Source organism: Megalobrama amblycephala, linkage group LG4, assembly GCF_018812025.1.
Source record: "Megalobrama amblycephala isolate DHTTF-2021 linkage group LG4, ASM1881202v1, whole genome shotgun sequence".
Taxonomy (NCBI): Eukaryota; Metazoa; Chordata; class Actinopteri; order Cypriniformes; family Xenocyprididae; genus Megalobrama; species Megalobrama amblycephala.
In genome coordinates this window covers 36,253,904-36,525,407 of record NC_063047.1, presented here as the reverse complement: position 1 = coordinate 36,525,407, position 271,504 = coordinate 36,253,904, and the positions used below count along the sequence as shown (strand labels likewise).

General features: G+C 37.9%; 8 protein-coding genes across 19 annotated transcripts; 3 read left to right on the top strand and 5 right to left on the bottom strand.

The window, feature by feature from the left end:
- Positions 1–75,563: 75,563 nt before the first annotated feature.
- LOC125267463 (arrestin domain-containing protein 3-like) lies at positions 75,564–80,706 on the bottom strand. The gene is made up of 7 exons (XM_048189131.1): positions 80,116–80,706; positions 79,980–80,021; positions 79,559–79,619; positions 77,989–78,136; positions 77,781–77,877; positions 76,936–77,192; positions 75,564–76,720 (listed from the first exon to the last, which is right to left on the bottom strand). Exons 1-7 carry the CDS (start codon positions 80,375–80,377, stop codon positions 76,337–76,339), a joined length of 1,251 nt encoding a protein of 416 aa, XP_048045088.1. The 5' UTR covers positions 80,378–80,706; the 3' UTR covers positions 75,564–76,336.
- Positions 80,707–84,646: 3,940 nt separating this feature from the next.
- On the top strand, positions 84,647–87,063 carry LOC125266180. The gene is made up of 7 exons (XM_048186633.1): positions 84,647–84,994; positions 85,109–85,270; positions 85,470–85,727; positions 85,929–86,036; positions 86,130–86,312; positions 86,518–86,775; positions 86,881–87,063. The coding sequence occupies exons 1-7, from the start codon at positions 84,647–84,649 to the stop codon at positions 87,028–87,030; spliced, it is 1,467 nt and encodes a 488-aa protein (XP_048042590.1). The 3' UTR covers positions 87,031–87,063.
- Positions 87,064–95,687: 8,624 nt separating this feature from the next.
- LOC125267462 (arrestin domain-containing protein 3-like) lies at positions 95,688–114,469 on the bottom strand. Its single transcript, XM_048189130.1, has 7 exons — positions 114,059–114,469; positions 113,922–113,963; positions 113,772–113,832; positions 106,399–106,546; positions 106,191–106,287; positions 105,356–105,612; positions 95,688–97,312 (listed from the first exon to the last, which is right to left on the bottom strand). Exons 1-7 carry the CDS (start codon positions 114,306–114,308, stop codon positions 96,836–96,838), a joined length of 1,332 nt encoding a protein of 443 aa, XP_048045087.1. The 5' UTR covers positions 114,309–114,469; the 3' UTR covers positions 95,688–96,835.
- A 3,754-nt stretch (positions 114,470–118,223) lies between these two features.
- Positions 118,224–162,760, top strand: ssbp2a (single stranded DNA binding protein 2a). 6 transcript variants are annotated; one of them, XM_048189125.1, is made up of 17 exons: positions 118,224–118,425; positions 130,897–130,969; positions 138,733–138,794; positions 139,430–139,514; positions 150,566–150,643; positions 157,145–157,201; positions 157,293–157,353; positions 157,633–157,700; positions 157,804–157,871; positions 158,002–158,050; positions 158,138–158,173; positions 158,287–158,341; positions 161,236–161,306; positions 161,384–161,462; positions 161,584–161,612; positions 161,721–161,819; positions 161,909–162,760. In XM_048189125.1, the coding sequence occupies exons 1-17, from the start codon at positions 118,373–118,375 to the stop codon at positions 161,936–161,938; spliced, it is 1,053 nt and encodes a 350-aa protein (XP_048045082.1). In that variant the 5' UTR covers positions 118,224–118,372; the 3' UTR covers positions 161,939–162,760. The 6 variants fall into 6 exon arrangements, with proteins under 6 accessions (XP_048045082.1, XP_048045081.1, XP_048045084.1 ...); XM_048189124.1 differs by having other exon boundaries at positions 157,142–157,201; XM_048189129.1 differs by lacking the exons at positions 118,224–118,425; positions 130,897–130,969 and adding an exon at positions 139,650–139,718 and having other exon boundaries at positions 138,740–138,794.
- Positions 162,761–164,887: 2,127 nt separating this feature from the next.
- f2r (coagulation factor II (thrombin) receptor) lies at positions 164,888–168,868 on the bottom strand. The gene is made up of 2 exons (XM_048189122.1): positions 168,500–168,868; positions 164,888–166,467 (listed from the first exon to the last, which is right to left on the bottom strand). Exons 1-2 carry the CDS (start codon positions 168,567–168,569, stop codon positions 165,293–165,295), a joined length of 1,245 nt encoding a protein of 414 aa, XP_048045079.1. The 5' UTR covers positions 168,570–168,868; the 3' UTR covers positions 164,888–165,292.
- Positions 168,869–169,082: 214 nt separating this feature from the next.
- On the bottom strand, positions 169,083–231,449 carry iqgap2 (IQ motif containing GTPase activating protein 2). Its single transcript, XM_048189121.1, has 38 exons — positions 231,169–231,449; positions 223,266–223,365; positions 210,838–210,994; positions 208,782–208,859; positions 206,607–206,683; positions 202,680–202,747; positions 199,793–199,906; positions 199,486–199,664; positions 198,171–198,258; positions 197,239–197,402; positions 197,060–197,147; positions 196,225–196,385; positions 195,954–196,120; positions 195,717–195,841; positions 193,504–193,667; positions 189,088–189,178; positions 187,547–187,714; positions 185,371–185,513; positions 185,117–185,287; positions 184,018–184,101; positions 183,822–183,893; positions 183,667–183,736; positions 183,339–183,547; positions 182,409–182,561; positions 181,972–182,135; positions 181,572–181,796; positions 180,792–180,932; positions 180,361–180,445; positions 179,904–180,136; positions 177,992–178,124; positions 175,899–176,001; positions 175,533–175,674; positions 172,593–172,680; positions 172,270–172,482; positions 171,758–171,918; positions 170,930–171,073; positions 170,022–170,130; positions 169,083–169,875 (listed from the first exon to the last, which is right to left on the bottom strand). Exons 1-38 carry the CDS (start codon positions 231,248–231,250, stop codon positions 169,762–169,764), a joined length of 5,028 nt encoding a protein of 1,675 aa, XP_048045078.1. The 5' UTR covers positions 231,251–231,449; the 3' UTR covers positions 169,083–169,761.
- Positions 190,230–193,504, top strand: f2rl2 (coagulation factor II (thrombin) receptor-like 2). Its single transcript, XM_048189123.1, has 2 exons — positions 190,230–190,432; positions 192,186–193,504. Exons 1-2 carry the CDS (start codon positions 190,369–190,371, stop codon positions 193,223–193,225), a joined length of 1,104 nt encoding a protein of 367 aa, XP_048045080.1. The 5' UTR covers positions 190,230–190,368; the 3' UTR covers positions 193,226–193,504.
- A 10,306-nt stretch (positions 231,450–241,755) lies between the features above and the next one.
- On the bottom strand, positions 241,756–254,581 carry LOC125267456. Of its 7 annotated transcripts, XM_048189114.1 has the most exons (27): positions 254,123–254,581; positions 251,949–252,370; positions 251,748–251,855; positions 251,472–251,654; positions 251,015–251,272; positions 250,706–250,813; positions 250,430–250,612; positions 249,971–250,228; positions 249,512–249,769; positions 249,203–249,310; positions 248,927–249,109; positions 248,468–248,725; positions 248,009–248,266; positions 247,550–247,807; positions 247,091–247,348; positions 246,632–246,889; positions 246,173–246,430; positions 245,713–245,970; positions 245,332–245,607; positions 244,873–245,130; positions 244,414–244,671; positions 243,955–244,212; positions 243,495–243,752; positions 243,036–243,293; positions 242,574–242,834; positions 242,115–242,372; positions 241,756–242,009 (listed from the first exon to the last, which is right to left on the bottom strand). In XM_048189114.1, the coding sequence occupies exons 2-27, from the start codon at positions 252,303–252,305 to the stop codon at positions 241,860–241,862; spliced, it is 6,045 nt and encodes a 2,014-aa protein (XP_048045071.1). In that variant the 5' UTR covers positions 252,306–252,370; positions 254,123–254,581; the 3' UTR covers positions 241,756–241,859. The 7 variants fall into 7 exon arrangements, with proteins under 7 accessions (XP_048045071.1, XP_048045070.1, XP_048045073.1 ...); XM_048189113.1 differs by lacking the exon at positions 254,123–254,581 and having other exon boundaries at positions 251,949–252,721; XM_048189116.1 differs by lacking the exons at positions 247,550–247,807; positions 254,123–254,581 and having other exon boundaries at positions 251,949–252,722.
- Positions 254,582–271,504: the final 16,923 nt, after the last annotated feature.

The window sequence follows — 271,504 nt, the reverse complement described above, 5'->3', positions numbered from 1 at the left end:
TGTCACCTCATGCACCGGAACCTGTGCGCGCGCTCAAGGCAGTTGGACATAGTGGTGTATTAGAGGTAAAAAATTATATAAATTCTGTTCGGTTTCTCGCACAAACCGATCGTTTCGTGTCTTAGGACATCAATGTGTTGTCACGAGCCGCAGGGTTTAATTTGGATTTGTCTTTGCATGTTTTTTTTTTACTCTCATAGATTTTGTTACCATTGACATGCATTATACGACTGACAGACTGCAACGGTTGGAGTTAAAAATCATCATTTGTGCTCTACTGAAGAAAAAAAAGTCACCTACATCTTGGATACCCTGGTGGTAAGCAGATAAACATCAAATTTTCATTTTTGGGTGAACTATCCCTTTAAAATACACTATAATATTCTTACACTAAATGTCAGAGTAGTTAGCAGAGATACAGCTGAGCTGGAGTTTCATTGAGCCTGCTTTAAATTAAAAATGTCTGAATGCCACTCCGTATGACGTGCTACACATTTATTGTTTTATGCATTTATGTATTGTTAAATGCCAAAATTACAACAACACTTTAATTGCATTTACAGTAATGTTATTTGAGATCAACACCAAAGGAAGATTATCTTGCACTCACACCAAAGAAAGCTCACAAGATGTATTCAAGATTCTGCATTTTGCTTAAAAGAAAGAAAGAAAGAAAGAAAGAAAGAAAGAAAGAAAGAAAGAAAGAAAGAAAGAAAGAAAGAAAGAAAGAAAGAAAGAAAGAAAGAAAGAAAGAAAGAAAGCTGTCAAAGTGTTACATTATTAAAAAGGAAGAGGAAGCCATACATTAAAATAAAAACAGACATGCAAATGCAAGTTACACCGACCAAACCTTTACCTCTTGGAGCTATTTTTACATGTCTAATGTAGTTTATTATTTTGCGCATGAATTTAATCAATAAAGGTTTATTATAAATTGCACTGAGAATAATCAGAGCTATTTTAATATTATAAACCATATTAACTAATAGCCTCAGAAAGTGGATTGATTTTCATTACAGACGCAGGACTCAGTATTTATTAACTTGTACCACTCAATTGCTGTTACGCGCAATCCATTGCATTTGTTTCTGTATCTGTTTTCGTAGTCCACACATACTGATCATCACTAATCAACACTACACAGTGTTTCTTTGCAGTAACTTGGTCCTTACATTGACAAGTACTTGTGAACCTGTGTTCAATGTCTCTGTCTGGTCACGTCTGTCTTACATCTCACACTTGTAGGAATGTCCTGTTGGATTCTGTCAATGTGGCTGTAAAGCAATTAAGGGGTAATTAAGAGGTTTTCTTTGTTGTGTTTGGACTCAGGAGAATAAGTTCTTGAGCTATAGCAATGATAAAACCCATTGGCAAGACAAAAATCTGTATTACAGTCAAAAATAACATTAAATTTACTGTTTATAATAACTAAGTTAAATAAATAATGTAAGACTGTTCATCATTTTGTTACTGTAGTGTCTTCTTTTCAAATTATTTCTAAAACCTCTAGCCACAATTTTGTGAAATTAATTTAAAAAATCACAAAAAATATTTCCATACACTGTCAAACCAACATTTATTCAGACACCTTGAACATTTCATTCATTAATACCGTTTATTCACTATAGTTTAAAAACAAATAGTAATAAAATATGACAAGATTAACTGTCAGAAAAAAAATGAATCTTAATTATGTCAGATAACACAAGCAAAACATGGTCAGGTCAAAGTGTCTGAGTAATTTTGGGTTCCAAATCTTTAACAGTTTTACTGGTAGACCACTGTATGAAGAATTTTTGGGTATAATATTTCACAGTTTACTTTATTTTGCTATCCTCACTTACATAAATGAACTATAGTGTCCTGCACCCACTAGTAAAAATATACCAAAAATATCAAAAATCTCGGAATAATTTTTGGTTTGACTGTATTTCAAAGTCTTTGAAGTATCCCTAATAACAACGAAGGGGTGAAGCAAAGTTTAGCCAAAGTGTCCGCCGCTAATTTACAGCAGCTTGTACTATGAGTAATATCATTTTGAGATTTAAGAGAGGATGACCTGAGATAACCCTAGTGACTCCACTGACACCATTTTACCTCTTATTCAAGCTTTGACACCCATCCAGAGAAGCAGTTGATCTAACATTCCGCAAATGCAGGGGTGACAACCAATTACATTAACTTAAATTTGGCTAAGAAAAATGATTACTCACTGGTTTTGGAGCCATCGTGTGCGAGTGTGTCTATGGGAAGCGCACCATTCAGACAATTCTGACTATTATAATTAAAACACAGTGTAACTGATGAGTGGACTTTAGGAGAACCTGTTCAAAACTCATCTGTTCCTAAGCGACCAGTAATTTGGGGAAAATCTGAGACAACTCCATGCAGTCAGACTAAAATCCATGTGCATGAATAAGTTTGAAAATGTGAGAACATGGTAAACACATTTTCTTCATAACCTGCACAAAGATCCAATTGCTGTATTTTGTCAGGGCTATGTGTATGTACTTTGAGCATTACATCAAGTATTTCACATGAAGATGTTTCACTGAGCTCATGGAGCTAATTTCCAGAACACTGAAAATGTTTCCAGGATATTAAGTTCCACCTTGATTCCTAAAATGACTCAGAAATAGCTTCACATTCCCTCAAAACTGTGACAAATATCAAATATGATGTCTTATTTAGCTTCTACTTCTTTTTTTTTCTTTCGTTTGGACTTGAATTTTCAGGTGTCAGAACACCTCATAAATATTACAGTAATATAAAAGATCTTAAAGTAATAATAAAGAGATTTGAATAGTATATGAATAATCACATTTTTACAGTCTTTTACTGTTAAAATCACAGTAAAAGACTGTAAAAATGCTACAGTGAAAAACAGTTAATTGGTTTACAGAAAGTTTCTGTACTATACTGTAATACTATACTGTAAGTTTCTGTATATATGGTGAATAACTGTAATAGATCTAACAGTACATTTAATCTAATTTTACAGTAAAATACCATTAAATTTACAGTTTTTGAAAGTGAAAAATAACAAGTCATTGTATAATTTACAGTGAAAAAACGTAAATTGACATTCCCACAATTCCCTGTGTGACACTTCACATTTGATGTATTTTTGTTGAAATAACTTTCTTCTTAGTTTTTTTTAATTTTATGTGTGTTACCATGATGGTGTTTAGTGTTTGTGAGAATGACACTGTGTGCACCTTCTATATATTAGTATTGTTCTTCTCAGCTTGTGGAAAAGCTGCTTGTGATGAACTTTGATTCATCATGTGACTCTCATCACTGCTGTGTTTGGTGGTTGTCAGTGTATTACAAAGGTACAAAACAGATATTAGTACTTCAATAGGTTGGTAAATTAACATTATATCAGTTAATGAAATACGTTTTTTTACTGTAAATTTAACAGATTTTTTTTTGTGTGTAAAATGAATAGTTATGAACCCTAATTATCACAATATAAACCTTTAAATTATATGGTTTTGAACTGTAAAATAGACAGTAAACTAAGTGCTGTCCCACAAAACCTAAAACATTGCTACCGTATTTTTTATGGTAAAGTTCTGGCAACCACAGCTGCCGTTTTTTTTACAGTATTTTTTTTTTTTTATATCATTTATTTATAAAGTTTTTCAAAGCGTTAACAGAAAGCTTCATACAATTTAAGTTCTAACTTTCTCCCCATAATAATCCCTTCTGCCGAAATAATTAATACATAGAATATTAAGACAACAATGACAATAGTAATAATAACAACAATAAATAAAATAATTGAAAAAAAATACAAAATGGTAAATAAACTTTAAATAATATACTCATTTACAAATGAACAATATAATTGTACGACAAAATAAATAAAATAATAACAATTAATTAAAAATACATAAAAAATAATACAGTTCAAGTCTCTGACATATTTGTGGTCTGTACATATTTATAAAACCAAACAACAATGGTGATCATGTTCAAACCAATCAGTTTATCAAACTTAGTTACTATGATCAATTAAGTGGGAGAGTCATCATCTTTTCAAAGTATGTGATCATGGGTTGTCAAGTCTTATAAAAGTTTTGGACAGATCCTTTCATTAAATACTTAATTTTCTCTCATTTTAAATATGATACAGGTCACATATCCTCATTGGAGCTTTGGGTGGGTTTGTTAACTTCCACTCCAATAACATTCTTCTTCTTGCTAATAAGGTGGCAAAAGCAATAACATTTTTTACCTTAATTGTCAATGATACTCCATGTTTTGGTACTCCAAAAATAGCAACTTCAACACTGGGTTTTATCTCCAAGTTAAAGGCCTCATTTAATGTTTTAAAAATGAATGTCCAATAACCACCCAGCTTTTGACAAGACCAAAACATATGAAAAAAGTCTACCTTGTCACCTTTGCATCGATCACATAAATCATCAACATTAGGGTACATTTTTGAAAGTCTACATTTTGTGTAATAGGCATGGCGGATAACTGTAAATTGTATAAGACTGAGGCATGCACAAGAGGTTGATTTACTCTATTCAAAGCCTTATCCCAAGTTTTCTCAGTTATTTCAATTCCTATGTCCTTTACCCATTCACCTCTAATTCTTTCAATTGAAATATTATTTGAGAACATAACCATCTTATATATTGCCGCAATTTGACCTTTAAGAACAATAGGAGACTGTAGAATTTTATCCAATAGTGAAGTAGGTGGCAAGTCAGGAAAAGTTGAGGTCTGAGTTTGAATAAAATGTCAGACTTGAAAGTAAAGAAATAGGTTGGACTGTGACAATTGAAATTTGTCTGAAAGGTCATTAAAACTGGCAAAAGTGTTGTCTATATAAAAATCACTTTTTACCGTAAATTTTAGGGGAATTACTTTTACAGTTACCGGCCACTTTATTAATAAACCAGTCAGGCCTCTTCACTCAATATGCGTCAGAGACATCAGTGTATTTTTGATATTTTCGGGGAAGCCCATGCGGTAGTAAAGCAACCACCAGTGTGTATAGGAAAAACAATTAAAATTAGACAATGATCATTCAACAGCACCCCTCCCAAATTAAGCCATGTTTGTATGTTGCCTTGTGGATGTAATTAAAGACATTCACCCTCATTGCTGATTTATTGAATACTCAATGGCCCATTTAATGTGTTATTTCCGAGAAGTCATCAGCAACAGCACTAGGAGGGGTCCAACTTCAACCCTGCTATGAAAAGTTTGTTTTCTGCTCTGGTCTGATTAACATTTAAAAATCATCACAAACTCTTATTTGTGAGTCTAACTCATACTAGAGACAGTGACTACTTAACAGACTCACCTGGTTTTACTCAGACTTTACCCAGTGTGGAGTAAATACTGTACATCTGATTAAAAGTTACCAGAGAAAGTTTTCAAATCAGAAGATCAAAATTATGGTAACACTTAAGACATTCTACTAACTATAAGTACCTTTGCAACTACATGTCAACTAACTCTCATTAGAGTAGTAGCCCAGCTAACAATTTTTGGTTCTCAGAACGTTCTTATTTGGTTCCCCAAAAAACGGGAACCATATGGGAACGTTAGGGGAACGTTCTGTGTTTACTGGGAGACTGTCTGCTTAATTCTGCCAACAATTTATTTTGATGGCCCCCTAACAGGCATTCTACTGATTATTACGAGTAACTTTACAACTACAGGTCAAATTATTCTACTAACCCAACCCAAACCCTAACACCAACTAGAGTATACTAATACTCTAATGAGAGTATGTAGTTGCAAATCTAGTAAAATGTCTAAAGTGGACCATCAAAATAAAGTGTAACCAAAAGCAATTTCATGAAACATTAAAATATGCAACAATTTAATCAGATATTGAGAAACTGTAACTCTGAACATTTTATTTTTAAGAAACATGACTTCAGAGATTTTGTGAGTCTAAAGGCAGGAACACACCAAGCTGACGGTTGGCCGTCAGGCAGTTTTTGTTCATCGGCCGACCAAGTTTTCTCAGTGTGTTCCACACCGTAGGCTGAAGTTAGTCCTCGTCGGCTTTTTTTCCGGACGATTCAACATGTTGAATCGGCGTCGGAGCTTGTCAGTCCGTCGGGTCATCTGATCATTCTGATTGGCGGTTCAGCTACTGCCACCTGCTGGTACGGAAAGGCATTTCATCATGCGCAGGCTCAGAACGGACGTGCAACTTGGCCGTCGGCTGTCAAGCATCGTTTTGGTGTGTCAGGGCAACTTTGGACCCAGATGCTGCCGACGTGAGTCAACCCCGCAGTCTGCTTTCGTCGCCACTAGTTCGTCTGTGTCAGCTTGGTATGTTACTGTCTTAAAGTCTCAACTACCAGCTACCAGCAACTACCACAAACAAAATCTGAAGTGTTTAGAAACTCAAACATGCTGCCATAAAATGCATCATGATTCAAAAAGCAAAAAGTTGTGGGAAAATGAGCTAATATCATGTCTTATTCCTCCCTTACACACCCACAAGAGACAAATGAACCTTGTTCTCAGATGATTGACTCCATTAAATCAAGCTTAGTTTTCTCTGTTTGTTTGTCTCTCTCACTGATCCATGTAATCCTGTCCTTTAAAATTTGACAGCTTAGAAACATATTTCCATTCCCTCGCCATGTAAATAGAAGACCCCATGCAGCCTCAGACACATGCACAAACACCATACTCAAGCCAGATTTTGTAGAGGTTCAGTATGGTTGATCAAAAACGTAGAACTAGAAATTTTTGAGTAACAGGAGAATTGGTGGTCATACTGACCACCCAGTGTTTCTGTCATGTCATGATAGGTACTGGGCAAGTGGCATTAGTCGGGAAAACCAGGGCCTCTCAAAAATACCTCATGGTCTAAGGCCGCTAATAGGGAAATGAAGTCAGCTTGTAAGTACAGGGTGGGAGATGTTTCTTAGTCACTTAACTGTCTCATTTATACAGAAGAGTTTCATTGCAGTAAGGAGAACTGAAGTTAACTGAAGATATACTGAGACTCTGAAAATGTACAATGAAAATATAACTTCTCCTGCTTTAACCAATAAATCTAGCTTTTACAATGGAATGCAACTCAGCCAATTAAATTCCAGGACCAAAACTATTCCTTTAGAGCACTTTTGAAACCATGGTGAAATCCTAAATCTTCTGAAAGCATGTAGGTCCATTATAATTATAAACACTTCAATGCTTCACATCATCATTAAATACTTCTCATTTTTTGGCCCACAGTCAAAATGGCCGAACAGACTTGACAGCTGATTTCTCCTTCTGCTTGGCTCTTCCCTGTTCCCTTCTGCCCTCCTCTCATCCACAGCTGTAAGATGCTCATTTGCTATGACATAAGCCTGATATACTGACTACAGTACATTAGCGAGTTGAGATCAGGTGTGCAACATTCGGATTAAAGAGAAAGAGCTCTGTGATGTTTGAAAAAGGCTGTTTTAAAGTGATTTATAATGGTACAACATATACACCACTGTTCAAATGTTTAGGGTCAGTGAGATTTCTTTTCTTTTTTTAAAGAAATACTACTTTTTATTCAGCAAGGATGCATAATATTGTCTGTAAAGACATTTAGAATGTTACAAAATATTTCTATTTCAAATAAATGCTGTTCTTTTGAACTTTATATTAATCATATAATTATAAAAAAAGGATCAGTTTCCACAAAATTATTAAGCAGCACAACTGTTTTCAACATTGATAATAATAGGAAATGTTTCTTGAGCACCAAATCAGTATATTAGAATGTTTTCTGAAGGATCACCTGACACTGAAGACTGCTGAAAACGGCCATTTCCAATTGTAGTAATAAGATGGTTTTCACTTTAATTTTGCTCAAATAAATGCAGCCTTTGTGATCATAAGATAATTTTTAAAATCTCACTGACCCCAAACTTTTGAAAGGTAGTGTAACCAATTAAACATTTGAAATTGTGCTAAAATACTCCCAATAAACAGAATCAGAGAAATAAACAGGGCCTCCATCCCAGATACATTAGACAATGGAGTTTGCGAGTGACGCCCACTACTTGTGAGCAAGAGAAGAAAAACACAAGCATTACAGTGTGCTCATTACAAATACATCAAGACACGATAAACCACTATTTTAACAATCTTCTCCTGGAAGGGGAGACCACCCAGCTATACAAATAAGTGTCTTTAAGTCACTTTAGTCCAGGACCCTGTTCTCAGTTGTTCCCTCAATAACACGTGGACTCTCATAAAAAAAGATGTATTAAGATGTCATCAAATGATCCACTACAGAACATCAGAGGAACTAATGCTCTTTTGCAGGGTACATTTCCTGCAGGACAAGATTTAGGATAACTCACACACCCTCTAGCCTGTGATGGGCATTGTTATCAATTCTGCTTAAATTTTCCAAATTATAGTTTCAAAGCTTCTCTCACTTTATTCGTGAATCATTCTTTGTTCTGAAACAGTAACAACAGGCAAAAGAGAGAGAGAGAGAGAGAGAGAGAGAGAGCACTCATCCGAGTAATAGGAGACTCTAAGTCATCTTGTTTAAACAGAGTAAGATGTGTTTATGACTCCCTGCCTACTCTCCTCAAACAAGGCTGGCCTGGGAGGATGCACTGACCTAACATTGCTTCTCAAGAGAATAACTAGCGCCAACACATACGCATGTTGACACTTACACAAATTCACTTAGCCTACATATACAGTATGTAAACGCAAAATATATCATAGTAGTGAATAAGTGTTGTCATGATGTAACTGTCCACGCCTTTGTCCAAAATTAAGTGCATCCACAGTAAACATTTTTACAGATTTTAACAGTAAGCATTTTATGCTCAGACCCATTACTTGAGTATTGCTGGGTGCCATGCTCTACTAATGCAGCTACAAGAACGCCTAACACCATAACATGAATAAACATGTCAACACTTGAAGATGAAATGTTAAGATTATGCTAACAACAAAAGAATAAAACCACTGTCAAGCAGTTTGCAAGAATTCAAACCACAATCAAGCTCAATGTGTTTAGAAGCGGGGTTGGCAGTCTTAGAGTTCCCTGCTGGACATGAATGCCAAACCCTTCCCTTGTATCCCATGGGTCTCCATCAAGTCATTTTGAAAAGCTGCGAGCCAATAAAAACGTTTCATAATACAAAACTGTTCCTTCTGCAAATCCATATGCATTCTCATATCTAATACAGCCTCATATTAACTTTGTTTTCAATGTTGAATTAGACCATAAGCCATCTCAAGCTCTCCCATACTGAGCCACACCAAACTCTTGAACTGACTTATTCAAAACAGATGCACCACCTTGAATTTTGCCTTGATTACCATGGTAATAAATTAGACTCTTGTGTGACCATTGCTCAACATGTTGACAGGAACTATAGCGCTCTCTTAGATAAATGACACTATTGCATTTTGATGAAGTTTGTGCAGTCTTAAAGCAACCTCTGAAAACAAAATAAAAATTGCACAGTTAATGTTGATTCATGCCAAAATTGACATGTTTATGTGTTGCCTTAAATGTAATTAAGTCATTGCTGATTTATTAAAGCAGTTAGCAGCCATATTGCCTATAGAACATAAGGCCGGTGGTGTAAAAGGAGGAATCTAGGACCGGGATGGGACCAGCGGAGCCGACACCAAGAAAGTGAGCGGCTTACTTGGAGGAGGGGGAGTGGGAGGCTGGGCGGGACCAGCAGCGATGAAGGAGACTTGGCACTGGGTGACGAAGAAGACTTGGTGCTGTGCAAAACCAGAAATGACAAAGAAGACTGATGAGACCAGTAGAGACATAGGAAAAGAGGAAGAAGACTTGTGGCTGGGCGGAACCAGCGGCCACGAAGAAGATTTGAAGATGGATGGAACCAGTGGAAGAGGAAGGACTTGGACACAGGAAGTCATCAGGAAATCAATCACTCCAGACTGAGGTAAACTAAGTTCTGATGCTGGACGATGGGGGTGACCACCCACTTTGTCATCAAGCTCCACTAAAACTCCCACTGGCATGAATGTAGGAACCGACTCAAACACCTGGATAGGACTGAGCCGGATCTACATGCAGCAGTAACTTTATTTAACACTAAACCAAAAACTAAACAAATGAGAAACAGAAAACACAGAAGCAAATGCAAACCACTCTAAAGGCCCATTCACACCAAGGATGATAACTATAAAGATAACTATAACGATAACTATTATTTGCACCAACGAACGATAACAGTCTGTTTATTCTAAGCTCACACACTGGGGTTTTAAAATGTGTACAACATGTTTTTGCTGAAATTGTTGCACGTTTTTAACCAGCAGATGTCTTCAGTATGCTATGTTTCAAGTGAATAGTTAGTGTAATCAATCTAATCTAACAGTGAATGTAGCCGACAAAGTCAATATAGTGGAATAAAAAAACAACAAAACCTAGTCTTTTTCACTGCAACTTCAAAAGAAGCAAGACAATGTTGTCGAAACTAGCACTGGGTACCTGATGTAATTTTATGTTACTCTGTTTGCTAGCCTGGCATAAGACCTTATTGTTGATATGGCCGATTGTTTTCCATATATCCATTTTCTTTAAAGGGGCTTTGACTTGTCAAACAGAGTTGGCTTTTTCTGGACCTCAGTGATTAACTTCTCCACAATGCTGTCTCACTCGTCTGTCATTTTAAATGTGCAAGCCCTTAAATTAGAATGGATTCTGATTGGCTGTCAGTGTTTTATCATTCAACAGCTGGAAAAAAATCATTCTGAAAGTGATCCCAACGATATTGTTTCTCTATATTGTTATAGTTGTGGTTTGAACAGTGCTATTATTTTATATTTAGAATGATTTTTAGAACTATATCTTTATCAATATCTTTATAGTTATTGTTCTTGGTGTGAAGGGGCTTTAATACCAATGAGTATGGATAAAGAACAATTGAAACTGAAGACTATATATACACAGGTTAAATTAAGGTGGAAACAAAAGACAAGTGGGATAATCAATCAAACAATGAGTAACTATGACAACAAATGCAAGCATATTTAGAAACCATGATACTGAACATGACACTGAATGGCTACCCGAATGCAACAACCCCTTGGCTCTGCTCAAATCACATAGACTAAATAATATGGCTTCAAAATGGCAAAAAGGTGACAACTTTGAAGCACTAATATTTTTGTGCCTACAATAATCATGGAACATAATAAATGTAAAAAGAATATTTATATTTTGTCTTTTGGAAGTTGCATTCAAAATCCATTTGGCACAAAAATTTAAGATGGTAAGTGTCCAGTTTAAATAGGCACTTACCTCTTCAAGAGGCCTTAAAGGGATAGTTCACCCAAAAATGAAAATTTGATGTTTATCTGCTTACCCCCAGGGCATCCAAGATGTAGGTGACTTTGTTTCTTCAGTTGAACACAAATGATGATTTTTAACTCCAACCGTTGCCGTCTGTCAGCCGTATAATGCGAGTCAATGGTCACACAGTTTATAAGAATCAATAAACATGCACAGACAAATCCAAATTAAACCCTGCGGCTCGTGACGACATATTGATGTCCTAAGACACGAAACGATCGGTTTGTGCGAGAAACCGAACAGTATTTATATAATTTTTTACCTCTAAAACACCACTATGTCCAACAGTGTTCAGCAATCGCTTGGTGATGTCTGATCGCGCTCTGACAGCGGCAGTGATGTCTAGCGCATATACTTCAATGAGTGCTTGACATCACTGCTGCTGTCAGAGCGCGATCAGACCTCACCAAGCGATTCATTTGGACTTGTTTGTGCATGTTTATTGACTCTTATAGATTGTGTGACTATTGACTTGCATTATACGGCTGACAGACGGCAACGGTTGCAGTTAAAAATCATCATTTGTGTTCTACTGAAGAAACAAAGTCACCTATATCTTGGATGCCCTGGGGGTAAGCAGATAAACATCAAATTTTAATTTTTGGGTGAACAATCCCTTTAAATATTACATTTTGTCAATGAACCATTACCAGATAAATGTCTCATCTGTAAAGGGTCAAACTTTTCTCATCCAAAAGGAACACCTTTTTAGAACCCAGCCTGTACAGTTGTCTTGTATACAAACATAATGCTAACTTGACTACACAGACTGATAAAAGGCTGAAGTAAATCACTGGTTACTGAGCAAGTCTGACCATCTTCATTGCTTTCCATGATGGATGATGGATACCTTACTCTGTTATTATGGAAAGTGACTACTCCTCTCTCTATGTAAATACTCCTCAAAAAAGTCCCTCTTTACATTTTCCCATAATGCAGAGTCACTAATAATTTCCCAAAGGGAAACATCTTCCCTTTTCTGACCTCTGTGATTGGGCTGGACTTAGGCTTGATGGGAGACTGTAGTGATTAAAGGTCTGCAGTTCTGTTTGCACCATTTCTGCAGCCTGTCAAAGGGGAAGCGTACGATAACAAAATGTATAAATCTTTCATTGTTATCCAACAGCTTATATCAGTCACAAGGGCGTGATCACTTTGTGTTTGTATGACTTTTTATCTGTCTTAGTATGCATGTACAGTATATCGTTTGGTTTAGTTAAAAGACCAAACCTCAGATGGTAATACAAATACACATGTATTTCTGGGCTGTAACACCCATCAGCTAAAAGGTCACAAACTACATTTTTGCCAGGCCAGCTGGCTGTGGGTAGATATCTGGCTAGGCCAAAGACAATTCATTCTGTGAGCTGTTAGAGGGTGAGGGAACTCCCAAACCGATGTGCTCATGATTTTTTGACTATGTAGTTTGTAGATTTTGTAAATGAACTGCGAAATTAATTACTAACTGCAAAGACATGCATGACAAAGAGCTACTGTATATATACTTGCTCTGCACACAATATCGGAAATATGCTGGATTTACCAACAAGGTACAATGAATCTTGATGGGGTTGTTTTAAAGAGCAATGTAAAAGAAGAATAAAGGAGGAGATGGCTCCTTCATCGCATAAAATATTGAACACTAACTGACATTGTTACAAACATAAAGACTGAGGGAAAAATGTTGCCACTAGAGGTAAATTTATGTATTTTACAATGCATATTTGTGCAAAACATGGATCTCGCTCTACATATACAAAGGTATAGTGTATGTATGATCTTGATTTCCAAAAGTCTGAGACCATATTAAAAATCTGAGATTTATTATCTTGTGCTCAGCAAGGCTGCTTTCCTATTATTATCAATTGCTTTATGTCCGAACTGAGCTAATTTAATAATTGATTATCTTTAAACAGAACTAAATCAACTCTAAACTGACTTCAGCTGAGCAATGACTTTTTTTTAGAGCTGCTTTAAAGCCGAATTCAACTCTGTTTGCCTTATTATTTTCCTGTTGATCACTGTAAAGCTACTTTGAAACAATCTGTACTCTATAACTGCTATAAAAATAAAGATGACTAACTGACTAACTGATCAATGTAGAAAACAGTTGTACTGGTTAATACGTATGTTCGTGGAAAATGTGATTTTTTTCAGGATTCTTTGATGAATAGAAAGTTCGAAAGAACAGCATTTATTTGAAATAGAAATCTTTTGTAACATTATAATTGTCAGTCACACTTTAAATTGGGGTACACATATTCACTATTACCAAGGCGTTTTTCGCTCAATAAACTCCTAATTAGCTGCTTATTGTAAGTAAGTAAGTGTTGTAGTGGTTAAGTTTAGGTAGGGTAAATCTAAAGTGTTATCTAAATGTCTTTACTGGCATTTTTGATCAATTTAATGTATCCTTGCTGAATAAAAGTATAAGGATAATTTATTTCAAAAGAAAAATCCTAATGACTGTAACTACTTGATGGTAGTAAACATTTGTCACTCTGATCGTGTGACTTTGTACAGACGTACAGATGTTCTTGCTTCGATTGAAGCACAAGATGCTCTTAGAGAGAAAGAGAAGAGTTATAGATTGTAGCACAGGATGTTTGCCCACGCTGCTCCCCTTCAAGATGTGGCATAAATCAGCCTTTATCAGAGTGCAGTCTGGGGAGGCCCGTGGCCTTTAGACCGGCTGAGAAAGGACTGTTAAACTGTAGGTGTGAAAGAAAAGAAATTCAGAACAGGAAAAATGTTACCATAACACACAGTGGGCGCAAGAGAAAAATGGCATGCCTCATCAACAGTTTGCGATTGTCACTGCGTCCCAGAGTCTCCTTTGCAAGCAGAGAGGAACAATGTGTCATTATCACTTTCATTGATTCATGTTAGATTTTGAAATACCCACTCCCCAGCACAGATGGGAGATTGTAGCAGGTCACTGATGTTAGTGTGTTGGCAGAGCTATATATATTACGCAATCTCTAAATAGCCAATATAAAGTAAATCTCACAATGGGAAATGTCAAATGTTTACACAGAGAAAGAAAAACATTGTCAAAGAGTATGACGCAGCTACACAAAGCAAGCACGAAATTGGCGTCCCAAATCTAGAAAGCTTGTTTCCCATTCTGAAAATAGAGCAATATCTGCTCGAGATAAACAAACAGATTTTAATGTATGTGTGGAGTGGGTGGATGGGAGGGTGGGGGTGTTTTTTACCAGAAGAAGCGTATCAAAAGGAAAGTGTGCCCCCTTAGTCTGGGAACCCACCTTGCAGAGGCGTCAAGCAGATAAAGAGTGGAAAATGTCCCGATCAGCCAGGAGAACACTATCTCTCACTAGCGTCTCATGGCTTCCGGGACCAAAAAAGTCTGTGAAGAAGGAGATACGTGTGCGTGTGTGTGTGGGTGGAGGGGTGTCCTGGTGTCCTAGGGTGTCCACCTTGCCCTTGTGGGGACAATTTTTGGTCCCCATGAGGAAAACAGCTAATAAATCATACCAAGTGATGTTTTTGAAAATCTAAAAATGCAGAAGGTTTTCTGTGATGGGTAGGTTTAAGGTTAGGGGATAGAATATACCATTTGTACAGTGTGAGTGTTTAATTGTGTATGTTTGTGGGTGTGTTCAACTATGTTTATTTACATCATGTATGTATTCTGTATTAAATTATAAACCATTGCTTCTGGCCAGCTTTTATATGTGGATTTATGAGAGCTTTGTGAAAGCTTTATTATTTCAAGCATGAACACGTGAATATATGACAGTTGGCTAGAAGTGATGGTTTATAGCTTAAGAAGTTTAAAATATTAGTATTTTTCTCATACACCTATCGTTTCACTTCAGAATACATTGATTTAATGTTCAACTTTGAGGGTTCTATCAACTTACATTATATGGACTCACAGAGAGTAATTATTTTTTCTAAAAAATCTTTCTTTGTGTTCCACAGAAGAAAGTAAGTCATATACATCTGGGACGGCATGAGGATGGATAAATGATGAGAGCATTTTCAATTTTGGTTGGAATATCCCTTTACAGTTTTTTTTTTTTTTTTTTTTTTTTTTTTTTTTGCTTTGGTACTATTTTCACAAGTAAAGTGTACATTTTCAAAACTCTTAGTAAAAAAATCTAAACTGATCACACTTGTAACACAGCTACTCATTCTTTCAAAACCTGATCTCATGCTTTCATTCTAGTTGTACATATTGTCATTCTACATAATCATTGTTTCAAAACACAAGATCATTGTGATATGTAAAGAGAACATTTGGTTTAATCACCGAAACAACAGTATGATCTTCTTTTAATTACATTTATCAGTTCATTCAAAAGCAAACAATGCAAGACATATTTCAAATCACCCTTGTTGCTGAAAAAAATTACAGTTAAACAGACTACAGATGCCACTTTAGAAAATACACTTACATTACCTAAATTAGATAATAGACATAAAATCCATAATGTTTGTAATAGTATCTATTCAGTGTGTTATCAAAAGGTGTGACAAAGCTTTGAAACGGCCATGAGGTTTTGTGCTAGAACAGAGTTTGATGCCAATACAGTAAATGTTTTCACTGTACCATATGACTGTTGACCTTTATTAAAGATGCAGTATGTAAGATTTTCTGTCCGCTAGAGGTTGCTAGAGGCCTATTCAAAAGCACTTGATGGCGTAGCTTGATGACGCTAAGTTTGAACGCGGAATCTTGGGACATGTGGTCTTCACCTCACAGCCGGTGGAAAACAATTAGATAGGACTCGGGAAGAAATCATGTTCATGGATGCGATTATTAACATTACTGTAGTATGAAGCAGAGCAGGACCGAGGGTTGTGGGAGCTGAACGAGGCCGCTGGAGCGATTGCGCAACACACGAGCTTCGGAACTTTTATTATGCCACAATCGCCGGTGCTGCTTCTGCTTTTCCGGTTATGAGTATGAGGTAACACAGCGCTGTTTATCAAATTAGATACATTTGAGTGTGTTGAAAATGTTATAACGTTACTCTATGCATTCGCTCGGCGGCTGCTGTGAGACACTTGTTGCACACTGCAGTAAGCTAAATCGATTTAAGAATAGAAGAGTTCAGATGCAAAAGCCGCTAAACGCCATCTCTGTCAAAAATGAGATAATGACATTGAACGAATGCTTACGGCACATAGTACACGTTCAACAAATCACGTGCTTCAAATCCTCTAAATCGCAGTGTCAGCCCATTCAGAAATATCGGTTTGTTGGCAAAAGCCTCTAGACGGCACTTCCCTTTGCCAGCAAAAGCCGCTATATTCCGAGAACCAATCAGAAGGCGCGAATCGAATCATATGATTCCGAGCGGTTTCAATATAGCGGTGCGCTGAGGAGATTTTTTTAGAGTCAGATTCAGATTGAGATTTTTAAAATAAAAGATGGAGTACGATGAAATGGATCAGCCTGTCCTACTAATATTGAATGGCAGAAGAAAACGTTATTTACCTCAAAACTCCGCCTGTCATAAGGCAAAATAGCCTACAGTGGAAATGGCTTGGTCGCAGTTGTATCATGCACATAACAGTTCTTCGTGCAGTGCCGTTACTTTGAAGGAATCGGATTTATTATACATCAAACAACAGCTCTATTTCACCAAAGACAAAGTCAAACAAGATGCTGTTCTTCTGCCTCATATGGAAGCTGTGCCACAAAAACGGAGCGGAGGAGGCAAAAAGTGGAGGCTGAATAGAAGAGACGTGTTAGATCCCTGTGTAAAGAGGTTTGTCTACTGTTTAGTTTTGAAATGATTGTGCTCTCATCTTTTTCAGGGTTTCTAGTTGCATCTTTAGTGATTTTTCAACTATTTACCATGTCTTGTCCCAAATAGGTGGATTTAGAGGTTTTTGCAAAAAAAGCACAAGTGGATTTAGCTGGTTTTGACGCAAAAGAAAATCTAACTTGTTAAAAACCAATAAATTGTCTAGAGTGACATTTTTGAAATAAACAAATATTTTATTCACTAGCTAATAACCTTATCATTACCTTTAAAATGAAACTCCTGAACTTGATCGTAAAAGCCTGGTAAAAAATGCTCATTTTAAAGAAAAGAAGTCTGATGGATTTAGAGGGTTTTGCATCTGAACTCTATCATATTAAATGCTGGATGGCTTGTGTTGATAAATGGCATGCAATTAATTTTAAAACATATTGTATGATGGAGAAAATGCTGTATTACTATTACTAAAAATAAAGCTGCATCTGACATAGCAGCTGCATCTATGTTAGCTACTTCACAAAATAGTGTTTTTCTCTGAGGCATGGTAAAGCATGGTACTCGCAAAAAATCAAGAAAATTGATTTAAACAATAAGACTAAACGTGTTGAGCTATATAACAATAATTTGTTTTCTGTCTATAAATATATCAAAACAGTTGTTCCTTTGTCTATTAAAACATGGAATATATTAAAGTGTCTTGCAAAGCATGCTTCAATGCTTCAATATTAAAGCATGGTGTTTCCATGGTTTCTACAATATATAAAACCGGAAATTGACGCAATTGACAGGCGACTCCTCACACGTTCCGGAGCCTTGGTTAAAATTGCAATTTTCTAATGATTTACAAATAGTTGCAAACATTTGGGATATTGTAAGTACTCAAGTTAAACAAAATATATAACACTGGCCTAGTGGTTTTTGGATATTTTACTGCAAAATTCTTACATATTGCACCTTTAAGGGTGAGTTAAAGTAATGTGTCAGTCTCTACCATGGTAATCTGTTTACAGTATCACATGGTATACTGTAATGTAAAATGCTGTACTTGGTGCCATCTGATAGTAAGAGCTTTATGAAAGACATACTGTGAATGAAACATTTATATAGATAAAACACTTAAAAAGTAAAAAGGATACTTTGGGATTTTGTGTATTGTACTAACACACAAAAAAAGTGCACTTTTGATGATCTGTTTTGATATTAGAACTATGAGTTATGAAAATTCACCAACTGCTTGTGAAAATTGCACCAAAGCAATAAAAAAACTAATAGCAAACAAGCAGAAAATTTTAAACATGGGGTTTAGGGTGTTTTGCAGTACACATTTGCACACTTAGTACACTTAACACTTTTTGACGAGCACACAAATGAACCTTACTACAGCACTGACCACTAACAATCCTAGTCAGTGCTGCTTCTTAGACAGGTGAGGAGGAAGGCAGTTCAGAGCTTCTGAAGTGATACAACCGTCATTCAGTGTTTGTGTTGGCCTCCATCAGCTGCTATTCACAGTGACGTTGTTGACACAGTAGAGGCTTCTGTCACTGGCCACATGATCGGCTGTTTACTCACCCCTCAGAACATCAGTAGGGGAGACAGCCTTTAAACAAACATTTCCTGAATTCCTCACATACAAGAACACTGTGTTTTCTTTGTAAATTAAGGACAAATTGTAGATTAAATCTAATGAAAACATCTTTTTCTAGTATTTTCTTATGCTTGACTCTGACTATTGCTGTAATTAGTGGTGTGAAATTTTAGCACGTCTACAGGCTACACTGGATTGTGAGTGGTTAGTGGATAAAATGCAGGATTTTCCACTAAAATATCAGATAAAAGTGCTCACAACTGTTTTGTTCAGCAGCATACAGTATATTCATCAACTGTTCATCATTTACATCTTAAGAGTATAATACAACATCTCCTGTACACAAATATGGACAGCCGTACAAACGGATCAAAAGAGTGCTAACAACCTGTAATTTTCTCTCAGGCTTCATTGTTTTCTCTTTCCGTCTCTCCACCTTTCTCTCACACCCACACAAATTGGTGGTGTCACATTGAGGGTGGTCTTTCTGACTGTCATCACTTGATCTGTAGCTTAGCTATTAGGTTTGGGAATCAAGAAGCAGTTCTTATTTGGAATTTATTTCGGTAACACTTTATTTTAATGTGTCCTTGTTACACGTTACATGTATTTACTATAGTAATAACCATAAATTAGGCATAATTACATGCAACAAACCCTAAACCAAACCCTAATCCTTCTGTAACTAAAGTAAGTACATGTACTTAATTAATATTACTCAGTACTTCTAATAACACAGTAATAGGGACACATTAAAATAAAGCGTAACCTTTATTTCTTATTCAGAAGCGGTTACATTTTCAAAATACCAGAACCAAATGACGATCGTTCACAGTTCTCACATGTGTATTCTACTGCCAATGCGAATGGAACATGACAATCAAATACTGTTTCCTGTATTGTTTACTGTTATTTATTCAACAGCATCACAAAACTACTCCAGAATCTGCATCACAAAACAGACAACGTGAATAGATTAGACCGATTCCTGAACAAATGACTCTATTGAGTCAGTTCTTGTAAGTGAATCAAACTCATACAGTATAGTTTACAACTATAAGACTCGCAACTAAAACACAAATTAAAAAATTAACATTAATTTTAGAAAAATAAATGAAATATGTTACCACATTTTTTGGTAATTTAGTATTGTTGATTAATATTTAAGGTCAATTCAAGGACTAAAAAAATCCTTAATATGCTGTGAAGAAAAAAATTAATTCTGCATTGCTTTTTTACACATATTCTTAAAAGTATTCTTTACAATTCTCTACTTATAGTAAACATATAGGTAACACTTTATTTTAATGGTCCACTTTAGACATTCTCTTGATTATAAGTAATGTTGCACCTACATGTCAACTACCGGTCATTAACGTATTAGTAGACTGTCTGCTTAATATATGCTAACATTTTATTTTGATGGTCCGAATCACATTCTTCTGATTATAAGTTACTTTGCAAGTACGTCAACTTATTCTACTAATCCTAACCCTACCAGTCTACTAATACTCCAATGAGAATTAGTTGTAATGAGAGTTAGGTGCAACGTTATTCATATTCAACAGAATATTAAAGGGGACCAACAAAACAAAGTGTAACCAGTAAATAAAATGTGTCCCAGAAATGGCATCAGCTATTTCATATTATTGCTAAACCGAAGGAAATTATATGAGCATTTGCATGTGTACAAAAGGCATACAGTACATATGGATAATATAATGTTTATTTTACTTGAGTGGAACATAATTGCCATTTTCTGCAGCACTTGATAGCTGATACAAGAACTCTGTTCTTATACAGTCTGGGAACTGGGTCAGTGTAACAGTAATAATTAGACTGTGTAGTGTAATTTCATGATTGGGGTTGGGTAAGGACGGATCGCAAAAGGCAAAGGGGCACATGGAGGTTGTATTTTTTTGCCCCTCCTCTGGTGGGCCACTTGCTGAGACTAAATGGGTGGCCCTGTCAGTGCAGTCACCATTCACTCACACAGTCACACTCACACATTTTCTCTCTATGCCACACACACTCTCAGACAAACTTAACCCTATCAGCGACATCAGTAAAAACAGGCTATTTTTATGTCAGCCTTTGTCGAGCTGTAGTACAGCACCAGGTTGTCTAAGGCCTACACTTAGCAGAGATAACAAACCTTGTCTAAAGGAAAGACCCTTTTCTATATCAGTGCCACAGCCACTGTTCACCAGGTGCAAATACATGTTTAAGAATGGACAGGACACACAGGGGCTGGATTGTCTCATGAATTTAAAAGTTATTGGAGTGTGTTATAGTGCAGCAATTATCAGCTGTATAAATTAAGCCATTAGACTCTCAGTGAAAGATCCAACACAGGTGTTTGAGACCTATCAGCCAGGTGGCCAGATTAGTCTTCTTCATCCTCTTCCTCTTCAACAGTAGCACCTGGTGAATCCACACACAGATCTCTTACTGTTGATGTTGCTAGAGAATATTAGAGGTCATCTTAACCAGTACTGTGCGTGTGTGTGATTAGACCAGGTGAAGAGGTTCAACCGGTCTGAAATGCACACATTACAAACTCTTATAAACACACAGGCCCACACGAACAAACCTACAGACGCACACATACCAGCACGAGTGCTGAATTAGATGCCATGCAACACAAAGAGGATAGTAAATCAAACATTTAAAACTGATGCCTCTAACAGTGTTTAACTGACTATATCACCTTATTTGGACTTTAAGTTCACCCATTTGAATGTTTCTCATGCATGGGGAAGCAACAAAGGGTTCTTTTGGAGGTTTCTTTCATGTGTAGAGGAGTCATTCTAAACACCTGTGAGAAAGAGGCAAACTGCACATTACACATATCAACTTCAAAGGTCATATGCATAAAATATTAATGTGAGGTTAAGTTCACCACCTGTTTTTTTTTTTGGTTTTTTTTGTCTTCTTTTCTCTTTTCTTTCAAAGGGAACTTACTTATGTCTGGATTGTACCCTAATATTAGTTTACTAGACTGGTAAACCTTTCTATGTCAGAAAAAGAGCAAACGGTGATAAGAATAAAATCATGCATTGATGACAATAAGGTTCATCCAGAAATAAAAAATAAAAAAAATCTGTCATCATTTACTCACTTTCATGACATTCAAAACCCTAGTCTGCAGAACGCAAAAGAATTTTTGATGAACGTTGGAGTGAAACAACATTGACTATCACTGTATGGCTATTGTACTTCCACTGTACTAAAAACACATAGGCCCTCATTTATCAAACAATAGTACACCAGAAAACTGTGCGTACGCTCGTTTCCATGCGAAATTTGGCATTTATCAATATGAGTGTGAGTGGTGGCTGTGATCAAATCTCACGTCAGGTCTCAGCTCGTGTACGAAAGTTTTTGAGTCAGTGGGAACTTGAGTGTGCAACATAGTAAATCTGGTGGAGAACAGTTTTGAGAACATTTAGATTATTTTCCTGACCGACTATCACTCACTAACTGATCATTAACCATTAAACTGCACGTTTAAAATGTCAAATTAAAATTTAATTGGAATAGATGCGTGTCTTAAAATATCACAAATGTCAGGGATTTCACTTTGGATGCGCAAATGGCAATATCAACAGAACATTAGGATTCACCTGCAAAGCAAAGAAAAACAGAATAATATAGCCTACAAGGAATAAAAAAAAAAAATAGGACTAGCCTACAGGAAATATTAGCAGATTAACAGATTAGCAAAACAAAAGAGAAAAACTGTGCATCAAGTAGGTCTAGTACAGTCTATGCTAGCTTTGTATTCATTTTCTTTATTTTATTAAAATATTTATATTTATTTTATTAAACCTAATTGATCGCACGGGCGCCTCACTCACACACGCAGACCCTACATATCAGTTCTAGCGTTGCTAACTTTACATTTTAGCCATTTATCAGCAAACTAAAATGCAGACAAAGTTGAAAGTTAACACGTGTTAGCAAAATACACTCAGATAGCAAAATACACTCTGCCCAGTTCCGGTTAGATTCTCACCTGCCGGAGACTTACCACTTGGCCCGCTTCTGTCTGCAGCGATCGGGCCGGATGCGTGTGTGCTCACTGCCCGATTCCGGACCGAATCAATTGACCCTTCGCCGGGAATTTGATTGACAAGCGATCTAACTAATCAGAACGCCGAATCCGTCATTTTGTCTGACAAAGCATTCAGGTCCACCTCGGTGGACTTAAACTTGAAAAATGGTGTGTACTGACGTCTTTCCATGTTTGAAACAACATTCCTTCTCATGTTCATTCATGTTTATTTGATGCTATAAATGAACTAGTAAGAAGAGATGATCGGTTCACGAGCTGCTTGAGCTGAGTCGCTACAGCAATCAGTCACGACACATTAAACCAATAACGATTTTTATCGTTTGAATTTCTTAAAGGATTAGTTCACTTTTAAATAAACTTTTCCTGATAATTTACTCACCCCCATGTCATCAAAGATGTTCATGTCTTTCTTTCTTCAGTCGAAAGAAATTAAAGTTTTTGATGAAAACATTCCAGGATTATTCTCCTTATAGTAGACTTCAATGGGCACCAAACAGTTGAAGGTCAAAATTAGTTTCACTGCAGCTTCAAATTGTTCAACACGATCCCAGATGAGAAATAAGGGTCTTATCTAGAGAAACAATCACTCATTCTCTAAAAAAAAAAAAAAAAATTGTACATTTTAACCAGAAATGCTCATCTTGAGCTAGTTCGGCAGTGTAGACACTGCTAAGTGTATTACTGCCCTCCACAGGTCAAAGTTTGAACTAATTATTATATACTATTGAACTAGCATATTGCATATAAAAATTAGTTCAAACTTTGACCTGTGGAGGGCAGTAATACACTTAGCAGTGTCTTAGAATTCTAATAGAGAAGAAGAGAGCTAGTTCAAGATGAGCATTTCTGGTTAAAATGTATAAAAAATTATTTTTTATTTATTTATTTTTTTTTTTTAGAAAATGAGCGATGGTTTCTCTAGATAAGACCATTATTCCTCGTCTGGGATCGTGTAGAACAATTTGAAGCTGCAGTGAAATTCATTTTGACCTTCAACTGTTTGGTGCCCATTGAAGTCCACTATATGGAGAATAATGCTTTCATCAAAAACTTTAATTTCTTTTCGACTGAAGAAAGATAGACATGGACATCTTGGATGACATGGGGGTGAGTAAATTATAATATAATAAGTTTATTTAAAAGTGGACTAATCCTTTAAGGGGGACCTATTATGCCCTTTTATACAAGATGTAATATAAGTCTCAAGTGTCCCCAGAATGTGTCTGAGAAGTTTCAGCTCAAAATACCCCGCAGATAATTTATTATACCATGTTTTATATGCCTATTTTTGAGTGGAAGAAAAAACATGCTATTTTCTTGCAGGTATCTTTAAATATAAATGAGCTGCTGCTCCCTACCCTGCTTTCTAGAAGAGGGCAGAGCCTCTACAATTCATGCCTCTGATACTCTGCCAAAAACTAACAAAAAATGTGTTTGGTTTTGATTATCATCTCTATAGTGGTCATGCTCACGTTACATTGAAGTTCCCTTTCAGTCAGTCACGTTCGACCAATCAGCAATCAGCTTTGAGTATAAACTAAATGAGCCAATGTACATTGGAGTGAGAGATTTACATCTTGCACTCCACCCCGCTGCGCAGGTATAAATGCGGAAGCAGATGCATGCACATTCAATTTTTCACTTCGTAGCCAAGCAGTTCAACTGTTCTGCTCTTCCATTCACCAGAGAGTGTGTCTACGAGTATCTGCGAGTGCTCTTCACCAAGAGGTCTCTGCTATCCAGCATTTGTGTGATGGTACTGCAGCGGTGGTCGTGATCCTTCAGAGCACTTCCTGCTGTTTCATAACAGCCCTAAAAAAACTTTTTGCACACTGCAGGCTGCACTCTTCCCTGCCAGCTGTGCCGTGGCCATTTCCCCTGTGCACTTCAGCACTATAAGGGAGTTTAATTTCCCTAAAAGTGCAAACCCGGATGTGACACTGCATCTTTTTAAAGCTAATATTCCACCCGTGCGTTTCTGGATGTGGTCGTTACTTGATGCTGGATGACAATCACGATCGTTGCCTCAAGTGTCTGGGCATCAAGCACACTGAGGTAGCTTTTCTGGATGAGTCATGTACCCACTGCAGGAAGATGACCATAATGTTGGTGTGTCGAGACTCCAGTACCTCAAACAAGGTGGAGTCCCCTTACCTATGCCCCAGTCTAGTTCCTCTTCTGGGCATCAGAAGAGGGCAACTTCAGTGAACAGCAAGGGTGACCTGAGGATCACAGTGGGGGTTAACCCACCGAGTCAGTCTCCTTCCCGGAGGTGCATGAAACTTCCCTCCTTACTACCCACAATGGTTGGGTGGCCAAGGGATACATGGGGATCCCCCTGGTGGAGAGCACGGTTGCGATGCAGCTGTGTCCAAAGAGCGCTGCCGCCTGGAGGAGTAACCCGAATCTCCCATCCAAGGCCTGTAAGTTATCTTCCATTCTCATGGCCAAGACATACAGAGCTGCTGGACGGGCTGCCTCTACCCTGCACACCATGGCTCTCTAGCAAGTTTACTAAGCCAAGGCACTTAACACTCTAAGGTCTGAAAACGCGCCGGCACGTTTTGCAGGTTGTTTTTCACATTGCAGCAAAACAGACTTAAAATACTCCGTCATTTTTTGTCATAGAGACATAAGTAATATATCAATTGAAACTATAGAATATCTTCTTTTATTTGTATACACTCAGAGTAAAAACAAAATGTTGTGCTTTTTGTAAAATAAAGAAAACTAACATGATGCGTGATTTCTCCTCTCCCTCTGAACGAAGTCCAATCTGATAGTTCTCAGAAAATGAACTGTAACTTAGTGAATACTAATCACAGAAAAATTAAACTTATATCTAAAAAAACGTTAAGATGTCAGGTTTTAAATCATGTAAGTCAAATCGAAAACAAACCTTCTGTGTTTATGTAATCTGTGTGAAAAGAGAGCCATGACAGAAGTCCGTGATTCAGCTCATTATCTGCTAATGCGGCCACGCCCACGGAGCCAGCGCTATTCAGTCGCAAATTCAGAGGCAATACATGCATTCATCGTCTCAATCGTGTATTTATTGTCTTGAAAAGTGTTTATCTGGATGTAAAAGTCATGGTTAGCGAGCTCTAGAAGACATGCAGTTAGTTCCTGTTTTCTTTTCTTCTATAGATGAATTTTAGATGAGTTTTTGTTTCTTTAGCGCCCTCTGGCTGCAGTATGAATTGGAAACTCCATTCATGGAATAGCCTCTTCTTCTTTTAGATGAATTTGTGGACTAAAAATGCACAGAGAGCGCCCTCCGACTTCAAGTATGAATTGAAAACACCAGCGCTCATAGTAATGACAATGAATATTAAATAAATATAACTCCTCTGTATAGAAAATTGACATAAGCATATGAGAATCCAATATTTCTCCAAATGTGCATGCTTTTAAACTAAAAGCCTATATTCAGACTCTTTGCATCACAGAAATACATTATATTTTAAAGTATAATATAAAACCATTACTTTATATTGTAATAATATTTTTCTGTATGTTTCATATATCATGATGAGCTTGAGACATCACAGAAGGTTTTTTTCACAGCCTACCTGACTGAAATGCCTCATTAATATGCAAGTCATTTCAGCTCATTACTATGCAATTCTTTTGTCTTCTCAGGTGAGAATGGCCCATTATTCAGTGGTGATTCACACCTCCACGCATACTGTGTTTCTTGGCAAAAAGTGTCTTACAAAAACTAAATCAATATATTGTTTTATATGAAGGAGTAGGCAGCATAATTTTTACATAATTTTGAAGCAAAAACTCTAGTTTACAACCTCCAATACCCTAAAGTATTGTAAACACAGATTTACTATACTTTTTTTGGCCTTATTTCAGTGACTTAAGTTTTTTGTTTTTTCAATAACCACGCATAAATGTTATTCCTTCAAAAACACAAACATGTACATACATGTTCCTCACATATTATTGTAGCCTAGTTTGTGCTGAATAGAGTGTAATGACACTTTTTCCATTAATATGTTTATGAACAACTGAAAAAAGCACAAATGTCAGGGCATGTCAAAACTTCTCCAGGCCCCAAATCAGCCTCAGACTCCAGAGGGTTAAAGAGCTGCACAAGGGTAGTTCTGACCCAGAGCTGATGCAGGAGCTGTGCACAGCGATGGACCTCACCTTGATTGTGATGAAAGTCACTGCACACTCCCTCGGTCAGACGATGTCAACCTTGGTGATCCAGGAGCGCCATCTATGGCTGAACCTGGCATATATGAGGGAGACCAACAAGTATTGTTTCCTTGAATCACCTATCTCCTAGGTCAGCCTCATCGGCGACATGGTTGAGAACTTCACCTGGTGGCAAAGAAACAAAAGAAGATGGAGGCGATCAGACACATCCTGCCCCGGCGGCCTGCTGCTGCTTCCACCCTGCCACTGGCTGCAGCCCCTCCACCTGCTCATCGCAGAGGCCCCTGTGGCTTCCTCCACCCTCCACCCCCAAACAGCCTCAGCAGCAGCTTCCACCCAAACAGCAGGGAGCTGGTCACAGGAAGGCGGCACATCCAGTCCAGGCCCCCGCCAAACTAGGCAGAAAGCGTAAGAGCAAGTGGCCCTGAGACAGGCAACCCAAAGATTGAGGGAACAGCTCTTTGGGAGATGATGATCCTTTTGGGCAGGATGTGGCCTCCGTAGTGTTACTTTCTGCTTGAAAGGCCATGCTTTCCCAGCATTATCCAATAGTCTTACTGTATGGGTCAAGCGGAACAACAGTAATCAAACTTCTCTGCATAAACCCTGTCCTATCTTCCGCCCCAGCAGGTGCATAGGGATCAGGTGGCTTACATGGGGCCCGGAAGGGGCAGCAATAGTGGCACTTTGGTAGGGATCCCAATTCGTCAGTTTAGTTGTGATGTAACGTCGAACATGGCTGACTGAAAGGGAACATCTCAGTTATGTATGTAACCCTCATTCCCTGAAGGAGGGAATGTAGACGTTACGTCCAGTCGCTACAATTGCTGTACCACCACTAAGCGGCCAGGTCACCGGCTTGACTCCTCAGCAAAAACCTGAATGTGCGTTGCATCTGCCTCCACATTTACACCGGCTCTGCGGGGTGGACCGTGAAATGCAAAGTTTACGTCACCTTATGCTCAAGGTTACGTCAAAAAAACACAAAGTTCACAAACACAGGGTTATGTCTGTGAACATAGGGAAAGAAATTGCATGTGTATATTATATCTATGTATTAAAGTGACAGCAGGATAAAATACAGTACCTACTGCTGTATATGCTTTTAATATGAATTAAACAACAAAAGAAAAACAAAAAAACTCACTGCTCTTGATTAAATAACTTTAGTAGCTTTAATAAGAATACAATTCTTACCTGAATGCTGCTGTTAGGAGGAGATAATGGAGATAAACATGGCGGACTGTGTACAACTCACTCAGGGGAGGAGCTAAACTAATAGGGCCGATTCTGTGCCAGTCGTGGGTGGGGCTTCTGGAACCGCTTGTTTGGAGAGACTGTTTATGATTTATGGGGATTATAAAGAAAGGAGTGGGTGGATTTTTACCATTATATGCTGGTTATTTACACACACTGTGGACACACAACTGTGTTTAAACACCTTATAAAAGTGAATAATAGGTCCCCTTTAAGATCTCATCCCCTCTTTAATACTCATTATATCCTGATACTTCTCTAATACTTTACCCATGCTTAGATCAATAAGATTGTTAAACTAAAGCTTAAAACAGACATAAACTATAGGAACTCATGAGTTCAATACCACTTCCAGCATTTCTATTGGTCACATCATGTGGTTTGATTTATTTACTTAATTCCCAGTATTTTTCCTCTTTGAAGAATCAAAATTTAGCCTGTCATTAATCTGAAGTTATCTTCAGTCATAATGTAAATAAGCAATAAATGTTATCAGTTTGTTTATCTATGGGTCCTTGAAAAGATTTACAACCATTTATCTTGTAGATTTAAAATGTGCTTAGTGTGGTCCAAATTTTAAGGAAGTACTCCTTGGACTAATCCAACTTAAAATAATAATTCATACCCAGTTACAAGGATGCATATGACCTCCACTAAATTTCTGTATCATCAACAGTTGTCACAGAACCCTTGTTTCCCTGGACTTCATTTCCCAAGATCCTCCTGTTCTCCACACCTGCACTCACTTCCCTCGTCAGTTCCTCATCAGCACTCATCACCTGCACCTGGACTCTATTGTCTGCACTCCCATATATTGCACTCACTCCCTTCACTCCTCGTCCGTTCTCTGTTGTGTTAAGGTTATGTTTGGTGTTTCCTTGCCTTTGTTTGATTAAAGCTCTTTGTTATTGTGGAAATCCGTATCTGCCTCATCTCTACACCACCATACCGTAACAGAAGAACGGACCAATACAGTTTGGATTTTCCACAAAAAAAAAAAAAAAAAAAAATGGAGACTTCCACCAGCTCCCTGGCTCCTGCTCCTCCAAGGCCTCTCTCCCATCTGGCAACTGGCGATCGGCTCATCGGGCTTCTTCAGGTGGGTCGTTCGCTGGAAAGGTATGTGGAGGAGTTCGTTGAGCTTGCTTTCTTGTCTGACTGGCCTGAAGCATGTTTAATCTCCCTGTTTCTGGATGGACTGGACGACAACACTATCCGTTTTGATGAACCTGATTATCGTTTCTCCTTAAGCGAAACAATCAATTTTATTTTGTGGTTAAATGGCTCCAAATTCTTCGTGGATGAGGTTCAGGATAAGTGTATGTCTCCAGTCCATCCAGAAACACGGCTGGCCGGGCCAGTCAGTCAACCTCCGTCTTCCTCCGCATACCCCTCCAGCGAACTCCCTACCTGCCCCACACGGAACCCACACTCCTCCACTGGGTCCCGAAAGCGGAGGAGGAGGAAACAGCCCGCTCCAGTCTCTCCAGAGCCCGCTCCAGTCTCTCCAGAGCCCGCTCCAGTCTCTCCAGAGCCCGCTCCAGTCTCTCCAGAGCCCGCTCCAGTCTCTCCAGAGCCCGCTCCAGTCTCTCCAGAGCCCGCTCCAGTCTCTCCAGAGCCCGCTCCAGTCTCTCCAGAGCCCGCTCCAGTCTCTCCAGAGCCCGCTCCAGTCCCCACAGAGCCAGCTCCAGTGCCTGTGGGGATTTTAATTGTATTTGAGGGGATGAACGAGCCCGCTCCAGCCCTTTCCGAGCCTGCAGCTCCAACCCTGTGCGAGCCACCAAGTGAGGTGGCCTGGCTTATAGACTTTTGGACAGAGCCAAGTTCTCCAGTCTCCGCCGAGCCAAGTTCTCCAGTCTCCGCCGAGCCAAGTTCTCCAGTCTCCGCCGAGCCAAGTTCTCCAGTCTCCGCCGAGCCAAGTTCTCCAGTCTCCGCCGAGCCAAGCTCTCCAGTCTCCGCCGAGCAAGCCGCTCCAGTCTCCGCCGAGCAAGCCGCTCCAGTCTCCGCCGAGCAAGCCGCTCCAGTCTCCGCCGAGCAAGCCGCTCCAGTCTCCGCCGAGCAAGCCGCTCCAGTCTCCGCCGAGCAAGCCGCTCCAGTCTCCGCCGAGCAAGCCGCTCCAGTCTCCGCCGAGCAAGCCGCTCCAGTCTCCGCCGAGCAAGCCGCTCCAGTCTCCGCCGAGCAAGCCGCTCCAGTCTCCGCCGAGCAAGCCGCTCCAGTCTCCGCCGAGCAAGCCGCTCCAGTCTCCGCCGAGCAAGCCGCTCCAGTCTCCGCCGAGCAAGCCGCTCCAGTCTCCGCCGCCGAGCAAGCCGCGCCAGTCTCCGCCGCCGGGCAAGCAGCGCCAGTCTCCGCCGCCGAGCAAGCAGCGCCAGTCTCCGCCGCCGAGCAAGCAGCGCCAGTCTCCGCCGCCGAGCAAGCAGCGCCAGTCTCCGCCACCGAGCCCTTCATTATGAACTTTGTAAAGACTGTTTTCCCTCCCTGCCTCCCTCTCCCGCCTCCTCCCATTTATGTATACACTGAACCTTCACCTCTAGCCCCCTCGCCCAGATCTCCACCTCGGACCTCTGGGCGATTACCGTCACCCCGGCTCCAACCTCCCTCTGCTCCACCGTTGTCCATCAGGCCACTAGTCTCACCAGTCTCCATCCTGCCTCCGCTCACACCTTGGTCCCTCGTCTGCCTGCCTTCCCCTCTGGACTGCACTCCTCCGTCTCCGCTCCGTCCCTCCGTCCCTCAGTTCCAGTTGGCCTCCTCACTCCCCCCGGTGTTCACTTTGTTGTCTGTCATCCTTGTTCTACTGCGGCCTTCTGGAGTCCCGGCTGCGCTTCGGTCGGCGGAGCCTTCGGTTCCGCCATCACCCGCCAGTCCTTCAGCGACGCCTGGGCTCAACGCCTCGAAGGCTTCGGCTCCTGACCCGCCATGGCTGCCCGCTGCACCTGACCCGCCATGGCTGCCCGCTGCACCTGACCCGCCATGTATGCCCGCTGCATGGCTGCCCGCTGCACCTGACCCGCCATGGCTGCCTTCAGCCCCTGACCCGCCATGGCTGCCTTCAGCCCCTGACCCGCCATGGCTGCCTTCAGCCCCTGACCCGCCATGGCTGCCTTCAACCCCTGACCTGCCATGGCTTTTGAACCTGCCCTGGAGACCTCCACTCCAGTTTGCTCCTCCCCCTGCACCAGCTTGAGGTCTCCAGGGCGCCCGCCCCCCTCCCGGTTGTTTCATCTACGGCGCGAGGACGCGCCTACCGGGAGGGGGGGTAATGTCACAGAACCCTTGTTTCCCTGGACTTCATTTCCCAAGATCCTCCTGTTCTCCACACCTGCACTCACTTCCCTCGTCAGTTCCTCATCAGCACTCATCACCTGCACCTGGACTCTATTGTCTGCACTCCCATATATTGCACTCACTCCCTTCACTCCTCGTCCGTTCTCTGTTGTGTTAAGGTTATGTTTGGTGTTTCCTTGCCTTTGTTTGATTAAAGCTCTTTGTTATTGTGGAAATCCGTATCTGCCTCATCTCTACACCACCATACCGTAACAACAGTAACCTTGCCTTAAATCATAACTACTGGGCAATTTAAGGCCACGTTCACACTGTCAATTTTTTGAGTCTCGAAATGTCCTGTGCGGTTTTGTGTCCTGAAAATTTACGGGTGTGAGTTTGGTTATAGAATGCGGTTGTCACTCCCATAAATAACCGTACTGTCACTGTGTGTGAACGTTGTATTAAGGTTGTATTAAGGGCTCAAATACAAGACTGACAACCGTATTCTGATGCTGTATGAACGTGGCCTAAGACTAATCAATTTGTGTGTAAATAATGATATTTTCATGTTGTCATTTTAAAAGCACAAATGCAGCCTTGAGGTCTACTTGCATCATTCAACTCCTTAATCGTGAAGACTTGTCTCCGGGAGCATGCTGAATGTAAGCTGCTGAAAGTTGCTGAGGTGGGCATCAGTTGGCTCCCAGCTGTTCACAAAGAGTTGCAGTAGAAGACTTATAATTACCCCTGCATACAGCAGTACACAAGATCTACAACATCTGCACGTGGGCAGATCTGTCACCAAACCTGCGCTATCTTTCATCTGGCCAATCAGAGCAGGGCTACAGAGAGCCCAGGTGTCCATTCCAAGGCCAGCTGTGTAGTTCTCCTTCCTTTCTTACTCTTTCTCTCTTCCTCTCTCTCTTTAGACATGAAATTGTGTGATTGTTTGTATGTTGTAGTAATACTTGGATAATTTCAGGCATTGTAAATGAACATAAGCAAATGTAAAATGTCAAAATGTTTGTCTTTGTGTTCGCATCTGTGTGTGAGGTTGTTGGGGTTTATAATCAAGAATAGTGTGCAAAAGCCAATTAGGAGGCTCACCATTTTTGGAAATAATCAGTGACCACCAGTAAATGAAATTAAACAGCTCACAACAAGAACAAAGGCTTTGGAAAGCAGCCAATCCCTCTCTACATGGGGTCCTATGTCATGATATTTACACTATCTGTAACAACAGATGTTTTAACTTATCCTTAGTTGAGCTATAATTTCTGACAATCCAAATGTTGGGTTGCAAAAAGACACAAACTTATAACCTATACAAAACAATAAGTAGTTAGATGGAATGATTTAGTAATTCTGCCGCTGGCCTGATAAATGGTCTGTTGCATATTCTGAGAAGTGAAGGTTAGCAAACAATTTCTGGTTAATAAGGAAGAAAAACTTGCTCAGTTATTGAGAAATTCTCAATTGCAAAACCATGATCATCAAATTCTATCCACAATTTGACAACACTGCAGTTGTGAAACCACTAATTGACAAACAGATGTTGTCTGGTCTAAGGAGAGCTCTGCTGAGAGTGATCAAGTATGCCATATTCAGATGCAAAAGCCTTCAAGTGCCGTCTGAAATTTTCTTCTAAAATGAGCATTTTTATCAAGCTTGTATGTTTAGGTTCAGTAATTTCACTTTAATGGCAATTAATAGGTCCTTTTCATTGCCATTAAAGTGAAATAACTGAACATAAACATACAAGCTTGATAAAAATGCTCATTTTAGAAGAAAATTCCAGATGGCACTTGAAGGCTTTTGCATCTGAAGTCTTCATATCAAGTATTACTAACATGCTCCTCTCCAATATAAACTATAAGGAATTCATGTATCCTCAATCTCCTCCTAAAGTTTTACTCATAATGATGAGGCTCATTATGCATGTTACATCTAAGTGACTGACAGACCAGAAGCAACACGAGTAGAAATTGTATAAAGACGAATTGGCTATATTTAGTATTTAATTACCTTTCCTGCAGTGTTTATATTGTCATTATTAACTAATATTAGAAAAATTAGAAAAGTCTGAAAAAGAAATGTAAAAATTATTTAATAATACAAACAGACCTGTGGCAAGTAGTGTATTTTGTAATCTCCAACAACTTGAGTTGTTGAGTGCGCCCTGGCCTACCATTTCATCCAGATGCTCAAAACTTTGTATCTAGATGTAGGACCTTGACAACATACAAACACCATAAAAAATTCCATGTACAATTAAGAAATTATGTGTGCAGACCCCAAGCAATGCATAATAATAAATCAAAAGACCAAGACATGGTCATCAATCTAAGAAAACTATGGCTTTGGATGCCCCACAGAAGGTCTGTTATTATAGAGCACACATGAAGTAAATGCTGAGTTGCAGGTAAAGCGTATGTGTGTCTAAAGAGTTAGTGTGACAGGAACATTGACAGCTGGCACTTTTGGTCATGAATGGCAGGTAATGTTTCTTTTAACGTGAGAGCACCTTTCTCCTGTGCTACAAGACAAGGTGACATTGAAGCAGCAGAACAGATGATTCTCCCCGTCTCTAGATTAAGCCTGACCCCGCATTCTCAACTTTAACCTCATAAAGTGAGCCTGGCTACTCATTAGTAAAAGTAACATCTGCACCAGGTAAGATGACCCCGTAATAATGACAGACACACAGCCAAATGAAAGAAATAATGTGCTGCCACCGTGGAATGGGGGACCAAGGTAGTTCTTCAAAGCAAATAGTCCAGAATCTCAGACAAAATTGTAGCTCAAATGAAGAGGCTATTAATCATCCAAACTTACTCCACCATCCTTACACCACAATCATAACAGGGGATCTCAGTGACTTTCAGCAAATAGAGAAAGTAATATTAATGGTCACTTCCAAGTCTTAGTGTAAACAATGAACAAAAAATAAAAGTTTATATTCTATAAATGTAAGGGTTAAATCCCACACCCACAAATTTATTTAAGTTCAAATGATTTTATTTAATTTCAGTGTATTTAAGCAATTCATTTACATTACACAGTTATTTAATGATTCTGCATTCTTTTAGGTCTTGTGATTTATATTTAACATTACTGTGCTTTTCATGCTCCATCTGCACAAAAGTATGTATGCATAATGTCTGTCTGTGACTTTTAAGCTGAAGTTTGGGAGATGATATTTGTAGAAGACAGATCTGTACACTTGCGAGACTGAAAAGGCAGAGGAAAAAAATCATCCACCGTGAGACTGGTGGATGAGCATGCATTATTTATGTGGTTTCCCGGATTGTAACTCGGTGTTGCAAGTGTTCTTTAAATAAAAAGGACCTTATATCTTCATAAATACACACATGTGGACCTCGTGTGTAACAAATAGCACAGCTTCCAAGAGTCCGGGTTAATATCAGTATAAGGGTCATGCTATGTTGTCATGCTAGCTCTCAGTGATTAAAGGTGCCCAAGAATGCTTTTTCACAAGATGTAATATAAGTCTAAGGTGTCTCTTGAATGTGTCTTTGAAGTTTCAGCTCAAAATACCCCATAGATTTTTTTTAATTAATTTTTTTAACTGCCTATTTTGGGGCATCATTAACTATACACTGATTTTGGCAGCGCGCCACCCCTTTAATTCACCTGCTCCCTGCCACACGAGCTCTCGACTATAATACAGTGCATTTACAAAGTTCACACAGCTAATATAACCCTCAAATGGATCTTTACAAGATGTTCGTCATGCATGCTGTATTCATGCTTCAAATTATTGAGTAAAGTATTTATTTTGATGTTTACGTTTGATTCTGTATGAGTTTGAGGCTATGCGCTCTGTGGCTAATGGCTAATGCTACACTGTTGGAGAGATTTATAAAGAATGAAGTTGTGTTTGTGCATTATACAGACTACAAGTGTTTAAAAATGAAAATAGCGACGGTTCTTGTCTCCGTGAATACAGTAAGAAATGATGGTAACTTTAACCACATTTAAAAGTACATTAGCAACATGCTAACGAAACATTTAGAAAGACTATTTACAAATATCACTAAAAATATCATGCTATCAAGGATCATGTCAGTTATTATTGCTCCATCTGCCATTTTTTGCTGTTGTTCTTGCTGGCTTACCTTGTCTGTGCACAGATCCAGACGTTAATATTGTCTTTCCTTGTCTAATGCCTTGAACATGGGCTGGCATATATGCAAATATTGGGGTCATACATATTAATGATCCCGACTGTTACGTAACAGTCAGTGTTATGTTGAGATCCACGTGTTTTCCAGAAGTCTTTTAAACAAATGAGATTTACATAAGAAGGAGGAAACAATGGGGTTTGAAACTCAATATATGTCTTTTCCATGTACTGAACTCTTGCTATTTAACTATGCCGAGGTAAATTCAAATTTTACTTCTAGGGCACCTTTAAGTCTCTTTTCAGACTTTGGTCAAATCACCAATTATGAAAATTGATAAATTTGAACAAAACCACTGTCATAGCCAGGACTGAATGTAATACACAATACTGGAAAATTTGAGGTTCCCCATAGATCCTTTCAGTGAACAGTTCTGAAAAGAAGAATATTTTCATAAAGATTGAAGCATTTATGAAGAATATTTTCGTAATCTAAAGAACCTCTTTTCCACTAAAAAGAACATTTGTGTAATGCAAAGTTTCCATTGATGTTAAAGGTTCTTCATGTAACTATATGCCAAAAAAGAACATTTATCATTAGTTCATTGTCAGTATTATTTAACCTCATTTCAAACAACTAAAACATCTCTACAAGCTACAATGATTCAGCACTGCCCCTTTGGTGTAATACTCTCAAGCCTCTGTATGTGAACAGTTTTCACTAATGGTATGTTTCCTCCCACTTTTGCTTACAGCCAGTTTTAAAACAAAGTGTATGATTTTGGTCAAATGACCACTTATGTTAAAGGCACTAAAAGAGTAATAGACTTTGTTCCCAGGCCAGTCTCATAAGAGAAATGTCACTATATTGTTGCTACTTTTATCCTGCACCACCCAACATCTCGTCATGAAGTTCAGAGGGTTCTATTACATGCTTAGGAATCTTCTGATATTATTATAAGCATAGTTACATTATATATCCATCCATCCATTATCCAAACCGCTTTATCTGTCAGACCTGTTTTTTCTACTAAGCAAAAATAAAAAACCTTGATATTTGCTCATCCCAATGTAGAAATTTGTGCCAACTCATTCTGAATCTGTCAATTCTGTCATTTCATGTCCGCTACAATGAACACCAGGACTGAAGCAACATAAAATTCATCATATTTTGACCATACTTATGAACTAGAGCTTAAACATAAACAGTACGTGAGGTAGTTTTTTGAAAAGAACACACATACTGTAAAAAAAAAAAGTTGTTGTGTGTGTGAATGTGTACAGGTTTCTATTACAAATGGTCCCCACAAGGATAGTAAAACTTGCTAGATTGTGTTGTTAAACATACTAAATGATTGGGGGAGGTTTTTGGGTTTTTTTGGGGTTTTTTTTTTTGAAAATGTAAAAATGCCAAACATTTTATATGATGGGTATAGGTCTAGGGGTAGGAGTAGGGTTAGTAATTAACCCTAGTAATTAATGACAGAATTTTAATTTTAACTAACCCTTTAAGTTCAACCAGAAATGAAATTTCTGTCCTCATTTACTCACCATCATGTCATTCCAAACCTGTGTGACTATATATAGAAAATATTTTGTTTGTTTTTTTGTTTGTTTGTTTGTGCAATGAAAGTCAATGAGGTCTAATGTTGTTTGGACCCCATTAATTTTCAAAAATCTCTTCTTTTGTTCCACAAGTTTGAGACAATATGAGAAGTAAATATTTGGAATTTGCATTTTGGGTGAACTATGCCTTGAAGCTGATTTTGACAGATGAGAGCAGAATAAATGTTATAGTTTGCTCAGAAAGATATACTGGAATGAGAGTTTACAGTTTCAATAAGAAAAGTTGCAATACTCCACTGAACTTAGGCAAATATAAGAATAGCTTAGAACAGTATTAAAATGAGTAAACAATGGCTTGCATTCTCTCCATACAGTATTCAATGAAGCAGCCGTAATTTTGATTCCTACTGCTGCTTTTGCTCATTTAAAAAATATTCACATCAGCTCATGGAAAATATTCAATAAACCAGAGACTACCATACATGGACGATAAAACAGTCAATAAACTCTGATGTTTCCGAGTTAAAGCTCAGCCAGATGCTGACTCTAGAGCGCGCGGTCCGCCGAGGGCTTCTCCTGTGAGAGTGATTTATGAAGGTGAGAACATTGGTGAGGTTAAACATCATGTCAGTCACTAATTCAAGGTGTTTCTCTGATGAGTAGCTTCTTAATGATACAGAACACGGTCACCACACATGAGCAGCCAGCCAACGGTGTAATTAACTCACATTCTCAACATGTTCTACTCAAGTAAAGCAGTAATCTGACAAAGGGGGGAGCTTAAGAGAAAGCCATTCGGAAGCTTCGCTAATGATTTCAGTATTATAAGTCTAAACCATATTAAGTTCTAACAGAAGAAATTGGCATTTTGAAGCTAATTTATTGCTTTTCTTACAGTGAATTTTGTAAGTGTAAGTGTAATAGAAGAAATTGTGTTTAGCTCCAGTTTATTTATCTAAATACATTAAAATACATACACAAAAATACTGAAATGATGGTCCTTGCAAATACTATGACAAGTAAGGTCATAGACTTGAGATAAAAACTCTGAAATCCACTCATTTTGTTTATCTAAATAAGTGATAATAATTTCTTTGAAGAAAAACCAATTAAATATCAGATGTAATCTGATGTTTCTGTCTTAAGTTAAAAGTTGTCAAGATATCCAAATATCAATAACAATAATATAAAAATGATAATATTTTGCTGTAATGGCAATAATTATAAAACTGATCTTTTGGGCTCCACAAGCATAACAAACTAGAACCCAAGTTATTTAGAATTATGCTTCAATGGCATAACAACATCTTGAATGATTGTCAGTGGCCTCAACATGTTTCACACAGAGTACAACAGGACTTTACTGAAAATGAGGGGAGAAACGATTCTGATCTGGCAGCAACTCAAGTTAGTGTCACCATTCCAAAAGATAATGACATACATTCTCGTCAATCTAGTCTGTCAGTGTGCATGAAAAAATAAATGTATCTAAATGATTTATAAGCCAAAGTGGCTTACCATTGGGAAAACTGAAAGGAATTATCCAGTGACAGAAAGCTGAGAGAAATTAACCCAATGACGGAACTGTGGGTGAATAAATGCTTGCATAAATGCTTCAATCTGAACATGATGCTCTTCTCTCTTCTTTCTTTTTCTGTAGGTTATCAATCTAAAGATATGTGTATTATGTGATTATATTTAACCACTTTTGAATATTGCAAATGGAAGTTGGCCAGTAGTTCCCAGTGTCAACTGAAAATCCAAGTCCATTTTTTCATGACTTAGTTTTGACGCAAAGCTCAAAGACTGGGTAAACCTCTCTTTCACTAATAAAAACATAATTTTGGATGATCATCAGGCCTTCAACTATAAACTGGAAAAAGCTGTTGAATTCAATAGAATTTTAGATAGATAGATAGATAGATAGATAGATAGATAGATAGATAGATAGATAGATAGATAGATAGATAGATAGATAGATAGATAGATAGATAGATAGATAGATAGATAGATAGATAGATAGATAGATAGATAGATAGATAGATAGATAGATAGATAGATAGAAAGAAAAAATACCCCGTTAAATTTACGGTAAAAAAAAAAAAATCTGGCAGCTGTGGTTGACAGAAATTCATCGTAAAAAGTTTTACGTTTCCAGTTTTACAGGATGCCTTTATATTTTACAATTAATTTTCATTAAGTGATATAATGTTGTTAATACACATAATGTAATACCAAAATCTGCATTTTTACCTTAAAATGTACCAATAACCACCACAATAATACAGGTGGCACAATACAAAGCCACATGATGAATCAGAGTTCATCATAAGCAGCCTGTTCAAAACATGGTCAATAGGTGGTGCACAGGGTCATACACACAAAGACAAAACTGACAAAACGTTTTTACTGTAAATGCTATAGTAATTCATAGTTTTTACTTTCGGAACCATATATTTGACAGTATTTTACAGTAAGATTACATACAGTATAATGTATTGTAAAACCATTGACAGTTTTTCATTTCAGATAGATAGATAGACAGATCGATCGATCGATCTGCCACTTCAGTTACTTTTACAAAGTTTGTTTTTGAGCTTTTCAAGAAAACACAATTGGAACAATGACAGCTTCCTGCATGTGTGTGGGCATTCATGTTTGTGCACACACATTCCAGTAAATCAATGAGAAAGCTATTTCTGTGGTTACTTCAATTGGATGGGAAGTGCTGACTCACTGTCTGACAAAGTAGTCTCATGTAGGCATCAAATTAAACTTCCTCCATAAAACTGAGTTCCTTTCTACCAAAAAAAAAAAAAAAAAAAAGACAACAGAACAGAACATGCACACACACGTTTGATATTTATATTGAATAAACTATTCTGTGATGGCTTCTGATGAACTTCTAAAAAATTAGCCAGTCAAAGACAGTAAAAATAAAATGAGTGCTGCTGAAGAGCAGCTGAAGACAGAGGTCTGACATTTCTCCAGAATATCAAATAGAGCACTATCACATCCTGACTTGTGTACTTTAGAAGAGTCCAGGAAGGATAGATGCTAGAGAGACCCCTGAAACCAGGTCAATCACTAGGGCAGTTAGGTTAGGTAGTAGACAGCATCACTAATTTAGGAATTTAAGAAAACAACTCACTTATATTTCATACAGAAATTCAACTAATTCAGCATCACTAATTAGACTTCTAATTTTCAGCAAGTGGACAAAAAAGAGGGGGAAATACTATAGACTTATAGCATTTCTTTTTAGCAAGGAATGACTTGAGACTTCACCGATCAACCATCCAATACATCAGAGAAACCATCTTGCCATTCCCTAGAAACCACTCATAAACTAGCAAAAGCATAAAGCAATATGTTAAAAACCACATAGCATTTTTTTCTAATTAATGATTTTTTAAAAGGAAAGCGCCTCTCACATTGTCTTCAGAAAATGTTCAAACTACTTATTGTGCAATTCCCCACATGGGATTAACTAGCTACCTAAAACATTAGCCAAACATTAACCCCTCTGGAGTCTGAGGCTGATTTGGGGCCTGGAGAAGTTTTGACATGCCCTGACATTTGTGCTTTTTTCATTAATGACAAAAGTGTCATTACACTGTATTCAGCACAAACTAGGCCACAATAATATGTGAGGAACATGTATGTACATGTTTGTGTTTTTGAAGGAATAACATTTATGTGTGGTTATTGAAAAAACAAAAAACTTAAGTCACTGAAATAAGGCCAAAAAAAGTATAGTAAATCTGTGTTTACAATACTTTAGGGTATTGGAGGTTGTAAACTAGAGTTTTTGCTTCAAAATTATGCAAAAATTATGCTGCCTACTCCTTCATATAAAACAATATATTGATTTAGTTTTTGTAAGACACTTTTTGCCAAGAAACACAGTATGCGTGGAGGCGTGAATCAGCACTGAATAATGGGCCATTCTCACCTGAGAAGACAAAAGAATTGGATAGTAATGACCTGAAATGACTGAGGCATTTCAGTCAGGTAGGCTGTGAAAAAAACCTTCTGTGATGTCTCAAGCTCATCATGATATATGAAACATACAGAAAAATATTATTACAATATAAAGTAATGGTTTTATATTATACTTTAAAATATAATGTATTTATGTGATGCAAAGAGTCTGAATATAGGCTTTTAGTTTAAAAGCATGCACATTTGGAGAAATATTGGATTCTCATATGCTTATGTCAATTTTCTATACAGAGGAGTTATATTTATTTAATATTCATTGTCATTACTATGAGCACTGGTGTTTTCAATTCATCCTTGAAGTCGGAGGGCGCTCTCTGTGCATTTTTAGTCCACAAATTCATCTAAAAGAAGAAGAGGCTATTCCATGAATGGAGTTTCCAATTCATACTGCAGCCGGAGGGCGCTAAAGAAACAAAAACTAAAATTCATCTATAGAAGAAAAGAAAACAGGAACTAACTGCATGTCTTCTAGAGCTCGCTAACCATGACTTTTACATCCAGATAAACACTTTTCAAGACAATAAATACACGATTGAGACGATGAATGCATGTATTGCCTCTGAATTTGCGTCTGAATAGCGCTGGCTCTGTGGGCGTGGCCGCATTAGCAGATAATGAGCTGAATCACGGACTTCTGACATGGCTCTCTTTTCATACAGATTACATAAACACAGAAGGTTTGTTTTCGATTTGACTTACATGATTTAAAACCTGACATCTTAATGTTTTTTTAGACATAAGTTTAATTTTTCTGTGATTAGTATTCACTAAGTTACAGTTCATTTTCTGAGAACTATCAGATTGGACTTCGTTCAGAGGGAGAGGAGAAATCACGCATCATGTTAGTTTTCTTTATTTTACAAAAAGTACAACATTTTTACTCTGAGTGTATACAAATAAAAGAAGATATTCTATAGTTTCAATTGATATATTACTTATGTCTCTATGACAAAAAATGACGGAGTATTTTAAGTCTGTTTTGCTGCAATGTGAAAAAAAACCTGCAAAACGCGCCGGCACGTTTTCAGACCTCAGAGTGGCTGACTATTTGACCAATTGCAAAAGTGACACTAGAAAGCCAAATATCTCATTTTTGTATGCAATGTATTGCCATGAAGTATTACTCAGTAACTTTTTAATGTAAAAAGTACAGTATATTTACACTATATTACACACATATAACTATTTTACTGTATTTTGCAGCTTTTCTGAGCATAAGATACTTTTTTTCCCAAAACATTTAAAGGTGCCATCGAACGTTTTTTTACAAGATGTAATATAAGTCTAAGGTGTCCCCTGAATGTGTCTGTGAAGTTTCAGCTCAAAATACCCCATAGATTTTTTTTTATTAATTTTTTTTGAGGCATAATTAGAAATGCATCGATTCAGGCTGCGACCCCTTTAATTGCTCGCGCTCTCCACCCCCTCCTGAGCTCTCGTTTCTATCATTGCATAAACAAAGTTCACACAGCTAATATAAAAATGGATCTTTGGAAAACAAAAAATGGAAAACAAAATGGATCTTTACAAAGTGTTCATCATTCATGCTGCATGCATGCTTCGGATTATGTGAGTATTGTATTTATTTGGATGTTTACATTTGATTCTGAATGAGTTTGAGGCTATGCTCCGTGGCTAACGGCTAATGCTCTCACTGTTGGAGAGATTAATAAAGAATGAAGTTGTGTTTATGAATTATACAGACTGCAAGTGTTTAATAATGAAAAAAACGACGGCTCTTGTCTCCGTGAATACAGTAAGAAACGATGGTAACTTTAACCACATTTAACAGTACATTAGCAACATGCTAACGAAACATTTAGAAAGACAGTTTACAAATTTTTCGCCATTTTTCGCTTTTGTTCTTGCTTGCTTAGTCTGATGATTCAGCTGTGCACAGATCCAGACGTTAATACTGCCTTGTCTAATGCTTGAACATGAGCTGGCATATGCAAATATTGGAGTCATACATATTAATGATCCCGACTGTTACGTAACAGTCTGTGTTATGTTGAGATTCGCCTGTTCTTCAGAGGTCATTTAAACAAATGAGATTTATATAAGAAGGAGGAAACAATGGAGTTTGAGACTCACTGTATGTCATTTCCATGTACTGAAATCTTGTTATTCAACTATGCCAAGATAAATTCAATTTTTAATTCTAGAGCACCTTTAAAAAAAATCATACTGACTGCAAACATTTGAATGGTAATGTTTTTTTGAAAAATATGTTTTTGTCTAGGATTATAGCAGAAAGGTTTGTCAGTAGTAAAATCCATTGACTGCAGTTCATGTTCTCACTGCTCAGACTCACCAGTGAAGCTGAAGGTGGCAAAAACATATCCATGATGTTCCGAATCTTATCGTGAGAATGCAGAGCATGTGTCTGATAACCTCTGCTTCCTCATATACAGTGGAGACCCCGCTGTGTTGACAGGCAATACACATCACAGGACAGATGAGGAGCCACTGTCCTGTCTGCAGCTGCACCTGTCAGACAAGCCATATTTGAGCCCTTCCGTTCTGGCACATTCCAGCAAGAAGGCCCAACTACTGACCTTATTGGTAATACATAGTTTTTCAAGTCTTATGTAGACACGTTCCTCGTGGAGTAGAGATGTCACTTCAGCTATCATGCATACGAATGACATGAGCCAGGGACACGGTAAAGATGAACTGTCAAGATGGGTATTTGTCAATTTTTCTTGTAGTTCATCCACAGATTTACAGGAACATCCTGCTGCAGTTTTATCTGTTACACCACCACTAAATCCCACCTTACCTCTTCAAAGAGCAAAGCTGTATAAAATTGCATGTGATTCCCTAAGGAAAATGAAAACCAAACAACTTACAAAAATGACTCTTATAGAAACAAACATACGAGTAATAATCTAAACATTCATCACATGGCACAGGGTCCTCATCAAGGCACCTAATGTTCAGACAGGGTCCATGGAGATGTTTCTCCAGAAGACTTGCGTCTCAAAGTGTTCTAAAGTTCTGGTGACTTTAGCAGCAATATTGTTATGGTTTCATATCTGCTACTAACTATTACCTAAACATATTTTTAGAAGTTAATGTTCAACCCATCACTGACCCAGCAAACATATACTAATCAGATTTTTCACTTTAATCAAAATAACTTTCCTTGCCAGCTGACTTCACTTAGGCTGCACAAGCTACTGGATAATGTTAACCAAGAACCAGATAGATATTATTGGATGTTTATGTCTCAGTTTGCTATGTAACGTCTACTTTTCACGATCCAGTCACATCCTGATGGATAAAATCAAAACCATCTAGCCGCATTCCTTCTGGGCAGCAGATAAACGACAACTAATGAGTAAAGTGAATTAAGTCAAGCAGACATTAGTTGCATTCCTGCATAGCATTAATTCCTCACCAAATTAACCAATTCACTGTTAATTTAACTCAGCAAAAGACCAAGTAGTGAGGTCATGAACTCTGCCCAGCAGAGGCCTGAGGGCCTAAAAAAAAATGCTGTAGCAAGTATAGTCTATTTGGTTTTGTGCCCAGTATGAAGTCGGTATGAACTGAAGTATGAAGACCCATATTTTCTCATATATACTGTATAAAAATCACAACACTGCTTACATTCAAATTTTAAGTCAATGTCCTGCTTGTTTAGAATGTAAAATTATAAACTATTTTAAAACATTCAAATAAATACCTTCCAACTATTTTTTTCAATTGTTTCAATAGTTATAAAAAGTTCACTGTAAAAAAATAAGGAGCTATTTATACCTGAAATGACTATTAAAATTAATATAATTGCTGTAACCCAATGTATGCTTGTGTATTATATAATATACAGATAAATACATCAATTTATCTATAACACTTTATTTCGATAGTCCACTTCATTCTACTAACTATAACTTTGCAAATACATGTCAACTAGTCTTTAGAGTGTTAGTAGACTGCTTAACATCTGCTAACAATTTATTTCGATGGTCTCCCCACAGACATTCTGACTATGAGTAAATGCAACTACAGGTCAACTTATTCTACTAATCCTAACCTAACAGTCTACTAATATTCTGATTAGAGTTAGTTGACATGTAGTTACAAATTAAAGAGAGTTAGTTGACGTGTAGTTGCAAGTGGACTGTCGAAAGTGTAACAAATTTAGCCCATATGAAATACATTGTTATGTCTTGTACAATAAACGAGAGCAAAAATATAGGCCGTGGCTCATCTATTTTTTGGCTTCCATGGCCAAAAATGGGTGGGGGGGGGGGATGGGGTATCTGCTTGGTTACAAACATTCGTCCAAATAACTTCCTTTGTGTATAGAAGAAAAAATAAATTTATACAGGTTTGAAACTTGAGGGGGAGTAAATGATGACAGAATTTTCATTTTTGGGTTAACCAAACACATTTAGTAAAATGCAAACAATCCTCTAATTTGAGAATAAGCTCTTCGCTAGTTCAGTCAGAATTAATTGGTAACTTAATTCAGACTACATCTAAGGATGTTCGTAACTCACTGACCCATCAAGTTAACAGATGTAGCTACTGACATAAAATTAACGAGAGCATCTTCTGGGTCACTGGCCCATAGCCTGAAGAGGAAGGCTCTGCATGTTCTCTTTGAAGCCTTAACATTTACTCCAAGACTGCTCTACTGCGGCAAGGGCTCCAGGGTAGAGGTTCTGCTAACAAGCTTTTCCCACACAGACTGAAAGCCCACTCACACTGATAAAGCCCTGAGTCAGCCATGGCTAGCTCTGTTCGAAGAGGAGGAATAAAGCACAGAGACCTTCAAAGCAATCTGCTTAGAAATGGTCAACACAGACAAGTTAATTCCCAAGTTAATTCAATGATACAGCAAATTTTCTATATTCTCTCCAAGTATTTGTTCCTGTTAAATATACTGTACCAGTGCAGTGCCTTTAAACAGAGAAAGTGAATGATAATGAGTAGAACATCTTGGACAATTTTCTCTTGTGAACACATGGAGGCGTGATGCAAGGTTATGACTGTATCCTCTTCCACCAATCTTTATCTCTGAAAAATAGGCATTCATTTTTGAGATTTACACATGAATGATGATGAATCAAAAAAGTGACTCATCATCATATGCTTAACGCAAAATTTAAAAAAAGTCTTGCAGTAAATGAGAGCCAGAGCCATGTTTCCATTCTATCACTTGAGAGGCTCCAGCCAGCTGGATCAAGTACTGCTGGCAGCAGGTGGATCAAAGGGATTTCTGTCATTGTGGCCTTTCCCTCTTCATCCCAACTTCCACAGGAACCAATGCAATAATACAGCTGCTTTCCTTCACAAAATCTCTGACTTACCGAATCAGTCAGGAAAATGTCCATAGCATGCTTGTCTCCAAGATGTTAATTTTATTTATGCGAAATGGAAATGGAAGTTGTATCCACTAGGAAAGTCATTGTCTTTTATTAAATGTAATAAATTACTTGCATTTTAGAATGCACAGACAAACCATTCAGGAAGATCTGAGCAAATAATTTTCATAGGAAAACCTAGCTAATTCTGGAACAAATAAAGACTCTTTAGGATGACATGAGAGTCACTGATAGATTAGGATTCATAAAATTATGGATGGGCACATTATTCAGCATGCATAGTCTGGTGCAAAAGTGGCTCCCATTGCTGTGCCATTCTTCTGTAAATAAAAGTCCTTATTATACATGAAGTAGTTCTTGGTTAATACAAGTTCTGCCATGTCAACAAGAAGTTGTATGGGAGGTGTGAGGTCACTTCGTAAATCAAAAAAGTGTCTCATCGCTGTAAGGCCCACAGAAAGTGGAATATTGGTGTATAAACTGACCACATCCAGGGTCACAAATGTAATCTTTTTATCCACCTTCACTGATTTAAGTTGATTAATTACGGAGCCCCGGACATGACATGCAGGAAAAAAATAGTAGGATAAATCGTGCGCACGATTTATTATGCCGCGTTCCAGGCAATCCGTAACCTGCGTTTTTCCAACCTTCTACCCGTGAAAGTGCACTGGAACGGCAGTCAAACCCGTGATTTCCCACCCGTGAACTCATACTAGATCGATGTACTCCCAGTTCTGCGCTCTGACGTCACATAGCCCGTGAAACAAGAATGGCAGCCCCTACGGATGCGGTGTTTGTGCAAGTGGTACACGGTGAGAAATAGACTTTAGGACAATATAACACTGCAATCAAATTAATAATAATATAATACTGATAAATAATACACACGATTATGTATTACAATGTTATGTGTCTGAAATGATAAGTATGTCGTAGAAATGATTGTAAATGAGCATAAGCCCCGTACGGTCCGCCATGCTGGTTTGTTTACATCTAGCTACCACAATTCCCTGCGCTCAGGCAGTTTGGCGTGACTTGCCTGGAACGCTAGTCGTGGTTTGAAGTCGTGACTTACGGGCTCAAAAACCTGCCTGGAACGCAGCATTAATTTGTTCCCTCGATTTACTAAAACGTGCGCACGATTTAGTAAATCGAGGGAACGAATTAGTAAGTTGTGAGCACGATTTAATTTTTTTTCTTGCATGTCATGTGTGGGGCCCCCGTAAATCAATAAAGTCACTTGTGTCCCTCAAATATAAAGGTTGTTTGGCAAAATAAATGTATGCACATTTAGGAAATGTTATTTATATCCTGGTGTTTCCATCTATCCAGCATTTTTTTACGCAATATCCCAAAATGGATGATACACTAATAGTGCTGAAGTACCTTGTTCTCCTCCAAGTTTGCTCTCCTCTTAACATATCTTATCAGTAGTTTCAGCAAATTTCTCTTTTATGCAGATGTGATAAGAAAAATGTGATACTTTAAAGGTGACCTGGAACTTTATTTTAAAAGATGTAATATAAGTCTAAGGTGTCCCCTGAATGTGTCTATGAAGTTTCATACCCCATAGATTTTTTTTTATTCATTTTTTTAACTGCCTATTTTGGGGCATAATTAGAAATGAGCCGATTCAGGGTGTGTGGCCCTTTAAATCTGGTGCTCCATGCCCCAAGAGCTCGCGCTTGCCTTAAACAACATAAAAAAAAAGTTCAAACAGCTAATATAACCCTCAAAATGGATCTTTACAAAGTATTCGTCATGCAGCATGTCTAATCGCATAAGTATAGTGTTTATTTTGATGTTTACATTGATTCTGAATGAGTTTTAGGCTATGCTCCGTGGCTAACGGCTAATGCTACACTGTTGGAGAGATTTATAAAGAATGAAGTTGTGTTTATGCATTATACAGACTGCAAGTGTTTAAAAATGAAAATAGTGATGGCTCTTGTCTCCGTGAATACAGTAAGAAACGATGGTAACTTTAACCACATTTAACAGTACATTAGCAACATGCTAACGAAACATTTAGAAAGACAATTTACAAATATCACTAAAAATATCATGTTATCATGAATCATGTCAGTTATTATTGCTCCATCTGCCATTTTTTGCTATTGTCCTTACTTGCTTACCTAGTCTGTTGATTCAGCTGTGCACATCCAGACATTCTGCCCTTGTCTAATGCCTTTCATAATGTTGGGAACATGGGCTGGCATATGCAAATATTGGGGGCGTACATATTAATGATCTCGACTGTTACGTAACAGTCTGTGTTATGTTGAGATTTGCCTGTTCTTCTGAGGTCTTTTAAACATATGAGATTTATATAAGAAGGAGGAAGCAATGGAGTTTGAGACTCACTGTATGTCATTTCCATGTACTGAACTCTTGTTATTTAACTATGCCGAGGTAAATTCAATTTTTGAATCTAGGACACCTTTAATGTGCCACAACAGAAACTGGAAACTTGGAGAAGGGAAAAGATTAAATTACCATATGCTGTCTAAATATCTTCCAAGAAAATATTGTCTGAAAATATAATCAAACGTCATATCTATTATTAAGATAAATTATACTATTGCCAGTGAACTGAGGTTAATACATAAATTATAATCATGCAAAATTCCCTCAACAAAGAAAGCTCTAATACTTGCAGCAGAAAGTTGCAGCGTAGTTGGTGTTTATATTTAAATAGACCGCAATAGTCACATAAACACAAGACTCATTGAAGCTCAAGCGCAAGGACAGGATCCTGCTTGCACAGCAGCAGTTAAACAGCCTTAAGCAACCAGGTTCTCATTGTATGACGTGGTGGGAAGGAAAGCCATAAACCTGGAAACAGGGTGATTAATTTATGCAATAAAAACAAGTTCATTACTTCCATTTAGTACCTATTCATTAAAAAAAATCTATGAGTACTCCATATTCAGTTTAAAGGAACAGTCATGACAGTTAAAAACTGGTTAACAGATAAACGATTTCAAATGTGCCACGACATGAAACACACGCACGGCACGTTTTGCCTTGGCACCACTGGTCAGCAAGATCACAGCTCATGTTAATCATAATAAACCCAGGAAGAGCTCACCATGACATCCCTGACCCAGCCCTCAATGTGTCCATCTCCTCTTTTGTGGTCTTGTGGTTTTGTGGACACATAAACATCCTGTTCTTATATCCTATCTGAATACAGAGCAGGGTTGAAAGGTTAGGCCAGTAGGTCATGCCACACACATGAATGTTGTTGACAAACAAATTTAAACATACACCATAATGTTGCTCCAAGCGGTGACTCTGAATAATGTGCCCATACATAGGTTAATGAATCCTAATCTATCAGTAACTCTCATGTCATCTAAAAGAGTCTTTTTTCTATAATTTAGAGTATTAGAGTATTTGTTCTAGAATTAGCTTTTTCTATGAAAACTGTTTAGAAAACTGCCCGACATAAAGCACATATGTGTGACCAGAGTTTAATGTCACATTTGAGAGTGGGAATATCCAAGTTGAAATGTCCCACTTCAACCTCAGCGTTCCAGTCAATCACACTCCAGATCACATGTTGACCACATGACGTCGCCACATTGGAAGTGACATCAAATGACGTGTCTCACTGATATCGGGATTGATTATTCTCATTCAAATGCATATATGTTATTTTAAAGCTGCAGTCTGTAAGTTTTACCTCTTTGTCGCCATCTCTGTTTGAAACCTGCAATTGCAGTGATTTGCAGAATTGTCATCTTTACATTGTGCTTCGGGACAGCTCCTCAGACGGATGAATCTAAAGATTTGAGGTGCAGCTGCAGCTATCTGTGGGGGCTCTCAGTCAACGCACAAGTGTGGATCTTCACTGTACATCGTAATTACAGATGCTATGTCTTGTATTTATGTTCAAAATAAGAAGTTTAACCAGAAAACGTCATCTGAAGAAGTAAGTAACGTCATCCACTTTTGTTCTGACCAACTGATAAACAAAATCATTGTTCTGATAAACAAAATTATAATTTTTATACTGTTCTAGAAATGAAACATCAACATTGCGTGACTGTGTGTATGTAGTGTGTATTATCGTTATCCATAATTGTATGGATTAAGCGAAAATGTGTGATACTGTAACCTTATTACCCAATGAACCATTGAAATGTCTTACCTGTCCAGCAGAAAAATAGCCATCTCTGCATCCCTTTTTAGGTCACGCCACCTTTCAAAAGCCCTGACATTTTTACTTGTTTTTGCACAAGCCTGGTCGCTTACCCTTTTTTACTGTTGGCTCTCCGAAGTCCGAAGTCTTTTACTTTTTACCACAGTTGTCAATGATAATTGTCGTTTTGAACTTTCTGGATTACAAGCCACCATCTCAAGTTTAAATACATTCCAGCTGCTGTAAGAAGAGGCTACAAATGATGCGCCACACACGCGAAAAAGCCTGCCAGGACTCCTCCTTTCTGCTTACAGACGTGACGTAATGACAAACGTCAGCAAACTTGAATTTTTCAGTGAATTCCCACCAGTACCACTCTTATTATAAAACATTATTACAAGCTTACCGTTGTGAATCAAGCTAAGGTAAGGAGATAGTTTTGAATGCTGACTGGTTATATATTTGCTCAATAATTGATTTTGGATCATTTTTAACCCAAAAAAGGTACGGACTGCAGTTTTAAGCACATAATTTTCTTCATTCATGCAATAAATGCATGTCCCTGAATGAGCACGGTTTTATAGCGTTTTTAATTAAACTACTCAGGTAATGTAAATGGTATGACCATTTCAGGGGTGGCAAAAATTACAATTTATAACCAGTCAGAGCAAGAACTGTATCTTCATATTTACAGGTAAATATTGTTTTGATGTCCTTCCAGGGGGATCAAGCATTCTTTAGGGGGTTCTCACCCCCATCAAACTCCCCCGTAATTTACAATGTGATTGTGCTACATAAAAAAAAAATGATTTTAAAACAATAATAAAATGAATATAAAACTTATTGTTCTGGGCTGTTTAAAAAAATTAATAAGGGTATATCTTGAAATTTTTTAATATTTTTCAATAATTTGGTCATCAGATGTATGCCAAGACAGCTACTCAAAATCATTAGTTTAGTTGTTTGATTGGGCCAGTTATTATGGCATTAATACTCTTGAGACACACAGTTAGAGGCAATTTTGAAGTATTTTTTTAGTTCCTTGCACTTTTAAAACAGAAATAATCCATAAACACACAGGGAAACTTGCTTTCTGCAAACTCTCTACCAATATTGATTCTTCTAGTGTTTAGTTACAATTTGCTGCCTAAAAAATGACTTAGTGATGTATGTTTTTTCCAAATTCAGCAGGTCAAAATCTTAAGTATGCAAGCTTTTTTTTATATTCTGATTAAGAGGTCAGTTAGAGGCTGAATAGCTACATGAAAAATAAAGTTGACTTATGTGCCATGATTTAAGTGCCTTTTATATGCTAACTTTAATCAATGTTTAAAAACTTTAAAAGGTGACGACTAGGATCCGATACTATCCAGCAGTACAAACAATTTACGAAGAAGTGTGTTCTGCTCGCATTTCATAAATAAGAGTCCCAATGTTAGAATTCATAAATCTACCATAAGAAAAAAAAAACAGGTTATGTCCTTCCCTAGGAGCAGTATGATTGAAGCAACATTTTATTACTAAATCACATAAAAGATTTAGATGAAGATAAATGAGCTAAATCATAATGAAGACTCTTTTAGATGATTTGTTGTTGATCATGCAGACCAAATTGCTCCTTTATGATGAGGGCCAAAGTTTACAAACATTTTACAACCCAAAGTTGTGAATTAGTGTTCAAAGACCATATTTATTGTGTTTGTAGTTTCTACCGCTGGCTCCCAGCAAAATAAACACGTCCTTTTTGTTTGTTGACTTTGATTCAAACTGCCAGTCGGGGTTGTTTTCAGGGTCAGAGAGTCGAGTCCCACAGAAATTCCCATGATTCCAAACCTTTTGCTTGAATCTGATTATGCTGCCTATTCTCTGTGCTGTGTTTTAACTGTTTTAATGGTAAAATTGTCTTAGGTAAGTCAAAGTATGAAACCGCATTGAACAGTGTATCCTTTGGACGACATAGGCAGAGGAAGAGCTGGTTTCACTTTAATTTGATTGTCCCTTTAACACATTCTGTTGACTATAATTAATGTTGCACCTACATGTCTACTAACTCTCATTAGTGTGTTAGTAGAGTTTTAGTAGACTGGTAGGGTTAAGGTTAGAATAAGTTGACATGTACTTGCAAAGTTACTTATAATCAGTAGAACATAAAGAGTTAGCAGATGTTAAGCAGGCAGTCTACTGATACTCTAATGAGAGTTAAGTGACATGTAGTTGCAAAGTTACTAATTGTCAACAAAATGTTCAAAAGGGACCATCAAACAAAAGTGTTACCGAAGAGCTTTCTGAAGTGTAGAAATGCGCTTTAGGCCTTAGACATTAGGTAAAGCTATTGTCAGTGACTATTGTAAATACCTTTTAAAAATACACTACCATTTAAAAGTTTGTGGTCAGTAAGATTTTTTTTAAGAGTTAATACTTTTATTAAGTAAGGATGCATTAAATTGATCAAAAGTGACAGCAATGACCTTTATAATGTTACAAAAGATTTCTATTTCAAACAAATGCTGTTCGTTTAAACTTTATTCATCAAAAATCCTGAAGAAAAAAAAGTTAAATATTAAATGGCTGTTGAAAATTAAGCAGCCATCACAGGAGTAAATTACTTTTTAAAATGAACTAAACTAGAAAATAGTTATTTTAAATTGTAAAGCATTTGTCGCATCAAATTGAACGTTTAACGTCATAAATTAGGGGCTGTTTACATGACACCATTTTCAACTAAAAACGTAAAACTTTTTATGCATTTTAGCCATTCATTACGGAGCCCCGGACATGACATGCGGGAAAAAAAACAGTAGGCTAAATCGTGCGCATGATTTACTAATTTGTTCCTTCGATTTACTAAAACATGCGCACGATTTACTATTTCGTTCCCTTGATTTATAAATCACGTGCATGATTTATAAATTGAGGGAACGAAATAGTAAATCGTGCGCACATTTTAGTAAATCGAAGGAACAAATTAGTAAATCGTGCGCACGATTTAGCCTACTGTTTTTTTTCCCGCATGTCATGTCCGGGGCTCCGTAATGAATGGCTAAAATGCATAAAAAGTTTTACGTTTTTAGTTGAAAATGTTATGTTTTTAGATGACAATTTAATTTATTGTCTTGCATGTCATGTGTGGGGCTCCGTAGTTCATTTTCATGACAATGGCATTTTGGGTGCCTGAAAACGCAAACTTTTAAAAACGGGTTTCAAAGTGCAAGGTTTTGAAAAGGGTCTCAGTTTAAACAAAAAAACGCAAATCTGTGAAAACGATGACATCATGCACATGCGTATTACATGTTCAATAGTTTCATCGCCATCTAATGGCCTGCTAGCAGAATACAGTGTTTTTAGTCGTTTTCACGGATCATATGAATGGGGATCATTTTGACAATGGTGTCGTATGTACGTGGAAAAATCAAAAGAAAAAACGTTTTAAGCATATCTTTGTGGTGTAAACGTACCCTAAATGAAACAAATTGTGAAGCATTTGTCGCATCAAACTGAATGTTTAACATCATAAATAAATGAAACAAATAAAGTATATGATAATTATAGGATAATAAAACATTTTACATTAAAATAATAATTAAAATATTTTAATGCAACTCACTAGGTAATAATTTAACAATATTATAGTTTTTGACTATAAATAGAAATTATAGCCTGTGAATCTATGGACTTGACGAATGGATTTTGGGATAATAGAGGTCAAGCCTATATACTTTTCAGTCTGAAATTCGTATTTCAACAAACTCAAACTCTAACCAATGACACATGTTTGCATTTCCTCCTGCTTCCTTCAGAACCTGAGGGGGGTTATTACTCAACAGATGGACAGACTTCTTATGCACTTACCTATGGGAAATAACTAAACAGAAAATGAGAAAAGTAAAAATGATAAAAGGCAGGTTAGAGGTCAAATGAGCCAACTGAACATATGCAATATGTAGTGGGATAAAACAAAAAACTCAAGATAATGTTAATGCACTTATGATTGTACCTACTGACCCACACCCTCTCAGTCTTTTTAGTGGTTAGCTGTGCAAGGCATAAACAAACAAAGCTGTTTGCGGTTTTCAGTCCCAAATATTTGTATCAACTCTGGAGACATAAGTGTGTACACTAAAACATATTCATGTGTAATGATTGACTCGTGTGCAGATCATCAAACACAGCAAGTCTTTGATATTGAAATATTTTAACTTTGATATGGATACATTATTGGAAAAGTTCATTATGCAACGTTTTGCTATAATGTTGCAAAATCAGTAACATATTACATCTAAAAGAAAGCCGAGACAAAGACAAACAAGCACCATAATTACACATGAAAACTGCCTAATGGTAATGCTTTTGTCTGAGAGACTTTAACTCTCATTTCAGTGTTGCTAACAGAGCTTTGCTTTCAATTCACTAACATTCATTCACTCATAAGGTTTCATGAACTAACAATGAATTTCAATTGTTTTCAGCATGTACAAAGTTACATGCAATGGAAGTGTTGGTGCTCAGGCCCCTGACCTTAAAGCCATTGAAAACCTTGAAATTATAAATGTGAATTGTGATAAGTCATGCAGGTTTTTCAATGAAGCTCAACTTTGGGAAAAACCTAAGGAGGATTGGAAAGGAGTTAAGCATGACACATGCGCAAAGTTTAGTGAATCAATATCCATGAGAATTGCTACTGTAATAAAAAAAAAAAAAACAATGAAGAACCAACAAAATATTAATAACTGAATACATTGTAGTCAATGTATGCTTTATTTCCTGTGAGCTTTTTGTTTTTATATATGCCTTTTTTTGCTAAATACAATTAAACTCATATTTAATTATATACCAGAGATTGCCTTTCTCACCAAATAATTTAGTCATTTTAATACCTTAATACCCAAGTTTACTGTATACTTCTTCCCAATATAATATACTTCTCATATTTTGATTGTTTAATAGAACTGGAAGTGTCAATACAAATGCAAATATTGTGCAATTCCTTGTTGCATTAGCTGTATATGCCAATGGTGAATTAAAAAATGGGGAGATGTACCTTTCATGTTTTGTCTTTTTTTTTTTTTTTCTTCAAAGTTGGCATGCCTGTAACTCCAAAAAGCAATAAAGATATCTCAATGTTTTAGATTTTGGTATCTTCATTTTTACTGCACTATATGGTTAAATCCCAGAGATGTGGGGATCTCAATGTGGCTCCATGAGTAAATTATTAAAATGTACACATTTTCAATGGTCGAAAACAAAATGTGGGTCACTTTTCATACAGCTGATAATTATTGTATTTAAAAAGGTATGTCTGAAGAACAAATAATGTTAAAACTTGGACCAAAAACATTCTTTTTCCAATGCTTGTTTGACTGACTCAAGAAGTATTGAAGATATATTAACATCCTTTTGGATTCTGGTTCTTAACAAACTTTTCTTTTGGTATGTTCATTTTTAAAGCCCTATATGGTTTATTCCCATAGCTATGTGCTAAGTGGTGATCTCTGTGTCAAAATTGTTGAACTTTATCCATTTTCAATGGTCAAAAATCAAATGTGGGTGACTTTGCATATTACAGCTGATACTTACTGTATTGACAGAGGAATGTATATATATATATATATATATATATATATATATATATATATATATATATATATATATATATATATATATATGGGGAGTCCCAATATACCGATATTGATGATAATTGTGATATTCAAAGCATGAAATATCTACATCGTGTTAATTTAGGGTGTGACATTCAGTGTTGGGAGTAACGCGTTACAAAAGTAATGCATTACAGTAACGCATTCCATTTGGCTGTAACGCAGTAGTGTAAGGCATTACGAATCAATTTTCAGTAATATTTTACTCGGTACATGTTCAGGATCGCTTGCGTTACAACACACTTTTGTGACAACAAAAGTGACAACTTTGTTGCAGATAAGACACACCGGCTTTGCATTCACAAAACCAGGTAGGATGAACACATAGTTGTCTTTCCATTTTTATTTTTATGCCCATTGTTAGTTAAGAGCATGACTCAAACATGCCATTAAAGGGATAGTTCATCCAAAAATTAAAATTTGATGTTTATCTGCTTACCCCCAAGGTATCCAAGATGTAGGTGACTTTGTTTCTTCAGTAGAACACAAATTATGATTTTTATCTACAACCGTTGCAGTCTGTCAGTCGTATAATATGTGTCAATGGTAACACAATTTATAAGAGTCAAAAAATATCCAAAGACAAATCCAAATTAAACCCTGCGGCTCATGACGACACATTGATGTCCTAAGACACGAAATGACTGGTTTGTAAACAAAGGTCTTACGGGTGTGGAACGACATGAGGGTAAGTAATTAATGACAGAATGTTCTTTTTTGGGTGAACTAACCCTTTAATGCTAATAGCACAATAAATCATAAATGTAATGATCTAGAGCAGTATTTCTCAACCCTGGTCCTGGAGGACCCCCAACACTGCACATTTTGAAAGTCTCCTCTGTCTGACACACTCATTTCAGGTAGTGGAGTTTCTTCTAATGAGCTGATGAGTTGAATCAGCTGTGTTTAATTAGGGAGAAAGACAAAACCTGGCGTGCGTCTCAATCAGCTCCCTAGTTCACTAGTCAGGGCACTGATCAGGGAGTCGGCCACATTCATTTAAATGGGGATACACGACCTAGGAAGCTAGGGAGCTGTTTGAGACGCAGGGCTGCAGTGTTGGGGGTCCTTCAGAACCAGGGTTGAGAAACACTGATCTAGAGCAAGGGTGTCCAATCCTATTCCTGGAGATCTACCTACCTTCAGAGTTCAGATCTAACCCTGCTCCAGCACACCTGTCTGTAATTATCAAGAGCTTCTAAATATCTTAATGAACTGGTTCACGTGTGTTTGATCAGGGTTGGAGCTGAACTTTGCAGGGAGGTAGATCTCCGAGAGCAGTATTGGGCACCCCTTATCTAGAGGAATGTTGACTAAACATTTGTTATTTTCTTTGAAATAATGATGATATGTTATATAATATGATGATATGTTATTTAAAGGCGCTCTAAGCGATTCTGAGCGGAGTAACTTCCTGTTGACGTTCGAAGTGTTGTCAAACAAAACAGAGGCTAGCTAGACCCTCCCTCCTACTCCTCCTGGTCCTCCCCTCCGTGCTTCCTGAAACAGTCATGAACGTGTATTTAAAATGTAAGTAGCTTGCGTATTGACGCTGCTTGTCGGTTATTGGCTGGAGCATGTTTATTATGTTAAGTGGTCCGGGCTGCACCAGTTTGTTTTTATTGCAGTTTTCGGAGCTTGTGGCGACTACAGAGACCGCGTTTTTTTACAGTGTGTTCAGGGGACAGGCAGCTAGCGCATAGTGAGGAGATGTTTGCGGTATGTGACAAAAAAAATTGGGCCTAAAAACACGTCAAATCGCTTAGAGCGCCTTTAATATCAAGTAGTCCCTGATAGGCAATAGCTGCAGGGTCCTACTGTGTAGCATTCAAACATTTAGTGTTAGACATGAGCAAATTCATCCATTTTGTTAAACTGATCTGGCTAGATGCCAGTCTCTCAGCAGTTGTAAAAATAATCTGCTTTCATTTCACCAAAAAGTTGGCCAAAAAAAAAAAATAATTTAACCATTTAACCATTTCTCCCACCATCATAGTATTTCTAGTCAATCCAACAATGTGCCTATTCTGTCAGAGAAATATCTGTGACATTTCATCTTTCATAACAGACAGCATAAATTAAAAGGCAACATGGCTTTAAATTTAATTTCAGGATGGTCATAAACAAGCAAGAATGTTTAATTAAAATAAAGTACTACATGCGCAATATGTGGTAATACAAGCAAATAAGTGTCAGATAAAGAAAATAAACCCAGGACATAATGTGGTGTAGTTGTTTCAAAACACAGTGGTATAAAGCCTTTCTCCGACACTGACATGACAACATTTCTCAAGCTCTTTAACATGACAAATGGTTGACATGCATAAGACACGCACAGGATTGATTATGTTTACTGCTGCCTTGTTTCAGCATATCCGTTAAATTGAGGATGAAAAACTCTTGTTCTACAGAAGTCTGGTATCCAAAACACAAAACATTCACATGTCACTTTGCATTTCTTTGATTCTCTGGAAATTATTGTGCCAAAACAACTATTTTCCCATAAAATTTGGCCAGTCACTTCTTACTCACTGCCTGCAGTCTGAGATAAAAGATAATCTGAATTAGTCATGATGAAATGACGAAAACTGGATTCACTCGAAAGGCTGCTACATCTGATATTGAGTAGATAAGACTAAAGTTTACTTACTCACACACATCTGCTGGGTTTTCCATGATGAGCCACAGTGAATCAAAAGTGGTGTGAACAGAGATAACAGTATGGGGAACACTGGAGATTTATTTTTTTATTTTTTTTATCTGAAACTACTGTAAGATATCATTTTCCCACATTTATCTGCTACAAAGTGGAATTATTTTAAAATCTACAAATTACTGTATCCCTGAACTGTAAATAAGTGTCAAATAGAGTGCTGTTGTTGACAATATTAGAAAACATGGACATGCAAATTTACATTTTGTTACACTTTACAATAGGCCTAAGATTCCATTAGTTAATGGCTACATTTGTTACAATTGCTATTTATTCATCTTTGTTAACGTTAGTCTATAAAAATACAACTATTGTTACACACTCATATACACTCAAGTGGGATCTGTTTAGCCTATAGTAAATCAGAATTCAGACTCTTTGAAAAAGCAGATTTCAAAATTGTACAAAGGGCTTTTCTCCAGAAATGCGTTATTTATGAGGTAAAGCTACACTTCAGAAAGTTCTCTAGTCCTGTTCAATCTCTAGATAAAAGTGGAGATGATAATCATCTTCTGTAACAACCAGAGTAAGACGACAGCGCTATTGTATGAATAAGCTGCGCTGTAGCGCTATCTAGTGGCCATCGTCGATAACTCTACAGGATTTAAGACTGCGAAATGTTTTATTGTTCATATATATATATATTATGACACATAAATGGACTGAATCAATCTAGTTCAAGAAACACTGAAGCACTATTGTTTCAAATTATAAACAAGATCTCAGAGCATCTCAATCATTCTTATGGTTATCAAAGGTAAACTAAACATTTAATGCTGACACAAAAAGTGCTGCTCAGCACTGCATGCAGCTCTGAAGGGAAGACTGGGTTTGTATATCTCTTGTCTTGCTTGCTCGAGTCCTCAGTTGAGAAGAGACCTCAGCTGGAACATGAAACAGATAATGAAGGAACACTGATGTAATTAAGTGTAAGGGATTCTCTGGCATAGTCTGTATGATCTCATGGGTATTTATCCCTATTTTAGAGCCAGCAGCCATGCTTATATCTCAAGAGAATAAGAATGGGCTAAAAAAAAGAGTCCCAAAACTCAGTGGGTCATTTATATCACTATATAACTTCACAAGAGGATTAGAAGATAAAACATTCATCTTACTTTATCCATATTTGTCCTTATTTTCATTCCATATGGCTGAACTGCAGGCTCCGCATTTCTCTTCAGGGAAGACATACTAGTCAGGGACACGCGGACTAGGCCGGACACAGAGTGCGCTATCCTAAGCGGGTTGGCATTTTTGTGTCTGCACAAGAGGGGGCATTTGTCTGGTGCAGAGAAATGGCCTCAGCATGTTTTACGCCCATGCGGAGCGTGAGGCGTCCACGGCTCACAGGGACCAGGATGCATCTGCTGCTATTGTAAAAGTGCCATGAGAAGGTCACTGCCAGGAAGGTTCTTGTATTGGCACAGTCGGAATATATGAGGGTCACAAGAAAAAGAAAATTATAAACCTTTTTTTTTTTTTTTTGCCCTTGGAAAATTCTTTTGGATATGGCAACATGGAAAAGGGCAGCTGTCTGAAAATAATAATAATAAATATAATAAAAGCAAGTAAATCTGAAAATGATGGCAACAACATTGATGACGAAATGATTAGGTTTGTAAGAGGTTACAGTTCCATGCAATTTAAAGTCAACATGAAATGAAGTTGTGAATACATTTTCTTCCCTGTTGTGACGTATATCTGAGAGAAATGGCTTCTTGAACATGAAAAAATGAAGGGCGGGACTTGATTTTGTCCATCGTTGTGGTTTGCTATTGCTCATGTGAATGACAGATTGTCCCGCCCTCCTGCCAGTAAACATGTCATCAGACAACAGATGCTGTAATAATAATGTGCACAGATAAATCATTTGTAATAAATACTATAATATTCCATTAAAATCAAGAATGTTTTTAAATTAGGCCCATCTTTAACTCTGTCCTAAAAAGCATTAACACCCTCCCCTTCCTCTCTCCACCCATTCATGTGCTCTGAGCCCCTATTGGTCATTGTCTCTTCACCCCGCCAATAAGGTCTCTGTGGGGACTGCAGCAGCCTAGTGCTCCAGGGACTTGGATATACTGGAGAGACAAGTTTTTACAGTGTGTTTCTATTTCTGTTCAAGTTGTGTTTGTCACTTTACTTTCAAAAGAGCAATTCGCATAAAGAAAATTATATATTAAGCCTAAAGTGGAGGACAGTTCAGTATAATTAACACATCAAGGGGTTTAGTGTTCACTGAGCACACTGAAATGAAACGCTCATATTAGAATATATATCTATAATTTTGGATTGTTATTATTCTGCTAGCATATTCCAGTCATTTAGCTGTGTTATTTCTAAAGAACCTTATGTCATTTTGAGTTCATTGTTCTTAACCCTTTAAGAGTCTAGAACTAGAAATACTTAAAGAAAAAAGTAACAAAAACTATTCTACTAAGTGAAATAACAGTTTATTGATCTTTTTCATTCTGAGCTTTAATGAAAAAATGACTGACTTTAAGCATAGGTTGAGATCAATGAAGAAAAAAATGGCATTACAGGCTGCTTTGCTGCTTAGTCAGTCGGCGACTAGTGGTTTGTGTATGAAGGTATAAGGATATTGGTTTCAGACAGAATTACAGCTGTCATCATTACATCATATCTAATAATCCAGAACAAAGATATCTTAAGTCAAAGCAAAATGACTACAAAGCTTTTTTTTCTCAAAGGAAATATCGTCATTCGTTTAAAAAAAAAAAAAAAAAAAAAAAAAAAAAAATCAATATTTAAAAATGAATTTGCATCTTTCAAACTTTCCTTCAGATCTTTTCCATCAGCCATCGAACCACACTGGATTGTGGGAAATCATAAGCAGTGAAGGACGGGCTACCTTATACTGACCAGATAAAACAATCTCACCAGACATAATATGCAAAATATTGATTTGGATATTTGTCTTTGTAAATAGCTTGCAAAGACAACACTTAATTTCCGACAAAGCCACAATGACATAAATATTAAAGAGACGGAATTAAATTGTTTATATTAGCAGTGGTGGTATGCAACAAAACTTCATTTTGTTTGGGTGTTTAAGATGACTGAATTACCCCAGTCCTGGTGTCCTAAAGTCCCTCAACACTGCATATATCAACACCTGAACTTGAACTCATAGCTGTTGTGAGGATGCACAATTCAATGTGAAAAAGTTTAAAAGACGCACCCAAATGACAAAACTATGGTCTACAAAGAGATTGACAAAACAATTAAAGGGTTAAAGAGAAACACTTTTTTTACTGTAAAATCAAACCTGCCTTTGCAAGTTTAAAACAATAAAACTTTTAGTGCTGATGTAGCTCAAGGTGTGTATCAGGTGATGCACCATTCATAAAATATTTCCTGGGAAAAAAAAAAAACATTAACAGAGTCAATGCAGGTGTATCATAGTAACTGCTTATCTCTAAAGCAATATCATGACACTGTTAGCTGTGATATTTGTCACTATCATAATTAACTTAAATCTTGAATTGCCAACAACAACACAGCAGATGACACTAGCAACTATTAAAGATCATAACTATTTGAGAATGAAAATTACTTGAGAGTGGTTCATTATATTTATAATACCCTTAGAAAAACCTACTATGGCAGTGATACAGTGATGGTGTCAGATGGTAATACCATAGTACTCTGATATGTAAATAACCAATTTTAAGAATACCATGGTATTACCATGGTCCCATATTAAAGAACAATGTATTACCACGATATAAGTAACCCTGATATAAACCCAAAAAGACATGATACCACCATGGCACATGTCCAAAAAACACACATCGCAGTACCATGGTACTTTTGCCACTTTTTGTAGGTACATTTATTGTCCTGAACTTTTGATCTGCCGTCTCTACGGTGCTCTTGGGCAGTGATCGTGGCAAGTGCCAACGGGCATTACAACAGCAAGCGGCCATCTGGCAGCCCAGCGAACTAGCAGCAACCCCACCAGCTGCAGTCGCAAAACGCCCTTACAAAGCAGGACATGCGAGCAGCTTCTGACGTCTGCGGCCACACTGCGCTACAAAGCGTACCAAAGCAAGAGCGGAAACCATGAGAAACTATCCTTCAAAACAGCCCGATTTAGACACCCATGAGTTTCCCGGGCGCACATGCGAGACCGTTTCTGTTGCTTTTGAATTTGCGATTAGTTTTGACGAATATTTACCCCGCTAAAATAAATAAAGGACTCATGCAGGGGCAGTTCAATACCCCGACATGGCGGCAAGAAAAAGAGGAGAGCTTTTTACTATTTTGGAAACTAGCACTGACACAGAAACGAACGCGCTCTCCGACAGCGAGGACTGCCCATTAAATCTGCCCGTCGATGTGAAGTGGTTCGAGATTCCTTTCAGAAAGTCCGAGTCGGACGAGGAAGACGAGGAACTGCGGGAGAACAAGGGGGAGTCTGAGCTGGAGAGCACAGCAGCGGCGGCGGCGGCGGCAGAGGCAGAAGAGACTGCGGACTCCGCCAGCTACATCGCGGGAGGCGGCTGCAATATCATTTTAGTCACTGGAAATGGGATCAAGCACGAGGACTACGAGGAGGACTCCTATTTTGCGACTTCCAATAACTGCTCTGAAACCTCTTCCACTGACTCAGACATCGATTTTTCCGATCTAGAAGAGGAGGAACACCCAGCTTTATTCAGCACATATGATGTTTTGGACGACGAGTGCACTTCTCAGGATTTCTGGGGAGAGCCTGACCAGGTAATATCAATTGAGCCTTTCACCGCTGACAGTGGCCCTCAGCACTCGCTAGGGGATGATGCTGACACTTTAGACTATTTCCGGTTGCTCTTCCCAGATTCATTGTTTGAACACATGGTAGAACAAACAAACAACTACGCCCTCTACCGGCAACGGAGAAGCGGTAGATCAGACACCCACTGGCACCCCACTGACATTAGAGAAATGAGGGCATATGTTGGCCTTAACATCCTCATGGGCATCAATCAGCTGCCAGATTATGGCATGTACTGGGCCAGTGACATTTTCATAGGGAATGCTGGCTTTAAGAAAACAATGACTGCCCGGCGCTTCGAAAAACTCAACCAAAACCTGCACTTGTGCAACCGTGAGTCAGAGCCTTCCAAAGGGGAGCTGGGCTACGATGGACTTTACAAAATACGCCCCCTGTTGGATATGGTCGGAAATACCATGTGGGATGCCTACCTGCCTAACCGCTGTTTGACTATCGATGAGTGCGCCATTGCCGCAAAGGGACGCTTTTCGCCAATGCAGTATATGCCGTCGAAGCCTTTGCGCAAGGGGCTGAAGGTGTTGATGCTTTGTGACTCTCGCTCAGGCTACTGCCACCGCACTCGTATTTATGTCGGCAAGCCGAGCGACGATCTGGCAGCCGCTGCGGTGGGCCACAAAGTGGTGATGTCACTGGTGAGGGGGCTCGAGGGCAGATACCACCACATTTTCATGGACAGCTTCTTCACGTCGGTGCCCCTGCTGCAGCATCTGCTGCATCAAGGGCTCTACGCCTGCGGCCCCACCAACCCGTGCCGCCACGGTTACCCTGATGCCCTGAAACCTCGCAATGTTGGAAAGTTAGCACAGGGCGAGTTCTATCAGTGTCAGCACGGCAACCTGGTGGCCACTGTCACAAGAGATGCTAAAATTGTTAGCTGTGTGTCTTCGAACTCTGCGCCTGGCATCGTGGGCATCGGGCCGGGCAAGCGGGACGGAGACGCGAGCGATGGAGATTGCGGACTGGCAGCGCTTGGGATACCTCGTCCGCTTCCTCTGCTTTTATACCAGGAGAACATGAGGGGTGTTGACCTGTGCGACCAGCTTAGGGAGTGCTACCAGGTCGGGAGGCCGTGCAAAAAATGGTGGCGCTACTTCTTGTGGTTCTACGTAAACCTTTGCATCGTCAACGCCTATGTGGTTTTGCGTGAGAGCCGAGGAGGGTCGCCGCCGGCAGGTTTCAATGGAAAACAGTTTACACAGCGTCATTTCCGTATTCGCCTGGCGCAGCAGCTGATTGGTGACTACCAGGGGGCAAGGGGCATGGAGCGGGCGGCCCGTAAACGGCACGCAGACTCGCCCTTGGAGTACGGGCACCGCCTCGAGCGCATGTCAGAACGCTCACGGCGCTGTCGGAACTGCACAAACAAAGGCCTGAGACACGAGAGCGTGTTCGGCTGTAAGATCTGCAACGTGCATTTGTGTAGAGGAGGATGCTTCAGTGAATTCCATAAATGAGCAATTTTATAAACAAGAATTTCCACATTTTGTTTGTTTGGAAGATGTTTAAAACAGTGGATTTCTTATCCAAAGGCAACCACTGCAAGTGCTGTACCAATCATAGTCTGATTTGATTAGTAATCGTACTCTAGTAATAGTTGTTGTAGTAATGCACGATTTGCAAGTAAAGGAAACAGAAATTATACATTTGCATTAGCATAGATTGTTTTATCCAATTGACTTTCATATTGCCAACAAAAGGCCTTGTCACTTTTTATATGATGATGAACAAAAAATGCATTTTATGGATTAATAAAACTTTTCAACACATACATTGGCACCTAAAACAGCATATGTTTTCTGTGAGAAGTTCTTATGCTTTTTTTCTAAATAAATACTTAAAAAAGAGCCTGTTATTTCAAATTTTGTGTATTTTCCTAGAAAACCAGATCTTATCCAAGCAGGCAGATATTGGTCAAATGTACTGTGCACTTGGTATTTTCTTTTTTTAAAGGACTTTTTGTTGTTTTATGTGGTAAATAAGTATTTAGATGTCTGAAAAGGCTTCAAAATCCACACAAATAGAGAAATTGTTGCCATTTTAAAAGGCACTGTTAACCACAGTCTTAATCTAAGTGCAATTAATGCGACACATCTTTAGGGAAGGTGTAAAGATTGGTTAATAAAGCTCAGTTAAAACACCCAGCGCATTCTATACTTGAACTGTTGGAAGCCAGAGAGATGTGATCTCATTGTTAGCTACAGATATGAGTACAGTCAATCTGTCACTATATGATTTGGATTTGTTTTGCACTGTTATGACAGCTTGATTATGATGATTCTTACTCATTTAGATGTAAAACCATATGACTAAATCTAAAGGGTATCTTTTAATGTATATTGTTTTGTAATACTTTTTCTGTTGTGTGATTCTTTTTTCGATTTCCCCCGAATTTAGGAACAAAATTATGAGCATTTTAAAATTACGTAATATTTTTTCATATAACACACAGTACAATCATCAACAAGCTCATTCACCAGCTCATAACATTGGAGTGCTATTGTTTGGTTGTTCCCTCGGCTTGTTTTGGTGAGTCGGTGTTAGGCCTGCAAGCGTAGTCCTCTTGAGGTTTTGGTTTCTCAGATCCACAACACTGCTTTTCCCTCCAGCTCTCTGATGAAGAACGGGTTAGTCAACTGGACGCCCCTCCTGTCGATCTAGGGGGAGTCCCGCGGGGAGTTGCTATGGCAACCCCAACATGTGAAGACAGTGAGTTGCCAGCAGGCTCAAATAGTTGTCATGGGTACTTGCCGGCTGTGAGTTGGGAGATAGCTCAAACCACACCCCTTGAGCTCTGTTCCAAAAACAGTCCACGTTCAAATGTGGAGAGGGATGGCGGCAGAAGCAACCAAGGTTGTTTAATTCTGCAAACAGCTGAAAGTGGGATATTTACATGTATTTAAATGGTTTTCAATGGAAAAGGCAACTATTAATGTGCAGCTTATAGCTGTATTAAATATGCATGGTGAAAAGGATTGAGACTTTTAAAATACTGTAGTCAGGTATTTAGCTAGACTTCAGGAAAAAGTTGGAAGGAGAAAATACAAAAGTATTGACAGCGCATATATTTTGGCTAAACAGAGAGCTGTCAGGCAAAAGGTGAACCTTAAAGGAATAGTTCACACAAAAAATAAAATTCTGTCATCATTTACTCACCCTTAATTTGTTCCAAACCTGTATGAGTTTCTTTCTTCTGTTGAACACAAAAGAAGATATTTTTTAGAATGTCGGTAACCAAACAGTTGATTATCCCCATTGTCTTCAATAGTATTTTATTTCCATACTATGGATGTCAGTGGGGCTTAACTGTTTGGTTATCCATATTCTTCAAAATATCTTCTTTTGTGTTCAGCAGAAGAAGGAAATTCACACGGGTTTGGAACAACTTGAGGGTGAGTAAATGATGACAGAACTTTCACTTTGGGGTAAACTATCCTTTTAGGGACAAGCTGTACTGCACATGGTTTTTACTACTAATTTGTTTTCTAAGGTTCCTAGTCAAGTAAGTGGTGAAGCAACACAGAGACATTAAATTGCTTATTAGTTTCTAATGTAAGCAACTGCTAAAAAAAATCTTCACCCAGTGTCAGCCAGTAGATGGCAGAGTTTACATGAAAATAGATGAGCTTACAAACTATACTAACTTCAGATAGTATGGGGGTACCTGGATAAATTTGATAATTTGCTTTAGGGCTATTTCTCTGTTGGGTCAAATCTCTAATCTGTACAGTACATGTGCAGTGTGGTCCACAATGCCAATGAAAATGCTTTGTTTTTCTAGGTTGGCAAAACCTAATGATCATGACATAAGAACACCAAGAAAACCATTATTTATAATATTTTTTTTTTTTTTTTTTGGTATTTTATTTCTTCAAAAACGTCTTAGTTCAAGGGTTTTCAATTTTCAATGTCCAAGATTTTCAATGTCTGAGATTTTGGGTCCACTGTGTATAGATGCGGTTAGTTTGCAGTCCTGTAAATATTTGCAAGCGATGTGTAGTATAAACAGAACTTTTGCCAATATTTATGTATAATATAATAGAAACAAACTTGGCAGCCAAATTATGTTTGGCAAAGCATGCATGAAATTCCACGCTATGTTGTTGAGAGGATGCAAATCTGTTAATCAGCATGAACAATATAAATGTTGAATATGTATGAATATACTACTGAGAGTACATGCCAAGCAATCTAGAGTAATACAAGAATAACACTGGTATTCACTGATTCACTGGTAGATATTAAAAGCAAACTACTATAATTCTAAAATCAACAAATAAGGTCAATATAGTCATTGCTTTATAGCATTCTAATTTTAGTATTTACATTAAATAAAAAATAAAAACAATGCTGCTAGTATCAAGTTAAACAAGGAAAAAATGGCCCCGAATGGTTCCTGCATGCTCAAAAAAGTGTGGTTCTATATAGATTCCTATGAATCTTGACTCAATTTTAAAGAACTCTTTAGACCAAAAAGGTTTAACATAAAGAGACATGTCTTAAACAATTGCATATATTTTCATGTTTAATGAGGTATTTCCATTTTTTCTACTATGTCTAGCTTTAATTCATAAAATTTATTAGAAATTAACATTATTAAAACAAAATTAACTAATTAAAACTGAATCCATAATAATCCCATGATGTGCCTTGAAGCGCCTGACAGAACCCTTTATGGTTCTATAGAACCTTTTCTTCTGAGTGTACCTTCACCACCAAACCTGACACTGCCTGCAGTTTAAACTCATTCTAAATACCCCCCATTTTGACCATTTATAATTTGTAATCTCTACGTTTTCTTCATTAGCTCAATCATTATTGTCTGATAAAATGGAAGTGGACTATGTAACACAGGTGTAGATGAATATTTATTACATCAATTATGTATATCATAGAAGCAGTGATATGAGCTTGATCAAACGATGACACCAATGGCAGCAAACACAACTCGGCTTCATGGTAAAACAAACAATGGAGAAGAAAGAAAAAAGGGTGTCAGCTGTATGGCAGACATGACATGTGAGCCTATGAAAACAATAACAGAGTGAGGAATAGGACTGTACATGCTGATCACTTCATTTAAAGACACCTATCATTAATTCATGCTCACAACAAAAACCTGAGATGGGGAATCACCAAGAATATTTCAAAAACTCTTATAGAACAGTTATTGCAGCTATTGAAATTCCAGTCTAAAATCTACTCTACTCTAACCCAAAGTGTCCATGGCCTATAGGAACAAGATAGAATGAGTTAGGAAATATTCAAGAATTGGTCTCTCATATGTGAAATTAACTAAATAAACTAGGGCTGTCAAACGATTAATCGCGATTAATCGCATACAAAATAAAAGTTTGAGTTTGCCTAATATATGTGAGTGTACTGTGTGCAATTATTATGTATATATATAAATAAAAACACATTCATGTATATATTTGAGAAATATTTACATGTATTTATTTATATTTTTATATAAATTATAGTATATATAAATAAAAATATTTTGTACATAACATATTTCTCTTAAATATATACATTAATTTGTGTGTATTTATATATACATAATAATTACGCACAATACACCCACATATATTACGCAAACTCAAACTTTTATTTTGTATACGATTAATCGTGATTAATTGTTTGACAGCCCTAAAATAAACTATATAAAGCTAAAAGTTAAAAATGGCTCACTGTGATGGGCATTAGATGGTCTAGTAAGGATTTAGGGAAGGAGGTGCCATGGCCAGTAATTTACAAATTAGCTTTAAATTTTAGAAACACTTACTCACCAGATGTTCTATATAAGGTGTTCAAGTATTTGGTCTTTAAATAGTGCATCTGGCTGACATTGTATGGTAACAATACTTTGATTCCAATGTACATTTGTAGAATCAATTAAAAAGTTGATAAACTACTGTAAAACATATCTCTTCTTAATATAGTTCCAACATTCTCAAAGCACACAAAAACTATAAGGCAGAGATCCCACAAACTGAGATTCATTGTCACAAAGTATAAATGTAGCATTGAAGAAAAAATTTATGTAAAAAGAGTATGTAAATAACACAATCTTAGCAGTCTGTGTGCTACTCAAAAAGCTCAGTCTCACAAAATGAATGTCCGTGTGCAGTACCTTGATCGAAGTGCCTATGAGAGCCAAGACAGATGCCTTGATTGAAGATTCTTGTAAAAAACAAAACAGGCCTTAGGTCAAATATTCCAGTATAGGTGCTGAAAAGCACTGATATAAAGTCCAAGTTGTTGAATCCAAGTAAAATCCATCTAAGCAATATGTGAAAAGTTCTGTATCCAGTGTAACATTGCAGCTCTTAAAATTGACTACACTTAAAACGGAGTATTGAACACATGTTGCCATCTTGAAGGGGCTGCCATATTGGTTATATCCATTTTTGGTGATTTATTTGGTCTAAACACATCATTATTCTGGACTGAATTTGTACAGCCAACCACCACTGCAATACACAGAAATAGTAAAACGTGAAGTTAATGATGCATTTTGGAGTTGACACCATCTTGTTGTGTTTATCTTTATGCCCTGCAGGGGGAGTCATGTCTCTGTGAAGACTACTGTATTCGTTCATTTCACTCTGGTTAAAAAAATAACGCATTTCCCTATAGTCATAATGATGTAAAACAAGGAATATGCTTTTCTTTTATTTAACCCAGAATATTTCATTCTTATACATAATATACATACTGCGTCCCTGATTAACAAATAAAACTTATAATTGTCTTTATTTATATTTATCTCAGAGAAATGTTGGAGGGTGCATATTCTTTTTGTTTTTTAATAATTCATTTGACTGTAGTGTTAAACATTGCTGTGCGAGTATTTATGACTCACTTGTTGACATGGCAAATGTTAATAATACAATTAAATTTGTTAAAATACAATCTCAATGACTATTAAGCAATAAAAACATAAATGTTCATGATGTTTAATATTTTCAGTACTGAAATAAGTTTGGAAAAGCTCCTTTTCACCTTCATAGGGTATAAAAAATCAATCATACATAAGAGCAAGAAATGTTTTCATTTTGGGTCTTTATAGTTGCCTTGGATCATAAAAATATGTGGGTCAAATTGATCCACAAACAAAAATTGTAAAAAAAAAAAAAATATATATATATATATATATATATATATATATATATATATATATATATATATATATATATATATATATATGTACACTTCAAAACACATTAGTGTATCCTCACTTTGGATGCAAGTTTGTGACTCTATGAGAAAAATCACAAAATGTCAAGGAAAAATTCATAGGTTAACCAGTATTTCTGACAACTCAAAAATCAAAACAGGCCAAAATTGACCGGCATTTTTTAAAGGTTAAAGAGTGTGAGAACGCCTGAATTCTTAACTCATTAAAGGGGGCATAGTCTAAAAAAAAACTGAACAAAATTTTGAGGAAGCTGAAAAGTGAAAAAAAAAAAAAGTTTTCTGAACAGTATTGATTAAAAAAATGGATACAATAAGCTATTAGCATAATTTAGCATCATCTTACAATATTCCTAGCAGAAAGAGGGGTGTGGGATGGACTTGATGTATGACACTTCATTTTGGCATGCACTTGATTTTTCCATTCTATGGTCACTTACACTAAATCTTTTCTTGACCTGCATGTATTAATAGATGTAAACATGTCTCTAAGGGGGTTTACTGATGTAATCGTGATTAATTGTTTGACAGCCCTAAAATAAACTATATAAAGCTAAAAGTTAAAAATGGCTCACTGTGATGGGCATTAGATGGTCTAGTAAGGATTTAGGGAAGGAGGTGCCATGGCCAGTAATTTACAAATTAGCTTTAAATTTTAGAAACACTTACTCACCAGATGTTCTATATAAGGTGTTCAAGTATTTGGTCTTTAAATAGTGCATCTGGCTGACATTGTATGGTAACAATACTTTGATTCCAATGTACATTTGTAGAATCAATTAAAAAGTTGATAAACTACTGTAAAACATATCTCTTCTTAATATAGTTCCAACATTCTCAAAGCACACAAAAACTATAAGGCAGAGATCCCACAAACTGAGATTCATTGTCACAAAGTATAAATGTAGCATTGAAGAAAAAATTTATGTAAAAAGAGTATGTAAATAACACAATCTTAGCAGTCTGTGTGCTACTCAAAAAGCTCAGTCTCACAAAATGAATGTCCGTGTGCAGTACCTTGATCGAAGTGCCTATGAGAGCCAAGACAGATGCCTTGATTGAAGATTCTTGTAAAAAACAAAACAGGCCTTAGGTCAAATATTCCAGTATAGGTGCTGAAAAGCACTGATATAAAGTCCAAGTTGTTGAATCCAAGTAAAATCCATCTAAGCAATATGTGAAAAGTTCTGTATCCAGTGTAACATTGCAGCTCTTAAAATTGACTACACTTAAAACGGAGTATTGAACACATGTTGCCATCTTGAAGGGGCTGCCATATTGGTTATATCCATTTTTGGTGATTTATTTGGTCTAAACACATCATTATTCTGGACTGAATTTGTACAGCCAACCACCACTGCAATACACAGAAATAGTAAAACGTGAAGTTAATGATGCATTTTGGAGTTGACACCATCTTGTTGTGTTTATCTTTATGCCCTGCAGGGGGAGTCATGTCTCTGTGAAGACTACTGTATTCGTTCATTTCACTCTGGTTAAAAAAATAACGCATTTCCCTATAGTCATAATGATGTAAAACAAGGAATATGCTTTTCTTTTATTTAACCCAGAATATTTCATTCTTATACATAATATACATACTGCGTCCCTGATTAACAAATAAAACTTATAATTGTCTTTATTTATATTTATCTCAGAGAAATGTTGGAGGGTGCATATTCTTTTTGTTTTTTAATAATTCATTTGACTGTAGTGTTAAACATTGCTGTGCGAGTATTTATGACTCACTTGTTGACATGGCAAATGTTAATAATACAATTAAATTTGTTAAAATACAATCTCAATGACTATTAAGCAATAAAAACATAAATGTTCATGATGTTTAATATTTTCAGTACTGAAATAAGTTTGGAAAAGCTCCTTTTCACCTTCATAGGGTATAAAAAATCAATCATACATAAGAGCAAGAAATGTTTTCATTTTGGGTCTTTATAGTTGCCTTGGATCATAAAAATATGTGGGTCAAATTGATCCACAAACAAAAATTGTAAAAAAAAAAAAAATATATATATATATATATATATATATATATATATATATATATATATATATATATATATATATATATATATGTGTACACTTCAAAACACATTAGTGTATCCTCACTTTGGATGCAAGTTTGTGACTCTATGAGAAAAATCACAAAATGTCAAGGAAAAATTCATAGGTTAACCAGTATTTCTGACAACTCAAAAATCAAAACAGGCCAAAATTGACCGGCATTTTTTAAAGGTTAAAGAGTGTGAGAACGCCTGAATTCTTAACTCATTAAAGGGGGCATAGTCTAAAAAAAAACTGAACAAAATTTTGAGGAAGCTGAAAAGTGAAAAAAAAAAAAGTTTTCTGAACAGTATTGATTAAAAAAATGGATACAATAAGCTATTAGCATAATTTAGCATCATCTTACAATATTCCTAGCAGAAAGAGGGGTGTGGGATGGACTTGATGTATGACACTTCATTTTGGCATGCACTTGATTTTTCCATTCTATGGTCACTTACACTAAATCTTTTCTTGACCTGCATGTATTAATAGATGTAAACATGTCTCTAAGGGGGTTTACTGATGTAATCTTTTCAACCCTGATGCTGAGGCCCCATAATATAATTATCCTTAATTTTTCATAGATTCCACCTGAATATTGAATGTGGTCACCAGTAGGCCTACTGACATTTCTGCTCTCATCTAAGAGCCAGTGTTGCAGAAAGGATTCATATAGTTGTAAATCAACTATTAAAAAAACTTCCATATAATAACAGCACATGTATTTATGATTTATTTTCAAATTTAATAATATATAGCAAAAATATTGCTGCCCAAACTGGCTACTCTACAGCAGCTGCATTTATTTTTGAATGTGTGGGAGTGTTATTGAGGTGTATACAGAAAACAGGGAAGAAGTCAATGGGTAATATGTCACTATTTCCGTCATTCTTGGAATTTACTTTCAGTTGTTACATCACAGTTCTGTTGCACATGTAAGCATGTGTAATCTACTATTAGCCCACCATTGTTAAACTACCAGCTGTACACTTAAAGTAAGAATAAAATACAATATGTGTTTTTGTCATGGAACCTTTCTTTTGAAATGGTGTATACTGATTTTTTTTTTTTTTTTTTTTTTTTTTTTTTTTTTAATAAAGAGAAATGCTGTTTTCATGGATATGTAGACTAGTCATTTGAGCTCTCCTGAAATTCACCATACATTGTATAATGATTTGCAAGAGTAAAGATAATAATTCCTGATTTTAATAAATCGATGACAGCATTTATATTTAAGCATTAAGCAGACATTTTTATCCAAAGTGACTTACAATAGAGGAGCATTAGCTGTGGGGTGGTTAAGTGCTGGCGGAAAAGGTGTGTTATGAGCTGCTTGAAAGTTGTGATGCTTTCTGCAGTTCAGGTGGAGGTTGACAGAGAGGACAGGAGAGGGTAAAGGTTTTGGAAAGTGACTTTGTGCCATTATTTAGATAATGTTTATTCCTAAACTAATACCTTCAGGGATCCAGCAAATGTTTTGTCGTTTACAGTACATTAACTTTCAAAACTCCTCTCAAAACATGTGAAAAGCCCATCCCCTATAACACACATCAGCACATATCAGTGGCATGTACGGTTTTAAAAGATAAAGTAATAAAAAAGGACAAAAGTCATGGTCAGAGTCAATTTTAAAGAAGTTTCATGATATTTGGTCCATGTTTTTTTAGAAAAAGAAAATAATGCTGTCTATATCTACTCTACGCTTTGCCTGTGAATGAATGCAAATGTTTAAAAAAATCTAAAATACGTTTTCATGAGGATAAATGTTCAGTTTATGTCTTGCATTTGTAAGAATTAAAGCCAGAAATATGAGATCGCACAATTGCAAAAAAAAGTCAGAATTTCAAGATTCTGAACTGTTTCTGACAATCGATTCGTAAAGCTTTTTGATATTTGAAATCGCCCATCACTAGATATTGTTGAATAAAGTCGCTTTTTAGTGCACAAAAAGTATTCTAGTCACTTTATAATATTAAAGTTGAACCACTTTTAAATATGTCTTTAGTATCTTTCTGGGCATTGAAAATGGGAGTGTTATTGCTGGCAATGGAGGCCTCACTGAGCCATCGGATTTTATCAAAAATATCTTAATTTGTGTTCCGAAGATGACCAAAGGTCTTACGGGTGTGGAACGACATGAGGGTGAGTATTTAAGAATTTTCATTTTTGGGTGAACTAACCCTTTCATCTAAACCGGTTTCATGGTATAGAATGTAGCCCCACCCCTTTTTAAAGCTGTGCTCATTGTTCTGTCTTCCAGCTTGTATTTCCACAGCATTAAGGTAAGATCTTACAGATTTATGAATGAACCGCTCATTTTAAAATCTTCCCAGTCTACTGACATTTGTTATGACATCCGCTTCAAACATTACACTGCTCATGATAACTTCTACCGCAAAAACAAAAGTTCAAAGACAAAATTCTAAAGATTCTCTGGCGCATCAGGTCTATAGGCCCCTGGAGGTTCACGGTTGTAAAAACAAACAAAAAAAACTTTTGTTAAATGACTGATACATAATTTATTTAAAAATATCAATGTTTCCAATAAAGTCAAAACAACAACATAAAACATGGCACCTGCTCAGATTTATATCTTTTAGATTTCCATGTGTTCACCGGTGTTACAAAGCACATTCAAACAATGTTCTTCCGCAAGGCACAAGCAGTTTTATCTACATGGCCCAAAGTTACACATCGTAGCTTTAAATATATAATTATTAGATTAAATAATTGTCCCTTTTCCCATATTTAAAAAAAAGGCTACTCTTTTTCTGCAAACAGCATCAATACATCATTTTTAACTAATCTGTTTACAAGATTGCTTCATACATGCATAAAAATATATAAAACACTTATTCATTCTAGCTGCAGTATTAAAAGCTTCTAGCTCACAGTGTTAAAAAACATGAAAACATATGTTTGTGTTTTAAGTAGACTCTGCTGTAAATTAACACTTATGTAGAAAGTCACAGTAAATTCAAGGTTTCACATACTTTTTTCCTGCAATGGTATAAGGCATACAACATTTCTGGGAACAGTAATCTACTTCAAAATAAATAAATCAGGATTTATATTTTTTTAAGGGATGTAAAATGTAGCATTATAATGAAGGTTTATAAAGACAAAAATAAACAATATAGGGTCTATGTTTTTAGCTTAACAATCAACATCCCTAACTAGAAATATAAAAGGATACATATTAATATGAATAATTCTAGCAATCTAGATAAAATAATAATAATAATAAAAGAAACCTAGAAGGTAATTCTAAGCTTTTTCAGGGTGGTCTGGCAACTGTGGATGTAATTGATATTCCTGATATGAAGGTGGAGCTGATGAATCAGACTGATGAGAAAATGAGGGACCAAATTGACCAGGAGGTCCAGGGTAACCAGGAGCAGGAAACTGATTCAAAGGAGGTCCGTAGTAGCCAGGGGCACCAAACTGACCAGGTTGTCCAACAGCATTAAGTGGTGGGGCAGATGGAGGCATAGGAGGTGGGTTGGGGTACACATTGCCTCCTGCTGGTTGATTCCAGATTCCAAAGTCACTGTTTGGAGCACTATTTGCACCTGATAAAGACTGAAGAGGAAGAATCACTACTGGGAATTTGATCTCCGGGTCAAAGGCATACGGCACGTCCAGGTAGACCTAGGCACAAAGCACACATGTTAAAAAAAGAAAAAAAAAAAAAAAAGTTTAATTTGAACTGTGTCTATGTACAAGATGAGCAATCAGCACAGCCCTTGATTTAAAAGATGAAATCCAGCTTTAAAATACAGAACAATATAACATACTGATATGCCTAATGTATTTCTTCACTTCATTGCAATGAGTTACTCTTTGCTTTAGATGCTGAAACTTACCACGAGTCTGTACTCAACCTTGAGGATCCTACAGTTTAGGATAGAGATGGTAAAGTTGGGTGGAATGGGCAGCACTTTGGTGACAGTTTTCTTTGAGTTTGGCTCAATGGGTTCCCCTTCCTCTTTCAAAACGTCACGTGTGTTAAGTTTTCTCTTTCCATTTGCGAAAAAACTGTGTTTTTCATACAGGCGGTATTTTGGCTTGATTGCACGGGATGAATTGTTCTGAACTTCAGTCAAAACTTTCAAGCCCTCTCCTGTAGTGAGGCACAATAAGACACAATTAGGTAAATTATCACTAGAAACTATAACTGTCTATTCTGACAAAATAGACCTCCTCATTCAGAATCATGTTATATGAGATATAAAAATACACAATTAAAAATGTATAAAGAAAAAGAACTTTAAAAAAGTAACATTATGATTGTATGTATACATTTTGTGCAAGCTATAAATTATGCTTTTCCACAACAAGTCTATGTTGCATTGGGGGGAAAAACAAGTAAAACCAGATCTACAAGTGGTGCGTGTGTTCAGATGGACTTGTGGTTGATTTCAAGCATGAAATGTGTAACTTCTTTGTCAATTATTAAAATAGCTGAATCACATGATCTGAAAAGACCACATTCATCATCATCATCTGCTTGCTTACACAAGAGTGCTTACAGAGAGTAAACAAGAAACTCATGGAAAATGTCCATCCACCTCTCACCTTTGGTGTTTGCAATTTTTTTACATTTCATCTTCTTACAAAGATTCAGAAATGATTGCCTACAACGATCCAACTTTGAGTTTGACAAACAAAAAAACATGCTGAGGTGTTCTAATAATATATATAACTTTACCAAGGTAGTATCCCATTTTCTCAGTCTTTATGTTCATGGAGACACTCCCAGAGGTGAAGAGTTTCATTTGTTTATCCTTGGTTCCGTGTTGAGGTACCTAATCAAGACAAAACATGTAAAACAGAGGTGACTGAACCTCAAAACTTTGTAGAGGAATGTATGGTATAGATTAGAAAGATAGTGCATGGGATTTTACTTGTAATCTCACCATTAGTTCAGGATTGGACACAACAGGACTGGGGACATAGTGAAACTCTGCTTTGGCTTTGCTAGAAATACGCATTGATCGGGATAGTTTAGTCTCCAAAGAGTAGACAACTTTTCCAACTGAACCTTTGAAGGTTGGTGGGAAGTGCCTATAAGAAAACAATGCCACGTGTAAACAGAGTAATTATAGGGGAGAGTGGGGTAAGATGAGCCAGTGGGTAAGTTGACACACCTCCTGTATCTTGGCAACCATACCATTTTATTGTCATGTGACCATATATTTTAGAACCACCCATCATTTCTGCCAGACTGTGAAATGGAGAAGCACATGGGAGGAGTGGAAGTCGCTTATTTACTTTAAAAACTGATTTGGCTTGTCAAAGTAAAATTTTAACATGACAGATGTAATGGCTGTTTCATCAAAGCAAATTTGTCCAGGTCTAAAAATATGTGTATGACGCATATTGGTGATTTAGCAACATATAAAACCATGCAAGTCATTTAGCTAAATATTATTCTGAATTGGTCGGCTAGCTAGCTTTTCCTAAAATGCCAGCTATGGGGCAAAGTGAGCCAAATGCTGTGGGGTAAATTGAGTCAGCGTTTTAACTTACCCCACCATAAGGCACTGAATTTAAGTTAAATCTGAAGCATAAACTGGTGTCATTTCAATGTAATATTACGCAACTGCTTTAGTTTATCTTTATTTTTGAGTTTATTTGATAGGAACGGTGTACAAGTACACCAAATCATTCATGATATGAACCAAAGGATGTTTAATCATATATATCTTTCCACCTGTAATCTCTAATGGCCTAACATGGTCGACATTGCAGAAAAACTACCATGTCAAAAACCTTTTGACTAAAATGTTCATTAGTTTCATTGACATTTATTCCTTCTTATTTAGGTTTTATTTAATTGTACTCAACAAACTCTCTGTTTAGTCTGTTTATGGGAAGGTTACAACTTTGGTGTTCAACAAAGTGTTTCAGAAATGCAAACAATTAAACATACTGAAATTTCAACTTCATTTGGTTTTATGTTGTTTAATTTAGCTTTAAAAAAAAGTAGTATTTGTAAAATATTTTTACAAAGAATATTTGTGAAAGGAAATTTGATTATTAAATTAGTTTTTAAAACAGGTATCTTTAAAATTTCACACGGGTTTGATTCAGATTCAATTAGATGGTCAGTTTACACCCACCTACTGACCTAGATCAATTTACCCCTAACCTGGGGTAAATTGAGCCAGAGAAACACTTTTTTTATAAGAAGCCATATTTTTAGAACCATTTGTCATAGATGTATTCTGATCATTTAAAATGATACAAAAAAATCCTGGAATTACTTAAAATACTTTCATTGTACTTTTGCCTCATTTTCTCTTATGTTGAGGACCACATAAGTAAAAAATGGCTCATTTTACCCCACTCTCCCCTACAGCAGAATGTAGTATCAAGGTTGAAATTCAGAAAAAGAAATACTGAAAAAAAGTAAATGTTCTATTTTATTTTATTTTTTTGCCGATTCAATTACACTTTACGAGATGCAACGAACCCGTAACTTACTGTTGAGGCAACTGAAAGGCGAATGGGTAAACATGACGACCTGGTGCCACAACCGCTGAATCTAACAAGTAAAAATCAAAGAAAGTTAACTTTAGAAAATGACTTTTCCTCTCAGAATTCTGAGTTTCTTGCAATTGCGTGTTATAAAGTCAGAATTGCGTGTTTATATCTAGCAATTCTGACTTTATAACACGCAATTTGCCAGTTATAGTCAGTTGTGTTATAAACTCGCAATTCTGAGAAAAAGTCCCCCCCCCCTCAGAAATTGTCTTTATAAATTGCAATTGCGTGTTTATATCTCACAATTGTGAGGGGGGGAAAGTCAGAATTGTGAGATTAAGTCCCAATTATCTTTTAAATGGTTTTAGTCCGTGGCGAAAACAAGCATTGCAATATTAATCTAATTCATGCACAGACTTACACGGCTGTCCTGATGGATCCTTCAGCATCTCATGGTCATTACCTACAAGATCAAGTTACAACACAAAATACAGCTGGTTAAATCGACCTGATTTTAACTAACTGTAATACAAAACTACATCTGTAGTTCCTCCTACCATGTGTTTTGTCCTCCCGAACGAAAAACCTCTCCACGGAATAATACTTCTCCTTATCCGAGTAAACAACAGTGGTTTTACCGTGACGCTCGCTCCAGCAAACCTCTGCTTTCCCTTTAATTTTCACACTCAAAGACTGCATTTGCGTGTCCTTCGCTACATCTAGAATGACTTGTCCCGATATAGAATCCCCACTGGTGAAGGTATTGTTCTGATTGATAGGGTTGTAAACGACAGAAATGTTTTTTACAGTGAGGGACATCGTGTCTCCAGTCCAGGCAGTAAATCCGCTTCTGATGCTTGATTGCCTTATGGAATCGCTTTACAGTCTTGCACGCGATATGCAGGAAACAATCAGCAAAGTATGTAACTTCCAGCTGTGGGTGGGGCATAGGTTGGCTGTGTGCAGTGCGGCACATAACAAGACGGCATATTTCTTCCCTAAAGTCTTTGTATCGCCGGCGAAGTTGGCCGCTTGTAGTCGGGGATGAATTCAAAGTCGTTCGTTTGAGATGCCTAACTTCTCAAACGCCCCATATTCAAAGGAGACGAGTATGTGACTGTGTTTAAGGGGGAGAAGTGAAATCAGGATCTGCCAGTTTGCACACCGCAGGACTACATACCACGCCCCTACAAGTTACGCTTCCCGCAAAAAAACAAAACAAAAAACAAACACATTGATGTCCTGACTGTGAGACAATCTTTGTTTTATGTAGGCCTATTAAATGTTTGTAAGGCTAACTTATATTGCTTCCAAATCTTAAGTATGAAATATGCTGTTAATAAAACAAAAGAAATTATACAAGCAAACAGACATGGTAATAGCTAAAAACCTACTCTCAACCCTAAATCTACTAATTCAATGAAATTTAAAATTTACTGTAGAGTTTCATAATTAAAATATTTTAAAAACTGTGGTAAAACAAACTTCTCCTGATCCATGTAATAGGCTATCTGTATATGGCTTATCACTGTGTTAGATTATGGCTCCTAAGGCCGGGTTCACACCGCAAGCGTCAGCGGCGCGTGAGCGTGAACAGCAGCTGCAGAGACGCGCGAGTATTCACACTGGAAGCGTTTGTACAGCGTCACAGCAGCGGCTCCAAGCTGCATTATAAGATCATTATGTTTGTAGTGTGATCCATTACAACATATAATATATATATTCAATTCAGACCTAGTGGAGTGATACTATTATTACTATTACTCCACTAGGTCTGAAATATATGGTCGCTGCAAACATGATCTTAAATTTATTAATTATTAATTTACTATTAATAAATGTGTAAAGTTGCATAAAACGGAATTACTCAATAAAGATGGTTGAATGGTTGGATTCCACAGCTGGTAAAATAAAACATATATAGGCCTAAGACAATACTACAACATTTACTGTAGGAGCCATACAATTTACTGGTGACTTAATTTAAAACACTGTTCTATTGCACTTCTGATTTGTCAGTGAAATTCGCCAATTTTGGGTGCGTAAGATGTGAAGGATTCAATGGTCCAGTTAGTATTTTCACACCATAATGGCAGCCGCTCTACCGGAGAGCCATCTAGTGGCTGTTACCCAAAAATTATCAGAGTGTCGCCTCTTGGGTTCTATACTCTTTTGGTGCGTCTCAATCAGCTCCCTAGTTCAGTAGTCAGGGCACTGATCAGGGAATCAGCCACATACATTTGATTCACGACCTAGGGAGCTAGGCGAGTTGATTGAGACGCAGGGCATGTATCCCTGTAATAATACGATCTCTGATATGAATCTGCAGCGGTCAGGTGGTACAGTAGTCGCGTGGCTCCAAAAGTCAGTTGAAATTACGTCACAGTTATTAACATCGTACATCTAGCGATTTACTGATTAATTCATTTTATTTGATGTGCATTTAAACGCTGACATTAAATGACAAAAAAAAAGTAATTTAATTAATATATTCAAATACACATCTGTGAGGGTGTTTCTAGGCTGGGGATCAAGTGCCATATGATATGCTCACTCTGTATTTTTTTGGGAAGATCATATGGACAAAAGTGGTTAATGTGAAAAATATGGGGAAATTCATGTTTTTTTTTTGTTTTTTTTTCTGTAAGTGTTTAAAATACTTCTAACATTTAATGGAAGATAGTTTTGATTGCAAAGCTTTCTTCCACCCACATTTGCATTGGCTGAAATGTATTTTCTTGTGCCCTAAAATATATTTCTAAATGTATTTTCTTGCCCCTGAAATACATTTTTAAATATATTTTAAGTATATGAAGGTTGAAAGAAAATATATTTTCAGTTTCAAAAATATATTTCATCAAACTTCACTGTTTACCACATATATTTACCTTATATTTCAAATATATTTTGGCCAGATAAACACATTTTTTTCCGCCTGGTTGCTGTTGTGCAGAAACATTGTATCTCTGAATTTCGTAATTTCTTATTTATTTTCTTTTCATAAATCATAATGGTCATCCTTTACGTCTCTCTGCGGGTTTTGAAATATTTATTTAACCAGTGAAAAGTTTTAAAAAGAGCTTGTGACTAAACCTCGTAACTCCATTGGCTCTTCAAACTGTCAGTCAAACCTCACAACTCCACACGCCTCTATCGTAAAAGAAGTGCTACACGCCGTTTGAAGAGAGATCTCTGCTTGTTTACAATATTAGGGTAAGTAAACAACTGTTTGTTTGAATAAGTACAGCACTTTCTTTACTCAAGAAACATATGTAAAAACTCATGTTGTATGTGTTTGAGGAGCAAAGAAGAGTGTCTTACATTTGTCACCGAGTCATAGCCAGTCTTAAATAGTCTGTGTTGCACTAATTAAAAATGCTTAGTCACTCTTTGTATTTGTATTGCATGTTCAATTTTAATCTAACGAAACAGTGTATGTCTTCATTCACTCAAACTCTTCTTGTGTTCCACTGTGATGTCACCGCGTTCGATGAGTTCGATCAGAACGTTCGATGAGTATAAGCACGAGTGCAGAGGCTAAACTCCTTTTGTAGCGAGTCGGCGAGTGTTGTGAGTATACTCTTTACACAGGGATTGGGGATCTGAATTTTAATCTTTCTGCTGAAATAGTAGAATGTTATTTGAATTTACTGTACATTTAGATAAATAAATAGGCATGCAGTGGTGGTTTGTGTGGAAATGGGAGGCTGATATCTAAATAAATAGCTAATGATCAAAAGAAAAATTGATAACTTTATCATTTATGTTTCATTGACCAACCGATTGCAGATCTGATGACACACTGAGGTGATAGTGAAAGTTGACTGACCTTAAGCTGATTTGTGTCTCAGCCTCCCTTCACTTTTCTGATAGACCACCACTGGGCATACACCATAGGCCTTTACTTTTTATACATGGGTATACTTAGTTTTCCACGTTCTGCTCATTCTTAATCACGTGCATAGTCGTGTCTGCACAGCTGTTAACGAATGGATGAGTTTGACATACACTCAAAAAAATAACTCTTTGAACGAACATAAAAAAAAATCATGGAAACGATTTCCACATGATTAAGTTGCTTTATTTCAGCATTATGCAATTCTGTTATTCCAATTAAATTTACTTACATTGGGTCAACTTAATTTATTAAGGTTGATTCAACTTATTTACTATGGTTGGGCACAGATTGACAAAACAACTGACTAAGGAAGAATCTATGTAAAATAGTTATGTCCAACTTACTCAATTCAATCATGGACAGTGGTTCCACATGATTGAGACAAGTAAAATCCAATAGAATCAACCATGTTAAATTAACTAGAATCAAGGTTTCGCGCTCACACCAAAATCGCGCCCACCACTGATCTACATAAGTGGAGCGGACAAGCCACGAGACAGAAATAAGTGGCTTACTGTGCTTAAACTGTCAAATACATACAAAAGTATTTCAAAACTAGCGGCACAAGCAAACTTGGCGAGTATTCAGATAAACACAGTCAGTTTTGAATCGTTAAACTGAATGTGTTATTTTACATTTGATTACTTTATTTTCTGTAGTATTTCTTACCTGAATAAAAACCCAGTTAACCTGAAAAACTTAGTTTCATAGCTCTCTTTATTCTATTGCATTTATTTGAGCTGTTTATATTTTATTACTGACTTTTTACTTGTGTTTTTTTAATGAAAATAAAACTTTGCGTTGAAGAAAAGTAGATTTTTGTTTGTTTATGTTGTCAATTATAGTTCTTAGAAAGAAAATCGGAATCAGCAAAAATCGGTATCGGCAGATCACACTAACAAAAAATTGGAAATCAGTATCGGCCAAGAAAATTGCAATCAGTGCATCTCTAGTATGCGCAGTTGTACACACACCGTCAGTGCAAACACCTTCTGATCATGAAAATTGCAGAACGCAGATGACATAAATATACTTTGGGCTTAAAACAACAAGCTTTCAGGTTCTTATACTGTATGTTTACTCATCTTATATCTTCCTTTTCTCTTTATTTCATAGTTTCACAGTTACAGATTGCATATAGTCATTTCACCATCACATCAAACATTGGAATCTATTGGATTATGTCAACCATGCCCAGTATTTATTCTGATGAGCTCACCATGGCCCTTGCTGCTGGAAAGTGGTGGGCGATGGTGGAAATTGCATTCCCTATATCCGAGGAGCCCGAGTATGGGGGCATGTGGGGGGATTTAGTGGAGGCTCAAGACACTTCATGCCCCACATCCCTGGTCTTCAGTGATGCATCTGAGAAGGCCCAGAGAAGGTCCAAGCACTCTGGCTTCTCAGATGCAACACGGAAGACCAGAAAGCGGTCAAGGCAGAAGATTGCTCAGGGAGGACCTGTCCCTGCCAGGTCCAAACAGGGAGCATCTGTGCCTGATGGGTCCCCACATGGGACACCTGTGGCTGCTCCAAAGGTGCTTACAGACAACCCACATAGAGCATTCTAAGAAGTGAAGCACTCATTTAACATGTGCAGCATTACAATACTATATCTGTTCCCTCAACAAGACAATGTAGGTCTGTGTCAGGCACCTCCACAAAAACTATATGTGGAAACTGACAACCTAAATGAAAAGACGAAGCAGCAGAACTTTAATCTTGAGAGCCACAACCATCAAGTTTCTCGGAGGAGACCGGAAATTCGGAGCAGCCTTCGGCGTGGGTCCCAGCTGAGCCGCAAAAAATCATCGGTTAGACCCTCCTATCTCTGTTTTACTTAGATTTAAAAAATGAAACACTGTCATAATTTAATCTTGGATGACAATCATATCCTTTTCAGTTCAGTACCTTCATATTAAAAGGGTAGAAGCCATTTGTCTTTAAATTTACTTTAAGGATCACTCATTAAATTTGGTCAGCATTACATAATTTTGTCTGTTTCTTCAACAGGACAATGCAGGTGTGGATCCTAAATGTGTGCTGGTGCATTCGGGGACCCCACAGGTAGCACCCGTGCCTGATGGGTCCCCACATGGGACACCCGTGGCTGCTCCAAAGGTGCTATATGTGGAAACTAACAACCTAAATGAAAAGACACAGCAGCAGAACTTTAATCTGGAGAGCCACAACCATCAAGCTTCTCGGAGGAGACCAGAAATTCGGAGCAGCCTTCGGCGTGGGTCCCAGCTGAGCCGCAAAAAAACATCGGTTAGACCCTCCTATCTCTCAGTTTTACTTAGATTTAAAAAAAGAAACACTGTCATAATTTAATCTGGGATGACAATCATATCCTTTTCAGTTCAGCCCCTTCATATTAAATTGGTAGAAGCAATTTGTCTTTAAATTTACTTTAAGGATCACTCATTAAATTTGGTCAGCATTACATGATTATGTCTGTTCCTTCAACAGGACAATGCAGGTGTGGACCCTAAAGGTGTGCCGGTGCATTCTGGGACCCCACAGGGAGCACCCGTGCCTGATGGGTCCCCACATGGGACACCTGTGGCTGCTCCAAAGGTGCTTACAGACAACCCACATAGAGCTTTCTAAGAAGTGAAGCACTCATTTAACATGTGCAGCATTACAATACTATATCTGTTCCCTCAACAGGACAATGTAGGTCTGTGTCAGGCACCTCCACAAAAACTATATGTGGAAACTGACAACCTAAATGAAAAGACGCAGCAGCAGAACTTTAATCTGGAGAGCCACAACCATCAAGCTTCTCGGAGGAGACCGGAAATTCGGAGCAGCCTTCGGCGTGGGTCCCAGCTGAGCCGCAAAAAAACATTGGTTAGACCCTCCTATCTCTCAGTTTTACTTAGATTTAAAAAAAAAAAAAAACACTGTCATTATTTAATCTGGGATGACAATCATATCCTTTTCAGTTCAGCCCCTTCATATTGAAATGGTAGAAGCAATTTGTCTTTAAATTTACTTTAAGGATCACTCATTAAATTTGGTCAGCATTACATGATTATGTCTGTTCCTTCAACAGGACAATGCAGTTGTGGACCCAAAAGGTGTGCCGGTGCATTCAGGGACCCCACAGGTAGCACCCGTGCCTGATGGGTCCCCACATGGGACACCTGTGGCTGCTCCAAAGGTGCTCTATGTTGAAAATGACAACCTAAATGAAAAAACGCAGCAACAGAACTTTAATCTGGAGAGCCACAACCATCAAGCTTCTCGGTGGACACCGGAAATTCGGAGCAGCCTTTGGTGTGGGTCCCAGCTGAGCCGGAAAAGAGCATTGGTTAGACCCTCCTATCTCTCAGTTTTACTTAGATTTAAAAATGGATTTAAGGATCACTCATTAGATTTGTTCAGCATTGCATGATTATGCCTGTTCCTTCAACAGGACAATGCAGGTGTGGACCAGTCACCCCCACAAAAAAAGCAGCGCATGGCAATCGAAGTCAAGGCCCAACAGTCAGAGCAAGGCAGCTTAGCGCAAATGGACCATTTATGTAGCATGTTCACAAAGTTTTGTATAATTTCAAATATTTAATATTTATAATATTGGTGGTGGTGAAGTGGTGTGAAAAAGTGCTTGCCCCATTCCTGATTTTTTATTTTTTTGCATGTTTGTCACACTTTAATGTTTCAGATCATCAAATAAATTTAAATATGAATCAAAGATAACACAAGTAAACACAAAATTCAGTTTTTAAATGAAGGTTTTTATTATGAAGGGAAAACAAAATCCAAACCCACATGGCCCTGTGTGAAAAAGTGCTTGCCCCCCGCTGTTAAAACATAACTGTGGTTTATCACACCTGAGTTCATTTTCTCTAGCCACAATCAAGAAATCACTAAAATAGGACCTGCCTGACAAAGTGAAGTAGACCAAAAGATCCTCAAAAGCTACACATCATGTTGAGATCCAAAGAAATTCAGGAACAAATGAGAAAGAAAGTATTTGAGATCTATCAGTCTGGAAATGGTTATAAAGCCATTTCTAAAGCTTTGGGACTCCAGCGAACCACAGTGAGAGCCATTATCCACAAATGGTGAAAACATGGACCAGTGGTGAACCTTCCCAGGAGTGGCCAGCTGACCAAAATTACCCCAAGAGCGCAGCGACGACTCATCCAAGAGGTCACAAAAGACCCCACAATAACATCCAAAGAACTGCAAGCCTCAATTGCCTTAGTTAAGGTCAGTGTTCATGACTCCTCCATAAGAAAGAGACTGGGCAAAAATGTCCTACATGGAGAGATCCACCTATGGGAAGGGCATCCATACCTGACCTCTGCAGAAGCATCCAATTGCACCAAATCTGGCTAGACAGAAGCACGCAGCCAATGCCAAGTAAGGCCCCATCCCCTTACCTGAGAGCATATATGGGCTGCTCACACCTCTATTCTCCAGTAAAGTATGTTTGCTTCTTGTGTGGCAAGCGCGGCAAAGCTGGTGGATCTGTCCACTCTGTTTCAGAGAACCAGGGTTACAACAGTAACCTATTGTTCTCTTTCACCATCTCGTGTTTGAGATCCACCTATGGGAGATGGACAGGTCCCCGATTGCCCAATACACTCACAGTTAGGTTCTGTAAGCCAGAGAAGGATGGTCACCCCAAGGGGGTGGTGCCTGATATGTCCCATTATCATGCACCTGGCAACCCTGATGCACACACATGACTGCTGTGCACAGGCAGGACATGAAACATGTATGAGGCCCACACATGTAAATAAATCCAGAAACACATACATATACACCCTGTAAATGCACACTAGGTGACATGAATGTACACGGTCTGCCGGCCCATTCACCACTTGTTCCTTTATTACAATGTGTAAAAGGAAGAAAAAAGAGTCAGCCCACCCCACCCCTAAAACGCAATGTCCTACCGAGGTTCTGGTGACACCCAGTAGTAATGCACAAACATATAAGGAGAAGCCTAGCTGGCAGCAGAGCAGATGTCCTGCAGTGACACCCCTGAACAAGGCCCAAGATGCGGCTAAGCCCCTTGTGGAATGAGCTCTGATGTTTCCTGGGGGCTGCGCTCCCATCAATTCATATGCCACAGCTATAGCTTTCACAAGCCAATGTGAGATGCATTGCTTAGATATGGGACTCCCCTTGTGAGGGGCAACCATGAAATAAAGAGCAGATCGCTCGTCCGGAAAGTGGTCATTAAATGCACGGACAGGACACAGAGCATTCAGCTTTTGATCCTCAATGGAGGAAAAAGGTGGAGGGTGAAAAGTTGCACTTTCGCTCCCTCTCTGAACTGACAGTTCATTAGAGAGAGAACATGCTCTTGAGAGAGACGTGCTCGCATGGAGACTGAGTTCAGCTCCAAACCCCAGAAAATCACACTTTGACTGGGTGTAAAATTGCTGCTGTTTACATTTATCCTGAACTCAAATGATGTGATGTGTATGAGCACACGTACGGCAGGTGTCTTGCAACACTCTTTCGACTCAGCTATAGAATAGAATAGCATAGAATGTTGGTCCCTCACATGACGATAATCATAGAAGGTCCATAACATCTAAAAGATTGAAAACCCCCGCTATAGGCAAAGGCAAATAATAATTGTATCGCCAGTGAAGTAGCCTACTGTAAACTTAACCTTAATCAAAATTTTTCATATGACAGAAATCGAGTATTTAATACAAAATAATTATTTTATGTTATACTACAGCATTAAAATTTAAATATTAGACTAATATTTACGTTTTAATTTCTTCATTTACAGATGTTGAAGAGAATATGAAATATGTCCATAAAAACTTGAAACACTCTCGTTCCGGATATGAACTGTGATCTGCATTGCGAGTGTTGTTAAACTCATTGCGTTGTTCAGCGCAGAAGTCTGTACATGTGAAATGTTTCAGTACATGTTGGTAGCCAAATTCACGTTAAGGAACGCAAACAACACATCAACAGCGCTGAGTTGAACAAATGACAGAGATTAATTAAAAGATCTGAAACATTTGAATTCTCCGGTGTAATCCAGAATACAGTTCTGTGATTGGAGTGAACAAGTTTCTTCTCATTAGTAATCAGGATTGCCAAGAAACCCATCCAATTGCTCCTCAAAACTATCCCAATCGCATTTCAGGGGGGCCACGGTAAAATTCGCGCTACAGGGACTATATCGCGTTATTTGGGGTTGATTTAACCTGAAGACATGAAAAACAACCTGCGGCAACAGTGTAAAAGAAGCCGAATTCCACAGGAAAACCGTGGACATGGCAACACTGCATGGCTCTCCAAGTTCACAAGTTGGAGTTCTACGAGGACGCTTTTTACAGGTTGGAATCTCATAATTACGGTAATTACAATGTGATGTGAACGCACCTAGCGTTGACTGCTAAATACTGCGACCAATCAAGCCTATAGAGCTGTGTCAAAAAAAATTTTCAACTAAATGCTTGTCTGTGCCCACGACAAAAAAAACAGAAACTCAAGTAATAAACACACAATATAAACACACGATAACTCATCTGTTAACATGGACACCGAAAAAAATACGCGCTGCTTACGTGCTGCTTATGCTCTGCTGATGCTTGCGGTGTGAACCTGGCCTAAGGCATGCCTTATCCCAGTCCTTTTAATTGGCAATTGAATGAACAATCTCAGCGCTGAGGGAGAATATAAAGTCTCATTTTTATTTAGCAGGAGAAGAGATTATATAGAAAGAGTACAAGGGGTACAAAGACCTTATACTTGCAATACAAAAGCAGGGACCATTCAGAGCCTTTTTCCTATATGGAAATGGTTCCGGTACATAAAGAAAACAGTAGGCCTATGTTATAATATAGAATACAGCTTCAACAGAGGACAAAAGACAGAGGGTCCACTTTCCTTCCATGCTGAGACCAACATAAAATCTATCACACTGGCAATAGTGAAGCCTATAACCAGAATGCATGACCCAAAATTCTACATGAATGCAAACGGGGTCAAAATAACTTGTATTGGAATTAATGGTTTTCTTCAAAAACAGGTTAAATAATTAAAATAATTGATGATACACACGTGTTTTAATATATCAAACATGTTTATTTGTACACTTTGTGTGTATATGCATTACAAAAGATTAAATGTATTCTTTGTAAAATGCAGTTGTACTATTTCTAAACAAACTGAACTAAATTTGATCTACTGTAAAGTGTATTGAAGTCTGAACCTTTAATTTTCAAATTTTTTACAGACTGTAAAAATGATCTTTTCAGACAGAGACAGACCATAACATTTGCACCATTCTAAGCTTAACTTTTGAATCCTCTTTTGCGTTTACTTGCGCTTGAACAGACACATAGCCTACACACAAAATTGTCAAAATGCTTTTTTTTATTATTATTAAATGCTTGCAACTATTGTCATCATTGTCATATAACAATAAAACAATATGCCAGAGTCCAACAGTCTTTCAGTCTAGATGAAGTGCCAAGTCCTTAAAGGGGGGTGTAATGCTATTTCATGCATTCTGACTTATTTACACTGTTAAAGAGTTGGATTATCATGCTAAACATGGCCAAAGTTTCAAAACACGAGGTGGACGTATGACAGAGTATTTCTGTGCCAAAAATACTCTTCCAAATTCTCACGAACTTCGGGGTTTTTTTTCGAGTATGGTCCTTGTTTGGGCACTTCTCCCGGAAGGGCGCACACGTCGACCATAGAGAGAGAGCAAGAGTATGCCCATCAACGTGCGTTCGGGTTTATGGAAGTCGTCGGCAGCGCTGCACAGGTCACATGACTTCACGAAATCAACAATGTCACCAAAGTGTGTTTTTGGTTGTGAGGGAAAGATAACCTTGCTTCCCAAAGAACCCAGCTGAGAGTGAAGCTGAGAGTTTTGTTCTAATGCATTACATTGATGCGCTCTCAATATTTGTTATTAAAATAACCATAGAAACTGATAGTTGCAATCACATTTTTATTGGTTAAAATGAATGGAGAATATCTGTTTTCCGTGAGCCCTCAGGATCGGCATTTATGGTTTCGTAAACAAGGCCCAGTTCTACGCTGGATTTACAGATCATTTGAAACTGAAAGATGGAGCAATAATTTGATTATGACAAAGGCTTTATAAAAATCCAGGAAAAGAATAAAACTATTATGTTCTACCAAATTGCTATAATCAAATAAATCTAAAACTAATCTAATGTTGTTCATTATGGTCCATCATAAATCCAGACTGAGTCACATCTATAATGCTATCCAAACATTCTTTTAGTCTTTTAGCAAATACTATGGCAAAAATTTTATAATCATTGTTAAGGAGTGTGATGGGTCGCCAATTGTCCAAATTAGTACGATCTTTCTTTGGTTTAGGAATTAGCGTGATGATACCCTGCGTTAACGTAGGAGGTAAAGCTTCTTAATCAATACTCTCTTTAAGAACATTAATTAAAAAAGGAGAAAGTTCATCAGCAAATAATTTGTACAGCTCGGCTGTATAAGCACATCACATCCTGGGGATTTATTGTTTTGCAAGCTCTTAATTGCACTTTGTACTTCCTCATGAGTAACAATTTCATCACAACACATTCCATCACTTTCAGAGATAATTTTAACATAACTAACCTAAATCCAGAAACAAAGTTGTTTTCTGCTCTGAACATTACATTTTGAACTATAAAGATTTTTATAAAAATTGGCATTAAAAATAGCTATAACCTTTGGATCTTTTACAATCTTGCCATCAACACATAACTGCTCAATTGTTGAGAGAGTAAATTCTGTTTTTCAAGCTTAAAGAAATATGCAGAATTAAGTTCTCCTTCAAGCCATCTTTCCCTGGATCTTATATAAGCACCCCTAGCCTTCGATAAGTATAAATCATCTAATTTAGTTTGTAAAGCTGCAATTTCAGATTTTTCCTCCAAAGACATACAACTGAAGTTACGGGTTTGAGATAATTTCATGATCAGGCTGTCCTCAAGAACCCTTCTCTTTTTGGCTAAGACTGCTCCAACTTTCCTTAATTAAACTCCAATCTCAAATTTTAGAAGCTCCCAATTGGTACAACAAGAATTTTAAATTGTGGCTACTTTCCAATAATTAATTTCCACAAAGAGGCTATGCTATGGCCTGGTGCATAATCTGCCATTAAAGGCGTATTAATAAAGATAGTTTTGTGGTCAAACTTTGGGGGGAAAACACAAGAAGTGCTTTTTGCCATTTTTGCACTGTTGGCATATAATGCAACAAAGATTGCTAAAATCATTTTACCTCCCTACAATAATTGACTCCAAATCTCAGGTGAAAATTGTAATTCTGACCCCCCTCTACAAAATATTGGATTACTCAGTAAATATACATCCATTACATTTAATATAGTAGTCAACATTTGAAGTGGATCAAAACCTTTCATCAAAGTTGTCCTAAAACCTTCTTCTTAAGAACTTAGTTCTTAGGACAACTTTGATTAACTTTTTTGATCCAATTCAAATGTTGACTACTGTATTTTGGCTTTCTTCTTCATTTATGTTTGTCTTTCTTCAGAGAAAAAGAAAGAAAAGAAAATCAAAAATTTGAGCAGGGAAAGTTTCTGAAATTTGGTTGATTTTGACATGAAAATTACCCAAATGTGTTTATGTCTGAGAACCTTTTATACATCTTTTATACACATACTTAACTGCAGATACTGAAATGACACATTTATTAAGTGGTACAGAACAAATATTTTAAGTGCACTCAATTGTTCAGCTGATGAAATGTCTGAAAAAAGAAAAGAAAAAAGCAGCAGACAAAAACTTAAATCTACAGAGCCCCTAAAGCGACATGGTAAAAGAAAAAACTATGAGATGGAGGAAAAATTCTCAGAGAAACTTTGCGTCTGCTTTCAAGGAGCTCAAAAGGTTTTGCCAGCGAACGCAACGTTTCTTGGGGTAATACAAAACATTTGCGAGGGATCGCAAAATCATTGACTTACTGTTTTTCCTTCCATCTCATATATTTTTCCACAACCATGTCCCTTTAGGGGCTCTGTACAAAACTGTTTTGAAAAGCCTTGTCCAAATACCCACACTTGCAGTCTTTGCACTTGACCACTTGTCTACTTACATGACGTATTTCCTGTATTTGGCCCAAGTGTTCAAGTGAACATGAAGATCGCAAGTGTGTGTAGAACTTTTGATTACCCGATGGGACACACTTATAGTCTTGCCAAAAATGCAAGCGTTTACAGCCTTTTTTTTTTATTATTTTTTTATTATTTTCAATACTTTGCATTTTAAAATACACTTCTAAATGTCTGTTCAGTGGTCGCTGTGTAACTAACAGAAGACACTATTTTAAAATTGTGGTGCTTCTTTAAGTGATAAAAAGCAGTTGCAAATGTTGTACAAAATACACATAGCCCACTCATCTTTGCATCAATAAAATGAGCAACACTTTATATTTTACTACCAAATTATATGTAATATATAATGAATTTAACTTATAGTTATATGTTTTCTTTGACATCTCACGATTTCGGGGCATTTGAGTTCCCGAACATAATGCATGATGGGATACACTTAGCCTCGAATACTGCTCAGAAGCGGTATTCAAGATAGGGTGGGTTTAGTGTGCATGAAGGACACTGCACTTGGGCATTTTTAAGACATTTTGTAAGACGTCTTGTGCACTTACTTCCTGTCGCGTATACGAGCTCTTAAGTGGCCAAGGCCACAAGTGTGGGTATTTGGATAAGGCAACTGTTTACAGTTGTGAACTTGTGACATGACATTACAGCAATAGCACACCACAATGACCCAACGATCTAATCAGTTCCCATTTGACACTACATTTTTTTCTTGCTCAGGAAACAGTTTCATTCAGACATACATCACAATAGGAAGGAACAAAAGACTATTGCTACTTCCATTCCATGCTGACTTTAAAGAGTTACCTATAAAAAAAAAATAAAAAAAAAATACTGTTTTTGCATCCATTTACAAGATCGGTTCTATAATATGCAGTGGTGGCTTCTGGAAAATTTTCTAGGTAGCGCTGTGCCACATCTAACAATTTCAGCAAACATCCTAGAAAGATTTAAAGGGGTCATGAACTGCGTTGTTTTATAATGTTTCCTGGGGCGCACTTATAATGTTAGTATGCTTTTTACATCCAAAATTGTCATAATTTAGAAATAAAAGCCATTTTTCCTACCCTGATTTTAGCCCTCTGGTTTAAACGCTCTGTTTTAAGGGGCGTGACTGCTGTGAGACTTCAGTGTAAACGCCCACTGCTGTGATTGGCTAACATCTTTCCATTTGAAATGGCCAAGTACTCTCTCTTTTAGCTTGATTTTACTATTACAGCTCTCAAGGTTAAAGCATTAGTTCACTTTCAAATTAAAATTTCCTGATAATTTACTCACCCCCATGTCATCCAAGATGTTCATGTCTTTCTTTCTTCAGTCGAAAAGAAATCAAGGTTTTTGATGAAAACATTCCACAGTTTCAGTGCAGCTTCAAAGCGTTCTATGTGATCCCAGACGAGAAATAAGGGTCTTATCTAAAGAAAAATGACAATTTTATACATTTTAACCATAAATGCTCATCTTGAACTAGCTCTCTTCTTCTTCTTCTCTATTTGAATTCCAGCAGTGTAGACACTGCTAAGTGTATTACTGCCCTCCACAGGTCAAAGTTTGAATCAAATTGTCATATACAATATGCTAGTGCAAGTATATAACAATTAGTTCAAACTTTGACCTGTGGAGGGCAGTAATACACTTAGTAGCGTATATAATTTTACTTTTTTTTTTAGAAAATATAAATTTTATATATAATTTAATATTTCAATTTGAAAGTGAACCAATCCTTTAACTAATTGTGAAAAGTGTTGCATTACATTTAGATATATGGCATTATATTTAGATTGCAGTGATCTGCCGTATATTTAGGTTGCAGTGATGAACATTGTGTAGCCGATCACATGCTTGCTGCCCTTTGACGTCATAGATCCCCACTTTGAAAAATCCTGTAATTTGCTGGGTCTGGCATCAATTAAAGCTTTTATTGGACTAACAAGGAAGTTTTCAGCTCTGAAACTTCCAGGATATTCATATAGTATGATGACCTCTTATATGTCAAAAGCTCAAGGAAAATTTGATTTCTCAGTTCAGCACCCCTTTAATGCAATAGTTCTTTTTGTTGCTGTTGTTTTAAGAAAAAGAGTTAACAGAAAGAAATATCCAAAATAATAAACAATAAATAAAATGAGTCCATATACATGAGAACTTTATTGAGCACACCAAAGTGCACATGAAAAACATTCAAGAACAATTTTATTTTTTGTATGTATAGCCAACAGTGCAACAGCAAAAACTGTGAGGAATAAATATATAAATAAATTAAATATAAAAAATATATATAAAATAAATGTTACATTTGTTTAGAACTTTCTTTTATACAATTAAATACTGGTCAAGCTGGATACCAAACAGCACCACATGCCAAATGAGCACTAAATCAGCCGCCTTGACCTGACTGCATATAGCTAGGCATATGGATTGTTCAGAATTACTAAACACAACAAAACGCATGCATGGTTTGTTTGCTCATTATTAATAACAACAGACTCACATAATGTAAGACTCACTGTAATCATCTTTACCTAGAATGCAATCTTCATCCAACAAAACTTTTCATTAGGGCTGATAAAATACTCTTTTTGGATTAGATTTGAGGACGCTGATTATTATCATACCCTGAATATGTTCATATCTTGAATCAGCCTTGAATTTCCTAAACTGCTACACAGACCCGCTTCTTGTAGGTGATCCTCTCTATCCCACAGCTTAACTTGAGGCATGCGGACAGGCAGAGGGGACATGCAGGGAAAGCATATATTTTGCACAGATAATTACCAATGATAATATGTGCGAGTACATTCAGTGTTATGTTTTATATGTAATTCATAAATGAAAATATATAAAATACAAATTTAACTCCAGTATAGAGTCAGTGTTCAGTAAAAAAAATGAAAATATATGGTTGTGTGTTAAGCAGACTTGCAGTTGTGAAAATCTGATTATTTTGTAACAATTTACGCAGAAAGTCATAGTAAATCCAAGGGTTTGCACTTTTTAATGCAATTGTTTAAGGCATAAAACATTTCTGAAGAACAGTTTCTACTTCATAATAAAGGAGGATTTATCTTTTTTTTTCGAGGGATGTAAAATGGAGCACAATACCGAAGGTTTAGAAATACAAGAAAAAAAGTACAGGATTTGCTTTTAGCTTAATTACTGTCAACATCCCTAATTAAAAATAGGCACATCAAAATACAAATCATTCTAGCAATTGAGGTAAAACAGTAATCATAAAATAAACGTATAAGGTGATTCTAAAAACATTTTGTCAAGATTTTTCAGGATGGTCTGGCAACTGTGGATATTCCTGATATGGAGGTGGAGCTGACAAGTCAGACTGATGAGAAAGTGACGGACCAAATTGACCAGAATATTCAGCATAACTAGGGGGAGCAAACTGACCCGGAGGTCCAGGGTAACCAGGAAGAGCAAACTGACCCGGAGGTCCAGGGTAACCAGGAGGAGCAAACTGACCCGGAGTTCCAGGGTAACCAGGAGCAGGAAATTGACACACAGGAGGTCCAGGGTAACCCAGAGCACCAAACTGACCAGGTACCATATTAAATGGTGGGGCAGATAGAGGCATAGGAGGTGGGTTGGGGTACACATTGCCACCTGGTGGTTGATTCTGGATTCCAAAGTCACTGTTTCTAGCACTACTTGCACCAGATAAAGACTGAAGAGGAAGAATCACTACTGGGAATTTGATCTCTGGGTCTAAGGCAAATGGCACATCCAGGCAGACCTAGACACAAAAAAACCCAACAACAAATGATTCAATTAGGAGTGGGTATCAGAAACATGTCTCTGTATGAGATGAGCAATCAGCACAGCCCTTGGTTTAAAAGACAGTTCTAAATTAAAACTACAACACAGATATGCCACTGCAACATAATCTCATGGAGTATTTGTGTGTATTTTTATGCATAATGTGATTCTACCACATGTACATTTACTTTTTCATACAAACTGAAATGTACAATACTGATGTATTGACAGCACTAAAACGTAAATTTACATGTGAACAAATGTGTATGAATCCTTAATTATGAATATTAAAATCATGGCATTAATAGAGAATATGAAGCTGACGTCATGCCGCGTTGAGTTCTGGGTAACTGAATTGTTACACGCCATATTAGGAGGATTGCGCTGCCTTGTGGCTAGTGAGTTTAAAGCAGTGTTTTGAATTTCTTGCTTGTGAAAAATTTGTAGATCATTCATGCTGCATCGAGAATTGCCATAGTAACTCATATCTCATCATCAGGGAGAAAACTGGACAATAATATACGTTTTTTTTTTCTTTTTTTTTTCTCGCCTTTTCTGTGTGTAAAAACACTATGGGAAGCAGGTTGAGGGGGTGACGAGAAGACGCCGGATAGAAAATCTATTAAAAATGTCACTGATTAAACCCACTGCCTATCACTCAATAAAGTAAATCACATTGCCGAGTGTTTTTGAAAGTTTTGTATTTTGTTTTGTTTAACATTACCTCTGCAAGTATGACTCTCAGTTGGTCAGCTTGTGAATTGGCAAAACTTGCACACAGCCACTGCAAAACTCTTCACAAGCTTCTAGAGATTTGATTTTGGTTGTTGTGTATTGAAATAAATATAAAAGTATAGCGTTGGTGTCTGTCCACTGAATGCGACCCACAATCTCGGATCCCCCTCCGTGGCCATGAAAGTGAATACTTACAATGACAACAATCAAACTTTAGTGACATTTAAACGTTTCCAACAGAGAAATGTATTGACTTACCTAGCTTGTTGAACACATTTTTATTTCTACCATGTGACTGCTGAAGCAGCAGTGAGCGCCCAGCGTGTGACAGTTTTCATGGTAACTATTACATTGTGAATGGAATTCTGCAACTACAGTGAAATCATCAAATTATCATGCAATGCAATAAAAAGGCATCTCTTTCCTGTAAACAATGGCATGAAAAATGTGAATCTTTTATTTAAAGACAAAAACAAAACAAAATGTGCAGGTGTCGATATTAATTTCAGTATCAGAAGCAGAGGGCCATCCTCTTAAAGGTGCTAAAGAGGATGTTTTGTTTTATACATTTTTGCAATATTACTTGAAACTGTCTTTACTAACTGATAAAAGACTATTAGGTGCACTGAAAGGAATAATATTAATATACATCATCTGTGCACGAGGTAGGGCCTTAAAAACATCAGCCAATTGTTTACGCAATCATCGTCAATTACTGTCAGTTACTTGTGAGAGACATGCGCGGGTTGGCCCTCTGGCTTGTCAATCACTGCCATGACGTTCCTTGTGCGAGACGTGCGCGGCTGCGCGCTCCAGTAACTTTCCACACTCTACAGGTGCCGCATGCAATGTTTTTGTCAGGATACAGGAGTAACAACTGCAGATTATGAGTTACCTGCGGTGAGTCCGACATAATGAATCCACTAACACGACACAGCGAATGCCTGTGGTAAACACTCGTGTTCCAATACTACTTCCAATACAATAGTGCATGAGATTTGGGAGGCGTTCCCTCAAAATGAGCTGTGAAGGAAGGGGGTTGTTCTTACGCATGCACTCATTTCAAAAACTCACTAACAGTCTTTGATTTCTCAGTCGACGAAAAGATCCTCTTTAGCACGTTTAAGATGGAGGCACTGGCCCAGCATGCAATACGGCATGATGCAGCTTCACATTCTCTATTGCATCACCTCCTATACCCTTAAAGGGTTAGTTCACCCAAAAATGAAAATTCTGTCATTTATTACTCACCCTCATGCCATTCCACACCCGTAAGACCTTTGTTAATCTTCAGAACACAAATTAAGATATTTTAGTTGAAATCCAATGGCTCCGTGGGGCCTCCATAGGGAGCAATGACATTTCCTCTCTCAAGTTCCACAAAGGTACTAAAAACACATCTAAATCAGTTCATGTGAGTACAGTGGTTCAAAATTAATATTATAAAGCGACGAGAATATTTTTGGAGCGCCAAAAAAAACCCCAAAAAAAACAATGCTTTAGGAAGCATCAGAGCATAATGAATCAGTGTATCGAATCTGCTGTTTGGTGCGCCAAAGTCACGTGATTTCAGCCGTTGGCAGTTTGACACGCGATCTGAATCATTTGAGGGGACAGCCATTTGTAGTAGTGTATGAATCCATAGTGGATGTTATCGAGTGCACTCATTCAATTCCACAAAGCACAGCAATAATGAGTGTACAACTGAACGGCTAGAGAATATCCATAATGCACTGTGAGGGTTGCGCCAAATTAATTCCACCATCTCGCCAGAAGATGGAGCCCGCAGCTGAATCCTCCATTCATTTTACAAACCGCTGGTCCAATGTGTCTACAGAGTAATATATCATACAGGTATAAATTCCTTCTTAATTAAACAGTAATAGAGTACCTCAGGGATGACGCGTTTTTGTATGCAAAACCCGGAAGCGAGTTAGCATTTTAGGACTTCCGGTTCCGTCGCCCTAAAGTCTATTGGTTTTTTGAATGGGTTTTTGCTAATTCACCTGAAATAAGGTCTGTTGGTTAACAAAGCCTCTAAATATTTTCACGTTTTGATCTATGATATAAAACACACCAGTTATAACCCAATTGTGATTTTTTTTTTACCTTTATTGTGTCTTAAAAATGGCGGTTGCTAACAAGTTGCTAAAAGGGACTACTTCCTTTGGCGGGGACTTTAGACGTCATTATGACAAACAGGACATTTGGACTGCATTTCTCATGAAAAAGCGGATACGTATTCATACACAGCGCAGATCATAATCAGTAAGCATGTTTTTAAAATAAAGTTGTTTTTTAAATAAAGTTTGAAGAAGCTTGGTGGTGGTGAGGCTGATCCATGACCATGGTGTGCTGTAGTCCGTTTATAGCCTACTGTTAGCTTTTTATATCTGACGACTTTAGGCTTCAAAATGTATAAATGTTGTGTTAACTTATGAAGATTATCTTGATAGACAAAATGTGTGTGTCATAACCCTTTGTTAAACACAGAGCTTATTTTTTTTGCGATTTTCAAAAAGTCTATGGGGAAAATGCATAGGCTTTCATTTGAGGGAACCCGTGCGCTGCCAACTTCCAGGTTGGCCTACAAAAACACGTCATCTCTGAGGTACTCTATTAATTAAAGTTTATCCACAAGTTCCCTACGCCCAATGAGGCCTTGCATCAAAAGTGGGAGCATCTTCCGGTTTGAAGTAAACAAGCTAGACGTGACACTCATTCATTCAACAGTTGGCCTTTACTTAAAGACTTAAAGGGTTAGTTCACCCAAAAATGAAAATTATGTCATTAATGACTCACCCTCATGTCGTTCCAAACCTGTAAGACCTTCGTTCATCTTCGGAACACATAGATTTAGATTTAGTCTTTTACTAAAGACATATTTAACACAGTTCATGTGACTACAGTGGTTCAACCTTTATGTTATGAAGCGATGAGAATACTTTTTGTGGAACTATTGACAGAAATGCAATTTATGTTTATTTTTTGTCCTGCGTTGGCCACCGTAGCTTCTCTAAATTTGCAATTCGCAACCTCACCGCTAGATGCCACTAAAATTTACACACTGCTGTTACGGTATGGTGGTGTAGAGATGAGGCAGATACGGATTTCCACAATAACATAGAGCTTTAATCAAACAAAGGCAAGGAAACACCAAACATAACCTTAACACAACAGAGAACGGACGAGGAGTGAAGGGAGTGAGTGCAATATATGGGGAGTGCTGACAATAGAGTCCAGGTGCAGGTGATGAGTGCTGAAGAGGAGCTGACGAGGGAAGTGAGTGCAGGTGTGGAAACAGGAGGATCTTGGGAAATGAAGTCCAGGGAAACAAGGGTTCTGTGACATTACCCCCCCCTCCCGGTAGGCGCGTCCTCGCGCCGTAGATGAAACAACCGGGAGGGGGGCGGGCGCCCTGGAGACCTCAAGCTGGTGCAGGGGGAGGAGCAAACTGGAGTGGAGGTCTCCAGGGCAGGTTCAAAAGCCATGGCGGGTCAGGGGCTGAAGGCAGCCATGGCGGGTCAGGGGCTGAAGGCAGCCATGGCGGGTCAGGGGCTGAAGGCAGCCATGGCGGGTCAGGGGCTGAAGGCAGCCATGGCGGGTCAGGGGCTGAAGGCAGCCATGGCGGGTCAGGGGCTGAAGGCAGCCATGGCGGGTCAGGGGCTGAAGGCAGCCATGGCGGGTCAGGGGCTGAAGGCAGCCATGGCGGGTCAGGGGCTGAAGGAAGCCATGGCGGGTCAGGTGCAGCGGGCAGCCATGGCGGGTCAGGTGCAGCGGGCAGACATGCAGCGGGCATACATGGCGGGTCAGGTGCAGCGGGCAGCCATGGCGGGTCAGGAGCCGAAGCCTTCGAGGCGTTGAGCCCAGGCGTCGCTGAAGGACTGGCGGGTGATGGCGGAACCGAAGGCTCCGCCGACCGAAGCGCAGCTGGGGCTCCAGAAGGCCGCAGTAGAACAAGGATGACAGACAACAAAGTGAACACCGGGGGGAGTGAGGAGGCCAACTGGAACTGAGGGACGGAGGGACGGAGCGGAGACGGAGGAGTGCAGTCCAGAGGGGAAGGCAGGCAGACGAGGGACCAAGGTGTGAGCGGAGGCAGGATGGAGACTGGTGAGACTAGTGGCCTGATGGACAACGGTGGAGCAGAGGGAGGTTGGAGCCGGGGTGACGGTAATCGCCCAGAGGTCCGAGGTGGAGATCTGGGCGAGGGGGCTAGAGGTGAAGGTTCAGTGTATACATAAATGGGAGGAGGCGGGAGAGGGAGGCAGGGAGGGAAAACAGTCTTTACAAAGTTCATAATGAAGGGCTCGGTGGCGGAGACTGGCGCTGCTTGCTCGGCGGCGGAGACTGGCGCTGCTTGCCCGGCGGCGGAGACTGGCGCGGCTTGCCCGGCGGCGGAGACTGGCGCGGCTTGCTCGGCGGCGGCTGGAGCGGCTTGCTCGGCGGAGACTGGAGCGGCTTGCTCGGCGGAGACTGGAGCGGCTTGCTCGGCGGAGACTGGAGCGGCTTGCTCGGCGGAGACTGGAGCGGCTTGCTCGGCGGAGACTGGAGCGGCTTGCTCGGCGGAGACTGGAGCGGCTTGCTCGGCGGAGACTGGAGCGGCTTGCTCGGCGGAGACTGGAGCGGCTTGCTCGGCGGAGACTGGAGCGGCTTGCTCGGCGGAGACTGGAGCGGCTTGCTCGGCGGAGACTGGAGCGGCTTGCTCGGCGGAGACTGGAGCGGCTTGCTCGGCGGAGACTGGAGCGGCTTGCTCGGCGGAGACTGGAGCGGCTTGCTCGGCGGAGACTGGAGCGGCTTGCTCGGCGGAGACTGGAGCGGCTTGCTCGGCGGAGACTGGAGCGGCTTGCTCGGCGGAGACTGGAGCGCTTGGCTCGGCGGAGACTGGAGAGCTTGGCTCGGCGGAGACTGGAGAGCTTGGCTCGGCGGAGACTGGAGAGCTTGGCTCGGCGGAGACTGGAGAGCTTGGCTCGGCGGAGACTGGAGAACTTGGCTCTGTCCAAAAGTCTATAAGCCAGGCCACCTCACTTGGTGGCTCACACAGGGTTGGAGCTGCAGGCTCGGAAAGGGCTGGAGCGGGCTCGTTCATCCCCTCAAATACAATTAAAATCCCCACAGGCACTGGAGCTGGCTCTGTGGGGACTGGAGCGGGCTCTGGAGAGACTGGAGCGGGCTCTGGAGAGACTGGAGCGGGCTCTGGAGAGACTGGAGCGGGCTCTGGAGAGACTGGAGCGGGCTCTGGAGAGACTGGAGCGGGCTCTGGAGAGACTGGAGCGGGCTCTGGAGAGACTGGAGCGGGCTCTGGAGAGACTGGAGCGGGCTCTGGAGAGACTGGAGCGGGCTCTGGAGAGACTGGAGCGGGCTCTGGAGAGACTGGAGCGGGCTCTGGAGAGACTGGAGCGGGCTCTGGAGAGACTGGAGCGGGCTCTGGAGAGACTGGAGCGGGCTCTGGAGAGACTGGAGCGGGCTCTGGAGAGACTGGAGCGGGCTCTGGAGAGACTGGAGCGGGCTCTGGAGAGACTGGAGCGGGCTCTGGAGAGACTGGAGCGGGCTCTGGAGAGACTGGAGCGGGCTCTGGAGAGACTGGAGCGGGCTCTGGAGAGACTGGAGCGGGCTCTGGAGAGGCTGGAGCGGGCTCTGGAGAGGCTGGAGCGGGCTCTGGAGAGGCTGGAGCGGGCTCTGGAGAGGCTGGAGCGGGCTCTGGAGAGGCTGGAGCGGGCTCTGGAGAGGCTGGAGCGGGCTCTGGAGAGGCTGGAGCGGGCTCTGGAGAGGCTGGAGCGGGCTCTGGAGAGGCTGGAGCGGGCTCTGGAGAGGCTGGAGCGGGCTCTGGAGAGGCTGGAGCGGGCTCTGGAGAGGCTGGAGCGGGCTCTGGAGAGGCTGGAGCGGGCTCTGGAGAGGCTGGAGCGGGCTCTGGAGAGGCTGGAGCGGGCTCTGGAGAGACTGGAGCGGGCTCTGGAGAGACTGGAGCGGGCTCTGGAGAGACTGGAGCGGGCTCTGGAGAGACTGGAGCGGGCTCTGGAGACACTGGAGCGGGCTGTTTCCTCCTCCTCCGCTTTCGGGACCCAGTGGAGGAGTGTGGGTTCCGTGTGGGGCAGGTAGGGAGTTCGCTGGAGGGGTATGCGGAGGAAGACGGAGGTTGACTGACTGGCCCGGCCAGCCGTGTTTCTGGATGGACTGGAGACATACACCTATCCTGAACCTCATCCACGAAGAATTTGGAGCCATTTAACCACAAAATAAAATTGATTGTTTCGCTTAAGGAGAAACGATAATCAGGTTCATCAAAACGGATAGTGTTGTCGTCCAGTCCATCCAGAAACAGGGAGATTAAACATGCTTCAGGCCAGTCAGACAAGAAAGCAAGCTCAACGAACTCCTCCACATACCTTTCCAGCGAACGACCCACCTGAAGAAGCCCGATGAGCCGATCGCCAGTTGCCAGATGGGAGAGAGGCCTTGGAGGAGCAGGAGCCAGGGAGCTGGTGGAAGTCTCCATTTTTTTTTTTTTGTGGAAAATCCAAACTGTATTGGTCCGTTCTTCTGTTACGGTATGGTGGTGTAGAGATGAGGCAGATACGGATTTCCACAATAACATAGAGCTTTAATCAAACAAAGGCAAGGAAACACCAAACATAACCTTAACACAACAGAGAACGGACGAGGAGTGAAGGGAGTGAGTGCAATATATGGGGAGTGCTGACAATAGAGTCCAGGTGCAGGTGATGAGTGCTGAAGAGGAGCTGACGAGGGAAGTGAGTGCAGGTGTGGAAACAGGAGGATCTTGGGAAATGAAGTCCAGGGAAACAAGGGTTCTGTGACAACTGCACCTTTAAGAAATTATTGTTTAGAGGTAGGAGTGGGATTAGCAGCTCAAAATATATTTTTAATGCGATATTGTTACTAAAGTTGTCATTTTCCAATAATTTCTGTCTTACGTTTTATAGTCTCTATTATATGGTTATGTTTTAGTTTGGGGTAGGGTTAAGGGACCTAAAATGTATCTATAAAATGGTAAAAGGGCAATTACACAAATATTTTTAGGATATAAAAGCTTTGTAAATATTTCACGTTTCTTTGTCTGTAAGTACATAACATTTATGTTTGAATGCTGTCAATACATCCATATTGTACGTTTCAGTAAGTTTACACATACAAAAATGAATGTTTTGTAAATGTTACGAATACCTACTCATTAACAATGAGACAAGGCTGGCCAATCTAATGTATTTGTAGAGTTCACTGCAATGAGCTACTGTTTGTCTTTGCTTTAGATGCTGAAACTCACCCTGAGTCTGTACTCAACCTTGAGGATCCTACAGTTTAGGATAGAGATGGTAAGGCTGGGAGGAATGGGCAGCACTTTGGTGACAGTTTTTCTTGAGTTTGGCTCAATGGGTTCCCCTTCTTCTTTCAAAAGGTCTCGTGTGTGAAGTTTTCTCTTTCCTCTTGCGAAAAAACTGTGCTTTTCATACAGGCAGTATTTTGGCTTGATTGCGCGGGATGAATTGTTCTGAACTTTAGCCAAAACTTTCAAGCCCTCTCCTGTAGTGAGGCACAATAAGACACAATTAGGTAAATTACTTTATAAATTATCACTAGACACAATGACACTGCAAAATAGGCCTCCTAATTAATGTTACATATGACATATAAAAATACACAATCAAAACTTCATGAACAGTAGTGATAACATTATTATTGTAGGAATATGTTTTGTGCACAAATACTGCAATTTGTTTTTCTAGAAGTCTATGCTACATTGAAGAAAAAAAAATTGTGTGTAGCGTGCAGCGCGTGTTCAGGGACTTATGGTTGTTTTCATGCCTAAAATGTGTAACTTCTTTGTCAGTGATTACAATAGCTGAATCACATGCTCTGAAAAGACCACATTCATCATCATCATCTGCTTGCTTACACAAGAGTGCTTACAGAGAGTAAACAAGAAACTCATGGAAAATGTCTCACCTACTCCAGAGATGTTTGCAATTTTATATACATTATAACTATTCAGGAATAGTTTGAATAAAGCTCCCTTAAAATGGTTGTCTACAATGATCCAACTCTGAGTTTATTAACAAACAAAAAACATGCTGAAGTGTTATAATAATATATAACTTTACCAAGGTAGTATCCCATTTTCTCAGTCTTTATGTTTATGGAGACACTCCCAGAGGTGAAGAGTTTCATTTGTTTATCCTTGGTTCCGTGTTGAGGCGCCTAATCAAGACAAAACATGTCAAACAGAGGTGACTGAACCTCAAAACATTGTAGAGGAATGTATGGTATAGATTAGAAAGATAGTGCATGGGATATTAGTAGTAATCTCACCATTAGTTCAGGATTGGACACATCAAGACTGGGGACATAGTGAAACTCTGCTTTGGCTTTGCTAGAAATACGCATTGATCTGGAGAGTTTTGTCTCCAAAGTGTAGACTATTTTTCCAACTGAACCTTTGAAGGTTGGTGGGAAGTGCCTATAAAAAAATAATACCATGTGTAAACAGTAATTGTACAGCAGAAAGTATCATTAAAAGGTTGACATTTTTGAAAATAATATTGGCAAAGTAATATTTATATTAAATATGTGCTGTACGAGCCATTAATTTGCATTAATTTGAGCAATTTAATTTGCTGGTTGGGCAGTGCTCTGCATGGACAATAAATGTTGCAACTCTATAAAGTGACCATCAGTTAATGATGAACAAATTGAATTTAGGCTTTTATTCACATATAAACATTCATCAACTCACACATCATTTGTGGTACACGGAGGCTCAAGCATGTTTGCTTGACGCGTGCAAGAACCAATGAGGTTCATTGTCGTGTGTTACACAGCATGTTTGAACTTCCGAAAGAGGTTTGTTCTCAAATGTCAAGCAGTTTCGGTTGAGCTTCTGTTTATGTTTGCTGATCAATATTTATGTGAACAAAACAAAACAAAAAAAAAACTAAAATTTGGACTAAACCACTCAATTCATAGTTTTACAATATCTTTATGAACTTTTTGAAGTGTCAAAGTTCCAGCTGCGTAGGCTGTTTATGGAGGGACAGAAAGCTCTCAGATTTCATTAAAAAGATCTTCATTTGTGTTCCGAAGATGAATGAAAGTCTTATGGGTTTGGAATGACATGAAGGTAAGTAATTAATGACAACATTTTTGGTGTAAGCGTCTGGAGCGATCAAACACAATTGTAGAAGGCAATCACCCATGCAGGCCCCATAAGGTCTGGCTACCCCACTGAGCGCTATCACCCCATCTGCACCATGTGCTGTTTACACACATTTCAAAGACACTTACAGTAGGAAACAGGCCACTAGAACCATACATTGTCTATAAAACTGGAATCTTTGCCATTAATTCATTGACAACCTCATCTAAATGAATGAACATGCATTTCCCCAGTACATCTTGTGTATTAATACTGTTTGTATATTGTTCTTTCGTATGTTGTATAGTGTTATGCATGCCTGAAAGTTGGAACTATGAGATAATGAATTTCAGCTAGGTGATGTTTAATATCAAATTACTCCTTGTTTAATGACTCACAATTTGGTGGACATCACCATACCATAGAATGCATTGTATGTTTGTTATATTTATCAGAGTATAAAATACAGAGCCCTGCACATGACATGCAGGAAACAAAAAAAGGGAAAACAAAAAAAGGCTAAACCGTGCACACGATTTACTATTTCGTTCTCGATTTATAAATAATGCGCATGATTTACTAATTTGTTCCCTTGATTTGCTAAATCATGCACATGATTTACTAATTCATTCCTTTGATTTGCTAAATCATGATTTATAAACCGAGGGAACGAATTAGTAAATTGTGCACACAATTTACTTTTTTTCCTGCATGTCATGTGCAGGGCACCGTAATTAAAGGTAAGGTAGGAAATTCATTTTATAAACACTTTTTGTTATACTGGTTGAAACTCTCTTTACATACTGATAGCAATCAATAACAGAAGTGGTCTAAATATTAAAATGTACATCTATCTTCTGTGGAAGTCTCAGGACCAAAATATGTTTGTCGGTGCGAATGAAATGATACAATGTCATACCTGACTGTAAACATATGCATTTCCATACCTCCATACCAGACATCACACATCATCAGTGCGTTGCAGACACAGCACCGGGCGCCGTAAACAAAAAGGAGTTATCTTTACAGTTCCTCCTGAACCAAAATGTCCCTGTCCCAAATGGCAACCTAAACACTTGCGGTCTTCTTATGAGTCTTTCATGACGTAATGCCACTTTGACTGTCGGGAAGAAGTCTGCTGCGGAGTTAGTTTCAGTACAGGCTTGGCAAAAGTGTGCATCGAGTGGCGCATATCGACCGCAAAGGGGGTGCTTGCGCACACCCTTCTGAAACCTAAAAAGATAAATAGGCAACCCAGCTTATGACGTGTTCATGCCATGCCATGTCATAACTCGGATTTATGTGTTTCTATGTCAACACCATCAACACCGAAATTAGTCTGCAGCAGTCAGGTGGTACAAGTAAAAGTTCTGTAAGATGTTTACATTCATTATTATTGTAATGTTATGCGCTTTGAGAAATGAGATAATTTAATGCCATCTCTCGTCTCGTGACACTTTGCAAACTCTGCTGTGTGTGTTCATGTGTTTTGGAGGAGGCGTGGCTTTGGAGAGCACTCTGAAGGGAGGGTGGGATCTCATGCTTTCAAAGCTAGCTTGCTATTGCTAGCTGCTCTGAAATAGCCTACCCCAGGAGGCACAACTGATATTCATCAGGTGGTGCAACCATGTAAATTCTTGATTTAAAACAACAAATAATAGGTCAAAAACAGTGAACAAATGATGTTTTATTAACAAAGTTCGGGAGATGCAGGTTCAGATAATTAACCTAATTAGCACAAATGGAGAGCATTCAGTTAATCAACTCAACCAACAACAAGAGGTGTGTTTATATATATTCCCAACATGTCCGAAATCGAGCTCTCGCTGTCCGATGAAAAATCTTTCATCCTCGAGGAATCTTTACCGCAATCCTCTGGCCTAAAGCACCTAGCACCATGGCCAATCCCTCTGCGTTATCCCGCGCATGTCAGCCCAAACAAACCGGTCCCAGCACACCAAGGCCTACCCCCGCCATCACAGGTAAAACATCCTGTCTTTTCCCTATCTTTCTCAACTCCGGTCCTTTCAATCATTCTGGCCATAAGGAACTGGACAATAAGGCCCATCGAGCACCAAGCTCGCGTCTCGGGCAATGCCTTCCTCTTCCCATGAAGGAATGGGCCATCCTCCAGCATCAGGCTGCTGCAGCAGGGCCTCAGCAAGCCACGCCGCTGATTCAGTTTCGGCCAGCTCCTACTCTCCACCCCCGCTGGCTCAAAACTGTCACCAGCAACATCAAGCACAGATTTTATCTGAATTCAGGCTGCTGGCTCCAAAGGTGGACCCAACCCCAACCTTTTAATTTCTCCAGTTATTTTTTCTGCATAGGAGCAGCAACCACATCAAGTAGTCACCTTTATTTATATAGCGGATTTTACAATGCAGATTGTGTCAAAGCAGCTTTACAGTGAAAACAGTGATGTCACTGTCCAGTTCAGTTCAGTTTGCATACAATGTTGTCAATGCAGGCAGATCAAAAACATATCAACAATGTCCCCAACTAAGCAATCCAGAGGACAGCAGCAAGAAACCACAGCTGCCCCAAAAGGCCTCTCCCAGCATCAGATTCAAACACTCGGTTGCTGGTCATCAGAGGCTTTTAGGAACTATATCCAATCCAATCATTTACATATTAAGGAAGCTCAATGAACCCTTACCAGCCAAATTCTTCAGCTTCAGCTTGTTCTCTCATTCAATCCTACAAGCTGACCATATCCGCCTCAATTAACACCATCAATCCACTAAAATAGTGAAAATATTCTACCTCACTGCTGCAATAGTGTCTTCCCACACGCTCCCGCAAGAGCCCACTCCGTTCTTACACTGCAGTAGCAGTGTTATCTCCTCCGCTCCCGCAGGAGCTCCATCTCTGGCTAACCTTGCCTTCATGGCCGCAGCAGTGTTATTTCCCTGCTCCCACAGGAGCTCAGTTCGTCTGGTGGACCCTCTCCACTGCTGCAGCAATGATGTCCCCTCTGCTCCCACTGAAGTTCAGTTCTCTGAATGAATGAAAAAAAAAAAAGACTTTCTCTTGACCGCCGACGAGGCATACCCGTCCGATGCTGCCAGTCTTGATCTTCCATCGGATGCTGCGAAAGCCCTCCCGGTCAGTGTTTACTTTTCTTCTCTGTCTGGCGATGCTTACCTGTCCGATGCCATGAGCCTTGGTATCCCATCAGACGCTGCGAGAGTCTCCCGGTCAGTATCCTCTTTTTCCTTTTCCTCTGTCTGACGAGGCTTACCCGTCTGATGCCGTGAGCCTTGGTCTCCCATTGGATGCTGCGTGAGTCTCCTTGTCAGTACTTATCTTTCCCCGTCCAGCGAGGCTTACCCGTCCAATACTGTGAGCCTTGGTCTCCTGTTGGATGCTGTGAGAGCTCTCCTGGTCGGGCATTCTAAATTTCTTTCACCCCACCTTCGGCCAATAGGACCCACTCACCCGACTCTGGGAGCTGCTCCTGTCGGAGGCTGAGTGGGCCCCTTCAGTCAGTCGTTTCTGAATCATGCCTCCCCTCGTCCTTTGGTCGGTTGGGCTCACCTGTTCGACACTGTGAGCCTTGGTCTCCCATCAGATGTAGCCAGAGCCCTCCTGATCAGGCGCTCCAAATCATGCGCTCCCCATCCATCAGCCGGTAGGGCCCATCCGCCCGGCGATGTACAATCCTGTTAGAGGCAGTTCGGACCCCTCCAGTCGGATGGTTTAATTTATCGGCCTGTAGGACTTTACGTACCCGATGCTGTGAGCCTTGGTCTCCCATTGGATATCGCAAGAGCCCTCCCAATTGGTCGTTTAAAATTTCGGCTACTCCTCAATTGTCGGCCAGTAGGGCCTGTCCACCCGGCGCCATGAGCTGCTCCAACATAGGCTCTCCTGATCAAGCGACCAGGCTTTCTTGAAAGGCCAGCCTGCCAATTCTCGCTGTCTTTTGGGGGGTCTTTAGTCTGGCAGCTGTCCTTCGCTCTTTTTGCTTTTTGGGGGAGTACTCTGGGTTCGGGCCAAAATTCTGAGCTCGGAGCCCTCCCCCCAGACAACACGTCAAATAAGCATAACTTTATTTATTTAATTATATGTAACAAAGTTTGAGAGGAGCAGGTTCAGATAATTAACCTAATTAGCACAAGTGGAGAGCATTCAGTTAATCAACTCAACCAACGACAAGAGGTATATATTTACAGCAGACTTACCTCTGTTCGTTTGACAGTTTATCAGCATCCCCCCTCCACCCCATCTCCTCACTTCTAGTTCTATTCTTACCACAACTGGGGGGAGTACTCTGGGTTCGGCCTAAAATTCTGAGCTCGAAGCCCTCTCCCGGACAGCCCACCAAATACGCATAACTTTACTCTATTTAATTATATGTAAATGTGAACTTGTGAAATGGCTAGCCATGTATATATGAAGAGGAATTGTCAGTTGTCTAGTCTGTATATGATCCACTTGGATTCATCTCTCCATTTGTTCTCATTGCAATCTAATTGCAGGGTTTTAATAAATTAACTAAATAAACAAATATCGAGGAACAGTGGGAACAAAAGTACAGAAAGAGGAGCAAAAGCGGCAACCATAACAATGAACAAAAAGACAAACAGGTGCTACCAAGCTTAAAATTGTTACGAGTTAACAAGTCACACCTGGGGAAGGCAATCAAAGGGAAAAAACTACAAATTGACTCCAAAAATGGCACACGGGATGGAAAACAGGAAGTATAACAGAAGACCATGGACAAACACAGAGAACATATGACACAAGCATAATTACAGTGGGCATAAAGATCTGCCAGAACTGTGGGAAGAATTGATGATGGGATTTGGATTGCATTAAATCTCTCATCACTGACCGATGCATCAAACCAAAGAACTTTGGTCCCATCAGATCTATTCAACTACATTTCAGTGATGCTTGTGAAAGTGGTTATGGCTGCATTGCATACTTGTGACTCACAATTTCAGTCAATCAATTTTATACTACTTTCATAATGGGAACATCTGAAGTTCACCATTAAAACAAACCACTATGCCTAGAATGGAACTGACTGCAGCAGTACAAGCTCCCATTTGTCAAACTCATTTTCTTGACCAACAGCGCATCTGCATTGAAAAATCACTTTAGTTTTCTCATAATATACATTAAATTTCACCTGAGTTTTCAGTCTTTTGTAAATGATTTGAAGCAGTTCAGCTAATCAGTCTCTCTAAACCCCTCCTTTCCGTGAGCCTACACTGCTCTGATTGGTCAGATGGCCCAATCCTTTGTGATTGGTCTACTACTTTGTGATTGGTCCCATTGCTATAACTGAATGACAGGGATCAATTCGCAAGACATAGTATACAGTGTATGGACAGAAAAGATAGCATCGAGCCAGAGTCCGACGATGAAACGTATGAAGTAGTTGATCAACCAGAAACTGATTCGCAATCACGACAGGAGTACAAAGTTTCTATATGCTAAGTGTCACCTTAGTTATTTATAAGACGTGATAACAGCGTCACTGTTATACTTTGTGTAGGTTCACCTGTAGGAACTGTATCAGAATGCCGAGTAAAGCTGAGAACCCCTAACATAAGATAAAATTTAGGTCAGATGTGTACAGACTTTTTCGTCATAACTATTAACAAAGAAAATAGTTATATCATTGTTTGACATTACAATGAGCGTTTACGGTTTACAGAGAGAATACTTCAACTAGTTAGCGTGGACTAGCATCTTAACATCCTACTACAATGCAGATAGAGCTCCACTACTGTAATAATAAAAACGCAGAGGAAAAAAACAGTTTGTTTTGTATGTTGTAAACTTCCACGTTAGCCGAGCACAAACATGAATAGCTGATAATGCATTAGACTCTGTAAATAAAAATCGTGCTCCATTCTTGATCATTATTCCAAGTAATAAGACAGACAAGCTGCATTAATTGACATGTTTAGACGATATTGGACCCACATCTGAATAGCAGAACTACAGAAACGCGAGATACAAAACTACGAATTTTGAACGATCGCTATAAAATATAAACATCCATATTTTAAGACCAAGCCTTTTGTGAATCCCATGTTAAACTCCCCGAGGTTTGAGCAGCAGTTGTCAGAAAAATTACAGGAACACAACAAATAATTGTACTGCTGTAATATTGTTTAAAAAAAGAATTTTCCCTGGCGTCTGCGCGCGCAATTATTGGGCGGGCAATATGCTAATGTTTCGTTGTGACGTCACAACGAAAAGGCTTGAGATTCGTTTAACAAACGACTTGTTTAATTGACTCTGAGTCGACTCTCACTTTTGAGAGACAATAACTTTATATAGCCTACGATACACTTTCAGATTTAAAACTTTTCAGGATGAATTTCATTCACTTAGAGATGTTACACACTATGAATGGTAATTTTCAAAAATCCATAATATGACTTTAAAACTTTTAAATAAAGTTGTGTTCATTTGCATGTATTCAATTTACTTTTACTTGAATTTTTACACTACTTGACATTTTCCTCGATATAGTCATTTTGTTTGTGTATAAAAGATTACACTTGTCGAGATGCAACGAACTTACTGTAGAGGTAACTGAAAGGTGAATGGGTAAACATGACGGCCTGGTGCCACAACCGAAGAATCTAAAAAAGTTAAATATCAAAGCAAAGATCAGCATGTGTTTCAAAACTCAAAGCTCTTTTTGCAATATTAATCTAAATCGCGCACTTACACGGCTGTCCTGATGGATCTCTGAGCATCCCATGGCCATTATCTATAAGATCAAATTACAAGACAAAATACAGCTAGTAAAATCGACCTAAATTCTACTAACTGTAACACAGAAACTACATCTGTACTTCCTCCTACCATATGTTTCGTCCTCCAGAACGAAAAACCTCTCCACGGAATAATACTTCTCCTTATCCGAGTAAACAATAGTGCTTTTGTGACGCTCGCTCCAGCAAACCTCTGCTTTCCCTTTAATTTTCACACTCAACGAGTACATTTGCGTTTCCTTCGCTACATCCAGAATGACTTGTCCCGATATAAAATCCCCGCTGGTGAAGGTATTGTTCTGATTGATAGGACTGTATCTAACAGAAATAGTGAGGGGCATCGCGTCTCCTGGTGCCTGTGTCCGCTTCTGACGTTTGATCTAATGATAGAGTCAAATGATAGAATATCCCTTTATCGCGCGTTCTGCAGGAAACAATCAGCAAATTATATTGACTCCCAGCTGCTTGTTGTGGTTGAGGCGTGGTTTATATATATATATTTAGATGTATATTTGGATCTGTCTATAGTCTAACAGCTGCTTGTTGTGGGTGGGGCGTGGTTTATATATATATATATATATATATATATATATATATATATATATATATATATATGTATATTTGGATCTGTCTATATAAAGTCAAATTGACAGCCTGCAGAGCTCAGAAACTGACTCAGAGATTGTGTTGAGGCACGATTCTGGGGAGCTATAAAAATTCTGCTGCATTGAAGGTTCCCAAGAGCACAATTGGTCTCCATAATTTGCAAAAAAACAACTAAATGTCTCACAGACTGTGATAAAACAAGATTCTTTGGTCTGATGAACCTCAGTTGCAAGCTTGAAGAAATCAGGCACCGCTCATCACCTGCAAAATACCATGGTGGACCATGGCTGTCCACCAACAATCGCCATCCAACTTGACAGGGCTTGAGAGGATCTGCAGAGAAGAATGGCAATGACCATATCAAAAGCTTGTCACATTAAAAAAGCTGTAATCGCTGTCAAATGTGCTTAAGGGTCTGAATACTTATGTCAATGTGATATTTCAGCTTTTTCTTATAAATAATAAATGTGCAAAGTTGTCACAATCTTGTTTTTGCTTTGTAAAAATTCTAAAATGATAAATTCTGTACTGATCATGAGGCTACAACACGAATCAAACTCGTTCAGGCCTCAGATACAACTACAGTGTTTGAGAGTGGGTCAAAGTAGACATTGTTTGCAGGCAGCTAAGACCATATGCGGGTTTTATGCACTGAAACTGTTTTTAAAAATGTATTTCTGCATAACAAAGATTGTCTGTTTTTTTATTGTCCACTAGGTGGCAGCACGCTACAAGTGAACAAACTTAAATGTCGAATGATACCATTATTTACAAATAAATGTGGCATAAAAATAAATGTTTTAGTGAAATACACAAAATGTTTGTATGAAATAAATAGATTTTATTTAGAACAGTAACTGTAATGGGATCTAAATAAAGAGTCCCTTGCGTTTACAGAAAGAAATGGCTGTAGCCTAATACTATGCTCAGAGGAGTGAATGTGTGAGTTCCTGCACAAGTCCTTTGACCCGTTAACATTTAGATTTAGTTTTTTGCCTTTTCTATAAGTTAGTGATTTTAAACAGTCTCTCTAATTTACTGTTGACAAACAAGCTATATGCAGTTCATATTATAACATTTAGAATAAACCTTTTTCCACACAATGTAGCGCATACAAAAATACATTTAAAGTGTCCATATTATACTATTTTAAAGGTTACTAATTTTGTTAGAGGTCTCCTACAATAGGTTTACATGCATCCAAGGTCCAAAAACACTTTCATTTTCTCATTGCATGATCAATCTCTTCTTTACTCACAGGCTGTGTCTGAAAACTGGAAAATGCTGCCTTCAGAGGACACATTTCAAGGTAGGAAGGCATCAAGGCATGTCCAAATCCAATGTTAGCTTCACTTCTTGTTTCCTGAGATACCTTCCTCTGATCAATATTTGAAGGCAGCATAGATGTGTTCTTTGCTGCCTTTGATATCCCACAATCCTGTGCATTCCATTCTGTGACAGTTGAGCTAGAAAAATAAACATGGCGTCCAAACGTTGTGTTTGCTGGTCAGTTTGTGCAATGTACTTTTTTGACCAACATTTTCCACTTTTGATGTAATTTCTAGCGAGAAATTAATGTAGTAATTAAATATTTGTTTAATTCTCACCAAAGCTCGCACTATTTTGTGGTAGATCATTAAACTGATACACTGCCTCGGAAGTCTGTCTGGAATCAGTTTCGTGAGGTGCCTTCATGCACGAACGCTGCCTTACAAGTCATTGCCCGATAGGGCAGCGAGGCAACAAATCAGCTGCCTAGATTTTCGGATGCAGCCACAGTGTCTGAAACGGTTTGATTAAGGATCCGCTGGTTTCTCTAAACCCCTCCTTTCTTAGAGCCTACTCTGCTCTGATTGGTCAGATTGTCCAGTCTGTTGTGATTGGTCATATCTGAATTTCAGTTCCAGAGGCTAAGTTCCTTAGCACTTGTACAGTGTACAGCCTATACAGTGATACAAACAGTCGATGGTGTCATTTTTCCCATATCGGTTCCACAGCGCTGAAAACAGTGTCTTCTAGACATGTCGACAACACAAATCAAACTATTCCAGGCCTCAGATACAACTACAGTGTTTGAGGGCGGGTCAAAGTAGACGTTGTTCACAGGCGCCAAGACCATTTTGTTACAAACCTATGTTGGACACGTTGATATTTATTACACACTACATGAAAGGTGTCATGATTCCTGTCATGTGTTCCCTTAATCTTGTGTGTACTTTTATGTTATTTCCTGTTTTATGCCATGTTTTGTAGTCCTTTGTGGTTTTCTTGTTGATTAGTTTTTTGATTGTTCCCATGTGTCTTGTTTGCCTTGTGTATTTAAACCGAAGTCTTGTCCTATGATGTTTTTTGGTGTACTTATTCTGTTCTCTGGTTCATTCGTTCCCTGATTTTCTGTTTTCTGTGTTGGATTTTATATTATGATTATTCTTTTATTAAACTCTCACTTTTGTTTTTGAGTTCACCCTATGTAACAGAAATACTACAAAGGACAACAAAACATGGCGTATAACAGGAAATAAAATAAAAGTTCACACAAGATCAGGGGAACACAAGACAGGAATCATGACAAAAGGTAATCCCAGGTGAAAAAAGTACACTTCTATAATGTACTTGAAGGGCTCTATTTTTGTGCACTAATTTTGTACTTAATATACTAAAAATTCTTTTGAACATCTAAGTAACTGTGCTATTTTGAGACACCATGAAATATGAACTATGAAAGATATCACTTATAGTACATTTGAACCCATAGTGTACTACAAGTGGTAAGTAAATACATTTTTTAAATACAGATATAATATATTAAAAGCACATTTTAGTTCATATTTCATGGTGTAGGCCTATTATTTATTATTTAGAAATGTGACTGCTTGGTAAAGTCGTATCACACAATTCTCATACAATTACTGTAATTATTACAATTACTGTTTAATTAAAATTCTTAAACTTAATGACTCTGAAACCATATTTAAAAGCATTTCAGCATACCAATATTGGTATGTAGGCTATATATTACGTGTGGATTGTTTAGTTCACTAGATGGCAGCACGCTATGAGTACCATCTAGTTGAAAGTCGCTTATTTACAAGTATTTTGCAAGTTTCCATAGCCCCTAGATCAGTAAAGAATCCAGAACTGGACATAGGAAAGTCACCAAACCTTAAAACCCAGAAATGGACTTCTTCTTATATATTGACCAACAAAGCTGTCATAATCTGTGTTTAAAATGATTATAGACCTCCCAGGTGAAATGCTCTGAATATAAAAGAGCTAAAATGTTCACTGGTTAGTGGCTGACCCACAGCATAGGCTACTTAATTGTTATCGGTGTTGTTATATGTCACTTGTGCAGTTATGTTCTAGCACAGTCTTTCCAACTACTTCCACTGAGAAAGTGTTTAAAAAGAAACTACTTGTGATTTTAAAACGTGTGCCTTTAAAACTGTAAGGAATTAAGGCATTTGAAGGTAAAATGTCATTAAAATTGTTTGTAGTCACACTTTCTCGGTCAGACTTTACGTCATGCTTTTGGGTCAGAAATCGCGCGCCACCCCTCCGAATTCGCCGGATTGCAGGGGGCGTGGCTACAACCACAGCGAAAGGTGTTGAGTGGGCGTGGCCATTCAGGTTATTTGCACAGACATCTAGAGAGAGAGAGAGGGAGAGAGAGAGAGGGCGCCTGTTCACCGCGGTCCATCCAATGGTGAGGAGCTGACTGAGTCGCTATGGTGACGAGATTGTTTCGACTGAAGCTGTGATGGGTTGACAGGTGCGTGACAGTCGCGTCTGTGCAAGCATGTACGCCAAAGGCAAGAACAGCGTGCCATCGGACAGTCAAGCCCGAGAAAAGTAAGTTATAGTCTATTGATCAGGGGGTGGAGGAGGAATTCTCGCGATCACATCTGCAGTCGCACACACATTTGGACAGAGGAGACATGCAAGACAGCAGCTGGCGCATTTACGCTTTGCTCCTCAAGTTACGTGCTTTCTGCATTATGAGAAAATAATATTAGATATTCACTCAGTGAATCGTGTGGTCATGTAGTAGCCTATATGGTTATTAAGAATAATTTAGTTTCCTTCAACGTTCTTGAATCAATGGAAGAATCTTTCTTACGCAGCGTAATTAACTTACTCAGATAGCTTGCTTCCCTTTCCCATTGTAACTCAGTGTTTTATGTATTTTGAGTGACCTTTCCAGCTGTCCATCTGAATTCTCTTGGCTGTTTTGCCTTGTTTTACACATTTTGACTGATTGTAAAAAAACAGGCTTGGTTGTGTGTTATGTTGTTCTTACAAGATGCTGTGCAAGAAGGTGTTTTAGTCTTAATCATAAGGATGCTCAAATCATTTCACAGTAATAGCATGGACATGAACTTTTTTATTTTCAACATCAAGATTTTAGGCTTAAATGTATACATTTCTACAGGAAATTGTTTGTTTTAGGTGCTTTAACCATTTATTTTGGTTTCAGCATCTGTTTTAAAGTTTTCTGCTTTTTTTGCTGTTTACTTTAATAGCCCAGGGATGTGATTTTTTTTTAAAGGTACACAGTATTTTTTTTTTTCATTCACGTAAAATGAAAACATTCTGTATAAGTAATAGTATTAGAAACATACACACACATATATAAGTGGACCAACAAGCAGTCCTCGCACCACAAGACAACATTAAAGGTGCTAGATAATGTGCTGAAGGTGGTGTCATTGTGTTGTATGTTGGGTGTTGTCAATCCCTTGGTGAATGTGATTTCACCAAGTACGACATGTTCCTGGATCAACATCTTTGTTGATCCTGGAACAACATTCCAATCAACCAATCAGATTTGAGGGATAAGTTTACCGTTTATGTCAAGTTTAGGCTCGCAACCAGGGTTAGGTGCTTCTACATCAGTGTTATTCACCTATCTTTCCCCTCTGATTTTAGGGAGAAGTTATGGGTAGGATTAGGTTTAGGGGTAGGAATGGGGTTAAGCCTAAATTTTCAGACAGGAATGTTTTTCCAGGATCAACAAAATATGTTGATGCAGGAACATGCCTTACTTGGCAAAATCACAGTGACCCAATCACTTAGCAAATCAGTAGCATCTAAAAGGGTTAGTTCACCCAAAAATGAAATTTCTGTCATTAATTACTCACCCTCATGTCGTTCCAAACCCACAAGACCTTTTTGTGTTCATCTTCGGAACACAAAAAAATGAAAATCCAAGAAGTTTATCTCCAATAGAAAGCAACAAAATTACTACATTCAAGGTCCTGAAAAGTACTAAAGACATTGTTAAAACAGTCAACATGACTGTAGTGGTTTAACCTTAATGTTATGAAGTGACAAGAATACTTTTTGTGCGCAAAAACAAAACAAAAATAACGACTTTATTCAACAATTTCCTCTCTACACTGTCATTCTCCTATGCAGCTTACGTTGAAGACACATTGCAGCGCTTCCAGGTTCTATGTCAGAACACTGGCTCAGTATTGGCTGACGCTGTTCACGTGAGCAGCACTAAACATGTGTGTGGCGCTGACGCAGGAGCCGGCCAGTATGAGTCGGCGTTCTGACGTAGAACACGGAAGTGCTGCAATGTGTCTTTTTGCAAATAAAAGTATTCTCGATGCTTCATAACATTAAGGTTGAACCACTGTAGTCTCATGGACTATTTTAACTAGGGTTGTTCCGATTCCGATACTAGTATCGGAAATACCACCGATACCAGAAAAAATTCTAGAATCGGTATCGGCGAGTAATAAAACTCATGTACCGATCCGATACCATTTTTTTAAACAATATCTAGTTGTGCCCGCTATCTTTGCTCGGAAATCAATTCTTCTTTGCGGCTCAGAATGCAAACACAGGAAGTTGTGCTGTGTTGCCATAAGCAACCACTGTTTTAGAGCAGCGAAGAAGTGAAAAACAGGGTTATTTATTAGAAATAAAACTAAATAAGATGCTAAACTAATTAGTTTAAAGTGAATCTGAAGCCTACCTTTCTCATTCGGCAGTTTCCATTTTTGAGGGGAATGCTAAACTATTAGGCTGTTTATTATGTAAGCTTTGTACTTCACTCGCATTATCGACAACATCCTTCACATAACAGCACAGTCAGGCGGTGGTCACGGGACGCCAGATTGTTTTACAGAATTGAATTGAGCAGTGTAAAGTTTTATATGTTTGGTTGATTGTATTTTATTTTAATATTTAACAGCTGCGATATCAAGTAAGCAATGCAAGAATTTGTGTGCGCGCGCATGAGGTGCCGGCGCGACCACTGGAACGTTTTTTCCTAAACTGTACTCCGTAATTTATGGTTTATGGTCGGAATTTAAAAGCCAGACATAATTCATACATTTACAAAAGACATTTAAATAACGAGAACAAGCAGAATGTCTGTTTCCTTTCCTAGATCGTTGGAGTGCGACACAATGAACCACTTTCGTTTGTTAATCTGTAGACCTAATTATATGGTGAAATATTTTGCGTAGCCTATAGGCCTAAATATTCCCTTTAATTGTATATGTGTTATGTTAGCCTATAGTTTTATTCTGAACCGCTGCATGTGCGTGATGTGGCGTTGTGTGAACTCATGTTCTACATATCCTGTCATTTTCGCTGGTTTCAAAACGCACAACAAGCTGCATATTGGCCTACTTAACATTCATTTTCACTTAAATGTAGGCCTAATGCTTGACTGTTGGTGACATATATCATCGGAAAAACTAATGCCAGGGCATTGCCATTGTGACTAACCTATGATGACTTGACAGCTGGGCTGAGCGCGTCAGCGCGTGAGCTCACTGTAGAGCCTGAGCGCGGGCATTTCACTCGTTGGATGCGTCAGCGTCACATTTGCATAGGCTGTACTATTTGAATTCGTGATTGGTTGACTGCCAAATCAAAATATTAAATAGAACAAAAAAATAACGTTATTAACCGGTTAATGGCCATTTCAAATGAGCGTTTCTGTTCAAAACGATTAAATTTGATTCAGTTTCCGTTTCCATTCCGGTCAAAACTTCGTTCGTTTCGGGTTTTCGTTTTCATTCCTTGAACCGGTTCAGAGCTCTGCACCCAGGTATCGGATCAGTACTCGGCCGATACCCTGAGCTCAGGTATCGGAATCGGTATCGGGAATGGAAAAGGGGTATCGGAACATCTCTAATTTTAACAATGTTTTTACTACTTTTCTGGACCTTGAGTGTGGTAATTTCATTGCTTTCTATGGGAGATTTAAAAAAAAAAAAAAAAAAAAAACCTCTCGGATTTCATCAAAAATACCTTAATTTGTGTTCTGAAGATGAACAAAGGTCTTATGGGTTTTGAACGACATGAGTGTGAGTACTTAAGGACAGAAATTTCATTTTTGGGTGAACTAATCCTTATGGCTGGAATTAATTTTAATTGGCTTTAATTGCATTTAAATTACACATTGCTGTTTGATGTTTCTCTGCTGTGAAGTTACACGCTATGCCAGTGTAGACTGAGGGCCACACATATCTCTGTCCAAACTTTAATGTTAGTTTATCCTCTCTACATTTGAACAATGCAAGCTGGATGAAAAAAAAAAACTTAAAATGAAGGAAAACCTTGTCTAGTGTATAGCAATCATAAGCATCCTCTTAACTTAGAGGTTGCTCTGATTTCAGACAGCTGTAAAGACCAGCAAATATTGATAAGTTTGTAGGCCTGTCTCAGTATGAGGAGTTACATTTCTTCTTCACTATCAGGAAGGTGATTAAAACTACCATATAAGTAGCAATTTGACCTAGATAGTCACTGCAGTTAGACTTCCATAGTTAAGTATTCTCAATAACTCTCTAGGGCTTCACTACAAATATATAAAACGTCCCAAATAACCATTTGACAGCTGCCAAAAGTGAGCAAAAATTGGCTTTGGTAATAAAATGCCAGCTGGCTTGTAACTTTATTAGGAAATGCAACATAATATATGGTTTAAATCTGACCCTCAGTGATGTAAGTGATCTGAGCCATTCAAATCAAAGACATACAAACCGTCTACTAAAGAAAACATCTGTCACAACGTGTCTTCCAACAGCTTTTAGCTCAGTGGAAAATGTACCATAGGATGTTTATCTAGGATGCCTGAAGTTTCTTTTCTTCTTCAGAACTCCATATGTGGAATACTCCTCACATTGAGCCACCACAACAAAATAATGAAACAAACCCAGGATGGTGGTTTTTGTGATAGTTTCCATAGGGAAAAGTTCAGTAATTCAGCTGTCATCGAGATAAGTTTATTTTTTACATTTATGCATTTGGTAGATGCTTTTATCCAAAACATTCTACACTGCATCAAAGTCTATAGAATAACACAAGATGCGTCACTCGTATTGTTTTGAATGGGAGAAAGTGCAACTCGCAATATGGCGGAATAAGTCCCGCCTTCTAAATAAGAGCCAATCGCCGATTGGTAAAGTCATCGTGTCACTGCAGCGACCATTAGAAGCTCCGGTTCCTATAGAAACAGTCAGACGCGCATCTCTGAAATGAGACACAAGAGACACGCACTTAGGACTGCGCAGCGCATTAGTTTGATCCAGCCTGAAAAATACTTTTTTTTTTTTTTTTTTTTTGTCATGATTCGAGCGTTTAGAAACAAAATTTATGAGACAGTTGTTGTCAGATTTCATTGGTGATTTCAAATATGAAATTTAATCGAAAGCTTGTGGACGAATGTGGACGAATAAAACTTCCTAACTGTGTCTTTGTTCTCTCCAATTTACCCCTGAACACACTGTGCACCTAAACAAAATGGCGCCACCCATTGTCCAAATATGTAATGGATTTTTAAAAATAAGTCTTTAATGGGTTTTCTACTACATATTTCAGTAAGAGACATCATTTACGTTATATTAAGCCATGCAAGTCTTAATACCATGGGTTCCCTTTAAAGTGACTTTGACTGCATTCAAGCTTTTTTAATTCATGCATTTCCTGGAACTCAAATCCATGACCCTGATGTTGCTAGCATCATGCTATTTACTGGAAAACATTTTTACAATTTCATCATAGTAAAAATTTATGACCAATAAATTGTCTTAACCCACTGACCATTGGCAGGTGTGGCCAAAAGTTAATTCTGAATCCTGCATAGTTACATATACTTTAAAATTTAGTTTCTCTTAAAGGTCCCGTTTTTCGTGGTTTTTTGAAGCTTTGATTGTGTTTATAGTGTGCAATATAACATGTGTTCATGTTTCGCGTGTAAAAAAACACAGTATTTTTCACATAATTTACTTATCTGTATACCGCTGTTTCCACTGTCATAAAAACGGGCTGATGACTTCCTTGTTCTATGAAGTCCCTCCTTCAGAAATACGTAACGAGTTCTGATTGTGCCAGCGGTTCCTGTGTTGTGATTCGACAGCAGTTTAGCGCATCTTGCCCGGAAACGTCACGCCTCTTACCATAACGTGGAGATGCACGCGCTCAGTGTTATTGTAAACATGTCTTTAATTTTACCCTATCAATTTGAGCCGGAATCAGACCCGGTGATTGGACTGCGGGATGAAAATAACAGCGTTTCGACGACATGGCGACAAACACACTCTACAAACGCAACTCTTGTGTATTCCTGTGGGCGGAGGTTAGTCAAAAAACTGTTTTAGTGACGTCATTAAAGAAGGAAGTAGAGGGATGTAGTCCAAATTGGCCGTTCGATGTAGGCGACTTCTGTTAAATAAAATATCTCGCTTGGCATTGAACTTTGAGCTTTAAAATTTTACAGATTTTATTTATACTCTAACAACAACATTACACACTAACTAAAGTTTGAAACATGGGATCACGAAGAACGGGACCTTTAATACTTTTATATTCTTCTACTAAAAAGTTCCAGAATAGTGCTTTTCAAATATATGTTCTCTTTGTATTTTCTAATGTGGTGAAAAGTGTCATTTCTCTGTTCTGCAGTTGTATTCAGTTTGCAAGAGAATGACTGGTGTTGTCGTTCCTGCTGCTGGAACAGTTTTCCCGCAGAGTGGTTGGCCTCTGATATTTCTCTCCATCATTGATATGCAAGCGGCATCACACCGGCCCTACTGCAAGGTTAAGCAAGCGTGACGGCATGGCTTAGAAACCGGCTAGGAGTCTTTCTCTCTGTCTTTAGCCTGTGTGTTATACAGCCTTCCTTTTTTATTCACATATTACACACACACACAAAGTCTACATGGTCCTTTAGTTTTCCCTTGTGTCCTTTGACCTATTTGAAACCCAACAAAGTTAAGCGGTTTCTCCATTATTGTCACTTTGGTCTTTTTCCCGTAGTTGACTACTAGACTAAGATCTTCCGTTAAGCTTGAGTGTTTTACGTTCCTTTCCAGAGCTGCACATTTTCTCCATGCTTTCATCTGCAAGATAAGCTGGCATTTCCTGTTGTCGTGGAGAAAGGCATTGTTTCTCGAGGTGTTGTGCAGCATGCTTTGGACTAAACCCCTAAACTCCTGGTTTTCATTCAGTGTTCATATTTTTTTACCATCTACATATCAAACACCATTTCTTCTCATCTTTAAATATTTAATCATGCATTTATAAGTTGTTGTATCTTATTTTTATTCAGTTTAATTGACACATTATGATAAAGAAGAAACCATGTCCATATTAACCTAGTAGAGCTTAATTAATCCAGAATAGGCTGAGGAATGTTGCATTGTCCTGTCCACACAGGATATGAGTTTCATTCCTTAGACTTACCTAGATGGCCTTTTCCCCTCTGAAATTGTTCTGTTGTTCTTTCATAGCTCCAATTCTCCTGTTTTGTTTTAAAGACTAGGCAGAAGCACTGTTTTATATCTTGTTTTTCCAAAAAAGACAGATTTTCGTTCCAACTGACAATTTTATGGAAGAGGATTAGGGCCAAGCAATAATAAAAAAATAAAACCATCTCAAGATTAAAGTTGTTAAATTTCGAGAAAAAAGTCGAGATAAAATGTTGAGAATAAAGTCATTAAATTATGAGAAAAAAGTCGTTAAATTACGAATTTGTTTTCATAATTTAATGACTTTATTCTCATAATTTAATGACTTTATTCTCAACATTTTAGCTTGACTTTTTTCTAGAAATGTAACGACATTTTTCTCATAATTTAACGAATTTGTTCTCCTAATTTAACAACTTTTTTCTCGAAATTTAACACGTTTTTTCTCGTAATTTAACGAGTTTATTCTCAACATTTTATCTCGACTTTTTTCTAGAAATTTAACGTTTTTTTTCTCGTAATTTAACGAGTTTATTCTCAACATTTTATTTCGACTTTTTTCTCGAAATTTAATGAGTTTTTTCTCGTAATTTAACAAGTTTATTAACATTTTATTTTGATTTTATTTCGACTTTTGTCTTGAAATTTAACGAGTTTTTTCTCGTAATTTAACGAGTTTATTCTCAACATTTTATCTCGACTTTTTTCTCGAAATTTAACAAGTTTTTTCTCGTAATTTAACGAGTTTATTCTCAACATTTTATCTCGACTTTTTTCTCGAAATTTAACAAGTTTTTTCTCGTAATTTAACGAGTTTATTCTCAACATTTTATTTCGATTTTATTTCGACTTTTTTTCTCTAAATTTAACGAGTTTTTTCTCGAAATTTAACAACTTTAATCTCAAGATGGTTTTATTTTTTTATTATTGCTTGGCCCTCTTCCATACAATTTTAATCAAATGAAATATTAAACAATTTTAAACTAATGAAAATTCAGACATGAACATGATTTGCTTAGAAATAAATCTATAAAACTAAATAGATTTATTAAATTGATCAAAAGTAACAGTAAAGAGCTTTTCATTGTTACATAAAGAATTGATTTTAAATAAATGTTGTTCTTTTGAACTATATTAATCAAAGAATCCTGGGAAAAAATGTATCACTGTTTTCACAAAAACATTAAGCAGCACAACCGTTTTCAACATTGATAATATTAATTTTTTAATGTATTTTTGATCATATAAATGCAGCCTTTGTAAGCATAAGAGACAAAAACTCTTACCGACCCCAAATTTCGGAATGCTTGTGTGTATGTATATAATGTTTTATATCTTCATATCTGCATTCTGCCATTGTCTGCACATCAAAGCTCAAAACCAACATAATGTGTCATGTATAATGTATACATTTTCAAAGGTTTAGTTAAAGATATCAGGTACTGATAGAGGTTCATGCACACATGTTTTGTTGAATAAAAGCGACCTGTAGTCTCTCGGCTATTTTACAAACCATGGTTGCAATCATTTTTTCCCCTGTTATCCTCATGTCACTCTCCTTCCTCCTTTTCAGCTCTCATCATTAATCATTTATGAGTTCCTGCTTTCCTATCTCTCCTCTTCTACCCATCTCTATATTTGTCTCTTTCACTGCACCTAATGTGTCAAACACATACCCATAGACAGATTTGTCCCAGATATACAAATGCACACACAGACACTATCACCCTCAAACTCCATTGCTCCCCACTCTCTAATGTCTCTTGGTAAATGAATCTGTTTGCATCTAGTGAGTGTATGGCAGCCAATGAGGATTCTGTCATTTCATCTGGAGAATGGGAAAGAATACTGTGTTGATGGGATGAGGACGCTGCATGAGGTTAATGACACGCTCTGAGGCTGTGCTCATCTCAACACTGTTCTGTTCTGTCATTATTATCTCTCTTTATATCATTTCTCATATTGATTGTACAGCTAGTGTCTTGAGCTGTGAGGTCATTTTATTATTTCTATTTTATTTACTTACATGGTAATTTTATTGAATTAGTATAAGTGCAGATGTAGTTGGTAAAGTTATTTATTTTTTGTTTATGAGTGTGTTTATTTAATGTTTTGATCAATGGCCCTTAGTTAGCTATTGAAAATTGGCTTAAAGGGTTAGTTCACCCAAAAATAATGTCATTAATTACTCACCCTCATGTCGTTCCACACCTGTAAGACCTTCATTCATCTTCTGAGCACAAATTAAGATATTTTTGATTAAATCTGATGGCTCAGTGAGGCCTGCATTCACAGCAATGGTATTTCCTCTCTCAAGATGCATAAAGGTACTAAAAACATATTTAAATCAGTTCATGCGAGTACAGTGGTTCTACCTTAATATTATAAAGCGACAAGTATATTTTTTGTGCTCTAAAGTAAGAGCACAATGGATGGATGCGCCAGAGAAACAAGTGTACAGCCATCTTTAGAGTTTTTGCGGCAGCTCTGTATTTCTGTGCTCTATTCTATTGCTGTCGAAGAGTAATTAGCTGGTGAGGTGGATTTACTTATTGTAGAGTTAACGAAAGTTATTATGAGCATTGAAATCTATGAGATGTCAGTAGACTGGGAAGATTTTAAAATGACCAGTTCATTGATAAGTCTGTAAGATCTTATCTTTATGCTATGTGGAAATACAAACTGGAAGACAGAACACAACGAGCGCAGCGCTGAAAAGGGGTGGGGCTACATAAGGTTTATAGCAGGAAAATATAAAAATCTCATCTGTGAAGTATGTCTGTGCACAATATCTTTTATTCTTAAACTCTTGAAACTTTTCCGTTCCAGCTTGAAGTTTTTGGATTTTGCTCATTTGGAGAAAAGGATAGGACTGCTGGAAAGATCCTCTCTCTGTCTCTTTTCTATTTTTCATCATTAGAATATGAAAGTTTGCTGACAATCTCAGGAGAATTGATTCTCAGGAGCTCAGGACCCCCCGTCTTTCCTCCAACCTCCAAATCTCCTCCCTCAATCTCGCTTGTGTTTGATCTTGGTTTGCCAATGTTCCTAAACTCTGCTGTCATTATTCCACTTCAGTACTTTCTTCTCTTGTACAAACACTGTCTTATACATTTTATTGAATGCTCTACATATATTTTTTATTTTTGTTTTTTTGGGAGTGTATGCACATTCTCTGAACATTTGGAGGTCGTTCGGTGCATCAAGTGTTATGTCTGCAGAAACAAGCAGGAGAGGGAATACTTCGTCTGCATGCATGTGAAATATAATTAGATTTGACTGTGCCTGAAATGGTAAAATTTAATAGGATGCCACTGGACTCTGCTGACTCAGGTTCACTCACACATTCATAGAGGACACTAAAAAAAATTCTATATGAAAATCCTCCATACAATGAACTTTCTCCAATACAAAAAATAACCAAATGTTATCGCAGAGATATGGAACTCTTAAAACATCCATGGCAGACTGTAAAACTGAAAGTGAAATGGTGAACTGAAGAGTAATGGAAGACTGAACTCTCTGTGAACTCAGTGTTTGCCCAAAGTTTGTCTTGATTATGATCTACAAACTAGGACTTGAGTTGCCTTATTAAATTCACATATGGGTCGCTTAATCATATGAGAGGATACACAGCTAGAAGATAAGCATAATGCATCCGAAAATGAAAATGTTCCCTTTTGTGTCATGATGTTCACATTATTTTTTTTTTCTTCATATAATGGAAGTGAATAAAAAAATTGGGGCGCCAAAAATGGCAATGACAGATGACAAAAAAGCACCATAACAACTATCATTAGTCCTTATAACTACATTCTTCTGAAGTCATATGAAAGCTTTGTGTGAGTGAAATTAAAGTCATTATTCACTAAAAATCTTTCCCTCTGCTGTTACTCTCAAATCTCATTTGTGCAATATTGAAAATGCACATACAGTGTTGAACATTTTCATATTTGGTGAATTAATTTCAATCTTTCAGTCTTTTTTCTCACAGAAACCTCTCATGTGGCTTGAGGTGACTTGAAATTATATTGCACGGGTACTTTTATTTCATCTTTGGAGGTTAAATGGTCACTGTTCACTTTCACTGTATGACAAAAGCAGTAATAACACACTGTAAGCCCGAATAAGTTGGGCTAACTCAACAAATTTGAGGTAATCCGTTTTATCAATTTTTTTGAGTTATGATGTTACCAATTTTAAGTAAGCAGAACTATCAAATTTTGAGTTTGTAGTACTTGTGCATGTTATTTGCTCCTATCGTAAAGGTGCCCTCGAATAAAAAATTGAATTTATCTTGGCATAGTTGAATAACAAGAGTTCAGTACATGGAAAAGACATACATTGAGTTTCAAACCCCATTGCTTCCTCTTTCTTATGTAAATCTCATTTGTTTAAAAGACTTCCGGAAAACACGCGGATCTCAACATAACAACGACTGTTACGTAACAGTCGGGGTGTACGCCCCCAATATTTGCATATATGCCAGCCCATGTTCAAGCATTAGACAAGGAAAGGCAGTATTAACGTCTGGATCTGTGCACAGACAAGGTAAGCAAGCAAGAACAACAGCGAAAAATGGCAGATGGAGCAATAATAACTGACATGATCCATGATAACATGATATTTTTAGTGATATTTGTAAACTCTTTCTAAATGTTTCGTTAGCATGTTGCTAATGTACTGTTAAATGAGGTTAAAGTTACCATCGTTTATTACTGTATTCACGGAGACAAGAGAGCGTCGCTATTTTCTTTTTTAAACACTTGCAGTCTGTATAATTCATAAACACAACTTCATTCTTTATAAATCTCTCCAACAGTGTGTAATGTTAGCTTTAGCCACAGAGCATAGCCTCAAACTCATAGAGAATCAAATGTGAACATCAAAATAAATACTTTACTCACATGATTCGATGTATGCACACAGCATGCATGACGAACATCTTGTAAAGATCCATTTGAGGGTTATATTAGCTGTGTGAACTTTGTAAATGCGCTGTAATATAGTCGAGAGCTCGTGAGGCAGGGGGCAAGCGATTTAAAGGGGCAGCGACTGAAAAAATCAGTGTATAGTTAATGATGCCCCAAAATAGGCAGTTAAAAAAATTTATTTAAAAAAATCTATGGGGTATTTTGAGCTTAAACTTCACAGACACATTCAGGAGACACCTTAGACTTATATTACATCTTGTGAAAAAGCATTTTTGGGCACCTTTAAAGTACTAGATTAGCTAACATTTTGATAGCAATTAACATAAAAGATTTTGTTCATTAACCTTTTATTTTGAGTTCTTTCAAATCAATTCTGCTTAACATCTTTTTTGTCTCACGAAAGAGTCAGTCATACTGATTTGGAACAATATGAATATGAGTAAATGATGACTGAATTTTTATTTATGGCTGAACTATCAAGTTAAGTTTGTTATTTTAGAGAGGGCATGATAATTATTTCTCATAAACTATTTTAAGAAACTGAACAATTGATTTTTATTTAGCCCCTGGAACAGGACCTAAGATAAAGACATCGTGAAGGATCTTATACAGTACATGGCATGATGCTTTAAAGTAGGTTTCCTCAATATCTTCTTAATGTTCTGTCTCTACAGGTTAGCTCTCTATGTGTATGAATATCTGCTACATGTGGGAGCTCAGAAATCAGCACAGACCTTCCTGTCGGAGGTAAGTCAACCAATATATTTTTATTTTTTGCATTTTCACTAAGCTCTCTACTGTAAATAAGGTGATCAGTTTAAGATGATGTACTTCTTTGGAGATAATATTTACAGTTAGGCTAACAATACCAGTAAACGGCTCCTATGGAACCCTCACTGTTCTCTGATCCCAGCTTATTTTAATTACACTGGATACAAAACCACACTGGCATGAGATACTGGGCAAACTGTTTCTGTTTAATAGCACTGTCTCATAGAGATACAGCGGGGGTCTGTAAGCTTATTTACACAGATTCTCATAAGGACTGAGCGTTCACTTGCTCTTCTCTCTAAATGAACTTTGTTTATCTTCAGCATGAAGGTTTAGTTAGAAATAGCTGGTTTTGAAAGGCCCTTGGATGACCCGAAACAAAGAATGGACACTTTGAGACCTGTTTGCATTGCAGCCACAATTCATCAGACAGCAAGCAATATGTTTTAAATCTCTTCTGAAGGGTCTGTAACAGAGACACTCAATGTTAATGGCTTGTCATCCTCTCCAACTGTGTTTGGGAAAGAGATGTTTATATCTGTGTCCACGACAGCTCACTTACTGATGACATGATCACTGACAAGATACAATTGAACAGTAAAAGTAAATGCAGATGCAGATGAGTGTTGTAGCTGTAGCAAGTAAATATTTGCGAATGACAGCGGATCAGATAAATACTGGAACAGAACAAAGGGAGAGGAGGGAAGACAGAATGAGACTGGCACAATCACAGAGGTAAAAACACAAAGGCTGGCCCACCGCTCAGACGTGAACATCAACAAGCCAGACACTGCTGTCGTGACTCAGTCCAGCCTCTATGACTAAGCCACCCGCCCCGTTCATTGTGGCCGGTTTCCTTTGCGACTCCTGTCTTTTGCCACCCTGCTCATGTAACCAGTTCCCGCTGGACTTGAACCCAAAAATAGCCGTGGCTCTCACAGCAATGTATTGAGATAATGTTGGGCACACCCGTGTTGTTTATGCCAGCTGTCGTCAGCACTTTAATGTCTGTAAACCCATCTCGCATGGTCAGTGACTAAAACTGATGATCTCATTGAGATGGATGCAGTTTTCTGTTCCTGTTTAGTCTTTTGAGAAAGAGTTAAGGATGAGAACTGAGAAGAATGTGCGGTAGGTTTAAGCCTAAAGTATTCTTTAAATGATGACTTTTTTATTTATGCCACAATAAATAGTTTATTATAATACTTTTTTTATAATTATTGTAATTCTGTTGTAGGTAAAAACTGTTAAAGGTAAATGCACAAGCGTGATGCATTAACATTAATTACATTAGTTTTATAGTAAATGTCATATGTTTAACTTTGCATATATACACTGCCCGGCCAAAAAAAAAAAAAGTCACTGTTTGAACTTTAATATTGAAATACTTAGGAATCTATGAATGGATCATTATTACAGTGTTTATTATGTTTCTAGCATGTTATATGTTTGGCGACGGTTCTTTTAACCCCTAAAGATGGAGTGTGTAGCTTTTCATTTCTTAAACAACCATGTATTAAGATGTATCATGGCCATATTGCAGTATGACAATGTCAAGATTCACCAGGGTTAAAATTGTGAAAGAATTGTTCAGAGAGCATGAAGAATCATTTCACACATGAATTGGTACCTTTGAGTCCAGACCTTAAATTCATTGAAAGTCTTTGGGATGTGCTGGAGGAGACTTTACAGAGTGCTCACCTCTTGCATTGTCAATACAAGATCTTGACCAAAAATTGATGCATCTCTTGATGGAAATAACATTATAACATTTATTTCCATCATAAGGTACATTGTTTTTTGGTCAAGATCTTGTATTGACAATGCAAGAGGTGAGCACTCTGTAAAGTCTCCTCCAGCACATCCCAAAAACTTACACTGAGGTTAAGGTCAGAGCCAATTCATGTGTGAAAATGATTCTTCATGCTCCCTCCCAACAATTCTTTCACAATATGAGCCTGATGAATATTGACATTGTCATCCTGGAACAAGGCCATGATTCCTACATGGTTGTTTAAGAAATGAAAAGCTACACACTCCGTCTTTAAGGGTTAAAAGAACCGTTGCCAAACATATATCATGCTAGAAAAATAATAATCACTGTAATAATGATCCATCCATAGACTCTTAAGTATTTGCCTATTAAAAATCAAACAGTGACATTTTTTTGGTCGGGCAGTGTATTTTCTATGATTTATCACCTACAGGGCAGTGACAGAAATTAACTTTCCCATTAAGGCCCAATATTTACCCTCATATGTTGAATTCCACGGGCATTTATTCTAACCTTATTAAATGTATGCATCATCTCAGAGGTGATTATGGGATTAATCGATAAACACGGTGTTATCATAAACTGTCACGGTTGCTAGTTGCAGCACGAAGGAGAAACGTCAGGATCTTGGTGCACCTGCTTCTTTAACAAACTAAAAAACTTTACAAAAAACCACTCAAAGGAACTTGGAGACAGGAACAGAACAACCAACGTATCAATGACTGAGAAATGACAAAGAACTAAAGGAAACACAGGGCTTAAAAAGACTAATTAACTAGATAGACCTGAACAGAACTAAACCAATCAGTAGCCATAGAAACAAACAGGGAGACAACGGAGAACTGAACTGAACTAATTAAACAGGAAACCCCAATCTAGAAACAAAGACATGAACAGAACAGAACAGAATAGATCAAAACCAAACTCTAAACATGAACAAACTCAAATGTGACATTAACACTTTTATATTGTTTTCTATCATCACACAGAGGGGCATTTTTGATATTAAAGCACTAAATTTAAAGGTGCCCTAGAACGTCTTTTTAAAAGATGTAATATAAGTCTAAGGTGTCCCCTGAATGTGTCTGTGAAGTTTCAGCTCAAAATACCCCATAGATTTTTTTTTATTCATTTTTTTAACTGCCTATTTTGGGGCATCATTAACTATGCACCGATATATAGGTTGCGGACCCTTTAATTCTCGTGCTCCCCCGTCCCCGGAGCTCGCGCTTGCCTTGAACAGCATAAACACAGTTCACACAGCTAATATAACCCTCAAAATGGATCTTTACAAAGTGTTCATCATGCAGCATTTCTAATCGCGTAAGTATTTTATTTATTTGGATGTTTACATTTGATTCTCAATGAGTTTGATAGTGTTCTGTGGCTAAAGTTAACATTACACACTGTTGGAGAGATTTATAAAGAATGAAGTTGTGTTTATGAATTATACAGACTGCAAGTGTTTAATAATGAAAATAGCGACGGCTCTTCTCTGCGTGAATACAGTAAGAAATGATGGTAACTTTAACCACATTTAACAGTACATTAGCAACATGCTAACGAAACATTTAGAAAGACAATTTACAAATATCGCTAAAAATATCATGATATCATGGATTATGTCAGTTATTATTGCTCCATCTGCCATTTTTCGCTATTGTTCATGCTTGCTTACCTAGTCTGATGATTCGGCTGTGCACATCCAGACGTTAATACTGGCTGCCCTTGTCTAATGCCTTTCATAATGTTGGAAACGTGGGCTGGCATATGCAAATATTGGGGGCGTACACCCCGACTGTTACGTAACAGTCAATATTATGTTGAGATTCGCCTGTTTTCCAAAGGTCTTTTAAACAAATGAGCTTTATATAAGAAGGAGGAAACAATGGAGTTTGAAACTCAGTGTTTGTCTTTTCCATGTATTGAACTCTTGTTATTCAACTATGCCAAGGTGAATTCAATATTTAATTCTAGGGCACCTTTAAAGTTTATATAAATATAAAGCTCTGAATTTAAAGTTTGACATCACATTAACTACAAACATGAGATTAATCGTTAATAATCAATGTAATCTATTGACAGCCTTAAGGGTGCAGTAAGTATATTTTGAAAAATGCTGTTGGACATTGTTGATATTTGAAATCAAACCCACCCCTCTCTTCATTGCTCCACCTCCAAAACTCACACTCCAATCCTAATCACCCTGCTCTCGAACTCCGAGTCGGTCTCGAACCCCGGCCCAATTGCTGCTCTCATGCGAGGTGAATGCGCTACCAATGACGCTAAACACTGCATTCTCTAGCGGTTGTCAGTGTGCAGTAGTTTAACAGCAAAACTCTCACTATCTGGCTACTGTTACACACGTAATGTGAGTGGATGTCTGTTTATCACAGCTGACACACAACAAAATGCTTCACGAAAAATAAAGTGCAGTTGATGAGCAAACGACAAGGAAGCACAAAAAATGAAAGCACAGTACACAAGAGTAAATACAAAATGTTAATTGTTAGTCGCCAAAAGCACAGCAGCTCCAGACAATCAAACCCAGTGTACTCACATGAGCAGCCTCCACATCTGTTTTCAGGCCTTCCCACTTAGCTCTCTCCAGCGCTGGAAAGCTTTTCTAATATAGACATGATAAAGTGCTTGCCCAGTCATAAACCTACATTCCAGTGATATTCTTTTGAGCTCTTTTGTATTGTGTCCCATCTCTAGTTCTGCAGGTTTTTTTTTTCTTATTTTCAAATCTCTCTCTTGTGACGCTTGCTCTTTTACACATTGTTCTCTTAAGATATTAGTCAAAGTAACTATAACAAACAGGTCATCTTAGGATAATGAAGATGTGATGGTTATATCCAATGTCCTGGCAGTGGGGTTTCTATGTTCCACTGTGTTGAGTTTCTTTGCTGCTCTTTTGAATTTAGGCTACTACAAACAATGGCGATGGAAGCTAAGCGGAGTTGCTGTTGATCATGTTGGAGTTGATTGATGTTGAAAAACAGTTTTAGTGAAATTACTAAAACTAAAATGCAGAAATGAGAGAAGGTGTCGGAGGAGATAGTATGTATGACCCGTGAACTGGTTGAGGCAGAAGGAGGGTGAATTTTCTGCATTTGTCTGACAAGAACATGCCGGAAATGCTACCAACCCAACTAATCACAGATCTCGCAGTCTGCATGGTTGCAATATGTAGTTACATTTTTGGGGAGGTGTGCGCAGAATTATAAATTATAAATTGGGCTTAAGTCACAGACTTGCGACTTGAGTAAGACTTAAAGGATTAGTTCACTTTCAAATTAAAATTTCCTGATAATTTACTCACCCTCATGTCATCCAAGATGTCCATGTGTTTCTTTCTTCAATTGAAAAGAAATTAAGGTTTTTGATAAAAACATTCCAGGATTATTCTCCTTATAGTGGACTTCAATGGACTCTAAATGGTTGAAGGTCAAAATTACAGTTTCATTTTTAGTTTCAAAGGGATCTATACTTTTAACCATAAACGCTCGTCTTGAACCAGCTCTCTTCTTCTTCTCTATTAACATTCCAGCAGTGTAGACGCTGCTAAGTGTATTACTGCCCTCCACAGGTCAAAGTTTGAACTAAATTGTCATATACAATATGCTAGTGCAATTATATAACAATTAGTTAAAACTTTGACCTGTGGAGGGCAGTAATACACTTAGCAGTGTCTACACTGCCGGAATTCTAATAGTGAAGAAGAAGAAGAGAGCTAGTTCAAGACGAGCGTTTATGGTTAAAAGTATATAATTTTTTTTTTTTTTTTTTAGAAAATGACCGATTGTTTCTCTAGATAAGAACCTTATTTCTCGTCTGGGATTGTGTAGAACGCTTTGAAGCAGCACTGAAACTGTAATTTTGACCTTCAAGTCCATTGAAGTCCACTATATGGAGAAAACTACAGGAATGTTTTCATCAAAAATCTTAATTTCTTTTCGACTGAAGAAAGAAAGACATAAACATCTTGGATGACATGAGGGTGAGTAAATTATCATGAAATTTTAATTTGAAAGTGAACTAATTCTTTAAGTCAAGTCATGCAAGTCCAGTCCCCTACCTCTGGTTGTTGCCATCTCCAGTAGTTTGTTGTTGTTGCTGTATCTTATTCAGTATTTCTTTTCTGATTGTGAAAAAATGAACCTATGCAGTATTGCCAACTTGTGGATAAATTAATTAGTGCAAAAAAACCTGAAGGTGAACATTGCATGTGCGGTTAGACAAATCTGACTGTACATGTACAGTACACACATACTATGCTGATGATGAAATGTACGCATACCCTTGCGTACATGTATAAACCAGAGTATACTTTTGGCTATAGACCTTATGTAGCCCCGCCCCTTTTCAGCGCTGCGCTCGTTGTCTTTTGACTTCCGGCTTGTATTTCCACAACGATCTTATGTATTTATGAATGAACTGCTCATTTTAAAATCTTCCCGGTCTACTGACATTTGTTAAAGGGATAGTTCACCCAAAAATGAAAATTTGATGTTTATCTGCTTACCCCCAGCGCATCCAAGATGTAGGTGACTTTATTTCTTCAGTAGAACACAAATGATGATTTTTAACTCCAACCGTTGCCGTCTGTCAGTCAAATAATGCTAATGGATGGGAACTTCTGCTATAAGAGTAAATAAAGCTTGCTTAGACAAGTCCAAATTAAACCCTGCGGCTCGTGACGACACATTGATGTCCTAAGACACGAAATGATCGGTTTGTGCAAGAAACCGAACAGTATTTATATCATTTTTTTAACTCTAATACACCACTATGTCCAACCGCGTGCAGCACTCGTTAGTAAGGTCTGATCGCGCTCTGACAGCGGCAGTGATGTCTCGCTCTCATTGAAGTATATGCGCGAGACATCACTGCCGCTGTCAGAACGCGATCAGACCAAACGAATCGAGTGATGAATGCAGTTGGACATAGTGGTGTATTAGAGGTAAAAAATGATATAAATACTGTTCGGTTTCTCGCACAAACCGATCGTTTCGTGTCTTAGGACATTAATGTGTCGTCACGAGCCGCAGGGTTTAATTTGGACTTGTCTAAGCAAGCTTTATTTACTCTTATAGCAGAAGTCCCCATCCACTCCCATTATTTGACTGACAGACGGCAACGGTTGGAGTTAAAAATCATCATTTGTGTTCTACTGAAGAAACAAAGTCACCTACATCTTGGATGCGCTGGGGGTAAGCAGATAAACATCAAATTTTCATTTTTGGGTGAACTATCCTTTTAAGACATCTGCTTTAAATATATCAATCCTCATGATAACTTTCATTAACTCTACAACACGTAAATCCACTTCACCAGCTAATTATTCTTCAACAGCGATGCCATAGAAATATACAGGGCTACCGCAAAAACGGAAGTTTAAAGACAATATTCTAAAGATGGCAGCGCGCATGTTTCTCTGGAAAATAAGGTCTATAGTGGCTTAATAACTGACCTTCGCTAAGCCCAGCCTGTTAGTGACCAGTCCTACCGTAGCAAAATAGCCATCTGCCATATTATCGGACAAGCTTTTGCTCTAATTCTAAGCCTATGGAAGTTCTGTGTACTTGGAAAGTCCACTATTTTCCAGAAGTTATACAACAATATAATAAAACGTTGCCACTTCTTTGAAAATGTCCAATTCCTTCCACTGGCACGGTCTGCCAAGTTAACAAGCAAGGAGAATGGAGCTTAGCAAAGTGTCAATTGTTTAACTAAAATGAATAATGATTGAAGTCAGACTGAGTCACATTGAGACTGTTTAAAACAGATGCCAAGGTACAGTTTTATCTCTCAAATTTATTCTGGGCACCATGTTTGACTCAAAGTTCAGCTCTCCATGGCAGAATTCGCCCTTAATTATGTTTAAATCACAAAGGGAGCACAGGTCGACTTGTCACCGAATCTTTATAACTCTTCCTTTGTTCTCTGTTTAACTCGGCAGATCCGATGGGAGAAGAACATAACATTAGGAGAGCCGCCAGGGTTCTTGCACTCATGGTGGTGGTAAGAAAATCTGTTTAGCACTGTTTAAATGGGATTAGTGTCTTATTTAAAGTAAGGATGATGTCTGTTCTGTGCAGTTTGTGATCAGACTCTCTTTAATGTTTTAGTTCTCAGTATTAGATATCAGTATTTTTTTTTATTTTACTTTTAATTGTGATAGAATGGTTTGATATGGAAGAACAGAAATTTTAAAAGAACAGCATTTATTTGAAATAGAAATCTTTTGTTGCACTATAAATGTCTTTAGTGTCACTTTTGATCAATTTAATTCAGCCTTACTGACTAAATTAATTAATTTCTTTCAAATGCCAAGATGCCAAGTTTCAAATACAAATCTTACTGACTCAAAAGTTTTGAATGGTACTGTAAATCACAGACATTCTCATCCAGATGGAATTAGCTGGAAAGTTAGCTGAACAGTATATGCTTTGTAATGTATACCAATGTTGTGCAAGAAAAACAGGCATATTTGATTCTGACAGGAAAAAAAATCTCAAGGTACATCTGTGAAACAAACTTTTCCTCAGGGGAAACTAGTCCCATCCAAATAGGGCTTTAATTAACTATGGATAGTCATTCATTCTCAGACTGCAGTATTAGTCTTTTTATATTATATTGTGCATCTTTTATCGCAGTGTTTTCTGGGACCTCTACTGTGCTGCTCCTGAGAGGAGAGAAACTTGTGAGCACTCAAGTGAAGCCAAAGCTTTTCATGACTATGTGAGTAAAAATACTTGTTCATTTACAATGAGGATAAACATGATTTTGTGCTGTAACCATGTTTTATTGGCTGCTGCTAACCACTAATAAACCAATTAATACATTTCACTGTTTTGTACTATAAACAAAAACCAGTAGGAATCCATTGACCTATAGAACAGCACAGAGTTACAGCTGGTCCCTGAGAAGCCTTGCAGGATAATTGTGAGTGAGTGTACAGCTCATAGAAGGAGAGGTAAGGTGAACAGGAGGGGAATGAAAAGCGGGAAGGATGATAAATTGGTGGTCCGTGCTGGAGGCATTAGCAATGATGTCATACATTTGTGGTCATCTTGGCTAGATGGAGGAGGACACCTTGACCTCTGTTCTGAAACAGAGAAATAGAGACAGCAATAGGGAAGAATATGAAGTGTGATTAGATTAAAGGCTTGTCTACAAGAAATAATGATCCATTTGGGTTATTTTAAAATCGTCATAATAGCCTCATTGTTCCTCTAATACCTTGATTAAAACCACATTGACTCCACCTACAAGTCAGGTGCCTGTTTATCTGCCACAAATTATATAGACCTCAGGACCACAATCACCAAGATTAACTGCTGACCAGCCACAGCTCATTACAGTAAAAGCCTCCACTTTTAGTTCATGTGTCAATCATTGCAAGTGCCACACTGATTCTCATTCATGCATGAAATTTTAAAGACATGTCGTTGAATCATAAAATCTGTTAAAGTGAGTTATGGCTACATTAGTCATATTTCCAGAGGTGTTTTCATCTTAAACACACACACACACATATATATAAATAATGATTATACAGTAATGATTTTACATAACACAAATTGTAATATTCTCACCTAATATACAAATCCAAAATGCAAAGTAACTAAATCCTGATGAATGATCCAGTGACTCAACCCGCATTGATTTCCATTGTTTAACTGCCATTTTTAGTGTGGAAATATTGTCTGCTACGCTGTAAGTGCTTTTCAAATTATTCTCTCCTGCCTAAACGAGCACATTCCATTTCCCTGGCAATCATAAACACACTCTATTTTTACCCACTCTCCCTCATTGTGTGTGGCCCCCCCAACAAAAAAAGAAAAAACAGCAGACAATGACTGGTACTTTTTTGTTGCCTTTCTGTCGTTTTACACAAATAGAATGAATCCTGAAAAACTGGAGATCAGTTTGATTTTTGTCAGTGTTATTTTTACCTAGTAGGTTTACACTTTGCATGCCCCTTTCCTTCAGTTGCTCCAACACTCAGCTTTCAGAGTCACCTGTCACCTGTCATTCTATTAGTTCCAATGAAAATAGTCTTACATCTTAGGTTTTCGAATAAATGACACACAATTTTATCATTGCATTACAAATCGTAAAACATAACATGAAGCTGAATCTTCAGTCTGGTGACTCTACTGGACTATTTTCAGTCTACTTTTTATTTTATTTTATGTCTCCTGTATTTCTTTCTATCATTGATATTCATCGTTGCCAGTGCTTAAATATATTTTAAGAGTCGGCATCATTTTTTACCCTTTAAATGAACAATCTTCTCAACTGAGTAAATCAAATCATTATACAACAGTTAGTGATAACTGTTTAGGCTAAGTGAACACAGTGAAGTAAACTACTAAACCGTGTTCTAATACTTACAACACATTCTGGTTAAACATTCATGCAACAGTTGTGTCCAGTCATGCAATCTCAGCCTGAATAGCAAATCATAAGTAACAGATCTGCTACACTGCTGAATATTGCTGTTGCTGTTGCTGCAGAACAAGTATGGACTTGCTACTGCGAATAGATACACAGACACACCGCTGTGAACATATAAGATATGCTGCTGCTGCATGAATAGACGTACATGAATCCCATAGCAGATCTAGGCAGATGTAGCTGGGGGAGGTGGAGGTATTCAGAGGAACTCTGAAAGTGCTGGACTAGCTTACAGCAAACAATGCACCAGGATCTAGAGTTTCATGACTCAACTAGCTATTTTTTACTGTCAACCTGGAAACTGAAAATACAAATTGGCAAATTACTTTTCCCATTTTGATTGGGATTGAATATACTAAAACATAAATTGTGGGATGTAGGGTGTTTTTTTTGTTTACTCTTTTCCCTTTAATTAACAAAGCTGTTGTATAGAATTGCAATATATTATACATCACAGTATCACACTGTGATGTTATTCCTGACAATCTATAGAGCTTTAGTAAATATAATGAAATTTGTAGATATGTAGGTTAGCTAAAACTACTAGCGATTTGATTATTCAGCACCATTTAATAAATCAGCAAATCCTGAGCAAATCCTGTGTCGAGTTCTGATAAGCTTTTCACATATTGTCTTTACATGCACATCCTTAATATTCCCTATTGATGTTCTCCTGTATGGCTTAGGGCTAGACTCATCTGCACTTTCATTTTCTTTGTGTTCGCACAGAGTAGAACACAAACAGCAGCAAATTAAACATGAGAGGAAGAGGGGAAGCACGACAGCATGAAATAGCTTATAATATTATGCAGCCTATTCAAGCATGTTAATGAAGATTTTCACCCCTGAATGGAGAGAGATATTTCACACAGTGTACCCACATTCAAGCTTGGATTATCGCTGCTACACTGAATAGTGCAGCCTACATTTGCTTTTTTTGATCTTTGTTTTTCTTAAATGTTTATCTCTTGCCAAAAAAACTGAGGTGCTCCGGATTTTGATTTTCACTTTAAAATGTGCGGTTCAGTGACTTTCATAATACATTGTTCTAATAAGATCTGACAAGCATGGCTTAGTGGTCTTTTTTTTTCTTCTATGTTTTGAAGATATTTAACACATTTTAGTTTGACAGAAATGAGGTTAGCACTTCTTATGGATAATGATGATAATGATAACAATAATAATAATAATGTTATATTTTATATAATATTGTGACATTATTGCATGAAGTACTCAGTAAAACAATAAAAAAATAATAATATTTATTTACACAATATTATTTAACATTCCATAATATATCATCTTACATTATCAAGATAGGCCTATGTTGAATAATAATATACGTTCCTAGTCTGATTTATGTTTTTATTTATATTATGATGCTGATTAACAATTAACTGTCGCCTCCTTAATAAAATATATATTTTACAAAATAATTTGGACTCTAAAATTGCTAACCAAATCTGAAGTTGATTGCACAAAAATTGAGCCCGCTAAGGCCCAGTTTCACAGACCTGGCTTGGATTAAGCCAGGATTAGGCCTTAGTTCAATTAGGGCATTTAAGTAGCTTTTATAAACGTACCTTAGAAGGAAAAAAACATTACTGGTGTGCATCTTGAGACAAAACAATGGCACTGACATATTTTAAGATATGTCAGTGCAAGTTTCTTTCAGTTAAGTCAGCTCAAACATGCATTTTATTCAAGGACTAGGCTTAAATTTACAATTACGCCAAGATTTACTCACCCTCAAGCCATCCTATATGTATATGACCTTCTTCTTTCTGATGAACACAATCAGAGTTATGTTAAAGGTCCCGTTCTTCGTGATCCCATGTTTCAAACTTTAGTTAGTGTGTAATGTTGTTGTTAGAGTATAAATAAAATCTGTAAAATTTTAAAGCTTAAAGTTCAATGCCAAGCGAGATATTTTATTTAACAGAAGTCGCCTACATCGAACGGCCAGTTTGGACTACATCCCTCTACTTCCTTCTTTAATGACGTCACTAAAACAGTTTTTTGACTAACCTCCGCCCACAGGAATACACAAGAGTTGCGTTTGTAGAGTGTGTTTGTTGCCATGTCGTCAAAACGCTGTTATTTTCATCCCGCAGTCCAGTCACCGGGTCTGATTCCGGCTCAAATTGATAGGGTAAAATTAAAGACATGTTTACAATAACACTGAACGCGTGCATCTCCACGTTATGGTAAGAGGCGTGACCTTTCCGGGCAAGGTTCGCTAAGCTGCTGTCGAATCACAACACAGGAACCGCTGGCACAATCAGAACTCGTTACGTATTTCTGAAGGAGGGACTTCATAGAACAAGGAAGTCATCAGCCCGTTTTTATGACAGTGGAAACAGCGGTATACAGATAAGTAAATTATGTGAAAAATACTGTGTTTTTTTCACGCGAAACATGAACACGTTATATTGCACACTATAAACACAATCAAAGCTTCAAAAAAACACGAAAAACGGGACCTTTAATAAATATCCTGACGCATCCAAGCTTTATAATAGGAGTGAACGGGGGGCTCCAGGGGGTTAATAAAGGCCTTATGAAGCGAAGCGATGCGTTTGTGTAAGAAAAATATCCATATTTAACTAGTTGTAAAGTAAAATATCCATTTTCAACTTAGGGAAAAAGCGTAACTGACTCTTCGTAAGTTGCATACGTTTTTCCGTAAGTTGAATATGGAAGGTGTAGGATGGAGCATAAGTGTTTTGAACTGTGAGAGGCGTTACACTTTCTTCCTAAATTGAATAAGGAAGGCTTGAAGGTGAGTAATTTTCATTTTAAAGTGAACTAATCCTTTAAGCCTTGTCTGTGAAACCAGGGGTAAATGTTTTTACCAAAAAGCAATATGCAATTTCAAAACAGTTTTTACAGGATGAATTTTGAGCTTTCGAATTAAGCTTTCAATTGATACCTAATTTATAACAAAATATGTGATGGGAAAAAGGAAATAAAAAGAAATCCAAGTGCTCCGGAACACTGAAAATTAACAGGCTATTTCTGCAAACAAACAAACAAATAAATAAAACCTTTTACATGTTTACCATATGTCTTATTGCTATTACTTATTGTTTGGGCCAGTGTGAAAGGTAATTGGCATGATGGGGAGAATCCTTGAGTATTTAATCTCAATATGGTCTGATGCGCAAAATGAGCCACGGTACTTTTACACACAACTGAATTCGTATGCACAAACAGATGCACACACATATTCTCAGAGGTTCCTGTATTGTCTGTCTGGCTGTGTTCCAGAGGCCTAGAGGTGGACTCAGGGAGGAGTGAGTTAGCAGCTGGGCAGGGTGTTTATTGCGGGTTAACTGAAAACACTGTTGTCCTGAAGTAACCCCCTTACACACACAGAAGCAAACAAACCGGTTGGTTAAAGTCTGCCATCTGTAAAGCAGAGAATGTTTCCAGCAGAGAGAGACAGCAGGAGAGGAGATGTGGTGAGGATGACCTCATCACTGCATTAGATTAGACTGCAGACATTATGGGAAAGGTTGTCTGGTGGGTATAGGACTGCATCATTACCCAGGAGGCTTCTGGCTCCATCCTTAACACACAACGAGTGTTTTAAGTTACCGTTCTAATGTTGTGCCTTAAGGGGTCGTTTTAACAATTGCAAAACTCAGGGCAGTGGAATGTGAAAAACGCATTTTTAAAATAGGTGTAAAACGGAAGTTGGGATGATCTTTTCCTCATATCCGAGAAAAACGGCTTCTTGAACAGGAAACAGGACTTGGTTTTGTTCTTTGGGAATTGATTGAATCGTTGTGGTTTGCTATTGTTGTGATCTCATGTGAGTACCGGATTGTCTTTCCCTCACGCTAGTAAAGACCTCATCAGAGAAGAGATATAATATATATAATAAGGCAAGAGGGAGGAGAATTTTGATGAAAGATTATGAGGGCACAGTTGATTTCATGGTGACGTTAATGGCTGAACTTATTTTAACTTGAGCTCCACAATTTTAGAACAGCATATCATGTGTTAGACGTAAGACACAATATGATAGACACAAGGTTGCCAGTTACTTTGTTGTTGCTCCAACTATTAAAATTGTTCCAAACAAAGCCACAGCCGAATCAACCGTTGAGCCTCCAAGCAACAGGTGTAGCATTCCTGAATAAATCAGTGTTGTTGAACGAATTGGTAGAGTGAAAGATTCAATGGCTCACTCATAAAGACAGTTGGTGGCTGTGTCCGAAATCACACACTCTCTTGAGTATGTACTTATTTTGAATAAGTAATTACTTAACAACTGTTAAAAAAGTATGCTCAATATGTAAAAGTACATTCTATTATGAATGTGTGTTGTATGAATGTAATCTGGATGCGCTACATAAGCCATGTTGTGATTATCATGTGACCTACCAGCTTCAGTTGCATCGCTTCACTGCCATTTATAAATCCTCCCCTGTGGCCTCATGGGATAGTAAAGAGTCCATTGTATGCACACTTCAGAATCTTCAGGTACTTTTTGGCCACTCTTTTATGAGTTCTGTGAATTCAGACATACTTCTTTTGTCACATACTGTTATTCACCTACAAACCCGATTCCAAAAAAGTTGGAACACTGTACAAATTGTGAATAAAAAAGGAATGCAATAATTTACAAATCTCATAAACTTATATTATATTCACAATAGAATATAGATAACACATCAAAGAGTTGAAAGTGAGACATTTTGAAATGTCATGCCAAATATTGGCTCATTTTGGATTTCATGAGAGCTACACATTCCAAAAAAGTTGGGACAGGTAGCAATAAGAGGCCGGAAAAGTTAAATGTACATATAAGGAACAGCTGTAGGACCAATTTGCAACTTATTAGGTCAATTGGCAACATGATTGGGTATAAAAAGAGCCTCTCAGAGTGGAAGTGTCTCTCAGAAGTCAAGATGGGCAAAGGATCACCAATTCCCCCAATGCTGCGGCGAAAAATAGTGGAGCAATATCAGAAAGGAGTTTCTCAGAGAAAAATTGCAAAGAGTTTTAAGTTATCATCGTCTGCAGTGCATAATATCATCCAAAGATTCAGAGAATCTGGAACAATCTCTGTGCGTAAGGGTCAAGGCCGGAAAACCATACTGGATGCCCGTGATCTTCAGGCCCTTAGACGGCACTGCATCACATACAGGAATGCTACTGTAATGAAAATCACAACATGGGCTCAGGAATACTTCCAGAAAACGGTGAACACAATCCACCGTGCCATTCGCCATTGCCGGCTAAAACTCTATGGGCCCTATTTTAACGATCTACGATCTAACGATCAATGCGCCGGCAATGTGCCTGAACACACCTCTTTTTTAGACCAGCACACCCATGGGCGCACTAACTGGTGCAAATGCATTTACTAATTTAAGGATGTGGCGCTGAACGGGAAAACACGAACGGCACCGGACGCAAACTAGCAAATACACTTGCGCTGCGCCTTGCGTCGCATTGCACCGGGTGTATTATAGGGCCCTATAGGTCAAAAAAGAAGCCATATCTAAATATGATCCAGAAACGCAGGCGTTTTCTCTGGGCCAAGGCTCATTTAAAATGGACTGTGGCAAAGTGGAAAACTGTTCTGTGGTCAGACAAATCAAAATTTGAAGTTCTTTTTTGGAAAACTGGGACACCATGTCATCCGGACTAAAGAGGACAAGGACAACCCAAGTTGTTATCAGCACTCAGTTCAAAAGCCTGCATCTCTGATGGTATGGGGTTGCATGAGTGCGTGTGGCATGGGCAGCTTACACATCTGGAAAGGCACCATCAATGCTGAAAGGTATATCCAAGTTCTAGAACAACATATGGTCCCATCCAGATGTCGTCTCTTTAGGAAAGACCTTGCATTTTCCAACATGATAATGCCAGACCACATACTGCATCAATTATAACATCATGGCTGCGTAGAAGGAGGATCTGGGTACTGAAATGGCCAGCCTGCAGTCCAGATCTTTCACCCATAGAAAACATTTAGCGCATCATAAAGAGGAAGATGCGACAAAGAAGACCTAAGACAGTTGAGCAACTAGAAGCCTGTATTAGACAAGAATGGGACAACATTCCTATTCCTAAACTTGAGCAACTTGTCTCCTCAGTCCCCAGACGTTTGTAGACTGTTATAAAAAGAAGAGGGGATGCCACACAGTGGTAAACATGGCCTTGTCCCAACTTTTTTGAGATGTTTTGATGCCATGAAATTTAAAATCAACTTATTTTTCCCTTAAAATGATACATTTTCTCAGTTTAAACATGTGATATGTCATCTATGTTGTATTCTGAATAAAATATTGAAATTTGAAACTTCCACATCATTGCATTCTGTTTTTATTCACAATTTGTACAGTGTCCCAACTTTTTTGGAATCGGGTTTGTACTATATAGTATGGAAGTATGCGATTTTGGATGTAGCTACCTATTTAGTTACTGAATGAATCAGAGATTTTGATCAAATTGGTTGAATAAATGACCCAATGAGTAGCTTATAAAGACAGTCACTTATCACCACCTACTGGCATAACAATGTAAACTGCAGAAGGAGTCACTGAAAACCTCCACCACTATTCACTACAGAATACACTACAATACATAAAATGGCCCAACCAGCGAAAGTCCCATATTCTATTTAGGACAGGATGGAAATTAGACATGTATTTTCTACACTATAAATCCACATTCATTTGTTATTGTTTTGGAGCAAAAATTTTCTCCATTTCCATTGGCTTTCAACAGGAAGTGTCTAATGGCATGAAGGGATAAATGGATGAAGGGAGTGAGAGAAAGATTAATAGAGGACTAGAGTCTTCCTTCCTGTCTGTATCATTGATATATTTCCTGTTGTTATATTGGACTGTCTGTATTCCCAGCTGGCTTTAAAGTCTACTCTTCCCATCCTATACACATGGCTCAGGTTCAGCTGTCACTATAGTGTATCTCTGTTGTCTCTCAATGGAGCTTATGTAACAAGTCGCATGCCTAAAAGAACAGATGTGATAATGAGAGCAAAAGAGGTCATATAGTGAACTGGCATTGTTATTAGGTTAAATTTCATTTCCTTCATTCTAAATGTTACTTTATTTTGGATGAATTTTAGAGTGTGAATCTGATGTTTTTGTATTTCAATGGATTTCAATATCTCAATCTCAAGTTAACTTTGGATTGTTTGTTAGTTACATGTACGACACCCTTTGTTTTGTTTCATTGTTGAATTCCAGTTTTGCTTTACCCCTTTCATCCTTCATGAAAGAGTTCTTACAACCTGGATCAAACTTTTTTGTTTCTCTAATTTGAGCTGAATAGATTTTTTTCTCTGAGTGTGAGGACTAGGGATGTTGTCCTGATACAGCTGATGAGAAAGTCTAGACAAGGGGACTTGCCATTCTACCCACGTTTCTCTAATGAGTAGAGAAATGAGTCTCTCTACCCAGCCAGCCACTGGAGGAATCTCTCTGATACACACACACACACACACACACACTGCCTCCTTATTGCAGACAGAAGGAGCAAATCTAATAAATATGGAAATATATGAACTTAAGAGACAGAGAGCTACTGCAGGCTTAAACCTTAAGAATCTGGTCATGTATATACTATAGTAAAGCTGTTTCTTTACGAAGTAAGAAAGGAAACACTCATAGATTTAGGGTAAATCAATTTAGGATAAATAATTTCCATTGCACTTGTATAGTATACATTTTAGACAACTGCAACTTGTCATGTCTGGACTTCTGAGTAACAAGGATAAGATTTACATTTGTGTAGATTTGGTGGAATGACTGTTCCCAAAATGTGTCTGTGTGAATATCAAGAAAACATGTCTGGTGCATATTTCATCTCAAAATTAAAAACATAAGAAAAAATATTAATTGTTTCACAACAATTAAGCACTTTTTACCCCCAAATTCGTATTACTATATGGATGCTGTAATTTTGTTTTTTCCTAATTCTCAATTGTTCTCAATGATTCTCATAAGAAGGCATTTTTAATGTACAGTAATTATTTTTAACTAAAACAAGCATAAAGGCAGTTTAAAAATACTACTATCATATAAAGATACTTTTCAGTGTAAATAATATTCCCCCCCCCCAAAAAAAAATTCTTTTGGTTTTGGGGATGAAATCTAGTATGACCCAGATAAATTCTTGGTCATTTTCATCCTACTGTAATCACTGCTGGGCACACAGTAGAGTAGAGGTGTGACTGGAGGGCATCCAGACTGCCATCTTTTATCACCAGGGTTCATGGCACCTGATTTGGTATGGTGAGGTAACTGCCATCAGTGTATGTGGGGGCTAACAGGGGAAAGCAGTTGTTTCTGTTCCATTTCCAGTGAGTAGAAAGCCTAAACCACCAGTGAAACTGTAGTACACCAACACTAGTGCTGTTAATTATTCAGTGGACAAAATGTGTTTGCCAGGAGGTGCAACTTCTCAGTGTCTATGTCTTCCCACTGTTTCATATTTCCTCCCATTGTTCAACCCTCAGGTTTGTGTGCACGCACATGTCATTGCTGGAACACGTGATGTCAGATGTGAGGTTTTAAAACTACAGGTTAAAAGCATAGCTCATCCAAAAATTAAAAAAAAAAAAAAAAAAAAAAAATCTATCATAATTTACTCACCCTCATGTCATTCCAAACCTGTATGACTTTTTTGCTTGTGGAACACAAAAGATGTTTTGAAGAATGTTGGTAACTAAACAGTTTAGGTTCCCTGACTTCTGCTGTATTTTTTTGTACATAGAATGGAAGTCAAGGGGAACCGAAACTGTGTAGTTACCAACATTCTTCAAAGTATCCTTTTTTTTGTGTGTGTGTTCCACAGAAGAAAAAGTCATACAAGTTTGGAATGACATGAGGGTGAGTAAATCATGACTGAATTTTCATTTTTGTGTGGACTGTCCCTTTAAGTGGTTAAATCTACGTGCTGATGGCTGCGTGCCTCTGCTGTGAGCAAAGCTCAAATAAAAATCTTACTTAGAAATACTTTATGCTAAATGTGGTCACAGTGTGCCTGCTTATTGTGTAGTGACTTTTGTATGTAATTTTGCAGTGTACAGTAACTTGTCTGGCCATAAGAAAAGAGCAGTAATTATTATACAGCACTGATGCTAAAAAAATCATTTTTTGTTTATTTCACTGGCTCTTCAAAATGTCCATTCATTTTCAGGTTATGTATACAGTATGTTTTTATCAAAGTGATATATTACATATGAAATCCTGCTCCTCTTCCTCCATTGTGTCCTTTATGTTTGGGTATTTCAACTGTGTGTGTGTGTGTGTGTGTGCGTGTGTGTGCGTGTGTGTGTCCTGTAGAGTGCAGCAGCAACACAGAGTCCAGTGATTGGAAGTCCTCCTGGAGACGGTATGCCTTTGCCCCCGGGATTTTTCCAGGTACACACACATAAATTAGAAGTATTGCACTTTATTCACACAGCTCACAAATCTGATTTGATAAACATTAGTGTTTTTTTTCCCTTTAACTTCATTATATTGAAATATTTTATTGATAAAAGTCATTGAATGACAGTTTTTTTTTATTGTCTAAAACAAGATTATACCACAACAAACAAAAACCATAAAAAAAATAAAAATAAAATAAAAAAAAATCTGATAATGTAGGTGTGAAAAACGTCTCAGGTTACGTATTTAACCATAGTTCCCTGAGAACCAGGGAACAAGATTCTGCACTGATTATGCAATGGGAACGTCACACGTGACCCGGTGTCTGAAAGCAAAACTATCCAACAACTCCAATCCCTATTGGCCAGTCACAGCCTATGACGTAATATGGCGCAACCCGGAAGTATAAAGGAGCGCCTGGAGAAACAGTCAGCATCTATTGTCTTGAGGGACTGTTCTGCAGGCAGGCAGCCCGAAGCATGGCAAGGAAACTCAGAGTCTCGTTCCCTGGTTCTCAGGGAACTATGGTTACATATGTAACCTGAGATGTTCCCTTTCGAAAGAGAACTTGCTCTGCATTGATTATGCAGTGGGGAACAATATACCCACGCCGCCATGCTTGAGGAGAGTGCATGCCAAATAATATGGCTAACAAACGTCAAGCAGTTTCGAAGAAACGCTTAGCAACTCACCCTCGGGTCACACCAGGCTGTCAGTGACAGCATTCCCTATGGCCAACAGCCCAAGCTGAGCCTCAAGAAGGCCTTCCGCAGAAGGCCTACCAAGGCCGCTAAAGGCATCTGGAACCAACTTTTCAGAAGAGAAAGTGGTCCCTTTTAGCGAATGTGGCCAGAGAACCAGGGGAACAAAGTCACCCCCAATGCCACCAGGGAAGCCGACCTGGCCTGTCATAGGACAAACTTAGTCTTGGCCAACCCTGTCTGAGTACAGAATCTCCATAACACATTCTTCATAGAAGAGAACAGGTAAGAGAAGACTGCAGAAAGGCAGGAGCAACTCAGACCCACGCATAGAGACGCATCCTGGAGAGCAGAACTCAGCTGAGTGCTATGAACCCTCGTATTGAGGGGAGTATAATCCGCTCATCCAAGGATATACTCAGCGCTTAATTAACACACTGAGGAGGCTGTGCGCTAAACACCTGTTCCTACAGGAGAGCACAAACCAGCCTAGGGCTGAATCTTAGGAGGAGGCCTGATTAAGGCCTACCACCATGATCAGCTTAGGGAGCTAAGCACTATTAGAAACATAACCCTAAAAGGGAAGTACAAAGCTCACCTAACAGGTAGACCATGCAAAGGGCACATACTCATGGAGGCCGAAGAGGGGCCTACAGCATGATAGTAGCTATATGTGAAACAGAAGTTTATTCAGAAATTGGCCTGGAGGGGACACTCTGAACACCTGTCTTGCTGGGGCAGACAGACAACTTCAATGGCAGCATAAGAGGCTGCAAAGTGCCCGCATGACAATCCACCTAACGCAGTGCAACGAGCAGTGTACTCGGTAAAAGCACCTTTTACTCTTTAAAGCAAGAAGAGTACAACGTACGCCAACATGTATTAAGGAAGGCCTGGATGGGCCTATAACCTTAACAGACACGTGGCATCAGCTCGTGGCAGTGTTTTAGGCACCAAGACCGATAAATAACCAACCATAGGAGGTTAGATTTATCACCTGGGCCTCTGGCCAACCAGAAGTGTATACAGATAATTCTCAGAGAGAAATATATATATAAACATATCATGCTCAGATGCTTCTTATGGTCAGACTGATGGCTGGGCCCATAGTGATTATTTCTGTCAGCCCGCTATTTCTATTTGATAGTAAAAGGATCTTTTAGGCTTAAAAGAGCCTTAGATTCCATCCTTTCATGTAAAAAAGGAGCATTAGGAGTCTTCGGTCTTTGAGCTGCAGGAGGGTCTATATTTTATGTATTTAAAATAAGACCTTATTTTCCTGTATAGTTTTCTGAGCATGTAGTCAGAAAATTAGGGTTTTTTTTGGGCAAACTGAAGTTGATAGGCTGGCTAGTATATATTGTGCAGGCCACAAAATGGCTGCCTCTTAGCCACCTGTTGTTTAGAGTAGCTTGAGTTAGCACTTGTCACTTCAATTATTATGTATGTTTAGGTCAGCCTTAATCGGCTGCCTGACATTGTTTGCTTGTGAGCTTCACTTTCTTTCTCTTATCCATGAGTGGCCCTGTAAGAAGGCCCGTAGCTTAGCGGCCAGGCTAAAGCTAGGTTAGGTGTGTTATTTACATATAACCCTATGTATACTTCCCTTGTCAGGTTGTATAGTTCCTAGTTCTGGCCTCCTCCCGAGGGAGTTGTTAGGCCATATGCCCATTATCCCCTTGTTTTGTAGATGCAATTGTTGAGTTTAACAGCTAGGTTGTAGACTGTTTTTAGACTTCCTGATGCTGTTATCTCAGGTGGTAGGCCCTTATCTTTGCATAGATAAATCATGCTGTGTATGCTAGGCCCCACTTTCTAGAACTTTTATGCTATGGAAAATGTGTTTTTTCCTCTGAGCCACTTGTTTTCTTCTATCAAGTTTGAGTTGACGTTGCTAGTGTACAGTTGCTAGACTCAGTACAGTTTTGAGAATCTGTATGGAGAAAATTATTTTCCTCTTTGGAAATAGCATATACATCAAAGCATTGTGTTCGCTTTGAAGTTCTAGACTTTTGCCCTACATTATATGTAAGCTTACTTATGCTGCCACAGGTTAGCACCTGTTCTCATAATAGCAGGCTTTTTCATGTAGCTGCTATTGGAGACATTAACAGCTATATTGCGTATAACTTTGATTGTAGGCTCTTATGGTTAATTAGCCTCCTTCTAGTTAGCAATTGTATTTCTAACAAGTGCTGTTAAGCTGGTCATAGTTTGCTCACATAGTTTACATTCACGAGCTGAAGCCACGTGTCATTGGAACGGTAGGCCCTCAACAGGCCTCCTTTCTAGTTATGTTGGCACAGTTTGTGTTCTATTCTGCAAGCAGGCTGAACGCCACTTGTTGCTGAGATTGTATGCCCCACAAGGCCTCCTTTTTTAGCTGACTTGTTAGCAGGATGCCTGGTAATCCAAGAACCCATACCACCATCGGTCCAATACCACCATCGGCCTCGCCCCACCTCTGTTGAGTAGGCCTTAAGCAGGCCTCTCGTGGAGTATGGCGGCGTAATATGCATTCCTTCTCTCAGTATTATGTGTGAAAGGTTTTCCACTGAATGCATGGCCGGTTGGTTGGTATGGTCCTGGATTGGCTGATGCCATGTGTTTACTAGGGTAGGCCCTAATAAGGCCTCCGTTTAGTTTACATGTTGGCACAGTTTGTGTTCATATGGACAAATGGGCTGAACGCCGCTCGTTGCTGAGATTGTAGGCCCCATAAGGCCTCCTTTTTAGCTGACATGCTGGCAGGATGCTTGTGAATCCATTACCACCATCGGCCACGCCCCACCTCTGTTGAGTAGGCCTTAAGCAGGCCTCTCGTGGAGAATGTGGCATAATATGCATTTCTTTTTAGAAGCTAAATCCTTGAATGCATGACCTGATGGTTGGTATGGTTATGGTAGCCACTTGCTGATGCCACGTGTTTACTAAGGTAGGCCTACCTCGGTCTCCGGTGTAACATGTGGAGTTCAGTTATGTACTCCTCTCGCTATGAGAGTAACAAGGTGCTTTTACCGAGTATTTCAAGTGGCTGGCCCCTCAGGTTGATTACGGTAGTGAAACCTTACTAAGGTTTGGTTTAACCTACATCTGCCTCCCTGAGTCTGATTCTACTCTAGTTGAGCTAAGAGCCACCTAGCGCCTAGGGTGGATCTTTTGTGCTCCTAGAAACGGCCACGAGACTTACACCGTGTGTCTTAAAGGTTGCCTTTTTTGAACACACTGGTGTTTGTTTGTGTATATTTCTCTTTGAGAATTATCTGTATACACTTTTGTTGGCCAGAGGCCCAAGTGATAAATTCAACCTCCTTTTGTCTGGTTGTTTATCGTCCTTGGTGCCTAAACACTGCCATGAGCTGATGCCACGTGTCTGTTGAGGTTATAGGCCCCTCCAGGCCTTCCTTAATACGTGTTGGCGTATGCTGTACTCCTCTTGCTTTAAAGAGTAAAAAGGTGTTTTTTACTGAGTACACTGCTCATTGGATTGTGTTAGGACCTGTCTCTACGCGGCCACTAGACTTACGCCATATGTTTCAGAGGTTGCTAGGCCCTATGGGCTGCCTTTTTGAACATACTGGTGTATGTTTGTGTGTGTATATATATATATATATATATATATATATATATATATATATATACACACACAGGAGGTGAAAGAAGAAGAGGAGAGGGTAGATATAAATCACCCTATATAGCTGGGGAATCGATTATAAATGTCACCCATCTCACTCTCGCTTCTTCCTCCTCCCGTCTGTCTGGGTTCAGATACAAATCTGGATGGCTAGGGGTTTTTCCATGCCCTCCTGATCTCAAACGTGGAGATCAGAAAGGAATGGAAAGTCATGGAAGCTGCTGCATTAATGGACAGAAAGGAACCGCTCGTGGCCCCTTTCTTAACGCGCTCTCACGGCAGTTGCAGCCCTCCGAGAGGCGCGTCCCAAACACACAGCAGCTCTGCACACACACAACAGCCAGAGGAGCGCTCGCGCCGGACGCGATGATGTCAAACACGAACGTCATCGTCATCGCCCCGGGGAAGCTGAGAGAGAGACAACTTTCTCAAACTTCCCAACGAGCTCATCTGCAAGCTCTATGATTGCAGCCACCGTTTTGCCTCAGCACAAATGGTGCTAGAATCATCAGGCACAGATGCAGACACCTCTTCCCTCGGAAAGAGTGCCAAAGGAGAACGGAGTGTCCCGATAGGGAGACGCTCACAGTAAAAAACAAAAAAACACACAGCCAGCGCCCTCAAGCACTGTCTATGCGCGCTCCTCTCCAGACAGAAAACGCCCAGAAAATGTGTATATCAAGTGTCAAACACTGGGACACGGATAAACACACTCTCTTGAACGTTTGTAAGGTCATATTTAGAATCCCTTACCGGAGTCGACATAGTCGCGATCAGACAGAACAGGACCGAAAGACGATGAGATGCTGACTGTTTCTCCAGGCGCTCCTTTATACTTCCGGGTCGCGCCATATTACTTCATAGGCTGTCGCCGGCCAATAGGGATTGGAGTTGTTGGATAGTTTTGCTTTCAGACACCGGGTCACGTGTGACGTTCCCATTGCGTAATCCCCATCCCTTTCAAAAGGGAACTGTATAAAAAAAAAACTATTTCTCTGTGATTGACAGTTGAACTGGGGAGACTGTGCTGAGTCAGGAGAGATTATGAATGAATGGGCAATTAAATTTTTATTCAGGCCAAGAAAACTATATGTGGATGTCTATAACAGCAAATTATAGAAAAATTTCCATACTTTGATTTTTTTTAATTGGAAAGAGAAGATGTGTGTCTTTTCAATTATTTGTTTAATTATCTATTATAATTTGTTATTTTTGAAGGAGGATTTTGAGCGCATAAACACTGGGCTGTGTGTATGTCAGTTAAAATGCACTAGAACATAAATTGATTAACTGTCAGCTGGCAGTCTGAGAGCTGCTGTCCTGCCTGAGGTGTATTGACAATCGCTCATTGATAGTCTTAAACTCTTAAAAGAGTTTGAATCCAGCCGTCAGCTCTAACAATCCTTACTTCAGTTCTCCTCTCAAACTCACTCAGTTTGATCAGTTTTACCTTAACCAACCTTCTGAGATATCTGCTTTAAACATCACATTTATAGCATGGTTCAGTATACATCTGTTGAAACAGCACTTGCCTTCACATATTGATGTTTGCAAGCCATTTGACATCCATTGTTTGATGTATTATGAGTAAAACAGGATATTTATTTATTGGGATTTTGGATTTAGTGATAAAAAATAGGTGCTATTTTCCAGAATGGAGTCAAACCTGACTGTGAGATTGGTAAAATAATGCCTACATAGCATTGTCTAATAGCCTGGTCAAACAAATTTTTTGATGAATCATTCATAAAAAGACCAAGAATATGCATTTAAAAAGCAAATAGGCTCGTTTTTGTTTCATGTTGACTTGGAAAGAGATTCTGTACAATCCCTCAGTAGACTTCTAATTGCATTACTGTAATCATGCTTTTGCTGTTTTACATTTAGGGGTGAATTGAAGCCACATACTGTATGATGATAATAAAGTTTAACCCAGACAGATTTGACATCAGCACTGAAGTTGAACATCTGTAAGACTTAATAACAAATTCAAAATAGAAATGCAGTGTTGCCATCTGGTGGTGTGATTTATGGTACCATTTGCTCTGGTTTTCCTGCTGGGTGAACCATGAAGGATTTGTGTTCAGTTTTTGAAAATGTATGTGTGATATAGACTGAATTGATCAATTGTTCCCTGTCCTTGTGTTTCCTCAGCAGTTTATGTCTCCTCGATACCCAGGTGGGCCCAGAGGCTCTCTCAGAATACCCAATCAGGTATTTTCACTCATATATTCTGCTTTTTGGGAACTAGTTTAATTCTGCGCATTATAATGACTGATACATCAATTTGATTCATTTTGAACAGGCTTTGGGGCCTGGGAACCAGCCTCTCCTACCCAGTGGGATGGATCCTACCAGACAGCCAGGTATTTAAAATAATAACAACCGTACGATCAAGCCAACACAGATATTTCTACTTCTTCCTTTGTGTGTTTATTTATGAAATACTTTGACTATTTTGATTGTGTGTGCAGCTATCGAATTGATCTTATTTTACCTTTATATCCATTCAACAATTGCCAGATTTCCTTCTATAATTATAGAAATTGTGAAAAGAGTTTGTAGATTCTATAAACAGCCATAATAATACATTAAACTATGGCATATATGAAGCAACCTCTTTGCTTCATTTGCCCATTTGTAAGGCCATCCCAGCATGAGTGGACCTATGCAGCGGATGACCCCTCGAGGAATGGTTCCTATTGGACCACAGGTGAGTTAACCATGGAAAATTAGGTGAAAGTGTGTAAGCATGTTACTGTGTTTACAAACTTGAATGAATTGTAATGTATCATATTGGGTAATTTATGTTCCAGAATTATGGTGGTGGGATGAGACCTCCCCTAAATGCCCTAATGGGACCCGGAATGCCTGGGATTAACATGTAATTTTATTCACTTCACAGTTCATCATCATCATCATCATCAAATACTTAATAACAATCATTAAGTCAGAATTCTACTACCCTATTGTACTACTGTATAAATTGTATATTTGTTTGCTATTGTGCAAAGGGGTCCTGCAGGAGGAAGACCATGGCCCAATCCTCCAAATAACAATTCGGTTAGTTCTCAACATGGCATGATAATTGATCAGAAGTCTTGTATCCTAAATAATATAAAAACCAGTACATTCTCTTTATCCCTTCAGATCCCTTATTCATCTGCGTCTCCAGGCAGTTATTCGGTAGGTAATGTAATGCTGTCTTATTAAGGTTTCTTTGGGACGGTACCTTGTCTTAGGTAACTTTGGGTAACACACTCTGGTCATTTGAATAAGCAGAATCAGTGTGTTTGCAGGGTCCCCCACCAGGAGGAGGCCCTCCCGGCACACCCATCATGCCCAGTCCTGCAGGTAATTTTTTTTTAAAAATCTTTTTCATCATAGTTTTTCCTTTGCTTTTTTCGTGTACAAACAACAACACTAGCTATGTTTCCATCACCCTGTTTTTTTTGCTCATTTTGAAGTATCGCTTCAGAAACTAGTTATGGAAATGCCACATTTTGTAATTCGCAAAAAGTTTTTACACTCACTTGAGGTGGTTTTTGAAAAGAGTTAATGCGAATAATGGGAGATGGAAACGCATTTGCCGATTCGCGAACATTAAACCCACGTGACTAATCAGCTGTTTCCGTTGATGGTGTTTTATTTACTGTTGGTTACCAATACCACCGTCATCCACTCGAACAACTTGATGGAAATGCACTTAATTCACATTTTGTGTTTTTTTGTGAACTTTGAAAAGATTCGCTTCATGTTTGGATAGAATCCCTGCTATTGTCTAAACAATACCCACTCACACAGATCCTCAAAAACAAAGGCTGTATTATTCATACCAGGCCAGTAGTTGGGGATGTCATTTTATAAAGAAACACTCCGTGCCTATAGAGGGTATGCAACGACGTCACTTTCCCACCGAAAACACGCTCCCTCAGCTGGACTGAGTGGCAAAAGAACCTGCTGCGTGACTGGATTTAATAGAGGAAACTGCGAAAACGCGACTAAAAATAACGAATTACACTAAAGGTTGGACTCAAAAGTGTTCCTTATAACATGTCAAATAAACCTAATCCATGGATATTGACATGCAGCCAGGAATCGTGTTTCCTGACATTTATATGTGCCTGATTTCGATGGCGGGGAAATACATAAAGCAAATCTGCCTGTGAATGCTTTATATATATATATACAATATGATATATATATATACAATATGATGATATAACATTGATATAAGTGATTACGTGGATTTAGACCTATATAAATATATATATATATATATATATATATATATATATATATATATATATATATATATATTTATATAGGTCTAAATCCACGTAATCACTTATATCAATGTTATATCATCATATTGTCCAGCCTTAAAACATATATAGTTTTATAGTATAGTTTTTGTCAGTGTTGTTTATTTAAAAACACCAAATTATGCAGAATATAAGATGGCAAATATTTAATTGATGAGTTGTCAACATAATGTATAACAATACAATATATACGGTATGATTTTACCTCAAAATCCAACAATTTGACACAAAATGATAACTGCAAATCCATGTTTCTCTGCTGGAGTCCAATTGTTTCTGTGAATTATTTGCAGTTTTTAAATATATATATATATATATATATATATATATATATATATATATTTGTACAGTCAATCAAAAAGCTCTTTCCCGTTTTGGAAGTGTTTTGTGCGTTTTTCGCGACATTCACGCTGAAACCAAACATTGCCGCTCAGTCTTTTGCCACTCAGTGGACGTGACCGCAGTCGTAACGGTCGACGGTGACGTCACGTGCATACCCTCTATAGACTAAACACTTAATATGCATGTATGCGCATGATGTCACCGTTTTCACAAATTCACATTTGTGACCCTGGACCACAAAACCCAGTCATAATTTTTTTTAAATTGATAAATAAGCTTTCCATTGATGTATGGTTTGTTAGAATAGGGCAATATTTGGCCGAGATACAACTATTTGACAATCTGGAATCTGAGGGTGCAAAAAAAAATAAAAAAATACTGAGAAAATCGCCTTTAAAGTTGTTCAAATGAAGTCCTTAGCAATGCATATCCACTCACAAAAATGCATTTTTTATATATTTATGGTAGGAAATTTACAAAATATCTTCATGGAACATGATCTTTACTTAATATCCTAATGATTTTTGGCATAAAAGAAAAATCGATAATTTTGACCGATACATTGTATTGTTGGCTATTGCTACAAATATCCCTGTGCGACTTATGACTGGTTTTGTGGTCCAGGGTCACATTTTTGTAGTTTACACAGAGACGATAATAACAGTATAGTTTTCAAAAATGTACACTTTTAAACCCGTTTTTAAAAGTTTGCGTTTTCAGGCCCCCAAAATGCTGTTGCCGTGTAAATGAATGGCCAAAACGAATATAATTTTTTTCGTTTTTAGTTGAAAACGGTGTTGTGTAAAACGGCCCCTAAAATTCCATCCACTTAGAGGATATCAAACATGTTTCATATTTTGAGCTGATTTTAAGAAACATATTGTTTTCATTTGTCATTTGTCTCCTAAGCCACGTTTCTGCTGGAGTTATTTTTTGGAATGACTTGAAAATCTGGTAGTGTGTGATCCTCATTCATTTAGTGTATGGTTCTCAGTTTTTTATCTATAACCATTTACAAAGTCGGCAACGTGTTTGATACATAGTGCTTTCAAAGTTTAGATTTTAAATGTCCAGCCTTTAGCAATATTTGCTAACAGCTTTGGAATCAGCTGAGGGTTAGTCAATATTCCTGTGAGTTGCTGCTATGATATTAGGCTTGTTCGACTTGATGCAGCGCCGCACAGAGCGATCGGCGGCTGACTTGAAGCAGTGCATGCTGGTAAGAAATTTTGTCCGACTTGAGACAGCTCCAAGGCCAAGAATAAGTAGCGAGCATCTCTGCGTGAAGCAAAAAGTGTCAGACTTCACGTCTCTGTTTTCAGCTCCGCCCCGACTGCACGCGGCTACTCTCGCCGATTGGTTGCATCCATCCTCAGCTGATGTTGAACACACCTGTTATGTAGTGTTTCACATCAGTCAACAAGGTTCCCTTTCAGTTAGCATTAGCACAAAAACTAGTAGCAGCCTATGTATATGCTAGACAGCAGGAAATGCACTTCATTGTTTACACATACCAAGTCAGTTCTTGTCTTTAGCTAATAAAGGAAAAAACTAATGTGTGATGTACAATATTGATTTTAGAGTCAAACAACTCGAGTGACAACATGTACACCATGATCAGCTCAGTCCCTCCAAATGGAAACAGACCAAATGTGAGTCTTTTTTTCTTTTTTAAATAAAGAAGAACATATGAAGTTATATTGTTTTCTTATGGTATGTTTCCTTTCAGTTTCCTTTAGGTTCAGGTGCTGATGGCCCAATAGGCAGCATGGCAGGCATGGAGCCTCATCATATAAATGGTTCATTAGGTAGGACAGATTTAACTGCCTCAGCACAACGCCAATGTATATATATATTTTCCATCCATTTGCACATTCTCGCCTTTCAGTGAATACTTAAAAGTCTTTTCCTTTTCCCTCCATTCAACAGGATCTGGTGACATTGAAAGCCTCCCAAAGGTATGGGACATTTCTGTACTGTTTTGAAAGATATTTAAACAGTGACGTACATTTCTCTGAAATTCGTTTGTGGCTGCTGTCCTTAAACTTCTTTTTCACATTCATCAGAGCTCACCAGGAAACCTCAGCATGAATAATCAGCCTGGCACACCAAGAGATGATGGAGAAATGAGTGGCAACTTCCTCAACCCATTTCAGAGTGAAAGTGTATGTATGCAGAAAGCTTTTTCCATAGGATCACTTGTGTTAAATACTGCAGCAGCTGTCATTCAAAATACCTTCTTGTCTTCTTGCAGTACTCTCCAAACATGACAATGAGTGTGTGAAAGGACAGCGCAGGAGTGAAACTACACGTTTTTACCATGTTAATTGACAGAATCTTCTCTCAACCGGCTCTTTGGTTTTGTACTTATTTAGTCTTTGGTGAGCTATCGTGAATTACAGTGAAGTCATCCTGCTCCAAATCTAAACAAACTCAAGCAAGCCATGAAAGGAAGCAGAAGACATTTTTTTGTCATTCCATGGTTAATGTCTGTGTCTTGTTTGGATTCACACAAGGCTGGACATCAATCATTTTTTTTAATTCTCAAATCTTTCCACTTATGTATCTTTTTCCTTTTTTATATATGTAATTTTTTTTTTCTGTTCTATGCAGCATAGCTGATACCAAGGAAGCCCTCGGTATCCCATACAAAGTTTCCCCGATGATAAGTCCCACTTTTAGATGCAGCATAATTTACTGTTACACACTGTTATGGTTGAACAGCAGATTTTTTGTTGTTGTTGTTGGAGTAATGGGTGCACATGTGGTGGTTTTCCTCAAGATTTTTCAAGGCATTCATTCAATATGTTGTTTTCACAAGTTTAAACAAGTTTTTTAGACTCAATGTCATGGATTTGACCAGACAACCACTATTGGCAAAATCACCTTGTAACAAACATTGTTTTGGCAAACCACAGTCTGGCTTCATTTCCGCTGGGCTGTGGAGTAAGACAAATGTACAGTATATCCCTAAAAGCAAAAGACTGAACTTACATTTTTAGGACTCACTTCAAGTGTTCTTGTCATGTTGGATTTGTTCTTGTAAATACAGCTATCTGTTAAGAATTTGGATATGCTGATATAAAAATCATTTTCACCATTTGTAGTATGTGTTTGTGTGTGTGACCTTTCTGGAAAACCTGCAGAGTCTACCATGAACATTTATATTGGTCTCTGCTGGTTTATGCTGGTGTTGATCTAAAACTACATTGTTTACTGATTAACTGGTCAACAGGGGTGCTCTTGCTGGGTAAACAATGAACAGGATTGTGATTAAGAAGTTTGGTGGAGACAAACCTATACACAAGTTAAAAGCACAAAATATGTTGGTGATCAGCTATTGGTAAACCTACACTTATGAGAGTCAGTGTATGTATTATAGGTACATTATCATCTCTGACAGCATTTGAAGCTGCTCAAGCTGCCATTTCCACCCTCTTCTTGGAAAGCGATGATGCATTCAAACATCCGGTAGTGTACTCCCTAGCCCTCTGTTGAAAACAGATGGATCATAAGATAATAACTATTTATTTCTTGGCCGGCAATTAAGTATTTAGTGAAGTCATTGAGGCCCATGAATGTGTCATGTTGATGCCCAAGCCAGCCAGCCCAAGTTTTTGATGAACGTGATAACGTGCATGAGGGGATGAACGGTTGGAAAAGAGATGGGGGGTATTCCAGAAAGCAGGTTATGTGACATACCTGGGTATGTTTAAGAGTAAGTAAGCGGATAACCTCAACTTTCGGTTCCAAAAACGGAGGTAACTTTTAGGGTATGTAAGTAACCATAGCAACTTGCTCTCTGAACATAACCTGCTCCGGAGCAGGTTATGTTCAAGGGTTAGTTAGCTTAAGAGGAATTTAGATGTGTGTTATATTATCAATATGGTTATATTAATGTATCTAAATTTGTTATATAGTCACAGTTATATACACAATGTTATATTATACAATATATAAATGTTTATTCAATTCTAATATATGAATTTTATTGTCATAGCACACATGGATCTACTTCTTAATCTTTATAACAGGACATTTTCTATGCTATAATTTCTATAATAAAATACATATCATATATGTGATATTTTATTAAATAATTAGCATCAAACAAACAATATTAAGATTAAAAATTATTGCACAACCACCCAATAGGTGGTGATGTGCACCAAGTAGGTTATGTAAATCGCCATTAAACAAAAGAAGAAGAATGAAGTAGAATGGCGCGCTTTTTCTTAGCGTCTGTTTCCATGGTGAATCATCGATTCGTCGCTCTGTTGAGAATGTCTTGTGTGTTAACCGGGAACATACTCTGGGTTGGCTGAACTTATTCCCGGATGCATTTTTGGAACCAGCATACCTCGAGTAAGCAAGGTTTGGGTTAATCAACCGAGAGTTCAGGGTATGTGACAGTAAGTTAACCCTGCTTTCTGGAATACACCCCTGGAGATGTTCGAAATTCTCTAAATGTTTGCATTTTTCATTGTGCTTGTTTACAGAATTTAAGGATTAGTTCACTTTCAAATGAAAATCAGCCCAAGCTTTACTCATCCTCAAGCCATCCTAGGTGTATATGACTTTCTTCTTTCTGATAAACACAATCTGCTAGATATTTTACTAAATATGGATTTTTTTTTTTTTTTACACAAACGCATCGCTTCGCTTCAGAAGGCCTTTACTAACCCCCCGGCGCTGTGTGGAGTACATTTATGATGGATGGAGGCACTTTCTTCAGCTCATACTTGTATCGTTCACTGATAAAGCTCGGATGCGTCAGGATATTTATTAATATATCTCCGGTTGTGGTCATCAGAAAGAAGAAAGTCATATACACGTAGGGTGAGTAAAGCTTGGGGTAATTTTCATTTGAAAGTGAACTAATCCTTTAAGTTACTTAGAGACTGACATGTTTGCCTTGTCAATGTTAGATTGTCAATGTCAATGTTACATTTTAAAATCATACATTTTAAAAGTTCCCCCTCAGCAGATTTTCACTGAGTTGAAAAGAAATAGAAACCTTTTTTTTAACATTATACATCTTTACTGTCATTTTTGATCAATTTATTGCGTCTTTACTGGATAAAGTATTAATTTTCTGATGCCAAACCTTTAAACAGTAGTGTATTGTAACATCTACCTGCTCATCAAAGAAAAAAAGATAAAATGACACCAGCTTCATAAAAAACAGCCAGCGGGTCCCATATGCAAGCATGCAAATTACAGTAATCAGAAATATTTTAACACAAACTATTTTAATTTTATTCTTTACAAGCATCTAATATGTGTTTTGTTTTGTTTTTATTATCAAGAATATATATTTGACATGGTCACAAATGAATACAAAAATAAAGCAAGAATCTATACATTAGCAAAGACGTTACAAGAGCATAGAAACAGTTGAAGTGCCAATAGTCATTTGGATACAACAAATGTTATGAATAATTAAAGAGTTCCAATGAATGATAGTGCAATCAACCCCAACCATCCTAATGAGCTGGGCCTGATTGAAAGTCCTTGTCCTTGGAAACCTGCTGCAGCTGGTTTTAGAAGGTCTCTCACCCTGGCCAGCTGCAAAGTTCTCAAAACCCCTCTAAAACCAGCCATCAGAAACGCCGGTTTTCTTTTTCAGCAGTGTTTCTCATGCCATCAGCTTCATGTACTGGCTGCTCACGCTGCTTTTAAAGGTCTCCAACTTGCTTGACCTGGTGCTGCTGGTGAACTGTGCGCTCCTCTCGATGCCTGAGACCCCCTGACACTTGAGAAAGGCGAGAACCTGTTTTTGGCACTGAGACGACCCAAAGTAGTAGATGAGGGGGTCCAGACAGCAGCTGACGCTCCCGATGCACGTGGAGACCAGGTACGCGGCGTAGGACTCATCGTTTTGCTTGCGAGCGAACTGCACGTAATGCGACAACAGGATGATGTTTGTTGGTGTGAAGCATATGACGAAAACAGCAAAAACCGTTACCGCCATAAAAACGGCCCGCGTTTTTTTCGCGCGGTTTTCCACGTTGGCTGCGCACAATGCTTGGATGATACGCACGTAGCAGACTGTGCTAAAAATGAGCGGAATGAAAAAGAAAAGTGAAGAGATGACTGGGAAGAAGTACAGGTAATACTCGCGGAGGTGGTGGATGTCAAGGACGTCGTGACACGTGGTTATGCCCAGGTCAGGTAAGTGAATGGTCTGATTGGAAATCAGCAAAGGCGTCACACCGCCGATGGACAAAAGCCACATGGCGGCGCACACGACGGACGCGGTTTGAGGACTGCGCCAGGTAAGAGAGTCCATCGGGTAGACGACAGCCATAAAGCGATCCACACTAATGCACATGATCAGCAGCACAGAGCAGTACATGTTGCAGTAGAAAGCAGCCGTGACAAAACGACACATCCCAGCCCCGTATATCCAGTTATTTCCGTTTAAATTGTAGGCTATTCGAAACGGAAGCACCAGTATGAACAGAAGGTCAGCGCAGGCTAGATTCATCATATAAATTGCAGCCGGTTTCTTCGGTCTCACTTTGCGCACAAACATGACAAGCGCCAGCAGATTTAGAGGAACGCTGATAATAAACACTATAATATATATTGTAGGGATGACAGCGGTCACCACGCGGCCTTTGAGGAAGTTGGAGGCCTCCTGAGAGATGTGATAGGCCTTTTTACCCACATGGTGGTGGTGGTCTTTTGTGGGTTTGGATGCTTGGCCAGAACTGGAGCCGCTGCCTTCGTCCTGCACGTCCAGATAATCAAATATTGGTTCATCGGTGACGGAGAGGAAATAACCCGAAAATGTCCGAATCAGCGTTCCTGAAATAAATAAATAAAGTGTAAAGTGTTTGGCAAAACATTTGTCACAAATGCTAATGATTGTCGTTAACGTGTGCGTCACTGTCACTATGGAAAACATAGTTTAAAGTCCCCGTGAACCGGAAGTTGCAAACATCTTTTCTCCAGTGTTGTGACATATTTCCAAGTGAAACGGAATATTGAATAGAGGGCAGGGTTTTACTTTAGCGCTACTCCTCTTCATCTCTCGCTCATAGCAGACTTGGAGGGGAGTGGGTTACGCGTTTTCAACCCAAGCCGCCAAACTGACGTCATCAGAGAAGGAACGCCATTCCAGACTCGAAGTAACTTTTCAGATTTTAATTAAAGGATTAGTCCACTTTAAAATAAACTTTTCCTGATAATTTACTCACCCCCATGTCATCCAAGATGTCCATGTCTTTCTTTCATCAGTCGAAAAGAAATTAAGGTTTTTGATGAAAACATTCCAGGATTATTCTCCTTATAGTGGACTTCACTGGTCTCTCCAAACGGTTGAAGGTCAAAATGACAGTTTCAGTGCAGCTTCAAAGGGCTTTAAATGATACCAGACGAGGAATAAGGGTCTTATCTAGCGAAACGATCGGTCATTTTCGAAAAAAATACAACCGTTTATGCCTTATAAACACAAAATATCGCCTTGAACGTACTTCCGGTTTCCGCATTCTTCAAAACGGTTACGCTGTATGTTCTACGTACGCCTTCCCTATTCAACTTACGGAACGAACGCAGCGCCAGATTCGTTTTTTTTTTCTTCCGTAAGTTGAATAGGGAAGGTGTAGGAAATACAGCATAAGCGTTTTGAAGAATGCAGAAACCGGAAGTACGTTCAAGGCGATATTTTGTGTTTATAAAGCATAAACGGTTGTATTTTTCGAAAATGACCAATCTTTTCGCTAGATAAGACCCTTATTCCTCGTCTGGTATCATTTAAAGCCCTTTGAAGCTGCATTGAAACTGTAATTTTGACCTTCAACCGTCTGGAGGCCATTGAAGTCCACAAAAATCAGAAAAAATCCTGGAATTTTCCTCAAGAAAGACATGAACATCTTGGATGACATGGGGGTGAGTAAATTATCAGGAAAAGATTATTTTAAAGTGGACTAATCCTTTAAAGATTACCGCAACAAACAATTTTTTTGTGTGTATTAACTTGCACGGATTAATTGTTCACCACAAGACTAGTATGCGATAAAAATATCATGACGACTTTAAATTCAAATATATATATATATATATATATATATATATATATATATATATATATATATATATATATATTGTTTTTTTTTTTTTTACAGTTTGTTGTAGGCTATATTATTCATTTATTATGTCTTATTTCGATTTAATGTTTTTATTTAAATATTATCGATGGATATTTATTTATATATTTAAATAATACCCCTGCTTAGATAAAGAAATAGCCTGTGCTATTTTGTAGCTTCTCTCTGCTGGTGAGGCTAGATATCTTTTTACTTTTCAAACTTTTTATTTTATTTTATGATTACTGCATGGCATTTAAATAGAAATGTAGTCCATTACCACTCTGTCACAAGATAGTTTCAATATACATTTAAAAATAGTTTTTTTTTTTAGTTACAGTAAAAAAAATTTTTTACAGTTTGTTGTATTTCATTTATTGCCTTTATTTTAGATTAATATTTCTTAGGCTTGTTTATATTTAAATATGCTAATATATCCCTGCAAAAATGCTCATGCTTGTCACTCGTTCAAAGCTAGTTTAATCTTTTTTATTCCCTCAGAAGAGATTTCACGATTACTTAGGCATGGCATTTAAATAAAAATGTAATTCATTACCATAACGATTTCAACTTTCGATCAAATAGTCTTCCCTTAAAAACAAACGGTTGAAACAAAAAATACCGAGTTAAATTCAAACTAATAACGAGTAAGCACCTAGTGTGTGTACTTGGCTCCGCTTACCAAAGAACTGTAAGTTACTAAAGTCCAGTCCCCTGTGTTTGTCCAGTGCAAAAGGCTGTAAGTGTCTTACCGTTATTGGGCAGCGCAGCCGCAGATCCCTCCACAGCCAGCAGCCACATCAACACCACAATCCGCAACATCACGACTGAAAGAAATAGTGCAGTTCAAAATGCCGGTTTCTGGTCTGTTTTACGCTCTTTTCATCAAAGACTTTTCCCGAATGAGCCTATTTTCGCACGCTCTCAATAACAGTCCTCACACATCAGGAAAGACTAGAGGGAGGATGGATTCACTCCGTCTGGCGCGTGCATGTCAACGCCTACTCGTGCAACTCAACAGACACAGAGACCAGGGCTGCGTTTCCCAAAAGAATCGTGAAGACCAATGTTCTCTACGATCAACATGGATCACAATGATTTTGGGAACTAGCCTAGGACTAGCTGATAGAAATATCAAATTAAGTTAAAATTTGTAAGGGCTAAGTCATTTTACAGTAGCCTACATATATTGTTAATTTATTCACCAAGTACTGTTACAAGCAGAGTATGACGTTGGACAGAAATAACAAAAACTAAATTTGAATTTATGCCATTAATACTGAATTTGCTTGCTTGAGCTTTTGATTCAAAATACTGAGTCATGAATAAACACTGTTTTGATGTAGGTTGTATTTATTTAAAATCAATACATTAATCCTTCTCAGTACACTTTTTTTTAAAACTGGAAAGATTTGGGAATGCTCTTTTAAAAGATGAGCACTTTGAAATTAAAGGCACTAGTTAATGACAGGCCTGTGAAAAGACTCCAGTTTATCTTATTTAACAGCCACATGGCAGTAGTGCATTGTGAAAGTCGTTCCTCTTATTATTCCATTGTTATACATTTTGGACACATTAAAACACTGCAGCTTTCAATACATTACTTGTCATTAAATATATATTCAATTATACTTGTATTTAAAAATATAATCCATACACAATTAAAAAAAAAAATTCCAGTCATGAAATATTGTGAACATTTGTTTCTTTGATTGTGGCGATAAAATTTCCTTTCAGTGTACGTAAAATCAAAAGTATGTTATGTACAGCTTGTCATGTATCATATCATTCTTAGAGTGGTGAGATTTCATTTGATAGTTAATTAAATATAGAAGACCTGCAAAAACAGTTGCACAAATACCCTGAATGCTCAAAGAAATTTCTTTTACAAAAACATCTAAAAACCAAAAGGCACGTTCCATTCTTTTTTGCACAATTTGCAAAGTGTAAACTAACATTGGTAGCTAGTTAATATTTCCAAGCATATTTGCACTGCAGTAACTCCAAGGAATTTTCATTTTCCATAGAACTTTTTGTTCAAAAGGAAGATCAGAAGATTGACGTTGACTTTGGCCTTGTCAAACATTTTCATGACAGCTACTCCTTCATACTGAAGCTGCAACAGGTCCTGATAATAAAAAACACAAGACGTGAAAAACATTTCTGTATCCATAAATGCACTTCCAAATAATAAAAGTAATATCCTGCATTCCTAAAAGAGAAGAAAATAAAAGCGTGTGCCTTGTGCCAGGCTCTGTGCACCTGGGAACTAACCTGGAAATGCAGTTGCACCTTCTCCATTTCAACTCCCAAAAACTTGGCCTTTATCTCAAAGTCACCCACTTCCTCACAAGGGCAAATGTCAAACATAACATTTTTCAACCTGAAATGTACAAAACACTTACTGAAGTACTGGAATAGGTGGGGCTTAAGAGTGCAAAAATGACTGGTAGTGCCTGATCAAAAAAGTATTATAAACATAATACATTCCTGAAACTTGACAACAAATTAAACGACTAAATCCCTTAGCACTAAAAGATAACATTTTTAATATTTATATTTGATCTGCCTGAAGAGATAGCAAAAATAGTTGGCTGGTCGCTCAATAAACTCCCCTTCGGCCACCATGAGGAAAAACAAAACAGGATGGTTAACCTCCTCATAATGCACTACCCACCCCCTAATGCAACACACAAACTGCTGACTGTACATTAAGCATTCTCTGAAAAAAACATCTTGTGCAATATGTCCTAGTCAATGATCTGGGGTCACTTTAGATCAGGGGTGTCCAATCCTGCTCCAGGAGGGCCACTGTCCTGAGCCGCATTTCCTAAAAGCTTCGTAAGCCTAAGTAGATCGTAGAACCACTGGCACCAATGGTCTTTACACCCAACATAGCTCACAATGCTTTTGAGAAACACAGCCCTGCAGAGTTCAGCTCCAACCCCAATTAAACTCACCTGAACCATATAAACACGGTCTTACAAGGCATACTAGAAACTTCCAGACGGGTGTGTTGAGGCTAGTTGGAGCTAAACTCTGCAGGACATTGGTCCTCCAGGAGCAGGGTTGGACACCCCCGATTAAGATATTATGTGCTTGATGGCGCAAGGTAAAATTACTCATTATCAATGCAATTATTTATTAGTAATGTAAAGAAAATAAATGATGTAAGAACACACTGATTAGACTGGAGGCCTTCAATCTCCAGAATGACTCCTTTCTCATGCAGTTTGGCAGCTGTGTACTTCAGGGAAGAGGCCTTGGACTTCTTAGTGCTCTTCTCTTCTTCCTTTCTGTCCAGTTTAATGGACCTTCGTGAATTCCTGGTGGTGAAACAACCATTAGTGAAATATTATATGTCATGTAGGGAATGACAGTGGACACTTTCCAATTTCCACACCACTTAGTGCCTCTCTAAAGCTATTGTGTATCATTTCTTAATTGCATTATGTAGGGCGGAGGGGGGTCAATTGTGCCACTCAATAATCATTCAAGATATTAATAAATCAAATGAGAAAATAACTTATGAAAATGTCGAAATAAAGATCAAATAAATTAAACAAGTTAGTCATTAGGATAGATCAAAAAACAAATGGGCAGTTAAATAATCATTTAATTACATTGATAATTGAACAAATTGATATTGACAACAGATTAGTGCTGTACTGCAAAGCAGCAGGAAATCAACAAAAAGGTAAAAGATAGAGAAAAGCAATAGCTAAATTAAAAATGCAAATATTAAATGTCATGATCACATATTAAACAACTATTTTCAGTTTTAACATTTTATATTTTCTAAATTACATTGATTACATATGTACTGCTTGATTAAATGTTTGCTAATCAAACTGTAGGCTCTTAACTGTTTATTAACAAAATTAACTGCTTAATTGATGATTGATATTTTTAGTGATTATTGAGTTGTACAAATAGGCCCACGTAATTATGAGCAAGCTTGTGCAAAGTATGAAAAGTGGCCAGAGAACTTTCCATTTATCTCCACTCACTTTCTGTTGAGGTTATCCAGACATGTTTTGATGTACGTGTCATAGTAGTTGATCTGTTCTTGATAGAAAGCCGCCTTGGAATTGAGTGCAGTCAGAGTCTGCTGCAACTTCACCAATTCTGCTTTCCTCCTCTGCCTATAACGCCGCTGGTATCGAATGTCCTGCCACATAAAAAAACAAACTAATATTTTACAAATATAGTCAGACTAAAAGACATAAACGAACAGCCTAAACCTAGTTGAAGTTGTTTACAGTACCCTGCAGTCCTAAAGGGAGCAAGATAAGATCATCATGCCATGATTTAATATAAAAGCTCAATGGCTAAGCACCTAATCATATAGTTGCCCAGCAATAATTAAAGTCAAGGGCATAGAAATCATTATATGGCTTAGGAATATCTACATTCATCCCATACACGATTATAACTCATCAATGAACCATGCTTAATATGCAGAGCCCAACCTCTTTTCATGTAGTTCCTGCACCCCTGAATTAAGTCACTAAGGCCTGACCTTGGAGATGTCATTGATGATTTCCTGGTATTTGTGTTTTGAGCTGGCCAGGCCAGCCTGCTCTAGAGTTCTCAGGTTCCTGAGGATCTTCCTCTTCTTCTGCTCCAGAGGCAGCTGGCGGTCTTCCAGCATTGCCTGGCTGCTCTTCAACCCTTCTGGAGTCTGAGAGTCCTGCACCACCTGACGCTCCACAAGCTTAGCGTGCTCTGCCTCCTGCAGCACCAGAGAGAGAGGCTTAAGGTTAATCAATTGAACTTAATCTGAATCTGATGGAAGACTGACCTCCATTCAGTCTTCATCATTGGGGCAAAAGCCTACTGTACCTGTGCAGCAGAGGCGGGAGTTTCTAGGATATCTGTGAGTGTCTCCCCTGGTTGAATTTTCACAACATCCACTATCAGTTTCTTTGTTCTGCAAAGTGACAGGCAAACAAAGAGGAGGATGTGCTTGTCAGGCTTATCAGAGTGTCTCAGCATGTTCTGCGTTTTCTCATCTGGTAAGATACTGGTTGACATTGTTCAGCAGATAATGCGATACAAGATGAGACTCGATAAAGACTGCAATATTCTGGTGACACAAGGGACAAAATGATGGCAGAATTTTTATTTTTGTAAGTTTCCCTTGAACTTACAAATGTCCAGACTTGAATTAATTTAAACTGTTTTAAAAACCATTTGATATTTTTCTTCTGCTGAGCATACAAGAGTATACGTATCAATTGTCTAGGTATTTTTTGTCTATAGATTCAGTCAGTGGGGTCCAATGTTGCTTTGGACCCTATTGACATTTTTTATTGTATGGATTAGAACATTCTTTTAAATATCTTTTATGTTTCACAGAATAAAGAAAGAAAATTGTGCAGGATTGGGACAACATAAGGGTGGGTAAACCCTTGGTCTGTAAACGGAAGATCATACACGTCACAGGGTCCTCACAGATGTTTTTTTTTGTACATGGAAATGGAGCAGACATTTAAACATTTAGACAATAAGCTATGACATCACTCTTCCTGCTTCCTCCCCAAAGAAAAAGATGCACCATGTTGAAAGAGCCTAGAAGGCTAGCGGTTAGCACACAAGTTTAACGGAAGGCCAACAATACTGGCCAGCAAATGATAGTCAACAAATGTTTCCTTTGAGTTTTATTACACAAGTACTTGATAACTTCTGTTATTAAGGCTTGTTCACAACACATGACCAAAAGCGTAACTCTTATTGGTTGAGCAGTTTTCTTTGCAGTGTGATGTAAAAGAGATTAGAACACCTCTTCATAAAAAAATATGTTCCATTGATGGCATTCATGTTCATGTGGGTCTAAACCAGGGGTGTCAAACATACAGCCCGCGGGCCGAATACGGCCCACAAAGGTGTCCAATCCGGCCCGGGGGATGATTTGAACAATAATAAAAAGTTATGCATGGTCCAACAAACTGCTTTGCAATCATTTCCCAAACTGTCATTTGTGTGGAAATATTACGAAGTCTGTAAACAGGACGCTAACACAGGCACATGCTGAATACGGACACAATGAGAAGAAAAATACAAGCAAATACTGTACCAGGCCAAGCTTACTGTTTGTGAAATATAGGAAGAAAAATATAAATATTGAATTGGGTTTTATATGAATGTAACTTAGAAGGAAACTGTCTTCAGAAAAGTTTCGATCTCCATATAAGTAGCCTATTTTATAAGCGCAAAGCTGCTTTTTATACAGCGGTAACCAAGGAAACGCTATATCGCTGCTGTTGCATAAGCGCCACCTACTGACAGAGAGTGAATTTGCATTTTCATTCAGTCCATCTGCTATTTCTGTTTTGTGCAGGTGTCTTATGTAGCATAATTTCACAAAGCTATAAAGTCGGACCATGCTGTTTTTGCTGTAAATCTTGAAATTATACAATCTAATTTAAATAAAAAACAATGGTTCATACTCAAAATGCAGTGGTGCCTGTATACCAAATGGCTACACATATTTTTTGTTTTAGGCCAGTTTGGCCTGTTATAGAAATATAAACAACAAATAAATTTGCTTGAAAGAAAAAAAATTGGCAACCGTTATCAAATTTGCTCCCAAAAAAATTGGAATTGGAAAAATTAAATAAAACATTATTTTAAAAGTCTAATAAAAAGTCAAAATGCAGTTTTCAAAGAGCAGTGTTTTTTTTTTCTTGCATAATTTTAAAGAAAAAAAAAAACTGCTCTTTGAAAACTGCATTTGTAGTGTATGGTTAATATTAATGTAACTGTCAGCTCACTAAGGTTTAAAAAAAAAAAAATCGGCCCGCACATGGTTATATTTTTTTCCCATCTGGCCCTCAACCTAAAATGAGTTTGACACCCCTGGTCTAAACAGACACATTAAAGGTACAGGGCAGGCAATTTCAGAGTGGCTAGCAATAGATTTGAAAGCATTAGATCCCACCCTCCTTTCAGAGCGCTCTCCAAAGCCAAGCCTCATCCAAAACACATGAATGCACAGGTCGCGCACAGCTAGAGCAAATAATAGCTAGAGCAGTAATTTAACGCCATCATAAGAGACGGCGTTATTACCTCATATCTCAAAGCACATCACAATAATAAAAACATTACAATAATAATGAATGTAAACAACTTACAGAGCTCTTACTTGTACCTCCTGATTACTGCAGATTCATTTTGCCATTTATAGAGTTGACACGCATAATTACGCACAAGTACGCACTGAAGTGCAGAAATGTCAATCACTCATCACTGTAACCTCATTATGTCCTATAACCTTCGCTGTAATGTTATTTACCTAACCATAAGTTGATAAAAGTTTATTATTCATGTCTTCTCGGGTCCATTTGGGAAAAATTTTTTCCAGAGACCCAAGGTCAATAATACTGAATCCGACCCGTGTCCGAGGCACTCGTCGAAGTTTTGGACCCAAACCCGCTCAGGTCGGACCTGAATAACAAAAGTGTTTATGAAAAAAAATTGCATACCCTACCTTTAACATTCAAATTCAAATGTTTGCCGCACCGTATTTTCACGCTGAATCGTCTTGGTCTGAACAGGCCTTTACTTAATGCTAATTACACAAAGCCAGTCAAGAGGCCCATTTTAGAAGTGGAAAAGATAAAACTGGCCACCAAACCACTTCCTTCCATGGGTCAGCAGAGATATGAAGACAGGAAATTATGACAGTAAAGAAAAGTTGAGTGTGGGAAGAGAGATATTTATATGTGAGGACATTTCACATATTAAGGCAGTTGAAGAAGAGATGATTACTTCCTCACTTACTTTGTCATTAGTCCCTTCATGTCTTTGTCATCTCCATCCAGCAGCTCAAACTTGTTGGTGAGGGTAAGGGAGATCTCTGTTTTGGCCAACTGACTCAGTGAGTTCTCTTTGTTGGGGTCATTTGTGTCCACAGCTCCTTCACCTGTGTAAGAGTGTTTTACTTTCATTATTGTGTAAGTTCTGACAGCAGGTTTCTGTCATTTTTCTAATAATCAGCTTTCATTGAGTGAAAATTAATCTAGACTAACACACTGTTGCCAAAACATCAAATCAGTCTTCATGTCATCTAGGTGGATAATACTGGTAATGTCTGAAAGGTGTTGATGAAATTATGAAATTATGTGTTTGTATTTGTTATAATTTTACCAAGTAGAGACTCAATGTCAGGAACTTCCCCCAGATCCTTTAGGAGTTCATGCAGAAGATCACTGTGATCTGGAGCAATAGCTTCCTTATGTTCTAACACCAACTAGAAGACCAAAAAAAACATTAATTGTCTGTATAGACTACAAAACAATACAAAACTTCTTGACAACATTTCACAATTTCAAAATTGACCCTGGAAAAAGTTAAAGGTTCTACTGCAATTTGTATAACTATTACTGTGATATCTACTTAAGATGAGGGTAAAATTATATGAAAATCTTCTAATGCTCTTTATTCTGAGAACAAGAAAACATTTATGTTAAGTCTACCAGAAATAGTTTCATTTTAAATATGTCACAATTACATTCCTGTAGCTCAAACAGCAAAGCATTGTGCTAAGAATGCTAAGGTCACGGGTTTGATTCCCAAGGAATGCATGAAAAAAAGTACACCTTGAAATACAATGCAAGTCACTTTGCCAAATGCATAAATGTAAAATACAAAGTTGAAAATGTAAAGACTCTGATATCCCCCGTCTCCAAATGATGATCCATTTCATACACCATTCATGATACACACATTTTTTAATAGAATCTGCAACATAAAGAGGATGAGGTATTTATTTCCAATCCATCTCATTGCCTTACAATTTGGCAGTGAAAACAGGACAACGCCCAACTGTAGGAGTGGATTTGAAGGGACAATTTAGATAATGTCTTCTTTGTGCAACTCCTAAATATCTGTTTTGAACTCCTCAAATCACAGAATATTTCTGGTTCAATAAAATATATATTACAGCCATAACAGCTTAAAATGGACATCACATCTCTTAGTTTGTGTGTTGCACCCTTGAAAACGTACAGAAATGTCAGTCCAAACAGAAAGAATGTAGGCGTTTGGCTGAGTTGGGAAAAGTATGCAGGCTCTATTATGTCTGCACAGGTCATGATGTCACTTCCTCACACATCTGGATCAAGTTAAGCTGCTCCTCAGTAGGTTCCTCTCATGACTCAAAGGTGGCTAATGATAGTTAATCACAATGAGTTGCAGAAAAAAAAAGCATTTGACTTCACATTCCAGATAACGCACATGTGTGTAAATTAGAGTCTCTTTTATATGCTTAGCAATAAAAGATAAAAGAATAGGTAATCTTTTCCATTGAATGATGGGCTCACAGCTGTAATACAAACCTCTTTGTTAAAGGTGCCGTAGAACGTTCTTTCACAAGATGTAATATAAGTCTAAGGTGTCCCCTGAATGTGTCTGCGAAGTTTCATCTCACAATACCCTATAGATGTTTTTAAATGAATTTTTGGCATCATTAACTATGCACCGATTCAGCGCGCGGCCCCTTTAAATCTCTCGCTCCCTGCCGCTCAGCTGTGCACAGATCCAGACGTTAATACTGCCTGCCCTTGTGTAATGCCTTGAACATGGGCTGGCATATGCAAATATTGGGGGCGTACATATTAATGATCCCGACTGTTACGTAACAGTCGGTGTTATGTTGAGGTTCCCCTGTTCTTCGGAGGTCTTTTAAACAAATGAGATTTATATAAGAAGGAGGAAACAATGATGTTTGAGACTCACTCTATGTCATTTCCATGTACTGAACTCTTGTTATTCAACTATGCTGAGGTAAATTCAATTTTTGATTCTAGGGCACCTTTAAAGTTGGCTTGAAATTAAAACTCACCCTATCTCTTTTCTAAATGCAAGTTATAGATCTTATTGTGGATGGTTAATCCATGCGTGTTTCATTTTTTTTTTTTTTTTAAGTTTTGATTTTGTAATGTTTAATCTAAATGTCATAACTAGGTCTTCCAGGACTTCTCCAATCATTTAGTCTGCTTTAACCCCAGCCCTGCAAACTTTCATTCATCTGCTTCTACTTTTGGGTAACACCCACATCTCAAAATCCAATCAAAAATTGATGCATAAAAACCAAGTCACACCCTACAACAATCTGTTACACTCGAATGTGTTACAATATGGAAGAAAAAAATCTGTTGCTACATCGGTTTCATTGCAACTTTAAAAAAAAAAGGAAAAAAAAGAGGTTTCTATTGAATTCTCAGTGTTTTATGACTTACAGAGTGTGTATTGATGATCTCCTCAATTGAGATGTAGATAACAGGTTTGCTGAGTGTCACCATGTCAGAGTACTCGTCCACGTTAAACTTCTCCTCTGGAGCTGGAACGTCACAAGCTGCCTGGAAGAAGCCCCTGAAAACAAACAAACGAACAAACATAAAAACATGCCCAGATTAGTGTAACTTCGCCGATTTTCAACGGACCTCGGACTTATGTAAATGTACAATGTTTACTATTTCTCCTGTTACCTGCACTGAGAAATTAACATTGATTTGCCAGCAAAAGACTTTTGACAGCTCCAGGGCTTTTGTGAAAACTACAGATTTCTGCATTTTTGTATCCCCGCCCACAGAGGGTCGGGTCAACAAGGGGGTTATGTACAGAGCAGTTATTGTAAAGGTAGGTTTATCACTCTTTAAACAGCATTATAGTAAAAATGGAACACTATGGCAACAGCTTTCTTACCTGTTCGCGACAGCGCTTTGCTTCGTAAGGTTGGGCAGAACTCACAGAACAGCAGTTTCTTTCAGTTTTTCCCCTCAATTTGGCCTAAAAGACTGTGTTCATGGTCATCCAGTTTGAAATGTTGACTACAAACACAGAGGTTTTTCAGATTTCCATTGCGGCACTCTCTCTGTATTCTTTGCACCCTACAATGCTCTGGATCCTTCACTGGAAACCCAAGTAACCCACTATCTCTAAACATTTACACTTTGAATTCTTGCACCCGGGAACAAAACAAGTCAACACCATTACGACTTAAAGTTAGCTAAGAAGTATTTCCTACTAAAGCAAGGCAGTTTGACTCTGGTAAGCGTATCCATAGCAGACTGATGGGAGTGGCCTTGGACAGCAACATGCCAAGTGCATTATGGGTGTTGAAGTTTTCCTACCTATTTGGTAAAAGGGAAGACAACAGTCCTTTTCTCCATTTTCTCTAGTCAGGTAGCGCTGACCCCAAAAAATTCTACTGTATAGACAGCCAAAGTCCATTTTGCCAGTGGTGAATTACCCCTTTAAATCTGTGGATTACTTTGTGATTTTAGTGGAAAATCTGTGGATTTCTGTAGAACTACTACTACTGAAACCCCCATCAAATTAGCCAAAACATTTAATACACAAATATGCAGGAGACATGGGAGTGAGGAACTCTGTGAAACTCTGTTTTTAAAAATGCAAAACAAGATGTTTGAACCAAATGCATAATCAATGTACAATGCAGAGTAGGCTTGAATGAGAAGGTCACATGGTGTCATAAACTGCAATAATCCAGCTCAAGTGTAAACTATCAGGTCCATCACAGACATGCCATCAGGCAGAACTGCTGAGAATCAGAAAGGAAAAGAAATCAGCAGGGAGTTTCCAGTAAGCATGACTCACCAGCAAGGGAATGAGGGGCTATGGGTAAAAGGTCATTTAGCACTTCCAGCTGCCTCACACAAGCACACACACTAATATGTCTGAAGTGGTGACATATGTCCCACCTCACTGCTGATGCCTTACTTTCTTACAAAAACACTTCCTCACCTTTAACCTCAATTTCCATATATACTTAGCCTATCCTGACCCTCAAACTTGTCTGATTGTTTAAAATCTTTTGTTCTACTCATCAGTTTCTACATAAAATACTTATGTTTCTATGAAAAGAAAACAACTTTGGACCCTACTGACTTTCGTTGCATGGACAAAAACATGCTAAGATATTCTTCAAAATTTCTTCTTTTATGTTCCACAGAAGAAAGTCAGTCATACAAGTTTGGAACGACATGAGGTTGACTAAATGATGACAGAATTGTCATTTTTGGGTGACCTATCCCTTTAAGTATTTGATTCTTCCTGACAGTACTAGTCTTTTTTTGTGACCCTAGACAAACTAAACCCCAAACTAATAAAGTGCTCTGTTCTCCTCACCTGAACCTTTGATAGGTCTGGGAGATGTAGCTGTTCATGGGGGTGAGGTGGTCGCTCTCGTCCTCAAACAGCTTGTTGGCAGCAGCATGCTGTAGCATCTTAGCCACTGATGCCAGGTTCCTCCTTTGCTCCGAGTGCACCTGACCTCCGGCCGTCATGTCAATGATGTCAAAGCCATCTGGAGCCACGATGGCAGGATTCATGTAACGGTAATAGAGCAAAGTCCCTACAATCTGTGGGAAGAAGATGCCGCTATTCAAACTGAACTTATTTCACATAATTTTTCTGGGTTCTTGAGATTTAGTTAATCTTTAATCTATTGTGGTTCATGTGTCAAGCAATTATAGCAACATTTCAAGTATGAAAGGAGCTTTGCAGGCAGGTCCCAGTGAATACATATTTTAAAAGAAACATTTGTATGGATACACGAGTACCACTAAAATTTTCAACATCTGACCTTTAATAATTCATCCTCTGTGGCGTCAGGGAATTTCTCATGAAGCGTGTCCTTTAGAACTTTAGCAATATATCTCATGCCGTAACTGCATGCAAAAAAAAAATAAAAAATGGACATCAAATAATGCAAAACAATAATCAGAGATCAGCAGTAAAAAGAAAAAATTAAGCCATACCTTAAAATAATGAGAGGTTAGTAATGCATGAGCAAAACAGCACACAATGCTGATTACATATTGAAAATATATCTCTCTGTTTTCAACTACTGTGCTGCCCCCTGGTGCACAATGACACTGTAAAGTTATACTGTATAAAAGAATCCTTCATAATACAAGAGGTATATTTGGCAAACATAACAGGCAAAATGAAAATGAACTGCATGATGCATAACTGAACATCTGTTTGAAAGGCTGCGATGGTCTTTGTTCTTACGGGATGTTTTCCAGCGATGACATGATAGACCCGAGCACTTTGTCTGTGACGGTCCGGAGCACCTGATTGGAGGATTCCAGTTTGGCTCTCACTTCCTCGTGTGACAGAGCCTGCTCTGGCGTGACCTCATATGGCAGCTTACTGTGAAGTAAAGTTCAACAACAGTAGTAAAAAAACAATTAAATAAAAAAGTAACGTAATAGAAAGTGGGGGTCGGTATAAGATATGCTATTTTCAATGTATTTGAAAGAAGTCTCTCTGCATTTATTTGATCAACCATACAGTAAAAACAGTAATATTGCGAAATATTACAACTTAAAACAACTGTTTTCTATTTGAATATATTTTAAAATGTAATTTATTCTTGTAAATGGTAATGCAAAAGCTGAATTTTCAGCAGTCACTACTCCAGTATTCAGTCACATGATCCTTCAGAAATCATTCTAATATGCTGATTCAGTTCAAAATAATTTATTTGATATATAACAATGCAAATGCATTTACTGTTACTTTTGATCAATTAAATGCATCTTTGTTGAATATATATATATATATATATATATATATATATATATATATATATATATATATATATATATATATATATATATATATGGTCGTTTTTTTATTGTTACAATTTATAAATAATATGGGGAAAAAATGTAAAAATTCTAGCAAAGATGGAGGGGAAATGGATGTGAGAAAGTGTAAATGAGAGTGTGTGTGTAATATATGTGAGATGAAAAAATATGCATATGGATTGAGTGTGCATGTATGAACCTGGCTTCTCCTGTAGCCGTCTCTAGCTGATTGACCCAGGCTTTGTAGATGTCTACAGGGTTAGTGTTGATGCCCAGGTTTTTGTCCTCAATGATCTCTTTAACCACCGGTCCAAGCAGCTGCCTGAGGGCGTTCTGTCCACGAGCACCACGGTAAAAGCTCAGAACCATTTTAATGACTGTAGGGTTCCCAGTCACTATTTCCTGGATATGATCCACCTTAGATCTACCAGAGATGACAGCAATGTTACAATGATATTTGCCATACTGTATATTATAAAGCAAAACTATACACATTGTATCAGAGACATTTGATTCACGTTTGTGACAATAATTATGAATTGAGATACAGTCTCTCCGAAACAATGTTGTTTTTGAATGCTCAAGTCTATATATCTTACTTGATCTCCTCTCGCAGCGCTGACTCAAAAAGCTTGAGCAGCAAGTACTCTTCCCGCTGGTTAGAGGCATAGTTATACAGCGTGAAGATCACAGTGTCCATGAACTTGGTGGATTTGTTCTGGGGCATCTGGAAGATTAGCTTGGCCAGGTACGAAGGATTAGTCTATTAAATTAAGAAAAGTCATTGATTAAAAAATACAACTTAAATTATTTATAGTATGTTTAACTTATAGTACATATTTTGAAATGCATAAATGTTTTCCCTTTTTTACATTTTATAAATGCTGTTTTTATTCATTTATATATCATATTTATAAATGCATTATTTAATATTCCTTTAATGCCTTTAGTCAGCCACGCGTTGCAATTCAGCATTCCAGTTTATTTCTTAAATGATTTAAAATGACTGAATTTGGGCTAAAGGTCTTTGTCTCACTTGTAGAAGGTAAAAGAGATGCTGATAGGCCTCCAGTTTCTTCCTTTTGTCTTTGCTCAGGCCCTTGATGCCCTGCTTTTCCCCCGTGGCCAGATCTTCTTTACTCATTTTGTTCTTTTTGCTTTTCATCTTTTTGCTGTGTGATACCACATCCTGCCAGAGGAGACAACATTGCAATAGTTGGAAAAATTAAAGGTGCCCTAGATTCAAAAATTGAATTTACCTTGGCATAGTTAAATAACAAGAGTTCAGTACATGGAAATGACATACAGTGAGTCTCAAACTCCATTGTTTCCTCCTTCTTATATAAATCTCATTTGTTTAAAAGACCTCCGAAGAACAGGCGAATCTCAACATAACACCGACTGTTACGTAACAGTTGGGGTGTTTGAAAGTTATATTAGCTGTTTGAACTTTTTTAAGCTGTTTAAGGCAAGCGCGAGCTCTTGGGGCGTGGAGCACGAGAATTAAAGGGCCACACACCCTGAATCGGCTAATTTCTAATGATGCCCCAAAATAGGCAGTTAAAAAAATGAATTAAAAAAAATCTATGGGGTATTTTGAGCTGAAACTTCACAGACACATTCAGGGGACACCTTAGACTTATATTACATCTTTTAAAAAAAAGTTCTAGGGCACCTTTAAGATGGGTGAAAGGTTAAACTCGCCTAGTCTGAACATCTTGTAACTGCTTCTACTCTTATGAGACTTAAGAAAACTAAAAGGTTTCTTTTTTATCTCATTGATGTCTATTTGCTTTGGAGTAGCATTCTAAGGTTCTAATGTAATGGGAAAACACATAAACCCAAGTACATCAAAGGATAATGTAACATTTGTCTCATTAATCCATAGTATATACAACAAACAGTCCATACAGCTTAACAATCATAAAAAGTCACTGAATGATTTAAATCCACCGCAAGGAAGCACCTGTAGTGTGATCCTGTTCTTTACTAACAGGCCAATCTTAATATCCATCAAATTCAGATCCTTTTCCATTTGCTGATTAGCACGGATTTTGGTGACCACTTCCTCTCTGAGCCGTGTCACTTCCTGTTCCTCCTGTAAATCGAGGCTGCTTTGCTCCAGCAAATGTACAAATTTACGGACCACTGAGAGTGGGGGGTGCTGAGAACCGGCTGTTTGAAAAATAAATGGAAAATCAATGATATTTACCCATAAACCAATCAACTAACAATACAAGTAAATGTAAAATAAATTACATAATACATTAAATATAATAATGTAATTGACTCACTCAAGGTTCTGTAGTCAACTCTTGCTTTGTTAGCCTTAAGGTAAGCTTGAATCGTCACTATTTCTTTCTCCTGAACATGATACACATAATATTTCAGTTTCATGAGTATGAGTGATAAAGAAGCTGCTCTTACACTTGTGTGTGAGATGACTTACATGGTCTTTGAAGTACTGCAGTCTCTTATTGTAGCTTCGTTTAGCTTTCCACATCTTCACAAGTGACTGTAACTAAATTGTAGTGGAAACATGTTTTCATGCTATGAATAATTCAACTACTGCAATTCAGAACAATAAAGTGGATATGGTATGATGAAAAACTGTAATAAATGAGCATCAGTGAAAGAAACGTTACCTTAATCACAGTGCTCACACTGTCTTGGAAGGTCTTTAGTCTGTCTTTATAGACTCTTCTCTGTTTGTAGCCCTTCCAGGAGGCCTGTAATGGTAAACCAATCCCCATGTGAAAAATACCCAATGGCTGCATCCGAAATCGCATACTTCCCTACTATATAGTAGGTGAAAAACTGTGTGTGACAAAAGAAGTATGTCTGAAATTCACAGTACTAGTAGGCAAAAAGTACCCGGATGACCAACTATTTAGGGCGAGATTCTGAAGTGTGCATATGATAGACACTTTACTATACCTTGAGGCCACGGGCAGTGGCAGTGAAGCAATGCAACTGACGCTGGTAGGTCACATGATAATGACAACATGGCGAATGTAGAACATCCAGATTATATTCATACTACACATATTTAAGCTATATAAAGAACATTTTTTTAGTGGTTGCGAAGTAATTACTTATTCAAAATAAGTACCTACTTGAGAGAGTATGCGATTTCGGACGCAGCCCATCACATTTTTGTTCCTAGAACATATTTGTAGTTTATTTTCTTTGGAACTGAGTTGTAATGAAAATGATACAACTGTAGAGTTTAGGCAGCTGAAACAGTTACTAAATCTTTTTTTTTTTCCTACTATACTTTCATAGTATAATGTGTTTTTCAGTGTTTTTATAGTGTTTATTTTCAGTGTTTTGTTATTTGTGCAAGCAAAAAGCCTATGACAATTTTTCGAAGCATTAACATAAAATCATTTAGATTTACATTCTTTTGATGTGTACATTAAGCAAATTGAAGTGCAAATTAAGCAAACTATAAAATTACGTGGTATATTTTTTTCGTTATTAAATGATAAATTAAACAAATAATATAAAAATAAATAAAAATATATTAAAAATAATAATTACTTTTTTTATCTTAAAACTGTGGTCAAATATTAAAATGTCTAAAACTTTCAAATGAAACATACTTTGACATAAATAAGAATTGTATAGTAATAACATGCAGTAAAATGTAAACAACAACAACAAAAATCACAAGACTGTTGGAGGTCTGGTATACGAGTAATCAGGTTAATTATCAATAATTTACATTACACAATTAAGCACCTGCAGTTTGATGACGCTCGGCTCTTGTTTTTGCAGGTACTCCAGTCTGTCATTATGTGCCCGCCTCACCAGGTATCCACGAATCAGGGCCTGCAGTTTGATGATGAGCTGCTCATTTGCCAACCACAGCTGCTCTCTGTTATACTCTGCTGTTACACTGCTCAAAACACTCTAGTTAGGGGGAAAGAAAATATGAACTGAACTGCAGAGCTCACATTTTGTACAACACATGTATGTTTGTGCTAAAGACATACCTGGATATCTTCTTTGGTGAGCTGTGAACTGTCATGGACAAAATGATCTGGCTCAACCCATGTCCCTTCTTTGCTTTCAATGTTGTAGAAGTAATCATATTTATCCTTGATCTTGTGTTTTACCCATGATGTGCCACTGGTCCCTACAGATAACACAGTTGAAATTAAAGCACTGTGATTGCCCAGAGCTCCTGTGAAGAATAACTTATGTATGAAGAATACCATATGTATTCACCTCTGTCTGAAAACAAATGAACCAGTAAATGTTTTAGATGGTGCTTGAAAAGTCTGTGGAATATTTACAACTAATATCTAACAATTTATCAAATTAAATTGGCAAAATTTGCACAGATTTTACACAGTTAGGTTATGTTAATGCTAATGAGAAACATACAGTGGTGCTCAGAATTATTGGCACCCTTGGTAAATATGATCAAAGATGACTGTAAAAATGAATCTGCATTGTTTATGCTTTTGATCTTTAATTCATAAAATGAGTAAAAATCTAACCTTTCATTGAAGGAAAAGAATTGAAAGTGGGGGGAAAAAAATCACATTATGAAATAAATGTTTTTCTCCAAAACATGTTGGCCATAATTATTGGCACCCCTAAAAATTTTTATGAGTAAAATATCTCTGAAGTATATTCCCAGTCATATTTCCATTTTTTTAGCACACCAGGGTGATCATAAACATGAAATTGTCCAGCCATGACTTCCTGTTCCACAGGAGTATAAACATGAGGAAACACAACAGCCAAATTCCCTTAATCTTTCATCACAATGAGAAAAAACAAAGAATATAGTTCTGATGTGCAGCAAAAGATCGTTGAGCTTCACAATATAGAAAGTAGCTGTAAGAAAATAGCTAAAGCATTGAAAATCCCCATTTCCACTATCAGGGCAATAATTAAAAAGTTTCAATCAACTAAAGATGTTACAAATCTGCCTGGAAGAGGACATGTGTCTAAATCGTCCTAATGCACGGTGAGGAGGAAATTTGAGTGGCCAAAGACTCTCCAAGGATCACAGTTGGAGAATTGCAGAGATTAGTTGAGTCTTGAGTCTCAGAAAGCGATAAAAAAAATATTTAACAGCACCTACATCCCCACAAGTTGTTCAGGAGGTTTTCAAGAAAAATCCTCTGCTCTCATCCAGAAACAATCTCCAGCATATTCAGTTGTCAGACATGACTAGAACTTCAAACAGGACCGGCTTCTATGGTCAGATGAAACTAAAAAAAGAGCTTTTTGGCAGCAAACTCACCAGATGGGTTTGGTGCACACATGGATAAAAAGTGCCCCATGTCCACGGTTAAATATACTGCTGGATCTTTAATGTTGTGGGCCTATTTTTCTGCTGGAAGTCCTGGACATCTTGTTTAGATATATGGTATCATGGATTCTACCAAATATCAACAGATAAAAAATCAAAACCTGACCGCTTCTGCTAGAAATCCAATAATGGGCCGTGGTTGGATCTTCCATCAGGACAATGATCCAAAACAAACATCAAAACCAACACAAAAATGTGTCACTGAGCACAAAATGAAGCTTCTGCCATGGTCTTCCCAGTTCCCTGACCTGAACCATAAAGAAAATGAGTGGAGTGAACTGAAAAGAAGCACCAACATGGAGCTGGAATCTGAAGGATCTGGAGAGATTCTGCATGAAGGAATGGTCTCTGATCTCTTGTCAGGTGTTCTCCAAACTCATCAGGCATTATAGGTGAAGACTCAGAGCTGTTATCTTGGCAAAAGGAGGTTGCAAAAACTATTGAATAAAAGGGTGCCAATAATTGTGGCCAATGTGTTTTGGATATAAACATTTATTTCATAATGTGACTTTCCCCCCACTTTCAATTCTTTTTCTTCAATGAAAGGTTAGATTTTTGCTAAGTTTATGAATTAAAGATCAAAAGGATAAACAATGCAGATTTATTTTTACAGCCATCTTTGATCATATTTACCATGGGTGCCAATAATTCTGACCACCACTGTATACAAGAATAGGCTTAAGAATACAATATGCTGCTAATTATATAATAAATGATATTTAATATGCATGACAATAAATTCTCCGGCCTCAAAGAGTAAGGCAGATAACAATAACTAAGTTAATGATCAAATTATATCTAAACTTTCCAGACCACAGTCATCAGGCGTGGGAGAGAGTTACCTTGTTCTATTTGAGTGCTCTGTAACTGAGAGAGCTGACTCTGGTAGATGTGAGCACATTCAGACAGCGCTGCTCGAAGACCTGCATCAGGACACTGCAGAGCATTTAGTGTGGCCTTGGCATCTCCCTCAGATACTGCCCTGTTAATGTCTGCTATGGCCTCAGCCACTGAAATCATACACGCAATATACAGAACAAATCAGTTTCAATCATTGAGAATGGATACACAAAGTCACAGTTCTTCATAGAATGGATAAATATATATATATATATATATATATATATATTTTTTTTTTTTTTTTTTGTTAATGATCTAGTTCTGTGAAATTAAGCCCTTAGTTTCCTCAGTTTATTGTTCAGTGTTTGTATGATGTGGTTGCGTTCTAGTTTTTTCCTGAAATCTCCTGAGAGTTATATCGTTAAAGGGTTAGTTCACCCAAAAATGAAATTTCTGTCATTAATTACTCACCCTCTTGTCGTTCCAAACCTGTAAGTGTTTCATTCATCTTCGGAACACAAATTAAGATATTTTTGATGAAATCTAAGAGGTTTCTGTCCCTCCATAGACAGTTCGAAACTGACACTTTGACGTTTCCAAAAGTTCATAAAGAGATTGTAAAACTAATCCATATGAATTGAGCGGTTTAATCCAAATTCTGTGAAGAGAAAATTTTCTCTCACGATAATTTTATGAGATGAATAGATTCAATTTAGGCTTTTATTCACATATAAACATTAATCAACTCACATCAGTTGTGGTAAACAGAAGCTCAAGCATGTTTGCTTGACGTGCGAGAACCAATGATGTTAATTCTCGTGTGTTATGCAGCACGTTTGAGCTTCCGCAAGAGGCTTGTTCTCACGTGTCAAGCAGGTTCGGTTGGGCTTCTGTTTGTTTGCTGATCAGTGTTTATATGTGAATAAAAGCCTAAATTCAGTTCAAATTTGGACCAAACCGCTCAATACATATGGATTAGTTTTACGATATCTTTTTATGAACTTTTTGAAGCGGCAAAGTGTTAGTTGTGTAGCTGCCTGTGGAGGGATAAAAAGGTCTCAGATTTCATCAAAGAGATCATTTGTGTTCTGAAGATGAACAAAGTCTTACGGGTTTGGAAGGACATGAGGGTTAGTAACTGACAGAATTTTCATTTCATTTTCATTTCATTTTTGGGTTTTATTTCTCATTTTTGGGACAGACTTTATAATCCCTTTAATAAAGTGTTTTCGTTAGTTTCTTCATCGTTGTGCATTCATTGCTGCCAAATGTGACCATTTTCTTGTGAATTTTATATAGATTCTTTTAAATAGCTTATATAAGATATATATTATTATACTGTATGTTATAAAATAATTTATTGTGCTCTGTAAGAACAACATATTTTAAATGTCAAACCCAGATTTGAAAGGTTATAGGCTATAATGTCGATCACATGTATCACTACACATCCTTTACAGGGATGTGTATAGGAAATAAACAGAATGACCATAAAAACTAATCATTCAGCTTTCATGCAAATTATATTTGGTTACAAACTTACATTTGAGTGCATCCTCCTGGTCCCGGTTGGCAGCGTGTATGGCCTCCTGGATCTGGTCCAGCCACAGTACAGCAGATTCATCTCCAGAGCTCTATTACAGCACAACACACAATCAGCACATGCTCAATACAAACATGTGTACACAATGTCACAGAGCAAACAAATCATCTGCTACTACACACCAATGTATTCTCAATGTAAGCAACTACAGTAAATCAGGAAAAGATAGAATGCTGTATTATACATTCTGTGCAACTATCACTGGTTAAACAGGAAGTGTCTCCTTGGGAAATGTCTTGTTTATGCAGGTGTTTCACAGCAGTCATATAATATAATTGCATCCCAATGTATTATGTTAAATATTAACAGCAAAGTTAACCAAAAAAAAAAAAAAACACTGATGAAAACACTGATTATCACTTAATGTACACAATAAAACAATAAAATGCTTTCCTTCATTTTAAGAGATAAAAAAATATGGTGCAATATTTGGTCTGTTATGTTTCCCTACTTTAGAAACATTCCAACAGTAATAGGCAAGGCGTGAAGAAGTGAAAATAGACCAGAAGAGAGATGTGAATGCAGATAGAAGGGAAGGAATTAGGGAGTCAAAGTGTCATCAAATACATAATTTAAGGAATGTTTAATAAATAGCGTAATAGTGTGGCCGGATTGCAAAGCTGCACTGTCTTTTACACAGTTTTAACAGAAAAAAAAAGAGAAAAAGTTAGGAACCTGCAACCTGATGATATCGACTGCTGTGAAAAACAAAATATTTATCATTCTACCTATCATTTGTTGACACTGATATCCTGAAAAACAAAAAAGTACCGTTTCCTTTATTTGAAGGGATAAGACCTGAAAGAAAGAAAGAAAGAAAGAAAGAAAGAAAAAGAAAAAAAGAAAAAGAAATCTATTAAAGGTCTCAAGTTACTCAAGTGGTCAGAACACCAAAACATCACTTAAACATTCCTGTATGTTATTTAGGAACTATTTGTGGACAAATGTTTGTAAACAGTTTGGTCCATGAACTGGAACCATTTGGGGGAAGTTTCATGTCACAGAGCATTTCCTGACATGCCTGAAACATGAGTACTGAGCAATTCTGAATCCACACTCCCAGAGCCCTTAACAGGAAACCATCACGCCCTTCGACGCAGACATCTAACTTGACGGTTATCTTAATATATAGATGACTGATGTTCAGAACAGACACTTGTACGTCATGTGTAGTTTGATGAACAATACTTTGTAAAAATTCACTGGAAAAAACTTTCAAGCATGTGGAGACTATTTGTGCTGCTGCTATTACCATTAATGTTTGAGGATTCACTTCAAGATTCAGGTAAGACCACTTTTCTCTAACATTTTAAGATAGTTTGAGATCAACAGCTGATTGCTATTTGGTAGAGATGTGGACATGGACTGAAGTCATGATTTTGTGACAAAAAAAGTAACTTTAGGGTAGTTGACTGACTGTCCCAAAGACTCGACTCTTGACTTATTGACTCCTGGCTATGTTAGTAGATCAAGTGACTTTTCAATCATCTAAAACAAATTATTCTCAAAATACAATGTTCAACAAATATAATTTTGGGTGGTTGTACACTGCTGAAAAGAACAACAACTAAAAAAGTCAGAGATAGAAAGCAAGCAACACACAAAACTACATAACCCCAACAAATTAAATACAACAAGTATATATATATATATATATATATATATATATATATATATATATATATATATATATATATATATATATATATATATATATATAAAAAATACAAAATGCTTGTTGGCAGCTTGTACTGTCTTACTCTTACGGTTAATGTTTGCCACGTGTGATTAATCTGGACCATCTGTGCCTATTAAAAACTGAAACCAAAGCAAAATTCAGCCATATTCAGAGTAGGCGTTATATTTACTTTCAAATATAGTATGTTCAATTGATAAGACTTAATGTTTTACGATCACGTCACATTTCCACAACCAATGTTTACCAGATGAATCCAGCTAATAAAGTTGCTAAAATATGCATTTAGCATTTAATGTGCAATGTTATTACTGCTAAAATAATGACTTGAAGCCATGTCCGCATATCTAATAATTTTTGTTGAATTATATTCAATTCAGTTTAACACTACTAACCGTTATAGGGTAAAATTTAGGCTGTTTTTCAAATATATATAACAGGTTTTCAATAAAATATCCAAGTCTCCCAGTCTTTTACTAAAATTGTGTTATTTACAATCCCCTGTTGTTAAAATTTGTTTAGATAAAACCAGGTTATGCCTATAAGCACCAGCAGGTCAAATTTACCCACATTTGCGGTGTCATTTTTGCGCCGCTTATGTTTAAATGTTCTGTGTTACTAGGCAACAGATTACCCCCACTGAGATCGCGGTAATCAGTTTTAGTCACAGTGGATAAAAGAAGGCGATTTCATGGATGCCAAACAAATATTAGAGACACTAAATGCCATGAGTTATGAGTGCTATTTATTCTGTCTGACGTTTCCGTTTATTGGTGTTGTTCTCTTATTCAAATTGTACACAACTAAACAAATTAATAATTAATTAGGTGAAAATGTGTGCTTGAATTTGTCGCTGCATCATATCTACATCTTATGCAGCGTGGTGAATTATTGTCTATTTAGGGTATTTTAGTCATTTAAATAACATGGGTTATCTTAATAAGTGATTAATGACATTTTATTATAATTTTACACCACCCAATATGTATTTATTTCTTTCTAATTCTCGCTGTCATTGCAGGCTGGTTTATATTCACCATTAAGAAAAGTGATTAGCCTGCTTAAAATAGCCTTGAACATAAAACAACAGGACAAAAAGTCACAGTTGTTGATGACTAAACATTTTTTTTTATGACTCTAGACATTACTTTGTGAAGGCAGTGGCACAATACAAATACGTTTTTTACCCATATCAAAACAGCAGTCATGTGCGTGGGTACATTTTTACCAGCTGGCGGTTTTAGGTATACAACGACTCCTGACTCCCATATTTCAGTATCAAGCTGTGTGAACACACATTATTTCAGTACTTTAACATTGTGTTTTCTAACATTTCTTTCAGCATCAATATATTCCAGCATCAAAATGCCAAAACATTCAATTCAGCCAAAAACGTTTTCTGGAACAATAGCGTTCAATGGTTCCCTGTTCTCCAACACATCTTTCCAGCAGCCTGTGATAAACGCCAATGCTACCGTCATCAATTACACCACTGGAGTTGTCAGCACTAGGATCATTCCATCCGCGTACATCCTAGCCATCCTCGTGGGGATCCCCTCTAACGTCTTTGTGTTGGTTTGCCTCAGTGGAAGAAAGAATCTTTCCAGCAGTATCCTATATTTTAGCCTAGCAGTTTCAGACCTTCTCCTGCTACTTTCCCTCACACTCAGAGTCCACTATCACTTCAACAACAACAACTGGATCTTTGGAGAGCTGGCTTGCAAGGTGGTGACTGCCTGCTTTTATGGTAACATCTACTGCTCGATCCATGCCCACATGTGTATTAGTGTGATGCGCTACCTTGCAGTGGTCCACCCGTTCCTCTACAGGACAATGTCGAAACAGTACTGTGCGATCTGGGCGAGCTTAACCATTTGGGTGGTTTTAGCTATTGCGATGGCACCAGAGTTTCTGGTTCAGCAAAGCTACAGCATTTCTGGGTTAAAGTTGGTGATGTGTCATGATATCCAGCCCTATAAAGAAGCGCCCTACAAAGCTTTAATTCCATACAGATTGAGTCTGATCTGCCTGGGGTTCATCCTGCCATCGCTGGTCATTGCATTTGTTTACGGATCCATCATCTACCACCTAAATCGTTCCAGTCGTGACTGGAAGCACTACATGAAGGCCAGCACATTGGTGTTTGGGATCTTTTTAGTGTGTTTTGCTCCATGTAGTACACTTCTTTTTGCACACTATGTGAAGCTGTACACTGAGGAACAGTATGACTTGTATTATTACTACAGAATAGCCGTATGTTTGTGTTCCTTCCACAGCTTTCTGGACCCTTTCCTCTCTTGTCTCCTCGCAAAGACTTCAACTTCCCGAGTCAAGTTTAGATCATTTAGCTCTAGACCTTTGAAAGCTTTGTCCACTGCCTAAGGCCTTCTAAATAACAGGATGTTTTTGTTGCGGACCCTGTAAGGGGGGCTTCCTTATCTAAAATGGCTTAACAGTGGTTTAAGGATGATATGGTTGGACTTCCCACTTTGTACTTTAGTAGAGGCTCATTACTTTGTACGCAAGTGAAGGAAGTTGGAAACTCAAGCTGTAACCATAAAACAAAGTCAAGCTGAATACAAAGAACTGTTTAAGTAATTCAAATAAGAGATGTAACCTCTTAGACATTTCATTGTTTCAGAGCTGTTATTCTATTTCACCTTGCAGATGAGGTCTTTGGTGGTCAGCAGTACATCGTAATAGTGTTTGGCGGTGGCTGGCTTGACTCCCTGTAGTTTAGCAGTAGGGAGTAGGAGGGCGGCGAGTGTCTTCTCTGGATCTCCAGAATTTAGAGCTTCGTTGATCTCAGCGATAGCAATGACTCCTACACACAGAACATGGGAATTTCATGTGCTCAACAACTCATGATGCAACGGAATAGTCACTGATATGTGAACATTTCCATTAAGAAACTGACAAACAAATTAACAAATATGGTGTTTTAAGATAATATAACTTTTAGATATTATAATTAGGGCTGTCAAAGTCTACCTGTTTACTTGTGAGAATCATTGTTTGTTAAATAAAACTGTTATGTGTGATTTATACAGACTGGATCAATGATGTGTAATTCATAAACACACATCCACACAACCACATAGCCACACCAACTTATCAGAACATTATGGAGTAACTTTCTTTTGAAAGACCACCTAAGAGTTAAACACATCATTAATGAGAAGGCCTTTTGCTTATATTATATTATATTATATTATATTATATTATATTATATTATAATCTATATTTATTTATGAATGTCTTTCTATTTTGTTTTTCTTTTTTTCTTTTAGAAGACTAAAATGCATTTAAACCAGATACATTATACATTTAAAAGGGGGAAAAAAAACCTAATTTTCAAACTTATGTGGAGATCATTTTGAAATATACATTACTGTTTGAAGGTTTGGGGTCAGTAAGATTTTTTTAATGTAAAACAGTATTTTTTTATGTAAAACATATAATATTATGAAATATTATTACAATTTAAAATAGCTAGAGATGCACCGATATATCGGCCAATAATCGGTATCGGCCATTAATATTCGTTAATTTTCTATTGGCCGATAGTTTAAAAACAGCCGATAGTCAGCCGATACATCCTGTTAATCAAAAGAGGGCATGAAATGCACTGAATTTGTGCTTTGTGTAAAGAAAATGCTAAGAAACCAGTTTGATGTCCAATATTAATTGTAATTATATGAATTAATAACATTCAGAAAGTTAAGAAATATTAATTTAATCTTCATAATTTAGTTAATGTGTTTATATTAATTTTAGTAATGTATTTATTGATAACTGATAGTAGTTACTCTGAAACAAGTTGGTGAAATGGAGAGAATTAAGTTTTTATTTGCATTTCTTTCAAAATATAATAATTAAAAATATAATGATAGTGTCACAGAAACGGTCTCTGTGGCTCCCTCTGATCGCCACCTGAGGGCGCCGTCACCGAAATACTAACTGTACTCAGAACTACAAATCCCACACCATGTACCTGGGCTGATTACCCACCACCTGTTGTGCATTACCTGGACTATTTAAGACTCCATTACCCCATCATGCTTCGCGAAGTCTTGTTTTGCCGAGCATACATTTCTGAGCGTTTACCCTGTCTATCAATATCTTGTGTTTGACCTTGGACTGCCTACTCACTCTGATTCCTGTCTGCTGCCTGCCTTGTTTATTACTGCCTGTCTCACAGATTACCCTGTTCAGCCTGCCGCCTGCCCTGACTACCCGCCTGGTATTGTTATTGATTCCTGTCTCGCCTGCGTTACACCTGTTGCTGTTATCTGACCATTGCCTGTACGACTACGATTGTTTAATAATGCTGCATATGGATCTCCCTGAGTCTGCTGCCCCGTTTTTTATATATATATATATATATATATATATGAAAGGCAGAACCCCCAAACTATCGGTATCGGCAGATATCACTCTGAATAATCGCCTATCAGTAGAGAAATTTAGTATCGGCGCATCTCTAAAAATAACTGTTTTCTATTGTGTAATTTATTCCTGTGATGGCAAAGCTGAATTTTTAGCATCATTACTCCAGTCTTCAGTGTCACATGATCACTTCAGAAATCATTCTAATATGCCGATTTGCTGCTCAAGAAACATTTATTATTATTATCAATGTTGAAAATATTGTGTTGCTTAATAATGTTGTGGAAAATGTGATACATTTTTTTTCAGGATTCTTTGATGAACAAAACGCTCAAAAGAGCGTATTTGAAATAGAAATTTTCTGTAACATTATAATTGTCTTCACTGTCACTTTTGAGCAATTTAATGCAGCCTTGCTGAATAAAATCTTACTGACCATAAACTTTTGAGTGGTAGTTTATAATTTATTTAAAAGTTTGCTTACTCTCATGTTCCTCATGCACCTGGATATTGATAGTATCGATGCACTTCTGAACATCATTCCAGGTGAGGAACTCTTGACCCTGGGCGAGGGACTCTGCTCTGAGACGGATCAGTGTGTCTGCATATCTATCAAAGCAAAACAACCACATGATCAAGTAAATTACTAAATTGTTTCTCAGTGTGTATTATATAGTATTCTTGGCACCACTCTCTTTCTCAAACTGTAGTGTCACTGTACCTCTGTAAATTGTCAGCATCCAGACCACTGAAGCCCAGTGGAGAGTCACTGAGCTGCTCAATGACGGCCACAGAGTCTTTAGTGTCCAGCACCTCATTTAACACAGACACAGCAGACAGCATCTCCACAGCTACACACAGCTCCTCATGAGTAAGACCGGCCTTGCTCTGAGGTGAGCAAAAATTTAAACTTGTTTTGTAAGTAAGGACAAGAAAGAGCTTAACATGGGGAAGAAGAAAAAAAAAAAAAAAAAAAAAGTAAGAGAGCTGACCTGAGAGCCGAGCTGCAGGCTGAAGAGCTCGGCCTGGTACAGGCTGGCAGCAGTGTGGTAGACGATGGGCAACTGGGCCTCTGGATTCAGGAGCTCCTCTACCGTCTCTTCTGGAACGCCTCGCCGAATCGCTGCATTGATCGCAACAACCGCCTCCTGTTCTGTGTCCATCAAGAGCACAATAATCAGTAGCATCAGAAAAACAAACACATCATGTGAATAGAGAAACACAATAGCTGCTATATTATATACAATCAGCTGCTATATTATATATACACACACACACACACATATATATATATATATATATATATATATATATGTACGTCAATAAAGAATATATATCGGCAGATATTGTATATTTAATTGTGCATGCAAATTTCCCCTATTTTTACATTTAGATTATCTCAGTCAGCTATCATCTGATGCTCACTTAAGGATAATATTAAAAACACTAATAATTTCATAACACTGTTAAATGTAATATTTAGCAAGTCTTAAAATGAATCTTTCACTTTCTACATTATAATGTTGTGATAAATTGTATCACTTGTATCAACTGATTTTCGATTAATGTTGTTGGCCATGAGGTTATTGGGTATGAATTATTTGTACTAAAACACTCAAAATGACCAAAATTTACATCCTTAGACACTATATGTTGATCTATTAAAAAAGCCATTTATGTTAATGTTAATTTCACTTTTAGTTCGGCTGAACATCATCTAAACTGACAATGGGGGCATACAGAGCTTCATATCTATAGAGGATCTACACTACACTCGAGTCTATACATTATCATCCAGTCAAGGGTACATGTATGTGTGCAACATACTTCGTTTCTCGGCCTCTGCAAACTCATTACAGGAAGTGATGACCCTCTGAATCTCTTCCCTCTCCAGTTGAGCAGCCCCACCAGCATCCTACATACAGATGTCATAAACATGCTCATCAAATTAATTTGACTCAAAATCCAGAAAAATTTCAACTGATATAGAAAGTCTGCTTCGGTACCTTAACTTTATGCTTCCTGTAGGATGTGAAGTGCTCCAGGTAAAAGCAGGAGTTGTCATCAAGGACTCCCACAAGACCAAGTGCAGGCAACCGAAGGCTGGCCAGGAGGGCTTTCTGATCCTCAGCATCAAGAGCCTGATTTACTTGCTGAATAGCTGCTGATGCTAGAGAGAGAAAATCATTATTACTGTACACAACATTTACATAATATTATATTAATTTCAGAGCAAATCAAGAATATTTTCAAAGCAGCCTACTATGCCATACAGTAAAAAAATCATTGCTATATTTCCATGAATGATGTAAGGGCTTCCCTGAAAGTGTCCAAATGCTCTCTTAGGCTCTCCGTAATTTGAAATCATGAGAAGATATCAATAAAAAGCTACAAAATGAGCAATATACAGTACAATGAATATATAAAAATGAATAAATAAATAAACCAAAATAATAAATAAATAAATTTAAGTTGAAAAACTAAAATTACTAAAAACTAAAATAAAACTAAATTAACGCTAAATTGAAAATATAAATAAATAAAAATTACAAAAGCATATAACAGAATTACTGAACCTAAAATTAAACTAAAATAGAAAAATAAAAGCTAATTTAAAATAACAAATAATTGTATATAAATAATACTAAAATAACACTGCTAAATAAAAATGCAAAACATTATTGCAAATTATACTGTTATCATAACAGTTTGAGTGAAAAGCTGCAGACAAATAGTGCTAATTTTTAAATATTTCACCTAAATTTGAAGTCATAACTTTGCATATTTTTGTTTTAATTTTTTTTTCTCGAAATTTAAAAGCTAAAATAAAACTCTTTAATTCCAGAAGTAAACTTAACAACAACAAAAAAACAATAAACATTTTTTTATGTGGTCTCAGCCCACTTTCCCAATGTATAGATTAATGTGCCACACTTACTGTTCACGAGGTCTACACTGCTCTGGATCTCTTGCTGGGTCAGTAATTCTTCATACACATCTCTCTCTTCAGTTGCAACAGATGAGCGCTGAACACACATACAATATGTCACAAACATGTTTTCTTAAAGAGATTTTTTGAAAAACTAAAAAAAGAAACTAGAGGATAATTAGAGGTCTGGTGGTACAGAGAAAGGGGAATTAGAATGCTGTTGGTTTGATCTCTGTAAGAAGCAAAACGCAAGCTATCGCCATTGGGCTCTTGAACAAAGACCTTAACACCAGGTTGAGAATTAAATGAAAAAAATGCCCAATAAAACATTCACCCACTTAGATGTGTACACACAACAAAATCACTATTCAGTTAAGTCAACATCAGGGCATCAGGTGATACTGGAGTCAGCAGAGTGTGTGAGGAGTGTTAAAGGACATCAGCATTAAACAAGCGGGGCTGATTCTCTGCTATTTTTTAATCAAAATCTTGCTGATTTTGCAACTAAAGGAATGCTGGAGCTTGTCTGAAAGGAGGCTGTAAAAATAAACACAAACAAACTTGCTTTGCATGCAAAATTCAGATATTTGCATACACATGCCTAAAGTTTTCAGCAAATTATGAATAGTCCTATCTGTAAATTTCTTTAAACAAGGTTTAGATATTCACTTGTGTGCACAGAGTTTTTACAGTTTGCCTTTGTACGACTAAGGCTTTGTTTATACCACTCATAATTCTATTTAAACCAGATTTCAAATCATACAAGTGTGGTTTGCATTGGGTTTGTAAAACATTAGTCCTGACATGCAGGTATAGACATATTATCATTCTTGCAGCCAGGTTAAGGCATTGTAACTCACTACTGAAAGATCTGTCTACAACTGGCCTAAAATCACTTTACCAACAGCATGTTTATGTATAGACAAATACGCAAGAAAATGGTTTTATCTAAACATTTGTAAAAAATATTAAGCAGCACAACTTTTTTCAACATTGTTAATAATAAGAAATATTTCGTAAGCACCAAATCAGCATATTAGAATGATTTCTGAAGAATCATGTGACACAGAAGACTGGAATAATGACGCTAACAATTCAACTTTGCCATCACAGGAGTAAATTACATTTTAATATATAAAATAACAATTATTTTAAATTGCAATAATTTATCACAATATTACTGTTTTTACTGTATTTTGATCAACGTCAACTAAATGTAGTCTTGGTGAGCATAAAAGACTTCGATCAAAACTATTAAAAATATTACTGACACCAAACTTTTCAATTAAAGTGTTTTTTAAACGTTTATGAATGTCTAGTTTACCCGTCCTGAGGCCTGATCCTCTTTCTTCCTCTTGGCTTTGCTCAGCGTGTCTTGGTAGGCCTGGGCCAGTGGTCTCTGTGTGTTTCTCAGTAAGGCATTAGGGTTCTGCAGAGCCGCCATTGTGTTCTCTGCGTGACCTTTGTCTATGGCCTCATTAATGGCAAAGACAGCAGCGTGTACTGCAGATATAGATCAGAAAGAGGACACAAAAACAAGCAATCATGAGAATGAGGATAATACAGTAGGTATTTGATTTAAACAGATGTACACATATTTATGAACAGATGAAACAGATGAAGTCACTCACATGCAGCTTCATCTACTGAAAGCTCATTGGCCAGGATGCCACCAATCTTGCTAAAGGTGGGCATCTGGATGCCATATTTCTCCAGTTCTTTCCTCATGTTACTGATCTCTTCCTCTGTGGAATGAGAATATGAAATGTCAATATGAATATGAAAGTTCTGTCATCATTTACTCACCTTCAAGTTGTTCTAAATCTGTATGAATTTCTTTCTTCTGATGAACACATGAGATGATATTTTGAAGACTGTAGGTAACCAAACAGCTGATGGGCTGCACTGACTTCCATAGTATGGACAAAAAAATACTATGAAAGTCAGTAGGGCCCATCAACTTTGGTTACTGAATACTGACATTTTTCAAAATATCTTCTTTTGTGTTCAGCAGAAGAAAGACATCTTTTTGTACATGCCTATTTACAAGACCTGCACTTGTAATGCATCTGAAGAACAATGGCTGTCTTGCCAGCACACACGTCGAACAAATCAAGCTCCTTGTTACTTTAAATCGTTCCACAATAAGTGTGTCAACATCAAACCATTACAAATAATGAATTCCTGCAAAAACAACTAGCTATAATCTTAAATGTGTTTTCACCTCCATCATTAATTCATTACAGAGCACATCATTATGACTTGAACTCAATTTTCCTGATGAGGTATTCTATTAACAAAACACAATGAATGAGATGAAGAGTTACACTCTGAATTGAGCTAAAGCAATAATTACCTGTCATTACATTCCCTTCATTAATCAAATGCAATCAGCCAGGTTTCTGCAGAATGTTCACTACTAATAAAACCTGAGGCACTTTTCTGCCTTCTCCTGTAAACTGAGCTGACAGAGGAGGGTCTACACTTCAGTAATGGATATAATTGTGTGGCTGTGCTTTAAAGGATTAGTTCACTTTCAAATGAAATTTTCCTGACAATTTACTCACCCCAATGTCATCCAAGATGTTCATGTCTTTCTTTCTTCAGTCGAAAAGAAATTAAGGTTTTTGATGAAAACATTCCAGGATTATTCTCCTTATAGTGGACTTCAATGGCCTCCAGACGGTTGAATGTCAAAATTACAGTTTCAGTGCAGCTTCAAAGGGCTTTAAATGATACCAGACGAGGAATAAGGGTCTTATCTAGTGAAACGATCGGTCATTTTCAAAAAAAAATTTAAATGTATATACTTTATATAAACAAATGATCGGATGGAATAATCCTGGAATGTTTTCATCAAAAACCTTAATTTCTTTCCGACTGAAGCAAGAAGGACATGGACATCTTGGATGACATGGGGGTGAGTAAATTATCAGGAAAATTTTATTTGAAAGTGAACTAATCCTTTAAAGGTGCCCTCGAATGAAAAATTGAATTTATCTTGGCATAGTTAAATAACAAGAGTTCAGTACATGGAAATGACATACAGTGAGTCTCAAACTCCATTGTTTCCTCCTTCTTGTATAAATCTCATTTGTTTAAAAGACCTCCGAAGAACAGGCGAATCTCAACATAACACCGACTGTTACGTACGACTGTACGCCCCCAATATTTGCATATGCCAGCCCACGTTTCCAACATTATAAAAGGCATTAGGCAAGGGCAGCCAGTATTAACGTCTGGATGTGCACAACCAAATCATCAGACTAGGTAAGCAAGCAAGAACAATAGCGAAAAATAGCAGATGGAGCAATAATAACTGACATGATCCATGATAACATGATATTTTTAGTGATATTTGTAAACTGTCTTTCTAAATGTTTCGTTAGCATGTTGCTAATGTACTGTTAAATGTGGTTAAAGTTACCATCGTTTATTACTGTATTCACGGAGACAAGAGCCGTCGCTATTTTCATTTTTAAACACTTGCAGTCTGTATAATGCATAAACACAACTTCATTCTTTATAAATCTCTCCAACAGAGTAGCATTAGCCGTTAGCCACGGAGCACTATCAAACTCATTCAAAATCAGAAGTAAACAATATAACAGTATACAATACTCACATAATCCGACGCATGCATGACGAACACTTTGTAAAGATCCATTTTGAGGGTTATATTAGCTGTGTAAACTTTAAGGCACTGTTTAAGGCAAGCGCGAGCTCTGTGTGCGGAGAGCACGGGATTTAAAGGGGCCGCAGCATAAAATCGGCGCGTTTATAATGATGCCCCAAAATAGGCAGTTAAAAAAATTAATTAAAAAAAATCTATGGGGTATTTTGAGCTGAAACTTCACAGACACATTCAGGGGACACCTTAGACTTATATTACATCTTTTAAAAACATAATCTAGGGCACCTTTAAGCTCGGTGACTGTAAAGGTACACCACTATATGCTTCAAAACTCAAATGCAAGTTTGCAGATATCACATATTTATGATTGAGGTAGTTTAAGAATTCATTTGGAAATAAACATATTTGTTTATTGTTAATATAATTATTACAACTATTGTAAGTGTTATTGGGGGAATGGGGGGGTGCACAATCACCCTACTGTGGTCACAGCCCTGCACTGCAAAGATTTTCTAGATTTTAAAGAACACTTTATGGCAAAATGGTTCTATAAAAGGAGAAATGTCTTAAATGATTGCATGATGCTTTCATGTTTAACAGGTCATTTCATTTTAGTGATAAAGTGTTTATTGGCTGTTTAAATAAAATAAATTAAATTAAATTAAAAATTAATTGAAACACAATTTATTAATTAAACTACATCTATAAAATGATCCCCTGATGGGAAACCTTAAAAGATTCTATATGTGAAGCGTCTGAACCTTTTAATGTTCAATACAGAAACTATTCTTCTAAGAGTGTGGTAGCTGAGGAAAATACGAAATAAAAATTTTATTGACATTTTCTGGTAAAAATGGCAGTTTTTGAGAATGCCTGTGGCTTACCTGTGAAGTCAACTTTCCCCAACAGGTCCTGGATCTGAGGGGCAATACCCAATTTGTAGAGGTACAAGCTGCACAAAGAAGAACAAACAAATAAATGCACTATATCATAGCTAGAGAATGAGTAAAGGCAGAGATAGCACAGCAATTTGTGCATGAGAGCTGGGTTAAGGATTACACAATGATTTTTAAAGTCAAAATTCAAGTCATTTTTCTACAAAATGGTGGAAGAAAGAAAATTAAGTTTCCCCACAGAGAGCTGTTCAAACATTTATCACACATTGCATGTATATTTAATTCAAGATAATGCATGAGCATGAAACAAATTCCCATAAACACAATCAAATTTACGACATGTACACTTCAAAAATGAATGAATAAATAAATAACCAAACACAAACAAGGACATATCAAGATGTAAGGAAAAATAGGAATACTTAAAACCTTTCTACTGCTTTGAGTAAGAAACATATCTCCGCTTTTATCCAGATTGAAACCATTAAAAGATAATAAATGACAACGCAGCTAGACTTTTTTAATGTTGTCAATGGGAGTACAGCTACACATGTTCACACGCTGTGTAGAGACACAACTTTATCTCTCATGGCTTTACTGTAATATATGTCCAAGCAATATAATATGTATAACTAAACTACTGAGTCAGAAAAGACAAGCTCTTGCAACTAGATTAAAAATGCAGCATTCCATCCATTATTAAATTGGTAGTTGAAAACTGTTAAAATTGAAAATTGTTTATTAAAAAGATTTATTCCAAATGAACTGGTATCCTCAGATGTTATGCCCATACAATCATGCAAAGTAAATAGGTTGATCAACTTTTATAAATGAGGAGAAATCAATTCCTCTATGTTTCGTTGTTGATGTCAAAGGTCATGTGTTAAACAACAATTAAACTTGATATTTTAATGCAAATTATTCTGTCAATTCTGGCAAAATTAGAACAAAACTATGAAGAAAGAAAGAAAGAAAGAAAGAAAGAAAGAAAGAAAGAAAGAAAGAAAGAAAGAAAGAAAGAAAGCTTGTTTTTCAGTTTGATACTATGATGTGCCCTGAAGCCAAAACCAGTTGGGAAACACTGTTTTAAATATTTCACTAGCTTTCTTTGCAATACCAACAATTACAAATCACAAATGTAGTTACAATGTTCTTCCACTAGATGGCAGTATGAAGTTGTGTTAAGTCTATCCCTACGCCAATTCTGGAACAGGAAAATAGCCTGCAGTAAGTGTGCAACACATGCTGGAAACTGCATTAAACTTTTATCTTTTATCTGTTCACTGACTGAGGACAAACAGAGGGGTAATGAATTATTAAAAGTGGTGTGTACCTGAGCGTTTAAGCATGGGAGATAAACTTAATGTGCCTACCTTAACCTTTGACCCCTACATCAATAGCCAGAGAGATAGACACAGTCTGGTGTGAATTCATCCTCCTAACTACAGAAGGGCCAAAGGTTAAGTGACTTAACTGGTGTAAAAGATGTAGGCCACTATACCTCATGAGTCACAAGCTTGATTATATTCTTCAAAGCCAAACTGATAACAAGACTATGCAGACAAACATTTGGATAACTATGCAGACAACAATTGGATTTTTGGCATAATGCAAAAATATTTTATAATATTAGATTAGATATTTTGATATTTGACCCTAAATACTGATGATCTTGGAAAAAAATATGTCAACTATCTTAAGCGAAGTATATGCTGGTTGTGATGTTTGCAATGTTGGTTGCAATGTTTGAGGCATCTCTGGGCACAGTCTCAGTGATAGTCTTACTGAGCAAGTCAAATAACTACAGGGTCAGGAAGGAAGAGCGTGTGCAAGGCAAAGGGAGGAAGCCAGGCAGCCCACACACAAGACAAGAGAGAGAGAGAGAAAGAAAGAAAGAAAGAAAGAGAGAGCAGGAAGCACTATAAATCATTTACCATAAAAGAAGTCTTCCTGTGGTCATTCATTAGACACATTCCCCTGTGCACATTAGCTGCCAAATGATTAAAACTTCTGAGTTGCATAATTACTTGGCTTTCTATTTAAAATGACTCACCATGAATGGCTTTCTATGCTCAGTCACTCAGTGGTTTTCTGATAAATAACTTAGCATAAAATAAAACATGTGAACAACTGAATGCTAAATTAAATTTTTGGAGAAAATGAAGAAAGTGGTGTTTCCCGTGCAAACCTCACCATCACAATTATAGGGTCTTGCGGGTAGTTGTCAGGGTGTTGCTATGTGGTTACTAAGGTGTTCTGAGTTGCGGTTTGTCAGAAGAGCCAACCCTGTCTGGATGATACAGCTCAAGATCCTCCTTCTATGTACACTACCATTTAAAAGTTTGGGGTCTGTAGTTTTTATTATTATTATTATTATTATTATTATTATTATTTTATGAAAAACAATTTTTAAATAAATATTTTATGCTCAAAAATACAATAACTGTAATACAATTACAACTGTAATTACAATTAATATATATATATATAGATGAATAGAAAGTTCAAAAACAGCATTTATTTGAAACAGAAACCTTTTGTAACATTCACTTTTTATCAATTTAATGTGTCCTTGTACAAAAAAACCTTTTGAATGGTAATATATACATTTAGTACATTTTCAAGTCATATAAATGACCATAGACTAATGTATTATGATGAATAAGCAATGAACAATAGTATATTTACAAATTAGCATTAATCTAACAGATAACAATACCTAATAGCCCTAATAGAGATCAATAACCTAATATTACTTAAATCTTGTATAACATTATAAAAGCATTTACTGTCATTTTTAATAATTTGTCAATAATGCTTTAATGCATTATTACTGAATAAAAATGTTAATTTCTTCAACAAAAAAAACAACAACAAAAAAAAAAACCTTACTGACCCTAAACTTTTTAACAGTAGTGCAAGTTAATGGCGTTTATTTGACAATTTCATTGTCACCAGGTGAAAAATCTAAGTCTGATTGTTTAGAAAAGTAAAAGCACACTTCTCCTCAGCAATATCTATTCACATTCATGTGTACAGAACAAAGAGTGTGGAACAAGTTGTTTGCCAAAGTTTTTGAAAAATCCTTCTATAATGCCTGGATGCCCCACAGAGTTGATTTCTAATCAATATTCCTATGAGCTTTGATTATAAAGGCAGACATTTACAGTAGGACAGACAAAATACTGCTTTCAGACAGTATAAAGCACATTTTCAGTGGTGGCAGACAAACAGGAAACAGAAACCTCTGCTAATCTCTGAGTATACGCTTCCTGCAAGGGAGGGCGGGAATCTGATATCATAAGAGTGTAGGATCACACCTAGTTCATACTTCAGAGCATTCAATCCTCAGCAGGCCATAAAAACCGAATGTGGATTATCCATGAAGCAGATAAAAACATAAAACATTAACTTGACGGATGTGTTTACATACATAAAAAAAATTCTTCTCTCAGGAAGTCAATGATCTGAGGATGCTCTGCACAACAGAAGAGGTGTGAAAAGGAGTTTTGCATCTGGAGCATATTGACAAGAATTGTCAGGAAACAATGACAGGAAATGACTTAAGACAGACAGGAAGTTAACCAGGGGGACTGATGGGTAGATTAACCACGGGCACCCCCTAGTTACACCATTACTAAAAAAATGGCTGCTTTTCTCAGTGGTGAGATTGCCATGACAATGGCTGCCAAAAGGAAGCAGCAGTCATACACGCTGATGTTCTTCAACCCTGTTGTCATAACTGAGAGATCGAGAAACCATGACCACAAAGTAACCGCCATTTTTTTATAGTTTCAGGTTATGAAACCTGGTGAAGCAAACAAAGCTCTTCAGTCGACAGCTTGTAAACACTTTTTAGATATTGAGTGAAAGAACAGAATGAGGAGCAGAAAAACATCAGAATGTCTATAATACCTCAGCGCATGAATGCAGTAGATCACCTTGGGCATATTCTTGCGATCATATACATCGGTGGTCTCAGGATAGAATATCTGTAAGAGAAAATACAATTGTTTTATATAAATAATACCTTGGACACCTCAAGATTAGAAAGGAGTAGGCCCCTAAAGGCATAGTTCAAACAAAAAATTTAAAATTCTAGTTGTGTCCCAAATACACTATGCACTTATAAAATATTTACTATGCACTAAGTCAGGAGTATCCAAACTCGGTCCTGGAGGGCCACTCTCCTGCAGAGTTTGGCTTTGACTTGCCTCAACAAACCTGCCTGAAAGTTTCTAGTATGTCTAATAAGACCTTAATTAGCTGGTTCAGGTGTGTTTAAAGGGTTAGTTCACCCAAAAATGAAAATTCTGTCATTCATAACCCACGCTCATGTCGTTCCACGCCCGTAAGACAAGGAACACAAATTAAGATATTTTTGATAAAATCCAATAGCTCAGTGAGGCCTGCATTGCCAGCAAGACAATTAACACTTTCAGTTCCCAGAAAGATACTAAAGATGTATTTAAAACAGTTCATGTGACTACAGTGGTTCAACCTTAATGTTATGAAGCAACGTTCTTTATGTTCTTTATTCAACAAAATCTTGGGATGGGCAATTTCAAAACACTGATTCATGAAGCTTCGAAGCTTTACGAATCTTTTGTTTTGAATCAGTGGTTCAGAGCACGTATCAAACTGCCAAAGTCACGCCATTGAAATTTCAAAACACTTATAACATAACGAAGCCTCGTTTACTGAAATCATGTGACTTTGGCAGTTTGAGACACCGAACCACTGATTTGAAACAAAAGATTCGTAAAGCTTCGAAGCTTCATGAATCAGATAAATAACTTCGCCCATCATTGATATTGTTGAATAAAGTCATTTTTTTTTTTTGGCGCACAAAAAGTATTTTTTCAGTTAATTAAGTGCGTTATCCGTGTATTTAAAGTGTACTTTTTCCTTTTGGAATTTCAGTGTGAACACACTACTCACACAATTTATACTACAAAACATCATTGAATAGTGCGTAAGTACACAAATTAGGATGCACCTGTCTTTGTTTACTCATCATCATCACTCACCATTCATTATTTTGAAGAACGCTTGATTCTCAACATTCTTCAAAATATCTTGTTTTGTGTTCCACATAATTTTAAAGTCATTCAGGTTTGGAACGACATGAGGGTGAGTAAATGACAGAATGTTCATTTTTGAGTGAACTAATTTTTTTTGCATTCTAAAGAACTGTGTGTTGCCAACTACACTGCAACAGTTTGGGAAGGGCTTTTTTTTTTTGTCCCAACACGACAATGGCCATGTGCACAAAGCAAGATCCATATAGAAATGATTTAGTGAGACTGTGAACTGGCCATCACAAAATCCAGACTTGAACCCCACTGAACTCCCCAATACCCAAAAACAATGCCTGACCTCACTGATGCTCGGAGGCCAAATGGAGGCCAAACTGCACTGGCTGGGTGAAATCTGTCCAAAATTTTACAAAATATAAATGTTTTCTGTTCAAATTACTTTTTACGATCGACTGAACTTTAGGTAATGCATACGCTAGGTATTATGAAGGACGCTAGGTTTGAAGGACTTCAAAGAACAGCCTCTGATTCACAAAATGCGCTGTCAAACAGCGAGATAAGGTACAGTTTGCCTTGCAGTGTCAGTGTTTATATGCCTTAAATGTGTTTGTTTCTATAAGCTACAAAATATGTGGAAGACTGAATCGATGCAGGAGTTATAGGCCTAATATTCTTAATATTCTGAAATAGTGACAGTAATAGGGTTGGGCTGAAAGACGATGCCAACCCTCGACAGTAAATGCATTAATAATGTATGTTCTCTCTTTGATAATTCAAAAGTATAATCAGAAATTGTGGCATTGCAGTAATTATTACAAAAAGTTTTAATAATAGCTAGGCCTATTTTTATTTGGGGGTTGTTTTTTTCCCCATGAACCCCTTACCCCCTTACCAACTGGAGCCTCCACAAAAATACTAAGTACACAGTTTGATTCCAACTTGTTTCTCCTTTGAATGTAAGTCTAATAAATGTTTACTTCAAAGAGAGAGGATGGCAAAGATATGCGTCAGTGTGTGTGTGTTTCTTTAAAAGTGTGTACTCATGCCTCACCTTGGGCAAACCAACAGACTCCATGGCTCTGAGCCACTGCACAGTGTTATCTGTGTGTCTGAAATGTAGTCCTGAGTGCTGGAGAAAGTGCAAAACAAAATAAATAAATACAACAGTAACACATTATTGCACATATTGTGTGTGTATATATATATATATATATATATATATATATATATATATATATATATATATATATATATATATATATATATATATATATATATATATACACACACACACAAGTGCTGGTCATATAATTAGAATATCATCAAAAAGTTGATTTATTTCACTGATTCCATTCAAAAAGTGAAACTTGTATATTATATTCATTCATTACACACAGACTGATATATTTCAAATGTTTATTTCTTTTAATTTTGATGATTATAACTGACAACTAAGGAAAATCCCAAATTCAGAAAATTATTGTGAAAAGGTTCAATATTGAAGACACCTGGTGCCACACTCTAATCAGCTAATTAACTCAAAACACCTGCAAAGGCCTTTAAATGGTCTCTCTGTCTAGTTCTGTAGGCTACACAATCATGAGGAAGACTGCTGACTTGACAGTTGTCCAAAAGACGACCATTGACACCTTGCACAAGGAGGGCAAGACACAAAAGGTCATTGCAAAAGAGGCTGGCTGTTCACAGAGCTCTGTGTCCAAGCACATTAATAGAGAGGCGAAGGGAAGGAAAAGATGTGGTAGAAAAAAAAGTGTACAAGCAATATGGATAACTGCACCCTGGATAGGATTGTGAAACAAAACCCATTCAAAAATGTGGGGGAGATTCACAAAGAGTGGACTGCAGCTGGAGTCAGTGCTTCAAGAACCACTACGCACCACTACCCACTACGCATGGGTTTCAGCTGTCTTTTGCAATGACCTTTTGTGTCTTGCCCTCCAGTTTTCGCATTCTTTGTGTCAAGCCACTCTTGAACAACAGACAGCGTCAGAAGCATCTCACCTGGGCTAAAGACAAAAAAATAGAAAATCTATGGGGTATTGTGAAGAGGAAGATGCGATATGCCAGACCCAACAATGCAGAAGAGCTGAAGGCCATCAGAGCAACCTGGGCTCTCATAACACCTGAGCAGTGCCACAGACCGATCGACTCCATGCCACGCCAAATTGCTGCAGTAATTCAGGCAAAAGGAGCCCCAACTAAGTATTTAGTGCTGTACATGCTCATACTTTTCATGTTCATACTTGGCCAAGATTTCTAAAAATCCTTAAAAAATCCTAAAAATCTAAAAATCCAAGCAGTGGACTACCAGTAAAATTTATAAAAATTTGGAACCAAAAATTATTCAGACACTTTGACCTAACCATGTTTTGCTTAAGTGTTATCTGACATAATTAAGATTCATTTTTTTCTGACAGTTTAACTCTGAGATCTTGTCATATTTTATGACCTTTTTTAAACTATAATGAATAAACTGTATTAATGAATGAAATGTTCAAGGTGTCTGAATAAGTTTTGATGTGGCTGTTTATAAACTTACTAACACCAAACTTTTGAATGATATTTACACACAATTCGGTTTAACCAGGTGCTAAATGCTCTAAAATAGTGCTAAAAAATGTAATTAGTTCAGCACAAACACTTCACCTTTGTATGCTGTGCCATGCAAATTGAAGTCAGCCCAAACATTTTGGGTGTGTTTGCATCATTACCTGATTTGCATAATTTCTTTTGTACACTAGGCACTAAAATAATGCAAACAGCATGTGCAAATAAACAACACTATCAGTGGGCACAATTTAATCTGAATTCCCCCTTCTGTTATTTCTCCTCCCATGGGAATGAGACATTCAGGATATGAGGATGTCTGTGTTGCATTAAGGAAAAGGCACATCCTGACAAAGCACTGTGACAAACTGGCTACGTTCACACAGTCAGTGTTTGGAACTGACATCTATATTTACTAACAGGTGTGACTTACAAAATGTACTTTTTAGGAGTGTCTGTGTGAACGTAGGGTAACATACAGCATTTGTGTGCTGAGTTAAACAGTTCTAAAAGCAAGAAAAACTTCAGAAAATCAGTACCTTATAACGAGATTGGTCCCTGTCATAAATCTTCTTCTCTGACACCAACTGCGGAGCAAAAAACTTGGCCAGTTTGCCAAGGTAGACACCATTCCTCAAGCCGTTCTCCAGTTCTGTGGTAGGAGGCAGCTGCTCCTCCAGGCAGGCCTCCATCCATCTGAAATCAAAAGGTTAGAGGTTCAGCTACTCACATAAAGACCACATAGTGAAATTTAATACACTGACAGTAAACGCTAAATGTTTTTCACTACAGTATCAAATCGACACTTTCAAATGACAGCAACATGCTTTAACATGCCTTTATTTATTGAATATACTTCCAAGACGGAGATTTCTTCTGGAAAACAAGTGTGCTGCTTTAGAAATTACAGGTTAAACCTTTAAATGAATTACAGAAGAAGGGTTAAATAAAATGAAATTTAGGCACTCAATTAATAAACACTTTATAAAAGTGCTCACTTCATAAATCAAGCATCATTAAACATGAGTTAATGCTATTTTTAAAATTATTAAAGAAGCAAAAATTTAGCAATCAGGACATTCCTAAACAATGTATACCAGACTTCACTAGCTCTTCACTAGCTCTTCAGTTTAAAGCCTGGGACACACCAAGACGACATCAAACTAGCGACGACGAAAGCTGACTGTGTTGTCGCCTCTCGTCGGCTGCATCTTGGCCAAAAAGCTGTGCTTGAACACAGCAAAAGGACTACTGTCAGCTAGCACATGCATTCTGCACCTGTGTGTAAGGAAATATCTGTCTATATCTGTCAGCAGATATAAATTGTCTATTCTCGTCATTCAAAAAGGGAACCTGAAACTAGGACCGCAGATATGCAGATTCCTTACCATTTTAAATATCAATCACGCTGATCACTTTCTTCATTCTAGTCGGTTCATGTTATTATGAAAATATTTGTGAATTCAAATGTTCAGGTAAGATGATGTAAAATTATAACAGCCTTCTGGCTGTACCGTCTTGACTTCTTTGCTTGCTTTCATCACTTCCAATTTTATTCTCATGCAATGACTCATTCGCTAATGCCGAGTTTAGACAATACATTATTTTTGTCGGGTACGATAGTCACTGTGTCAGATTATACGATTTTGTCTCCTTAAATCGTGTTGTGTTGTCGACAAGAAACAAAGAGAACTGAGGTAAAATGTTTTATTTACCTTTTTTCACCCTCGAGGAAACATCATAAACGCAGGAGTATTGTTGCCATAGCTTCACAAACATTTACTGCATTGCACAATTCTACCTAGCAGGAACAATACTATTGTCTCTCTTTCATTTCATTTCTCTTTCATCTCTTTACGCATGTTTAAAAGCATGTGTTTTCAACGCTTCTGTGCTTCTATTGGCCAGTGTGACATGTCGTGGATGACCGGAAAATTTTTTTACACATGCTAGTCTTTCTGTCGTGAAGCATCGCAGACGCAGCATCGGTTGTCGTCCACTATGACACACTACACGAGCTGAAATGATCGAATCCTGCGTACCGACGCCCATTGTCGTTTACGAATCCCACAACACCCTAAGTCAAACAGATTGTGGCAAAATCGGGCTAAATTCATGTAGTCTGAACCAGGCATAAGCTAAACTGCCGTTCAGAATTCTCTCATCGATTGCCCGATGCGGATTCAACATGCTGAATCGGCCAGAAAATCCCAGACGGTGTCCCTCTAGAGCCAACGTGCAGAACACACCGAAAAAACTTGCCGGCCTTAATAGATGACTGAGATCTCACAGAGCTTCCTTTCTAACAGCAAAAACAATTAGATTGTCCTTCGGATATACTGCAAATCTTTATTATTAATTTCAGATGTAAAAGTTCCTAAAGCACACCCAAACGACAAAATCTCAGTTCCCCCAAAAAGTGAAACCACAAGGAAAACAACCTGTTTGTCTGATATTCTCTCATTTCTTTGGTAAACCCAACAAGGTACCCGGAGAAAGTTATCTGTCGGTATTCCAATTCCTCTCAATGAAAGTTATTTGCCTTGTGTAAAACTCCCCAAAAGTTTGCTCAGGTTTTTGGGGCAATAACCTGAGCTGTAAATGCCATGTGACTACCAGCAGGGGCTAACTAGACCATGCTAACCAGTCCAACTGGCAAAACTTGTGTTTTCTACATAAAAGCCTGGTGGCTTTTCTGTCATGAAGATTTAATATTAAGATTACGTTACTACAGTCACCCTTCATCCTCCGAGTTGTTAACATAGGAACTGAAAATTCAGTTTTGTCATCACATAAATAAATTACATTTTTAAATTCTATTAAAACAGAAGACTAATGTAATAATATTTCACTTTTTTTTTATTAAATAAATGAAGCCTTGGTGAGCATAAGAGGCCTTATCTATGTGTATATATTTTACATTTTTAATTAAACCTTGTTTTCTTTAAAAAAAAAAGTTAAACAACAAAATGTTATTAGATTGTTAATGTGCAATAATAACTGAAAATTATAGTTATAATATAGCTGCATTATGGACTAGTTTATTAGCCTGCAGTCTCATTAAGCATGCATCCACTTCACTGTTCAGTTTTCCAGATCACTGAATCACTGAAATTCACCTGGATCATTCAGCACAAGAAACTACATTCCAAACTGATTGCTAGTCAGTAACCAGCTGACAAAAGTGACCTTTGACATGTTCAGAGAAAGCTATATTGTCATGGCACCTACACTGGCATATCTTTTCTCTTGCCAGTGAGGGAATCTGGCATTGGGCCCTGTAGAGCTGTCCAACCAACTGACAGCTAAGTGTCCTGCCTTCAGCTCACAAATATGGAGACGTCTACATTTAAAGTGGCCCTATTATGCTATTTTAGGTCCCATTTTGTATCGGGGTGATCATCCAAGGTGATTTTCTCACAATGTACATTGCAGCATCACCTCTTTTTTTTACAGTTTGTTACAGTTCGATAAAGGATTCGACTTCTCTAAAACTCCTTTCCGAGAGCCTACTCTGCTCTGATTGGTCAGACGGCCCAGTCTGTTGTGATTGATCTACCGCTTACAGCATGTGACGGAAATGAAACAGCCTTTACTATATCTGAACTTCAGCTCCAGAGGCTTCCTTGTACACACAGTGATATGGACAGTAACAATAGCATTGATTTTACAGTATCAATTCAAACACGAGTCCTAGTACTTTGGAAATGCATGCAATGTATTTGCTTTCGCAGCTTTCTACAGCCATTGTGTGTGGGTCAAAGTAGACGTTGTTCCCGGGAAGCCAATGAAGACCATAGGCCAATATTACACAAATTCATTACAAAACTATGTAAGTGAGTGCGGGAAGTAAGACTGGAATTACTGACGACTCGTTTCAGGCAGTTCAGAATCGGTTCTTTCTTTTTACAACTCCATTTATTATCCATGTTGATCTTCGAAGCTTTGCAGACCTTTTATATTCACAAGCTATATAATGTATGTAATATCCGAAAAAGCATGAGAGGAGCATTTAAAAAGATCCAATATCTGTAAATCAGAGGTCATCTGTTTTACTGATTTATGGGTTATCTATGCTTAAGTATAAGGGTCTATAATCAGTGTTAGAACTAACAGATCTGGTTAGGTAAGAAACCTTACGCTAAAATGCCAAGACTTTGCTGTTGTTTGCAAACCTTTGGTTAATCATCTACTAAGTCACTCTTGAGTTGGGTGGCTTAACTGAGTTCATTAGCAAAGTCAAGAGTTGATCAATTCTGGGGTCATAGGTGAGGTCACAGGCACGCTTAGATACAGCACAATCAAGGAGGAGGTACTTGCTTATTATGCCCATAGTGGTATATATGTTGATATTTTAGATCAAAGAAACCCTCTCTGATATTTGATGCTTTCTTTAAATGAGCCAAAAGATGACATTCCTTGCATGTCCATCCAGCTCTTTAGGTTGAGTTAATTAAAGACAACATGGCAATGGCAAAGAAAACATTCTGCCCAGACATGTGTCAGCAATTCCCCAGCCTCCCACAAAACCTGCTCTGTTTCAACACAGCCCATCTGCTAGAGTGCCTCTAAATCACAATTGTACATGAGATTGCATCAGTGATATCTAACCAAGATTGTGACATACAGTTTCAGAACAATATATAATGAATATGTCAGGTGAATAACAGGAAAATTAACTATTTTAGGTCAAACAATCGATATGTATGTGACAGCTTGCTATAAAAGAGGCAAAACTGAGTATTTGCCAATATAAATTGTGCCTTTCAAAGCAGAAAACATGTTTACATTCTGTCACCTGATGGAGTTTGGGTTCCTTGCCACTGTCATCTCTGGCTTGCTTGGTTGGGGACACTTAATATCCAACAATTTTATTTGATCTGACTGCACTGACACTATTGAATGAGAAATGAACTGAGCTGTATGATCGCATCGCTGTTTTCTGCAAAACTGATTGATAGATGAAATGAACAAATTTAATAATTCATGATCTTTACAATGGAACTGAATCAACACTGAACTGACTTCAGCTGAACAATGACACTGTTTTCTTTTAGAGGCAAACTGAACTATGTTTGCATCATTGAATAATTTTCCTGTTATCACTGTGACACTGTTTTGAAACAATATGTATTGTATAAAGCGCAATATAAATAAAAGTGACTTGATATTTCACTGGTTAATTTGACAGAGGTCTTGAACTTTATATAAACAGCACTGATAATGGATCAGTGAAACAGCCCATTGTAGAAATTCCCTACTTGCAGATCAATGTGTCACATATGATTAATGTACTCATTATTAAGCTGTGATGTAAAAGGGAAAAATAAGTCCATTTCAAGCTTTTAAAACCTGCCAACCATTCTGGCAATGGTAAAACATCTACTACACTACAGAGTCATGGTTCTTAACTGGTTTTGCTCCAGTTCATCAAACTCAGCAAGCTACCTATGTTTATTGTACAAAAGTAAGCAACAACAATATTTCTGTCCTTAAATGCAAACATTAAATGGCAAATTATACATCATATGGTGATTTATTATTCACATTTAACTTTTTTTTCTTCTCTGCCAACAGACCCTACAAGACGAAACACTTCTAGGTCATGACCACTATTATTATTTTAAAAATGATATACCCGTTCCTTACAAAAATGTGTTCTGAATGGCCATCAATGGAGAAAGATGTTTATTAAACTACAGCACCAAAAAAGGCTAAGACTATGCTAACTAACCAAATCTTGACCCCTTGGAAGTATCAAATTGGTCAACATGGCAGCCGCCATTACGCTGCACTCATACGGGGCGTCGGTGTCAACGCTTGATGGAGGGCATGTCTAAAGCTTGGTGCTGACGCGAACATCATAGTGACAACAGCCAATCGCATTACCTTCCAGTGTTGCATGAACGCAATTGGCTAGCGACTGCTCTAGGGTATTTGCATAAGGTGATCTGATTGGCCGGCATTGCATTGGCTCTTGAAAGTTGAGAAATTTTCAACTTTTGCTGCGAGCAACGCAAGTGAAGCGACGCGACGGAACCCACAATTCAGTTCGGCAACGCGTGACGTCACCCATTCAAAGTAAACGAGAAGCGTTAATAACGACGTCCCGTGTAAATGCAGCATTAGGGTAGCTTGGCACTGATCTGACTAGAGTCTTCATTTCCTGTGAGTAAGCATTTTAAACTTGTTTGTCAAAAGAACTTATTTATTGCTTTATCAGGATATGTGGAAGGCCAGATCAGAAGAGGAGTATCCGGCTGTTGTGCACACCTCTCCCCATCCCCGCTGCTCTCTACCAAACAATGCAGCCGTCTGTTACACTGTCTATGAGAGATCTGACTGTGTACAGCATTCAGGCGATGCTTTCCTGTGATTGTTAGGCTGCAGGGGTTCAAACTGAAAGAAACATTCAAAGCTCTGCTCCAGACTGGCCATGACTCATTATAAACAGCTTTGACTAATATGTTGCTTAAACAGTTTAACATACTGTGAATTAAAAAAGCAGTTTAAAACAGCATTACTAGTCTTGAGGTGAGTGTTCTGACAGTGAAACTGTACCGAGAACACACTGTGGGATAATATTGCTTCAGCTGGGGAAGGAACAAAGCAATGGACCAAAAATATCTATTTAGACTGGCAGTTTACTGTCAGACAAACAGGACTGAGGCACAGAGGTCAATATTCTCTTGTATGACTTTTCACCTCTTTTTCTGATTGTATGCGTCTGGCATGCTAGTGAACTGAAAAACCTTACCTGTACAAAACAGAGTCTGTGTGCTGCCTACTTAATTTAAAATAAGTGTTTTTTTTTTTTGTCTTCTTTGATGAATGTAAAGTTCAAAAGAACAGCATTTATTTTAAATGAAAATCATTTGTAACAATAAAAACGTACTGTCACTTTTGATCAATTCAATTCTTTGATTGATCATTTTTGCTGAATAAAAGTATTAACTTCTTTCAAAAAAAAAAAAAAAAAAAAAAAAATCTTGCTGACCCCAAACTAGTGTATATTATTGAAACATAATCTTGATAAACCAGTTTTGGAGAGTTCTGTCTTTCTCCATTCAAGTGAATAGGAGATGTACTTGGCCAGAGACATTAAGATGGCCACCGAATTAACTGACCTGCCTTAAAATGGCATTGTATAGTAAATTAAAATGACTATTTCAGTGAATGGAATTATGATAACAACACTTACTTTATCCTATTTTTATATAAAGATTTATGATTTCCAATTTTCCAGACTTGGCAGACGAAGCAGACAAGTATCAACAGTATAACCTGGAAAGATGAGAATGGAAAAAATGCTACTTTAGCACTAAAGTAAACTCTAAAAAAGTCTCTAATCTTGAATGAGAAATATAAGCTGCTAAAAAGAAGACAATAGCATGAAGACTAATTAACAGCATTTTCAGATGTATGATAGACATGTTTCTCACTCAAAACTGTGACTAATGAGGTTTAGGGAATTACACAATGACAAAATTAGACATGGAAAAAGTTTCACAACTAGGCCCCTCTATCTAAAATAACCCATGCTCTGTTTACTTAAGTCAGCAGGTACAAAGTTTCCCAGTCACAGTACTGGAAAGGATTTGGGATTGTGTAAGAAGGTATGTTTGTCAGCTGCAACAACAGTCCAATAGATATATAATTGATATACAATTATATAAATTATGCAGATCAGTTCACAGCTGTATAAAAACTAGGGATGAAGGGTTTCCAATTTGAGGTCCCGGGACCCCAGGAGGCCACAAAGGTATGCTGGGGGCATTGCTGAAAAGATCAGAGAAAACTAGTGCAAAATAAATGCATTTGTGATTTATTTTTTGTGATTACTTCATTGTGTCTTGTGTGCACTACTATTAAAAAATGTTTGGGACTAGTAAGATTTTTAATGTTTTTAATAAAAGTAAATAAAAGTAAATAAAAACCTTTTGAATAACAGTATATAAAATGTAATAAAATAAAAATAAAATAAAAATTAGATAAATCTTTAGTAGAAATTAAGTAGAAATTATTGTGATTATTATACTTAATTAAAATAAAATAGACAAAAGCAAACACGTGGTTATAAAAATAATGAAAACATTTTACTGTATGGATTCCAAAAGCTAGAACTTGCCAGGTGTAATGAAGTCTGAGAATATATTAAGGCTAGTAACATCTTCACATTACTGGACTACAAAAAAAAAAAAAAAAAAAAAAAAAAACTTTTACCAAAACCACCACACTAAATTGCTCTTTCAATTGTTAAAATCCTGCACAGCAGGCATCAGAGATGTAGTGAAACCTGTGGGCCTCTAGCGGTGACTCCTGTCCTGACATCTCAGTGGAACTCAGGGATGACATGTTACTCCCTTACTAACAAGCAGATTAGTGACCAGCCTTATAATCCTGATCCAACATGACAGGATTCCCAGAACAGAGGCTTTGCAACAAAGTCATGGCCAAAACTGCGCTGCCAGGAAAGTCAGGATGTGTGTAACAATTGATTCATTAAAGGATTAGTTCACTTTCAAATGAAAATTACCTCAAGCTTTACTCACCTTCATGCCATCCTAGGAGTATACGCCTTTCTTATTTCTGATTAACAAAATCTGAGAAATGTTAAATATCCTGACACATGTGAGCTTTATAATGGCAGTAATATAAGCTGAAGAAAGTGCTTCCATCCACATCCATCCATCATAAATATGTGCTCCACATGGCTCCGGGGGGTTAATAAAGAGATTCCAAAGTGAAGCGATGTGTTTGTGTAAAAAAAATAAAAATAAAAAATAAAAAAAATCTATATTTAACATTTATGAAGTAAAATATCTAGCTTCCGCCAGACCACCTTCCGTATACAAGTTACAAAGAAAAATGTAATGTAAAATGTAAACTGGCATTGCATCAGTTATGCTTTTTCCGTAAGTTGAATATGGAAGGCGTAGGATGTAGTGTAAGCTTTTTGAACGGCAAGAGTTTTACACTTTCTTCATACGTTAAATACGGAAGGCTGTCTGGCAGAAGCTAGATATTTTACTTCATAACTTGTTAAATATGGATTTTTTTTTTTTTTTTTTACATAAATGCATCAATTCATTTCAGAAGGCCTTTATTAACCCCCCGGAGCTGTGTGGAGTACGTTTATGATGGATGGATGTGGATGGAGGCACTTTCTTCAGCTCATACTCATGAACCCTATTCACTGCCATTATAAAGCTCTGATGGTTCAGGATATTTATTAATATTTCACAGATTGTGTTTATCAGAAAGAGGAAAGTCATATACACCTAGGATGGCTTGAGGGTGAGTAAAGCTTGGGCTAATTTTCATTTGAAAGTGAACTAATCTTTTAATTCATTAACTTGCACACTTTGCTCTGATTTTACAATTTTATCATGCTGTCACAGACAAACTGCACAGAATTTTGAACTATTATATTGAGAAGTGAAAAAAAATGTCCTCATCTCAGAACAATGCACACTGCAATACTCCCTCACATTCTTTCATGCTTTCATCAGATGTGGGTCAAGTTCCCAGTGATTCAAACGGCCGCTGATGCATTTAACTGCTCTCTGTGTCTTAACAGCAAAACGAGTCCCAACCCATACAACTGAAAATGTGCTAGCCATGCACACAATATGCCTGGTTAACATACACTAAAAGAGTCTAGGATCAATAAGATTCTTCTTTTACAAAATATTTCTATTTCAAATAAATGCTGTTCTTTTGAAGTTTCTATTCATCAAAAATTCCTGCAAAATATATATCACAGTTTTCACAAAAATATTAAGAAGCACAACTGTTTTTAACACTGACAATAATTGTTTCTTGAGCAGCAAATCAGCATATTAGAATGACTTCTGAAGGATCATGTGACACTGAAGGCTGGAGTAATGATGCTGAAAATTCTACTTTGACGTCACAGGAATAAATTACTTTTTAAAATATATTGAAATAGAAAATAGTTATTTTAAATTGTAATAATATTTCACAATATTACTGTACTTTTTATTACATAAATGTATCCTTGGTGAGCATAATAAGAGACTTCTTTCAAAAACATTTAAAAATGTACTGACAACAAACTTTTAAATAGTAGTGTACACAATGAAGTAAAACAGGTTCCAGTTTAGAGATAGCTAGTGGTGTTTTGACCCATTTTAAAGCTAAACAGCATCAGGGCTGTGACGCATGGTGACACATAATGGCCGTAAAATACATTTTACTATGGGTCAGATTTACTATGGGCCAACAAAATATATGCTTCTAAGTTTTCCCTCCTGTGAAAGGTTTTGTAAGCCTTTTTATTTTGCCATCCTGTTTAAAATAATATTGACTGATCAGAAAAAGACTACAATATCACATCATACTGATAAGTTATCACACTGTGTGTGTGTGAGCACAGCCACATGCTACAAATGATACCCTCTGAATACAAAATATTGAAGAAAAATGTGATATGTGATATCTCGTTAAATAATGCTTTATTCGATATGCAGACACTCCCCTTAAAACAGAGAGCTCAATAAGGAGAGCTAAAATCAGGGTAGAAAATAGCCATTTATTTATAACTATGATAATCTTTTATGTAAAAATCATAGTAACATCAGGAAACATTATAATACATAAAACATTATAATATAATAAAAAATGTCATTTTCATGACAGACTGAAGCAGGTTTATTAGGCTGCTATCACTTTAAGAGCTGAACGGATTCTTTCTCGACTGTATAGTCCAAGAAATAACTGACTGTTTACATAAATGCTCACCAAGACAGGCATTTTGATGGGTTTTTTTTTTGTATTTGACCATATAAGCTGCGGAAGAGAACTGAATTCAGGATCATGCACTGACCAAGAAGCCGCTTTCTGTGCGAGCGAGCACCTTGCTTATTGCATTTAATGACATTGAGAATGTCACACATATGTAACAGTCATGTGTCCAGTATACTCTCTGCTGTCTGCATCGACCTAAAAATTGGACTTTCTGTAATCTTTTGGAGTATTATAATAATGTTATCACAAGCCGTTGCAATATGCATATTGCTATATGTACATTTGCGATATTTTGATAATTCCGATATATTGTTCAGCTTTACCTCTGAATAATAATCACTTCAGTTAATGTCCATAGTAAATCTACAAACTTTTACAGTAGAAGGACCCTAAGTATCATAAAGGTACTGTAGTCCATATGATTCATACGGGGGAACCATATTCTAATCTTACCTCTAGCTTTTTTTAGTTTACCCAAAGTCCCTTTAAGTCAAGTCACTCAGCAGCCATCTTAGAAACGCCTCACAGGCAGCTATTTTAGTCATGCAAGTACAAACCCAATTCCAAAAAAGTTGGGACACTGTACAAATTGTAAATAAAAAAAGAATGCAATGATATGGAAGTTTCATGGGAGCATATGTTGTTCTAGAACTTGGATATACCTTTCAGCATTGATGGTGCCTTTCCAGATGTGTACGCTGCCCATGCCACACGCACTCATGCAACCCCATACCATCAGAGATGCAGGCTTCTGAACTGAGAACTAATAACAACTTGGGTTGTCCTTGTCCTCTTTAGTCCGGATGACATGGCGTCTCAGTTTTCCAAAAAGAACTTCAAATTTTGATTCGTCTGACCACAGAACAGTTTTCCACTTTGCCACGGTCCATTTTAAATGAGCCTTGGCCCAGAGAAAATGCCTGCGCTTCTGGATCATGCTTAGATATGGCTTCTATTTTGACCTACAGAGTTTTATCCGGCAACGGCGAATGGCACGGTGGATTGTGTTCACCGACAATGTTTTCTGGAAGTATTCCTGAGCCCATGTTGTGATTTCCATTACAGTAGCATTCCTGTATGTGATGCAGTGCCGTCTAAGGGCCCGAAGATCACGGGCATCCAGTATGGTTTTCCGGCCTTGACCCTTACGCACAGAGATTGTTACAGATTCTCTGAATTTTTGGATGATATTATGCACTGCAGATGATGATAACTTAAACCTCTTTGCAATTTTTCTCTGAGAATCTCCTTTGATATTGCTCCACTATTTTTCGCCGCAGCATTGGGGAAATTGGTGATCCTCTGCCCATCTTGACTTCTGAGAGACACTGCCACTCTGAGGCTCTTTTTATACCCAATCATGTTGCCAATTGACCTAATAAGTTGCAAATTGGTCCTCCAGCTGTTCCTTATAATTACATTTAACTTTTCCGGCCTCTTATTGCTACCTGTCCCAACTTTTTTGGAATGTGTAGCTCTCATGAAATCCAAAATGAGCCAATATTTGGCATGACATTTCAAAATGTCTCACTTTCAACATTTGATATGTTATCTATATTCTATTGTGAATAAAACGTGAGATTTGTAAATTATTGCATTCCTTTTTTATTCACAATTTGTACAGTGTCCAAACTTTTTTGGAATCGGGTTTGTACATCAGATTCTCCAAAGCTGTTCACTGTTTAAACTGAGAAAATGTATCATTAAGGGAAAAATAAATTTCATGGCATCAACACATCTCAAAAATTTGGGACAAGGCCATGTTTACCACTGTGTGGCATCCCCTCTTCTTTTTATAACAGTCTACAAACGTCTGGGGACTGAGGAGACAAGTTGCTCAAGTTTAGGAATAGGAATGTTGTCCCATTCTTGTCTAATACAGGCTTCTAGTTGTTCACTAAACTAACGATTACATTTCATATTTGAAATCACCAATAAAATCTGACAAAAACTAAAAACTTAATTTTTCAGTATGGACCAGCCAATGCTCGTGTGCAGTCATAAGCGCATGTCTCAGAGCACTGACTGTTTCTATATCAACGGAGCTCCTAAAGGCAGCTGCAGTGATGCAATAACTTTACTAACTGGCGATTGGCTATTTTATTTAGAAGTCTTTGGTTCACCTAATATTGTATTTTTATCTGGTCCCATGACAATGGCTCAATATGTATATGTGGTATGACAAACTTCTACTCACTGTTTTGCTTCCTCTAGGTGACAAAGGTATTCATACGCAATATTCTGTCTCCTCCTCTCATCCATTTCTTCCGCCGACAGCCTCTCATCATCCACAATGGCTGTAGGATAAACAAAGGAAAAAAAAAAAAACAGTTGGAGAATGCAAGAATAGATTTTTTTTTCCATAGTGGTAGAATAACACATCAGAACGCTGAGCGTGACATTTTCCTCTCCAGTTTAATCAGCTAACTGTAGCAAAGCCAACACAACGACAACTAGACACACTATGACAAAAGGTATTGAATGAATATGATGGCGTGCAGCCAAGTTCCATTCTGCTGATTATATTTTATTCAGACTTTGTGTGTTTCAGACAGCTGTTGATTTAAGTCACACTGGAATTAGATTTTAGCAGCTTGAACTGGAAAAAGTGCTCAAGCAATTTGTTATGAAGGAAAGAAATGAATCAGAAACACACCACATTTAAACCCACACCAGAAAAAAAACACTGAATGTGTGTGCAAGCTTGAGTAACTTTGCACAATATACACGTGTAGAAATAATCAGCATCTCTTTCATCACTGTCAGCGGTATGTGAAATCATCAGGGAGTGACACTCTTACGTCTGGCGGCTGTCAGCTGTCAGTACTGTTGCATTATGAAACCATTTGTGGCTGACCTTTACGTGATTGCTACTACATTCCCTCTCCACCACCTTCATTTTCAGTTCACAACACTGCCAAGTTCAATGCAGTTGCTTTATTTCTGATTAAGCAGAGTTGACATCATTTTACACATGACTTAAACTAGTCACACAAAGAGGTTGATCAATCCTTACTGTCCTCACTCTCAACTTGTAGTGATCCAGGAAGTAATTCAGGACACTTAAGTCACAATGAATATCATTGTATTAGATACAAAATATCAAAATCAAGTGGCATCTGATAACAAATAATTCTGGGTCTTTCTGTGTCAACTCAACCAGAGGTCCCCAGCTAATTTTGACTTTAATTCAATACTTTGTAGAGGAGATTTAGTGCCAAATTAAAGAGGGGTAAAAATGACGAAAGATGGCTGCCTCATTGTTTTATTTTTAGGTACACTCAAAAAAATGAACTTTCACTGTTGTTAGTTTCACTCAAACCACCCTTGTTCACATTACTTAAAAAACTCATGTAACTACATGAACATAATTTAACTGCATTGTTTCTATTGTCAGTTTTACTTAGTAAGTGTTTGGTCAGTCAACTTAACATTGCTGAGTGAAACGCACAAATTATTTTTGACATAACTAACTGTGCAGTGGATCTGTAGTTCCCAGCATGCTTTGCAAGGGACTGCATTAGGAGAGTAAATTTAGGGATTAAAGTGTTATTTTATGTGTTTTTCAGTAAAGGGAAAGTTTATGTTAGTGTTTAATGTTCAGTTATGTTGGACATTTAGAGTAGTTTCTGTAATGTTTTTGAATTTTGTGGTTACCATTATGCAGAAGAGTGTCACCTGTGTTTAGGCGCACTCAAATATGCATGTTTATAGGATGAAATTCCTGCTCTCAATTCAATTGAGTTTGTTCAATTAGTTTTTTTTTTTTTTTTTTTTTTTTGAGTGCATTTTGTAGAGAGAGTTCATTTAATAATGTAAATTAAGTTCACCTCATACTTTTGTCACTGCACATTTCTCAGCACAGTATAAGTCTACCTGGTGGGTGGGGGGCTGCATTCTGATATGTTGTATCCTTTTTATTTAAATGATTATTCAGTAAAAACAACTGTTCACAAAAAAATATATGTGTTCACCTTACATAATCAACATAACATTATTAAGTAAACTGCACATATAAATACTATGTAACAGTGACATTGAAATGATTTGTATTTACTCAAAGAAATTTTGTCAGCTTTACTTGAATTTCTTTTGTTCATTCAACTAAATTGTTTGTTTTTTTTGTTTTTTTTTGTACAAATTACTCATTAAAGCTGCGTGGAACCACTTGACTTCTTTTTTAAGTAAATCAAATATTTCATTTTTTTGAGTGTATGTCTTTTAGGTAGGTCTATTAGCTCACTTTTGAATGAGCAATCTTTGTTTCATTATATGCCAAGGGTGACAGTTCAAAAATGAAAAGAATAAATAAATACTTCTTGAGTTACAGGCATGCACACTTCAGGGGGAAAAAACACAAGAAGTGCTTTTTCTCCAAAGTGTGCATGTCTGTAATTCAATAAGTATTAAGATATCATAATATCCTTTTAGATTTTGGTTCTCCGTTTCCGTTTTTATTTTGTAGAAACCATGAAAACACCATAGACACTTTAATATATTACATGTTTTAATAGGCAAGGGAACAACTGTTTCGAAAACTAATTGTTGTTATATAGCTCAACACATTTAGTCTTATTGCTTAAATCTAATTTTCTTGATTTTTTTTGTGAGTACCATGCTTTACCATGCCTCAGAGAAAAACACTATTTTGTCAAGTAGCTAACATAGCATCATCAGATGCAGCTTTATTTTTAGTAACAGTAATACAGAATTTTCTCCATCATACAATACGTTTTAAAATTAATAGCATGCCATTTATCAACACAAGCCATCCAGTATTTAATGATATTCTAAAATCGATCTAGCTTTGTGCAACAAGTGTCTCACAGCTGTCATTGAGCGAACACACAGAGTAACGTTATAACATCATTTTCAACACACTCAAATATATCTAATATGATAAACACCGCTGTGTTACCTCATACTCATGACCGGAAAAGCGGAAGCAGCACCGGCGACTGTGGCATAATGTTAATGAGAGATGAACACAACACAACATAATAAAAGTTCCGCTGCTCGTGAGGCATGTTGTGTTCGTCTCTCATTAACATTTGCTCCAGCGGCCTCGTTCAGCTCCCACAACACTCAGTCCTGCTCTGCTTCATACTACAGTAACATTAATAATTGCATCCATGAAGATGATTTCTTCCCGAGTCCTATCCCGATTCTTTTCAACTGATGTGAGGTGAAGACCACATGTCCAAAGATTCCATGCTCAAACTTGGCGTCATCAAGCTATGCCTTTGTTTTGAATAGGCCTCTAGCAATCTCTAGCGGATAGAAAATTCTACATATTGCACCTTTAAAGAGGAATGTCTGAAGAACAAATTATTTTAAAAGTAGAAATGTATCTTGTTTCCCTTTATCAAAACAATTGCATAGATCATTCCTGTCTGAGTACCATAAATATTATTTTCCGTAGCTTGCATGCCTGTAACTGGTTTCACAGACAATGACTAAAATGCATATTTGAACTATTTTAACTGAAAGCAACTTGCACCGGCATATCTTAAAATATGTCAGTGCCATTGTTTTGTCTCAAGATGCACACCAGTAATGTTTTTTAAAAAGGGTACGTTTATAAAAAGCTACTTAAATGTCCTAATTGAACTAAGGTCTAATCCTGGCTTAATCTAAGCCCTGTCTGTGAAACCGGGCCTAAAATATTAGAGACATCCTAAAATGATTTTAGATTCTGGTTCTTAATAAACTTCTCTTTAGGAACTTCTCTTTAGCCCTATATGGTTCAGTCCCAGAGACATGGAGATATCAATGTGACTCAGTTTAACTTGTTGAATTTTACCCATTTTCAACAGTTTTGGGTCACTTTGCATACAGCTGATACTTATTGTATTTAAAGAATAATATTTGAAAAACAAAAATAATATTGAAAGTATAAATATATATTGTTTTCCTATAACATTTACTTGTTATTTAATCATTTATTGTAAGGGCATGGAGCTGCCGCTTACAAACACTCACAAATCACATGATGTAACCAACGCAATCATGTTACGACCTGGGTAAAATCAGGATTTCAAATATGGATTCTAATAAGAACTTACACTGCTAAAAATGCAAATTAATGAAGCTGTGCAAAGCGAGATGAGGAGATGCCCTTGTTTGACATGCCATGAACCAACACATCAACTGTCAACCACATCCCACCATCAAAACGCAATCTATGAAAGTAGCACTGAATTTTATAATCTGTGTCATTTACCATAGAGCTCATGATTGATTCTGAGAATAGGCCACTAGCAGATGTAGAGGCACTCACGTCAATTGGTTTAATAAGTTATTCGATTATACAATCGCCTATCCCTTGACTGAAATATATGGTTTATCTCCACACCCTGGTGGAGCTCAGTTGAAACATCAATAAAATAGTAAAATATGATACTCATTATGACTCTTGTTGAAGTAGGTCACATCTATTCTAAAGAGAACTTGTGATGCTCTGGCATGCAATGAGAAGCTCATTTTTACCTCTGATAAGATCAGACTGAGCACAAGTGACTGTCTCCAGCTACAAAGTGTTTTCACAATCCTCACTCATCTAGTAATAATTAAGCTTGCTGACACACGATCACATGCTGGCCTTTGTTCGAGTAAATGAGATTCAATCCTGTAATAGCAAACAACACTGCAAATTTCTCACCCTGACATACAGGCTCAGGCTTGCCAGTTAACCTCTGTGGGGATTCATTAGATAGGTCAGCTTTATCACCTTAAGTCTATCCCATAGACAATAACTCAATATTTTGAAAACATGGCAACAAAAGTGGGTTATCATATAAGCATCTGTGCATTTAAAATATTATATATAAAGAAAAAGCAATCCAATGGCCACTTGAGGAAACATCAGAGATTCAATAGCCGGCTGACTAAGAGTCAGATTATAGTTTATAGTAATAGATGCTACCATTCAAATGTTCAGAAGTTGACAGGAAAGTGACAGGAAAGGCATTTAGAATTTTAGAAAACATTTATAAATAGAAATGTTGTTCTTTTTTAATTCTTTTTGAAAAATTATATCATGGTATCCACAAAAACATTAAGTAGCACAACTGGTTTCAACATAATACAACCGGATAATACAATGATAATACAACCGGAATTCTGGAAATGTTGGGACGTTTTTTTTAAATTTTAAATAAAATGAAAACTAAGAGACATTCAAATCACATGAGACAATATTTTATTCACAATAGAACATAGATAACTTAACAAATGTTTAAACTGAGAAATTTTACAATTTTATACACAAAATGAGCTCATTTCAAATTTGATGCCTGCTATTGGTCTCAAAATAGTTGGGACGGGGGCATGTTTACCATGGTGTAGCATCTCCTCTTCTTTTCAAACCAGTGTGAAGACGTTGTCCTGCTGAAATACACAAGGCCTTCCCTGAAATAGACGTCATCTGGAGGGGAGCATATGTTGCTCTAAAACCTTTATATACCTTTCAGCATTCACAGTGCCTTCCAAAACATGCAAGCTGACCATACCGTATGCACTTATGCACCCCCATACCATCATAGATGCTGGCTTTTGAACTGAACGCTGATAACATACTGGAAGGTCTCCCTCCTCTTTAGCCCGGAGGACACGGCATCCGTTATTTCCAACAAGAATGTCAGATTTGGATTTGTCTGACCATAGCACACTTTTCCACTCTGAAACAGTCCATTTTAAATGAGCCTTGGCCCACAGGACATGACGGCACTTCTGGACCATGTTCAAATATAGCTTCCTTTTTGCATGACTGAGCTTTAGTTGGCATCTGCAGATGGCACGGCGGATTGTGTTTACCGACAGTGGTTTCTGCAAGTATATCAATTAACTTAATTAGTTGCTAGATGTTCTCCCAGCTGAATCTTTTTAAAATTTCTTGCTTTTTCAGCCATTTGTTGCCCCCATGCCAACTTTTTTGAGACCTGTAGAGGGCATCACATTTGAAATGAGATCATTTAGTGGATAAAAGTGTAACATTTCTCTGTTAAAACATTTATGTTATCTATGTTCTATTGTGGATAAAATATTGGCTCATGTGATTTAAAAGTCTTTTAGTTTTCATTTTATTCAAATTTAAAAATATTTCCAGAATTTGTGTTGTAATAAGAAATGTTTCTTGAGCAGCAAAGCAGCATACTAGAATAATTTCTAAAGGGTCATTTCTGAAGGCTTATTTCAAAAACATTAAAACATCTTAACAACCCTAAACTTTTGAACAGCAGTGTACTTTGTGCCAACAACCGCGCCACACTTATAGTGGTTGTGGGGGGAGCGTCTGTTAGTAAACTGTGGCTATGCAATCTCTCATATCAATTTGTGTCACAGCTACCTCACATGATGATGAGATGCACTTTAGGGAATTTCAGTTTTCATTGCTCGATATGATGTAATTTCCTGTATACCTTCATGCACAGTCCTTAACCAGTCCTTAATCCCTTCTGATATATACTTTGACCAACCATCTTCAAACAAAGCATAAGACACAGGGAATAGTTATACTACAGCTTTTGGAGTTAAATGCAATATAAGAATGGGTTGTCATATCTAAAAATGTGCTTTTCACAAATTTAAAGGCAATAAATAACAAAAACGCTAACGTAAGAACCCTACATAAACCAGCAGAATGAAACCAGTGGCCTTGTCAGCAGTTTAGCTGGAATGTGATCTCAGTGCCAGTGTTGATAGAGTTAAGTAAACTTCATTTAAAGAGCCGACAAAAAGTGGACAAGTACATCTCCCAACCTTGATTTGATATGGTGGAGTTAATCTCAAACTAGCAGTTTCTGATAGTAACTAGTAGTTTACGTCAGAATCAAATGTGAGTTACGCAAACTGAATCTCTTGACCATTCTTCATCATAAATACACAGTATAGACATGATGTCTTGCCAGCATGGTGCAATGTGTGTGTTTAATTAAACCTACACAGATAAACTCCTCAAACAGAATTCCTCAAATATCTGAAATGTACAGACTGTCAGGTGCTTTTACAAAGGGCAGAGGTAATGTTTAACTGGGGAAAACTATCATGGAGCTTCTCTTTGCTCAGGCCACAGCATGAGATGTAATGCCAAGGATACACAAGCACCTTTCTGAGGCAACATACTATCAGGATATGTCAGGAAAAGATCTGGGATCTAACTTAGGACAGAGAAAAAAACAGTTGCATATTTGTAGGGCTCAAAAGACATTTTTTATATTACAGAGTAAATGTCTTGTAGTAGAAGTTAGCACATTTTTGTCATGCTTTTTGACAAAAAATGAGAAGTGGGTTTGACAGAAATATAACAGGCAACTGAGTTTAAATATGGATACAGACTGATAATCAATTTTAAACATTTTTCACACTTTTCTACTTTATCGGTTCAGTCTACCACTGAACGCTTAAATCTCAATGAATAAGTAACACTTATTTAAAAAAAAAAAAAAACTCTTTACATACCAACCACCAGATCTGCAAATCAGTTATTAAACACAGAAATTATCAGTACTGTTCATATATAAATCTTGCATCTCTAGATTAAATTTGCCTTTGTGTTAACTACTGAGAGGCTGATAAATCAGAAGTATTAACTTGAAATACACATTTCCTGTAATCTAAAAAAATGCTTGCTCATGTAGTCTAATAAGAGTTAACTGACTTTATTCAATTCCAAAATATTATTTAAAATCAGCAATACATTAGGGTTACACCAATGAAACTCATGTTATACGCATCAGGCAAGGTAGAAACAGATTCTAAGGCAAAAACTGCATGCTACCACATTTTACAGTGGGTCTCCAAATATTTCTAAATAATCCGAAAATATTTTGTAAAAAAAATAAAAAAAAATAATAATAATTAAATGTTTCTTTCCTAAATATTATGCATGTATACAGTATATATCCAGGTGGAATCACCCAAACTAGCCATCCACTGTACTGATCATGGTTGTCAGATTACTGTTGCAGATACTCATGCTGGCCAACTGTCAAAGGCATTGGGCACTACAGTAAATTCACATTCAATATATACTCATTTCGTTTCATAATATCAATAAAGTAGCTTCATAACTGACATATAGTTAAGTGGCTTTTACTTACATCCATATCGTGGTCTGAGAGAGTTTGCACCGTCTTCATGGTACATCCTGCTTCCTCTGAAACTCTGCTGAGCTTCTACCATAAACTGCGCGAGGACTTTCTCACACTTACTTCAGACTTCTTTCTCAAGAGAGCAAAACCAAATCTACTCCTTTTGTCATAGCACTGGTGAACAGCAAAGCGTCGTATCCATTAGCATTGAGAAGCTTTCGCTTACTGCGTCTCTTCCTTTGCTTGTCAACCTGATGAAACCCCCTGTGAGTTCACGCTGAAGCACTGACACTGAATGACGCGGCTCCACCTGCTGGCGCGTGATGCATATTTTGGCCCTTAAACACTTATTAACAGTTATTTTGCAATATTGGCCACACAAAGTGTTTGGACATTTAAATACTTAAAAGTATGAATGAAATTGGATTATAAAACAAAACGTGATCCGTTTTTTTATAAATAAAAAGCACTTTAAGCAAAACAGTTCTCTAAACAAACAAATTGTCAGGTTTTAAATTCTAAAATAATACATAAAACAATAGAAACATCTGCTGTTTCTCTCCATGGATACATGTGTGAACTAGGGAAATTACGTTATATGAAAATAACCACGGGACGTGATTAAAAGTCATTGCTAGTTCTGAGGAAAAGCTCAAGCATTATTTGTACAGATGCTTCCTGGTTTTATATTCTGTATCTAATGCTATGATAGGCAGACATTTTTAAGTGTGACTTAAGTGTCCAAAAGTGCCCAAATACTTATTACTATATGTGTAATTTCTGAAATCCATTTACTGTACATACCCATTAGATTTGATCTAATACTATTTGAATGGTATCATATTTCATAGACCTTTTATTTTAATCCTTTACACAAAGACATGTTTCTAAACAGAGATCAAATGTGACAGATGGGCTTCTCATTTTAGAATAAAAATTCTATAATAGTGTCATGAAATAGGTGCAGCCAACAAACCTCCTGCAGATGTCAGTGTTGTACAATATTTGAAGAACCAATCCAGAGCACAGCATAAAATAGGGTGAAACAAAGTAAGGGAAATTGGTCCATATTTTGACAATTAATCTATGCAAGTAAGGTTCAATTTCTGATATTTGACTTTGTGTGTGTTAAATCAGAAATGCTGTCCTCATATGTGATGAGAAGGGCCCATATTAAGGTCCTCCACTAGAGTTCAGAAGAGAGGGTGGCTGGGCAACACAATTTTTTTTTTTACTATCACAACTTCCATTTCATGTTTATCTAGCTAGCCAGGTATAAGCTGCACACGTGGAGTGTAATCCATTAACAAACTAGCAATTATTGATACAATTTTAAAATTCCTTAAAGTTCTATTTACTGCAGCATTCCTATTTGTTCATATAATTGTATGTATCCTGCTGAAAGAGCTGTGTGGGAGTAATGGACTAAATGCACGGATCGTTCTTTAGAACTTCCGCATTAATATAAGCCAGCTCGATAACTTCCGGTGAGATGTCATTTGCTGGTGTGTTGAGCATCAGTAGTGTAATACTTAGTTTATAATCAGAATATAGTCACTTAAATAGTCAGGCATAGCATTAATTTAGTTATTCAAACGTAAGACAGCTTAGAAAATAAATAAATAAAGACGTACCTCAATGTTCCTCCTCGGCTAAATTCAATTCGACCATTAGTTTTCACACTTTTATGTGAAAAAAAGCTTCAAAAATTAAATATTTATTGTGCACTTTAGTTAGATTAATTGAATAAAATGTGTGTTTTCACAAGTGTGCTGAAATCATTGATCTTGCGCTGCACTGCCTGACATCTGATTACAAAGGGAGAGCGCGGTGCTCGCTTTCTGTGTAATTAATTCACAATAAAAGTTATTGTTTTTCATAAGATTTTGTGAGTATTTCATACTTCACATTGACAAAATGTTTTTTCAAACCTAGTTATTTTAGAATGTTTAATATTTAGTCAAAAACTAAGTGAAAAACGTTTAGAGAAAATGGCTGATATGTGCGCAAATAAATGCTACTTTGCCGCCACCTGCTGGTTAAAGTGCTAATTACTGTCTTTTTTATTTTTAAATAAGTGTTTTTTATCAAATGTTAAATTTCCTACATTTTTAAACGTTCGGTTTTACAATGGGGACAATCTCAGAAGGATGAACAAATTATGTTTGTGGTCATCGCATTAAAAATAACATTTAAAGTGCTGGGGAAAAAATGTGTGTGTGTCTAATTACAGACACGGCATTTTTAAACAGTCCCAATAGCTTCGTCTTTATTGCAATCAATAAAACTGGTTTATTGGCAAATTAGGTAAATGTAATAACTGCATAAAAATATAAATACAACATTAAAAAGTCAACCATAGATGGTTTTGTGTCGATGTACAACGACTACAGAATAAACAGCTAACAGTTCACCGGAAGTGCCCGAGCTGGCTTAACGACAACCAGGAAGTAACCCGTGCATATTGACACAGCTCTATAGGCTACTTGATTGGTCGCAGTATCTAGCAGTCAACGCTAGGTGCGTTCACACCACATTGTAATGACCGTAATTACGAGATTCCAACCTGTAAAAAGCGTCCTCGTAGAACTCCAACTTGTGAACTTGGAGAGCCATGCAGTGTTGCCATGTCCACGGTTTTTCCGTGGAATAGGGCTACTTTTACACTGTTGCCGCGGGTTGTTTTTCATGTCTGCGGGTTGAATCGACCCAAAATAACGCAGTATAGTCCCTGTAGCGCAAATTTTACTGTGGGACCCCCCTGAAATGCGATTGGGCTAGTTTTGAGGAGCAATTGGATGGGTTTTGTTATAAAAACCTGGCAATCCTGATTACTAATGAGAAGAAACTTGTTCACTGCAATCACAGCACTGTATTCTGGATTACACCGGAGAATTCAAATGTTTCAGGTCTTTTAATTCATCTCTGTCATTTGTTCAACTCAGCGCTGTTGATGCGTTGTTTGCGTTCCATAACGTGCATTTGGCTACCAACATGTACTGAAACTGTCTGTAAAAACATTTCACGTACACACTTCTGCACTGAACACCGCAATGAGTTTAACAACACTTGCGATGCGGATCACAGTTCATATCCGGAACGAGAGTGTTTCAAGTTTTTATGGACATATTTCATATTCTCTTCAACATCTGTATATGAAGAAATTAAAATGTAAATATTAGTCTAATATTTAAATTTTAATGCTGTACTATAACATAAAATAATTCTTTTGTATTAAATACTTGATTTCTGTCATATGAAAATTTTTGATTACAATTAGTAATTATAGTGGGGGTTTTCAATCTTTTAGATGTTATGGACCTCCTATGATTATCCTCATGTGAGGGACCAACATTCTAAAATTTAAAAGGCAGTTATATACACTGCCCAGCCAAAACAAAAATGCTTAACCCTCTGGAGTCTGAGGCTGATTTGGGGCCTGGAGAAGTTTTGACATGCCCTGACATTTGTGCTTTTTTCAGTTGTTCATGAACATATAAATGACAAAAGTGTCATTACACTGTATGCAGCACAAACTAGGCTACCATGATATGTGAGGAACATGTATGTACATGTTTGTGTTTTTGAAGGAGTAACGTTTATGCATGGTTATTGAAAAAACAAAAAACTTAAGTCACTGAAATACGGCCAAAAAAATAATATTATATATGTGTTCACAAGACTTCTGGGTATTGGAGGTTGTAGACTAGAGTTTTTGCTTCAAAATTATGTAAAAATTATCCTGCCTACTCATTCATTTATAACAATATATTGATTTAGTTTTTGTAAGACTTTTTGTGAAGAAACACAGTATGCGTGGAGGCGTGAATCATCATGAATAATGGGTCATTTACACCTAAGAAGACAATATATTAATGAGGCCTTTCAGTCAGGTAGGCTGTGAAAAAACCCTCTGTGATCATGTCTCAAGCTCATCATATGGTGTATATCAGACATACAGAAAAAACAGCAATACTGTGAAATTTTATTACAATTTAAAATAATGATATTCTATTATATACTTTAAATTATAATGTATATCTGTGATGCATAGTGTCTGAACATTCATGTTACCTCTATAGCATTTCATATAGGCTTTTAGCTTAAAAGCATGAACATTTGGAGAAATATTGATGGATTCTCATATGTTTGTCAATTTTCTATACAGAGGAGTAATATTTATTCAATATTTATTGTCATCACTATGAGTGCTTTATACGGGATACTGTGTTTTCAATTTATACTTGCAGCCAGAGGGCGCTCTGTGCACATTTAGTCCACAAATTAATCTAAAGAAGAATAGGCCATGTGCCAATCCAGGAACTAACAGGCTTCCAGAGATCGCTAACTATGGCTATTCAAAACACTTTTGAAGACAATAATACACGATTGAGATGATGTATACATGTATTGCCTCAGAATTTGCGTCTGAATAGCGCTCCCTCCGTGGGCGTGGGCGCATTAGCGGATAATGAGCTGAATCACGGACTTCTGACATGTCTCTTTTTCATACAGATTACATGAAACAGAGAATATTTGTTTTTCGATTTGACTTACACGATTTAAAACCTGACATTTCAACGTTTTTTTAGACATAAGTCTCATTTTTGTGTCATTAGTAGGCTATTCACTAAGTTACAGTTCATTTTCTGAGAACTATAAGATTGGACTTCGTTCAGAGGGAGACGAGAGATCACGCATCATGTTAGTTTTCTTTATTTTGCAAAAAGCACAACATTTTGTTTTTAATTGATATATTACTTTTGTCACTTATGTGACAAAAAAATATTATTTTAAGAGTATTTTAAGTCTGTTTTGCTGCAATGTGAAAAAAATCCTGCAAAACGCGCTGGCGCGTTACCTGACTCCAGAGAGTTAAGAGTCTATGATTGGATCATTAGTGCAGTGATTATGTTTCTAGCATGTTATATGTTTGGCAACGGTTCTTTTAACCCTAATTGATGAAGTGTGTAGCTTTTCATTTCTTAAACAATGTAGGAAGACACATCATAGCCATATTCCAGGATGACAATGTCAAGATTCATCAGGCTCTAATTGTGAAAGAATGGTTCAGAAAGCATGAAGAATCATTTTCACCTCTGAATCCAGACCTTAAATTCATTGAAAGTCATTGGGATGTACTGGAGGAGACTTTACAGAGTGCTCACCTCTTGCATTGTCAATACAAAAATACAAAAAATGCATTGTCTAATTCCCATTATGATGGTGTTTGTCCTTTCCTGGATCTCAGTGTTGAACAAACATTTGAGGAAACATGATTTCAAAATGTTAACCCACTGTGTTCTCTCTCATTCAGTAATACACAACGATTGGTTCACATTGATCGCTCTGAAAGATGATTTTTTCCACATAAGCATTTATCCACCACACAGAACGTTTCTTCGTTTCGCCTATCCAGTCTCATGTTACGAATTTACAGTTCTTCCTCTCGGGTTCTTACCCAGCCCTTAGACTTGTTTGTGTGTGGAGGCAGGCTTAGCTTCACTGAGAATATCAGGTTTGCGGATTTTGACATACATAGACTACTGGCTCATCATAGCTGAGTCGAAAGAGTGTTGCAAGACACCTGCCGTACGTGTGCTCATACACATCACATCTTTTGAGTTCAGGGTAAATGTGAACAGCAGCAATTTTACACCCAGTCAAAGTGTGATTTTCTGGGTCTCCATGCGAGCACGTCTCTCTCAAGAGCGTGTTCTCTCTCTAATGAACTGTCAGTTCAGAGAGGGAGCGAAAGTGCAACATTTCACCCTCCACCTTTATCCTCCATGGAGGATCAAAAGCTGAATGCTCTGTGTCCTGTCCGTGCATTACAGACCACTGCTTTCTGGACGAGTGATCTGCTCTTTATTTCATGGTCGCCCCCTCACAAGGGGAGTCCCATATCTAATGCCTCGTTTCCACTGAGCGGTACAGTTCGGTTCGGTACAGTTCGGTATGGTTCGGAGCGGTACACCATGATCAGGCTTGCGTTTCCACCGCAAACATTACCCTTACTTGATAGGCGTGGTGTAGCCGGAAAATAGTGATCAACGTCATTCTCGCGCGAAGAAAAAAACGATATAGTAAACAACAATGGAGGACATACTACAGCAGATCTTGTTCTTGCGTCTCGGCTTGAGGCTGTCTTTTACTGTGTCATGAAATGTTTTAAAAGTTTTTCAGGCGAGAATGTAGTTGTTTAAATCTCAAATCTGTGGTTAATTTATAAAGATAGCACCTATTTGAAAATTTGATCTGACGTTGTTGGAGTTGTGAGATCCAGGCGATCACCGGGTGCTCGGTGCTCATGTACCCAGCCGAGAGCAGCTGTACCTCGGCTAGTCCTTCTGACATTCGCCGCTGGCTCTGATGTCTCTGTAATGGTTAAAAACAAGTTATTATTCATCTTGTGTATAACGGGCATTCTTTGGTCTCATGAATTTATAATTTGTTCCCGGGCAAATCATTTTGGCTGAGGGGAAAGTGAAGTTTTATAACTTTATATATTTATTTAACTTTACCGTTGTAGTGCGCTGTACGTTTGACTGAATTGTTTGCTTGTCTTTATATCTTACTGTATAGCTTCTCATATTTTATTTATAATGGTTATTATTGATAATTAAAACTGACGTTTAACAAAAAGAGAAGGTTGTTTTGTCTCATTTCATTTTATTATAGGCTACATACAGTGAAGACAATCAGAATACATATGCACATATTGCCTGAACCACACATTAATAGGTTTCATATTTTTTTAAATAAAAACGAAAATAGGCAGGGTTGTGTTTTATATTTTGTTTTGTTATATAGACCTTATGTAGCCCCGCCCCTTTTCAGCGTTGCGCTCGTTGTCTTTTGACTTCCGGTTTGTATTTCCACAGGATATTACATTTATGAATGAACTGCTCATTTTAAAATCTTCCCGATCTACTGACATTTAGACATCTGCTTTAAACATAACAATGCTCATGATAACTTTCATTAACTCTACAGCAAGTAAATCCACTTAACCAACTAATTATTCTTTGACAGCGATGCCATAGAAATGTACAGAGCTACCGCAAACGGAAGTTCAAAGACAATTTTATAAAGATGGCGGCACGCTTGTTTCTCTGGTAAATAAGGTCTATAGCCTACATGAAGTGAAGATAATTAATGCACGCGTTGCCTGAACAACATTTGTGTGGCGCTTCTTGTGTTGTCATTCCCCTTGTAGCACACGCAAGTGACGATTCTCTGTCAACCAATCAACGTTCTGCAGAGTGTAGCTCCACCCTTTTGGTACGGTACTGTTATGCTTGGTACCCCAACGAAAGGGTCCCAAAAAAGTGGTACGGTACGGTACGGAATTAGGGTACCATTCACAACTTTTGACAATGGAAACGGAAAAAAATGCATACCGTACCGAACCGTACCGTACCGCTCAGTGGAAACGAGGCATAAGCAATGCATCTCACATTGGCTTGTGAAAGCTATAGCTGTGGCATATGAATTGATGGGAGCGCAGCCCCCAGGAAACATCAGAGCTCATTCCACAAGGGGCTTAGCCGCATCTTGGGCCTTGTTCAGGGGTGTGTCACTGCAGGACATCTGCTCTGCTGCCAGCTGAGCTTCTCCTTATATGTTTGTGCATTACTACTGGGTGTCACCAGAACCTCGGTAGCACATTGTGTTTTAGGGGTGGGGTCTTCATAGCCCTGCCTCTTTTTTCTTCCTTTCTCCCTTCCTATTTACACATTGTAATAAAGGAACAAGTGATGAATGGACTGGCAGACCGCATACATTCATGTCACCTAGTATGCATTTACAGGGTGTATATGTATGTGTTGAAGGATTTATTTACATGTGTGGGCCTCATACATGTTTCATGTCCTGCCCGTGCACAGCAGTCATGTGTGTGCATCAGGGTTGCCAGGTGCATGATAACGGGACGTATCAGGAACCACCCCCTTGGGGTGACCATCCTTCTCTGGCTTACAGAACCTCACTGTGAGTGTATTGGGCAATCAGGGACCTGTCCATCTCCCATGGATTGGATCTCGAACACGAGGTGAACAATGTACAGTGGAGAGATCCTCCAGCTTTGCCGCGCTTGCCGCACAAGAAGCAAATATACTTACTGGAGAATAGAGGTGTGTGAAGCCCATATTTGCTCTCAGGTAAGGGGATGGGGCCTTACCTGGCATTGGCTGCACGCTTCTGTCTGTCTAGCCAGATTTGGTACAATTGGATGGTTCTGCAGAGGTCAGGTACGGATGCCCTTCCCATAGGTGGATCTCTCCACTCGATGTTTCAGAGAACCGAGGTTACGACAGTAACCTATTGTTTGCCATCGGCTGGTTGTGGAGGTGAAAACAACAACGATTCCATGGTTGTTGCACTGCATCATCAAGCTACACCTTTGTTTTGAATAAGTGACCTCCAGGGTGAAAATTACATATTGTGCCTTTAACATATATTAACTTACAAAAAGATATTTAACATGGAGATGTGAGTTAAAATATTCAGGAACTAGTACTACCAATTCACAATAATATCACAACCCTCTAAATCAAAAAAACACATTTGTGGGTTGTGCCCACAAATGTCCCTTAGCTGCAGCTGAATTTACATATATGAATTAACGTTTAAGTTAAACGACAAACACACACACAGTTTAGTCAAGGGCTGCATGATATTTCAACATTAAACAGAAGTTGCGATATTGCTTAGTGCGATTTTCGAATCGTAAAATCTGCGATATAATTACATAAATATATGCGTTGCATGTTTCAAAGTGAATTGCGACTTGTAATAACAGTGTTTTCAGCGTTCTCAGAAACACGATATTTACCGTGGGACCACCCCCCTCCCCCCGAAAGTCATGGGGTTTGTATCCAATAAAAAATAAAAGAGCACAATGGTTAGTGAGAAGATTTTCACATTACTTTAGATTTAAACCTGTGATAAAAATAAAAACAAAAATAAAACAAACCTTGATCTCATGATGTTTGGGATGTAAGAAAATGTATACTGAAATCAGTTTTGTAAAAATTTTAAATTGTGGACAATACAAATTATAAATGTTATTACAATGCTATCCTTTGGCTTAGTGTGTAAATTTATCACATTTAATCAGCCCAGTGACAGCAAATGAAAGTTATCAGTTTATATAACAGTGTTAATAAATGTGTACTGTCATTGACAAATAAATAGTTTTTTAAAAAAAATTATTGATTATACAAACATGTACAGTGGTGTGAATAAGTGCTTGCCCCCTTCCTAATTATTTTAATTTTTTTGCATGTTTGTCACACTTTAATGTTTCAGATCATCAAACAAATTTAAATATTAATCAAAGATAACACAAGTAAACACAATATACAGTTTTTAAATGAAGGTTTTTATTATGAAGGAAAAACAAAATCCAAACCCACATGGCCCTGTGTGAAAAGGTGCTTGTCCCTAAACCTAATAACCAGTTGGGCCCCCTTAGCAGCAACAACTACAATCAAGCACATGCAATAACTTGCAATGAGTCTGTTACAGTGCTGTGGAGGAATTTTGGCCCTCTCATCTTTGCAGAATTGTTGTAATTCAGCCACATTGGAGGGTTTTCGAGCATGAACCTCCTTTTTAAGGTCATGCCACAGCATCTCAATAGGATTGAGGTCAGGACTTTGACTAGGCCACTCCAAAGTCTTCATTTTGTTTTTCTTCAGCCATTTAGAGGTGGACTTGCTGGTGTGTTTTGGATCATTGTCCTGCTGCAGAACCCAAGTTCACTTCAGCTTGAGGTCACAAACAGATGGTTGGACATTGTTCTTCAGGATTTTTTGGTAGACAGTAGAATTCATGGTTCCATTTATCACAGCAGCCCCAGACCATCACACTATACCACCACCATATTTTACTGTTGGTATGATGTTCTTTTTCTGAAATGCTGTATTACTTTTATACCAGGCTTAAGGGGACACACACCTTCCAAAAAGTTCAACTCGTCAGTCCACAGAGTATTTATCCAAAAGGCTTGGGGATCATCAAGATGTTTTCTGGCAAAACTGAGACGAGCATTTATGTTCTTTTTGCTCAGCAACGGGCAAGTGAGGCCTGCAGTTCTTTGGATGTTATTGTGGGGTCTTTTGTGATCTCTTGGATGAGTTGTCGCTGCGCTCTTGGGGTAATTTTGGTCAGCCAGCCACTCCTGGGAAGGTTCACCACTGTTCCATGTTTTCGCCATTTGTGGATAATGGCTCTCGCTGGAGTCCCAAAGCTTTAGAAATGGCTTTATAACCATTTCCAGACTGATAGATCTCAAATACTTTCTTCCTCATTTGTTCCTGAATTTCTTTGGATCTCAACATGATGTGTAGATTTTGAGGATCTTTTGGTCTACTTCACTTTGTCAGGCAGGTCCTATTTTAGTGATTTCTTGATTGTGGCTAGAGAAACTGAACTCAGGTGTGATAAACCACAGTTATGTTTTAACAGCACTTTTTCACACAGGGCCATATGGGTTTGGATTTTGTTTTCCCTTCATAATAAAAACCTTCATTTAAAAACTGCATTTTGTGTTTACTTGTGTTATCTTTGATTCATATTTAAATTTATTTAATGATCTGAAACATTAAAGTGTGACAAACATGCAAAAAAATAAAAAATCAGGAATGGGGCAAGCACTTTTTCACACCACTTCACCACCACCAATATTATAAATATTAAATATTTGAAATTATACAAAAGTTTGTGAACATGCTACATAAATGGTCCATTTGCGTTAAGCTGCCTTGCTCTGACTGTTGGACCTTGACTTCGATTGCCATGCGCTGCTTTTTTCTGGGGGGTGACTGGTCCACACCTTCATTGTCCTGTTGAAGGAACAGGCATAATCATGCAATGCTGAACAAATCTAATGAGTGATCCTTAAATCCATTTTTAAATCTAAGTAAAACTGAGAGATAGGAGGGTCTAACCAATGCTCTTTTCCGGCTCAGCTGGGACCCACGCCAAAGGCTGCTCCAAATTTCCGGTCTCCACCGAGAAGATTGATGGTTGTGGCTCTCCAGATTAAAGTTCTGCTGCTGCGTCTTTTCATTTAGGTTGACAGTTTCCACATATAGCACCTTTGGAGCAGCCACAGGTGTCCCATGTGGGGACCCATCAGGCACGGGTGCTACCTTTGGGGTCCCCGAATGCACCGGCACACCTTTAAGGTCCACACCTGCATTGTCCTGTTGAAGGAACAGACAAAATTATGTAATGCTGACCAAATTTAATGAGTGATCCTTAAATTAAATTTAAAGACAAATGGCTTCTTCCATTTCAATATGAAGGGGCTAAACTGAAAGGGATATGATTGTCATCCCAGATTAAATTATGCCAGTGTTTCATTTTTAAAATCTAAGTAAAACTGAGAGATAGGAGGGTCTAACCGATGTTTTTTTGCGGCTCAGCTGGGACCCACGCCGAAGGCTGCTCCGAATTTCCGGTCTCCTCCGAGAAGCTTGATGGTTGTGGCTCTCCAGATTTAAATTCTGCTGCTGCTGCGTCTTTTCATTTAGGTTGTCAGTTTCCATATATAGCACCTTTGGAGCAGCCACAGGTGTCCCATGTGAGGACCCATCAGGCACGGGTGCTACCTGTGGGGTCCCCAAATGCACCGGCACACCTTTAGGGTCCACACCTGCATTGTCCTGTTGAAGGAACAGACATAATCACGTAATGCTGACCAAATTTAATGAGTGATCCTTAAAGTAAATTTAAAGACAAATGGCTTCTACCATTTCAATATGAAGGGGCTAAACTGAAAGGGATATGATTGTCATCCCAGATTAAATTATGCCAGTGTTTCATTTTTAAAATCTAAGTAAAACTGAGAGATAGGAGGGTCTAACCAATGTTTTTTTGCGGCTCAGCTGGGACCCACGCCGAAGGCTGCTCCGAATATCGGGTCTCCTCCGAGAAGCTTGATGGTTGTGGCTCTCCAGATTTAAGTTCTGCTGCTGCGTCTTTTCATTTAGGTTGTCAGTTTCCATATATAGCACCTTTGGAGCAGCCACAGGTGTCCCATGTGGGGACCCATCAGGCACGGGTGCTACCTGTGGGGTCCCCGAATGCACCGGCACACCTTTAAGGTCCACACCTGCATTGTCCTGTTGAAGGAACAGACAAAATTACGTAATGCTGACCAAATTTAATGAGTGATCCTAAAATTAAATTTAAAGACAAATGGCTACTTCCATTTCAATATGAAGGGGCTAAACTGAAAGGGATATGATTGTCATCCCAGATTAAATTATGCCAGTGTTTCATTTTTAAAATCTAAGTAAAACTGAGAGATAGGAGGGTCTAACCGATGTTTTTTTGCGGCTCAGCTGGGACCCACGCCGAAGGCTGCTCCGAATTTCCGGTCTCCTCCGAGAAGCTTGATGGTTGTGGCTCTCCAGATTTAAGTTCTGCTGCTGCGTCTTTTCATTTAGGTTGACAGTTTCCACATATAGCACCTTTGGAGCAGCCACAGGTGTCCCATGTGGGGACCCATCAGGCACGGGTGCTACCTTTGGGGTCCCCGAATGCACCGGCACACCTTTAAGGTCCACACCTGCATTGTCCTGTTGAAGGAACAGACAAAATTATGTAATGCTGACCAAATTTAATGAGTGATCCTTAAATTAAATTTAAAGACAAATGGCTTCTTCCATTTCAATATGAAGGGGCTAAACTGAAAGGGATATGATTGTCATCCCAGATTAAATTATGCCAGTGTTTCATTTTTTAAAATCTAAGTAAAACTGAGAGATAGGAGGGTCTAACCGATGTTTTTTTGCGGCTCAGCTGGGACCCACGCCGAAGGCTGCTCCGAATATCGTGTCTCCTCCGAGAAGCTTGATGGTTGTGGCTCTCTAGATTTAAGTTCTGCTGCTGCGTCTTTTCATTTAGGTTGTCAGTTTCCATATATAGCACCTTTGGAGCAGCCACAGGTGTCCCATGTGGGGACCCATCAGGCACGGGTGCTACCTGTGGGGTCCCCGAATGCACCGGCACACCTTTAAGGTCCACACCTGCATTGTCCTGTTGAAGGAACAGACAAAATTACGTAATGCTGACCAAATTTAATGAGTGATCCTTAAATTAAATTTAAAGACAAATGGCTTCTTCCATTTCAATATGAAGGGGCTAAACTGAAAGGGATATGATTGTCATCCCAGATTAAATTATGCCAGTGTTTCATTTTTAAAATCTAAGTAAAACTGAGAGATAGGAGGGTCTAACCGATGTTTTTTTGCGGCTCAGCTGGGACCCACGCCGAAGGCTGCTCCGAATTTCCGGTCTCCTCCGAGAAGCTTGATGATTGTGGCTCTCCAGATTTAAGTTCTGCTGCTGCGTCTTTTCATTTAGGTTGACAGTTTCCACATATAGCACCTTTGGAGCAGCCACAGGTGTCCCATGTGGGGACCCATCAGGCACGGGTGCTACCTTTGGGGTCCCCGAATGCACCGGCACACCTTTAAGGTCCACACCTGCATTGTCCTGTTGAAGGAACAGACAAAATTATGTAATGCTGACCAAATTTAATGAGTGATCCTTAAATTAAATTTAAAGACAAATGGCTTCTTCCATTTCAATATGAAGGGGCTAAACTGAAAGGGATATGATTGTCATCCCAGATTAAATTATGCCAGTGTTTCTTTTTTAAAATCTAAGTAAAACTGAGAGATAGGAGGGTCTAACCAATGTTTTTTTGCGGCTCAGCTGGGACCCACGCCGAAGGCTGCTCCGAATTTCCGGTCTCCTCCGAGAAGCTTGATGGTTGTGGCTCTCCAGATTTAAGTTCTGCTGCTGCGTCTTTTCATTTAGGTTGTCAGTTTCCATATATAGCACCTTTGGAGCAGCCACAGGTGTCCCATGTGGGGACCCATCAGGCACGGGTGCTACCTGTGGGGTCCCCAAATGCACCGGCACACCTTTAGGGTCCACACCTGCATTGTCCTGTTGAAGGAACAGACAAAATTATGTAATGCTGACCAAATTTAATGAGTGATCCTTAAAGTAAATTTAAAGACACATGGCTTCTTCCATTTCAATATGAAGGGGCTAAACTGAAAGGGATATGATTGTCATCCCAGATTAAATTATGCCAGTGTTTCTTTTTTAAAATCTAAGTAAAACTGAGAGATAGGAGGGTCTAACCAATGTTTTTTTGCGGCTCAGCTGGGACCCACGCCGAAGGCTGCTCCGAATTTCCGGTCTCCTCCGAGAAGCTTGATGGTTGTGGCTCTCCAGATTTAAGTTCTGCTGCTGCGTCTTTTCATTTAGGTTGTCATTTGAAATTGTACAAAAGTTTGTGAACATGCTACATAAATGGTCCATTTGCGTTAAGCTGCCCTGCTCTGACTGTTGGACCTTGACTTCGATTGCCATGCGCTGCTTTTTCCTGGGGGGTGACTGGTCCACACCTGCATTGTCCTGTTGAAGGAACAGACATAATCATGCAATGCTGACCAAATCTAATGAGTGATCCTTAAATCCATTTTTAAATCTAAGTCAAACTGAGAAATAGGAGGGTCTAACCAATGCTCTTTTCCGGCTCAGCTGGGACCCACACCAAAGGCTGCTCCAAATTTCCGGTGTCCACCGAGAAGCTTGATGATTGTGGCTCTCCAGATTTAAGTTCTGCTGCTGCGTCTTTTCATTTAGGTTGTCAGTTTCCATATATAGCACCTTTGGAGCAGCCACAGGTGTCCCATGTGGGGACCCATCAGGCACGGGTGCTACCTGTGGGGTCCCCGAATGCACCGGCACACCTTTAAGGTCCACACCTGCATTGTCCTGTTGAAGGAACAGACAAAATTATGTAATGCTGACCAAATTTAATGAGTGATCCTTAAATTAAATTTAAAGACAAATGGCTTCTTCCATTTCAATATGAAGGGGGTTGAACTGAAAAGGATATGATTGTCATCCCAGATTAAATAATGCCAGTGTTTCATTTTTAAAATCTAAGTAAAACTGAGAGATAGGAGGGTCTAACCGATGTTTTTTTGTGGCTCAGCTGGGACCCACGCCGAAGGCTGCTCCGAATTTCCGGTCTCCTCCGGGAAGATTGATGGTTGTGGCTCTCCATATTAAAGTTCTGCTCCTGCACCTTTTCATTTAGGTTGACAGTTTCCACATATAGCACCTTTGGAGCAGCCACAGGTGTCCCATGTGGGGACCCATCAGGCACGGGTGCTCCCTGTGGGGTCCCCGAATGCACCGGCACACCTTTAAGGTCCACACCTGCATTGTCCTGTTGAAGGAACAGACAAAATTATGTAATGCTGACCAAATTTAATGAGTGATCCTTAAATTAAATTTAAAGACAAATGGCTTCTTCCATTTCAATATGAAGGGGCTGAACTGAAAAGGATATGATTGTCATCCCAGATTAAATAATGCCAGTGTTTCATTTTTAAAATCTAAGTAAAACTGAGAGATAGGAGGGTCTAACCGATGTTTTTTTGTGGCTCAGCTGGGACCCACGCCGAAGGCTGCTCCGAATTTCCGGTCTCCTCCGGGAAGATTGATGGTTGTGGCTCTCCATATTAAAGTTCTGCTCCTGCACCTTTTCATTTAGGTTGACAGTTTCCACATATAGCACCTTTGGAGCAGCCACAGGTGTCCCATGTGGGGACCCATCAGGCACGGGTGCTCCCTGTGGGGTCTCCGAATGCACCGGCACACCTTTAGGGTCCACACCTGCATTGTCCTGTTGAAGGAACAGACATAATCATGTAATGCTGACCAAATTTGATGAGAGATCCTTAAATTAAATTTAAAGACAAATGGCTTCTTCCATTTCAATATGAAGGGGCTGAACTGAAAAGGATATGATTGTCATCCCAGATTAAATAATAACAGTGTTTCTTTTTTTAAATCTAAGTAAAACTGAGAGATAGGAGGGTCTAACCGATGTTTTTTTGCGGCTCAGCTGGGACCCACGCCGAAGGCTGCTCCGAATTTCCGGTCTCCTCCGGGAAGATTGATGGTTGTGGCTCTCCATATTAAAGTTCTGCTCCTGCCCCTTTTCATTTAGGTTGACAGTTTCCACATATAGCACCTTTGGAGCAGCCACAGGTGTCCCATGTGGGGACCCATCAGGCACGGGTGCTCCCTGTGGGGTCCCCGAATGCACCGGCACACCTTTAAGGTCCACACCTGCATTGTCCTGTTGAAGGAACAGACAAAATTATGTAATGCTGACCAAATTTAATGAGTGATCCTTAAATTAAATTTAAAGACAAATGGCTTCTTCCATTTCAATATGAAGGGTCTGAACTGAAAAGGATATGATTGTCATCCCAGATTAAATAATGCCAGTGTTTCATTTTTAAAATCTAAGTAAAACTGAGAGATAGGAGGGTCTAACCGATGTTTTTTTGTGGCTCAGCTGGGACCCACGCCGAAGGCTGCTCCGAATTTCCGGTCTCCTCCGGGAAGATTGATGGTTGTGGCTCTCCATATTAAAGTTCTGCTCCTGCACCTTTTCATTTAGGTTGACAGTTTCCACATATAGCACCTTTGGAGCAGCCACAGGTGTCCCATGTGGGGACCCATCAGGCACGGGTGCTCCCTGTGGGGTCTCTGAATGCACCGGCACACCTTTAGGGTCCACACCTGCATTGTCCTGTTGAAGGAACAGACATAATCATGTAATGCTGACCAAATTTGATGAGAGATCCTTAAAGTAAATTTAAAGACAAATGGCTTCTACCATTTCAATATGAAGGGGCTGAACTGAAAAGGATATGATTGTCATCCCAGATTAAATAATAACAGTGTTTCTTTTTTTAAATCTAAGTAAAACTGAGAGATAGGAGGGTCTAACCGATGTTTTTTTGCGGCTCAGCTGGGACCCACGCCGAAGGCTGCTCCGAATTTCCGGTCTCCTCCGAGAAGCTTGATGGTTGTGGCTCTCCAGATTTAAGTTCTGCTCCTGCATCTTTTCATTTAGGTTGACAGTTTCCACATATAGCACCTTTGGAGCAGCCACAGGTGTCCCATGTGGGGACCCATCAGGCACGGGTGCTACCTGTGGGGCCCCCGAATGCACCGGCACACTTTTAGGGTCCACACCTGCATTGTCCTGTTGAAGGAACAGACAAAATTATGTAATGCTGACCAAATATAATGAGTGATCCTTAAAGTAAATTTAAAGACAAATTGCTTCTACCATTTCAATATGAAGGGGCTGAACTGAAAAGGATATGATTGTCATCCCAGATTAAATAATGAGAGTGTTCCTTTTTTTAAATCTAAGTAAAACTGAGAGATAGGAGGGTCTAACCGATGTTGTTTTGCGGCTCAGCTGGGACCCACGCCGAAGGCTGCTCCGAATTTCCGGTCTCCTCCGAGAAGCTTGACGGTTGTGGCTCTCCATATTAAAGTTCTGCTGCTCAGTCTTTTCATTTAGGTTGTTAGTTTCCACATATAGCACCTTTGGAGCAGCCACAGGTGTCCCATGTGGGGACCCATCAGGCACGGGTGCTACCTGTGGGGCCCCCGAATGCACCGGCACACTTTTAGGGTCCACACCTGTATTGTCCTGTTGAAGGAACAGACAAAATTATGTAATGCTGACCAAATATAATGAGTGATCCTTAAAGTAAATTTAAAGACAAATTGCTTCTACCATTTCAATATGAAGGGGCTGAACTGAAAAGGATATGATTGTCATCCCAGATTAAATAATGACAGTGTTTCTTTTTTTAAATCTAAGTAAAACTGAGAGATAGGAGGGTCTAACCGATGTTTTTTTGCGACTCAGTTGGGACCCACGCCGAAGGCTGCTCCGAATTTCCGGTCTCCTCCGAGAAGCTTGATGGTTGTGGCTCTCCAGATTAAAGTTCTGCTGCTGCGTCTTTTCATTTAGGTTGTCAGTTTCCACATATAGTTTTTGTGGAGGTGCCTGACACAGACCTACATTGTCCTGTTGAGGGAACAGATATAGTATTGTAATGCTGTACATGTTAAATGAGTGCTTCACTTCTTAGAAAGCTCTATGTGGGTTGTCTGTAAGCACCTTTGGAGCAGCCACAGGTGTCCCATGTGGGGACCCATCAGGCACGGGTGCTACCTGTGGGGTCCCCGAATGCACCGGCACACTTTTAGGGTCCACACCCGCATTGTCCTGTTGAAGGAACAGACAAAATTAGGTAATGCTGACCAAATATAATGAGTGATCCTTAAAGTAAATTTAAAGACAAATTGCTTCTACCAATTTAATATGAAGGGGCTAAACTGAAAAGGATATGATTGTCATCCCAGATTAAATAATGACAGTGTTTCTTTTTTTAAATCTAAGTAAAACTGAGAGATAGGAGGGTCTAACCGATGTTGTTTTGCGGCTCAGCTGGGACCCACGTCGAAGGCTGCTCCGAATTTCCGGTCTCCTCCGAGAAGCTTGATGGTTGTGGCTCTCCAGATTAAAGTTCTGCTGCTCAGTCTTTTCATTTAGGTTGTTAGTTTCCACATATAGCACCTTTGGAGCAGCCACAGGTGTCCCATGTGGGGACCCATCAGGCACGGGTGCTACCTGTGGGGCCCCCGAATGCACCGGCACACTTTTAGGGTCCACACCTGCATTGTCCTGTTGAAGGAACAGACAAAATTATGTAATGCTGACCAAATATAATGAGTGATCCTTAAAGTAAATTTAAAGACAAATTGCTTCTACCATTTCAATATGAAGGGGCTGAACTGAAAAGGATATGATTGTCATCCCAGATTAAATAATGAGAGTGTTCCTTTTTTTAAATCTAAGTAAAACTGAGAGATAGGAGGGTCTAACCGATGTTGTTTTGCGGCTCAGCTGGGACCCACGCCGAAGGCTGCTCCGAATTTCCGGTCTCCTCCGAGAAGCTTGACGGTTGTGGCTCTCCATATTAAAGTTCTGCTGCTCAGTCTTTTCATTTAGGTTGTTAGTTTCCACATATAGCACCTTTGGAGCAGCCACAGGTGTCCCATGTGGGGACCCATCAGGCACGGGTGCTACCTGTGGGGCCCCCGAATGCACCGGCACACTTTTAGGGTCCACACCTGTATTGTCCTGTTGAAGGAACAGACAAAATTATGTAATGCTGACCAAATATAATGAGTGATCCTTAAAGTAAATTTAAAGACAAATTGCTTCTACCATTTCAATATGAAGGGGCTGAACTGAAAAGGATATGATTGTCATCCCAGATTAAATAATGACAGTGTTTCTTTTTTTAAATCTAAGTAAAACTGAGAGATAGGAGGGTCTAACCGATGTTTTTTTGCGACTCAGTTGGGACCCACGCCGAAGGCTGCTCCGAATTTCCGGTCTCCTCCGAGAAGCTTGATGGTTGTGGCTCTCCAGATTAAAGTTCTGCTGCTGCGTCTTTTCATTTAGGTTGTCAGTTTCCACATATAGTTTTTGTGGAGGTGCCTGACACAGACCTACATTGTCCTGTTGAGGGAACAGATATAGTATTGTAATGCTGTACATGTTAAATGAGTGCTTCACTTCTTAGAAAGCTCTATGTGGGTTGTCTGTAAGCACCTTTGGAGCAGCCACAGGTGTCCCATGTGGGGACCCATCAGGCACGGGTGCTACCTGTGGGGTCCCCGAATGCACCGGCACACTTTTAGGGTCCACACCCGCATTGTCCTGTTGAAGGAACAGACAAAATTAGGTAATGCTGACCAAATATAATGAGTGATCCTTAAAGTAAATTTAAAGACAAATTGCTTCTACCAATTTAATATGAAGGGGCTAAACTGAAAAGGATATGATTGTCATCCCAGATTAAATAATGACAGTGTTTCTTTTTTTAAATCTAAGTAAAACTGAGAGATAGGAGGGTCTAACCGATGTTGTTTTGCGGCTCAGCTGGGACCCACGTCGAAGGCTGCTCCGAATTTCCGGTCTCCTCCGAGAAGCTTGATGGTTGTGGCTCTCCAGATTAAAGTTCTGCTGCTCAGTCTTTTCATTTAGGTTGTTAGTTTCCACATATAGCACCTTTGGAGCAGCCACAGGTGTCCCATGTGGGGACCCATCAGGCACGGGTGCTACCTGTGGGGCCCCCGAATGCACCGGCACACCTTTAGGGTCCACACCTGCATTGTCCTGTTGAAGGAACAGACACAATCATGTAATGTTGACCAAATTTGATGAGAGATCCTTAAAGTAAATTTAACGACAAATTGCTTCTACCAATTTAATATGAAGGGGCTGAACTGAAAAGGATATGATTGTCATCCCAGATTAAATTATGACAGTGTTTCATTTTTTAAATCTAAGTAAAACAGAGATAGGAGGGTCTAACCGATGTTTTTTTGCGGCTCAGCTGGGACCCACGCCGAAGGCTGCTCCGAATTTCCGGTCTCCTCCGAGAAGCTTGATGGTTGTGGCTCTCCAGATTAAAGTTCTGCTGCTGCATCTTTTCATTTAGGTTGTGAGTTTCCACATATAGTTTTTGTGGAGGTGCCTGACACAGACCTACATTGTCCTGTTGAGGGAACAGATATAGTATTGTAATGCTGCACATGTTAAATGAGTGCTTCACTTCTTAGAATGCTATATGTGGGTTGTCTGTAAGCACCTTTGGAGCAGCCACAGGTGTCCCATGTGGGGACCAATCAGGCACGGGTGCTCGCTGTGGGGTCCCAGAATGCACCGGCACACCTTTTGGGTCCACACCTGCATTGTCCTGTTGATGGAACAGACATAGTATTGTAATACTGCACATGTTAAATGAGTGCTTCACTTCTTAGAATGCTCTATGAGGGTAGTCTGCAAGCACCTTTGGAGCAGCCACAGGTGTCCCATGTGGGGACCAATCAGGCACAGATGCTCCCTGTTTGGACCTGGCAGGGACAGAGCCTCCCTGAGCAATCTTCTGCCTTGACCGCTTTGTGGTCTTCCGTGTTGCATCTGAGAAGCCAGCGTGCTGGGACCTTCTCTGGGCCTTCTCAGATGCATCACTGAAGACCAGGGATGTGGGGCATAAAGTGTCTTGAGCCTCCACTAAATCCCCCCACATGCCCCCATACTCGGGCTCCTCGGATATAGGGAATGCAATTTCCACCATCGCCCACCACTTTCCAGCAGCAAGGGCCATGGTGAGCTCATCAGAATAAATACTGGGCATGGTTGACATACTCCAATAGATTCCAATGTTTGATGTGATGGTGAAATGACTATATGCAATCTGTAACTGTGAAACTATGAAATAAAGAGAAAGGGAAGAAATAAGATGAGTAAACATACAGTATAAGAACCTGAAAGCTTGTTGTTTTAAGCCCAAAGTATATTTATGTCATCTGCGTTCTGCAATTTTCATGATCAGAAGGTGTTTGCACTGACGGTGTGTGTACAACTGCGCATACTAGAGATGCACTGATTGCAATTTTCTTGGCCGATTCTGATTTCCGATTTTTTGTTAGTGTGATCTGCCGCTACTGATATTTGCTGATTCCGATTTTCTTTCTAAGAACTATAATTGACAACATATACAAACAAAAGTCTACTTTTCTTCAACGCAAAGTTTTTTTTACATAAAAAAAACACAAGTAAAAAGTCAGTAATAAAATATAAACAGCTCAAATAAATGCAATAGAATAAAGAGAGCTATGAAACTAAGTTTTTCAGGTTAACTGGGTTTTTATTCAGGTAAGAAATACTACAGAAATTAAAGTAATCAAATGTAAAATAACACATTCAGTGTTATTTTGCATTGGTTACCTTAATTTCTGTAGTCTTTATTGTAAATATTAATACAGATCAATTCTTACCATTAAAGTTATAAAACGTATTTGTCTTTTGTTCTTTGATTACCATGACAGCAGCAGGAATATTGGACTGCTGTCCCTTTAAGAGTTTATAAACGGTGTTCAATGGACCCAATACTGTTACACACAACATGGGTTCACTTTCTTAGCTATTTAACGATTCAAAACTGACTGTGTTTATCTGAATACTCGCCAAGATTGCCTGTGCCGCTAGTTTTGAAATACTTTTGTATGTATTTGACAGTTTAAGCGCAGTAAGCCACTTATTTTGGTACTTGTGACTCTGTTTGACTTCTGTCTCGTGGCTTGTCCGCTCCACTTATGTAGATCAGTGGCGCGCGATTTTGGTGTGAGCGCGAAACCTGCGGGAAGACTAAAATTATGTGCAATACAAGCACTATTTAGCGAATGAGACGAGTGAGAGGAGGCACCCGCGCGGGTGTGTCACTTCACCGTGACAGAGAAGAGAGCGAGAACTCGGAATCGGAGTGAGAATGATCGGCCGATCACCGATCCGGGCCGATCATGAGGGAAAACGGTCGATTCCAATCCCTGGCCGATCGATCGGTGCATCTCTAGCGCATACACTAGGTGAATGTTAAGACACAGGAATATTGACACGATTCAGTGCTGCCCTTTGACATCTGGTAGAGTATAATTAAGCAACTGGTAGAGTATAATTAAGCAATTTGACATATAGTGTGCATACGTCAAACTCATCCATCCGTTAATAGCTGTACAGACACGACTATGCACGTGATTAAGAATGAGCAGAACGTGGAAAACAAAGTATACCCATGTATAAAAAGTACAGGCCTATGGTGTATGCCCAGTGGTGAAGGGAGTGAAGTGAAGGGAGGCTGAGAGCAAATGTATATAAAAATTTTCTATTATGCCCCCCAAAAAAACTACACAAATCAGCTTAAGGTCAATCAACTTTCACTATCACCTCAGTGTGTCATCAGATCTGCAATCGGTTGGTCAATGAAACATAAATGATCAAGTTATAATTTTTTCTTTTGATCATTAGCTATTTATTTAGATATCAGCCTCCCATTTCCACACAAACCACCACTGCATGCCTATTTATTTATCTAAATGTACAGTAAATACAAATAACATTCTACTATTTCAGCAGAAAGATTAAAATTCAGATCCCCAATCCCTGTGTAAAGAGTATACTCACAACACTCGCCGACTCGCTACAAAAGGAACTTTGCCTTTGCACTCGAGCTTATACTCATCGAACGTTCTGATCGAACTCATCGAATGCGGCGATCACAGTGATGTCACAGTGGAACGCAAGAAGAGTTTGAGTGAATGAAGACATAGGCTGTTTCGTTAGATTAAAATTGAACATGCAATACAAATACAAAGAGTGACTAAGCATTTTTAATTAGCGCAACACAGAGACTATTTAAGACTGGCTATGACTCGGTGACAAATGCAAGACACTCTTCTTTGCTCCTCAAACACATACAACATGAGTTTTTACATATGTTTCTTGGGTAAAGAAAGTGCTGTACTTATTCAAACAAACAGTTGTTTACTTACCCTAATATTGTAAACAAGCAGAGATCTCTCTTCAAACGGCGTGTAGCACTTCTTTAACGATAGAGGCGCGTGGAGTTGTGAGGTTTGATTGACAGTTTGAAGAGCCAATGGAGTTATGAGGTTTAGTCACAAGCTCTTTTAAAAACTTTTCACTGGTTAAATAAATAAATAAATAAATAATAAATAAAGGATGACCATTACGATTTATGAAAAGAAAATAAGTAAGAAATTACGAAATTCAGAGATACAATGTTTCTGCACAACAGCAACCAGACGGAAAAAAATGTTTATCTGGCCAAAATATATTTGAAATATAAGGTAAATATATGTGGTAAACAGTGAAGTTTGATGAAATATATATTTTTTAAACTGAAAATATATTTTGTTTCAACCTTCATATACTTAAAATATATTTAAAAATGTATTTCAGGGGCAAGAAAATACATTTAGAAATATATTTTAGGGCACAAGAAAATACATTTCCAATCAGCCAATGCAAATGTGAGTGGAAGAAAGCCTTGCGACCAAAACTATGTTCTCTTGCGGCTCAGTTGGGACTATGTATTTTAAACACTTACAGAAAAAAAAGAAAAAAAAAACATGAATTTCCCCATATTTTTCACATTGACCACTTTTGTCCATGATCTTCCCAAAAAATACAGAGTGAGCATATCATATGGCACTTAATCCCCAGCCTAGAAACACCCTCACAGATGTGTATTTGAATATATTAATTTAATTACTTTTTTTGTAATTTAATGTCAGCGTTTTAATGCACATCAAATAAAAATTAATTAAGTAGGAAAATCGCTATATGTACGATGTTAATAACTGTGACGTAATTTCAACTGACTTTTGGAGCCACACGACTACTGTACCACCTGACCGCTGCAGATTCATATCAGAGATCGTATTATTACAGGGATACATGCCCTGCGTCTCAATCAACTCGCCTAGCTCCCTAGGTCGTGAATCAGTATATCATGTATGTGGCTGATTCCCTGATCAGTGCCCTGACTACTGAACTAGGGAGCTGATTGAGACGCACCAAAAGAGTATAGAACCCAAGAGGCGACACTCTGATAATTTTTGGGTAACAGCCACTAGATGGCGCTCCGGTAGCGCGGCCGTCATTATGGGGTGAAAATACTAACTGGACCATTGAATCCTTCACATCTTACGCACCCAAAATCGGCGAATTTCACTGACAAATCAGAAGCGCAATAGAACAGTTTTTTCAATTAAGTCACCAGTAAATTGTATGACTCCTACAGTAAATGTTGTATTGCCTTATATATGTTTTATTTTATCAGTTGTAGAATCCAACCATTCAACCATCTGAGGGAATAGTTAGCTTACTTTATTGAGTATTTCCATTTTATGCAACTTTACACATTTATTAATAATAAATTAATAATTAATCAATTTAAGATCATCATGTTGCAGCGAACAATAGGCCTATATTTCAGACCTAGTGGAGTAATAATAGTATCACTCCACTTGGTCTGAATTAAAAAATATATATATGTTGTAATGGATCACGCTAAACATAATGAACTTATAATACATGATGCATTGCTGTGTCCGTTATCGCATAATTCCCACTTTTGGACACTTTTTGGACGGCGCCAACTCCTGCGAGGACTTCAGAAGACGCAATCATCTGGATCAACATGCACATTGCCCAATTTCTATATCCTAATTATTGTTAATGTAATTCATTTTTCCAGGAGCTCATTGCTTCAGTTAAACTGCTAACAGTGATTGTAAATTAATTTATTTGCAATACATTATTTGCTAACTGCATTCTTTAAATTGTAATGCTGACATGCATTCTCTGTAAAGCTGCTTTGAAATTATATGTATTGTGAAAAGCGCTATACAAATAAATGTGAATTGAATTGAAACTTTTGCTTTAACGGACATTAGACAACACTGCAAAATCAAGCTGTTATATTCATATAGCCTATTTATTGCCCAACATTCCCAATTTTTTGATGCATGCATTTAATTTCATATGTTGGTATTCATTCAGTGTTTATATTGCTAATACTAGGTCTTTTAAAGAATTTTAACTCAAACTGGGTTGCTAAAGAAAAAAGGTTTTGTGAAAAAAAGTGGAAGACTTAAACACAAAGTCTGTACAATGAACTGTTAAAAGGATTTGATGATTACTAGTGATAGCATTTTATTCTGTGTTGTCATCATTCAAGTTTGATTTTAGCTTTAATGTACATTTTTTTAACAAAGCAGCTGATACTGCCATAGAAACTAGTGGACTGCCGACTCGCTTTCACCACAAAATGGCGCAAACGCAGGGCCGCTGCTGGGTGCCGGTGTTGCAATGGGATGTTCTATTGACTGTAGCTTCTTGTTAGTGTATATTTGAGGGAGATAAGGTCTGTATCTCTTACCATTGGAGAAAGCGAAACGGCTAACTTAATCACGTGCTCACCTCTCAGCCTATCGTGACATCAGTCGCAACATTCCCTAGTCTGCCTTCTCTTAAAAAAATAATTTTTTATCAAGCTAAAATCTACATGTAGTTCCAACGAAAGTATTGTTTAGTGTAAAACATGCTGAAGATTTGTTTGCTAATCTTCAGCATGTTTTACACTAAACAATACTTTCTGTTGATTAATTAAATGATTAGCTATTTCCCCACAAAAGCTGTTTAATCAGCACAGTGAAGCCTCTCATCCATTGACATCCATTCAAAAAACAGCCTCTGGTCTCCTTCCCTGCGTACCGCCAGGGGCGAGGCGTTAGCATTAGCTGTTACCTTTTTTTGGCTAAAAGTTGCAGGCTTGCCTTTCAGTGGCTTTGTTCATATTGGTCTTGATAGTGTTGCTATAGAAACGCATAATTGAGTCACCTTATAATTACTGTAATTACAACATGGTGTGAACACAGCCAGTGTGTTTATAAAAGCAATGAGTCTGTAAAAGCGGACTAGTGTATAGATGAGTTTTCCTGTTTGGTGATAAGGTTTAATGTTCCCAACAACCTCTTTAGTCACATTTAGCCACTTGTTAGCAACTGCCTTTTCCAAGACAAGTAAAAGCTTTAAAAAACATGGAGGTATTACTGGTGCATTTTATGTCGAGTAAAACATGAAATATCTTGAGCTTGTGTTAACCAGACCTTATTTCAGAACCCATTCAAAAAGCCCACTGACTTCAGGACGATGGAACCGCAAGTGCTAAAATGCAACTAATTTCCTACAAAAATACATCATCCCTTCAGCACTTTTCTGTGGGGAAACCAGTGTGCATACAGTAAAAGAAACACCTGCCCAATCCATACACAACAAACATGCAAACTCCACAAAGAAAAGCCTCCCAACTCAGCAAGGACTGGGGAGGCGAAGGACTCTCCACTGACCCCCTATAAGTCCCTGTTTTCAAGAGACAGACACACAGAGGAGGAATATCAGTGACATGATTTTTATTCACTCAAAGCACTCTGCCAGCTTTAAAGTTGACTTTCTTTCTCTTCATGTCCTTCTCTGCTTTAAACAGTTTCTCTTGGCCTGGAAGAAAAGGAAAAAGGCAAGAATGTTTCCAGAGTAATTTAAGTAACATTTATAACAACAACAGCTGATTACAACAGTTTCAAAAAAATAAGATGCAATGCAATGACATTCATTACAATAGGCCTATTACCCACATAGCAAAACTGGTTTGGCCCAGTGATGGGCCACACAACCCACTTTCTCTTGGCCCAAATACAGCAGTGAATTACGGTACATGACTGGACCAGGTCTGGTTGCCAGAACTCGGGCCACATATGGCCCATGGCATAGCCATATTTCAGCCTAATGTGTGACTATAGCTGGCCCTATTCTGGTACTATTCAGGACCAAACATTTGGTTCCACATGTCAGCCTCAACAAAACCTTAATCTAGCCACTTTATACACACCCTTGGCCCAAATGAAAAATGCCTGAACAACAACAGTATTCTGAAAAAATATTTATTGTTTCACATTTAAACAAAACAACAAAAAACAATGCTTGAATGTCAGTGCCATGTTTCACACAGCTCTTGAACATCTAAGTTTCAGTTCATGAACAAGTGGCACTGTGCACACAACTCTTGAACATTAAAACAAGTCGCAAGTCCGTTAACCTGTTGTACTCTCCTGACGCTCTTTTCTCTTCATCCTCTCTCTCCTGCCACCATCACTATCTGGGGCCAGATATAGCAATCTTTTGATGGTGGAATCAATGTCCTTATCTGTGGCCGCAGACATCAGACGGTTACGCCTCACAGCCGCTGAAACATACATGTAAACATGGTTTGAAATTAGCTTCTGTATCAAAAGTTAATGTGGTTATTGAATTGAACAATCACCATCAAGACTATTCATCACAAATTACAACATCTTAACAAACCATTCTTGAGATATGAATTTTTGGAAGTTGTTGGCACGAACATACGTACATATACACTACCGTTCAAAAGTTTGGGGTCAGTAAGATTTTTTAATGTTTTAAAAGAAGTCTCTTCTGCTCACCAAGCCTGCATTTATTTGATTAAAAATACAAACAAAAACAGTAATATTGTGAAATATTATTCCAATTTAAAACAGCTGTTTTCTATGTGAATATACAGTAAAGTGTAATTTATTCCTGTGATCAAAGCTGAATTTTCAGCATCATTACTTCAGTCTTCAGTGTCACATGATCCTTCAGAAATCATTCTGATATGATGATTTGATGCTCAAGAAACATTCATTATTATTATCAATGTTGAAAACAGTTGTGTACAATTTTTTTTTTTCAAAATTCTTTGATGAATAGAAAGTTCAAAAGAACAGCATTTATTTAAAATAGAATATTTTCTAACATTATAATTGTCTTTACTGTAACTTTTGATCAGTTTAACTCATCCTTGATGAATAAAAGTATTGATTAATTTTATTTCTATCCCCCAACAATAAAATTAAAAATCTTACTGACGGAACTTCCGGTTTGCGTCCTTTCGAAAATGGCTGCTTAATTCATTAGCTCCGTCAATTTGCACGAATTCGCCGCCCCAGAACCAGATAAAAACAACTTTTAAGTGCTGACAAAGTTATGGATGGGGCAAATATGGAGAAAAGGGGAAGACCAAGAAAAAACACTACAAAAGACGATGAAAATAACCCAAACGCACCTGATCAAATTAGCGCGAGTGGCGACGGAGCACATGAGGGAGAGCAAATTAGCCTGGCGAAGATTCTTAACGAGATTAAGGACTTTCGACAAGACAGTTACAAACAACTCCAGGATATAAAAGAAGAATTGAATAAGTCTAATAAAAGGATAGAAGAGGCTGAAAATAGAATCGATGAAGCGGAGACCCGAATCCAAAACACTGAAGAAGTGCTGGAAGAGATGCTACTGCTAACGGAACAATTTGAAGCCAGGCTAAACGACCAAGAGGGTCGAGCCAGACGGTCGAATATCAGGATTTACGGCCGTACCGGAAAAAGCTGAGGAAAACTCTTCTGACATGATTTCTTTCCTAGAGGATCTACTTAAATCGACCCTAGATTTGAACGCTTCGGTGGACCTCCAGATTGAACGGGCTCACAGAGCTCTCGCGCCTAACCCATCAACCGCAGCTAAACCACGCTCGATAATCGCCAAGTTTCTCAACTACAGGATAAAAGAGTTGGTTATCAAAACGGCCTGGGAGAGAAAGGTGATCGAATGGAATGGCAACAGGATTTTTTTCGATCATGACTACGCCCCCGATGTGCTGTGGAAACGGAGGAAATATCAAGAAGCTAAAAGGATTTTGAGGGAACACGACATCAAATTCCAAACGTGCTTCCCGGCCAGACTGAAGGTGTTTTACTCTGGAGGCACAGTTCTCTACAACTCCGCGGAAGAAGCAACGACCGATATGGAGAAAAGAGGTCTCCCGGTGACCGTACACAGCACACCCTCCTCGTTAATGGAGCGCGTTCAGCGGCTGACCTGGAGAAAGACCGGCAAGAAGCGCGGCGCACCTGCTCGCGCTCACACATCTTATAAAGACAAACTCCTTGCGTTCAGACGTCCGCAAGCAGGCGATTAGTGAGTGAAAATCTCTGATGCTTTTCCTTAAGTACTTTCATCGTCATTTTGTGATTTCCTTGTTTTAAGTTACTCTATCCCGATTTGAGCAAGTATGCGTTTTAAGTGCAAATTATAGGTTTCCCGAACGAAAAGACGGAACAATTTCTGGGACGAAATTGACTCTAACTGCATGGGCCCTTAGTACGCTCCAAGTACACAAGGCCTATCCCATGGAGCATACTTGTCATCTTTGCTCTTTTAAGGAGTCGATATGTTACGACCCCTTACTTGGAAGTCGTGACTTTGTCTTTATTTAATTTTTCTTTTCAGTTTGAAGTTCTGGCCGTTTTTTGGTTTTGTTGTTGAGTTCATGTTCCTGGCTAATTCAGAAGGGGGCGTTAATCAACGATTGTTATACGAGTTTGAGCAGTGGGGTTCAAAATATATGAAAATAGGTGGAATAAAAGAAAATGAGTAACTACATAAAGGTAGCATCATATAACGTAAATGGGTTACTTAATCCTGTAAAAAGAAGCAAGATTCTGACTAAACTTAAAAAAGAGAAAATTGAGATAGCATTGCTTCAAGAGACCCATCTAAATGTAAAGGAGCATAACAAATTGAATAAGGATGGGATTTAAATACATTTACTCTGCCTCATTTGGATCTGGACATAGGAAGAGGGGTTGCGATTTTAATCTCTAATAAAATTACGTATGATCATCTTGCTGAAATAAAAGACAGAGAGGGTAGATACATAATGATAAGAGGCAGAGTTGATGGCACCTTGGTCACCATTCTTAATGTCTATGCTCCTCCAGGCAGTAAATGTTTCCTTTTTCAAGTCTTTGATAGATCTAATAGCGTCTGAATCACAGGGCATCTTTATTTGCGGGGGGGAATTTTAATGTTCTGTTGGACCCTAAATTAGATTCTTCGCATACTTCCACTCAATTAGCAAGTCCTTTAAGAAAACAAATAAATACAATGTTAAAAGAATTAGGTCTGATTGATGTATGGAGAGACTTTAATCCAGGACTAAGAGATTACACTTATTACTCACATCCGCATACCTCCTACTCAAGAATTGATTACTTTCTGGTATTTAGAAAAGATAAATTTAGAATTAAGAATTGTAACATAGGATTAATTGATATATCTGACCATGCATTAATATCACTTTATCTAAATTTAGAGAATAAACCCAAAAATACTCTCTGGAGACTAAATACTGGCATCCTGAATAATAAAGTGATAAGGGAACAAATTGTAGTAGAAATAGAACAATATGTGGAGCAAAATGATAATGGATTAGTCCCCCCTACTATATTATGGGATGCATGTAAAGTGGTTCTTAGGGGTAAAATCATTGCTATTACATCTAAGTTAAAGAAATGTAGGCTGGAAAAACTTAACACACTTACAAATAGCTTAAATAAATTAGAATTGGAAAACAAGAAAGGTCCTAATAAAAATCTATCTCAGGAAATTAAAAAAATTAAAGCAGAGTTGGACTACTGTATACACAGGAAATAGAGAAAAAACTAATGTTTTTAAAACAAAAATATTATGAGTCTGGAGGTAAAGCAATGAAATTATTGGCCAGAAAGTTATGTAAGCAACAGGCCGACGCAACAATACAGAAGATACAGGACCCAATATCAAAACAGCTATTTCATAAGTCGGAAGATATTCAGGGAGTGTTCGAAAATTACTATAAAAAACTCTATACTCAAACACAGACTGTCGATCCTGTTGAAATTGACACTTTTCTCACTCCTTTAAAACTTCCTTCAGTTAGTGATACCTGGAATGCTAAACTATCAGCAGATATTACTGAGGAGGAATTAAATAAAGCAATATCCAGGCTTAAAACAAATAAGTCACCGGGTCCAGATGGTTTTTCATCTGAATGGTACAAGGCATTTAGACAACAACTTATTCCTATTTTATTACCAGCGTTTAATACTGTTCTACACGGAGGAGAATTGCCACCCTCGTGGCGAGAAGCCACTATTTCTGTTATTCCAAAAGAGGGGAAAAACAAACAAGACTGTTCCGCTTATAGACCAATCTCTGTCTTGAACATGGACTACAAGTTGTTTGTCTCAATCCTAGCTAAAAGGCTTGAATTGATAATGCCTGAACTAATTAACTCCGACCAAACAGGCTTCATACGGGGTAGGCAAACGCAAGACAATATCAGACGGACTCTCCAAATTATCAGTCATATCCATGATTCTAATCTACAAGCTGTCCTCTTAAGTCTGGATGCCGAAAAGGCTTTCGATTCAGTTAATTGGCTTTTTCTTAAGGGTATTCTTACGAAATTTAATTTTCATGAGAAATTTACTAAAGTTATTCAAAATATATATTCTTATCCAACTGCAAGAATTAAAATAAATGGTAATCTATCAAAGACCATTACACTGGAGAGGGGCACTAGACAGGGGTGTCCTCTGTCTCCTCTGCTCTTCGCTTTGTTTATCGAACCTCTGGGGCAGTGGATCAGGGAAAACTCAAAAATAAAAGGTATTAATTTCAAAGATGACGAACATAAAATAGCTCTATTTGCCGATGACATATTAGTTTATCTGAAGGACCCAACGGAGTCGTTGGATTGAACTATTTGAAACATTACAAACCTTTGGCTCTTTTTCAGGATTTAAATTAAATATTCTAAAAACACAGGTATTGACCTTTAATTATAACCCCCCAAACGAAATTAATAAGAATTATTCTTATAAAATGGGATCATAAATTTATTAAATACTTAGGAATAAATATTCCCAAGGACACAAACAATTTAGAAAAGCTTAATTATGGCCCTATTAATAAAAAAATAAAACTTGACATTGCAAGATGGAATCTTTTACCATTTTTTAACATGAGATCTAGGATTAGATTCAATCAAGCTAAACATACTTCCGAGATTGCTCTTTCTGTTTCAGTCCTTACCTGTTTCCTTACCTAAAAAACAATTCTCAGAGTGGGATAAATTGTTTTCCAGATTCATATGGCAAGGCAAGAAACCAAGGGTAAAATTTAAAACCTTGCAGCTGAGTAAAGAAAAAGGAGGGGTGGCCTTTCCATGTTTGCAAAAATATTTCCAGGCAGCACAGTTGAGATTAATTGTCTGCTGGTGCAACCCAGAATATCAAGCAAGATGGAAGGACATAGAGAATGATTGGTTTGACGAGATCCCTATTCGAGCGATCATTGCAGACGAAAATCTAATCAAAAATAAAAAGGGAAATCAATGGATTAAAGTAACTTTAAAAAATTGGTTTGACACCATTAAGGACTATAATTTGGAGGATTCTGTGACTGTATTGAAATGGGCTTCATATGATTCGGATTTTAAACCAAATACTTTAGACATGCGGTTTAGACTATGGGCCAAGAAAGGGATCACTGCTTATTGTTCAATTATAGATAAAGGGCAATTGATAGACTTTAATTCTCTAAAAGAAAAATTTAATTTAGAGTCCAAGGATTTTTTCAGATACCTTCAGCTCCGACATCATTTCTGTCAGAAAATTAAAAAGGGGACTGATGAAGATCCAATTAAGAGTCCTCTAGTTAAAATATTCTGTTCATCTTATAAGGCTGAACCAATGTTAAAGACTATTACTAAACTATATGGAGCTCTGATGGATATGCAAGGAGATTCATCTCTGTACATCAAGGAGAGATGGGAGAAAGAAAGTGGTATCACCATCTCAACTGAAGACTGGAAAAATATATGTGAATTTCAATGGGCAACTTCTCGTTCCTTCTTATTGGAGAGAATTTTGCTGGAAAAACGCTATTCGGTTTTTCATTACTCCAAAACAGAAAAATAAATTTCTGGGCAACTCAAATTGTTGGAGACTTTGCGGCTCACAGGACGCTAACCATTTTCACATATTTTGGGGTTGTCCTATCATCAAAAGTTTTTGGAAAGATATACATAATGTATTGGGAAAAAAGTTTAGACATTTCAGTTGATTTCAGTTTTGAGACACTCTACATGGGAAAGGTGTCAATGGTTTCCTGGGTTAAGAAAAACAAATATATGTACAGAATTATTCTTGCTTCAAGTAAAAAAGCTATTACTAGATGCTGGTACAAACCTAACCCACCACAAATACCGGAATGGATTGACATTGTAAGAAGTATTTTTATTATGGAGAAAATTACTTTCTGTATAAATAACCAAAAAGATATGTTTGTTGATTTTTGGTCTAAATGGATTGAGTTTATAACCCCCATTGAACCAAATATTTTTTTGTTATAGATCATATGTTTTGTTTATATAAATATTGTGTTTACACCCCCTTTCTTTTGTAAATAGTTTTTGCTAAAATTGGAATATTATTTAACGAGATATATTGATCGGTTTTTGTCATGAAGACCTTTGAGCAGTTTTTTGATCACAGGAATAAATGACACTTTACTGTATATTGACATAGAAAACAGCTGATTTACACTGGAATAATATTTCACAATATTACTGTTTTTGTTTATATTTTTAATCAAATAAATGCAGGTTTGTTGAGCATAAGATACTTCTTTTAAAACATTAAAATCTTACTGACCACAAACTTTTGAACGGTAGTGTAAGTTTTAACTTTTAGTCATTTTTTGTATAAGAAAGAGTGCAAAAAAACAATATGAAGTCCAAATAGTAGGTTGCCAGAGAAAAAAAAATTACTAAAAACAAACATAACTATAATAAACATTAATATACTCACATGTTTGCAAACTAGATGTCTGCTCCCTGGTGTGGCTCAGTATGCTTTGATGGGACTAGAGAAGGTGCAGCATGGCTTGGTCTATGGATCTCAGAGCTGGCATGACTTCATCTCAGTGCTGGTGTTGCTTGATGTGTGGATCTCACTGCTGGCATGCCTTAATGGATGAATCTCAGAGCTGATGTGCCTCAGTGATAATGTGCCTGCTATTGTCTCTTGGGTTGAGCTCAGGACTGCTATGGCGCCTTGGGTAGAGGTCAGGAGTGCTGTGGCCTTTTAGGTAGAGGTCAGGAGAGCATGAGAAAATAACCAGAAACAAACAATAAATAAATAAATAAATAAGCAGAAAAGAGAAATAAGCAGAAACAAGAAAATGGTGCCTTTAATAAAAAAAAAAAAAAAAAAATTGACATAAACCAAAAAAATCTAGCAGAAATCTTTTTTTTTTTTTAAACAAACGGAAAAATGAATAAAGGTGTTGTTGTTCATTTCTGCTGATTTCATTTCAAATTGAAAGAAAAACTATCAAAACACAAACCCATTTGCTCTCGTTACATAATTTGTCAAACAACACCATTGTATTATTAAATCTATACAACTTGAATATTACAACATGGCAGCATTTACTCGCTAAAAATACAGTCGCAATACAGTTTTTTTTTTAAATCCATCAATGTATGTCACTTAACTTTAAGTAAATAAACGGCTGTGAAATAATATAAAAATGTCTAATGTCATCTGAATGTAATCAACGAACATTGAACATTAGTGAACTAACATGATTACATTTTAATATAGGCCTAACAGCTACGATTATGAATTGTTAGCCACATCTTTAACTTTCCAACAGTGTTAACTCATACTAACTCTACAATAAAAAAGCAACGTCAAACCAAATATATATAATATTTTCCAATATTAACTTACCAAACTTCGCTCGCTTTGCTCGAGTTGAGAAGTCCACGACCGTTAGAGAAGTGCCTCAAGTGCATTCTGTGCGTGCCCGCCCAATTCTTCAATATCGCCGATTCCGGGAGATTTTTTATTTTTTTTTAAATCTTGGTTAAAGCGTTCTAAACCGTTACCAAACCAGCTAAATCGCAAGATTACACACTTTCAACTGAAAAAAAAAAAAAAAAATTCCAAAATCGAACGTGGACAAGGTACAAGATTGAGTGTTTAATGACTACAATGAGGTTAAAACTGCAAACCCATGAAGCATTGTGCTTTTCTAGATGCGACCTGATTGGTAGATTTTTTTTCCCCATTAAAAATTTTCATTAAACATTTTCAGAGAGAAGACATTATATATATATATATATATATATATATATATATAATTTGCTTTGTGTACTGTGTTAGACTGTCTTAGTATTGTGCTTTTGTTGGTTTGCTTACTTCTGTTGTCCTCTATTATAAATCTCTTTGGATAAAAATTTTTCCTAAGTAATGTAGGCTAATGTATTTAAAGTTTTAATGAATTTAAAGTTTATGGTGTTTCTTAATTATTGATGAAACCTTGTTGATAGAGAGCAATAAACCCACATTGCAAACAGGAATAGGGGAAACAGCTTTGTGTATAAAAAATATTATCAATTATAAAAATATCTGTGGGAAAAGACTGGCCACACATATGTGGTCCACAGTTCTATATTTTACATGTGGGCCAAATAATACACTTAAGAGTTGGCCCATATCTTGTTTGCCGTCTTAAAGACGGTTCCATCTCCACCATAACCGGGCCATGTTCGGTTCACATGCCTTATGCCAGTGCCGACTGAATGCCAGATGTGCCGGCCTAATGCCAAATTAGGGCCAAAAGTCTTTGCTACCTGGGTACTTAATCATATTCGGTTTCCATCAAATCCTCCAGCAAGATCTCGACCTCATTCTTTTCTTCTTTCTTCAGAAGCTTAAAGGATACTTAAAGTTGTCACCTTCTTTAGGACAAAACTAAACTAGCCATTGCAAACAACTCAAAACTCAATATTCATTCAGTAGATTTACAACCAATGAATATCTCCTTTATAGGTCGTACTCCAGTGCTATAGTCAGTTACTGGAAGCAGGAAAATTCAGGAAAGTTGGAAAGTTGTGCACTTCAAAAACGAGACTTCAGTAAGACACAAATCTGTGCAAGAATTATTTGTTCATTTAAAAGATTTATTGAACACAGATATGTTCATGAACAACAAACACAGAGCAGTTCCAAGGAGTTCCTAATAATGCTAGCCTTGATAGACACCACTGCATACATACAGAAGATATACCCTATTTAACTGTAAATGATGATAATGTTATTAAAGAAGCATATAGTACATGTAACATAGAGCTCATGCTGCTCTAATTGACTTACTGCTGATATCAAGTGATGTTTACATTTAAATGAGCCTCAACATTCTGTCGGCACAGCAACTGGAGTTGACATTTGAAATCAACACAACTGAAGCCTTGAAGTCTGATCAAACGTGCTACAAGCTCTTTACAACTCTTCAGATTATTACGTTTCTACAATTTGTCTAATTTGGGAAGCTGTTCTTTAGTCATCAGCATGGAGCAGCGTCGCTCAAGAAGAACCAGGGCACGTCCCACACACCTGAAGGGATTCTTGGTGGAGGGCGCCTCTTCCATTCAAGACCTTTCGCAGATGGCGGCTGTAATCAGGTTAGATCACACTTACAGCTGTCCATATGTGAAAGATCGAAGACCCAACGGTTTGGAAGAGCGCTACCTAAAGAACGCTGCTGTTCTTCCCGAAATCCGTCCAGCAGCCTCAGTCTCTTCAGTGGACGTGTGTCAGAAGGAAGAGCCTGTCTCCATCCACGGCTGCAGCGTGCAGGACTACCAGGGTATTTACCGCTCTGTGGTGGAGCCCATGAGGAAGACACGCTCTGGTCGGCACCGTCCCTACAGCCTTGAGCTGGGACTGAAGATCAAGCAGCGGCTGTGGGAGACCCTCAACTGCCCTTCACTGGTGGAGACAGAGCAGCCTGACGGACGAGTCCTGATCACTGAGAGCTTCTCCACACCGAGCAGAAGCTTCGCTCCACGAATCCATGTGGACATCACTGAAGAGCCCCTGCCTGAGGAACCCCGAAGAAAGAAGCCCAGACACTGAGTCATCAAAGTGTCACACGGAGGCTGGGATATCACACAGCGGGGCCTACGTATGTAAATATTGTATAAAGTAATACAGTAAGTTTATATTTATAGAGTATTTTTTTATTTTGATGAATATGTTTTTAGCACACTGCTTGTTTGGATGCTTTTGGTGATTTTGTTGTTATGCGCCCTCCTAGGTTGTTCTAAGCATTTTTTAATGCATTGCTACGTAGTTGGCAGGATGCTTTGGGTGGTTGCCTGTGTGTTGACATGCGTTTATCAAGGTTTTCTGAGCGGTTATTAGCATGTTGCTGTGCAGTTGCTGGTCTTTTTGGAGTGGTTTTTTGTGCACTGATATGCGGTTGTTAGGATGTTTTGGGTCGTTGGTTGATTTGCGGTGGCTTTTAACCAGTTAGGTTAGGGTAGGTTAGGGTCCTTCACACGGTTTGCAGCTTGACGTGCTGTGAGGGCTTGTGTGCATCAGTGATGCTGAGAGCTACGCCACTGGTACTTCACAACTACTGGTAGGGTCACCCATAGTGGACAGGTCTCAGCTGAGCTGCCAGACGAAGACAAACCACAGGGATGCAAACAGGTAAGGGGGGGGAAAGGTGAGAACATTGCATGGGGCAGGAGCATGCTCCGAACACAATTTTTTTTTAAAAGTTATTTGCTTTACATGCTCATTTGTAGTTACTTTAAGGGATTTTTAAATGTATTTGTTATTACCTTGTATGTCTAAAACTGTAATTTTTCACAAAATTTTTTTTTAAAAATTGTTGCAACATTTCACCAAAATCAAGATTGATTACGCTACATTTGGTCAAAAGCTCATGTTATAAAAAGATGAAGTGCTATGGCTATTTAAGACAATATTGGCTGATTAGATGGCAATACTGAGCAAAACGCAAACTATTTGCCCTCTCTCTCTTCACCGTTCCCACATCTCAGACCACACTTTCTCATTGGATATGCAAATCCCATAAGTGACCTATTTTGATCTCAAAAAGGTGAGTTGTCACTGAAAGGTGAGGAGTTTGCATCTATGAAACCACCTTCTGGACACGAGAGGATTGGCCTGATGTACTTGACAGAAGATCACAGTCTTGTGACAACAGCAACAACACCAGAATTACCTGTATGGAAGAAACTTCAAACTGATTATATATGTGGAAGTCATCGATGGATCGATGGAAGCAACTGTTCAAACAGAATGAGGAAACGCAAAATTATGTTTTATTGACAAAGTTCAGGAGGAGCATATTCAGATAATTAACCTAATTAGTACAAGTAAAGAGCATTCAGTTAATCAAGAGGTATAATACAGCAGACTTACCTCTGTTCGTTTGACAGTTCATCAGCATCCCTCCTCTACCCCCCATCTCCTCACCTCGAGTTCTATCTATTTTTACCACAACCGAGGTGAGTACTCTGGGTTCGGGCCAAAATTCAGAGTCCGGAGCCCTCCCCCCAGACAGCACGCCAAATACACATAACTTTTACTGTATTTAATTATATGTAAGTGTGAACTCGTGAAATGGATTAATATTAGTAAAGGTGTCTGACAAGGCTGCATTCTTTCTGCAGCACTCTTGTAACAGCATGCCAGACAATCAGTTTCGAGGGCTGGTAATTATATTTTATTGTTTCTTAAATGCTTCTATGCATGTGGTAAACATGAAATAAATCACTTCTGAAATTGTTTCCAATTTTAGGCATATGATCACATGATTGGAGCAGTGAAAATTATGTGAATACAACAATTACTATTCATAACAGGTATCACAGTAATCTAAAATTCATAAACTGGAGCTTAATAAAGCAGGTGCTTTGTAACGTAATTATTATTAATATAAAGCACTGATTATTATTAATAATTAAAACACGCATGTTAAACAAAAAGTAGTGTATATCAGTCAAATAAAATATTTCACAAATAATCACAGATTTTGAAAGCGCTGAAATCTAATTCTATATTTATTTTCCTGTCAAAATGCATTTAGTTTACTAAAAGAACACAAATATGTTTTATTAACATTTAAACAAATAAAGACTGAAAAAATAAAAATAAAATATACTGAAAAACTATAAAACACTAAACAAAAACAATCACCGTGAAAAAACAGCATCAGACGCTCAAAACTATAACACTGTGTTGTAGGTTACTAGAGGGTAGTTTCAGTATGTGGGAGAAAAAATAAAATAAAAAACATTTTATTCAAGTTGTCCTTTTTCTGAGTTTCATTTCTAATGTCTGTATTTTAATATAGCATCAAGACAAAAGGCAAGATACTGTATATATAATTTGTTTTGTTTACTTTAATTGTATGGACAAAAACAGTTGAAATATTCTTCAAAATATCTTCTTTTGTGTGTTCATCAGAAGAAATAAAGTCATATACAGTAGGTTTGGAATGACATGATGGTGAGGAAATGATAACAGAATTTTCATTTTGGGGTGAACTAACTACAATATTTTTGATATTGAATCTTTTGACACTAGAACAACCACATCTGACCAGTCTTTTCTCATAGCCAGAATTCATCCTCTTCACATTCTAATAAGGATTTCCAGGCACAGACACTTTTTAACACATCTTTATTACCTTCACAAAATATGACAGTTATATTCTTCTGTATTTTTCTGCCATAAAACACACAACAGTGCGACATTCTCTGGTGAGACGAGAACACACACATCCGAAAAGTTTAATACATGCAGTTTTGATCAGCAATGTCTCAGGATGGCTGGCTCTTAGGAACAGTGCTGCAATGACAAATAAACACTGAAAAGTTTCAGCGATGTACGTACATTAAAGCTTCATCCACTGCAGTCACCAAAAATGTGCACACACAGTATTCATCTTTTGAGTCGATCACTGTAACCCTGTACAAAATATACACAGATAAGCACACATTTACCCATACACAGATATACACACACACAGTATGTACTGTCACAAAGCATACACACATCATACCAGACAGTGTTAACACTAAAATATATGCTCAAATAATAATAATTTTAAAAAAAAAAGGTTTTCAGATGAAGGTCAAGGACAACAGGCCTACAGCAATGATCATTTACAGTGTAATCTCATTTATAGGCCTAAATAACACCTTCAAGA

Bases quoted from the DNA above. Each gene is read 5' to 3' on its own strand.
- LOC125267463 (XM_048189131.1), bottom strand. From the start codon at position 80,377: ATGTCCCTCACTGTAAAAAACATTTCTGTCGTTTACAACCCTATCAAT. The intron at 80,022-80,115 runs GTAGGAGGAACT...TTGATCTTGTAG, and splicing joins TCGGGAGGACAAAACACATG to GTAATGACCATGAGATGCTG. The intron at 77,193-77,780 runs GTAAAGTTATAT...GCCTCACTACAG, and splicing joins GAAAATGGGATACTACCTTG to GAGAGGGCTTGAAAGTTTTG.
- LOC125266180 (XM_048186633.1), top strand. From the start codon at position 84,647: ATGCCCAGTATTTATTCTGATGAGCTCACCATGGCCCTTGCTGCTGGA. The intron at 84,995-85,108 runs GTGCTTACAGAC...GGTCTGTGTCAG, and splicing joins CACCTGTGGCTGCTCCAAAG to GCACCTCCACAAAAACTATA. The intron at 85,271-85,469 runs GTTAGACCCTCC...TTTCTTCAACAG, and splicing joins TGAGCCGCAAAAAATCATCG to GACAATGCAGGTGTGGATCC.
- LOC125267462 (XM_048189130.1), bottom strand. From the start codon at position 114,308: ATGCCCCTCACTATTTCTGTTAGATACAGTCCTATCAATCAGAACAAT. The intron at 105,613-106,190 runs GTAAAGTTATAT...GCCTCACTACAG, and splicing joins GAAAATGGGATACTACCTTG to GAGAGGGCTTGAAAGTTTTG. The intron at 97,313-105,355 runs GTGAGTTTCAGC...TTTTGTGTCTAG, and splicing joins AGGTTGAGTACAGACTCAGG to GTCTGCCTGGATGTGCCATT.
- ssbp2a (XM_048189124.1), top strand. From the start codon at position 118,373: ATGTACGCCAAAGGCAAGAACAGCGTGCCATCGGACAGTCAAGCCCGA. The intron at 118,426-130,896 runs GTAAGTTATAGT...CTGTCTCTACAG, and splicing joins GACAGTCAAGCCCGAGAAAA to GTTAGCTCTCTATGTGTATG. The intron at 139,515-150,565 runs GTGAGTAAAAAT...TGTGTCCTGTAG, and splicing joins CCAAAGCTTTTCATGACTAT to AGTGCAGCAGCAACACAGAG.
- f2r (XM_048189122.1), bottom strand. From the start codon at position 168,569: ATGTTGCGGATTGTGGTGTTGATGTGGCTGCTGGCTGTGGAGGGATCT. The intron at 166,468-168,499 runs GTAAGACACTTA...TATTTATTTCAG, and splicing joins GGCTGCGCTGCCCAATAACG to GAACGCTGATTCGGACATTT.
- f2rl2 (XM_048189123.1), top strand. From the start codon at position 190,369: ATGTGGAGACTATTTGTGCTGCTGCTATTACCATTAATGTTTGAGGAT. The intron at 190,433-192,185 runs GTAAGACCACTT...CATTTCTTTCAG, and splicing joins GGATTCACTTCAAGATTCAG to CATCAATATATTCCAGCATC.
- iqgap2 (XM_048189121.1), bottom strand. From the start codon at position 231,250: ATGGTAGAAGCTCAGCAGAGTTTCAGAGGAAGCAGGATGTACCATGAA. The intron at 206,684-208,781 runs GTGAGGCATGAG...TTTCTCTTACAG, and splicing joins AGTCTGTTGGTTTGCCCAAG to ATATTCTATCCTGAGACCAC. The intron at 183,894-184,017 runs GTAACGTTTCTT...ACTACAATTTAG, and splicing joins GTGTGAGCACTGTGATTAAG to TTACAGTCACTTGTGAAGAT.
- LOC125267456 (XM_048189113.1), bottom strand. From the start codon at position 252,413: ATGTTTACTCATCTTATTTCTTCCCTTTCTCTTTATTTCATAGTTTCA. The intron at 250,613-250,705 runs GTGCTTACAGAC...TTCCCTCAACAG, and splicing joins CACCTGTGGCTGCTCCAAAG to GACAATGTAGGTCTGTGTCA. The intron at 245,608-245,712 runs GTTAGACCCTCC...TTCCTTCAACAG, and splicing joins TGAGCCGGAAAAGAGCATTG to GACAATGCAGGTGTGGACCA.